The sequence below is a fragment of the Sycon ciliatum genome, chromosome 10, assembly GCF_964019385.1.
Source record: "Sycon ciliatum chromosome 10, ocSycCili1.1, whole genome shotgun sequence".
In the NCBI taxonomy this organism is placed as follows: domain Eukaryota; kingdom Metazoa; phylum Porifera; class Calcarea; order Leucosolenida; family Sycettidae; genus Sycon; species Sycon ciliatum.
The window spans coordinates 4,773,837-5,052,852 of record NC_088652.1 but is presented as its reverse complement, the minus strand read 5'-3'; the positions used below and the strand labels follow the sequence as shown (position 1 = coordinate 5,052,852).

The 279,016-nt window shown below is 46.3% G+C and overlaps 13 protein-coding genes, 1 long non-coding RNA gene and 15 other non-coding genes across 33 annotated transcripts in view; 10 read left to right on the top strand and 19 right to left on the bottom strand.

The window, feature by feature from the left end:
• The first annotated feature begins 35,850 nt into the window (after positions 1-35,850).
• LOC135826002 (uncharacterized) lies at positions 35,851-50,053 on the top strand. Its single transcript, XM_065338636.1, has 14 exons — positions 35,851-35,979; positions 36,655-37,311; positions 37,934-38,001; positions 38,594-38,695; positions 39,376-39,405; positions 40,323-40,487; positions 41,744-41,773; positions 42,227-42,388; positions 42,825-42,947; positions 46,927-46,965; positions 47,309-47,416; positions 48,090-48,323; positions 48,763-48,819; positions 49,208-50,053. The coding sequence occupies exons 2-14, from the start codon at positions 37,017-37,019 to the stop codon at positions 49,286-49,288; spliced, it is 1,494 nt and encodes a 497-aa protein (XP_065194708.1). The 5' UTR covers positions 35,851-35,979; positions 36,655-37,016; the 3' UTR covers positions 49,289-50,053.
• An 8,348-nt stretch (positions 50,054-58,401) lies between these two features.
• LOC135826000 (uncharacterized) lies at positions 58,402-87,147 on the top strand. Its single transcript, XM_065338635.1, has 14 exons — positions 58,402-58,566; positions 66,731-67,204; positions 68,635-68,931; positions 70,902-71,177; positions 71,864-72,316; positions 75,058-75,134; positions 75,424-75,519; positions 76,183-76,212; positions 78,022-78,138; positions 79,016-79,066; positions 83,524-83,631; positions 84,648-84,881; positions 85,706-85,734; positions 86,147-87,147. Exons 1-14 carry the CDS (start codon positions 58,488-58,490, stop codon positions 86,163-86,165), a joined length of 2,340 nt encoding a protein of 779 aa, XP_065194707.1. The 5' UTR covers positions 58,402-58,487; the 3' UTR covers positions 86,166-87,147.
• A 980-nt stretch (positions 87,148-88,127) lies between these two features.
• On the top strand, positions 88,128-115,359 carry LOC135825845 (uncharacterized). The gene is made up of 6 exons (XM_065338477.1): positions 88,128-88,381; positions 90,877-91,350; positions 101,940-102,242; positions 110,858-111,133; positions 113,079-113,609; positions 114,337-115,359. The coding sequence occupies exons 1-6, from the start codon at positions 88,303-88,305 to the stop codon at positions 114,579-114,581; spliced, it is 1,908 nt and encodes a 635-aa protein (XP_065194549.1). The 5' UTR covers positions 88,128-88,302; the 3' UTR covers positions 114,582-115,359.
• A 1,064-nt stretch (positions 115,360-116,423) lies between these two features.
• Positions 116,424-138,874, bottom strand: LOC135825851 (uncharacterized). The gene is made up of 9 exons (XM_065338483.1): positions 138,607-138,874; positions 136,697-136,773; positions 135,894-135,992; positions 135,193-135,272; positions 134,412-134,533; positions 120,373-120,470; positions 119,589-119,657; positions 118,177-118,235; positions 116,424-117,285 (listed from the first exon to the last, which is right to left on the bottom strand). Exons 1-9 carry the CDS (start codon positions 138,722-138,724, stop codon positions 117,180-117,182), a joined length of 828 nt encoding a protein of 275 aa, XP_065194555.1. The 5' UTR covers positions 138,725-138,874; the 3' UTR covers positions 116,424-117,179.
• Trnam-cau (transfer RNA methionine (anticodon CAU)) lies at positions 121,143-121,214 on the bottom strand. The gene has a single exon. It is a non-coding gene; the product is annotated as a tRNA-Met (tRNA).
• Trnam-cau (transfer RNA methionine (anticodon CAU)) lies at positions 122,465-122,536 on the bottom strand. Its single transcript has one exon. It is a non-coding gene; the product is annotated as a tRNA-Met (tRNA).
• Positions 122,816-122,887, bottom strand: Trnam-cau (transfer RNA methionine (anticodon CAU)). The gene has a single exon. It is a non-coding gene; the product is annotated as a tRNA-Met (tRNA).
• Trnam-cau (transfer RNA methionine (anticodon CAU)) lies at positions 123,962-124,033 on the bottom strand. Its single transcript has one exon. It is a non-coding gene; the product is annotated as a tRNA-Met (tRNA).
• Positions 124,138-124,209, bottom strand: Trnam-cau (transfer RNA methionine (anticodon CAU)). Its single transcript has one exon. It is a non-coding gene; the product is annotated as a tRNA-Met (tRNA).
• On the bottom strand, positions 125,143-125,214 carry Trnam-cau (transfer RNA methionine (anticodon CAU)). The gene has a single exon. It is a non-coding gene; the product is annotated as a tRNA-Met (tRNA).
• Positions 126,489-126,560, bottom strand: Trnam-cau (transfer RNA methionine (anticodon CAU)). The gene has a single exon. It is a non-coding gene; the product is annotated as a tRNA-Met (tRNA).
• On the bottom strand, positions 127,117-127,188 carry Trnam-cau (transfer RNA methionine (anticodon CAU)). Its single transcript has one exon. It is a non-coding gene; the product is annotated as a tRNA-Met (tRNA).
• Positions 127,293-127,364, bottom strand: Trnam-cau (transfer RNA methionine (anticodon CAU)). The gene has a single exon. It is a non-coding gene; the product is annotated as a tRNA-Met (tRNA).
• Trnam-cau (transfer RNA methionine (anticodon CAU)) lies at positions 128,298-128,369 on the bottom strand. Its single transcript has one exon. It is a non-coding gene; the product is annotated as a tRNA-Met (tRNA).
• Positions 129,643-129,714, bottom strand: Trnam-cau (transfer RNA methionine (anticodon CAU)). Its single transcript has one exon. It is a non-coding gene; the product is annotated as a tRNA-Met (tRNA).
• Trnam-cau (transfer RNA methionine (anticodon CAU)) lies at positions 133,092-133,163 on the bottom strand. The gene has a single exon. It is a non-coding gene; the product is annotated as a tRNA-Met (tRNA).
• Trnam-cau (transfer RNA methionine (anticodon CAU)) lies at positions 133,267-133,338 on the bottom strand. Its single transcript has one exon. It is a non-coding gene; the product is annotated as a tRNA-Met (tRNA).
• Positions 138,875-139,104: 230 nt separating the features above from the next.
• LOC135826501 (sorting nexin-2-like) lies at positions 139,105-165,453 on the top strand. Its single transcript, XM_065339108.1, has 13 exons — positions 139,105-139,547; positions 149,610-149,717; positions 150,178-150,319; positions 150,774-150,894; positions 151,230-151,308; positions 153,196-153,309; positions 155,971-156,064; positions 160,467-160,603; positions 161,571-161,639; positions 161,902-162,051; positions 162,578-162,658; positions 163,346-163,417; positions 164,407-165,453. The coding sequence occupies exons 1-13, from the start codon at positions 139,179-139,181 to the stop codon at positions 164,485-164,487; spliced, it is 1,617 nt and encodes a 538-aa protein (XP_065195180.1). The 5' UTR covers positions 139,105-139,178; the 3' UTR covers positions 164,488-165,453.
• Trnam-cau (transfer RNA methionine (anticodon CAU)) lies at positions 161,162-161,233 on the top strand. The gene has a single exon. It is a non-coding gene; the product is annotated as a tRNA-Met (tRNA).
• Positions 165,454-166,389: 936 nt separating the features above from the next.
• Positions 166,390-179,922, bottom strand: LOC135826282 (uncharacterized). 2 transcript variants are annotated; one of them, XM_065338912.1, is made up of 5 exons: positions 179,730-179,922; positions 171,401-171,790; positions 169,997-170,261; positions 168,490-168,619; positions 166,390-167,752 (listed from the first exon to the last, which is right to left on the bottom strand). In XM_065338912.1, the coding sequence occupies exons 2-5, from the start codon at positions 171,759-171,761 to the stop codon at positions 167,594-167,596; spliced, it is 915 nt and encodes a 304-aa protein (XP_065194984.1). In that variant the 5' UTR covers positions 171,762-171,790; positions 179,730-179,922; the 3' UTR covers positions 166,390-167,593. The 2 variants fall into 2 exon arrangements, with proteins under 2 accessions (XP_065194984.1, XP_065194983.1); XM_065338911.1 differs by lacking the exon at positions 179,730-179,922 and adding an exon at positions 172,847-173,185.
• On the top strand, positions 174,115-177,312 carry LOC135825560 (uncharacterized). The gene has a single exon (XM_065338173.1). It carries the CDS (start codon positions 174,286-174,288, stop codon positions 176,056-176,058), a length of 1,773 nt encoding a protein of 590 aa, XP_065194245.1. The 5' UTR covers positions 174,115-174,285; the 3' UTR covers positions 176,059-177,312.
• Positions 179,923-180,065: 143 nt separating the features above from the next.
• Positions 180,066-188,166, top strand: LOC135826283 (ras suppressor protein 1-like). The gene is made up of 9 exons (XM_065338913.1): positions 180,066-180,435; positions 181,705-181,755; positions 183,381-183,448; positions 183,720-183,772; positions 183,978-184,096; positions 184,358-184,440; positions 185,349-185,463; positions 186,083-186,218; positions 187,345-188,166. Exons 1-9 carry the CDS (start codon positions 180,306-180,308, stop codon positions 187,445-187,447), a joined length of 858 nt encoding a protein of 285 aa, XP_065194985.1. The 5' UTR covers positions 180,066-180,305; the 3' UTR covers positions 187,448-188,166.
• Positions 188,167-188,886: 720 nt separating this feature from the next.
• Positions 188,887-200,317, top strand: LOC135825607 (uncharacterized oxidoreductase YccK-like). The gene is made up of 8 exons (XM_065338214.1): positions 188,887-189,209; positions 191,824-191,886; positions 192,783-192,926; positions 193,370-193,423; positions 194,068-194,226; positions 194,746-194,924; positions 195,565-195,781; positions 199,903-200,317. The coding sequence occupies exons 1-8, from the start codon at positions 189,090-189,092 to the stop codon at positions 199,996-199,998; spliced, it is 1,032 nt and encodes a 343-aa protein (XP_065194286.1). The 5' UTR covers positions 188,887-189,089; the 3' UTR covers positions 199,999-200,317.
• On the bottom strand, positions 199,715-199,787 carry Trnaa-agc (transfer RNA alanine (anticodon AGC)). The gene has a single exon. It is a non-coding gene; the product is annotated as a tRNA-Ala (tRNA).
• A 903-nt stretch (positions 200,318-201,220) lies between the features above and the next one.
• On the top strand, positions 201,221-211,860 carry LOC135825775 (uncharacterized). The gene is made up of 3 exons (XM_065338398.1): positions 201,221-202,557; positions 204,510-204,614; positions 210,082-211,860. The coding sequence occupies exons 1-3, from the start codon at positions 201,382-201,384 to the stop codon at positions 210,592-210,594; spliced, it is 1,794 nt and encodes a 597-aa protein (XP_065194470.1). The 5' UTR covers positions 201,221-201,381; the 3' UTR covers positions 210,595-211,860.
• Positions 211,861-213,335: 1,475 nt separating this feature from the next.
• On the bottom strand, positions 213,336-222,199 carry LOC135825951 (uncharacterized). The gene is made up of 2 exons (XM_065338594.1): positions 221,731-222,199; positions 213,336-215,214 (listed from the first exon to the last, which is right to left on the bottom strand). Exons 1-2 carry the CDS (start codon positions 221,834-221,836, stop codon positions 214,274-214,276), a joined length of 1,047 nt encoding a protein of 348 aa, XP_065194666.1. The 5' UTR covers positions 221,837-222,199; the 3' UTR covers positions 213,336-214,273.
• A 1,594-nt stretch (positions 222,200-223,793) lies between these two features.
• LOC135825740 (uncharacterized) lies at positions 223,794-225,990 on the top strand. Its single transcript, XR_010555124.1, has 3 exons — positions 223,794-224,547; positions 225,193-225,234; positions 225,452-225,990. It is a non-coding gene; the product is annotated as an uncharacterized LOC135825740 (long non-coding RNA).
• A 17,402-nt stretch (positions 225,991-243,392) lies between these two features.
• LOC135825623 (neurogenic locus notch homolog protein 2-like) lies at positions 243,393-272,962 on the bottom strand. Of its 4 annotated transcripts, none has more exons than XM_065338233.1 (15): positions 272,632-272,962; positions 271,138-271,383; positions 263,781-263,894; positions 262,516-262,629; positions 261,708-261,821; positions 260,900-261,013; positions 258,902-259,015; positions 256,971-257,093; positions 255,867-256,070; positions 254,567-254,680; positions 253,393-253,506; positions 252,133-252,738; positions 250,459-250,647; positions 244,514-244,609; positions 243,393-244,271 (listed from the first exon to the last, which is right to left on the bottom strand). In XM_065338233.1, exons 1-14 carry the CDS (start codon positions 272,729-272,731, stop codon positions 244,527-244,529), a joined length of 2,349 nt encoding a protein of 782 aa, XP_065194305.1. In that variant the 5' UTR covers positions 272,732-272,962; the 3' UTR covers positions 243,393-244,271; positions 244,514-244,526. The 4 variants fall into 4 exon arrangements, with proteins under 4 accessions (XP_065194305.1, XP_065194303.1, XP_065194302.1 ...); XM_065338231.1 differs by having other exon boundaries at positions 243,395-244,271; positions 244,514-244,612; XM_065338230.1 differs by having other exon boundaries at positions 243,395-244,271; positions 244,531-244,609.
• A 3,099-nt stretch (positions 272,963-276,061) lies between these two features.
• Positions 276,062-279,016, bottom strand: part of LOC135825622 (fibrillin-2-like) — a 110,167-nt gene continuing 107,212 nt past the window's right edge. The window contains exons 98-101 of the mRNA XM_065338228.1: positions 278,579-278,623; positions 278,235-278,339; positions 277,717-277,776; positions 276,062-277,062 (exon numbers count right to left, since the gene is read on the bottom strand). Coding sequence (XP_065194300.1) covers positions 276,862-277,062; positions 277,717-277,776; positions 278,235-278,339; positions 278,579-278,623 — 411 coding nt within the window. The 3' untranslated portion in view covers positions 276,062-276,861. The remainder of the gene's footprint in view (positions 277,063-277,716; positions 277,777-278,234; positions 278,340-278,578; positions 278,624-279,016) is intronic.

The window sequence follows — 279,016 nt, the reverse complement described above, 5'->3', positions numbered from 1 at the left end:
GAGTGTTTCCAGTCAAAAATCCTGCCGCGTAGTCGACCCACTGTGCCGCATTTGGGAGTGCCAACGACCGTAGGGCCATGTCCATTGCAAACGTCCATTCTTGGAATGTAGCGGAACCTCCTCCAAACACAGGCGGCTCTTTCGTAAGGCGGGGTGTTGGCTCCCACGGTTCCGAGTTCGGATGTATCGTTCGGTTTCTTTGGCTAACGCGCTGAGGGGTCTTGATATCGTTTATCAGCCGATCGACGAATACGAGGAGCGTAAGAAGAGCGACCAGAACACCTGCCAAAAGCAGAGTAGTAACCATCCTCTTGCTACCAGTGACCCAGGTTTAATCAAACTTGAAAAGTAGGAGGCCTGGTTGAGCGTGCCTCAACCAGTTATATGTAAAAGGTGATAGTATACATGTGGCAATGGCGCCAATGAAGGTGCTAATGTAATGGGTAGCCGAGTGGTAGGCGCGGTGAAATCAACAAGAATTACTTTTATTCTACTTCTTTCAGGTACACACCTGAGATATAATTATTAGTGAAAGAAGAAACGGCAAAATGACTGACTTTCTCTCCGGTGCACACCTGGAGGTTGAATAGCTCGTTATTATCAAAATCTCATCTTCATCAAAACAGAAATGCGCAGCCGCTTTTATGCAGCAGCTGCCGTACGCTTACATACGGAGATACACTAAATATACATCAGGCAAAGCTCCGTATTAGTTCCGTACTGCTTCCGTATTGGTCGGGCAGGGATACTACACCCTCCCTTCCTACAGATAATCACGCCCACGTGATTTTCAAAAAATTAGTGAAGAGTTACGAACACAGCGTCAACCGGAAGATGGCAAATTATATCGGAAATGATAACGTTTAGAGTAGACAGAAGAAATGAACTGATAACAAATCATAAAGTAGAAGTAAAAGCACACCAGGTTCACACCATCTCACGGGGTCAAAAGGGGAAAGAACTGTCCTCCAAATAGGACCTGAAAAACTACAGCACTCTTGCTGCACAACGCTGGCACAACCCGCCAGGAACATCGCAGTTCAAAAAACCTAACTGAATACACTATAACTATAAGGGGCGTTGTCACACACATTGTCCCACGTTAGCTGGGTAAGCCGTGGCTCACCATGATCAGACGCCTACCAAACTAAACTGGATTCACACACTCGCATAAAGGAAGACTGAAAAGAACAGGGAGACTGAAGGAAGACAGGAAAGAAAATGCCATACCTGGAATCAGCGTTATTAACCACGGCGGCGGCTGGAGCTACGGCGGAGAGCAAGCCAGGTTTTATCTTCATCTTGGTTGAGCCGGTCACCCAGAGCGGCTAGCTCGGCGTCAGACAAATGACCTCCCTCCTGGTCTTGAATCGTGGTCTTCACATTGTCGATAGCATCACTTTGCGCGACGTAAAGAGTGATGGTCTAGCCAGGAAGAGTGTTGACGAAAATCTGCATCAAACCACGGAGGCGAAGTACCAAGTGAAGAGTGGACTCCTGCTTCCGACTGCGTGCTGGCGAAAATCAAACGATGCTGGTCTTGGGGAATACCCTCCTTGTCTTGGGCACCGTCCTCATCAGCTTCGCCATCACCACCGGTAGTATACATGTAGGTAGCGGGTTGCTTGGAATCGCCATTGGAGTCTCCAATGGATGCCGTGCGGAAAGAATGGTGATCCACGTTAGCACCCTGACTGTGCTGCAGGTTAATAAGCATGGCCAGGCCCAGGAAAGCATGAAACACGAGTCTCATCTTGATTCGTCCCACGGAGCTGCAGCGGGTTGAGCCATGGGGGTCTGGGGTCGAATCACGTTGTTTTATTTTACAAAAACACACCGCTGCCACCAATGTAATGGGTAGCCGAGTGGTAGGCGCGGTGAAATCAACAAGAATTACTTTTATTCTACTTCTTTCAGGTACACACCTGAGATATAATTATTATTGAAAGAAGAAACGGCAAAATGACTGACTTTCTCTCCGGTGCACACCTGGAGGTTGAATAGCTCGTTATTATCAAAATCTCATCTTCATCAAAACAGAAATGCGCAGCCGCTTTTATGCAGCAGCTGCCGTACGCTTACATACGGAGATACACTAAATATACATCAGGCAAAGCTCCGTATTAGTTCCGTACTGCTTCCGTATTGGTCGGGCAGGGATACTACACTAATAGACAGGCGTAAGATGCATGAGGTGCGAGGGAATGAAAAGTCATAGCGAACAGGGGAAAACTATTACAGTTTCCCTAGATAGTTTCCCTAGAGTTCGCTATCTTTTAATTCTGATCGTTTGTGTTTTTTATTTCTCGGAGAAAGCGTAGAGCCCGAACTTGCTGGAGAAAAAAAGTTACAACAAACCCTATCTTAATAATTATAGCTATGAATAGGATGCAGGCCGCAGACATCACGCAACTACTTGTACGTTATTCGTTTGACATGTTTTACTGTGTATTTTATAACAAAAAAATATTATTAAAACCCAGAATCGATTTTCTTGTTCCTATCATAAGTGGGAAAAAATACGGAACTAAGGATACAACCAAAGAAACTGAAGTTAAGTACTGTAAAGGTGTTAGAAAGGTGTTAGAAATAACATCAAGAAACAAGTGCAATAAAACCACTAGAGGAAACGCACAAAGTTAACAAGATTACGTAACCAAAGGTGAGGAGGCACTGAACGAAGTGACAACCTACGAATACAACTTCAGTCCAACAACGTGGTCTTTCTGCTTACACAAAACAGGCTTATGAATACGTATATAAACCGCCTCAAGGACTTTTAACTGTTGGACATAACGCGCACGACACAGTACAGAAAAATGAGAGTCCTCATACACACCAAGACAGTCAGGACGAGATAACAAGTGTAGATACACAGCTGACGTGTTATGATCGTCACATTCATCCGCCTCATCTCGCACCTTCCCACCCGACTCCTCCTCGTCCTTCTCATTGTCCTCTCCCTCGTTCGGCTCGTCATCCTCACAATTATCATCACTACCATCATCTGTCTCGTCTTCTGTCTCCTCACCAACCGTTTCGTCATCCAATTCCTCTTCCATCCTCTGATCATCCGTCTCATGCCCCGTTTCTGTAAACCTGATTTTGTTGTACATTACCTATCACGACAATCGTGTACTAGTTCTTTTACGGAGAGCGGAGTAGTTCGCTTGGATAGAGTTGGCCGTGGTTGGCTATAAGAGCCCTGCAATCGCCACTCAAAGTGGTCGTTAGCTACCCCAGCCATGCATTGCTTGGAATAAAAGAAAATAAATGAAGAGTGCTCAATGCAAAAGCAGAGCAGTAACTAACGAGTCACAGAATACGACGCGCCTGGTGGTAAGGAATAGCTTCATACCAGATGGCAATCTTCAGACAACTGCCAAATTGTCTAAAGACTGCAATCTGGTGTGAAGGTATAAGTTACAACCAGACGAGTGGTACTCTGTGTGTGGTTCGTGTACTAGTTTTTTTATGCATCGGAAACTGATCCGCCCTTTGCAGAATTATAAGAGAAGACCAGGAACAAACCTTTCTAATTGTCGGCAAATTCCAATTTCATTGAACTGATGCTGCGCCAGGCCCGACAATTTGGTGTCATGTAAATTTTATTTTTTGATTTGAATCATCACAGTGAAGAGACAATATTTGGAATTTGGACTTGGGGAGTAAAGTTTCCTAATGACCAGGTATATTTCATTTTCGTGGAGATTACTCAATCTGGGTGGGCAATGAATGTACTTCACTTGGTATCAATCTCCAAACCATAGCCCGGTGCAATCAGAACGTTCTGTCAAACTCCACTGACTCTTGCATAGTCGATGTTATCATTCGCAAATCTCAAGTTTTTCGTTACGCGTTACAACGCGCGTTTAACTCCTCCTCTCGTGTCTTCACCCTATTCTGTTTGTTATCGTATTACTGACTTCCGGATTGCAGGACGCCATTCCAAGTACATGTTATAGTTTTTACTCAAATCTGTGGACAGCAACTGTTTCGCTCTGTTAGAGTTAGGGGTTTATAATTCTTCCTACTGAAGTATCTGCATCATATAACAGTGTTAATTTTGTTCAACCCTACACAGTATCTCTGACTTGGCGTACTCGGTTCCTGGGCCGAGAGTCAATCAGGCGTCACAAAGCAGAATGGCAAAGTGTACTTCAAGTAATATGTCCGGTTTTCCTTCATGTGAGGTAATTCCACGAGGCAAAAATATATGGGCCGGGACAGTGATTCATGCAAAGGCACGACAACAGACACAAAGCACCTTGCGTCTGTAACTCTGAGGTTCGTGCTTGTAAACACTAACCAGACGGATACGAAGTTTGATTGTGAGGGTATTGTCAACGCCTGATGAGTGATCACCTTGTCTCTAAACCCGAAACTCAGAGGTTCAGAGAAAACGGTTTTGGCTGTTCTTTTTCAATTGTTGTGGTTCGTTCATTCCTATTTCGGGCCGTTGTAACACTTCCTGGAGGAATCTGATAACGTTGCTTATTTGGGAGCATTTTGCTATGCAAATCTACTTGAACATTTCACATGGGAGCTTGTTTCCGACTACAAAAGTCGGTGTCGTAATTGCTCTGTGCCGGACCTACAGAACAAAAGTCGCGTAAAAAGTCATCCACAAGCATACATGTACTAGTCTAATATCATTATTTGTAGGGTTGCAAGGAATATTCGAACATTCGATTGATATTCGTTTGGAACCAGATAGAAGGAATTTTTCCCCCTGAGAATATTCGTTAGTTTTGACACATGTGCACACTTCGCTCTTGTGTCGATCTATCGCAGTAATTCGTGAAAGGATGGAGTGATTATGTTGTGTGTTGAGAAAGGGGACTATGACTCACAAGAGTGGTGGACATGACTCGATTAAACATCTATTTGGTCTAGAACAACCATGGACTAGCCAAACTCTTTCTAAGATTCTTTTGGTTACCTGGCATGGCACCACTCTGCGCTATCACCTTTCCCTAGGCACTCTGTGCAATGCATCATGAAAAATGGGCTGGTCACACCCCGCAATATCATCACCCTCATCTAGCACCTAGGCACTCTGTACAATGCATCATGGAAAATGGTCTTGTCACATCCGGGACCCGGCATAATGATAATTTTCACACTCCATAGTGACGGAGTTCACACCTTCTGAGTATATAACCAGTGTATCATACTTTGTTTGATCATCCATCTGATGATCCGTTGCTTGAACGGTGAAACACTGTGTAATGGAATTTGATCTCTGACGGTTTTTCCGCTTGTGTGTGATGAAGCTCTGCCTCGCTTGCATTGATCACTCTCCGCAGTTTGAGACCATTCCCTTGTGTAAGATTCTTTTGGTATAGAATATTCGATTCGATTACAAAAAATCGATTTCGCTCCTATTTAAATATTTGTTTCACCTCTAGTCAGAACAACAGATGGCTTGATCAGTCAAAACTTAAAATTTCATGCCATCTCAGGCATGATGGCATGAAACTTTAAGTTGTGACTGATCAAGCCATCTGTTGTTCTGACTAGTGTGTCACGGCTCTACCTTCCCGGTATCGAGCTCTCTTGGATTTCTGCTGGAATTCACAACAGTGCGTTTCACCTCTAGAAATAATTCAGCATTTTGAGAGAATATTCGTTATTCGTTCGTTATGGGTGAGTATTCGTTCGTTTGTAAAATTGAACATTCGTTGCAGCCCTAGAACTTATTAGGCTGTCCGCCGTCGTGTGTATGCCACTGTGTCAATGTGTTTTCCCATAGACACAGAGGCGATTGGGCTATGTCTATTGTAATTGCCCTTGACAGTTCTAGCAACAATACTGCTGTTGTACCTTCACTTGCAGTCAAATATGTAGGCTGCTTCCGTCTTCTGCAAATAGTGCAATCACTATTTAAAAAAGCATATTATTTGAATAATCGAAGGATACTGCACGGTATTGCACTCGTACTGGTTGTGTGTGTCCCATATGGTGCAGTGGTATGTGCAGCGATTTCCAATCGATAGATTGCGGGTTCGATTCCCGACGATTATGGTCACACACGTCTTTCTTCTCTTTCTCAGACTCTGCCTGACTTTTCTTTCATTCTCCTGGGTGGTTACCAACAGCCAGTGCATGCCGGAGTATGTGGTGTGATGTGTGTGTGGGAAAAAAAAAGAAAAAAAAAAGAAAAAAATGAAAAAGACCAAAAAAGGGATTCACTGGCCAGAAAATGTCACTCCAAATAGCTGTATGGTGTAGACCAGGCTGAATAGTGACGGTCAATTCTTCAGCCTTGCAAGCTGTTGAATGGTGTAATCCCAGCACAAGTTGCTATGGCTTCTGCCGTAGCATTGCTATCATCGCCTCCGGCGATGGGCGTCAAAGGTCAAAGGTTGGGAGGCATGGTTGCATGCTGGTCGTGTGACGTTTGTGTCCAACACGTAGCGATGTCTAGTTTGCGTGGAAGTAGAGAAAAGCCTTCCCTGAACCTAACCCTAGCCTTTGGTGCAGCGGAAACTTATAACGTCCACTTGATTCTGAGATGCACATCACTTTGGTGCGTGGAGATGTGTCCGGTCAACGCACAATTCCGCTTGGAACAGGGTCCGGAAATTCCTGGCTTTCACGTTACTCGGGAATATTGGTAAACCAACAGCATGTTTTCCTGATATCACTGACTTGCGTACATTTACATGTGTATGTATCCTGAAACATTCACAGGATGCACTCTTAATATTCACAGTAGCGCTATAAGCATGTGTGCAGTTTTACTTCCTGTGTCAACTAGAACATGTCAAACGGCCATATCTTGCAACATAAGGCGACGGCCTGGTAGTCATACAATTCAGCACGTTTATATGTCTGTGTATTGAGCAGGGAGTGGTGCTCTCCAGGCACAAATATAACCAGGGATACAAATTTAAAGAGACGCTCAGTTTTCAGAGCGACCAACACCTCGGGAACACCAGATAACTGCGTGAGTCAATGTTGCTCGTGGAGGTGCTGAACAAACGCTGAGGCCCGTTTGCCAATCACAACGTGGTTCCTTCCAAGCCCTCAAATCTGCAAGCCCGCGCTGGTGCAAAATATGAAGAAGAGGTTGGTGCGCTAAACGGAGCATGTCTGTAAGTATGTATCCCTGACGATGTTTGTGCCTGGAGAGCACTATGTAAGAAATGGTCTTCAGGCACAATCTTCCTCAAGCCACTCAAGCTCAACTGATGCGGGATAAATTCCGCGAAACACTGTGTATTGAGCAGGGAGTGGTGCTTTCTCGCAGGTTTTCCGATCGGAGGATTCGATGGACTTCTCGTGTGCTCTGGATGGCAGTCGTGAGTCATTCAAGTGAGAATTCAAGTCGGCAGGAAAACTGCGAGCTCTCATGTAGGGAGCAACACAGATTTCCCCAAGTAACGCCGAAGTCGCGCACATCTCTTCCTCACATTGTTGTCCCCAGCACCGGTTTGCGTATTAGAGGGTCTGGAGGCGCCAACCTTTTGATTGCCCACCGTCCTCAGCGCTTGTTCAGCACCTTCACGAGCGACACTGACTCACGCAGATGTCTGGTGTTCACGAGGTGTTTGTCGCGCTGGAAACGGAGCGTCTCTGTGAATTGGTATCGCTGGTGATGTTTGTGCCTGAAAAGCACTATATAAGTGGTGGTCTTCAGGCACAATCTTCCTCAGCCTCCTCTCAAACTCAACTTAGGAGGGGTGAATACCCCAAAACACTGTGTATTGAGCAGGGAGTGGTACTTTCCTGCAGGTTTGCCGAGTCGAAGGCTCGATGGCCTTCTGGTGTGCTCTAGATGGCAGTCGCGAGTCAGTCAAGTGACAATTCATGCGGGCAGGAAAACCGCGAGCTCCCAGGTAGGGAGCAACACACAATTCCCAATAGTGCCGTAAAATCCCGCCAGAGCGCCCGGTCTCTCCCATCCGCCCCTCCCTCACTTTTCTTGTCAGGGACGTCATTGATTGTATCCTCGTATGACTCTGTCGCAGTCTGTGATGCCGTACTGTACTGCAGACGCGTGCTCAACCCCGTTGGAAATTTACGCAACCATGCCCACCCTCTTGACCAGGTCTGGCGCAGTCTGTGATGCCGTACTGTCACTCAACGTGCGGTGGAAAAGTGATCCTGGCGTGATCGCCATAATTTGATCCAACCGACAACAAGCTCACACAACTCAGTTTGGTATATTTACAGGATACAGGAACAATATGATACAGGTGAAACAAGAGAGAAAGAAACCTATCCGTCCATCACGAAAGGAACAACAACTAACCAGAAAAGGAAAAAATCGAAGAAACAAGTAGCGCAAGCGAAAGCCAAAACGCTCTCCTCAGCAGAACGTGCACACACACGTGCGCCTACAAAGCACCCACAGCAGCGCAAACGACGCCAACGTACTACACTAATCTACACTAATCTACATGCATCAAATAAGGAATCCAAAAGCAATGGAAAAAGTAGCCAGCTCTGCAGAAGGATCCGCGACTGAGTACAGTCCGCGTAGCCATGGGACCTCATGACGTCAACCAAACAAAAGACACAGAAAAGACGTGTCAGATAAACAATAAATACCGATTCAAACAGCAAACTAATAAGCTAACGATAAACTAGTAACACAGAGACAATTCAACTGTCACAAAGTACAACAAAATCACATGCAAGAAGTCCTTTCACTTTGTCCACTGCTCTTTGCGTGACATCACTCCCCACCAAAGGACTTCCTGGGGATCACAATCCTAAAGAAACGAATGCACGAACAACACAATCGACTCTGGTATTCCGCACGCCACAATGAATACGACTGCGTGCCAAACACCGCTGATCATCGTCGCTGTACTCTTCCTTGAGCACATTACCCAGGCGCTGCATCCTGCGACTGACATTCCATCTTTTCATCAACTTGATGGCATCCAGCACATCACTTTCTGGCGGTCGTTGGTCAGCCTTCCTCCGTGAAACAACAATGCACTGCGTTTCAAACGTTGTGGCTCCTCCATCTGCCACCGCCGTTCCATTTACGCCTCGATACAGGCCACCGACACAGTGCATCCGGCTTTTGTGTCCAATTCGCTGTTGCCATTTACGACCTTCATTTCCGTATCCACCTCAGCCTGTTTCATGGCTGACACTCCAAAGCACTGTCCACTGTGCTGGGTTGTCGGAGCGACGGGCCGATTCTCCACTGACCCTCGTCGTCCACGCGCCTCTTGGTCAAACACAACCGTTGTTTCCTTGTACCTTGGAAACGTAATCCTGGTACTTGTACTTGGGACTGTCATTACCCCCACAGCACTGCTGTCCACTGGTCCACAAGTAGACGCAGCCTCCGCTGCAGAGCGCTCCCCTCGCAACTTCGCTTCGGCCGCTCGGGACGCATGCCCCCGTTGAGCACGCACCTCCTCCCATTGGATAGCCTGCTCCCTTCGAGCGTTGACCTCCTTCACCTTTCTTTCAACGTACTGCGCGAGTCGGCTCCCCTCGAAACCCAGGGCCTTACCAACTCGCAGCAACCGTCCCTCCAACAGCAGCCCCCCCGCGGACTCTGCTGAGTCTCCTGCGCCCTCACTGGTTCTCTCCTCGAGCATCGTGGCCACTTCCTGTCAGCGCCACTGGATCCAAACAGCGTATCTATTCTGGCGTGATCGCCATAATTTGATCCAACCTACACCAAGCTCACACAACTCAGTTTGGGATATTTACAGGATACAGGAACAATATGATACAGGTGAAACAAGAGAGAAAGAAAGCTATCCGTCCATCTCGGAAGGTACAGCAACTAACCAGAAAAGGAAAATATCGAAGAAACAAGTAGCGCAAGCGAAAGCCAAAACGCTCTCCTCAGCAGAACGTGCACACACACGTGCGCCTACAAAGCACCCACAGTAGCGCAACCGACGCCAACGTACTACACTAATCTACGCTAATCTACATGCATCAAATAAGGAATCCAAAACCAACCGAAAAAGTAGCCAGCCATGCAGAAGGATCCGCGACTGAGTACAGTCCGCGTAGCCATGGGACCTCATGATGTCAACCAAACAAAAGACACAGAAAAGACGTGTGAGATAAACAATAAATAAACCAAACGCAGATTCAAACAGCAAACTAGTAGGCTAACGATAAACTAGTAACACTGAGACAATTCGACTGTCACAAAATACAACAAAATCACATGCAAGAAGTCCTTTCACTTTGTCCACCGCTCGTCGCGTGACACGTACTGTACTGCAGACGCGTGCTCAACCCCGTTGGAAATGTACGCAACAGTGCCCACCCTCTTGACCAGGGATCGCACAAACCCTGCGTTTTGTCGGGTCTGTACGACTCCTGGCTCTTGACCTTTGGTCGGTGTACGAGGTGCACGAACAGTTTTCGTAGGGTGAGTACTTTTTCATGTAGCACTGAATGCGGCAAGTAGGACTCGCCCATCCGCCCCTCCCCACCTGAAGCGTCGAGGAGGTAGGGGCGCTCTGGCGGGATGTTACGGTACTATTAGTGTCTAAAATGGCTGACTTCAGCAAATGCTTTCTTCAACTATGCCTGCACCGCAGTATAAATGGTCGCAACGGATGTCCAGTTTTGCTTCCTGTGTCACTGGTCACATGCCAGCCGTCACAATCTTGCAGAATAATATGGCCAGGCATGTACACCAGCATGTCTTAGATGACAGATGGTTTCCAGATGCTTTGCACTCCCTGGTGCTTAGCTAAGTGTGGTTGCCTTTACGTGGTAGCTCTTGCTAATCGTGCCACGTGATATTACAAGGCAAGTAGTCAACATGTTTTGCATGCCATATGGTTCCGGTGTGCTATGCATTGGTGGTTGGCTACCTGTAATTTCCTCTACGTGGTACACCTATCATACTGAGGCTTGTGCAGGTCCGTTTTCCCGCCAGTTGTTGGTGTACGTGATGATTCCGCCTCTGAGCTCCACTGCTGGCGAACACATGTTTTCTCGTGCATACGTTCCAAAGTTATGCCATGAAGCTGCGAAAACGGAGAACGTTGACCCTTGCGACTGTAATGCCAAGAAACACTCTGTTCGTTCTGTGGAAACCTTTGGTTTGGAGTGTATTTCATGAGTGAGGGTGATCACCGTCGAATCCAGCAATGTAGTTGGACGGACAAGTTGCTGAACAGTCACCATTACAAGTTCTTCACTCTGGTCTGTCGGATAAGATGGTGCCCCTCTCTCTTGGTTTGTACCTCGTCGCGCTGATCACAGTAGTGGTAACAAGCAGCGATACTAATTCAATAGGTATGAAATACTGTGCTTTCTAGCTGTCTAGCGTTAACAGAACAAAATCCACGTTCACTAAAAAGCTAGAGATAGGTGCTCTTCTCTTTCCAGAGTAAGCGAAGTACATATTGTGTATTTGTGCTGCCTGGTGATTGATTGAGTGCCATGAAACTAGCTTGAATTTTGAAGTGTGAGTGGGTGTTGTGTCCACACTGCACTCAAGCCAGTTGATCAGGAATTCAGATCATATATTAATTTTTCAGCTGAAATGTGACTATGCACGCGGGCTTCACGAGTGGCTTTGCTAGTTGTGTTAATTTTTTCCCTCTAGAACAAATTTTAGTTTTCGCATGTACCCATAGGCAGCACTACGAGGTGGTTTGGCTTTTTTAACATGGTTGTAAAATGACGTTTTTTCAGTCACTTCTAGACAAGCTACGTCCAAATGAATTGTTGCATGTGGAAGTGCTATCCTTCATGCCCGTTGTGTCCAAAAATGGGAATGATTCCACTTTGGAAAGTGTCTTGAATCATGTCCTTCTTTCATTGTATTCTCAGGATTCAAATAATTGGTGTGTCATTTTTTAACAAATTTGTAAAATGGCATCACAAACTGGGATATTCGGTCATCAATGTTCTGAAGTTGATAGATATCACTTCAAGGATTGCTAGTGGATGAAATTAATCTATCAGCAGAGGAGTGAACTGCATTGTATGCTGCGAAACCCGTGTTTTTGTATTTGTAACTAGTGGCTGTGTTATACGGTGGAATTGGATAGATAGCATAGCATCGCGGCGATGTTTTCGTTCTCACAGAGTGTATTCCGTGACGTACTGTTCTTCATTACTGTCTCTAGGGATGGCAAGACGGCCTGACGTCGTCCAAAGGCCCTGCGGAAGCAATTCACTGCCCTCCTCGTCCATTCAGGGGCTCATTTTACACATTTTACACAAAATGGCAAAGCACCCACCACTAGTTATACCAACGTGGCAGGGAGAATAAAATTATATGCACCAAATTTTCTGGTCAATGTTGATCTACGATAAACTGGCTCTCATTTGCCACCACCCATGTTTCGATACAGCCATCCGGAGCAGAGAAACATCCAGAAGAAAAGCAAATTTTACACATTTGTTAAAAAATGCCAAATGTTAAAAAAAGCCAAATCACCTCGTAGTATACAGCCTCTTTTACGGGCAGAATAAACAAAATGAATATTTTTTGCCAAGTTTTCCAAAAACCTTCAACTCAAAGTTCTAGAAATAAAAAAGGCAAAAACACTCAAAAAAACCAAAAACAAAACCATACGAGCATCATAGTGATTTTATATGAGCCGAGCCAAGCAAAAAGGTGGCTTAGGCATAATTTTTGGAAATTTCTTTTTTCATGCCAAAGCGATGTCTACCTATCCAACTTCCATCAAGGAAATTTTGGTGCCCATCTGAAATGTATATGTGCCATAAATAAGCATACATTGCCCACATGTCACAGAATGCCTGGTACCAATGAAACTAAGATAATAATTATGAAGACCTACTCAAGAAAACATGGGACACCAAGTGGAGACAGAGCTTAGCAGGTGTGGAAGCAATACAAGAGGAACGAGCACTTGTGTTCTGATTAGAAGATCCAAGAAAGAAGAAATAATTGATCTATTCATCTCATTTCATCACGCAACACGAATTTTCATATCCTTCAATGATTTTGTGAGTCTGTGACTATATTTTTCGCTGGGCTGGGAAACGTCGCATCTTACCAAGGCAGTCCGTCATCCTCTCTCCAATCACCTACGCCCACATGAATTTATCCTTCCCTGTAGCTCATAGTGTTGTGCCAGAGATCGAGCTCCATTGGTCCCTTGCACGTAGGTCCAACAGACTGCACATCGCTAAAAGGCGGCACTGATTCTTTGTCCGTCCTAGTCCATGGCATTCTCCTTCCCTGGTGTAGGTAGTGGTATAAGCACCACGGGACGATATGCTAGCAGGTAGAGTCAATGCATCGTTTCGTCGTGTCGCACTATTGTCCTTGAAATGAGGAAATTTTGGAGTACAGTACGCCACGTCATGAACATTTGAAGGTACCCGAAACAAAGTGAAACATCGCAGCAAGATCCAACTCACTAGGGAGCTTGTCAGAGTGATGGCCGGACGGCTTGTAGACGTCTCCACATTGGTATACCAGACGCTCTAGACTAGTCGTGGCCACGATGAGAACCATAGCCACTATAAATGAGCGAGTTTTCCTCGTCAACTAGGGTTGGGCGCACACGGAGACAGAGTGTCATCCAGCTCGCCTCCACATTCTCCAGAACGCTCCATTACGATCTCTGGCAGCGCCGAGAAATCCACTCAACGATGAAAGAGGGAACACTGAAGAAGTGTTGCTCAAAAATAAAAGGCCTCTTCCTTCTTCTCCACTTGCAAACTATTTACTTGAATTTGAAAGGATGCTCGAAAGTGAATATTTTCGCGACTGCGCTCGAGTAGAATTTTGCCGACTGTGACGTTTTGGTGATTTTCTCGATTTGTTGGCAAAACGCTAAGCCACTTTTTAGCTTGGCGCGGCTCATATATCTACTTAGGTAAAAAGCAGCAAATTCGACTTCAAGTCAAGAATCTAGTCACTGATATCGTTTGTGCACGCTAACCCAGTACCCGGGCCTCTACCACTGCCAGCCCAGCAGAGGCAGTGCACTTTTACCTGCTAGAGTGCTCAGCACCTCTGGCGGCTAGAGTGCAGTACACAACACAAACACACAGAAGTGGCCCTTGACAAGAGGCCGAGCGTAAGGCCAATTGGCGTGGGTGAGGTGTTGCAGCATTGTCACAAAGGCAATTTTGAAAGTTGTAAGCCACGAAGTTCAGGAAGCTTGTGCTTTCATTCAGAAATGTTTCGGGTCTTCCTGTGGGCATAGAGGCGCCCCTTGCCAAAATGTAACAAATTTGTACAGTTCTCCTGCGAGACCGTTTGTTTCTGGCGGTGATGAAATTTCTTCGGATGAGGGGACGACACAGGGCGACCCCTTGTCCATGTTGTTTTATGCGCCTGCGACTTTGCCTTTGGTAACGACTCTGCAGGTTGCCCACGCGTCAGTACGGCAGATATGGTATGCGAATGATTCTGGCGCGGCCGGTCAGTCGTTTATCTGCGCAGATGGTGGGCTGATATCCAAGTTTAGGGCGAGAAGTATGGTTACAACACCAATCCCGACAAGACCCTTCTTCTCGTCAGGCCCAAGATGGAGGCGGAGGCGTGTCGCGTTTTCTCTGGCACTGGCATCCGGATTGTAACAGGTGCGGCCAAGTACTTGGGATCCTTTATCGGGGAGTCAGGGGCGGTTGCCAATCGTGTGCTGCAACGAATTTCAGAGTGGACCAAGGAGGTGAATCAGCCTGCCGATGTGGCCGAGACTGAGCCACGTGCAGCTTATGTGGCATTGACACATGGTCTCCGGGGAAGATGGACGTATCTCCTTCGAGCCATTACCCCGTGAGTGCTTAACTGATTAAGATGACGTCATCAACACTCCGTTATCACCCTCCATGACAGGAAGAGAGATAATCTCCGAGACAGGGATCGCTGTCTTACAGCCCCAGACTCGCTCGGGTGGCCTCGCGATGCCGTCGCTCGTCCGGATGGCCGGTGGAGCACTCGAGGCCTCCTGGACAATAACGGTGGTCCAGATGTGGGAGATACCGCGGCAGAATGACTCCTCATTTCCATAAATTTATATTGCCTGTGATTCCCCCGAGCGCGCCAAAACTACTGCTGCAAATCGTAGCATGAAATTGGATAACCTGCGGTGTGCTGACGTGCATAGGACGTTAGATACATCAACTGTTTGCCAGTTGCAGCACCTTTCTGCCAAGGGTGTCTCTAGCTGGCAAACACCATGCCCTTAAAGGAGCATGGTTTCAGCGTGCCGAGATGTGACTTCCGCGATGCCATTGCATTGAGGCATGGATGGCCTCTGAAAGATGTACCATTAACGTGCGTATGTGGCAAGGACTTCACTCAAGCACATGCAATGTGTTGTCCGACGGGGAGCTTCCCTACCGTCTGACACAATGAAGTGCGTGACATCATTGCTGGTTTGCTAACTGAAGTTTGCCCATATATAGCAGTTGAACCTGTGTTAGCTCCCGTTCAGGATGAGCTATTCACTGCAGCCAGTACGATCAAAGCAAATGATGCAAGGTCGGACATTCGTGTGCGAAGGTTTTGGACTCGTGTGCAAAACACATTTCTCGATGTACGAGTGTTCCATCCAGACGCAGCTTCATAAGCTAGTAGAAATATGTCGGCCCTTTTCCTGCAACACGAAAGGCAGAATAAATTGCAGTATAACGAAAGAATTGTGCATGTTGACAGTGGGAACTTTACTCCACTTTACCACGGCTGGCAGCATATCCCCAGAATTTTCGCGGTTTCTGAAGCGCTTCTGTGGCATGTTGGAGCAGCATGACCACAAGCTCTATGGGCAAGTGATGGCATACCTGCGATGTTGGCTATCCTTTGCGCTGCTTCGCGCAGCGTTTATGTGGTGTAGAGGAGTGCGCTCTGCGTATCATCGCATGATCAATATCTTGAGGCCCTTGGCGATGGCGGAGGGTAGGTTGTGATCGTCTGCTATGGTGTGCCGGAGTTTGATATTGTAAGGTACATTATGTCATTTATCATATCGTGTTTCCTTTCTGTCATAAGACTGAGAGGGTATGGCATTCTCATTCCATGACAGTGCTCGTTTCATTGCATTTTGTGGTATTTGAATAGGATTCCAATTTACTTATCACATTCTTCCTTTCATGCAATTGTTTCAGCACTTGAATTGTGTTCTATTCTTCCATACATTGCAAGTTGTGTTTTGTTTGCCCGTAAAAAGGGGCTGTTGTAGCAGTACACAAGAAGTGTACTAAGCAATGTAAGGGCGGATGTGCTGTTATCATTAGTTTTGAGTACATGTACTTGCAAACAGGAAATATTTTTCTGTAATTCCGAGTTTCATGGTTCGACAAGCCATCCGTAGACAACCACTATGAAGGATGTTGCTAGATGTGCAGGCACAGAGGTAAGCAGAGGAGATGGGAGAGAACATTTAATGGCAACTTAAAGTATCGCTTGTATTACAGTGGAGTCGCGTGCCTAAGAACATGGAGCCCAAGAACGTCCAGCCTAGCTGGACATGCTAAAAATGGCACAACACGTAAGATTCACAGTACACCAAATCTTCGACCATATCGAGAAGGATTTTTTTTCATGGTGAGTGAGGGTAGCGTTTTTTTCAGCTCGTAGATTTTCGCCTTTTGGATAGCCCAGTCGGCATCAGGCCGGTCTGGAGGTACCGGTAGGGTCTTAGCAGCGGTTGTAGTAGTCCAGTGTAATAGGTAGCAGTAGTAGTGTGGTGCCCGTAGTCGTAGTCCTAATTTTTTTTGAAATGGGCGAGCCGACAAAACTGCTCTGCTCTCTGCCTGGTATTGAGCAAAATGTGGTTAGCTTGCTGCAGACTTTGACCACTTTTGTCAGCGAGTCTAGAGACCGGGAGAGGTGCCTCTTACGACGCTTAGATGAGCTCTCTGCACAAATCGTGGAGTTGAAGGCGGAGGTTCGTGTCTCCCTTGAAAAGAAGTCCACCATTACAGCCGTGGATTCCTCCTCGGAGCTGCCCGGCAGTACCCATACTCTCAACAGCCAGCGTACACGCCGTACCCGTACCAAAGGCAAAAGCAAGCAGCAGCAGGATCTGCAAGACCAGGAAACAACTGGAGCACACGTGGAGGCCGTATCCCGTAGCGGCACTTTCGAAAAAGTGATCGAGGACAGTGGGCCCTCACGCACGGAGTGCTCGGACGCAGAGGACTTTCAGCAGCATGGAGGATGTCGATCCGGATACATGCCAGCCAAGCCTGTGCCCAACGCAACCCCTGCATTGGACTTGGAGGCCATCCAGGATGATTCTTGGCAGTTGGTGGCTCAAGAGCCTCACCGCAAGAAGCGAGTAGTTGTCTTTATTGGCAATCTTAGTTCCCAGTGCAATGACCAACGGCTAAGCGAGTTCATCACAACACGCTCCACCGCAGTACACCAGACAGTTGCAGTTCATGATTGCAGTGTCCGTGAAAACAAGAAGGGAATGATGAAAGGAAGAGTAACTGTTGATGCTGATGCCCTCCCCACAGTCACCTCTGTAAACTTTTGGCCTAGACCACTGTATGCGAGGGAGTGGACATTCCATGAAAAACGTCATGGGCCAGTGCCAGGAAAGGGAAATGGACAGTCTGTGCTGTCGAAGAAGTCAGGCAAGGACTCAGGCAAGGACTCAGCCACTCACAGCTCCGACCTGACACCATTGCCTCCCGACCGCAAGCGGCGGCATGGGGATTCACCTGACTCCGGCAGCCCACTGCTCAAGAAACTGTACGAAGACCACCAGCAGCAAGAGTCTGCCGAGCAACAACAACTGAATGCAGACGGCCAGCAATCATGAAGCTCCTCCTGACCAATGCAGGCGGGCTGCTGTCCAAATTCGGAGAGTTTCAGCACACCCTGTTGCTCTCAGGTGCGGATGTTGCCATAGTGACTGAGACGAAACTAACAGTGGATAAATGCTCTCACAGTGCATCTATGATCCCGGGATACTGTGGCCCGATTCGCCGAGACCGAACAGAACACGGAGGCGGCATTGGAGTCTGGATCAAAGCCGGCATCGCGTACCAGCATCTGGATCAGTACCATTCTGCTGAATTCGAAACAGCCTGGCTCACAGTTGGCCAGTGCAACAGCAAAACTGTCATAAGTGCAGTCTATCGCCCTGGTTCCTGCGCTGACAATGATCTGGCTCTACTCGAGCACTTAGACCAAAACATAGATACCATGCGGCAGCATGGGAAGCACATGATTCTGGCTGGAGATTTTAATGTTCACAGCACGTCCTGGCTTGGCAGCTCTCGAACAACAATCGCAGGGGAGTTCTTGGAAGAAATCAGCGCAACACACTGTCTTGTCCAGCACGTGACCCAGCCAACCCGTGGGCCAAACACATTGGATCTGGTCTTGTCCGACTTTCCTGGCACTGTCCACACAGCAGTATCATCTCCCATCGGGCGCTCTGACCACTGTGTAGTACTGTCAAACTTTCAGGAAATCACTCCTGTACTGGAGCGGCCAACAAGCAGGAAAGTATGGCGTTGTGGCCAAGCAGACTGGGGCAGACTGAGGGCACATTTCCGCAGCTTTGAATGGGCTGCTGTCGTCTGCGATGTCCCCGAACTTGCATGTGAACAACTCACAACTGTAATTCTGGATGGAATGGACACGTTTATACCATCTAAGACCCTGACAGTACGGACGACAGACCCTTGTTGGTGGACACCTGAGTGCAGCACTGTAGTTCAAGCAAAGACTCGTGCATGGAAACGGTGGCGTCAGCACCCCGATGATGGAGATTTGCGAGCTTTATTCATCGACCTAGTGGCCCGAACAGCTGCTATTTTGCTGCGCGCCCAATCATCACCTGATGCTCGTGTCAAAGCTAAGCTCAGCTCAGGCTCACTTAACGACAAGCAATGGTGGTCCAACATGAAGAGAGCTGCTGGGATGGAACGTGCCTCTGAGATACCTCTGCTGAAGGACACCGACGGCACAGAGTATCCAACTCGCCAAGCCAAGGCCAATAGCCTCGCAAGGTACTACTCCCAGAAGTGTAGCCTTGCAGATGATGACATCTCTCCAGACGATCTGCCAGAAATGCAGCATTTGGACCGCCATGGTCTTGACCGCATCCATTTCCGGCTTGCTGATGTACGCCGCCGTCTAGCCAAGCTGAATACATCGAAGGCAACAGGACCTGACAATATTCCAGCAAGAGTCCTAGCTCAGTGTTCCAGTGAGCTTGCAGAACCAGTCACCAAACTGTTCTCACTCTGCTTTCGCCACGGTGTTCAACCTACCAAATGGAAGCTGGCTCATGTGGTTCCAGTCTTCAAGAAAAGCCCCCGCTCGGATCCCTAGAATTACCGGCCAGTCTCACTACTATCCATCCTGTCAAAAGTAATGGAGAGCATAGTAAACAAGCAGCTCGTGAATTATCTGGAGCGTTTCAATATTCTGCCCGACAGTCAATATGGCTTTCGGCAAGGAAGAGGCACGTGCGACATCCTCACTGCTTTGCACACTGAGTGGGTCAAGACTGTCAGCGATGGAGGGTACGCTCACATGGTGGCGGTGGACATAGCAGGAGCATTTGATCGGGTATCACACTCTGGACTGATTTTCAAAGCCAAGAATGTTGGCATTGGTGGCTGCCTACTGCACTGGCTGCAGGATTACCTCCTGAACCGCAAACTATCAGTCCTGGTCCACGGCGACTCATCCTCTCCGGCGCCCATAACAGCAGGTGTGCCCCAAGGCAGTATCCTTGGCCCGACACTTTTCCTCTTGTATGTGTCTGACCTGGATCAGTGCCTGTCTCCCGGGACGCGACTAAGTTCCTTTGCAGACGACACAACCCTCTACAGCCTCATCCGCACCCAGGACAATATGCATGACATGACTGCCGCCTTGCAATCCAGCCTCAAGCGTCTTGAAGAGTGGGGAGAACGCTGGCGCATCAGATTCGAGCCTGACATCAAGTTTGGAGGTATCGCTGTTCCGGAAGCCAACACCATCAAGCTTCTTGGAGTGACATTTGACGCCAAGCTGTCATTCCGGGATCACTTGCACTCAATTGCGACACGTGGCTGCCAGAGACTGGGTGTTCTCCGTCGGGCTTGCCGGGTGTTAGATTACCATGGCCGGCTTTGTGCATACAAGGGATTTGTGCGACCCATCCTCGAGTATGCTCCCCTTGTGTGGATGGGAGCTGCATCCAGCCACCTCGCCCGACTCGACCGTGTACAGAAACGTGCAATGGCCATTATTGGCCCTGGTGCCCTTCTCCAAAGCCTGTGCCACCGCCGGATTGTATCTGGGCTTGTATACCTGTACAAGCTCCAGTGCATCCCAGGACCACCCCAGCTCACCGCCATGATCCCCCCTCCAGCCAACCATGTAGAAGCTCGGCGCACCCGGAGTCAACCTCCTCCTGGCCAGCAGCACCATGTGCAGCTGCAGCAAGTCCTGGACAGGAGAGCACCTGCCTATGCTTCTCGCTCCTTCCCTTTTTCTGTAGTCTCAGTATGGAACAACTTGCCAAGCGAAATTGTAAGGGCTCCACTCAGCTTGAAGCGGCTCCACACGTTCAAAGAAGATGTCCATAAGTACCTCACGCACCAACACTGGCTGATGGCTACCGACTTCTACGGGTGAACTTCTGACTGTGGCACGGGTCATGTTCCTTGGTTCGGCTCTGCTGATGATATTGGGCTTCATTTACCTTTTATTATTTAAATTTTTATTATTAATTTTTTATTTAGTTTGTTTTGTTTGTTATGATTTCTTGGTTTTCCACCCGGTTTAGTTATAATTTAAAATTAGTTATTATTTGGTGCAGCTTTAGCGCTATGTGGTTTATTATTTCCTTTTTCTTAATTTCGTATTTAGCGCTTTTGGGCGTCATTATTTTCTTCTCATTATTTCGCACCAAGTTATTATTTGTGGTATTCTCTAGCTTCTGTTTGGTTTGCAGTTGTTCTTGTGCACCCCCCCCCCCCCCTCACACACACACACACACACTTTTTTCGATGCCTAGTTGCAACGCTGACGCCGAGACCTCTGGTTGGTTGAGTTGCTCCCAGCACATCAGCACGTCGTCCCTACATCCCCTATGTTTTGTCCTTTTCCTCGTTTCTTTTGTTCTCCACCTGTTTTCCAGTAGGGCTGTGTCAATAGTAAAAAAAAAAAAAAAAAAATCTCAGTACAAGGTGATACGCAACCACATTGTACTTTTCGGTCTGTATAGATGACGTTTTCACGCGACCAGTATGTGACGTTGTCATGCCAAAGCATGTGCCACCCACTGCAAATGACCGGGAGATTAAAAAATATATTAAGAAGATTTCACCTGGCCTTGTTGTCTTTGCTAACCGATTCCGTCTGGAGTAGTTAGTTCTGTTTTGTGTCGTGAACTAGCACTACCGCAGTCCCGATTTGTTGTCTGTACCTTTTCCTTCTCACGAAAAAAATGCACTGCAGCTCTATGGGCACTGCAAATGTTTTCAGTTGTACTTGCAACTCAGAACGATCCTGGAAAAATGATGATGCAGCAGATGCAGCAATTCGAGAAATTGTTTTCAAGAACACACATTCTCCTCGTCCTACTAGACAGCGTCAGACGTTTATTGTGGACTGCTCATCCTGAGAATTTTTATGTTCCCCTCTAGCTCTGCGTGTCCAACTCGCTTCCTCCGACCACACAAGGAATCCTGGGACAAACAACTGACTTCTTCCAGAAACTCAAACCAATCTATAACCTCACGGGCAGGGTTGCCCTTACCCGTGACAAAGCGGTTTCCATGACGTTACGTCAACATCCACATCAACTCCCTCTCCCAAACTGCAAGAGATGGAAAGAGCAGAGAAAACGATTGCAGTTTGAAGAAAAATGAAGGGACAAATCAAACGGAATAAAGATGAAAACAAAAACGATCAGTTCTACAGCACGTCTACAGATGTAAACGCTGTGGTGGCTGTTGTGAACCCTCTGGTTCTCTAAAGTATCAGGAACGAACGACCCCACACGGCACGAGGACAACTATTTATTCTCAACAGTATATTTCACTTCCATCGACTAATAACAATGAATGAATGAATAATGACCAACTAACACTAAAACCACCAGGTAGTTATAGCGTGAAAATGACAGCATTAAATTATGAGAAAAGCATACACATACAACATACATCTACAGCGCACACAGCAAACCGCCCATAGCGCATGTTGCGTATACTACGTCGTAAACATCAGCGGTACGGTGGCGTCGGGATACAACTGCATTGAAACGAACACAATGCCACAAGCGAGAAGGCCTTTCACTCTCGAGAACTTGTGGTTTCACAACATTCTCCCCGCCAAAGGGCTTCTCACCGCCGTACAACAACTCATGAGTCAAGGGGCTTACTACGCGTCATCTGCTGCTGCGTTGGTGGCCATGTTAGAATATCACTAATGCCCACCACTTCGGCCAACTCGATTTCGCGGGGCAGACGCTGGACCAGACAACACACAACTGATACTTTCACCAAGCTCGTCGATGTGGGCTGTCACACACGACACGGTCACCGGTACACTGCTTCGACGCGGGGCGGGCGCGAAACCCGAGAACACACATCCGATCTCTGTGTTCCACACAGTCTCGCCGTTGACCTCTTCCGTGATAACCAGTATCGTCCTTCTCAATTCCTTAGCTTCTACTCCTTGCACCTCTACGTCTTGCGCCTCTACGTCTTGCGCCTCTACGTCTTGCGCCTCTACGTCTTGCGCCTCTACGTCTTGCGCCTCTACGCCTTGCGCCTCTGCGTCTTGCGCCTCTTCGTCTTGCGCTTCTACGTGTTGCGCCTCTACGTCTTGCGCCTCTACGACTTGCGCCTCTCCGTCGTGCGCCTCTACGTCTTGCGCCTCTACGTCCTTCGGCCGAGACTCCAGCTGCTTCTGAGCGTCTCTGACCGATGCCGCCACGCATTGCACCGACGCAGTGGGCCTTGGATGTGATCCTCCCACTGGCTTTGAATACTTCTCTGACCGCTGCTTGTCTGTAAGCAAAGTCTTCCACGCCTTGTCCGTCGTCCTTTCGCGTGAGGCAAGCAAATCTCGCTTTGCTCCCTCATATTTACTGCTGGCGATGCGCTTGTTCATCTTCTTGAGCTTTTCGTCAAACTCAAAAAAAACAAAAACTAAAAAACCTTTGGCGACCACGCCAGGATACGAAGCGAGCATGGCACAGGAACTATGGATCATTGAAGCAAGCTTTATCGCTAGCGGAATTCGGTATGGATTTGAAGGCGATAGGTTGAGAGAATACGTGGAGAAGAGGCTCCGACAGAGCGAGGAGTTTGAAGAGCGCAGTGCTAGACGGCAAGAGGGTGCGCTCCGCACAGATTTTGACGAAAAGCTCAAGAAGATGAACGAGCGCATCGCCAGCAGTAAATATGAGGGAGCAAGAGCAAGCCCGTCAGTGATCTTCTGAAGCAACATGAGCGCTGCAAGAAGAGTGAGTATGCCGAGCGTATCAACAATGTCGACCGTGGTTCATTTACCCCTATAGTCTTTACCACGGCGGGTTGTTGTGCTCCGGAGTGTACTGCATTCATTAAGCGGTTGTGTGCATTGCTGGCAACTGCCGATCGACCGTATGCCCAGCTAATGGCCTATGTGCGGTGTCGCTTGTCCTTCGCTTTGCTCAGGGCAGCCATAATGTGCATTCGCGGTGCACGTTCGGCCTACCATCGTCCAGTTAATGCGATGAGGGAGTTGGCCATTGTGGAGAGCGGCTTCTAAGCATGTGACTGAGTGGTCTCTGCATGTTGATCGGGTAGCGGAGTTCCATCACTGACACAGTGTGCGGGTATTGCATTATGAATTGGTTGAGTAGATAGTTCCGGAATTAATTCCGTGTTCGATATTGTTTATTTTTTACATATTTTTATTTTATTTTATTCGTGTTCGATATTGAATTTTAATTTTAATTTATCTATTTTTTTACTTCCTCCGCGTCATCGAAATTGTCGCAGTTTGACTTTTGATATAAAACGGGGTATTTACTCACCACCACTCGTACCAGAGGCAAGGAATCGGACATAGGCGATAGTCATCAGTATAGGGTGACGGCAAAGTTCTATTTTCTGTTATTGAAAGCGGGAATTTTTGAACTAGATGCAATTTCTTCGCTGGTGTCGCTGCGATGGTAATTTCGACTCGCTGAGATCAGTCAGGCGTTGAAGCCTGCACATTTCTCGTGCTTATGGCCATTCACTCAAGCCTCATCACTGTTTTACCTTAGCTGGGGTGAGAATGACTGCGTGGAACAAGTGGCAGCGCTTGGAGAAACATCGAGGGGTCAGCAAACTAATTGCCTGCAACAGCGATAAAATTTGTCGCTCTGGCTGAGACACTCAGTACAAGATTGTACTTGCAAGAGCCGTGTAGACTCTACACGTATTGCTAGTGATGCACGCGCAGGTGCCGTACCATGGTATACCAGTGATGCTGAAAAAGAGGGCGCGCTGGACGTGATAGTACACTTACCTGCATGAGCTGTGACCACACAGCTACGGTAAAATAAATGGGCATGCCCCGGCTAAAAAATGTTCGTTTCAAGATCGAGGTGATTTCGCCGACGGTAATCAACCGACCTCGCAACGATCGTGTATTCTTACTAGGCTTCGTTGGTGGTGAAGTAGAAATCATCCAGAGCTAGCAGACGACAAGCATAGCAGCTCTTGTCCTGTGGAGAAAGTCAAAGCGTTTGAGATGAGGCGCGACCAACTTTCAACCTTCCTTGAAATATTTCGGAACGATATTTTTGCGTCCATTGACATCAGCGACGACGAGGACTTCATCTCTGCATGAAACCTCTCAGTCCAACTGTCCTGGAACGTTACTCTAGTCTTCAGACTATCATACTGTGTAATAAGTTTTGAATGGCTTAGCTTATGGAGTTGTCAGTACCAAGTGACAAGTCACTAGTCAAACTGCGACAATTTCGATGACGCGGAGGAAGTACAAATATTGTTTTTATTCCATTTCACATTTTTCATTCGTGTTGGGTTTAACTACTCACTGTACTGATCATCATCATCATCATCATCATCATCATCATCATCATCATCATCATCATCATCATCATCATGTGACCAAGCCGCTTTTACGGGCAACAATATTATGAATATAAAACGCAAGGTATTGTAAGAGCAATTTTCTGAAAATAATGTTAAAACACGAAATATAAAAATGCATTATCACACCGTAGCCACTTTTATGGGCAAATTCCAATACAAGGCAATAAGAAAACGAGGATGAAGTTAACCTTTTAACCCAAAGAAAAGACAAGAGATTTCAACAATCGAACTACAAATATAAAAAACAAACATCAGGTCATAAAAACTACTTTAAAACATAACCAAATGACAACAAAGCGTGGAGAATGAGATTGACTTACAAAACAAAAGTAGTCCTACTATGCTTACAAAACAGAATCTACCTACACCACTAAGGAAGAAACATTAAATGATTGCAGTCTCACAAACACCGGCCTCTATCTAACGACCCATCAAACAATAACTCCTGAAATTCTTGACTGACTTTTTCTGGTAGGAGCTACGGCAGCCACGAAAACAGGTCACTTTTAAATATCATCATCATCATCATCATGAGCATCATCATCATCATCATCATCATCATCATCATCATCATCATGTGACCAAGCCGCTTTTACGGGCAACAATATTATGAATATAAAACGCAAGGTATTGTAAGAGCAATTTTCTGAAAATAATGTTAAAACACGAAATATAAAAATGCATTATCACACCGTAGCCACTTTTATGGGCAAATTCCAATACAAGGCAATAAGAAAACGAGGATGAAGTTAACCTTTTAAATATCATCATCATCATCATCATCATCATCATCATGTGACCAAGCCGCTTTTACGGGCAACAATATTATGAATATAAAACGCAAGGTATTGTAAGAGCAATTTTCTGAAAATAATGTTAAAACACGAAATAATTTATAGAAATGCATTATCACACCGTAGCCACTTTTATGGGCAAATTCCAATACAGGGCAATAGGAAAACGAGGATGAATCATCATCATCATCATGTGACCAAGCCGCTTTTACGGGCAACAATATTATGAATATAAAACGCAAGGTATTGTAAGAGCAATTTTCTGAAAATAATGTTAAAACACGAAATATTAAAATGCATTATCACACCGTAGCCACTTTTATGGGCAAATTCCAATACAAGGCAATAAGAAAACGTATCATCATCATCATCATCATCATGAGAAAAGCCTCTTTTACGGGCAAAGCAAATGTATATCATTACAATATGTAAAGTGAACAGGGGAAATCAACACAAAACCAACCGGAAAATGATGAAACACAAAAGCAGTCAAGGAAGTAAATCAATACAAAAACAAGCAATGAACACAGAGTAATAAAAGGGGAAAAACCAAATAGCATTATATTAAGTTGAGGCCAAAGGCAGCACCCTACTCCGCCTGGCGGCACTGGGCCAGAAATGAGTTCGGCTGTCGCCTCTTGCCGTACGAACCGCGGCAACCGCGGAAGCAGGTGACTGCCCATCGCAGCAAGCAGAAAGACAAACGGGTGCGTAGTATGCCCATTACTAGTGGGTACATCATCATCATCATCATCATGTGACCAAGCCGCTTTTACGGGCAACAATATTATGAATATAAAACGCAAACAAAAAAAAAGTAAATATGAGGGAGCAAAGCGAGATTTGCTTGCCTCACGCGAAAGGACGCCGGACAAGGCGTGGAAGACTTAGCTTACAGACAAGCAGCGGTCAGAGGAGTATTCGAAGCCAGTGGGAGGGTCACATCCAAGGCCCACTGCGTCGGTGCAGCGCATGGCGGCATCGGTTGGAGACGCTCAGAAGCAGCTGGAGTCTCGGCCGAAGGACGTAGAGGCGCAAGACGTAGAGGCGCAAGACGCAGAAGCGCAAGACGCAGAGGCGCAATACGTAGAGGCGCAAGACGTAGAGGCGCAAGACGTAGAGGCGCAAGACGTAGAGGCGCAAGACGTAGAGGCGCAAGACATAGAGGTGCAAGGAGTAGAAGCTAAGGAATTGAGAAGGGCGATACTGGTTATCACGGAAGAGGTCAACGGCGAGACTGTGTGGAACACAGAGATCGGATGTGTGTTCTCGGGTTCCGCGCCCGCCCCGCGTCGAAGCAGTGTACCGGTGACCGTGTCGTGTGTGACAGCCCACATCGGCGAGCTTGGTGAAAGTATCAGTTGTGTGTTGTCTGGTCCAGCGTCCGCCCCATGTCGAAGTGGATCGCTGACAGTGTCGTGTGCAACAGCCACCAGCGGCAAGCTTCGGGAAATCGAGCCGGCCGAAGTGGTGGGCATTAGTGATATTCTACCATGGCCACCACCGCAGCAGCAGATGACGCGTAGTAAGCCCCAAATCGTTTTGACTCATGAGTTGTTGTACGGCGGTGAGAAGCCCTTTGGTGGGGGAGCTATGAGGCCGGACGGTAATCGAGGAATCCGAAGAGGTGTCCGCTCTGCAGCCTGGAGGAGTTCCGAAGAGTAGTTCGAGCTTGAACACTGACCGAGACCGGAGGCTGACGGCGGTGGCACCGAGCGGAGGTACCAGTATTTGCGCCAAAGCACGCGGCCGCTTGGAAGGCGGACATGGTAACTGCGGGTATGCCCAATACGGATGGTTGTGCCGACCTGGTCCCACTTCTTGGTGCGAGGATTCTGCACCAGCACCTTGCAACCATCAGGCAAGGGTTGGAGTGGGTGAGCTGATCGGTCGTGGTCGGATGCGGCTTTCTGAGCGGGAACTTCTCGATCCAGGGAGGTGGCAGCTTGGTTCCATGAAGCCTCGAATACACGTCGATGAGCCGGGACGAGTGAACGCAGCGTGTCCGAATAGCATCACGGCGTTATCGAAGGCCTCATTCTGAAGATTACCGTGGTGCGTGCATTTCGAGACCAAGTACTTCATAACGCGAAAGGCGGACTCTTCATGGCCGTTCGACTGTGGGAAATGGGGGCTGGACAAGACGTGCTGAACGCCCCATTTTTTATTTTTTTATTTATTTTTTTATTGAAAAACCACAAACCTTCAGACATGTGAATGTGCACATGATATACAGTGTACATACGTATGTATCGAGAAGGCAGCACGGAAACGGCAGTGGTGGTGAGGCCTGGGCAGCTCGTCCGACGGTGGGTCTCGGAGTCAACACTGGGCAGACGCACGGGGGGGGGGGGGGTAGCTTAGGAGATAAGGGATGAAGCCAGCATGATCATAGTATGTAATGCATATGCAGAAGTAATAATGATGTTAATCTTAAAAACAATAGTGCGGTGGACCTGCGCAGAGGAAAGCATCATGGACATGATCTACGTGTATGACATAATAATAATAATATTATAAGGGAGCTAGGGCACATCATACATACACATATGCGCATGTTCAAATAGGAGATCAACCTGATAGGGCGTTCGCCGGCGTTGGGTAATCTTGAAATAAAAATATTATTGAAGAGATTATTATCATACGCTCACATAAACACCACATACCAACCACGTGCACCCACCCACCCACCCACCCACACACACACATGCTCGCATGCACGCACGCACACACGCACGCACACACACACATACACCACACACACACACACACACACACACACACCATTTGGTCATGAAGTCGGCGAATTCCTTGGAGGCAAATTGGGGAACACCATTTAACCGAAACTTTGTCCGAACGCCCAATGCTACGAAATTCCCAGCATGCACAGGACGTAACAGTCAAAAGCGGCGACTGTCTCCTCCCTTCCGTGTCTTCTGCGCGCTACTTCGGCAGCTCTGCTGCTGCATCGACATCCACTCGCTGCTCAAGAAAGTGTTCACCATCGTCATCGTCATCGCCATCATCGTCGCCGGTGTCAGATTGAACCGAAACGTCACTGGCGTCCGACTCCTCTTCCTCACCAAAACCTTCAGCCTCATCCTCTTCCAGGAGAGATTTCAACGCTTCGTTCACGGTGAAACATTGACGATGGCTCATAGTGAACAGCTTCGCCGACCCAAGGACTTGGCAGAAAGCGAAGACGGCAAGACAACTGCGCTGAAACTGTGAAAGAAACTGTTGGTCTTTCCGCTCGCGCGAGCCATTTTATTCAGCGGAGGTGTCGACGTGTCACGGTCGATCAATTTTGATCGCCGATTGGTGGTACGTGGGTCGATTTAGCCAGGCCTTTCTTTTACAGCAGCTGTAGGATACTGGCTCTCCAATAGAAAGAATGACTGAGCTCCAAAGAAGTCGTGTATTGCCAAAAAAGAACAGTTTCAAGTTCGATCCGAACGTGACAGCTGAGAATCAGCTGATTCACTTCAAGTGCGGTTTTCTCAAAATCACGTGCAGCAGGATAAGGTCCCTTTTCGCTTTCGCCGGATCCGGGCTGAGTTTAGTTCCGTATTTCCACTGATGATCGGAGCTTGAAAATCGATTCTGGAAACACACAATCTCAAACCTTGAACAAATTGTCATGTTGCGTGGTAATGTCTGCGGCATTCATACTTTTCCTAGCTATTATTAAACTTTTATCTCCACGTAATTCATTTATATAACATAGGAATCATCATTGCTGGTGTATGGTTGTGTGTGCAGGTGATTGTGTGTAATTGTGTGTGTGTGTAATTATACGTGATTAAGTTTACAGATGTACATGTTTGTTTTGTGTGTGCACGTGTATGTTCAGTATCATGGACGGACTGCGGAGCACCACATGGCAAAATCATGATGACTGCATTTTTGGAGGAAACGAGGTATGCAAAAGCCCGAGAACAATGTCAGAATCTCAATGGAGATCTTGCTACTGTTCAATCCACGCTGGAGAGAAATTGTGCGAATGCAGCACTGAATAAAGTGAGAACGTGTACTTGCTGCAACTCACGGGTTTTTTATCAGTGCGCTCGTGTGTCTGGAACGGAATTATGTAGCTGTTCTGCGTGGGTGGGCCTCACTGGAACAAACTTTTCTAATGGAAAGTTTCAATCCTGGACTTGGTACACACCATCCTCCAACACAAGATCAGGTAGTATAGCCTGGATAAACGGCTTTCCACTAAAATTCAGTGACTGGTATCGCGGGTTTTACCGTCCTGAACTTGGAGGCTTTGGCAATGCCTTTGACTTTTCACATCCCTACCTGTGCCAGCAATACTATCCACCAGGTGAGCTGACAACTTTAGAAATGAAGTACAGATCATACATGCATCTTCCATTCTGCACAGGATGCGCCATGCAAGCCAATTGTCAATGCTGCAAAAAAATCATCAACTATCGTTCCTGATTTCCTGGTGTAATCATAAGTATATACTGGTTTAATGGCCACGTTTGCATGATGGTAATACGATACATCTCTGCCAAAATATGGACATAAGGAATATTCACTAATCATCAATGTCAGCAGTAAGATTGTACAATATCTAAGGCAGTTCCATGTCACAATACGATCAAGGAGCCAGGTGAGGGGTGTAACTATTACTTGGTTCGCCAAGTAAAATTTATCGCTTATCTTCGCACTCGATTTTTCGGTGATCTGCCGGTGTCATACGGCATGGAACGACCGATTTACCATCCGAACATAACCATTGACAATTGCATCCGACGACATGGCAGAACACGCCATCACAGGAGTTGCGATCGGTTCGTTTGAGTCTTTTTTGACGGAGTTGCCACCGAGGAACACTTCCGTCAGCGCAGGAAAACGCTGCAACCTTCGCTCCAGTCCGTGAAATAGGTCGGGATGTTCCCATATCAGAGCCGTGGAGAATACAGTTTTTATCTACTTCCAGCTGTCTCTCTCTCCCTCTTTGCCTCTCCCCTCTCCCTTTCTTTCTCTCTCTCTTTCTTTCTCTCCCTCTCCCCCCCCCCCCTCTCTCTCTCTCTCTCTATCTCTCTCTCTCTCTCTCTCTCTCTCTCTTTGCTATTGGCGGGCCTGGATTTGATGAAGCCGAGACCCAAGGTCGGCAGAGCGTCACAGACCAAGCCACCACTCCCCCCTTTGTCATGGCTCACACATGACGGGTTTACGTCGCTCTAGGAAAAAAAAGAAAAACAGCTGTCTGACGGCAAGTATTGTTTACCGCGGGGAGGTATAGAAAAGCTGGATAAGCGCTTCGCGAGGTTGAATTTCAGTGCTGGTGCAGTACAGCACCTAGTGAAGAGTTATTATACCAGCAAATTGCTGACGAAGAAACTGCAGCTCATGTCGACATCTCCAGAAAGTGAGACCAATCCGGCGGACACACTTTGAAGCTCACACAGTACCGGACGGAGGAGCTAATCAAAATAGTCCTTGATCAAGTCCTGAGGGAAAACTCTCGTACAAAGGACTTTCAGGAAACTAGCCGTAACGCCAGGCAAAAGGCGTTAGGACTTAGGTGCAGTACGCACAGGTGCTACATGCTAGCAGAAGCTATCACTGCGCTGAATGTACAAGCACCAGCGGCTCGCGAGGATGCTGATGAGCAAGTACGACAAGCGCAAGAGGCGATTTGAAAAAGGACACTGATTTGGTGTTGCCTTTTTGTCTCAAACAAAGCCGCATTATTGCGACGAACGGGGACAACAATTACAACCAACACACGGGCAGTTTCACTCAGCGTCTGAGCGGCAAGTTGACAGGCAGGCACTGCCTTTGAGCGTGATTCGAGAAGAGGAGAAGTGGAACAAGTATGAATGACCCGAAAAGTCAAAAAATAATAATTAATGATCGTCGTCAGCTCGGGAAAATTAAGAAAGTCGTTGCAGAAGAGGAAGGCTCTCGTTGGTCACAGCTCGTTCCTTTTCTCGGTAAAACTGCTCTTGGAGCAGAAATTTCATTAACCTGCTCAAGCTCAACTGATGAGGGGAGAAATCACCAAAACTCTGTGTAACGAGCAGGGAGCAGTGCTTTTTTGTAGGTGTGGCGAGTAGAAGGTTCAACGGCTTTCTCGTGTGGTCCAGACGCAGTCGTGAGTCATTCAAGTCAGCAGGCAAGAAGCACTATTTCCAACGTTCGGATCGGACGCTTTACTCACAGACTGTAAGCATAACTCTGTTCAAAGATTATAACACCCCATTCCCGAGTTACATTGAGCCATGGTGTTTTTGTCTTATGTTTGTGAATCCTTCCCGGAAGCAAATGCTGGTATTTATGCATTCGTGTAATTACTCAGCGTTATTTGCAATAATAGATATCCTTAGCTAAAAAAACGCTAACGTAAACGCAAACCTTTCCGTACTTGGGATCGTTCAAGCTGACTTTTCCCTTAGCACAAAGTACGTCATAGTTGAGACGAAGTAGTCGTGACAACCATGGCGATATGAATTTTCGTGGAAACAGGTGCGGGAAATTCAAAATTTTGAACCAGGGATTAGTTTGCTGTCGTTCCGAAAGAATACCTTGGCGAGTTCTTTTACTCTGGAATAGCAAAAGCACGGCGAAATGAGTTTTCGCTGTTCCCAGGTCCTTGGAAACCCTTTCCAAATTCCTAAACGCAGCACCGAAGACTGTAAGGGTTCTCCAGCTCCAGAACGTCTGGGAGAGGCCGATGAATTTCTTCCTCAGGAGTGCCGTGGAACTGGTCCTTTGTTTCCCAGATGGGATAGAGGGAGAAAGGCACGAAGCAGAGGACGCAGAAATTGTCAACTGAAAGGCAAAAGTCGCCAAAAAAGCTAAATGTCACAAGAGGAAGCAATCTCGACTCTCGATCTCATCTCGATCTGCACGACGTGCTATTTATCTCCCGCCAGTTACAAACCAATGCGAGTTTTTGCATTTTTTGCAGAATTTCCATTACGAACGTCGGCCCGTTATTTTGAGCTCTGTAACGTTTTTCCGTTATCCGATAACGTCTTTTGTCACGGCTGGGAGTGAGTACCGTAAAAGTTAGCGTTATCGTACTTTTGCTAAGGATGTCTAGTAATAGACACATAAGGGTGTCTAATAATAGACACCCTTAGCAAACAACGGTAACGCTATTTTTTTTACGGTACTCGTACCTTGATCACCCAAATAGCGTTGAAGCTGCAGCGTATAAACGTTATGGGGGCTGATTTATCGTTGTGACAAATGGTACTTGTTTTGGCCAAATATTGCATAGTCTTTACGTTTTCACCTTGTATTGCGTATATGGTGACAAAAATGGTTGTACCGCGCGAAATCAAAGTTATTCTCGTGGCAGCAGCGTACTAAAAATAGCGTGCATATTGCTAAAGATCGAACCCAAATCACGGTGTTTTCCCCCTTACGATAATACCGTTACAACATAACGCTTTTTGCTAAGGGTGTCTAATAATAATAATAATTCCCGATAATGACCCACGATTCTGCCTTGCGCCTCCGAGGTGTTGGTCGCGCTGGTAGCAGATCCCCAATCTTGCCGTGTAGCCCTGATGATATTTGGGCTGTGATCCTGTCTCTTTGTGAAATTTCAAACTATTCAATGTTGTCTTGCCTAGAGCCTTGGTACCCTCTTGCTCACATTTCCTGTTCCTATCTGCAATATTCATCCTTCAGCATCTACCAATAATTATTATAAGTTTGGGTTGGAATTTGTCCCTTTGTGAAATTTTCATACGATTCAATGTCGCCTTACCTAGAGCCTTGGTAACCTCTTGCTCACAACTGCAGTTGGTATTTGCAATTTTCATCCTGCAGCACCAATCAAAGTAGTCGCTTTCAACAGAGGAGTCAATGTACTGCTTGTTTCCACTGTCTTACACCCGGCAACCTACTTGTCTAACATCAGTGAATACTGCTTTACGTACGGACCAGCCCTCACTACAGACATCATTCATAAGGCAAACGGTGCGAATCGTGTGTGTGGCGCTGTGAACTTCGCTTCCCTCAATTGTTCAAGCAACACACTTTACAACATCTCAGCTTATGTGAAAACGGTGGCAGGACTTCACAGCTCAGCATCGGGATGGACTCCGTTTGCAAGTCGTCCGGAAAGTAAGCAAAAGCACCTATTCCCTGAGATAAATGTTTTCATTTCATCAACTTTAACTGATTCCACGTGATGGGACAGTGTCGAAGGCTTTTAAAGACAATGTGGAAAGGCCAATGCTGGGATGATGACTACGGCGTAGGTTAGTGGTAGAGGACTACTATATTGCCTGTGATGATCTGCTCTAAACGTAAAGTGCATATGGTTAACGTGGGACGAGAGAGTTTGGAAGCTCAGAGCCCTACGCTATGCTTTTTTGCCTTGATGACCTAGACAAAAAAAAGCATAGGGATGTTATAAATTCATATACATTTCTCCTTTTGTTTTAACACAAAACCTGGGATTCGAACCCGCACTATCGCCCTGCATGGATCCCCCGATACACTTCGCATACATACTAATACTTCCAGGTTGCTTCACGTTATGATCTTGCGTTTGAAAGCCCTATTTGAATATTGCGGCCAGCTGTATGTGGCCAGCTGTGTTTGACGGTACGGTACGGTACGGGACAGATACGGGATAGCGCCAGGCATGACACAAACACACAAACACCAAAATAAAGCTGTGTGGACCCTGGCTAGCGCCAGACGTTACTGAAGTAACGTCTTCTGCATAGCTATGGGAAGTAAACCTCTCTACTATTGCGCTGGACCATCGTGATTTGTGAATTCACCTCCCTCCGCCGGGCCCATACACATAACAATGCAACGTATCCAGGACATTGTTATAATTATTATATGCAGAGACTGACAGCTCTTCAGCCCTCCATATTCAGAGTTCTCTCGTCAAAGCATGACACTTGGCACTAATAAGGATTTTCAATCATCTTTATGTAAAATGGATAGCACCAAGAGAGATGTGGTTTACAGTGCCAACATGGAGATAACTCTAGCAATAATGATTAATCAAAGAACTTTATTGGACTAAGACCTTAAAAATATTGCAAAGTTTCCTGTAGTCAGAACAATATAATCCTGACGATTACTTCACTAGACGTGAAAATTGAGCGGACACTGAACGGGATAATAGTTAAAATAACTTATAATTTACTTATTCACTGTTTTGAGGGAAAGACACAAATGGGAAAAGTCTGAAGACAAAATTGACTGTCACCACCAGGACTAGAACCAGGAACCCTCGCTTGTAGCCAGCAATGCTCTAACCACTGACCTATGGTGTAGTCGTCATCCCAGCAGAGACCGTTCAACATTTTCATCAGATTTATATATTTTCTCTTGTTGATAATATTCAGTTATACACTATTCACTCTGGGCACTCTTGTTAATAGGAGTGAATATTGCATAGCCCTCCCTGTAGAGAAGTTCTGCTTTGGATAGCAATCAGAATATTTTTAACTACGCAGAGTATTATGTGAGTTCAACAAAGAAGCAACATGCATTTTCCCCGTTATCGAAAAAATCATACTTCGAGTACGTACAGTAATGATAATTTAGTTCCCATTGCCTCTCCTTTTTGTTTCAATTCACTTTGTGATACAGCACAGTAGGAAATCCACCCACTTCCCAGCAGGACTTGATTCAAGAATCTCGAATTTCTCATTTTTGAACACATTATCTCAGACGAATTCACTGTTCATGCTTCCCTTGTGGTCTGGATCAAGGGTAGAATGGATGTGGCAAATCCCATTTTGTTCTTTGGCCTCTAAATGGTCCATCTGGTCTGTTACCCCCACCATTTAGGAGATATTACACACGCCTGGTCCCGGGGCGATAGCATACTTAGGAGGCAGACTACTGGTTCTTTATCCGCCAGCGATGGGAAGTTGTGATATATTTTTACGTCTTGTTGGTGTTCCAGGTCCATCAGGTATGATAATATATAAAATCACGGACACATATGTCAAGCTAAAGGTCAACGTTACGATACACGGTAACATTCCTATTGTGCAGTACCGGTTCAAATTTGGAGACACAGTGAAATATTCAAAAATGTACACGTCTCCCTTCCAAGCTTCTACTTCGTGGCTTACGAACTTGGCTTCTGATACCAGTTATAACGTCTCCGCAGCAATCAGAAATTCTTACAAGTGGAGCTTGTTTTCCAAATCAAAATCTATCACGACACTTCCCTCAGGTAAGTACAACTCCAAAGATTTCTGCCTGGTTTAAAAACAATCTTTATTTGACGACTTCGCATGAATCTCTCTACAATAATATTGTCTCTGGGACTCTATAAAATGACAGCCCCCCCCCCCCCCCACACACACACACTATCATACACTATGTCTTGCTGCATCCAGTCATGTCGCATCTTGCAAAATGGATCTCATTTCACTATCACCAACAGTTCGAGTCGATTAGATAACCGAAAACACACTGTTTCCATAGTAACAAATATGCATGCTTGTTCACAGTAGCCATGTTTAGACTCTGCCTGTCCTGCAACGTCTAGGGAAAAAGCTGAACCAGCATACTTGTACCCATACACACAACAACGAGGGCATGGCGAGTTTGTCGCTACTCTGTGAACCTCATGCTTACGGAATAATTGGCAACATAAGGATGGTATTGACCACGTGGGCATTAATGCCGGGAGAGATATCGATGATGTCTGTGGTGCTACAGCACGGGGTGTTGATTCGGTACTTTTGTACATGCGTTTTTACATATTTGGAGCCCGTATGCATAGTGGTTCATGGTGATAACTACCAATTGCTTAAATGAAGCTCTTCATCCTTATTATTATTGTTGACGATCTGCAAGTCGTGATTGTTTTAAGAAAATGCCTGCTATTGCCTTTGTGTTACAGCACCATCAAATCTAACTGTTACTTCAACGGACACTGAAATCAGCGTATCTGTGAAGGACACCTACAAATCAGCAATTTCCAACTATTGCTTCATTCGGATTACAGCGAAACCCCAGCACACGAAAACGATCTGCAGTGGTGTGCACAATGTCACGCTCACGGGTTTGGCTAGCAATGTGCTTTACAACATAAGCGCCTTTGTTGTTACAAAGGATGGACGGAACAGCACTGCGTCTTACGTGGTTAACATCAGCACCAAACCGTCCGCAGTGAAAGCTATCACAACAAGTGTGTCTCAATGCACCACAAGCAGTGCCATTCCTGTCACCAATAATGGAGGGACCAGTACGGTGTCTAATTCGATGAGTATTGGCACCACACTTTTAAATACTAAAGACAAAACAACAAGTGGTTGTCAGGACAGCCCAACCAGCGCCACTGTTGTCCCCAGGGATCTACATGAGAGTCCTATACAAACGGCTGTTACCAATCACTCTGATATCAACACTTCCACAAATAGTGGCTCTCAGCAGAGCACAAGCAGCTCTGTATCTGCAGCCATAGGTGCTGTTGTTGCTGTTGCTGTGTTGCTCATGCTGGTCGCAGCCCTTATCCTTCTGTGGAAATTCAAGATGATACCTCTGAAACATTTTCAAGGTACGCGAACATGCAATACCATTGTTGAGGTATTTCACCGTTCAGGATATATGTGTGGCTTTTTCTGCTGTCAGTTCTGGCAAATTCCTACAACCTCATCCTTGAACCTGTGAATGAAACGAAGTGGACCAGACGCCTTTAGATAATCCCTGCTAGAAGAGCTGTCCAGATACAAAATGTAAAAGCAATACCACCGCTTTTTGTCTTGATACGTCACTTTACGTAATAATGTCTTGTCAGAATGTAGGCTTAGCCTCAGGGTTTTGGATTCGTTACTGGAACCATCCGTATCGAACAAGATAGTAAGTTTTGCGACAGTTTACAATAGATCTGATAGACTGGAATGATATCACAAATTGTTACATTCCACAAACGGTTTGAGTATATTCGCACTTGACGAGGTTTGCAAAATTATCCTCGGGCTTTTGGTTGAGGGCTTACTATTTGCATTTATCTTGCGACAGTATGACTCACTTTGTTTTCTCAGTACGCTCCCTATCTCCAAAACGACTCACCTTGAAGTGTCAGAACCCTCTCAAGTTGGCACAATATTGACCATCCGTAATTGTATGGTCTGAATTTCTGCTAGTAATTCCTCTTCATCTATTTTTGTTCTTGTCAGGTGGCGAACTGGACCTTGGAAATCAGTCTGTACGCAGCTATCGTCCTCAAGAACACGAGACTAACGTTGTAAGGAGAATTTCCAAAGCTTAGTCCACGAAGGATAAATTGCACTTCAGTAATAGATTAGCACCAAGAATACATGACCCCACGAGTGTGCAACTCCGCCATGGTGCAACGACAGAACTCCACTTGACGGTATTAATTTTGTTATGATGCAATTGCCATTGAACATGGCTGATCAGATATATACTGGACCTGTGCTAGACAAATCCACAGTTGAAGCTATGGGAACTAGATCAAAGAAACATGTAGCGTGTTGACACCCGTACACACGTACTGAATCACGTGTGCAGGAGCTGTGCAGAATACCAATAATTATTACTCAACTTGATATTCGGTCGAGACAGCAGAGCATGTAGGAGCTGCACACTCTTCGGGGTACTATGTACTCTTGATATCACTAATAGGACTTCGAAGTATATTATTTACTGTGAATGCCTTGGCCCCATTAATGAAATTTTGGATGAGCTTCTAATGTAAAACAGGTACCCTCCAAGAGCATCCATTGCTCAATGGAATTAAACTGACTTGACTTCAATAAAGGTGAGGTGCTGAGAATTTACAATAATTGTTTCCGTTCTGTGCTGTTTTGTTGTAGGATGCAAGCGAACGATACGCCATGGTAGGTACCACTGCTACGCGACGTCCATCTTGTTCCTCAGGTGATTGTGGTGGTGGTGGTGATCATATATACTCAGCGGTAAGCGAAATATCTCTTATGAAGTTATTTGAGGGCATCATATTGACCAATGACTAGCAGTGGATTGCTATTATCATAATATTTATCACAAAATTTAATAACATCAAGACTAACACAAAAGAAGATGGAAACCCGATAACATAATTATTGTTCGGAACCATTGAATCCAGTGCTGCCGTCTGTCACCAGTGCATTATGGCCAGTCCTGCAGATGTCAAGGTGATTGGTGTTGTGTCCAGTCGCTTGTTTAATACTTTGAATATCGTCTAATTGGCATTGGATGTATCATTAGGTTTTTGCTTGTTCGGTTTCTGGGCCTCACACTTGCACCTTTTGTCATTCCTTGTAGGTGGGCGAGGTCACCAATACACATCATACGATGTTTTACATATACAAGTGCCTCATTTTGATTGTTGTGTTTCGTTTTGTTGCATATCATGTGATGAGATAACATTGAATGTACTTCGTGAAAGTTTGGTAAATGTGGCTGGTGAGGAGTATGAAGTTTGTTCGTTTGCTTTGAAAATGTGATTGCAATTTGTCTCCGAGATAACCACAACATGTGTGTACATGTCTGTGTATATGCACGTGTGTTTTGTGTGTGTGTTTGTGTGTTTATGCGTGCATGACTGACTGTGTGTGCTGATGTGTGCATATTATGACATGGTTTGTTTGTGCAGGTGGGTATACCGACGAATTCGATCACCAACGTATGTTATTCATTTATACCATGGGAAATTGTTGGCACAAGTTTTGCGACTGGGTCCACCAACTAAACCAGACCTTTAACCCTCTTTGGAATTAGCACTGGTATCCATGAACCTTCCAAGTTGGAAGGCTGTTGGTTAGCGCTATCAAGCAGTGCTCAAGCTGACTTTCATGCCGTGGAATGTCTCAGTACTCTTTGTCAGTTTTGCGCTAGATTGTGCACGTCTGACTCTTCAAGTTCTGGTTTAGTTGGTGGACTCAGTCGCATAACTTGTGCCCACAATTTCCCATGTTACAATTTTTTCCTTGGCTCACCATCTGAGATTTCCATTAATTTAATTTTGTAAATAATTAAAATGATCTGGCATGCATTGCATGTGCATGGGCATATTGTAATTTCTGACGTTTTCAGCTGGCTGAGCTCCTTGCTCTGCGTTTGGTCCGGAGACACCGCTTGATTTAGGTACCATTGCCTTTGGGTCATCCGTCATAATAATAATAATGATAATCATGATAGTATAGAAAGGAAAAGGACATATGGATACGAGTTAATAGTAACTCTCCATCACTGTAACTTCATACTAATACATGTAGAAAGGAAAGCTGTATATTATACAGCTTTCCTTTCTACATTTATTTATGGCTCAACATCCCTTCAAATAATGATAGTAATTGAAATTATCTAATTGCCTTGTATTTCACTAAACCAGAGGTTCTACATCTGATTGGGGTTTTGATAATTGTTTTCAAATAGGCGAAATGGAGACAACAATAGCAACGATTAATATAAGTTCCGCGGTCATCCCACCCAACAATAAATTCTCGAAATATTCGTCTCTGCATTCCAATAAGCTATTTCGGGGAGAGGGGGGGGGGTGCTCTTCTATGAAGTCATTTCACGGCGTGCATGTCCATGTAGGGTGTACCTCACAGATCTGCTACGTCAGCTCAGGAGAGCTTTTACACTGCCATCGGAGCTGACATACCTCACACTTGTGATCAGGAGAGTTCTAACAACATTGATGAGACCTATGACAACACGGAGATCTTATCAAAACCTGCACACGCAGGAAACTATGACAAGGTATGGTTGGGATCAGGATGAAAAAGAAGCAGAGGGGTCTCTCCAAAGTGAGGCGTCTCTTAAATTTTGTAAGTGAATAGTTCAGCACAAACAGTGTTGGAACCTCATATTAAACGGAACTCTCATTCCATCATTTTGCTTCCATACGTCGTGGCCTGGCACACACGAAACTTCAAAAAGTCCTACTCAAGCTGGCTATGTTTCTCAACACAATACTGTATAGCTGGCTGTTGCCCAATATCAAGGCCAGAAGGTTTTCTAGCTCTTCACCATCTTTCTTCGTGAAACAGGGATTGTTGGCGGGGGACTAGCACGGCTATTGCGTACTCAATACTGACCTCTGTAAACGGAAATTCCTGCTGTGTATAATCCGTCAGGCTGACAGCGAGGGAAACACGTACGCCCACTTACACAAAGGTCTCGTGCAGGAGCCTGCAGTGGCTGGTGTCCAATATCAGAACACAAAGTTGCAGTTGTTCACTGAACAACCTGAGGTACAAGCAGACTAAAGATTAGTACTGCAAGTAGAACATGTTCAAATACTTGGACAAGGAGTGCTGTTTGATGCAAATAATGCTTAGCAAGGCATCTAGATTATTTATTTACTCTCTGCACTTCAAGGCACATAATGAATTTACTTCAATTAGCCATTACAAGGAAGTGAGGGTGAAACCAACCACGGGCGGAGGGCAAAAATGAAAACAAAATAGAAAAAAGGGAAAAATAGATAAAATAGAATGTAATGCTGGCCTTATTACACCCACTTCTATTATGCACCTGATGTGTGCTTGTATACCAGCTGGTCGGAAGGCAAAAGACTTCATAATGATGGTCTCGGATTGAAAGTCAGTAATATTATCTTTTTTAGAAAAGAAAAGAACCAAGGAACTACAAGTTACACATTTTACAATGTTGTTCCTGGATACTCGTCCTCGCCCTGTTTCTTTCACATCTCTGCTGCACATGTATCATTGTGATTGTTGAGTTTCATTGTTGTTGCATTCCACGTGATGAGGTAACACTGAAAGTACTTTAGGATATTTAGCAAATGTTGCTGGTGAGGGTCATGAACTCTGGTCCTTCCTTTTCAAAGTGTGATTTCATTTTGTTCCCAAGATGAAAACACCAGAATTTACACAAGTCATGTACATGTATGCGCGTGTGTGTGTGTGTCTGTTTGTGTGTGTCTGTGCATGCGTGCATGACTGACAGTGTGTGCTTATGTGTGCATATTATGACATGGTGTGTTTGTGCAGGTGGGTATGCCAGCGAATTCGATCAATAACGTACGTTTTTCATTTATTTAAACTATTTTGCGGTCGGATATGCGCATGGGCGTATGTCTGAATGATTTGCAATTGAACTTGTCTGATGGCATTCCATATCACTAAACCGCAGGTTCTTCATCTGATTGGTGTTTTATAGTGGAAACCGTTTTAGATATGGTGCATCCTCTGTGGATGATGTTTCCCGGCGCTTTTTCCCTAAAAGGATGCTGGTTTCTCGTATTTCAGTAAAAACGCTTGTTTTCTGACACCATAACTATCACGCATCAGTGTTTGGAACCGTAAACATTACACTTGCAATGTAGTGCTACAGAGGGAAACTCACTAGAGAATCTTTCCCACATAAGCAAAATAGAGACGACATAGCAAAGAAAGAGTGTTCCTGTATACATTTTTGGCGGAGGGGGGGACGTTCTTTTTTGAAGTCATTTCATTGCGTGCATGTCCATGCAGGGTGTGCCTCCCAGATCAGCTTCACGTCCGGAGAGCTTTTACACTGCCATTGGAGCTGACATGCCACCCACTCGTGGCCAGGATGGTTCTAACAACATTGATGAGACGTATGACAACACGGAGATCTTATCAAAGCCTACACACGCAGAAAGCTGTGGCAAGGTGTGGTTGGGATCCAGGGGAAAAGACATTTGCAGAAGAAGTGAAGAGTTTCTCCAAAGTGAGGGGTCTCTCCATAGTGAGGGGTCTCTCCATAGTGAGGGGTCTCTCCAAAGTGAGGGGTCTCTCCCAAATTTTAAGCGAAGATTTCAGGACAAACAGTGTATAGGACATGATAATGGAACTCTCAATCCATTGTTTTGCTTCCATACGTCGTGGCTTGGCACAAGCGACACTTCCTATTCAAGCTGGCCATGTTCCTCTAGACAATACTTTATAGCTGGAAGTTGCCCAATATCAAGACGAGGGAAATATTTCTGGCTCTTCCGCATCTTTGTTCGGGGAAAAAGGAACTGTTGATGGGAGACTAGCAGAGCTATTGCTTACTCTATACTGAGTTCTTTAAACTGACATTCCTGCTCTGCATTCTTCCCTTCAGGCTGACAGTGAGAAGAACACATACGCCCACTTGCACAAAGGTCACATGCAGGAGCCAGCAGTGACTGATATCCAATATCAGAACACAACATTGCAGTTGTCCACTGAGCAAGAGCAAGATGAGGTACAGTCATTTGAAGAGCTCAAAACACCTCGCTTACCACTATTGCATGAACACGTGTTTGGTCTTGTACCAGGCTCCACTGGTCATCCTCGCACAGCCATGTTCAAGTGTCACCGGCAGCAACGATTAGGAAATGTTCATATGGCAACCGAGAGGACGAACGGCGCAGTAACCATTCTGTATCATAAGTGTTTCCTCTTGGTTGCGATATTACGGTTTGCTGTCTCAAAACGCTTCTTTACATGTTCTTGTACTTGGACAAAAAGTGCTGTTTGATGCAAAAATGCATAGACAGGCATTTAGATGTTTGCCGTATCACAACCATTTCTAATATGCAAATCCACATAAGCTGTGAGGAAACGAACATGAAGGAAGCAAGCCTTTTTACGGGAAAAATTAACACAATGGATTCAAATGCAATAAAACATACACTGTAGAAGAAAGAAGACAAATACGGATGTAAAATAATGATGTTCTGTTCTGTATTGAATTAAAAATATAAAGTTGGTTGTTCCAACTAGGAACACACGCTTCTTGCTTAACCTGACACTTGACTGACTCACGACTGCCACCCGGAGCACACGAGGAGAACGTCGCACCTTCCACTCGGCAAACCTGCAAGAAGGCTGCTCCCTGCTCTATACACAGTGTTTCGTGGAATTCACCCCTCACCAGTTCAGCTTGAGTAGGCTGAGGAATATTGTGCCTGAAAAGCACCACTTAAATACTGCTCTCCAGGCCAAACCATCACCAGAGATACAAACTTACAGAGACGCTTTTTTTCCAGCGCGACAAACACCTCGTGCTGCCCCAGGTAGCAGCGGGAGTCAGAGTCGCTCATGGAGTTGTACCAAACAAACGTGGAGAGCCAGTAGCTATTCACAATGCTGTCACCTCCAACAACTAGTCGCACTTTCGCGTGGGGGACAACACTACGAGGAGAACGTCGCACCTGCCACTCGATATAAGTGGTGCTTTTCAGGCACAACTTTCCTCAGCCTACACAAGTTCAACTGATGAGGGGTGAATTCCTCGATACACTGTGTATTGAGCAGGGAGTGGTGCTTTCTTGCAGGTTTGCCGAGTGGAAGGTGCGACGTCCTCCTCGTGTGCTCCGGATTGCAGTCGCGAGTCAGTCTAGTGTCAATTTCGGCAAGAAGCGTGTGTTCCTAGTTGGAACTGTAACAGGTAGCCGAGTGGGAGGCGCGGTGAAATCAACAAGAGTTAGTTTTATTCTTCTTCTCTCAGGTACACACCTGAAATATAATTATTAGTGAAAGAAGAAGCGGCAAATAAATGACTTTCTCTCCGATGCACACCTAGAGGTTGACTACTTCTTCTTCGAGTTAGCTTTGTCGTTGCTATATCTAATCTTCCTCAAAACAGAAATGCGCAGCCGCTTTTATGCAGCAGACGCCGTACGCTTACATACGGAGATACACTAAATATACATCAGGCAAAGCTCCGTATTAGTTCCGTACTGCTTCCGTATTGGTCGGGCAGGGATACTACAGAACAACCAACTTCATGACTATTCCCCCCGAAGTCGCATCTTCTAAGTTCGTAAAAATATATAATAAATTATCCTGACAAGCATGCCCCGCTGCACAACTCTAAGCCTTCCCGGAGGGCGATACCTCCCTGGTCTGACAGAGAGCTGCACCAGCTCGAACAGCGTAAACGGCGGCTGCACAGTCGTTGGCGGAAGGATAGGACAAACGGCACACTGTATGCAGAGTTTAAACAAGCACGTAGCACTGCTCGGAACGCGTATCGGCGCAAGCGAAACGAGTACTTCTCCCGTCAGTGCGAAGAAAATGTGGCCAACCCTAGGAAGTCTTGGGCCATTCTAAATGCAGTCACTGGGCGTTCACGTCGCCGCCAAGATCCTAGTTGTAGCATCAGCGAGGTGGCCGACACGTTCCACTCCATTGTCACCGATCCCAACCGTCCTGAACAACTCTGTACCCCGCACGGTCCCGCTGGACCCGTCTCCTTAACCGAACTTGATCCTGTGACTCCTGCTGACGTCCGACGTCTCCTTGAGAAGTTGGATGCGCGGAAAGCCACAGGTAGTGACGGCATACCGGGCTCTCTGCTACAGCAGTGTGCTGACTTGCTTGCATATTCTCTTGCTGTGCTGTTCTGCACCTCGTTGAGGACTGGAACCATTCCATCCGCATTTAAATTGGCGTCTGTCGTGCCACTGTACAAGGCCGGTGACCCATCAGTCCCCACCAACTATAGACCTGTATCCCTTCTCCCAATAGTGTCCAAGTTGCTGGAGAGGGTAGTGCAACACCAGTTAGTTCGTCATTTGGACTTGACCCAGGCATTACCCGAAACACAATTTGCCTTCCGCAAGAAATGTTCCACGGAAGACGCCCTCTGTGTGCTGACTGATAATCTGCAGAAGGCGAGAGACAGTGGCAAGACCACAGGGCTGTGCCTATTAGACATGTCGAAGGCTTTTGATAAAGTGCACCACGACAAGTTAATTCAAGACCTCCTTGCGGTTGGAATTTCTGGAAAAGCCCTTAGTTGGTTCGTCGACTACTTGTCCGGCCGCAAGCAGCAGATCCTCATCGCGCCTTCAACCAGCCCTGCTCTGGCTTGCACCTGCGGAGTGCCCCAAGGCTCTGTTCTCGGCCCTGTCCTCTTCAGTATATACACGCGCGATGTCCCTTTGGTTTCCTGGCTTGTGCCAAGTGTACAATTTGCAGATGACATAGCCCTGTACGACTCCCAGGCCTCAGCGGCGGAAGCGTCCAGAACCCTCACCACAGCGGCAACTGCTCTGGCCGGTTGGCTGAAGTCCCGAGGCCTCATCTTGAACGCCACCAAGAGCCAGGTTCTGACTATCTCTCCCCAGCAGCATGTACAGGAAGTAACAGTCAAAAGCGGCGACTGTCTCCTCCCCTCAGCGTCTTCTGCGCGCTACCTCGGCGTTCACCTTGACAATCGCCTAGATTGGGACACCCATGTAAACTATGTGGTCACCAAGGTTGCCAAGAAAATTGGCGCCTTGTGGCGGGCACGCCGAAGCCTATCAAGACGCTCTCGTCAGGTGTATGTGAAGGCGGTCATAATGCCCGACCTGCTTTATGGCTCCTGCTGTTTCTCAGTCGCAATGCGAGAGGGTCAACTGAAACGACTGCAAACCACGCAAAACAGAGCCATCCGCTGTATAGATGGCAACCCGCCCCGGACAGCCATGCAGCCGCTGCTCACTGCTCACTCCCTGTACCGTGTCAGCGAGCTCTACAGGCAGAAAATATTGATCACCATCTGGCGGTGCATCCACGCCCGCACCAGCCCTGTGCTCGCCCAGCTTCTGACCCCAGCACAAGGCACCCCTACCCGCCATCAGCAGTCAAATGGCCTACTAAGCCAGGCAAACCGTAGCCGCCGCGGTCAGCGGAGATTTTCTGTTGCTGGTGCTCTGCTGTGGAACGCTCTCCCTGGTGAGGTCCGCACAATTACCCGGCTACCTGAGTTTAAGCATGCATGTGTACCATACGCCTGTAGGGAGTAGTTGGAGGTGCTGCTGATCGCTCTGCTCTCCCTCCCCGTGCAGTTCAGTAACCCGCACGTAGTATCACAGATACATCGTATTCTCTCTCTCCCCCCGTTTACCCGCAGTTATTAGTATCCTATTCTCTTACTATGTGCTTCCATAGCTTTTACTATGGTCTTCCATAGCCACTTCTAGGCTAAGCCTTCGCCGTCATTTTATTGGGTCGTCATCCCGTTTGAATGTGCGAAGTGAAATAAAAACCAACCAACCAACCAATCCTCAACGAACTCAATCAATAAACTCAATGTAAAAGGAGAAAACAATAAAAAAACAACGAAGGAAGCCATATCCAATGAAAGTATTTACCGGTATTCCACGTTTCCAACATCCATCCTCCGACAGTTTTGCATGCATGACCTTCATTTTTCCATACTTCTTTTTCCGTCTGAAATGTTTAAACAGGCAAACAGTGAGGAGTACAGTGTTCTTCAAAGGCCAAAGGTACGTCTTTGGTTAATGTCATGTCCTCCGCTGATACCTGCCTAGGTTAAGTAACACAGCAAAATGCTAGTCCAGGCGCGGCTTGCACAGTAGTCGCAAGTTGGGTATCCAAACACCTGCAAGTGCATAGGCAGTTTGGAAAGATGTGCAGTTTGGAATGATGAAATACTATATCTGAAGACTCCCTGATATGTATGTTGAAGCTAGCGGGGGAAGTAAAGAAGACTCCAACCAATGGGTCCTTCATGATAGGCTACAGTTGATCGAGGTCTTCGAATGCGGTATACAACACATACGTGTAATGGAATCATTTCACTGGTTGTGTTTGTGCTTTGTTCATTAGACCGAGAAAAAGGGCAACATTTATGACACAGTACAAAGCGACAATGGACAGGAGTTGGACACGGTGTCTAATAGCGCTGTACCACCGTTCACCATCAAGCAAGTTGGGGTAAGTAACTCATAGTGAGACAATATCAGATATTTCTATTGTTTGATTCTTTTACTTCACCCACACTGGGAAGATGGAGACTACATGTTAACAGTGAGCCATTGTTAAGAGGAACACTGATTAGAAAAAAATTCTCTTTCGTAGAACCAGTCTTCACAGCTAAATAGGATAAACTACTGGGTACAACAAATGCTTTCCAGCTGTTTAGGCGGAACATGTACATACATGTACTTGACGTACATGCCTCTACTATTGGTAGTGGTATTGGTATTGATTTATTTGAATTCGGTATCTCAACAGTAACAACGTACAACTTGGGAAGATCCGAATGACATAGATACGTAAACGTAACAGTGGACTAGGTGCTACAGTTGATCATTTTATCGCAGGTTGTGGGACTAAACTAATACCAGTATGCTAGTACAAAGTATTACCCTGCAGTGGTGTAATAATGATTAGCCACAACTTGAATTGGCAACTTGAACTGGCTCGTGGTATGTCAAGCATGTCACAAGCCAGGTGACATTTGCCTGTTCTTCTTGATGACCAGCCAAAGCACAGAGCTCCACGTGGAATGCCTTGGAACACAATCAAACCATCGTACAGTTCCTGGTAGGTTAAGTTCGTCGTTGTTGATGTGTTCACAACATTATTTTAATGATGCATCCTGCAGAAAATGGAGCAAGCCGGCACACGACACTGCGAACGAGCTGCATGTGCTGAACAGGGGGTGGCTTCGTCAGACACATACTGTGCTGTGGATATGAGCAGAGGTACCGAAGCTGTACATGCAACTGTAGCCAGCCCAACGGCCATAAAGCCAACACTGAACGTGGTCACCTCAGGTCCACCAACGTCACAAGCTGCAGTTTATGTGAACACCGGTGACTATGGAAACGGTTGTACGGTACGTGTATACACTCATACCAGTATCTCTCTTGCCCGTGCTGTCGAGAAACGGGGCCCGCCTATATCTATGAAATACCCGTAACTCTGAATCACTTACGTTTTGAAATACTTCATGTAGCTAATAGCGAGTTGCGTAGGCACAGGATTGGTGACAGAAAAGCCAGAACTACCAGTACATTAGCGGGCATTGTATTATCACTGATCCCGTATGGACCGGGTCATACCACACAGCACGGTGCATGAACTTCAGTCTCTAGTGAAGAAATCTTTGGCAATACACAAATCAGTCATCGTTAAAAAATGTATTTGAAATACCGGTAAGACAAATATTTAAATCAGTTTGACTTTCGCTTGAAATCTTGCGAAGAACAAATGGCGGTGTGGATGATTCGTCAAGTCAGCTATATTCCTCTCCATTGTCTTTGTGTTTTATGCAGCTTGAAGCGATTCCACAACAGAATCCACTGCACGACTCCTGCTTAGGAGCATTCAATGTATGTCCTGTTCCATCATGTACATTTTTGTTGTGTTTGAGCAGTTCATTATGATCCTCTTCATTACACCCTTTCACTGTAGCAAGGGAGTAAAGAAGTTCCTCTCCAACCGATTGTCCTTTACACAGAAGGTTACAAATAAGGGATATAAGTGCTATGAGTTTTAAACTGGAAGCAGCTGTATGAGGGAACTGAGTGCCAACGTATATGTCGCTTTCTGATGGTGTGTTGAGGCAGTGTATCGAGGTCGACTGGAGAGCGCAGCTGTGGTGTGGTGGTTGATTACAAATGTACAAAACGTTACATGTAGTATAAGATGAAATATTTTACATTAACAAAATTTAATAAAAAAATGTTGATGAAATGTTGATCTCCGCTCTCTCTCTAGTTTCTATCGGATGGCATGAGTGTGGATGAGAGTCTGTACGACAACACCCGAGCACCAGCAAAACAAGAGAAACAAGCATAGTAAGCAAATGGGGAAGCATGTACTGCCAGCAAACACAGATAAACACCGATACGAAGACTGAAGGAATGCAAAGCAAGTGAAATCCGGCTAATAGCACTGGACAATATGCCATGTCTGGCGCACATAAGAGAAGCACACAAATCTGTAAAGCAAATATTTTATCATCACTGGTCATGACTCAGATATACAGCCACAATAGCACTGCACAAGTGATATCACTGTGTGCCAATTTATTATGGATTTCATTCCACAAAATACTTCTTTTTATGAATGTCATTCTCGTTAAATGTCAGAGTAAGAATTTTTTCTTGTGATTCGGTTCTCTTTTAGCAGCTCTTGCTCAGCACCACAGGTAAATCTTTATTTTACCAGTTTGTATTGCAATCTTCGATACAGTTGTTTTGAGAAACACAATATTGAAGCATCCGTAATAACAGAACATAATAACATACCATACTCATCCGTTTGAGGGACCGGATGAACCATACCGTGATATTTCTAAACACACAGCTATCAGTGATGATTTTACCACGATCGATCATCTACTTCACAGAATACCTGTTTGAATGCTGTCCAGACTTGCGTAGCGGCTGGTGAAGTGATATACACAATCCGCACGTGTTATGGAATTTGTCTTCTGTCTCATCACTTGGAAGGCGATAGCAATTGCTTTCCATCTCCGACTTCACCTGTTATACATGAAACTATTGGCTCGGATAGTCACCCTGGATTGACCATGGACTGCATGGTCAATGCAGGTTCTAACATAATATTTTTGCATCCCACTCCCCCCCCCCCCCCCCACCTTGAATGATGATAACCCCCCCCCCCCCCCACACACACACACGCACACATACTTACTTACTTATTGCTCACTGCCAAAACTGGTCACGTGGGTCTCCGCGGGAGAGAAGAGAGAGACTCAAAAGGAATCTTGGAAAGATGACTCAATTGGCTATTGAACCGCCACATCGCCAAGTGCCGCTTTCAGAGCAGGCCAGTCGGAAAACACTTGGTTAGCTTCCAATGCCGCTATCAACCAAAGACGAGTGTTTCCAGTCAAAAATCCTGCCGCGTAGTCGACCCACTGTCCATTTGGGAGTGCCAATGACCGTAGGGCCATGTCCATTTCAAACGTCCATTCTTTGAATGTAGCGGAATGTCCTCCAAACACAGGTGGTTCTTTCGTAAGGCGGGGTGTTGGCTCCCACGGTTCCGAGTTCGGATGTATCGTTCGGTTTCTTTGGCTAACGCGCTGAGCGGTCTTGATATCGTTTATCAGCTGAACGACGAGTACGAGGAGCATAAGCAGAGCGACCAGAACACCTGCCAAAAGCAGAGTAGTAATCATCCTCTTGCTACCAGTGTAACCTGTTTAATCAAACTTGAAAAGAAAGAGGCCTGGTTGAGCGTGCCTCAACCAGTTATATGTAAAAGGTGATAGTATGCATGTGGCAATGGCGCCAATGAAGGTGATAATAGACAGGCGTAAGATGCATGAGGTGCGACGGAGTGTAAAGTTATAGCGAACAGGGGGAAATTTGTTACAGTCTCCCTAGATAGTTTCCCTATAGTTCGCTATCTTTTAATTCTGATCGTTTGTGTTTTTTATTTCTCGGAGAAAGCGTAGAGCCCGAACTTGCTGGAGAAAAAAGTTACAACAAACCTTATGAAACCCGGGTATTGAGCCAATAATAAATGTAGAAAGGAAAAGGACATATGGAAACGAGTTAAGAGTAACGCTCCACCACTGTAACTAGATATTATATACAGTCAGAAAGTGCAATAACTAGGCACAAAACTGACAGAGTACTGAGACATTCGACGTCCTGACACCTAGCTTCAACACATCTCCGTAGCGCTAACCGACAGCCTTCCAACTTGGAAGGTTCAAGGTTATGGAAAGACCAAAGAGGGGAAGGCAAGCGCAACGAAAACGAGCACAAGCTACAGTCCCAACGGAACAAAGAATGTCGATTGTCACAGGACGATGACGAGACCAGTAGGCGATTTGACAAAGCGGTCTAACTACAATTCGAAGCAGCAAAGCAGCACACAACCCAACTTGGGTGGGTCAAAAATATCAAAGATAAGTTAAGAAGGGGGAAGCTTTGCGAGAACGAATTGTACAAGCCGAAATCTAAACTCCTACAGTACTCCTCATGCATGACATTGTGATGGACTAGTTGACTACAAAACAAGTTGTTTCACACGACGTACGTTTCGCCGTATGGTTCGTGACGGCTCATCAGGTGTGCAATTTGAAACTCGGGTATTGAGCCAATAATAAAAGTAGAAAGGAAATGGATATATGGAAACGAGTTAAGAGTAACTCTCCACCACTGTAACTAGATACTATATACAGTCAGAAAGTGCAAAAACTAGGCACAAAACTGACGGAGTACTGAGACATTCGACGTCCTGACACCTAGCTTCAACACATCTCCGTAGCGCTAACCGACAGCCTTCCAACTTGGAAGGTTCAAGGTTATGGAAAGACCAAATTGAGTTGTAGTTAGACCGCTTTCTCAAACCGCGTACTGGTCTCGTCATCGTCCTGTGACAATCGACATTCTTTGTTCCGCTGGGACTGTACCTTGTGCTCGTTTTTGTTGCGCTTGCCTTCCCCTCTTTGGTCTTTCCATAACCTTGAACCTTCCAAGTTGGAAGACTGTCGGTTAGCGCTACGAAGATGTGTTGAAGCTAAGTGTCAGGACGTCGAATGTCTCAGCACTCTGTCAGTTTTGTGCCTAGTTGTTGCACTTTCTGACTGTATATAGTATCTAGTTACAGTGGTGGAGAGTTACTCTTAACTCGTTTCCATATGTCCTTTCCCTTTCAATAAACCCTATCTTAATATTTTAGCTATGAATAGGATGAAGGCCGCAGACATCACGCAACTACTTGTACGTTACTTGTTTGACATGTTTTACTGTGTATTTATAACAAAAATATTACTCAATCTGCGGACAGAACTGTTTCGTCCTTTGTGGACTCGTCAGCGCAGCACAGAGCAAATGAGGCCGAACCTGATAGCAATGGAAAAAAAATTTCCTATTAGGCCCGAACGTACCTTGCCAGAGTGCTCAGACTGACAAGTCAGTGAGCTGTGCATAACGCAAACAGCAAAGGCACTACCCCACGCAAGAGTGCTCAACTGCTACAAGAGCAGGAGCGAAATACTCAATCTGTGGACAGAACTGTTTCGTCCTTTGTGGACTCGTCAGCGCAGCACAGAGGAAATGAGGCCGAACCTGATAGCAATGGAAATAAAAATATCCGATCATGCCCGAATGTACCTTGCCAGAGTGCTCAAACTAGTACTTTTACGGAGAGCGGAGTCGTTCGCTTGGATAGAGTTGGCCGTGGTTGGCTATAAGAGCCCTGCAATCGCCACTCAAAGTGGCCATTGGCTACTTCAGCCATGCATTGCTTGGAATAAAAGAAAATAGATGAAGAGTGCTCAATGCAAAAGCAGAGCAGTAACTAACGAGTCACAGAGTACGCCGCGGCTGGTTGTAAGGAATAGCTTCATACCAGATGACAATGTTCAGACAACTGTCAAGTTGTCTAAAGACTGCAATCTGGTATGATGGTATTAGTTACAATCAGACGAGTGGTTCGTGTACTAGTTTTTTTATGCCTCGGAAACTGATCCGCCTTTTGCAGAATTATAAGAGAAGACCAGGAACAAAGTTGAAACTTTTCTAATTGTCGGTAAACTCCAATTTCATTAAACTGAGGATGCGCCAGGCCCGACAATTTGGTGTAATGGTAATTTTATTTTTGGATTTGAATCGCAGTGAAGAGACCATTTTTGGAGTTTGGACTTGAGGAGTAAAGTTTCCTAACGACCAGGTATACGTAATTTTCGTGGAGATTACTCAATCTGCGTTAGTAAATGAATGTACTTTACTTGGTATCAATCTCCAAACCATAGCCCCCGTGCAATCAGAACGTTCTGTCTACTCCACTGACTCTTGCATAGTCCATGTTATCATTCGCAAATCTCAAGTTTTTCGTTACAACGCGTAAAACGCGCGTTAAACTCCTCCTCTCGTGTCTTCACCCTGTTCTGTTTGTTATCGTATTACTGATTTCCGGATTGCAGGACGCCATTCCAAGTACACGTTATAGTTTTGACTCAAATCTGTGGACAGCAACTGTTTCGCTCTGTTAGAGTTAGAGTTTTTATAATTCTTCCCATCTGCATCTTATAACAGTGTTAATTTTGTTCAACCTACACAGTATCTCTGACGTGGCATACTCGGTTCCTGGGCCGAGAATCAATCAGGCGTCACAAAGCAGAATAGCAAAGTGTACTTCAAGTAATATGTCAGGTTTTCCTTCATGTGAAGCAATTCCACCAGGCAACAATATATGGGCCGGAACAGTGATTCATGCAAAGGCACGACAACAGACACAAAGCACCTTGCGTCTGTAACTCAGAGGTTCGTGTTTGTAAACACCAACCAGAGGGATACGAGGTTTGATTGTGAGGATATTGTCAACGTCTGATGAGTGATCACCTTGTCTCTAAACCCGAAACTCAGAGGTACAGAGAAAACGGTTTTGGCTGTTCTTTTTCAAGTGTTGTGGTACGTTTATTCCTAGTTCGGGCCGTTGTAACACTTACTGGAGGAGTCTGATAACGTTGCTTGGTTGGAAGCATTTCGCTATGCAAATCTACTTGAACATTTTACATGGGAGCTTGTTTCCGACTACACAAGTCGGTGTCGTAATTGCTCTGTGCCGGACCTACAGAACAAAAGCCGCTTAGAACATCATCCACAAGCATGCAGGTACTAGTCTAGTATCATTATTAGTAATGAAGAATATTCGAATATTCGATTGATATTCGTTTGGAACCAGATAGAAGGAATTTTTCCCCTTTAGAATATTCGTGCACACTTTGCTCTTGTGTCGATCTATCGCAGTAATTCGTGAACGGATGGAGTGATATGTACATATGTTTTGTGTTGAGAAAGGGGACTGTGACTCACAAGAGTGGTGGACATGACTCGATTAAACATCTACTTGGTCTAGAACAACCGTGGACTAGACAAACTCTTTCTAAGATTCTTTTGAACTAAATATTGCGACAGAGCTTTCGGCCATATTTTCAATTCATTGCATTCCCAACTCATTTACAACCACGCGCTCTTCAGCCGAACCATACAGACACCAGCAAGGACACTTCCGTTGAGAGATAATATTGCTCCACGCCTCTAGACAGCTGTTTCGCTCCCTGTCGGAGCTCATCAGTAGAGGATGATAATGATGATAATGGAGAAATGATCAGTCTTATACACCATAAATGGCGCAAGTGCGCGCTTTCCACATATTATATCAATGGCATATGCAAGCTGCTAAAATGGTTAAGTGTGAGAACAGCGATAAATAATCATAGTACGCGCTCATTGGTGGAGAAACACACCACACATGCGACGAAAATCTTGCGCGGAATACTGATGCCAATGGAAAGTACATGTATGTTGTTTATTATTATGATGTTGCAATGTCCATGTATGCAGGCGAGGCGAGACTCACCGCCGAGATCCCCCAACGCGACAGGCTCGGTTGCCGTTCAGGATTCACACCGACCTGTCCGCCCGTCAACAGGATCGACAGCGGGAGGCCCCACTGATGCCGATGTCGATGCACACCAGGAAACTTGTAGTCGTGACGGAAGTGTCCTTGCTGGTGTCTGTATGGTTCGGCTGAAGAGCGCGTGGTTGTGATGAGTTGGGAATGCAATGCAGATTCTTATGGTATAGAATATTCGATTCGATTACAAAAAATCGATTTCGTTCCTATTTAAATATTTGTTTCACCTCTAGAAATAATTCAGCATTTTGAGAGAATATTCGTTATTCGTTCGTTATGGGTGAGTATTCGTTCGTTTGTAAAATAGAACATTCGTTGCAGCCCTAGAACTTATTAGGCTGTCCGTCGTCGTGTGTATGCCACTGTGTCAATGTGTTTTCCCATAGACACAGACGCGATTGGGCTATGTCTATTGTAATTGCCCTTGACAGTTCTAGCAACAATACTGCTGTTGTATCTTCACTTGCAGTCAAATATGTAGGCTGTTTCCGTCTACTGCAAATAGTGCAATCACTATTTTAAAAAGCATATTTGAATAATCGAAGGATACTCTAAGTGGTGCTCTTCAGGCACAATCTTCCTCAGCCTACTCAAGCTCAACTGATGAGGGGTGAATTCCCCGAAACACTGTGTATTGAGCAGGGAGTGGTGCTTTCTTGCAGGTTTGCCGAGTCGAAGGTTCGATGGACTTCTCGTGTGCTCTGGATGGCAGTCGTGAGTCAGTCAAGTGTCAAGTAAAGTCGGCGGAATAGCGCGAGCTCCGGTGTGGGGAGCAAACCTTTCTTATATATATAATATTATATTTGAATAATCGAAGGATACTGGACGGTATTGCACTCGTACTGGTTGTGTTGGGAGGCATGCTTGCATGCTGGTCGTGTGACGTTTGTGTCCAACACGTAGCGATGTCTAGTTTGCGTGGAAGCAGAGAAAAGCCTTCCCTGAACCTAACCCTAGCCTTTGGTGCAGCGGAAACTTATAACGTCCACTTGATTCTGAGATGCACATCACTTTGGTGTGTGAAGATGTGTCCGGTCAACCCACCATTCCGCTTGGAACAGGGTCCGGCAATTACTGGCTTTCACGTTACTCGGGAATATTGGTAAACCCACAGCATGTTTTCCTGATATCACTGATTTGCGTACATTTACAGGTGTATGTATCCTGAAACATTCACAGCATGCACTCTTAATATTCACAGTAGCGCTCTAAGCATGTGTGCAGTTTTACTTCCTGTGTCAACTAGAACATGTCAAACGGCCATATCTTGAAACATAAGGCGACGGCCTTGTAGGCATACAATTCAGCACGTTTATGTCTGTGTATTGAGCGGGGAGTGGTGCTCTCCAGGCACAAATATCACCAGGGATACGAACTTAAAGAGACGCTCCGTTTTCAGAGCGACCAACACCTCGTGAGCACCAGATAACTGCGTGAGTCGTTGTCACTCGTGAAGGTGCTGAACAAACGCTGAGAACCGTTTGCCAATCACAACGTGGTTCTGTATATGATGTTTGTGCCTGGAGAGCACTATATAAGAGATGGTCTTCAGGCACAATCTTCCTCAAGCCACTCAAGCTCAACTGATGCGGGATAAATTCCGGGAAACACTGTGTATTGAGCAGGGAGTGGTGCTTTCTCGCAGGTTTTCCGATCAGAGGATTCGATGGACTTCTCGTGTGCTCTGGATGGCAGTCGTGAGTCATTCAAGTGAGAATTCAAGTCGGCAGGAAACCTGCGAGCTCTCATGTAGAGAGCAACACAGATCTCCCCAAGTAACGCCGAAGTCACGCACATCTCTTCCTCACATTGTTGTACCCAGCCCGGGCTTGTGTATTGGATGGTCTGGAGGCACCAACCTTGTGATTGGCCAACCGTCCTCAGCGCTTATTCAGCACCTTCACGAGCGACACTGACTCACGCAGATGTCTGGTGTTAGATGTCTGGTGTTCACGAGGTGTTTGTCGCGCTGGAAACGGAGCGTCTCTGTGAATTGGTATCGCTGGTGATGTTTGTGCCTGAAAAGCACTATAAGTGGTGGTCTTCAGGCATAATCTTCCTCAGCCTCCTCTCAAGCTCAACTGATGAGGGGTGAATTCCCCGAAACACTGTGTATTGAGCAGGGAGTGGTGCGTTCTTGCAGGTTTGCAGAGTCGAAGGCTCGATGGACTTCTGGTGTGCTCTGGATGGCAGTCGCGAGTCAGTCAAGTGAGAATTCCAGTCGGCAGGAAAACCGCGAGCTCCCGTGTAGGGAGCAACACACAATTCCCAATAGTACTATTAGTGCCTAAAGTGGCAGACTTGAGCAGATCCTTTCGTCAACACTGCGTGCACAGCAGTATAAGTGTTCGTAACGGATGTCCAGTTTTGCTTCCTGTGTCACTGGTGACACGCCAGCCCTCACAATCTTGCAGAATAATGTGGCAAGGCATCTCTCTCTCTCTCTCTCTCTCTCTCTCTCTCTCTCTCTCTCTCTCTCTCTTTCTCTTTCTCTCCCTCTCTCTCTCTCTCTCTCTCTCTCTCTCTCTCTCTCTCTCTCTCTCTCTCTCTCTCTCTCTCTCTCTCTCTCTCTCTCTCTCTCTCTCTCTCTCTCTCTCTCTGCTATTGGCGTGCCTGGGTGTGATGAAACCGAGACCCAAGGTCGGCAGGGCATTCCAGACCACGCCACCACTCCCCTTATTCATGGCTCACACATGACGGGTTTACGTGGCTCTAGTAAAAAAATAAAAACAATATGTTGCCGGGTGCAAACTCACGGGGTGAGTTTGCACCCCGTGTGCATGAGCTGTTTCTGCACTGTTCATGCCCGTTTGTCACACTTACTCTTTATCTTAGTTCTCACTTTTTGTAATACTTACCACATGTTACCCGTCATGTGTCACACTTCTTTGGATTTTTAACCTTTGTTTTTCTCTTGATCACTTTAGTTCCGTATTTCCACTGATGATCGGGGCTTGAAAATCGATTTTGGAAACACAGAAAACCAAACCTTGAACAAATTGTCATGTTGCGTGGTGATGTCTGCGGCATTCATACTTTTCATAGCTATTAATAATGTAATCCAGCATGTTTTAGATGTCAGGTGGTTTCCAGATGCTGTTCACTGGTAGTTGGCTAAGTATGGTTGCCTCTACTTGTACGTGGTAGCTCTTGCTAATCGTGCACAATAATCTTACAGGGCAAGTAATCAACATGTTTTGCATGCCAGATGGTTCCGGTGTGCTGTGCATTGGTGGTTCGCTACCTGTGTTTTCCTCTATGCGGTACACCAATCATCCTGAGGCTTGTGGGGGTCCGTTTCCGCGCCAGTCGTTGGTATACGTGATGATTCAGCCACTGAGCTTCACTGCTGGCGAACGCCTGTGTTCTCATGCATGCGTTCCAAAGTCATGCCGTGAAGGTACACAAACGAGGATCGGCGACCCTTACGACTGTAATGCCAATAAACACTCTGTTCGCTCTGGGGAGACCTTTGGTTTGGAGTGTATTCAGTGAGTGAGAGGGATCACCGTGGAACCTAGCGCAGTGGTTGGACTGACAAGTTGCTGAACAGACACCATTACAAGTTCTTCACTCTGCTCTGTCGGATAAGATGGTGCCCCACTCTCTTGGTTTGTGCCTCGTCGCGCTGATCACAGTAGTGGTTGCAAGCAGCGATACTAATTCAAAAGGTATGAAATACTGTGCTTTTTCACTGTCTAGCGTTAACAGGACACACTCCACGTACACTACAAGGCTAAAGATAGGTGCCCTTCCCTTCGCAGAGTAAGCGAAGTAGATCTTGTGTATTTTTGCTGCCTGGTGATTGATTGAGTGCCATGAAACTAGCTTGTTTTTTTTTCGAAGTGTGAGTTGGTGTTCTGTCCACACTGCACTCAAGCCAGTTGGTCAAGAATTAAGATGATGGTATATTTTTAGCTGAAATGTGACTATGCAGTACCACGCGGGCTTCACGAGTGGCTTCGCTAGTTGTGTTAATTTGTTGCCTCTAGATAAATTTCAATTTTCGCCTGTACTTTTAATTGCTAGAGTGCTAGAGTGCTAGAGTGCTAGACTGCTCAGTACCACCGTTAGTTAGATTTCAGTACACAACACACACAGAAGTGGCCCTTGGCAAGAGCGTACGGCCAATTCCGTATGTGAGGTGTTGCCGCATTGTCACAAAGGCAATTTTGAGAGTTGTAAGCCACGAAGTTCAGGAAGCGTGCGGTTTCATTCAGAAATGTTAGGGCCTTCCTGCGCGCATAGAGGTGGCTATACATGCTATGCAACATCTTTACCGTGATCAATGTACCGATGAGATACTTTTAGTTGATGCTCGCAATGCTTTCAATTGTTTGAATAGGCAGGCAGCGTTACATACTATCCAGTACTTGTGTCCGCCCCTTGCCAAAATTTAACAAATTCGTATAGTTCTCCTGCTACACTGTTTGTTTCTGGCGGTGGTGAATTTTTTTGGGATGAGGAGACGACACAGGGCGATCCCTTGTCCATGGTATTGTAAGCGCTTGCGACTCTGCATTTGGTACTGCAGGTTACCCACACGGCAGTACGTTAGATATGGTATGCGTATGATATTACGAAATCATAGCTTTTCCGTTCCCCGCGACGCAGGACACAAAGGACAAGACTTGTTTGTTACATTATTTATATTGACAACTTAAAATGACAAGACGGAAAAGCAAACTCCTCTGACAGAGACGAACAAGAAGACTGACAAGGATTCTCGACTACAAACTCGAACATGCTCCTATCACACATGCACGCGACTAGACGAGCCAGTTTGAGGAATACCATCACACAGGAAAACAACACATCATTAAATGTTCATGCCACCTGCCCCCTTGATGACATTCCACAAAATAATAAACCGACACCACGTTCCACATTCACAGTGGGTTGGTCAAAGACCATAATTGAGATACGAGAGGTACCTGGTTCAAGTCCTGCCTGGGAGCGGTTTTTCCAGCCGTGCTGCTTGCTACCCACAGTCATTTGGGAACTTGTGGCCAGGCACAAGGGGTACATGGATGCAGCTAATGGGGTCGCTTTCGGCACTTGTGCCAGTGGTTGTGAGACTTACCCACTCACCCCCACCGCTAGGCGCTGTATCTGCCGCTAGGGTTTATCGGGTGTTAGCGGCCGTCGTGAGTTCCCTTCGGGAACGGATACGATAATTTACTTTTTTTCTTTTTTTTTTACGTTCCACATTCACAACGGCAAAAGAAACCACAGCAACAGAGAAAAACCAAAACCAGCTAGCTTACATTGTAGCACAACAAGCTAACAACAAGCCAACAGAACCCAGAGACAACGCTCTAAAGAAAAACGGGCCACTACACAGGGCCGACCAAAACCACAAGAGCCAATGGTCTATTTATAGACACGCAAGGCCAACCGAAACGCGGGATCCGAAGCCCCAACAAAATAATAACATGCGCACAGCAGCGCAAAATAAGTCTACAACAGAAAACCAATGGAGAACAACAGAACGACGAGAAGAGCAACAGAACGACAACAACCAAACTCAACCAATAAAACAACAATTGAACAAGCAATGAGCTGAGCAGAGAGAGAACACCACAGCGAGCAAGACAAAAACAAGACGAACAACAAGGACGACACACAATCGGTGATGCCAGACTCGTCCACTGGCCTCTGGCGAGCCACGGCCAAACGCTCAATTGCGGTTCCTGCCGTCCCAGGCTCCAGTCCACAGTTTTAGTCTCAATCCATCACCTCCTCCGCCTCCTTTCAATCGTCATGCGCTCCCATCAGCTCTTCATCTTCTCCGCTCCCACACTTACTTTGACTTCAAAGTTACTTTTTTTTTTGATTCCCACCTTCCAACCCGGCAAATATTTAGATTTTGATAAAAACTATTCAAAGCCTCTCAATTATTTTGCAATACTTCTAAATATAACCCATACATCCTGTACACACACCTTGTACACACTCTCTCTAACGGTCTCTAGGCTACACTGCAATTGATATACATTAGATCAAATTTTCGGGCAAGGCCCATCATCAGGAATAAGTCTACTGTAGACAAAACAGGGATTTATATATATACAACGTGACAAGTACTAGTGGCCAAAGGTGTGATGGTATAGCGTAAAATGTTGCAATACCACAGGAAGCGAGATTATTATGTGTGAATATAGTGCAGTGATAGTGCAGGATTACTAATGTGAGTACAAAGCAGAAAAATACACACTTCTAGCAACACACACACACACATACATACACACACACACACACACCACACACACACACACACACACACACACACACACACACATTTAACGTAAAACCGCTGGACTGCTGAACAATCGCATCCTCCGTGAAACAGCTGAGGTCACGTCACAGTCTCTTTCCGCCCTTTTCAACCGCTGCTTGCTGTCCAGTACTCAGCCCAGGGAGTGGAAATCTGCCGTTGTTGTACCTGTGTTCAAGGGAAAAGGTAATCCTTCTCACCCAGTCAATTACCGTCCTATATCGCTGTTAAATGCAGTTGCCAAATTGTATGAGTCTATGATTAGCCGTCAGTTTTACTCGTTTGTTGAGAGCCATAAAATTATCAGTTCCAGCCAGTTTGGCTTTTGTCGAAAGAGGTCAACAGTTGACCAATTGGTACAGCTTACCTCAATTGTTTCGCGTGCATTTGACTCTAAGTCTTCTTGTGACCAGCTGTTCCTTGATTTTTCTAAGGCCTTTGACAGAGTTAGTCATCATTTAGTTATTCAATCTGTTTCAGGTTGGTGTTCTCTTTCTGCCTGTTCTTGGGTGAAGGACTTCATCAGTGATCGTAGTATTTGCGTTCGCATTGGTCAAACTCTTTCTGACCCTTTGCCCATCACCGCTGGCGTACCCCAAGGTTCCCATCTCGGCCCGCTTCTTTTTAACCTGTGCATCAACTCCTTTCCTGATGCCCCTGCTTCTAGTACCCTATCCCTTTTTGCTGATGACTCTAATTTAATTCTTGTTTCTCCAGCAAACACCTCACTTCCTATCCATCATGCATTGCTCCAGACTGACATTGATAAGTGTTGTCAATGGTCATCAGCTACTGCCATGACGTTTAACACCAGTAAATGCGTCCACCTACCCTTTCAAAAATATGCATTAGCCCCCGGCCCGTCATCCCCATTGACAATGAACGGTGTGCCTATTCAGAAAGGTGATAGCCACTGTCATCTCGGCGTGACTATCACTCCTTCACTAAATTTTTCTGACCATATAAAATCTATCACCCATAAGTTTCGCAGTCGTGTTTTTCTGTTGCGCCATATGGCCCATTTCCTTTCTGCTTCAACCGTGAATTTGCTCTACAAGTGTTACGTACGACCACTGTTAGAATACGCAGTCCCTGTCTGGTCATTCGCCGTATCCCATTCAGATTCGCTTACGTTAGACCGACTGCAAGCCGTTGCTGCTCGTTCATATCTGCTTTGTAAGACCCGGCACCCTCCTGAGTGGGAAACCCCGAAGCAGATTCTTAATCGTACTTGTGACTGGTCATCCCTGAAGTGGCGTCGTCAGATTCTGTCCTTGCTGTATTTTCATCATGTCTTTTACCAGTTTCCGTCTTTGCTAATTCGTTTCAAATTCAATGTATCCCTTAGTTGTCGTCACCCGTCCTCTATAGTTTTACCTCGTTCTGGCGCCCATTTCCTTAAATCCCCTCTCTTCAGTTTATCTGTGGAATGGAACAAACTTCCAGAACACATCCGCTGCGTTCAGTCCTCCGTCAATTTTCGCATTGCTCTAAAGGCTCATTACTCTCAGCATAGATATTCTCTGACTGGAATTCCGAACTTTTCCGTTTGAGAATTTTTTTTCCTTGAAATTAATCCTTGCTGGGTTTTTTCATCTAAATGTCCCGCTATTATCTGCAGAGGTGATTTCTTCCCTCGTCGATTTCTTTCCTGCTTTTATACCTCGATATTTAGGTACTTGTTTCCCTTCTTCCCATGCTTCATCTTCCACTCTCCTCTCCCCATTTCCCCATTTTTCTTGCGATATTTATGTGGGAGACTTCCGTGATAAGCATCCATTTGCTTTTGGAGAATCCTTTTAAATAAATACAATACAATACAATACACACACACACACACACACACACACACACACACACACATACACAGTGCACAAATTCTTGCACAAATTATGACAGATATATTTACACATCACCCAACAGTCGCCAACCACTGTCACTGTTCACTGCCGGCTTCCTCTTCCTCATGAATAGTGCCTCCATGATTCTGCAGTCAACGTAAGACCGTTGCTTGCTGGCGAGAACTTGTAGATGGGAAAATGGCGAGAACTGCGGTGACGATGGGAAGGTGTGCTGCTTTTGTCGATAATGGTCTCCCCATGGCTTTCCCAATGTCGCGTTCTTGGCTTGTCTGTAGTGCTCCTCAGTCCTCTTGCGTGTTGTCCTTTCTGTTTCCCCGACGTATTCTTCTTGACAGATGGTACATTTCATAGAGTACACCACATCTTGGGACATACAAACATTACGCTTCAGACCACCATCGCATGCACGACATTCAGCCGGCCGACCCCGCCCCCTCTTCTCCCTCTGCCGCTGTACCGTCCTGGGGCATTGTGGCTTGCTGAATGACGACGAGACCAACATATCCTTTAGTGAGCGACCGGACGTAAAGACCACACGCACATCTCTATCAAACGACCTGACCACTTGACGAACCCTCCTTGCAAGCTGGTCATTTACATACGGTACCTTGACAAGTGACGTGTACTGTCGTTTCCCCTTCCGATGTGGTGTCTGCTGGTGGGGCTGCTCTCGGATGCGTGCGGTTGTCCGTGCGGTGTCGGAGTGTTGTATGGCTGATTGTATAATGCGCCGTGGGTAGTAGTTCTCAAGGAGGAGTGTGGTGATCTGTGATTTGTCGTCCTGCCCCCGTTGTTGCGTTGTTGACTGCCCTGCTGATCTGGTTGTTGGCGACAGCGATTTTTGTTTCCATTGGCAAAGCAGACAAATATGACAAATGTACATCAATATGGGACGACTTGACAAATAACTCCCAGTCCAACTTGCCACCTGACACCGAGATTGACAGGTCCAAGTAACTGATGGTGTGAGAGTTGGTCGTGTGTGTATATTCTGCGGTGAATTGTATGCGTGGGTGGCGGGAATTGAGATAATCCACAAATGCCAGAAATGCCGCAATACCAAAGATCCAAACGAGTATGCAATCATCAATATACCGACGACGTTGGGAAAGCCATGGGAAGACCATTATCGACAAAAGCAGCACACCTTCCCATCGTCACCGCAGTTCTCGCCATTTTCCCATCTACAAGTTCTCGCCAGCAAGCAACGGTCTTACGTTGACCGCAAAATCATGGAGGCACTATTCATGAGGAAGAGGAAGCCGGCAGTGAATAGTGACAGTGGTTGGCGACTGTTGGGTGATGTGTAAATATATCTGTCATAATTTGTGCAAGAATTTGTGCACTGTGTATGTGTGTGTGTGTGGGTGTGTGTGTGGTGTGTGTGTGTGTGTGTGTGTGTGTGTGTATGTATGTGTGTGTGTGTGTTGCTAGAAGTGTGTATTTTTCTGCTTTGTACTCACATTAGTAATCCTGCACTATCCCTGCACTATATTTTCACTTCATACATATCACACATAATAATCTCGCTTCCTGTGGTATTGCAACATTTTACGCCATACCATCACACCTTTGGTCACTAGTACTTGTCACGTTGTATATATATAAATCCCTGTTTTGTCTACAGTAGACTTATTCCTGATGATGGGCCTTGCCCGAAAATTTCATCTTATGTATATCAATTGCAGTGTAGCCTAGAGACCGTTAGAGAGAGTGTGTACAAGGTGTGTGTACAGGATGTATGGATTCAAGTATTGGCTACAGTGGAGTCTCCAAACCTTGAGAAAAGTGTTTCTAAATATAAGAATAATAATAATACTTTCACACAAAACAAGCTCGGTGCAGCACTAATCACGGGAGGGAAACCCGACCCTCCACCATCGCCAACTCACGAAGCATGTGAACTGGACGGTGACGAGCCGACCGAGCACCACGGACACACAACACAGCGTAACGTAGCAGCGCGAAAGACACCGGACAGCGATAATATCCAATCAACGGCAAATAGCTACCTCCCGAAGATTGAGACGTGAGCAGGCAAAGATGCCTCAGGAAGGCCGTGGATGCCGGCCCAGCTGGCCCATTCACGGAAAACACCACAGGTGCAAAGGCACCACGCTCAACATTCACTACTCTCTCCTGATATTGAAGGCTCTTAACGCCCTCATGTTGCCGGAAGATCGCGTCCAAGCTTCTGGCGCATAGCGCATAGGAAGAAGCGTCAGGATTAAACACCCTTTCATCAAAAAGTGCATCTTGACCACGCGTCCAGAAACCTCGAGCGCTCACATCAAGGCTTAGATTCCAACGTCTAACTCGGGAGGGGGCTTGGCATTGGTTGCCCCTCCGACGCAACCAATTGCTCCATCGTGAGCCTTGAGACGCCGTGCTCTGGGTGAGGCGATCCAGAAAAACCTATGGGGGGGGGGTGGTGGGGGGCTGCTGGAAACACGCTCGTCCATGTCAACTCAAGAAGACGCCGGATCATGTCGTGGGTGGCCTGACAATTTGGCCAGCAATACCTCCTCCCTTCGACAGCTGTCGTCCTGCATTTGCTGGAGGATTATATTACGGTAAGCAGGGGGGATAGGCAGAAGCCAAACCGGTGGCGCATCTGCGTGAAGCATACAGTCCTCGCTGAAGGACGCCGCTCTGGCTGATACTCGCTTTTCTTCGCCAATCACCGACGAGGGGCCACACGTAGGTTCAAACTACTACAAATACATACATCAAACTATTCACTGCGACATGTTATGTTGTATCAGGCCTCTTTTATGGGCAAATTAACACAATGGTTTAAAATGCAATAAATCATACACTGGAGAAGAAATAAAATAAAACATGTGTAAAAATAGAATGTTATGTTCGCCTCAAGCTCTGCGTGTCCGACTCGCACTCTCAGACAACACAAAATCCCTGGACAGACAACTGACTTCTTCCAGAAACTCAAACGAATCTATGCGCTCACGGACAGGGTTACCCTGACCCGTGGCAAAGCGGTTTCCATGACGTCGCGTCAACATACACATCAAGAACGAGATTGCATGGTCTTCGCAAAATGCACAGCAGACACAGCTACGGCACAAAAGAACACTCCGACTCAAAGGAGATTCAGAAGTAACTAACGTCAGCCCTGTATTTGGTCATTGAGGAGCACAAAGGCCGCGAACGTCAAATAGAGTTCAAAAATAAACAGGAAACTGATGCTCTACGACGACGAGCTAGCTGCGAACAGTCGATGAAACGCGAAAATGACAAACGGGGTGGGCTGGTTGCTGAAAACCTACAAAGCGACGAATATCTACTTTAACACGGTTTGTATGTGATTTTGTACCTAGTATGTTTGCAGCTTAAAGTTCAGAAGTGTAGCGTTGGTTTTCTGGTATTTGAACGTTTGTAAATACATAAGACTCGGTACAATTTGATTCTAAGAACACAGCCAGATTGCTGAAACAATAACGTCCCAGGCTAACCCCTTGGTAAAAACGTTCTTCAGCACGAGACTCTACTGTATATGCATGGGTGAACACCTCTGTGGGTTGGGTCTACAAGAGAGCGAATAAGGTAGGAAGTATACTTCAAATATGTAACTTAGTGGTCATCATTGAGGGTGTATGGTTGTGTGTGCAGGTGATTGTGTGTAATTATCCATTAAAGATGTACATGTTTGTTTTGTGTGTGGACGTGTGTGTTCAGTATCATGGACGGACTGCGGAGCACCTCATGGCAAAATCAAAATGACTGCATTTTTGGAGTTCAAGAGGTCTGACGTAGCCCGACAAAAATGTCAGAATCTCAATGGAGATCTTGCTACTGTTCAATCAACGCTGGAGAGAAATTGTGCGAATGCAGCACTGAATAAAGTGAGAACGTGTACATGTTGCAACTCATGGGGTTCTTATACGTGCGCTCCTGTGTCTGGAACGGGATGGTGTTGGTGTTCTACATGGGTAGGTCTCGCTGGCACAAACTTTTCCAATGGACGGTTTCAATCTTGGACTTGGTACACACCATCCTCCGACACAACATCAAGTAGCATAGCCTGGAAAAGCCTATATCCACAACAATACTATGCCAGCTATCGTGTGTTGTACCATCCTGAAAATGGAGAGTTTCTCAATGTCCCTGACTATACCTATCCCTACCTGTGTCAACAATACTATCCACCAGGTAAGCTGAAAACTTTAGAAATGATGTACAGATCATGCCTGCTCCGTAGATTCTCCACAGGATGCACAACGCTCGCATGCAAGCCAATTGTCAATGCTGCAAAACAAATCTTTTTCTATCGTTCCTGATTTCCTGTTGTACTAATATTATGTACGGAAGTACTGATTTTACGGCCTCATTTGCATGATGGTAATACCATACATAATTGTCCAAATAAGGATATGAGGATTATTCACTCATTACCAGGGTCAGCAGGTAGATTCTACAATATCTTAGGCCGTTCCATGTCACAGTATTATCATGCAACCAGGTAAGGGGTAATAGAATGCAATGTTATGAACTGGAATAATAGAATCCTTGAAATTGTTAATACGACATGCTTTGCAACTAAGCGCCGGGTTTCCAGCCGATACATGAATTTCACCAGATAGCGCCTGAAATAGTACCACCGACTATGATATCATGTTACGATCATCGTTGCGCTCCCTTGTTGACTGTCAATACAACAGAAGATACGACCTATGTATGTGTACGTACATTCATAGCTCAGATGCAGCATGCTCTAACAAATTTCACGTGATCAAAGCTATATTAGACAGGTTCGGCAAGACGTTTTTGGCAAACCTCGACGTGTAGACCTATCAACTGGGTTCGAGGATGATACTTACGCAGTCTGGGGCTCACGACTTGACGTCAATTTGGCTATCTACACGGATCGCGCTCCGCGAAGAATTTTTCAAGAACCTTCGATCTGCGCAGCACTCGAGTGTGGGAATAAGGAACATCATGACATCACTGGAGAAAACCCCGCGAAGTACAATCATCTCTCATTCGAAAAGACAAGGCACATGCTGCTGTCGAAGGTTTCACTTCTGTTTTTTTCGGGGACATGTGAAAGATGGCGGAACCTAGTCTAGCTCCGGATTCTCCACTGGCCCTGGACGTCATTGAATCTCCACTGGCCCAGGGGAAGAAACCCCTACTCCGTTTCAGCCTGGCTGATGATGTGGCCTTGCTGACAGAGGTGGCAACTAGGGACCAGCCATTTCTGTCTTGGTCACCGTTTCCCAGCTCAGCGACTGCCACTTGGACAAGAGAGTCCCACAAATCCATGATTGAAGACAGCAAGCAACAAGCTGAAAAATACTGGAACAAAAACCACAGTCTGCGCTTGAATAACATCTATTATTTTAAACCAACGACCGATATCCATGATACCAAAAATCGAGCTGTCGATGTCGCCATTTTGGTTGTCCCGGAGATGGGGCTTGGCTTGCCACAACGCGAAGCCGAATCAAACTCTAATATAGCTCAGTGGTTTTTCACTGGGGTCCTGTCTCTTTGTGAACTTTCATAGCACTCAGTTGTGCCTTAGCTAGAGCATTGGTAACCCACAACTGCTGTTTTTATTTGCAATATTCATCCTGCAGCACCGCTCAATATAAGTTTGATTTACGGAAGGGTCAATGTACTGCTTGTTTCCACTGTCTTACACCCGGCAACCTACTTGTCTAACATCAGTGAATACTGTTTTACGTACGGACCAGCTCTCACTACAGACACCATTCATAAGGCATACGGTGCGAATCGTGTGTGTGACACTGTTAACTTCACATCGCTCAATTGTACAAGTAACACACTTTACAACATCTCAGTTTATGTGAAAACGGTGGCAGGCCTTTACAGCTCTGCATCGGGATGGTCCACGTTTGCAACTCGTCCTGAAAGTAAGCAGTGGTAAATATTATTTTGATGAATGTTTGGATAACAGTCAGAAGATAATCAACTCGGCGCAGGATACGTGAGGTTCAGTAAAGAAGAAACACACATGTTCCCCATCATCACAAATGTCATACGTAGAGTACTCCTTTTGTTCCCAATGCCTCACGGTTTTTTTGTTTCAATCCGCTGCGTCCTCCTGCAAAGTTGGAAAATCCATCCCCTGCACATCAGGACTTGATCCAGGAATCTCTCGTTCCTGAAAAATGATTTTAGACAAACTCACTGTGAATAACCATTTCCCAAAGGTGCTCTTTTAATTCGCACTTAGTGCTTTTCGCGTGCCTGAACGTATGCTGAAAAAGTGCTCTTTTTCCAGTGAAAACAGGCAAAAGTGCTCTTTTTTCAGTGAAGCATAGCTATGATACATGTTCAGATATGAACGCAAGCTGAGAAATGAATACGCACTCTTCCATTTGTGGGTCCACGAAAGGCAAAACAGAAAGTAAAGCTAAAAAATACCACTTTTTACAGCATTGTGTACACCGGGTACAAGCTTCACCAACTTGTTGCCCCCCCCCCCCCAAAAAACAAGCGGCGTGCCAGAGCCCATCGATCACTCGGAAAATGTGATCGCATGCATGAGCAAACCGATTTTAGCACTTTTTCAGCTAAAAAAGCTCAAAAAGGGCGATATTCACCAAAGAACGCAATAAAGGGCGAAAGGAAAGGCGTTTTCCCAAAAGGGAAAAGGGCGAAAAACAGGGCGAGCACCTTTGGAAAAGGGCTAACTGTGATTACCTGCCTTGTGGCCTGGAACACGGGGGAGAAGGGATGTGACAAATCGGATTTTGGTCTTTGGCCTCCAGTTGATCGACTTGGTCTACGCTCCCCCCCCCCCCCACCCTCCCTCCATCCTCTTACTCCCTGCCACACATGCCCGCGTGCACACACCTGAAACTTTGTACCGTGAACTTGCCAATTGCCGTAGGCAATGATAGCGAAAGAACGAAAGCTGTGACAACTGGCAGACAGGTTTGTAGCGCTTCAGATCGCCGGGACAGCGACACGTCTTCCCGTATGCACAATGATATTCTGGCTCGGTGGATACATCACGAGGTTGAGGACGACTGTGGATAACCTCCCTCCACTCCGAGCAGTTCTGGGCAATGTTGAGCCATTCCTTCTCCCGGACAGGTGAATGAATGCGGTTGAAATTGTCCACAACCACATCCCGTTAACGCTTAAGTTGGCCATGCTGAGGTCGAGTTGCGGAGAGCTCTCCAAACAAGGTACGGTTGGTCAGACGGTCATTGTCTATGCGGGCACAATGGCGGAGCCATCGTAGCCGACGATTGCGGATGATGCCGCCGCTCTCAGAGACGATTTTGAGGGTCTTCAGCAATGTTGTAGATGTGACTGGATCATCCAATTGTGGGTATCTTGAGTTGTCGACAATAGCCCGCGCGCATTGATGGTGGAATGCGTTAAGACGGTGCAGATACGTAGCCTTGGTCGTCCTGGCCTACGCTTTTATACAACAGTGTCGTAAGAAGGAGAGCCACGTAGATACGATGTCGGCATCGCAAGGACAAGGAGCGGTTCCCGAAGGCAGATGCCCGCAAGCAGCCAAAAACCCGAGATGCCTTAGAAATCCACGACTGCACATCATACGCACAAAGACCATCCCAGCGAATTATGGACTCAAAATACGCGCATTTTTCAACGGCCTCGACGGTCCCATTCCCAAGATGAACGGGCTCACTGGTGGGAGTATTGATTATGCTTTAGGTTTTTTACAGACACGCAAAAACACACACGCACAGCAATAAATTTACGAACTGCATGTGATGTTTTGTGTTAGGGTTTTGGCGTCCCACGGAAGCTGGCACAATGGTTCTTGACCCGGTCAAGACACGAATTCGTAGTAATCTTCACTGTATGATGTTTGTACCTGTACATTGTATGTGTGCTGCAGGTCCATCCGGGGTAATAATACATACAGTCACCGATACGTATGTCACACTAAAGGTCAACGTTACAGTACACGGAAACCTGCCCATTGTAACGTACCGGTTCCGATTTGAAGACACAGTGAACAAGCCACAAGTATACACGTTTTCATCCCAAAAATCTATCTATGTGCGTATAAAATTGACTGCCGACACACACTATGGCGTCTCTGCACGGATAAAAAACAAGTACGCCTGGAGCTGGCTTTCCAGTCGAACGTATATCAGGACCTTACCCTCAGGTAAGTGCTTTTCTACTGAACAAAATCTTTGTTTGAAGACTCTACACGTAGCTCCTGATAGTAAATACTATTTTGATATATTCTGACAAATAGTGGTAATCTCAAACCGAACATCACACACTCTCCCTAGCTGCAAACAATTTCGTCATCTTTCAAGTCCATCCTATTTCACCATTACTGACATAATTATCGTGTCGAGTTGATATCCGACATTACACTGTCTCCATAGTATTTAGATAGGCACGTTTGTTCACAGCAGTCATGTTTAGACTCTGCCTGTCCTGCAACGTCTAGGCAAAAAGGTGCACCTACATACTTCAGTAGCTGTTAAGTACTTGAACATACTTGGGCATATTACGTACTTGTGCATACACAGAACAACAAAGGAAAGACTGGTTTGTCGCTTCTCTGAGTTTCATACTTACGCAATGATAGGCAACATAAGAATGTTATTGGCCATGGCAGTATTTATGCAAGGAGAGGTAATGGTGGATACAGTGCGGGTATTGATTTGGTATACCTTTGCGTTTGTGCTTGTACATACTTGGAGACTGGCCTCATGGTGGTGCGTGGTCATGGTTACCAATTGGAAAAATTGCAATCTCCATCCCTGTTATGATTCTAGACAATCTGCGTATCGTAAATTTTTTTGAGGGAAAGTGTCTGCGATTGCCTTTGTGTTACAGCACCATCAAAACTCACTCTAACAACCACGGACACTGAAATCAGCGTAGCTCTGAAGGACACCTACAAATCAGAAATTTCCAAGTATTGCTTCATTCTGAATGCAGCAAAGCCCCTGCACAAGGCAATGATCTGTCATGGTGCGCACGAGGTCAGGTTCTTAGGGTTGACCAGCAATGTGCTTTACTCTGTGAGGGCCTTTGTTGCAACAGTTGATGGTCGGAACAGTACTCCGTCTAAAGCTGTGACTATCAGAACCAAACCGACGGATTCCAAAGCTAGGACGAATCATTCAGATACCACCATAGACAGAACCAGTGGCTCTCAGGAGAGCTCAAGCGGTTCTGGATCTGCAGCAATAGGTGCTGGTGCTGCTGGTGCTGTACTGCTGGTGCTGGTCGTGGCCGTTATCCTTCTCTGGAAATTCAGGTTGATACCTCTAAAATATTTCCAGGGTACGTACAATGCCGTGATAAAATTCTTCATTTGCTCATGATATATTCGTTTTTCACTGCTTTAAGATTCCGAAAATTGCCGAAAGCACTCAAGAAATTGTTAGAAAACATTCCTAGCATAATATCTTTAAAACAGGTGCTCCATTTACCCGGAATATCTTTAAATCATACCGATCAACAAATTGCAATGGTATTGTTGTTTGCCTTGATGACTCACTTGCACTTATAATACCATGCCAGACTGTTGACCTTATTGGGGGAGTAAGGTTCTGCTGGTTCACACTACGGCTACCCGCATCGAACAACGCAGCTGCTCAGTAAATATTCTCATGTGTTTGCGATGTACAATGTTAGTGGTTGAGAGCTTGAGAGTGTAACGGAATCTCAGTCATTCCGTTCCCCGGGACGCAGGACACAAAGGACAAGACTTGTTTGTTGCATTATTTATATTGACAAGACGGAAAAGCAAACTGCTCTGACAGAGACGAACAAGAAGACTGACAAAAGGACTGTCGACTACAAAATCGCGCATGCTCATATCACACATGCACGCGACTAGACGAGACCGTTTGGGGAATGCCATCACACAGGAAAACAACACATCATTAATTTTCATAACACCTGCCCCCTTGATGACATTCCACAAAATAATAAACCGACACCACGTTCCACATGCACAACAGCAAAAGGAACCACAGCAAAACAGAAAAACCAAGAGCCGATGCTCTAAAATAAAATCCGGGCCACGACACAGGGCCAAACGAAAACCTAGAGCCGACGCTCTACAAACCAGGCATACAAGGCCAACCGAAACACGAGAACCGAAGCTCTCAAACTAATACCGTGCGCACAGCAGCGCAAAATAAATCTAAAACACAAAACAATGGAGAACAACAGAACGAATAGAAGAGCAACAGACCGGCAGCAACCACTGAAATAACACAGCAACAAGCAACGAACTGAACAGAGAGAGAACAACACAGCGAGCAAGACAACAAGACAAACAAGGACGACACACAGTCGGTGATGCCAGACTCGTCCACTGTCCTCTGGCGAGCCACGGCCACACGCTCCGTCGCGGTTCCTGCCGTCTCAGGCTCCAGTCCACAGTTATATTCCACCACCTTCTCTGCCTCCTCTCCGCGTCATCTTCCGCTTCCACCAGCTCCTCACCTCCTCCGCTTCCACGCTCTGTTTACTTCAAAGTAACAGTTACTTCGTTTTTGACGACGACGACGACGAACAGACTCACTACAAACTAACTCATCCTCTGCGTCCCGGGTTTCGCCACCATTTTGTTATGGAATCTCAGTCATTCCGTTCCCCGGGACGCAGGACACAAAGGATAAGACTTGTTTGTTACATTATTTATATTGACATGACGGAAAAGCAAACTGCTCTGACAGAGACGAACAAGAAGACTGACAAAAGGACTGTCGACTACAAAATCGCTCATGCTCATATCACACATGCACGCGACTAGACGAGACAGTTTGGGGAATGCCATCACACAGAAAAACAACACCTCATTTCATAACAAGAGAAGAGAGTTTTAGCAACTCGTAAACTAGTACGAGTCCGTTATCGACTCCAATGACTAGCGACTGGGTTCGAGTCGCGTTTCGAGCCGCAATCTTGCCCTTCTGAGCTCGTTGACGGTTCTGTACGAATCACAGGCAGTTGGTTCGTTCTGGTCTACGAGTCCTAGCTGGCTAGAGATCCTTTGTTTTGATTTTAGTTCAACAATCTACAAGCGGCGTAGAGATTTTGTTCAAAAAGAGTTTGATTTGAGAAGAGGGAAGCTTCGACTACGTTACTTGAAGTTCAACCCCTCACTCTTTCTTTCTTTTGCTGGTGGATGATTTCAATCCTCCTGTCCATCTTCTGCCATACTGCAAGATCATTGATGAAGAGGAAGTACCGGTAGTCTTGCTTTTTTCCTTTAATTGTATGAGGAAATCCAGTGGTGTGTATGATTAGGAGTCGCTTCCTCAGCTTGGTTCAGACAAGCTCAGCCGGAACGCCAAACTATTTCGATTTCCCCTGCGAGTACGGAAACGAGTGGCTCCTACAACACGCTTTGGACAAGATCTCAACTCCTTCTAGTGTGCATTCTAGCGCACAGACCGTTGCCGTGCAAGTGCGAGCGCTAGCGCATATCGCGACTATCAACTAGTTGCTAAAACTAAACGCAATGGGTAGATCTACGAGTCGTAACGTGAAATTCATTTTCGCTGTCTTTCACGAGTTGCTAAAACTCCCTAGTTGTACGTTTTTTGGCACGAAATCATCAAAATTATGAGCATGATGTGTTCTCGTCAACAAGTAAAATGTTACATAATCGTGAAGTTTGCATTCGCCCCAAACGAGCTCACATTCTAAAGGTACTATAAAAGAACGCAATAATTGATCTTGAAGGTCCCCCCCCCCCACACACACACACTTCAACCACTGTGATCGGTACTGTACGTGTTCAGAAAGGGTATAATATTCAGATGAAGAAACATAGAAGAGAGTCACGAAATGTCACAGCCATGCGTGTCCGCTGGCTATGACATAACAAAGCAGCTTTACTATTTGATTGGAAACTTGAGAACGTTGACGCATATTCAGCGACTTGATATTCAACAGTGGGTCCAATGTCAATAGGCATTTTGCCTGTTTTGATTTCCACTATAAATATAGTATACAACAACAACAAGTGGTTCTTCGTCATGTTCATTTTATTTCCTTGCTTACAGGTGGTGAGTTGGATCTAGGAAATCAGTCTGTGTCCAACCATCATTCTCAGGAACACGAGACCATGGAGAATAACTTTGTAAGAAGAAATTAGAACTTGACTCAGAACAGATGCATTGACCACAAGAGCCATGACCGACTTGGTGCATTCAGCATTGTAACAGATTATTTGTAGGCTAGTAACTCGGTTACGGTAAAAGCCATAATTGGTAAATGGAATCAATGATTTTTCAATGGCAGTACATTAGACCAAAGATTAGTTTAGGGCCTGCAATATAACATGGTATTTTGAATGCCTGACTGGATTCATGAGGTAATCAACTTTAGAATCACACTGCTTGCCTCCATATTGTGCTGTTTTGTTGTAGGATGCGAATGAGCGGAACGTCAGGCCAGAAAGCAATGCCAGACGTCGTCCTGCTTGTGCATCAGATGATGATTATGGTGGTCCTATCTATTCTGCAGTGAGTGAATTACCTACCCTTTTGGATAATCTTCTAATTTTCAGGTGCAGGGTACCAGATTGAAAAAAGGATTCGAGTCAGGATGAAGAATATTTCCATCAGTTCTGGCAAGGGAACTTGATTGAAGGGAATGGGCTTTTCGGTCTGGGAGCTCTTTCAATTGGGCCTGATCTGCTCACGTCGTACCCCTTCCGGAGCTACATCTGCACCTTGAAATTGGGAATTTGTCTGCATTGACAATATCCAGTCTGAATCTCACACAAGCCTGATTTTCAAAGTCGAGTGTTCCTGAGTGTTCTGAATTTGGGACTATTTTGCTTGTATGATCCAGGCAGACATAGTGGAATGGTCTGAGACCATGATTGAGAGTCAGAAAGTACAAGGTTCAAGTCTTTCTTAGAACCCGTAAGGATTTTTCCAGCAGTGCTGTGACCCATAGGTAATTGGGAACTCGTGGCTTGGCATGAAGTAATCATAGATGCAGTTAAGGGAGTTTTTGATCCAAGACAACGGTTACATTCCTGCGGAAGCGGAAAACTCGCCATCCCCCCACATTTCACGCGAAACGAGATGTTTTTTTATGTTTTTTACGTGTGTGCACGTTGTGTACTATTATGTCGGTGTACGTGATTACACACACGCATTATGTGGACATCTGTGCAGGTGGATGAGCCAGCGGATTCCTCTACCAATGTAAGTATTGCCACTTTTTGAATACGCATAGTTTTGTTGTGGTTGTGTGTGTGCGTGTGTATGTGTGTGTCTGTCTGTCTGTCTGTCCCATTTGGAGAAGTGATTTCCAATCGAGAGGTCGCGCGTTTGATTATCCACGATTAAGGTCTCAAACATCTTTTTTCTCATTCTCAGACTCCTCCTAACTTTTCTTTCATTCTCTTGGATGGTTACCAAAAGCAAGTGGATGACGGAGTATGTGGTGTTATGTGTGAGCGAAAAAAAATAAAAAGACCAAAAAGTAGGGATTCACTGGCCAGAAAAAAAGCAACTTCATAACTGTATGGTGTAGAGAAGGCTGAGCAGTGGCGGTCGTTTGCAAGCTGTTGAGTTGGGCATTTCCAGCGCAAGTTCCTACGGCTTCTGCTTTAGCATTGCTAGCATGGCCTCTAGCGATGGGCTTCAAAAGGCTTCATGTGTATTGTGTGTGCGTGTATCGATAGGTTGTGTGATTTGCGTGTGTGTGTGTGTGTGTGTGAAAATAACTGATGCATCGAACTGAGATTTTAATTGGCAGTGCTAATGGAAGGCCATGGTAGCTCCATATTTTATTAGTGTCTTATGGAGCTGCAGGAGGCTGCACATAGTGCTATTCACTGGGAAATTTTCAAAACTCATTTCACGGTTATGCATGCAGGCTGCATCTTGCAGACCTGCTCCGTCAGCTCTGGAAAGTTCTTACACTGCTATCGGAGCTCACATACAACCCACTCGTGGCCGGGGAGTTCTAACAACACTGATGAGACCTATGACAACACGGACTTCGTATCCAAGCCTTCGCACGCAGCAGACTGTGACAGGGTAGAGTTGAGAATATGGGGAAATGAAGAAGAAACTGCAGGTGAAAGTGATCATGAGATGCTCTCTAATTCTTTAAGTAAATAGTTCCTAACAAATCAGTGTATGGGACATGGTGAAAGTATCGATCTATTGATTTGATTTTGTGTGCAGTGGCTTGGTACAAGCAAACCTTTCTAGGCTTGTTTTGTTTCTCAACACAATAATGCTTAGCTGGTTGAACATGTATCAAGAAAGCTCTTCGCCGTTATTTTGTCTTGTTGAGCGCTCTCTGTAGGCCACTTTAAGTTGCTGCTGCATTTAATACGCATCGCTTGCTACTTTTCGTAGTTTTACCTCTCTGGCGCTAAAGCAACGAGTTTTCTTAATGTCCGTTGTGCCACCTTTCCACCATGGCTCGCAACTCGGGTTATTTACAGCTCGTAGCTATACTGGTGATGCCCTAATGGCCGAAACAGCTTTCCCTCTATAGCATTGGGTATATTGCTCCTCGACATTTGTCTTGTTTAGAACTCTCTCTCTCCGTAGGCTGATTTAGTGTTGTTGCGTTATGCACTACTCGCTACCTTTCGCAGCTTGAGGGCTACGGCGCTGTTGCCACCTTTGCACCATGGCTGGCAACTTGACTTACCTACATAAAGCTCGCAGCTGTACTGATGGGGTCTTTTTAGCCGAAACAGCTTGCTGTGTACAGCATTGGGAAAGTAATATTGTTTTACGTCCTACCGCGTTCATTTTACACGATCATGCCTGTAGATGAATTGCACAATGCCTACGGCACATTTCGGCCTTTTCATTGCTGTAGCATTTTTCTTAATTTTTTCTATGCCAATATCAAGGTGTGAGCGATTTTGCTGTCTCTTCAGTAGTTTCCTACGGTAAACAGTGAGTAGTGATTGGAGACCAGCAGGACTATAGGTTACCCAATGCTGATTTTAGACTAACATTCTTGTCGTGTTTTCTTTTGGTCAGGCCGAGACTGAGGGCAATACATATGCCCATTTGCACAAAGGTCATAGGCAGGAGCATGCAGTGCTGGATGTCCACTACCAAAACACAACCTTACCGTTGTCCTCTGAGGAAGTTGAGGTAAAGTCATTGGAAAAGCTGAAACATATCACCCTTTATTATTCCGATACATCACAGCATCACTTTTGTTCACTCGATATTATTCCCGTAACAGGGTGCATCTGCCATTCGGCAAATGTTCGCCTTTGTTCAAGTGCCACAACAAAGCAGAAAATGTCCAGAGGCGTGGACAAAGACCGCCGTTTTTGTGCAAGAATTGAAAGAAGGGCGGCATATAGATTTTGGCAATATCCCAGCTAGTGTTAATTTATTAGACATTATCTTTCTTTACGGAGTTGTTGTTGCTGTTCATTTTGCTACTCTTTCCTTTCCCTCCCCTTACTTCTACTTATCGCCGTGGTTGGCAATCACCCACTCTCTTCACATTGGCCGGTGTTTCCACCGAGTCTTGAGATGTTGTAATAAGTATATAATATACAAGTAATAATATACACCAACCGTGTGCTTTGCACATCAGTCCAATTTTTTTTTAAGTGTACTTTGGTCATATATTTATTACAACATCTCAAGACTCGGTGGAAACACCGGACAATGTTTAGAGAGTGGGTGACTGCCGACCACGCGAAAAATAAGAGTAAGGGGAGGAAAACAAAATAATACCGTAATTGGAACACAAAGAGTTGACAATGACAGATAGAATTTTGGAATTTTCTTTTCATGGGTAATAAGTATAAATGTCTGTCCTAAAGATTAATACCGTCTCTGAGTGCGTTCGACATGGATTGTGAATTGTGACGGCACACATAACATGCTCCCTCATGTTTGCAATAAACTGTGTAAGGAAAATAAGCTGCCGAAAATGAATGCCAACAGAACCCAATTTCGTACAGTTTTGCTTGATTGATTTTCATTTTCCATGTTTATTGTTCTGCCTTAGACGTTTGAACGGGCACATAGCGAGGGGTACAGTGCTCTTCAAAGGCCAAAGGTACGTTTTGGGTTAACTTCAGTTAACTTTTTGGTATGTGCTTCCCTGATCTGCTCCCTGTCTGGGTTACGAAACACAGCAAACGGCGTATCATGGCGCGACTTGCACCGAAAAGAAAAGTTGCCTGTGCAAACACGTCCACGACTGCAAAGGCCTGTAGTTCGGGAAGATGTAGATGGTGAAGGATAGTGAAACGTGCGATTACTACAGGCTATAGGTCCTCTAGGGCAGTTTCCGGTCGATCAAGGTCTTTCGATGCCGTATACAATACGTATATGTTATCGCATGGTTGCAAGGGCCTTATGGCATATTATTGCCCCGAGAGGTTAGCCCGAGGGCCGTAGGCCCAAGGGCTAACCTCGAGGGGCAATAATATGCCATAAGGCCCGCAGCAACCATGCGATAACAAATTTATCACATGGCCCACAGAGCAGACCATTGGGGTGCTGTTGAAATTAGCCCAAATGCCAACACATTATGACCACAATGTATATTATAGCAATAAAAACTGCTTTATGGCAGTTTTCTAAAAAAAGTTATTGTGTTCTAGTCCATGGACCTCGTCTAAAAAGTAAGAAATTAACGAAATGTGATAGCTGAAAATTAAAATTTCACACAAAACCTCACAATAATCACAACACTTGAAATGCTGTTTTAAACTTTAACTTGTACTGCACCAACAATTGGCAACATGCATGCATAGGAAAGAGGATCACGAGGGGAAAAGGTCGTCTACATGTAGCTTTTAATTCTGTGTGTGATTATTGTGAGGTTTTGTGTGAAATTTTAATTTTCAGCTATCACATTTCGTTAATTTCTTACTTTTTAGACGAGGTCCATGGACTAGAACACAATAACTTTTTTTAGAAAACTGCCATAAAGCAGTTTTTATTGCTATAATTTCTTTTGTTTTTTTCTGTCACCAATCAATGGAATGCCCTATATCAATAATTATGTAAATGATGGCCTTCACATCATATCAATACCGTATTATACGCATTGATGTGCAAGCCTTTTCTTGCAGAAAATGGCACTAGCATAATGCATGTTCTTCTGCGGGGAAACATGTGAGTAGTGGTGGTGATGCTTTTTATACGGAGGTCATTCTGTGCATGTTGCTGTTGCAGAATTTCATGACTCTGTCATAAATTTGTCTTGCCTTTCAGATATTTCAGATTTCCCCACCCTCGATCAGATTTATTTGAGAAATGTAGCCATGCGCCAGGTGCGTGTCCCAGATGTTTTTGTTGATTCTGTGTTTATAATGGTTTATAATCATGGGTTATCGTGATAAGGTCATCCAGCATCATATTGCACTGAAATCGTAATCCTGTTGATGTCGATACAACTTTTGGAAGTAGTTCAATGACTTCAAACTGTTAGTCCACGATTTTCTAAAATAACACAGCAAAGGAGGAACAATAAACATGTATTATAATGTAAACGAATACATTGCTGAGTCCGACACCTCGTTCCAAGAACTAAACTGATCCTGAGTATAAAAGGGTCAAGGCTATTATTATTATTATGAAATGACCCAAAGGCAACGTGCCTATCGAGGGGTTCATTTGATTGAAAGAACAGTAGATGTAGATGTATGTACAAAGACAAGTATGGTTGGAGGTACTGATACTGAGAGATAAACAAGGCACTCCATGATAATAAAATCTTACACATCTTTTGGTGAGTATGAATGATATCCAGTCGAACCTCTTTAGGACGAACACCAAGGTACCGATGGTATTTTATTCTGTGAGTTTGTCTTAACCTATTTTATAACCAATGAATACAATTTTTTCTCCAATAGACATGCGAATAGATTTCTTCTACAGTGAAAGATTCTAAGCCACACCGACTCATCTCGTATGAAACAAATGAGTCACTAGAGAGGTTCTGCAGAACGAAAATGCGTACAAACTTTCGCTCTACATCATGAAGTGCAAAACTTCGCATGAACTTTCGCAACTTTGGACGCGAAACTTACATGGAACGCCAAATGAACTGTCGTAGGAAATTTCGTGAGATCGGGTCATCTTGGCGTACGTGCACTTGGCCCGCGCAAACTACGAAAATGTGCAGAACGCAAAGTTCGTGCAAAAATTCGTACACACTTTCGCAAGGCCTGTCGCAAAAATTCGTTCGAATTTTCGTTTTGCAGAACCTCTCTACTGAACCTTTCTTTAGCAACATGACGGCAACTGAAACAGCAACAGAGAAAGTACGATACATGTACTGCACATTCTTGCAGGTACTACAAACAGATTGCAGATCGTAATTCTTGCTTTGGCGGCACGAAACTTTATTTGGGGCAGTGCAATCTCGGCGGTACTCACAAATCAAACAGCCCAGACTCGAGTAAACAAATCCAAACATACAAGTAGGAGATTTTCACGAGACGAGACTGCACCCATTGCCTTGTTTTGTATGAAGCAAACAAGTTACTGAACCTCTCCACAATGGAGATTTTCCCTGATATGCGAATTTATTTGGCAAACTCGGTCAATGAGTCCTTGAACCTTTCCCTCTAGATTGCGAACTGCCAACGATAGTATGCCACTGACCAGTGCCTTACTTGTAACGTACTAATGTGCAATGAATATGAGTCTTTCGACAACACATCTAACATAAGCCTTACCGTCAAGAAGGTGAACTCGCGTTCTTGGCACACTGTAGACAAGGGCAAAGAGATAAAAATGGATCTAAATCCGAATAAAATCAGCACACGTTTCCGTAAATGAAAGGGTGAGCATAAGCAAATGAATCGAAGGAAACTGGTCAACTCAGAGATCACCTGTCATTGAGTATTCCGTAAAAGGAGGCCTCGGCTGCGGAAAAGCTAAATTGTGAGAAAGGAGATCCTGTCAGCTTTTCCATTATTTATTGCATTCCGCCCAAAATCAGCACACGTTTCGTAAATGAAAGAGTCAACACAAGCAAATGAATCAAAGGGAACTGGTCAACTCACCTGTCATTGAGTAATATTCCGCGAAAGGAGGTCTCAGCAGCGCCGAAACGAAATAAGCCAGGCCAGGAGACGAAATATCCGAAACAGGTCATGTAAGAAGCAGTTCCAAAGAAGGAAGTTCCTCGTGCATGCACATCCGAAAAGGCAACAACAAAAAGTCTGCAATGCACAGGCATGCGGCCAGCCGGCCGCGCGATGGTACTTGTAGGAGCCATGGACCAGGTACCGAGCATCTTACGTAGAAACTTACGTAGCTACGTAGACAACGTGTCTGAATAGCGGTGTCGTTAGGTAGCGCCATGTGAACACAATAATAGAAAAGCTGACAGGATCGCTTTTCTAAATTGATGTGCTATCATTATCAAAACAGGAAAAATGAAGATATTTCTCCTACACCCTAACAAAAAGTCTACTACAGGCCATCAGAGAGTATACAGTACTGAAAGACGGAGACAGAAAAAAAGTGCCGGCACCGCATCGTCATAGCAATAGACATGGCAACGACAATAAAATACAGCAGAATCATAATTTCAATTGAAAAATTAAGAGTGCTACCACAACGAGTTTCTTCATGTTTACATGTGTATCAGGAAGTTGTCAAATACAGTACTGCAACAAGTGCAAGTATTTGACGACTCCCTGGTGTGCAATTCTGAGGACAATTTTTCTTCTTTTTTTTCAGCTCCAGATAGCTGTATTTTTCATTGCAAAACATTCCTGAATTGTTGTGTTTGTTGTTCAAGCAAAGGTGAGATGAGCCTGGTAAGAGCTTTGCGTGGCACATGAAGATCACACACAGGCAGTGACTTTGCGAGGATTTGAAAACGCACAACGCTGAGTTGAATTTGTGTTATTTCAAATAATTGTTTGTGATCACAGTACCACTTCGAGCAGAACTGAATCTTATCCACAAGCTTACCGACGGTCAGGCTGCCAACATGACTGAACAAATGATCCCTGCAAGCACCACACGGCAGACGTCCGAGGCCATGTCCATTGCCGGGATGTCCATCTCCAAAAAGAATTCCATCTTCGTCTCAATGCTACACTGCGACTCGTCGTAGAGTCGTACAGTCTACAGAGTCGTCGTACGAGCGTAGTCACGCGATCACTGAATAAACTATTTTTTGCGGGCAAATAAACTATTTTTTTGCGGGCAATATCGCATATTATTGCCCGCGGCGCGAAAGGTGCTGATTCGCTGGAGTACGGGCAACAATCACGTGCCATGTGATAAATACTTGTAATCACCTCGTACTGTAAACTACATAATATTCGAGGCTGATGAATATGCTCTATTTTTGTAGAGCGTACTACCAATATCAACTAGTGCGAAATCACACTCTGACGGTGGGAATATGCAGGTGGCCCCAGCGCTTCACGAACTTTTGCCATCGCTAACTTGCTGCTTATAGAAATCGCAAAAATAAATATATTGACGCGAATATTGGGCAGTGTGCAGTATCATCAATCTGTGTGCTTTCTTCATTAGACCGAGAAAAAGGGCAACATGTATGACTCAGCACACAGCGAGAATGGGCAGGAGCTGGATATGGCGTCTAATATCGCTGCGCCACCGTTCACCATCAAGCAAGTTGGGGTAAGTCGACCATAGTAAGACATTGCTTATCTCCTTTCTCCTGTCTTACCGGCAGTGGCAAGATGGAGAGCAAGAAGACCACTGATACGACAAACTGTCACTTTTGAAGAACTGGTTATCACAGCTCCACCCGATAAAGTAATAGGCATTCACTGTGTATGATAAGTTCTTCCCAGCTATGTAAGTTCCAATAATACGTATAGAATAAACACCGATGTCGTAGTGTTTATGGGAATATAAACACTGCTATAAAAACCTCGGCGTAGCCGAGGTTTTTATAGACAGCGTTTATATTCCCATAAACACAAGACAGAGGTGTTTATTCTATTTATACCTAGCTTCGTTTTTGGCTTGAAATACTGGTCCGAAATAGCTATTTTAGTATCCCAGTATACTACAGTATACTATTATGTGTAGGTAGCATTGCGTGTTCCAGTGCTAAGACCTATCTTTCAACCAACATCTGCATCAACACCCTGGTGGCTGGGTGGTCAAGATAGGTGCTTGGGAATCTTATGGTTACAGGTTCGATTCCTGCTGAAACTTCTTTCTTCTCTTCAATTATTTCTTTTTCAATTGGAGAGAAAATTTCTAAGTCCCTTGAAAGTTGAAAAGTTACAACCTCTAAGTGGGTAATATAGCAAAGTATATACCCCAAGTTAAAGTGGTGAATATGGAGATATATTCACCAGTTATAGATCACAGGAATTAGTGGGGGTTAATATGAGCTGGGTATAAATGCTATCAAAACCCTAGAAGTGAAATGGTGTTTTTGCCACAACTTGAATGTGCTGAGTGACCTTGTTATCAGACATGCCAGTCACACAAGCCAGGTAGCCCATGCCTGTCCCTACTGGTGAGCTGTCAAAGAACAGGGTGATACTTTGACTATTTTGGAACACAAAATTATTACACCATCATCAAGTTCCTTTTCGATGACGTTGATCTGTAGCCCACTACATTTTAAGTTAATTATGTTGTGACGTGCTGCTTATCTATTATAATGGGCGCGGCAGAAAATGGAGCAAGCTGCCGCAATGCGCTGTGGAAGTGCCGCATGTGCTGAACAAGATGCGTCCTTGTCACACACATACTCCGCCGTGGATTTGTGCAGAGATACCAGGGTTGCGCAGGGAACTGTCGCCACCCCCGCGGCCATAAAGCCAACACAGAGCGTGAGCAACTCAGGTCCACCAATATCACAAGCTGCAGCTTATGTCAACACCTGTGACCATGGAAACGGACGGACGGTACGTGTATACACGCATACCGGTATCTCTATTAGCAATGCTTTCCAGGACCGGGCACTGCCCGATTCTAGGAAATATCCGTGATGTATCATGCTAGCTACTCATGTATTGCGCATGTACTTCAAGTTATTATCACCCGTATAACGCCTATTGTTACGTTATACGCCTTGCTTCACGTGATTACGTCATGTCTCTATTGGACGCATGCACGCATCCATATTCTGGATTCATGTGTTCTTCTCCTTGCTCTTCTTCCTCACTGGAGAATGTAAATAATTAGTTTATATTATCTTGTCACCAAACTAGTTCCTGTTGTCTAGTAGTAGTGGTGTGCATGAGAACAACACAATCCGTAACTTTGAATCACTTACGTTTTGATGGGGAAGTGCCCAGAGATTTGGCATAATTATAACTCGTTCTGGTGTTGTGGTATTAATGCGTTCACATTTTTTATATCAATAATACGGTTAAAGCTCTATTCATTCATTCTTCATAATCACAATCACTAGCCAATAACGAGTTGTGTAGACACAGGAGTGGTGACAGAAAAGCCATGAATTACAGTACATAAGCGTGCATTGTAATATCACTGATCCCGCATTGACCGGATCATACCACACAGTACGGTGCATGAACTTCAGTCTCCAGCGAACAAATCTTTGGCAATACACACATCAGGCATCTTTTAGAAAAAAGTAATTGAAATAAGTCAAATATGCATATTAGTTTGACCTTCGCTTAAAGACCTTGCCAAGAACAAACAGCAGGTGCAGGATTCGTTAAGTCAGCTATATTTCTCTTCATTATCCTTGTGTTGTCTGCAGCGTGAAGCCGCTCCATTTCAGAATCCACTGTACGACTCCTGTTTAGGATAGTTCAATGTACGTCCTGTTCCATAATGTGCATTCTGCTTTGCTTGAGCCGTTCAGTTTGATCCTTCCCGTAACACATTTGCCCGCTGTAATGGGAGTAAACAAGTTCCTATCCCTCCTTTGTGCGGTTTTTCGTTAAACAAAAGGTTACAAATAAGATCTAATACTGTTAAGAGTGTTATACTGAAAACAGTTGTATGAAGGAACTGAGTGTAAACGGATATGTCGCTTGCTGATGGTGTGCTGCGGCAGTGTATCGAGGTATGCTCGAGATCGCAGTTCTTGTGTGGTGGTTGAATAAGAATCTACAAAACGATACAGGTAGCATAAGGTGAAATATTTTACATTAAAAAAGATTTGTTTTCTTGCCATCTTCATCTCGGCTCTCTCTAGTTACCATCAGATGGCATGAGTGTAGATGAGAGTCTGTACGACAACGCACGAGCACCAGCAACACACGGGAAACCAGCATCGTAAGCAAATGGCGAAGCATGAACTGCCAGCAAACACCGATACGAAGACTGAACGAATACGACGCAAAGCATATCCGGCCGATAACACTGAACCATGTACCATATATGGTGGACGCAAGAGAAGCACACGCATCTGTTAACCATACTATTTAATCATCACGGTACACGATGCAGACATACACCCTCAATAACACTGTACATGTGGTATCATTGTGCGTCAATTTATTATGGTTATGATTCCACAAAATTCTTCTTCTGTATGAATGTTATGCTCATTAAATGTCAGAGGAAGAATTTGTCTTGTGACTCAGCTCTCTTTTAGCAGTTCGGGCTCAGCGTTAAAGTTAAATCCTTAGTTTAGACGTTAGCAGTGCAATCTGCTGCACAATTGTTTTGAGAAACACAATACTGAAGCATCAGTAATAAAAGAACATAATACCATACTGTAGTCGTGAGTTCAAGGGACCTGCTGACCCACACCGTAATATGTCTAAACACATAGCTATCATAATACAATGATTGATCATTTACTCCACAGCACATCCATTTGAATACCGTCCATACTTGCGTACCGGCTGGTAAAGTGATCAACACCATCCATACGTGTCTCAGTAGAATTGTATAATACGTTTGCCCGTATTATTTCTGCAGCGTTTCGCACTCTGTACGTCAATTACCTGCACATGTATCCTACTTTCATTATACAACTCAGCAAGATTCCGCGGTTTATTTGTTGAAGTCAATAATTGACAGTGCGTGTGTTTTAGGACTGTTTTGATATACATATATTTACTTCTGTGTTTCTTATTCTGCTGTTGCATGCGAATTAGCACCTCATTGACCCCGGTCGTTCCTCAGTCTTCTTTCCATTTGGCCTAAGCGAAGACTAGCCAAGGTTGCTTGTCGATGTCCACGTGAAAAGGCTGATTATAATAATACCACGTGTCTCGTCACTTGAAAAGCGATAGAAATTTCTTTCCATCTCTGCCTCTATACATGCAACTATTGGCTCGGATAGTCACTCTGGATGAAGCATGCAGGAGGAAACATAATATTCTTTTTTCTTTTTTTGTACATGCCCCCACGCCCGCACACATACATGCACACACACACACACACACACAGGTACACACACACACGCATACACGCACACACACACACGTACTTACATACAATTACAGCTGCTTTTTTGCTGAAGGGATGATAGCCAATAAGCTATGCTAGCCATAACAACTTGTGGTAGCATAAGCAAGTACACCATTCAACAGATTGCCAGGTTGAGGAATTGACCACCACTAATTAGGTTAGCCTGATGTACACCTCACAGTTGCTTGGAGTTGCTTTGTCATACACACAGACAAACACACACACACACATACAAACACGCGTACACCTGTACTGTGCTGTAGAGTCACTGCCGCAAAAGGGTCACATGATCCCATCACCGGGAAACTTACTTGAGAAGAGAGAGAGAGAGAGAGAGAGAGAGAGAGAGAGAGAGAGAGAGAGAGAGAGAGAGAGAGAGAGAGAGGGAGAGAGAGAGAGGGCACGACGCCCGGTGACGCTCCAGGTGCATGGGTAGTCGCATCCGCTTGCCGCAGAGGCGGATGGGACGCATACACACACACACATACATGAATGCACAAACACACGTGTCACAGTCTGTTAGGCATACAAGTCAGCATGCTTACACGTCAGGCGGTTTGTAGATGCTGTATTTTGGAGGTTGGTTACCTGTGGTTGCCTCTACATACTACCGGAATGAGGATGTTATGCGTCTATTCCGCTCAATAGTGTTTCGTATGCATTTTGATCTTGCATCCTCTACTTGCGAACGCATATTACCGCACCTACAACCCAAACGCATGCAGTGCAGACGCGTGAAAGGGGGAGAAGGCCTCGCTACTTAGGGCGGTAAACCCAAGAACCATTCTGTTCCTTCTGTGGAGACCTTCCGAGCGTGTTTCTTGTGTGAGAGATATCACCTTGGAATCAAGCACCGCGTGCGGACTCTCCAGTGGTTGAAGAGTCACCTTTACAAGTTGTTCAAGCCATCGTTCAGCTCTGTCGATTAAGATGGTGCGCGATTCTATTGCTTTGCTCGTCTTCACGCTGATTACAGCAGCGATTGCAACCAGTGAAACTAATCCAACAGGTATGAAATACTGTGCTTTCCCGTTGTCTAGCGTTATCATTACATATACACACTTCAAAAACATTACAAAGATAAAACGAAAGTGCTCTTCTCTGATGAGAAACCAGAATACGGGGTGTAGATCTGGTGTATTTGTGTTGGCTGGTGATTGATTAAATACCATGAAACAATGAGTAAGAACTGGGTTGTACACATAGGCTGTGCACATTTACCTACTAGAGTGCTCAGTACCTCTCATGGTCAGAGTGAAGTGCACAAGAATGTACTAAGCAATGTAAGGGACCATTTGTTGTATTCATTAGTTTGTGGTACTAAGTGTAATGGGTAGCCGAGCGATAGGCGCGGTGAAATCAACAAGAATTAGTTTTATTCTACTTCTTTCAGGTACACACCTGAGATATAATTATTAGTGAAAGAAGAAGCGGCAAAACAAATAACTTTCTCTCCGGTGCTCAACTAGAGGTTGACTACTTCTTCTTCGAGTTAGCTTTCGTTGCTATCTAATCTACTCTAATTAAAACAGATATGCGCAGCAGCTTTTATGCAGCAGACGCCGTACGCTTATATGCGGAGATACACTAAAATTAATATACATCAGGTCGTTCCGTATTGCTTCCGTATTACTTCCGTATTAGCCAGGCAGGGATACTACACTAAGTACTTGCAAACAGGAAATTATTGTTTCCAACACAGAGTTTCACGGTTCGACAACCAATCAGACTCGGTAGACAACTAGGGAGGATATTGGAATCAGTGCAGGCTTAGAGGTAAGCAGAGAAGACTGGGGGAGATACATTTGAAAATGCCAACTTAGTACATGTGGCTTGTGCTACGCGCGTCAACGAATGAGGTGCCAACGAACGTCCAGCCTGAAAAGCTTAGAACACCAGAACCTCAAGTTAATAATAGTAACGACTGTGTTGTGTTTCTGCTAAATTTTGGAATACTGACGACTCCGTAAGAATTGTTTCTAACACCGCAGCCAGATTGCTGAAAATAACAATGTACCAGGCTAACCCCTTGGAAACAACGTTCTTGAGCACAAGACTCTACTGTACAGGTCATGGAAGAACACCTCTGTGGGTTGTATCTATATCACTATACATGAAAATGAATAAGGTGTAGGTCCATGCTACATAGTTGGCCCAATTCAGGGTCTATGGTTGGGTGTGAGGGTGATTGCGTGTGACGGTGTGTGTGTGTATATAATTATCCGTGATATTAAAGGGGAAGTTAAGGCAAAAATTAAAATTTCACCAGTTGTAGTCTTCGGGGTGCTGAGTCGAATGGTCTTGGTCCGAGAAAGCTAAGGCGCTCCCTTCCTACTTGAATCCCAATCGAACTCGCGCACTTCCACCGAAACTGGGTGACTGCGCCCTACTAGGTGGGGATTTTGTATGCAAAATGTCACTAAAAGCGCCATTTCGTTCTTATAAAGGCACGGATGACCGAGATTGGCCCATATGTTGTAGTCTTTTGGACGCTGAGTCGACTGGCTTTGGTCCGAAAAGGCTGCGATGCAGCGTTCCTCATTTATTCCCAATCGAACATGGTTGGACAAGCGGTCACGTGCTCCTGGGTGCCCAAATCACCTGGTCACCACGCCAGCAGGCGACAACTTTCACACCAAGGTTCAACTCGAGTGACAGGACTGCACCCAAAAAAGGTCAAACAGGCTAGTAAGTTGTACCAAGAGTCCATAAACAAGAGTATGCAACTGTGATCTCTTTTCTATGGGCCAGGTACTAGCTAGGTGCGCAGCGCGCTGCCTTCATTACATCATTCAGCTGCAGTCCGCGTACTGTGGAAAATCAAACACCGCACTTTCCCTCTGGTTTGAAATGAACTTTCGTACGGAACTGGAGTTCACGCGCCAGAATTCGCGTAGGTACTGGGACGAATCGAGCAAAAACGGATGGGCTCGTACGAGAATTTGTGAGATTGAATGCATGCTTTCAGAGCGTGATGAGGTTAGTTACGTAATGAAGGCAGCGCGCCGCGCACTGGGCCATAACCACAGTTGCATACTCTTGTTTATGCACTCTTGGTTGTACCCTGCAGGCACGGTGACCAGGTGACTGGCGTACGCAGGAGCACGTGACCGCTCGTTGAACCATGTTCGATTGGGAATAAAGGAGGAACGCTGCATCGCAGGATTTTCGGACCAAAACCAGTCGACTCAGCGTCCAAAAGACTACAACATATGGGCCAATCGCGGTCATCCGTGCTTTTATAAGAACGAAATGGCGCTTTTAGTGACATTTTGTATACAAATCCCCATCTAGTAGGGCGCAGTCACCCAGTTTCGGTGGAAGCGCGCGAGTTCGATTGGGATTCAAGTAGGAAGGGAGCGTCTCAGCTTCCTCGGACCACGACCATTCGACTTAGCAGCCCGAAACCTACAACTGGTGAAATTTTAATTTTTCCCTTAACTTCCCCTTAACGTGTACACATGTAGATACATATTTGTTTTGTATGTGTACGTGTGTGTTCAGTATCATGGACGGACTGCGGAGCACCACAAGGCAAAATCCTGATGACTGCGGTTTTGCAGGAAACGAGGTATGCAAAAGCCCGAGAACAATGTCAGAATCTCAATGGAGATCTTGCTACCGTTCAATCCACGCTGGAAAGAAATTGTGCCAGCGCAACACTGTATAGCGTGAGAACGTGTTCTTGTTGCGATTCACGGGGTTTTTATGAGTGCACTCGTGTGTCTGGAAATGGATCATGTGGCTGTGATACATGGGTAGATCTCACTGGAACAAACTTTTCTAATGGACAATTTCAATCCTGGACCTGGTACACACCATTCTCCAACACAGCATCAAGTAGCATAGCCTGGTTAAGCGGCTATCCAAGACAAACCAGTGACTGGTATCTTGTGTTTTACTTCCCCGAACTTGGAGGCTTTGGCAATTATCCTGACTTTCCACGTCCCTACCTGTGTCAACAATACTATCCACCAGGTGAGCTGAAAACTTTAGAAATGATGTACAGATCATGCCTGCGCCCTCCATTCTGCACAGGATGAACAAAGCTTGCATGTAAGCCAATTGTCAATGCTGCAAAACAAATAATTAACTATCGTTCCTGATTTCCTGGTGTAATCATATTATGCACTGGTTGTTTTATGGCCTCATTTGCATGATGGTAATGCGATATATCACAGCCAGAATAAGGAAATGATGATTATTCACTCATTACCAGGGTCAGCAGGTAGATTCTACAATATCTTAGGCCGTTCCATGTCACAGTATTATCATGCAACCAGGTAAGGGGTGTAACTATTAATTGTTCTATGCAGTGTTTTGACTTGAATCAGCAGTAGGCATGGGCGGGTAATGCTAGCATTATGGCTGGCATTATAGTCCCTTTTTACAGGTGGCATAATGCTGGCATTGCAAGCATAATTGCCGGTCGACAACGGTGTCATGCATGAAGCTGGCTAGGTCCAGTTCCGAAAATCGTGTATCTGAACCCGTCCGGCTTCGTCTGGAGACTTAAAACGTTGCAAATCAACCATCTTAGTGGATTGTTTCAGACAACATGCTCACTGCTGTTTAAGTTTTTTTTCTTTTTCTACGCTTTGGCCTTGATCCAAGACCGCCTTCTTAATTCCAACTTTCAAATTGGCATTATGGAGTAGTGTGAGCATTAAAAGTGGCATTATATCCTCATTTATATAAGCATTGCCTTTGGCATTGTCGCAGCAAATAACTAGCATTACCCGCCCATGCCTAATCAGCAGAATAGACTCTGGTGCAGAGCTAATAATGCTCAGCTTGTGCTTGCCTTGGGTGCGCTCACCTTCCCCTCCTATGGTTTCATATACAACTATGTTATAATTATGTAACTTATAACCTTCCACGTTGGAAGGCCGTTGGAGTGCGCACCCAAGACGTGCTAGAGCAGATATCCAGAGAGTTGTAGACCGTCAGTACACTCGATCCGTTTTGGGCAATGTTCTCGCTTGCGCTGATCGTCAAGTATCTGTCGGTGTTAGTGGACATTATAGCGAAACTTGTAGTGCCTTTGTCTTGTTCTTTATTAAAATTATTCAACAGAATTAGACTTTGGTGGAGAGCCAAACATTAATTTACAAGAAGAGAAGGACCAAAGAGCTACAAGTTACGCTATATTATCCACTAACACCACCAGTTAGTTCCTTGAAAATCAGCTCATGCGATAACATCGTACGACACTGACCAACGGTACTGCCGTTCTACGCCTTACTGGCAATCAGCTCTAGCACATCTCGGATGCCCACTCCAACAGACTTCCTTCCTGGAAAGTTCAAAGTTATATACTGTCAACTTTGCGTATAACGACGCTCGGCCGGGCATCAGAAAAGTGTCCTTATTCGCGAAGTGTCGTTATACCCGAAGTCCCATTAGGCCATCATTTATATATCTATGTTTCGCGTCAGTTCAACTTCCAGGATTATATGCGAGAGGTGGAAAAAATAAAAAAGTTGCAAAATAATAAAAAGGCTCATCAGAGGTGTATGCACTGTACATGGCACTCGTGCATGGTGTACAGTGTACATTCGATAGAAAAATCGTACATCAAAGCACAACATCTGGGTTATCAGCATGAGTACTTCAAGTAAATATTCACTTTGGACAGAGGAGGCAACCGTTCGTGCCTATGCTTCGCTGGATTATTGCACTCAGACTTCAGGAGCGGTGCAAAGAGCTGCGGAACGACGCATCCTCTCAGCTTGAGGCGATCAGTGTCAAGCTGAGGTCTGGTGTAAGCTCATAGAATATTGCTCCCAGATGCCGAACAAACCAATTACCAAAGCTGGCCTAGAGGCCATTTCTGAATCCCAGCTTCGCCGTATCGCAACCAGTCCACACTGATGACTCGCACGATCGTACACTCCCTGTGCAGGTTCGATTATTTTCCGAAAAAATCAAAACGTATGCGTGCGGACGACGCAAAACATAGCTCTAAAAAATGATGGCTTTATATGTATACAGGTAGTATGGACTTTGCTCTGGGCATGGGAAATCGGTCGTTATTCGCGAATTGTCGTTATATCCGCAGTCGTTATTAGCGAAGTTGTATGTATGTATGTATAACTCATAATCACAAGGTGATCGTAGAGGCATTAATCAGCGAGAGAATTGTGAATGATGTCTCTGAATCCAACTCTATCGTGTGCTGCATGAGAGAGAGAGCATGCAAGGGAAGACCCGTCCAACTTTTAAAGTTAGAAATCCATGATGACGCGGGCCTTCCTCTTGGTCGAGATCCAGGAGTTGATCCTTGCAAAAAGGGCTTGGAGAAAACGTCATGTCTCGTAACATGGCCAAACCACATCAACTTAAATTTCTTGACTTCGTTCGCTAGCCGCATCCTTGCTCCGATGACGTCATTGATTTTTTCCAGGATAGATTGGTTGGTACGCCGGTCGTGGTATGTTACTCCTAAGAGTCGGCGGAAGCATTTCATCTCGAAGGATGAAATTCTTCTCATTGATGAGGCAGATAATGTCCAAGATTGGCATCCGTATAAAACAGTCGCTAGCACAATAGACGTAACAAAACGAAATTTAGTAGGCAAAGAAAGTGATGGCGATTCCCAAATGAATTGAAGCTCAATGATCTTTTGCTTCCCTAGTGCTAAGCGTCTTCTTATCTCCACATCGGGCTTGCCATCCGACGTGATTACGGCACCTAAGTATTTAAACTGGGATACCTCTTCTATTCGCTCATTGCCTAATTGAATGCATCCCATATCACCACCACCCTCCGGCGCTGCCATTGACTTGGTCTTGGAAGCATTGATCTGCATGCCTAGTCTTGTTGCACTCGTATCCACGCGCTCGGTCAGGTCCATCAGCTCTTCCACAGACGATGCAATTAGATCTATATCATCCGCAAAACGTAGGTTGGTCACGCACATGCCGCCGATACATACTGACCCATCAAACTCCTACAAAGCGTCAGACATGATGTACTCCAGGAATACGTTGAACAGACAAGGCGAGAGTAAACAGCCCTACCTGACACCCACTGACGTGGTGAACCAGTTGGTGAAAGTGGATCCAACAACGATAGCAGCTTCAGTAGTAGCGTAAAGCGCTTCAATCAGGTCCACAATTCTTGCTTCGATGCCATGCGCTCTCATAATCTTGAATAGCGCTTTGTGCCAAACCCTATCAAAGGCCTTACGGAAATCGATGAAGCAATGATACACAGCCTGCTGATGGTCACGGTACTTTTCAATTAACATTCTGAGGTTGAAGATTTGCTCCACTGTGCTTCTTCCCTTCCGGAACCCTGCTTGCTCGTCCGCCAGCAAACCCTCCACTTTCGGCTGCAGGCGCTTCAGCAAGATCCTCAGTAGCACTTTGCTCGGATGACTGATGAGGCTCACTGTCCTGTAGCGAAGTTGACTGTAATAATAATAATATTATTATTATTAGAAGAAGCTAAAGAAGCTAAATAATATTATTATTATTATTTTTTTTCACTAGTTTGAGGGAAAGAGACAAACGGGAAAAGTCTGAAGAAAAAATTGACTGTCACCACCAGGACTCGAACCAGGGACCCTCGCTTGTAGCTAGCGATGCTCTAACCACTGAGCTATGGTGTAGTCGTCATCCCAGCAGAGACTGTTCAACTTTTTCTTCAGACTTCGTAACTCACACTTCCTGTGAATCCACACAGGCGGGTGGGACGCAGCCCTCACTGTACCCACACACTTCACGTACACTCTAGCACGCGGGGAGCCCCAAGTCATAACATCTTCACTAGTTTGAGGGAAAGAGACAAACGGGAAAAGTCTGAAGAAAAAATTGACTGTCACCACCAGGACTCGAACCAGGGACCCTCGCTTGTAGCTAGCGATGCTCTAACCACTGAGCTATGGTGTAGTCGTCATCCCAGCAGAGACTGTTCAACATTTTCTTCAGACTTCGTAACTCACACTTCCTGTGAATCCACACAGGCGGGTGGGACGCAGCCCTCACTGTGCCCACACACTTCACGTACACTCTAGTTATTATTATTATTATTATTATTCCCTCAAACCAGTTAATAATATTATTATAATCACTAAAAATTCGACGAGGAGACAATAATTTTAATATGGCAATAAGTAGGACGAGCTGAAGCGACATGTGGACTACTTTATTAACAATGTAAGCGATGGAGACGATGCAAGAAACAACCTAAAGGGTAAGGAAAAATACATGTAAGAAGAAAAAGGGCAATGGAAAAAATAGATGATTCGAACAAGTTTTCGTACAACACTCTTCAGGAATCACCGTTGTACTAAAGAACAAAATGAGAACAAAGGAAATAATATAGCAATCAAGGTAGGGTGACACGATACAATGACAGCACTAGAATATCGAGGTGCGATTTCTCACAAAAGTGTGCAGAAAACAAGGGTATACAAGTAAGAACTAAGCGTGACAAGTGTGTATCAGCAACAAAAAACAAAAAAGTGAGAACGAATGATAATAATAACAATAATAAACAAGAAGGTGACAAAACACATTTAGGCACAAGTGGCAACAACGTTGCCACACTACACAACAGAACATTATTTGAACAATTTTAGGGTAATAACACTATCTTTCTGGACACACAAATTCGGCTTATGAATGCGCTGACAAACAGCTTCCAAACCTTGTAACTGCAAAAGATAACCATGACGAGCACGGCACAAAACAGAAAAACAGGAATCAGAATAAGTACGACAACAGTCAGTACTAGAAACCAATGATTGTATACTGAAGACTTGTTATTACGAGACGGACGCACACAATCTCGACTCACGCGCACACCCTCACACTCCCTCTCACCCTCACTCAGCTCACCTTCTCCCTCACTGTCCGAATCAGAACCTGCTCCGTCATCCACCGCGGTTTGACTCTCCTCCTCACTTGCATCGTCCTGCGTCTCACCTTCACCACCCACGCCAACCCTGAATGCCGTTGCCTTCACGTCAGTCGTCGTCCTTTCCGATTGTTTCCTTTGTATTTTTACCGTGAATTCATAGGTCCGGTTGTAATCTGCTGTAGATCTCCGTGGTCTGGTGTGTAGTGTGGCAACGTTGTTGCCACTTGTGCCTAAATGTGTTTTGTCACCTTCTTGTTTATTATTGTTATTATTATCATTCGTTCTCACTTTTTTGTTTTTTGTTGCTGATACACACTTGTCACGCTTAGTTCTTACTTGTATACCCTTGTTTTCTGCACACTTTTGTGAGAAATCGCACCTCGATATTCTAGTGCTGTCATTGTATCGTGTCACCCTACCTTGATTGCTATATTATTTCCTTTGTTCTCATTTTGTTCTTTAGTACAACGGTGATTCCTGAAGAGTGTTGTACGAAAACTTGTTCGAATCATCTATTTTTTCCATTGCCCTTTTTCTTCTTACATGTATTTTTCCTTACCCTTTAGGTTGTTTCTTGCATCGTCTCCATCGCTTACATTGTTAATAAAGTAGTCCACATGTCGCTTCAGCTCGTCCTACTTATTGCCATATTAAAATTATAATAACTATATTTTATTAGGATGACCCAAAGGCAAATTGCCTATCGAGGGGTTCACCACGTTGAATGGAATATGAAAGCAAAGAAGGGAAAGTGAGCGCGACCAATAAATATAAGGAGATCAGTGTCATGCAAAGGCGGAACGGTTTGGGCTGAATGGTTGAAATGTTTACAACGTGACCGTGGCCCAACTGTTAGCTGCTTTTCTGTAGAGCGCCTTTCAGCGTTATTCAGCCAAAAAAAGGCCAGTGGAATTCCTCCAGATGAATTTGGCCGCAGTATCTTTGTCATACTGTCTAATCATTAAGTTTGGTTGGTTGGTTGGTTGGTTTTTATTTCACTTCGCACATTCAAACGGGATGACGAACCAATAAAATGACGGCGAAGGCTTAGCCTAGAAGTGGCTTTGGAAGAACATAGTAAAAGCTATGGAAGCACATAGTAAGAGAATAGGATACTATTGACTGCGAGTAAACGGGAGGAGAAAGAGAATACGATGTATCTGTGTTACTACGTGAGGATCACTGAACTGCACGGGGAGGGAGAGCAGAGCGATCAGCACCAACTCGAACTACTCCCTACAGGCGTATGGTACACATGCAGGCTTAAACTCAGGTAGCCGGGTAATTGTTCGGACCTCACCAGGGAGAGCGTTCAACAGCAGAGCACCAGCAACAGAAAATCTCCGCAGACCGGGGCGGCTACGGTTTGCCTGGCTTAGTAGGCCATTTGACTGCTGATGGCGGGTAGGGGTGCCTTGTGCCGGGGTTAGAAGCTGGGCGAGCACAGGGCCGGTGCGGGCGTGGATGCACCGCCAGATGGTGATCGATATTTTCTGCCTGTAACACGGTACAGGGAGTGAGCAGTGAGCAGCGGCTGCATGACTGTCCGGGGCGGGTTGCCATCGATACAGCGGATGGCTCTGTTTTGCGCGGTTTGCAGTCGTTTCAGTTGACCCTCTCGCATTGCGCCTGAAAAGCAGCAGGAGCCATAAAGCAGGTCGGGCATTATGGCCGCCTTCACATACACCTGACGAGAGCGTCTTGATAGGCTTCGGCGTGCCCGCCACAAGGCGCCAATTTTCTTGGCAACCTTCGTGACCACATAGTTTACATGGGTGTCCCAATCTAGGCGATTGTCAAGGTGAACGTCGAGGTAGCGCGCAGAAGACGCTGAGGGAAGAAGACAGTCGCCGCTTTTGACTGTCACTTCCTGTACATGCTGCTGGGGAGAGATAGTCAGAACCTGGCTCTTGGTGGCGTTCAAGATGAGGCCTCTGGACTTCAGCCAACCGGCCAGAGCAGTTGCCGCTGTGGTGAGGGTTCTGGACGCTTCCGCCGCTGAGGCCTGGGAGTCGTACAGGGCTATGTCATCTGCAAATTGTACACTTGGCACAGGCAAGGAAACCAAAGGGACATCTCGTGTTTATATCCTGAAGAGGACAGGGCCGAGAACAGAGCCTTGGGGCACTCCGCAGGTGCAAGCCACAGCAGGGCTGGTTGAAGGCGAGATGAGGATCTGCTGCTTGCGGCCGGACAAGTAGTCGACGAACCAACTAAGGGCTTTTCCAGAAATTCCAACCGCAAGGAGGTCTTGCATTAACTTGTCGTGGTGCACTTTATCAAAAGCCTTCGACATGTCCAATGGGCACAGCCCTGTGGTCTTGCCACTGTCTCTCGCCTTCTGCAAATTATCAGTCAGCGCACAGAGGGCGTCTTCCGTGGAACATTTCTTGCGGAAGGCAAATTGTGTTTCGGGTAATGCCTTGGTCAAGTCCAAATGACGAACTAACTGGTGCTGCACTACCCTCTCCAGCAACTTGGACACTATTGGGAGAAGGGATACAGGTCTATAGTTGGTGGGGACTGATGGGTCACCGGCCTTGTACAGTGGCACGACAGACGCCAATTTAAATGCGGATGGGATGGTTCCAGTCCTCAGCGAGGTGCAGAACAGCACAGCAAGAGAATATGCAAGCAAGTCAGCACACTGCTGTAGCAGAGAGCCCGGTGTGCCGTCACTACCTTTTGCTTTCCGCGCATCCAACTTCTCAAGGAGACGTCGGACGTCAGCAGGTGTCACACGATCAAGTTCGGTCAAGGAGACGGGTCGAGCGGGACCGTGCGGGGTACAGAGTTGTTAAGGACGGTTGGGATCCGTGACAATGGAGTGGAACGTGTCGGCCACCTCACTGATGCTACAACTAGGATCTTGGCGGCGACGTGAACGCCCAGTGACTGCATTTAGAATGGCCCAAGACTTCCTAGGGTCAGCCACATTTTCTTCGCACTGATGGGAGAAGTACTCGTTTCGCTTGCGCCGATACGCGTTCCGAGCAGTGCTACGTTCTTGTTTGAACTCTGCATACAGTGTGCCGCTTGTCCTATCCTTCCGCCAACGGCTGTGCAGCCGCCGTTTACGCTGTTCGAGCTGGCGCAGCTCTCCGTCAGACCAGGGTGGTATCGCCCTCTGGGAAGGCTTAGAGTTGTGCAGCGGGGCATGCTTGTCCAAAACGTACAGGAACTTAGTGTGCCACTCTTTCGACATGCAATTTACATCATTGTGATCCGAGAAATCATGTAGAGAAGCCTCAAGGATATCTTGCCGAAAAGAGTCCATGTCAACGCCACGTATATTCCTGGTCAGCCGCGACGTCATGGATGACGCGGGTGGAATGTCAACGGCAAGCTGAATAAAGGCTTCCACAGCGCTGTGGTCACTAATATCAGTGGGCACAACCGTTGCTAGGGACACTAGCGCCGGGTTGGTCAATATGAGATCGATCATCGTGCCTTCAGGGCACTGTGGAGTTTCACGGGTCGGCTGCATGACGATGTTCTGGAGGCCAAACGCAGCACAGAGGTTGGTGAGGCGTTTGTGCTGGGGTGCCGGATGGGCTGGGACCATATTTACATTAAAGTCTCCAACTAGGGTCACGGAAGAAGACTGCACAGCTGCTCGTACAATATCTGCTTCCAAATCTGCCCAGTAAGACACTGGCTCCCCTGGTGGCCGGTACACGCAACCAACCAGGTGCCGACCTGGTTTTCCGTTTATTTCTACCCAGACTGTTTCTGTAGATTCAGAATGCAGATCTGGGCGGGATCGAACTGGGAGATCTTGACGGTAGTAGAAGCAGACTCCGCCATCCAAGCGTTGAGTGTGGTCTTTTTCGAATCAGATTGTACAACTTACAAGCTGTCCCTTCGCCCGCTCCGGAGCTTTCGCTGTGGCATACTTCTCCGAAGTCTTGTGACGAGTTGACGAATTGCTTTGCTCTCCTCACTCTCAATCACCTGGTCTCCCTGCTTTGAAGCCTGAGTAATAACACGCGCTGGGAACGTGTGTTTCCCACGAGCCAGCTTGAAGCCTTGGTCATCGGGTGATGGGTGACCAGCTTCTACTCATCAGGAACGCGGGTGTGGATGAACATGTGGGGGCAGTCGCCTCGGTTCGAGCACTCGTGCAGGGAGTGTGAACTCCCAACGCATTGGCGTACGTCCAATGTTTTGCATCAGGGACATGATCCTGTGCCACCTTGTTCACACTGCCTTCTTGTTGCTGTTTTGCTGGTGTTGGTAGCGCTGCCACTTCTTGGTTCTCCTGTCCCTGCCCAAGTGGTTCTTGGGGTGGTCCAAGCTCGCTTGTTGACGTTGCAGCTCCCGCACTGGGCTTGGTGCCCTGCTGCGAGATCGCCCTGCAATCCCTCGCCACGTGGCCGGGGGTGCTACACTTCCAGCACGTGGGGACTGCCCTTTGTGCCAAACTCGCAGTTTGTACCGGCCTACGGTGATGGAGCTGGGGACAGCGATTGTGGGTACCATGGTGTAGTATACGATACCTGTACTGAAGGTGCAGCCCTCAACCGTCTTTTTCTCGTTTTTCGTGGGCCCCAAGAGTGTCCCAAAACGACTCAGTGAAGACGCAATGGCCCACAGCGCCATGTCCTCCGGAACTCCAAACACATGCACCGTTTCAGCAGTGCCATCCCCTGGCAACAGTTCCAAGATCTTCCCTTGGGCCGACAGTCCACGGGAGAGCAACGTGTCACGGGCAGCTGTCGAGGCAAGAGTTACTTTACACGTACCTCTCCTGCCCTGAATATCAATAACTCGGATGTCCCTGCTCCGAACTCCTGCTCTGAGAAGCAGCTTGACGAAGAAGGCATGGTCCTCTGACGCAATATCCTTACTAAGGTTGATGCAGCAACTCCTGGAGGTACTGCTAGACATACTTGGGACATAAGCTAAGAAAACCGCAGAGCGAGAAAATCTGCATTCGCACTCAAATTTGAAAGATCCTGCATTGCAAATTTCGATCGAGGGTCCAATTTTAAGTTCGACTGATTTCTGCCGCGGTGTATTCCCATTTTTTTCAATGTGAGTGTCCTCTCTACATCCACTGATACATGGACTATGCCACTCGAGGCGAGACAATTTTTCTCTCGAGACCCGAAAAGTCAATTTTTTTAATGATTGTCGTCAGCTCAGGAAAACTATGAATGTCATTGCAGAAGAGGAAGGCTCTCCGAGAGCTGGTCACAGCTCGATCCTTTTCTCGAAAAAATTGCTCTTGCAACAGATATTTCATTAACCTTATCAAGCTCAACTGATTGGGGGAGAAATCACCAAAACTGTGTGTATCGAGCAGGGAGCAGTGCTTTCTTGTAGGTGTGCCGAGTAGAAGGTTCAAAGGCGTTCTCGTGTGGTCCAGACGCAATCGCGAGTCACTAAAGTCAGTAGGCAAGAATCAATAGCTCCAGCGTTTGGAGCAGACACATTCTTCACAGACTGTAGGCATAACCCTATTCAAAGAATATGAACACCCCATTCCCGATAATGACCCACAATTCTGCCTTGTGCCTCCGAGGTGTTGTTCACGGTGGTAGCAGATCCCCACTCTCAGTGTATAGCGCTGATGATGTTTGGACTGTGATCTTGTCCCTTTGTGAATTTTCACACTTTTCAATGGTGCCTTGCCTAGAGCATTGGTAACCTCTTGCTCACGACTGCTGTCCTTATTTGCAATATTCATCCTGCAGCACCGCTCAATATAAGTTTGTTTTACGGAGGGGTCTATGTACTGCGCGTTTCCGCTGTCTTACACCCGGCAACCTACGTGTCTAACATCAGTGAATACTGCTATACCTACCGACCAGCCTTCACTGCAGGCACCATTCATAAGGCATACGATGCGAATCGTGTGTGTGGCGCTGTTCACAGCGCTTTCATATCGCTCAATTGTACAAGTAACACACTTTACAACATCTCAGCTTATTTGAAAACGGTGGCAGGACTTCGTAGCTCAGCATCGGGATGGACTCTGTTTTCAACTCGTCCAGAAAGTAAGCAGCGGCAACTATTCCCTTAGATGAATATTTTGCTTTCATCAACTTTAATTGTACACGATGTGAGAGTCTCAAAGACTTTTAGAAAATGTGGAACGGCCACTGCCGGGATGATGACTAGACCGTAACTTAGTGATAGACCAATACTGCGTGTGATGCTCTACAACAAATTTAATGTAAAGTGCACACCGTTAACGTAGGATTATCCCTCATTCCATGTTTTGGGGTCCAAACGGACCCCTGGGGTATAGATGTGGTGTATCCTTATTTTCCTTCATAATCCCTAATAGAGAGAGAGGGAGACACAATGAGAGAGAGAGAGAGAGAGTGAGAGAGAGAGTGAGAGAGAGAGAGAGAGTGAGAGAGGGAGAGAGAGAGAGAGTAAGTTACATTTATAAAGACAGGTAAGTCTAACAAATGAGGACTGAGACCTCTACAACAGGGTTTTTACGCCTGAAAGCAGGTGCATGATTTAACAAGCAGGTTGTCAGTCTAGATTTTATGCGCGGATGGAGAAAAAGCGCAGAATTTTTGTAATGAGATGAAAAGCAGAAATAATAAGAAATAATAAGAAAAGATGAAATGAAAGCCTGCTCACAACCCCGCCCAGCCTTGCGAACTGGGTATGGTGGATTAAGAACCCGGTTCAACGCTCGAGAAAGCGCTCTCCACTCAAGGTGTTCACAGCAACTGATAGGAACTCATATGGGGAAATTATAGAAAAGAAATAATAAGATAAAGAGAATAAATTTCAACGCACCTCAATAAACGGAGCCCCACATACAGTACCTCAGAAAAGTGGATCTTCCGACCAGTGTTTTTGTTGACGTCGCAACCAGATGATGTAGCTGCTTCGCAGAGACGTCTTACTGCACAAATTACAAATAAATTTTATTCTTCGATTAGAAAACCCAAGCGCTTTCAGAGCCCTCCGAAGAGAGTCCGGGATGAAACCACGCACACCTACCTCAACCGAAAAAGAAACGACCTGCCACCCGTTTGCTCGGCATTGATCGGCCAGATCCGCATACCGCCTGTCCTTCCGCGAGTTACTGACACTGAATCTGTCCTCAGCACAAACTGTCAACTCCATCCAGAATACAATCCTACGACTCGTAGAGTACAGAACTATATCTGGTCTTAGGGTGGTAAGTGCAACACAGCTAGGGAAAGAAATCTTTGCACTAACTGAGTCGACAAGAAGTTTCCAGTCTGAGGCCGCCGACAGGAGATCAGTCGTAACCAACTTCCGTCTGGGCTGAACGCGAACTGGCTTCTCTCCCGCCTTGCAAACCGAGAGAGAGAGAGAGAGAGAAAGAGAGAGAGAGAGAGAGAGAGAGAGAGAGAGAGAGAGAGAGAAAGAGAGAGAGAAAGAAAGAGAGAGAGGAATCGGGAGGGAGGAAGAGAGATACAAAGTGGGAGAGAGAGAGAGAGAGAAAGAGAGAGAGAGGGAGAGACAAAGAGAGCCTGAAGAAAGAAAGCAACAAAAGAAAGAGAGAGAGCGAGAGAGAGAGAGAAAGCGGGAGAGGTAGGGAAGGAAGGAGGGAATCATGATTGCCATCCTAAGCAAAGGAGGAGCCTGTCGTACCTTCCACTTGACAAATTGCAAGAAGGATCTACTGCCTGTAGCCCTTTCCCAAAGGTGCTCTTTTAATTCGCACTTAGTGCTTTTCGCGTCCCTCAAAATATGCTGAAAAAGTGCTCTTTTTTCAGTGAAAACAGGCAAAAAGTGCTCTTTTTTCAGTGAAGGATAGCCATGATTAGCCCTTTCCCAAAGGTGCTCCTTTTAATTCGCACTTAGTGCTTTTCGCGTCCCTCAAAATATGTTGAAAAAGTGCTCTTTTTTCAGTGAAGCATAGCCATGGTACATGTTCAGATATGAACTCAAGCTGAGAAATGAATACGCACTCTTCCATTTATGGGTCCACGAAAGGCAAAACAGGAAGTAAAGTTTAAAAAAAAAACCTTTTTACAGCATTGTGTAGGGTACAAGTTTCATCAACTTGTTGCCCCCCCCCCCCCCAGAAAAGCGGCGTGCCAAGGCCCATCGAGCACTCGGAAACTGTGATCTCATGCATGAGCAAACAGATTTTAGCACTTCTTCAGCTAAAAAAGCTCAAAAAGGGCGATATTCACCAAAAAACTCAATAAAAGGGCGAAAGAAACGGGCTTTTCCAAAAAGGGCCAAAAAGGGCGAAAAATGGGCGAGCACCTTTGGGAAAGGGCTAACTGCCTGGCCACAACACAGTGTTTCTGGGAATTCACCCCTTGTCAGTTCTGCTTGAGCAGGCTGAGGAAGCGTGTACGAACAACTAACGGTTATTATTAATAGAGAAGTTCAGTGATTCGTTGTCAACTCGTAAACGAAACGAGATCGATTTTGTTTTGTATTCGGCTCGTGCAGTGTCCAAAATAGGTTCAGTGACTCGTGCACGAGAAGACAGCGAGTTGCATCATGATTGCCATGGTAAATATGGCGGAGAGAAAATTTGAAAGATCTTTCTGCAACATTTTTTCGCGCAAAGACTTTTTTAATACAAATGCGCGAACGTTCGAACGTCATGTCAGCCCATCATCAAGAACTAACTCACGTAACTTTTCAGACCGTGACAGGGCGTTGCCGATGTCCTGCCAAGCCTTATTCCCTTGCGGTAAGGCAAAGACGTTTTCATGTCCGGAGGACAAGATCAAGTTCTGCAACTTGATGTCATCTAAGACTGCAAATTTCCGAATTCGTCGAGTCTTCTGCATTCTACAGGAGTTGCTCAAGAGGGAGACTGTAACAGTTTTCCCCTGGTCTCTACAACTTTACACTCCCTCGCACCTCATGCGTCTTACGCCTGTCTATTAGCACCTTCATTGGCGCCATTGCCACATGTATACTATCACATTTTGCATATAACTGGTCGAGGCACGCTCAACCAGGCCTCTTACTTTTCAAGTTTGATTAAACCTGTTACACTGGTAGCAGAGGATGGTTACTACTCTGCTTTTGGCAGGTGTTCTGGTCGCTCTGCTTACGCTCCTCGTACTCGTCGTTCGGCTGATAAACGATATCAAGACCGCTCAGCGCGTTAGCCAAGGACACCGAACGATACATCCGAACTCGGAACCGTGGGAGCCAACACTCCGCCTTACGAAAGAGCCGCCTGTGTTTGGAGGAGATTCCGCTACATTCAAAGAATGGACGTTTGCAATGGACATGGCCCTACGGTCGTTGGCACTCCCAAATGCGGCACAGAGGGTCGACTACGCGGCAGGATTTTTGACTGGAAACGCTCGTCTTTGGTTGATAGCGGCATTGGAAGCTAACCAAGTGTTTTCCGACTGGCCTGCTCTGAAAGCGGCACTTGGCGATGTGTACGGACCACGGCACAACGAGGAAACATCGCGTATGGGACTAATTTCCGCAGCGCAGCGCGGGTCGCTGGACGCATACATTGCTGCTTTCACTCGCCTCAGCCTGCAAGTGCCGGAAATCGACCACCACACCAGAGCGCTGCTGTTCGTCAGGGGTCTAGTGCCGCACATCCAGCGACAGGTCATGCGTGAGCATCCACGTACCCTGGAGCAAGCTGTCATGGCAGCAAACACCGTGGAGCAGTCGTCAGGGCCACCGGCGTCGGGGCCACCAGCCAGTAGAGAGTCGCGTTCCGTGCCCAGCTTCCGTGGTCAGGGCCTCCGCAAGCTGACGGACCAAGAGCGTGTCCAACTGCGAGCAATGGGACACTGCTTTGCTTGCAGGAAGCCAGGCCACCTCGCTAAAGACTGTACTGAGGGTGGACAGCGCTACCCAAACGCTGGTCGCCAGTAAGAAAGGGGGTGCGCTTACTGGCGACGACCCAAGCGCCCACGCCGGTACCAGTCGCTAACCGGTTCGGAGCTCTGGAGGTTGAAGACGTTGCTCTCCAGGAACCTACGGAGCCGGAGACACCCATAGCTGTAGAAAATTGTCCCGTTGCAGAAAGGTGTCATGTCAGCAACGTCAGCGTCGGCAATGAACCTGAACACGACCTACTGCGCATACAGGGAAAGATCGGCGGTCGCCGTGCAGTGATGCTGATAGATTCCGGTTCGACGCATGACTTCATTGCAGACAGTTTTGTTCGAAAGCATCATCTTGACACGGATGCAAGCTCAGCAGTGCTGAGCGTAACATTGGCGGACGGCTCGACCAGCGAGGTCCCGCAGATTTCCACACGCACGCTAAGGGTGACAGTCGGGGGCTTCAGTGAGGAACAGCACTTTACTGTGTATCCCCTGACTCGCTACGACGCTATTCTTGGCAAGCCGTGGCTTACAAGGAACAACCCCAGCATCAACTTCCGTACGAACGAAGTTCAGTTGGACGGTGAGCCCTTTGTTGCCAAATTGCCTTCAGCTAACCCGCCGACAGCCGACCGGCCATCTGTGGAAAGCATGTTTATCAGTGGCCGACAAGCTCGTCATGCCCTGAGGAGTGGAGCCGAGGGGTTTCTTGCATGGGTCACTGCTGCAAACGAGGAGAATCGTTCCGGGCCACAACTCCAGGAATCAGAGCAACAAGACATCCAGAACCTGCTCAAGAGGTACCAGGATTTATTTCCAGACGAGCTGCCGAATGAGCTTCCACCGAAGAGACCAGTCGACCATGAAATCCAGATAGAAGATGGAGCCAGACCACCGTCTCGACCCGCCTACCGCCTGCCGAAACCAGAGATGGACGAGCTCCAGTCACAGCTATCAGAATTACTTGAGAAGGGATTCATTGAGCCAAGTAAGTCGCCATACGGTGCACCTGTGTTTTTTGTGAAAAAGTCGGATGGTACTCTGAGAATGGTGTGCGATTGGCGAGAATTGAATAGAATTACGATCAAAAACAAAGCTTGTCTTCCTAATATTGATGACTTATTCGACACGATCCAGGGCAGTGCATATTTCTCCAAGTTGGACTTGCGGTCAGGCTACAATCAAATCAGAATTCAAGACTCGGATGTTTCTAAGACGGCCATTAATACGCCGTTCGGCCACTTCCAATTTAGAGTCATGGGATTCGGGCTGACTAATGCCCCGGCCACCTTTCAGTCACTCATGAACTCTATTCTGCAACCGCATCTCCGAAAATTCGTTGTAGTATTCTTGGATGACATTCTAGTTTTCAGCAAGACCTGGGAAGATCATCAGCATCATCTTCAAACAGTTCTAGAAACACTTAGAAATAGTGAGCTGTATTGCAAACAGTCTAAATGCGAATTCGGCGTGAGAGAAGTTCTCTTCTTGGGGCATAAAATCAACGGCACATCAATTTCCCCTGATCCCAAGAAGATAAGTGCTGTGGAAACATGGCCAACTCCGTCGTCAGTAACTGATGTGAGGAAGTTTCTTGGCTTTGCAAACTATTTCCGAAGGTTCATAGATCGACACTCGACCATCTCTCGTCCATTAGAAGAAATCACCGGAAAAAAATTCACGCTTTGAATGGAGCGCTGCTAGACAGAAGGCATTCGAGTCTCTAAAATCAGCATTACTCGAGGCGCCAGTGTTGCAACTGGCCGATGTTGAGAAAAGCTTCACGGTAGAAACTGACGCAAGTGACTTTGCCGTGGCGGGTGTGCTCCTGCAGCAGGGAGAAGATATGGATTTGCATCCCGTAGCCTATTGTAGTCGGAAACTGTCAGCTGCAGAACGCAACTATACTGCGGCCGAGAGGGAAACGTTGGCTGTGGTATTTGCATTAAAGTGCTGGAGAATCTATCTATTCCGCCACTTTGACCTGATGACTGATAATATGGGTGTTGTTATTTACGAACCAAACCGACTCTCACCAAGCGTGAGGCAAGATGGGTAGAGTTTTTAGCTGACTATGACTTTACGGTCTTTCACAAACCAGGAAAGAAAAACATTGCCGACCCGCTTTCACGCCGTCCAGATCTGTTCAGTGATTCTGAAATAGGCGGGTCATCCTATCCTCCTAACATTCAGTTGAATGCCATAGAGCATACCCTAGAGATTAATCCAGACTTAGCGCAGTTAATTGTCAGCGGTTACAAGTGCGACAAGGACCTTGCTCCCATTATCAGGAGACTGAAAAATTCAAGCCATGACAATCTGCACGACCGTTACCTTCTAAATGAAACACCCGGTTATCTTTATCTCAGATCTTCACCACAGAACAGGTTATGCATTCCAAAGAGTAGCAAACTCCGACTCGCCCTGCTTCAAGAATACCATGACTGTGTGACTGCGGGGCATCCCGGTCGAGATCGCACCTATTTCAGACTCGCTAGATATTTCTATTGGCCCAGAATGGGACTGGATGTAAAGGCGTTTGTCAAGTCATGTGACGTCTGCCAACGAGTTAAAGGCGGCCAGCTAAAAACTGGTCTCTTGCAGAATTTACCAGTGCCCAGTCAGCCGTGGGCGGATATCTCGATGGATTTTATCATGGGTTTGCCTAGGACCGATACAGGTCATGATGCTATATATGTATTTGTAGACCGCTTGACAAAGTGTGTACATTTAGCACCTACTTCCTCTACTATTGACGCTAAAGGAAGTGCTGATCTGTATATTCAACATGTATTTCGACTTCATGGTTTGAGTTCTAGTATTGTATGTGATCGTGATCCAAGATTTACGGCAGCATTTTTTCAGGAATTGTTTGATCGCTTAGGAACGAAACTAGCATTTAGTACTGCCAATCACCCTCAGACAGATGGCCTAACTGAACGAGTAAACAGAATAGTAGAGGATGTGCTGAGGGCTTTTGTAAATCATAAACAAGATAACTGGGATATGCTCCTACCTCTCTGTGAGTTTTCTATCAACAGCGCTACTCAATCATCTACAGGAAACACACCGTTCTTCTTAAATTACGGTCTAAATCCCAGAGCGCCACCCGACTTCCTCAACCCTATTCAGGGAGGCAGAGATTCAGCTGATTGGTTGCAAGCAAGACAAGACGCGGTCAAGATCTCACAAGATGCGCTAGTGGCAGCTCAAGCTCGTCAGGCCTTCTATGCAGATCGGACAAGGGTCGAGGGAAAGCTGAAGGTGGGAGATTTGGTAATGGTCTACCGGGATTTCCTCCTGACTCCTGAAGCTCGGGACCGACCATCCCATAAATTTCGCCCCAAGTGGTTTGGCCCCTTTCCTATAACCCATGTGGTCGGCCCGAATGCCTACAAGCTCAAGTTGCCTCATACCAGCCGCTATCACCCGGTATTTAATGTGTCGGCACTCCGTGCCTACGAGAAGAACGCTATTCCTAATAGGAGACAGCCTACGCCTCCGCCTATCACGGACCTTGATGGTCATGCCCGCTATGTGGTGGAGAACATTCTCAGTCACCGCCGCCGGCAGAATCAGCTTCAGTACCTAGTCAAGTGGCAAGGCTACTCTGATGCCACTTGGGAGCCTGAACATTATTTGTTGGATGAATCTGGTAATGACATTGTTCCACTTCAGAAGTACAAAACCTTGGCTTCTGCCCACTGAGTTTTGCAGTTGAACTTCTAGTTTCACCTTACACATTTGTTGAGCTTATTACACTTTATTTGCATGGAGTTTCAGTCGTCTTATTGTGTTACTTCAGTGCGAAGCCTTTTTTCGTCTCGCACGTGTTTGCGCTTATTGTACTCTATTCCACTTGAGCATTTGGGTTATAAGCTCCTTCCTCTCCATAGGAGGGGGATGATGTAACAGTTTTCCCCTGGTCTCTACAACTTTACACTCCCTCGCACCTCATGCGTCTTACGCCTGTCTATTAGCACCTTCATTGGCGCCATTGCCACATGTATACTATCACATTTTGCATATAACTGGTCGAGGCACGCTCAACCAGGCCTCTTACTTTTCAAGTTTGATTAAACCTGTTACACGACACGGGGGTGGAGGGGGACGTTGGGGAGCCTGCACTTCACTTGACATTGAAATATTCTTACCAAACACAACGAAAGTGAAAACGAAAGAATCGATTATCAACAAAGATGAAAACAATTCAAAAAAGTCAAAAGGTTTTCACACTTTCTGGGGCAGATCGATCTAGGAGCTGCATACGAATCAGACAGGCCGGATTCGTAAAAACGAATCTTCTGAACGAGATGTCAACGAGACTCTAACCTGGACCGGGTGTCAGCACTCGTTTCGTTCATGAAAAACGAGTCACTGAACCTCTCTATTACCGCCAAAGTCGCTACTTCTATTTCAAATAAGGCCGTAGGCAGAGTAATGATATTGGCATTAGTACATTGTTTTTGCGCTTTAATTCACTGTGGGTTGCAGCTCGGTTGAATAATCTACTCAGTTCCTAGCAGGACTTGATCTTGGCATATCTCGTGTTTCTCAGACATGTTCCTAGACCAACTCACTGTTCCTGCTCGCATTGTGGCCAGGCACACGCGACATATGCTTGAATGCGGGAAAATGAATTTCGACCTTTGTCCTCGTGTTTGTGGATCTGGTCTATTTCCACTCCCTCCCCCCCCCCCCCCCCCCACACACACACGCACATATACTCCACTGCATCTGATAACTGGTCGTAGGGTTTTGGCATCCCCTAGAAATGGAAATGTGGTTCTTGACCTGCCTAGTACTTAGAGTCGTGATTTTTATCATGTTTTCATGTGTTTCAGGTCCATTGGGGGTAATAGTATACAAAATCGCTGACACATTTGTCCAGCTAAAGGCCAATGTAACGGTACTCGGCAACCTTCCTGTTCTGCGGTACTTTTTCAAATTTGGTAACAAGTGGAAGTATTCTGAGAGGTACACGTCCCCATTTCAACAATCTATCTACATGTTTACGGATTTGACTGCTGACACAAGCTATAGTGTCTCCACATCAATCCGAAACAAGTACGTTTGGAGCTGGCCTTCCCAATCAACATCTATCACGACACTTCCGCCAGGTAGTATACAACAATCATTGTTTGAAGACTTCGCAAGGATCTCTCGGATTCTCTCCATAATACCTTTGTCTATCTGAATTTGTCAAAATGGCAGTTAGCAGTTTACTTAGCACACACCGAACATCATACGCAATCAATTATGTTGCATATTGAAAACCTATCTCATCTCACCACCACCAACAGTTCGAGTACTTGATATGCACATAACACGTCCACAGTAGACATGCTCCGGCACCGCAAGTCCAGCAATGTCTAGGCAAAAGGTGCACCTAGCCTACATACTGGTACATAATATACAGAAGCCTTGCTTGGTAGTTTAACATGTTTTTATGGTTGTAGTCAGGAGCACTACGCGTCCTCGCCTTGTAACATGCTGTCAAAATCGAAAAACATGGTACATAATATGTACTCGTTCATACACAGAGCAACGAGGGCACGGCTAGTTTGTCAGTACGAGTCTGAGTTTCATGTCTACGCAATCGTAGACAACATGAAGATGCTATTGGTCAGGCCCGTATTTATGCCAGGAGAGATATTAGTGGATATTGTGATGCTACAGCATGGGATGTTGATTTGGTACTTTTCCATATGTGCGTGTACATGTACCTGAACCACAGAGCGCGTCGTCTTTTCTATCTATCTATTATTCAATCCACCCTTGAGTATGCTAGCTCTGCCTACATTAACTGTCTATCTCACCGTTCATACAACCAGCTGATCACAGCCAGCCGTACTAGTCTTAAAAGAATATTTGCCCTTGACCGCAGAACTCCCACTGAGACACTGTACGCTTACACCAAGATCTACACACTAGAGCAACGCTTAAATTTCAAGCAATACGTCTTTGTCTTTCGCTGTCTGCATGGTTTATCTAGCCCACTTCTCAGCCTCCTATTCACTCCCCGCTGCACTGGCCCACATTCTGCTGCCACAACCCGGGGCCAAGCTACCGCTGCTCTTGTCTTGCCTGCCTGCCACTCCCGGTATGGTTTCCATTCAATTGCGTATCTTGGTGCCGACAGGTGGAATGCGCTGCCTCCATCTTGTCGCCTGGCCGAGTCGCCTGCTTTGTTTCGCGCTCACACAAAGTCTCATTTAGGGTTCCCAGTAAAAAGGCAACATTGCCTGTTGGGAAATCCCTAACAAAATAAGAAAAAATAATAATAATAATAATAATAATAATAATAACCTACTTGGAAACTATGCTCATGATGGTGCATGGTCATGGCTACCAATAGTAGAAATGACGACATCCATCCTCGCTATCATTTAAAAAAAAAAGTAAAAAGTAAATTAACGTGTCCGTTCACGAAGGGAACTCACGACGGCCGCTAACACCCGGTAAACCCTAGCGGCAGATGCAGCGCCTAACGGTGGGGGTGAGTGGAGAAGTCTCACAACCACTGGCACAAGTGCCGAGAACGACCCCATTACAGTCCATTTCAAAACTATAGACGCGTACCTAGGCAAAAACCGTTATGCCAGCATCTATACCACATAAAATCTGTGATCACTTTGTGCATAAAATTGTCCAAATTGGGCGTCTGTTATCCAATCCTTTAGAAACTATATGAGAGTAATTGTGGAGCGATCCTGAGCAATATTCCGAAAACTATTCTCAAAAAGTTCCAACCAAATTTGAAATATTTCAAAAACCCTACGCGTCTATAGTTTTGAAATGCACTGTAGCTGTATCCATGTACCCCTTGTGCCTGGCCACAAGTTCCCAGGTAACTGTGGGTAGCAGCACGGCTGGAAAAACCGCTCCCAGGCAGGACTTGAACCAGGTACCTCTCGTATCTCAATCATGGTCTTTGACCAACCCACTGGTGCCTGCTATCATTTTAGATGATCTCCAAATCGTTATTAAATAACGATTTGGAATGTTCTTTAGAAACAAATTTTGTTTCTAAAGAACATGCCTGCAATTTCGTTTGTGTTACAGCACCATCAAATCTCAATGTTACTTCTACGGACACTGAAATCAACGTATCTGTGGAGGACACCTACAGATCAGCAATTGCCAAGTATTGCTTTCTTCTAATTGCACCATCGTCCCTGTACAAGAACACACTTTGTGATGCCATGCAGAATGTCAAGTTCATGGGCTTGGCCAGCAGCATGCTTTACAATGTAAGCGCATATGTTGTCACCACGGATGGACGGACCAGTAGTGGGTCTAAGACGATGAGTATTAGCACCAATACGAATGCGACAACAACAAGTGATTCCCAGGACAGCCATACCAGTGCCACTGCTGTCCCCAAGGATCCACATGAGAGTCCTATACACACGGCTGTTCAAGCTATTACCAATCAGTCTGATAGCAATATTGACACAGAGAGTGGCTCTCAGGAGAGCACAAGCAGCTTCGGTTTGGCAGCGATTGGTGCTAGTTGTGGTGCAGCTGGATTGCTCGTGTTGGTCATTGCCATTATTCTGATATGGAAATTCAAGATGGTGCCTCGGAAACAGGGTATGTACTTCGAAGTACAAAGTCAAATGAAAATTCCAATATCATACTTCAGCAGCAATATCGCTTGCACGTGAAAGGTTTTAAATTTGACTGTAGTGGTATATCCCTGGACATTTAAATTAATTGTTTTATTTTGAACAACCCAGCCCTGTGTTTATTGCTCATTATGTAGCATATACTGTAACACGTGTAATTTTCCTTACTGTTTATTTCTATTGCATGATTGGCATCAGGAGATCCCCTCGACAGGCCATCGCGTCTGGGAGATCCTTTAATGAAGATTATACTTGTTTGTCGTGATGCGACATTTTCGCTTTTATTAACCGAAATTGTTGACCTTCGTGTAGTGTGTCAGACTAGCAGACCATGCATTGAAACGTCAGTGCTTCAGTCAGTCGTCTCATGCATGTACCTGTCTAAAATTCACTAGTTTGTAGTATCCATCTCGGTCTGGAAGGTATTGCAGCCCTAGTAACCTTGACCTCTTTACTTGCCGTGTACAAATATGTACATGTACTCTGAAGATCCAAATTAGGTAATTATAGAACTGGACCAATAATCTACAAATTACCCACAGAATTTATAGCTACTACTTCGAAGAAGATGCAGTGGCATACTCGTATGCCATTATTCAGCATTAATTTCTTGCCACATTGTTCGTCGTCACATTAAACCAACTGATATCTAACCAATGTTATGTGTTCTTCATTTATTTTCTTGCCAACAGGTGGGGACCTGAACCTCAGAGACCAGTCCGTTTCCAATCATAATCCACTTGATCCGGTTCAGGACACTCCCATCAGTATGGATGCCAATGAAGCGTATGGTACCTGTGTCCTAGCCAAGAATGATGCATATGGCTGTGTGGAGTTGCGTGGCAACGAGGAGCATGGTAACGGGTCTGGAGCGGGCGGCGGACTGGAGTCAGAGAGCGAAGCAGAGGACAATTATACTTACATTGATCACCAGTAGCGCCTAAATCATCATCATGATTCTCGTCAGTGTTGTGTTATGAGCCGACACTATTCACTATTGTGGAGCTTAAGTAATAACACCCAGTCATTCTCCACTGGTGTCAGTCCATCTGCAGTTTCAATTGCTCTTTTTCTTCTCTTTTGAAAGTGACATTTCAATATATTTCCAAAGGCACCACACCTTTCATCTTCCTTTGAAACAGGTACTGCTTGCTTACGGCTGGACCTGATAGGACAACACCATACATGATGTACTTTGAGTTTCGCAACGCATGCCTCCTTACCTGCAACAATTTTCAGTGTACCTCTTAGCCATATTTGGGATGGGTGGGTGGGTGGCTGCCTGATTTCTTGTGTTATTGTTTGAACGCTTATGAACCGGACCACCGTTTTGTATACATGTATCAGAAGAGGCACATCAATTTTTTCGTTTTCTTTGAGTTTTACAAGTTAATCTCTGTTGGTATGCACGCTATCCGTTGTTTATCTCCATTGCATAGCACAGTGGGGAGCGATCAGCACGCTCTCTTAACTCCACCCTTCTTGCATATTGAAGATATTTAGTCAACTTCGATCGTATATCCCATGTTTTTGTAATTACAATGCATAACTAGCTCTTCTTTCCTTCAAGGTCTGTGTTGTTCACCCTATTCTGCTTGGTGTTCTACATATAGATCTGCATCGCTGGACCTCAGGATGCTAATTTTACACGCATTTGTAACAATTTTTACATTCTTTCCAACTGCATCATAATACAATATTGGGCAAACCTGTCCGCTTTGCGTTGCAATGTACTGTACTGCTTTATGAAAATAATCCAGAGCACGAACAAAGACCAATCCGCACAGCAGCAACAACGAAGCGGGGTCTCAGATGTCGCATCCTCCAACAAAAACAATGAACAGAGCTTGAGACCACATGCACACACAAACACACACACACACACACACACACACACACACATACACACACACACACATACACACACACACACACACCTTTGAACCTTTGGAAAGCCCATCACCGAAGGTGATGATAGCTATTAGGCGAGGCAGTAGTTCTTGCGTCGGGATAAGTAATTCGGATGGCGAAAGTCGCGGCCACAGGCACAGACAGACAGACACACACACACACACACACACACACAGCCATTCTGCATATGTAGGTGCATTTCCGGGAGAGCCACGCGGGAAGATAGTTCAAGATAAAAGTCATGTGGGCCTTGTTTCAACTGGAACAAATAATTATAATTTTCATACGCCGAGGGTTGGACAAAGCTTCCAGCAGTTACTAGCATACACAATAGAAACAAGACTACAGAGTGTACTATTATAGACTACGGAAAATTGACGGAAATCAAACACTCTGAAAATCTAGCCTGAAAGAATGCAAACATCGCACGTTTGTCTCACCTCGTCTCCACTTCATTATGGGACGGGTAATTTCAATCTATCATTACACATGTATGCGTGGCAACGCTAGTGCAAACTCCTAAAAAGTATTTTTTGTTTTTCATGCAAGTGTCTAATGCTAGCACCATGCATATGCATGACGAAGCAGCAATGGCAATGCGCGTTCCGTTATCACCTTTAGAACATGTGCCACCATCACTCTCTTTGGGCATGCCACTTAAGTAGGCACAAACAACAAAGTGAACAATTGCGCCGGTTTTAGCCTTTAATAAATAGTCATTTCTTTATCTGCTATTCATTCGTTATCTACAAGTACCTCCACTGAGGAGCTCTCAATGAGCGAAGCAGCTGTCTGGAGGATATGCAACATCTATCCAAAAACGAATTTACTCATTATGGCGGTGTGAATGTGGACCAAGAGCGCAGTGTGGAGTGGCGTCATGTTTCAAAATTCGGTACATGTACCAGCATATTATAGAAAATAGAACTGGAAAGTACAGTAGTTTATTACTATCAGGTTAGGCCTCATTTCCTCTGCTCTGCGTACATGCGTGCAGATGAGTCCAAAAAAGATGAAGATCCGCAGATAGGGTCACAGCAATAGCATTGTGTAGGTACCGGACAGCCTCACACTCGTTATGTAGCCAGTGTGCATGGTTTGAGCAGATCCAATCACGCATAGAGGCATGATTTGAGCAGATCAAGGCATGTATAGATGCATGGTTCGAGCAGTTCCAGGCATGTATAGATGTATGGTTTGAGCAGATCCAGGTTTCTCTATACTACAGTGAAACCTGTCCAAGACGACCGCTCAAGGGACCTTCAAAGCCTGGTCTCTGTTACCAGGTGGTCTCCTTATCCAAGGTCATTTGACTGGAAATAGCTTTCCTTGGGGCTAGTTTCAGTGGTCTTCAGGAACAGGTGGTCGCCGTATCCGAGTGGTCGCCTTGACAGATTTTACTGTATGCATGGTTTGAGCAGATCCAGGCATCTTTAAATGCATGGTTTGAGCAGATCCAGGCGTCTATAAATGCACGGGTTGAGCAGATCAAGGCATGTATAAATGCATGGTTTGAGCAGGGCCAGGCACGAAAGAGTAGACCTCGCATGCGAACTGTCCGTGCGTAGCCTAAATCTGTGACGGCTCACAGTGTGCAAGCGCACAACTGCTTCTCCCATCCGTATCACGTTGTTGAGTTGCGAGACGTGAAGTAGTCATCACAGGCACGGTACGTAGGCAGGTTGCCAACGTCGAAGCGTCCCGACACACGCGACACGATCACCTTCAGTCTAAAAAGAATTGTGCACAAAGATACAGAAATACACACGTGCGCATCCACGCACGCATGCACGCACACGCGCGCACACACACACACACACACACACACACACACACACACACACACACACACACACACACACACACACACGCACACACATACACACACACACACACACACACGGGTACACGCACGCATACACACGCACACACACACACACACGTACACACACACACGCACACACACATACACATGCGCGCGCACATACACACATAGAGAAGGCATATTATTAGATCGGTGAAAATATTCACTGTTCAACAGAAGAGTACCGTAATGGCCAGAGAAGTGGCAACAACTATAGTCATCACAACACCAACTTGCAGGCCAGGTTTTGAGCATTTCGGCCGGATTTAGCATTGAATGTGCATCCATGCTGGATCAAATCCCAGAACCGGCCGTATTCAAATGGGTTTTGAGCATAACACGGCCGAAATCGGATTCGAAAAGGGCCAGATATCAATTATTCGTAATGGGACTCAACTAATGAAGTGACTGTAGATGACAATACAAATGTCAGTCCCAGTGGATACAGACAGGACATTTTGACAATACAAATGTCAGTCCCAGTCGATACAGACAGGACATTTTGTTCGTCTTGGAAATTCAGAATACAGGCATACCCCGTGAACGTACGGCAAGAGACCTAGAAATCCGTACATTAGAAGACATTCACAGCAACGAACATCAGCGCCAAGTCAACTGTGAAGGCCTTCTGCTTGCTTAAATGCTCATGTTCCCTTGCAGCGCCGTGCCAGTTGCCAGTTATACCTACACCTAGTTTTCATCACATGTCACAGGACAAATAAAAATCATACAACGTTGTTGTTGCTCCCCTGCTTACCTTGCACTGAGGTAAGGTAAGAAATTACCAGGTGCATCTCTTTCAGCCAGCGGACGATCCTGTACACCATACACAGAGTAGAACGGACACACATGCACACACGCACACACAAACACACACACACACGCACACACATGCGCACACGCACAAACACACCCACCCACATAAGCCAACTTTCCGCTCAGTTGCAGCGTGCATTGCAATGTGCATATTGCCTGCGAGTACTTCCTCCGTCAACTCAAACCCGTTTCCTACAGATCATCTTTCACAATAAGCCAAGTTGCAGTAGGCTGGATGAAGAACACAGGTATTATTTATTTATTCCCGTAGCTATGCAGAAGACGTTACTTCAGTAACGTCTGGCGCTAGCCAGGGTCCACACAGCTTTAATTTGGTATTTGTTTGTTTGTGTTTTTGTGTCACGCCTGGCGCTATCCGTATCTGACGGCAAAAAAGCATAGGATGTTATAAATTTTTGAATTCTCCTATTTTTTTTCAGGCATATCCTGGGATACGAACCCGCACTATCGCCCTACATGCATTCCCCCATACACTTCGCATTCATACCCATTCTTCCAAGTTGCTTCACGTTATTATCTTGCGTTTGAAAGCCCTATTTGACTATTGCGGGCAGCTGTATGTGGCCAGCTGTGTTTGATGGTACGGTACGGTACGGGAGACGGTGTCGTATTACCCTCGATCGTACCTGTCCCGTACCTATCCCCTACCGTACCGTGCCATCAAAGACGGCTGGCCACAATGCATATTCAAATAGGGCTTTCAAATGCAAGATCACAATGTGAAACAACTTGGAAGAATGGGTATGAATGCGAAGTGTATGGGGGAATGCATGTAGGGCGATAGTGCGGGTTCGAATCCCAGGATATGCCTGAAAAAAATAGGAGAATTGAAAAATTTATAACATCCTATGCTTTTTTTGCCGGTAGATACGGATAGCGCCAGGCGTGACACAAACAAACAAATGTATGCGAAGTGTATCGGGGGATGCATGCAGGGCGCGCGATAGTGCGGGTTCGAATCCCAGGTTATGTCTTTAAAAAAAAAAGGATTTTTTAAAAGAATTTATAACATCCCTATGCTTTTTTTTGTCTAGGTCATCAAGGCAAAAAAAAGCATAGTGTAGGGCCCTGAGCTTCCAAGCTCTCTCGTTTATTAAATTTTAACTCGGATGGAGAGCCAAGGATTAAAATTAAAAAAAGAGAGGACCATAGCATCCTGCTTATAATCGTGAGTGCTGGACAAAACGGATAACTTGTAAACTTATGGTCCTCTCATTTTTAATTTAATTTATTTGTATTCTTATTTTACTAGGGAATTCCCAACAAGCGTCATCGCCTTTTTGCAGGGAACCCTGGTAACGAGATGGGTGTTTGCATAAAAAGGACCCTTACCTTCAACTCCAGGAGAAATGCCGAGATCAAGGGAAGAGCCTTGGACGAAAAGATGTAGAAACAGGGGCACTGGACAAACATATGCACATGCACACGCACGGACACACACACACAAACACACACACACACGTGCACACACACACATGCACATACATACATACATACATACACATACACACACACACACTCTCAGTTCAAAAGCACCAATTTGTATGTTCATTGGCAGTACATTACTTTAAATGCAGAATATTCGTCAGGAATTTTATTTCATCCTTTTCGCCAAAAGAGATTTCAGACTATAATTTATAGTCTGTTATTGCACGATTGAAAGCAGGACTGAAAGTTGATTTGTCTACGGTCCGGTCGGGCGCCGAAGAACGGAGCGCGGAAGAACGGCCAGGCTAGAATTTCATCAAGCCCAGCATACCAATGTATACACGGTGACTCAACTGTGCATACACTGTAATACATGAAAATAAGAACGGTCTAGGCTAGGAGGCTGACCCCCAGTTCTTCGGCGACTGGCAGTACTGCAGCCCTTCATTGAATTTCAACATTCATCGATGAATATCTTTCAACAAGACAAACTGCCTTTCTTGGAGCAGGATACACCGACTAACATATCTGCTTGTACCTATTTGTACCTGAGCGAAGTTGAACTGTCTACTAAATTGTTTATCCGTTCAATGTCGTTCAGTGTTTGAAATAATCTACGCATTGTCGTTGCAGCCTGAGTTATATTAGTGCTTGATGAAAAATCCGGTGTTATGACAAAGCCACTCACAGCCAAGCGCGATTGGGTCTCGGTCGGCCGCGGCTTCTCCAGAAACGACGTGACCACGTTGTCCGCGTCGACTTCGACGATGCCCCGGCGAGACACATCTACGCACAGTTGACAAGAGAGAACAGTGCACGCCCATCAGACTCAGTATGGTGTTGCAGGGGAGACAAAACGTGCTGCAAGGAAGACAAAACAGCTGTATTCACTGTACTTTTTCTTTCTTTTCTTTCTTCTTTTTTTTTGTGTGTGCGAGTTATCAATTTATCAGAGTGTATCTAATGCTAGAATGAATAAAAAAAAATTAAAAATCAAAAGAACTATTCACTGTACAGTAGGCTTTGTGAGCACTGGTTCAATCCCAGCCTCCGCTGCTTTGACTCACACAATCACATTTCAGTGAGGAGCACACAGTATACTAGCGGTTGAGAAAGAAACAAAATCAAACAATCATCCGGCAAAGCCAAAGAAGAGAGGAACCAGAGGGTGATTTTCGAGTCATCGACCAAATTATCAGAAACAAGAGTAGTGACTAAAGAGTAAAGAGTAAAAACAGAAAATTATAAAAAGAGAAAGGAATGTTGGTGTAGGCATACACAACCAACTGCTCACTGCTCACTTGTCAGCATAGGAACTGCACTAGAACAAGAAAAGAAAAGAAAAAAAGGAAAGGAGAGAAGAGAATCATTGAGAAGACATAGACAACAAAGCGCATGCGTGTGAACATCGATCGGCACAGGGCTAGAACGAGAAAAAAAGGAAAAAGAAAAAAACCTTAGCAGAGGATGGTTTCGATCCATCGACCTCTGGGTTATGGGCCCAGCACGCTTCCGCTGCGCCACTCTGCTCAACACATGAATGAGCAGGGCAAGTAGTGACCAAATAGGGCTGCAAAGTGTGCTGTCTCGACAACTGTCAGGTTTAGTCACTAGGGACCTTTCGCATTTGCTACGAATCGAATGCGAAACGAAAGTCGCAATGCAAATGTGCATGGCAACTACGAATCCGGCCGGTAGCTTGGCGTACGGGTGTTTTCACGAATGGAAGCCTCTTCATTCGTGGCACGCTCCGAATCCGTCAGGTACACATTTTTTGCGAGGTATACATGTTTTGCCTGGTGCACATTTTCCCTTGATTCCATGATCCATGCACGTGTGCGCGAACACACCTGTACGCCAAGCTACCGGCCGGATTCGTAGTTGCCATGCACATTTGCATTGCGACTTGCGAAACCTGAATCTGTTTTCAACGAAACAATTACGAGTCGAATCAAACTTTCGTTTCGCATTCGATTTACTCTCACGATGTGACGAAAACGGCATCGACACAGGCTCGTTCCCAAGGCCTTCATGTGGCAAAGCTATCCGTGTGACTTCGACGACATTTCGAGAAAAGCAGACGCCTGTGAAAGCTGATAGAAGACGGCGTCTACTCCTAAATTCAAATAAATTGGCGATCTTCAAATACTAAAATAATTCTCATACAGAAATCGATCGATCGATGTACCGGTGTATTCAACAACACGTAGCTACAGCGCAATGACTTCCGTGTTCACACACACGGCTTCAGTGTTGTGTGTGTTCACAACTTCACATGGCGTGAGCCAGTCAAGTGTCAGTCAGTTCGGCAGGAACGCGAGCTCCAACAACAAGTCGTTTGGCGCAGCCACCTTCTTTGTCTTGTACCAGCGTGATCACCAAAACAATGAAAAAATGAAGAAAACATGTTTAACTTGAAGATTTGTTGGGATTTGAACTCACGACTTCATGGTCAGAAGACAGCATTCATAACCACAAGGCCAAAAAGGAAGGGATAAATCGTGGGTTTTGATAACAAATCGATACTGGCTTCCAGGGCAAATTATAAACCATGGGAAAAGGCCGGAAACCTGGCCGAAATTCTAACTCCTTAACGGTTGGTCCAATTGTTCCGAAACCTTCACAGAACAATTTGCCATGCCCTAACAAGGCATTTTATGTACTTTGTTGTCCAAATTTCCCTTATCTTCATACTTTTTAAGACCCAAACTTGATTGCTAATCTTTTTGAAACAGACTGTAGTGTACTAGAACAAGAAAAAAGAGAAGAAAAAAAAGAGTTAGCAGAGGATGGTTTCGATCCATCGACCTCTGGGTTATGGGCCCAGCACGCTTCCGCTGCGCCACTCTGCTTGACACATGAATGACTACAGCCAGTTGGAACCATATTGGGGACATCTTATGTAATTTCAAAGGACAGAAGAAAAAGAAGAAAAACACTAAAAGACAAGAAAAATAGAAGAGGATTGTTTCGATCCATCGACCTCTGGGTTATGGGCCCAGCACGCTTCCGCTGCGCCACTCTGCTTGACACATGAAGGACCACGACAAGTAGGAACCATATTGGGGACATCTTATGTAATTTCAAAGGACCGAAGAAAAAGAAGAAAAGACTAAAAGACAAGAAAAAAATAGCAGAGGATGGTTTCGATCCATCGACCTCTGGGTTATGGGCCCAGCACGCTTCCGCTGCGCCACTCTGCTCGACACATGAATGACCACGGCAAGTTGGAACCATATTGGGGACATCTTATGTAATTTCAAAGGACAGAACGTCAGGCGAAATAGCACGTCATAGTACATTTGAGATCAGCGGGAAGAAGATGACGACGTCCACTAATTTAGTATCTGTGCACACGAATCTGCTGTGTGTGTGACTCTGTGTGTCAGCTATTATTATCATCTTCTGTGGTTTCATGCCTAGCATGTACGTCTGAACCATCCTGCAAAGTTTGAATGACGTAGGTTGAGCGATCGCTCCGCGAAACATACTTTTTGAAATTCTCTTCATAGTATATCTTCCACCATTGAAATTTCGAAATTCTTCAAAAAAAGTGCTGAGAGGGGTGGCTTGCAACCTCGATATGGCTTGTTCCAGGCATGCTTTGGAGCCATCTTCTGTTGAAGTAGTGGCGGGGATCTGCCCTGCAACTGCTACAACAAAAAATGATTTGATCTGAGAAAGGGTGAGACCGCGAATCTCGGTTGAATATTGAGTATTTCAAGCCTTTTCACGAAGAAGGTGGAGTTCTTTTTGGAGATGGACGTCGCGGCAAAGGACATGGTGTCCGACTTCTGGCGTCTGGTGAAGCCAGGGATCATTTGTCCAGTCAGGTCGGCAGCCTAACCGTCGGTAAGCTTGTGTTTGGATCCCGGTCTGCTCGATGTGGTAGATCACAAACAATTTGATATCGCACAAATTGATCTCAGCATCGTGCGTACGGTATTTTATATTCAGAAAATCCCAAAGTGTCTCTGTGTGGCCGTCCTATGCCACGAGAAACTCCAATCAGGCTCCTATGTCCTCTGCCTTCGTGATTGAATGTCCACTTCGTTTGAACAACGAACACAACAATCGAGGACGGCTTTGCAATGAAAAATACAGCTATACTGGAGCTGAAAAAAAGAAGAAAAAAACGTGCTCAGGATGAGACTCGAGTACACGCATACTCTCCCAGCAGGTGAAACGCAATTTTTTGTGAAAAATGCGTGTCGCCGACTGACCAGTAATTTCGCCTGACGAGAAAAAGAAGAAAAAGACTAAAAGACAAGAAAAAATAGCAGAGGATGGTTTCGATCCATCGACCTCTGGGTTATGGGCCCAGCACGCTTCCGCTGCGCCACTCTGCTTGACACATGAATGACCACGGCAGGTTGGAACCATATTGGGGACATCTTATGTAATTTCAAAGGACAGAAGAAAAAGAAGAAAAACACTAAAAGACAAGAAAAAATAGCAGAGGATGGTTTCGATCCATCGACCTCTGGGTTATGGGCCCAGCACGCTTCCGCTGCGCCACTCTGCTCGACACATGAATGACTACAGCAAGTAGTGACCAAATGGGGCTGTACAGTGTTATGTCTCGAGCTACTGCCAGGTTATGTCACCAATACGTTACTTCAGCTCCAGTGCTCGCAGGTCTAGGGCTGCATAGATTCACGAGATCAGATTTCACGGTCCGATACAGTAGTGGTTGAGAAATTAACAATCTTCCAAAAAAGGAAACTTAGGAAAGACAAAGAAGGAGGGTAGTTGCGACCTATCTACCTGGTGCACCTACACCAGATTTTTTTTATTTTGTATACGAAAGTCCATTATATTCCCGAATATGTGCGAGAAGTGGTGGCGGGGCCAGGCTGCTCTGCCGACCTCAAAGGTCTCGGCGTCTACGCATTGCGCAGGACCGCGACAGCTGGAAGGAGTTGTGCAGTACCCTGTAGTGCAAGGACTATACGCGCTTCAAGGTGGTTGTGCTCGCAACTACATTATCACACCATCTACAGTCAGAAGATTAACTATAATTATACTTGAGTATACAGGATTAAACAGAATTATTACCTGCACAGCACTGTTCAGTGTTACTGCCACGTGCATGCAGCATGAATATTTAGTCACTGCCTGGCGTGCAGTCACACCGAGTGTATCTTTTGGAAACTATTCTTTTATCATGGAGCTCAACATCATCTACCGGTAATCGTTATCGGATCTGTACGGCACGAGCGAACCGGTGGGTGGACCTAATGGATCCACCGACTTGAATGCGGAAGTGCTTAACTTAAGTTAATAATAATATATCTACCTGCAGTTAGGTGTAAATCAGCGGGAAGAAAAATAAACAGAAAAAGAGAGGAAAAAAGACAAGGGAATCCTTGAGACGACACAGGCAACACACCTGCTCACTTGGGAACACAAACAAAAGAATAGAAGAAGAAAAAAAAGAGAAAAGAGAAAAAAAAGTTAGCAGAGGATGGTTTCGATCCATCGACCTCTGGGTTATGGGCCCAGCACGCTTCCGCTGCGCCACTCTGCTTGACACATGAATGACCACGCCAGGTTGGACATCTTATGTAATATTTGTTTTGCTTGTTTGTTTGATGTCTCAGCAACCGCCAGGTTCAGGGTGCGTTCTTATTTTCTCTGGCTTCTCGGAGAAAATTATCCTGAAAGTCGAAGAAACTGGGATGATTTAGGAACGGGTCTCGAAGAATTCGGAGATCTTTTGCATATGTGAAGCGCCAAAGAGGCGACGATTTTGAGTGACACGAATGCAGTACGCACTGTGCATGTACGAAAAGGGAATGTCATACACTCATGATCAACACGTGGCTGTTAGCAGTAGTTCGCATCCGCTGACCCCCAAAACGCGGGAATCTCCAAGTTTCAATTACCTCTGAAGTTTGGAGAGCTCAGAAAGCTTTGGAGAGTCTCCTAAAATTCAGAGAGGATATAGTTTTCAAGAACGAGGCCTAATAAGAACACTCTGAGAACTTTCACGAGAGTCTCGAACTTTTCCGAGAGGATGTAAGAACGCGCCCTTAGTCACTGGTCCGTCACAATAGCCCCAGTGATCGCAGGTCTTGGGCTGCATACCTTCACAGGATCAGATTTCACGGACGGATACTGTAGTGCTCCCCGTGTGCTCCATGGCAGTCGTGAGCCAGTCAAGTGTCAAGTTCGGCAGAAAGTGTGTGTGTTCCACGTGACGTAGGAACAACCAACTTGGATACTGCAGTGGTCGAGAAAGAAACAATCTTCCATAAAAAAGGAAAGAAAAAACCAGAGAATGGTTGCAATAGAGAGGTTCCGCACTACGTAAAGTTGAGCTACTTTACGTTAGTGGGCGGGAAAAACCCGTGAGTTTGCACTCCACTTACGGAAAGTTGTCTACGGAGAGTACGTAGATAGGGCTCTGATAACGTAGCTGGTCCGTAAGTGGATTGGGGTACAAATTTATGACTCTCTCCCCAGGTCAATCTGGTCGTACACTGCCGCGTTCAGAGTTGCCGAGGGCAGCTACGTGATTTGAAAACTCCGTATGGCGGAACCCAGATGCGCATGCAGTTTACGTAGAGACTTTCCGTAGATCGACTACGTTTTTTACTAACGTAATTACGTTATGCGGAACCTCTCTATTGTATCTACTTGGTGTTAGACGTGATCAGCGAGAAGAAAAGAAAAAAAACAGAAAAAGAGAGGAAGAAAGAGAAAGGAATCTTTGAGATGACACAGGCAACAAATCTGCTCACTTGTGAACACAAACAAAAGACTAGAACAAGAAAAAAGAGAAAAGAGAAGAAAAAAACTTAGCAGAGGATGGTTTCGATCCATCGACCTCTGGGTTATGGGCCCAGCACGCTTCCGCTGCGCCACTCTGCTTGACACATGAATGACCACGGCAAGTTGGAGCCATATTGGGGACATCTTATGTAATTTCAAAGGATCAGTCGGGGAAGTGAACTGCCTTAAAAAATGCAAGACCCAGCAGGACTCGAACCTGGGACCTTGCTTGTCATGAGAAATGCTCATTTGTTTTCTCTTTTCTGGCAGTTCACTTCCCCGACTGATCCTTTGAAATTTGAAGTTCTCCCAATCGTATGTAATGTTTGTGTTGTTTATTTGATGTTTCGGCAACTGCAGCCGTCCTATGCCACGAGAAACTCCAATCAGGCTCCTATGTCCTCTGCCTTCGTGATTGAATGTCCACTTCGTTTGAACAACGAACACAACAATCGAGGACGGCTTTGCAATGAAAAATACAGCTATACTGGAGCTGAAAAAAAGAAGAAAAAAACGTGCTCAGGATGAGACTCGAGTACACGCATACTCTCCCAGCAGGTGAAACGCAATTTTTTGTGAAAAATGCGTGTCGCCGACTGACCAGTAATTTCGCCTGACGAGAAAAAGAAGAAAAAGACTAAAAGACAAGAAAAAATAGCAGAGGATGGTTTCGATCCATCGACCTCTGGGTTATGGGCCCAGCACGCTTCCGCTGCGCCACTCTGCTTGACACATGAATGACCACGGCAGGTTGGAACCATATTGGGGACATCTTATGTAATTTCAAAGGACAGAAGAAAAAGAAGAAAAACACTAAAAGACAAGAAAAAATAGCAGAGGATGGTTTCGATCCATCGACCTCTGGGTTATGGGCCCAGCACGCTTCCGCTGCGCCACTCTGCTCGACACATGAATGACTACAGCAAGTAGTGACCAAATGGGGCTGTACAGTGTTATGTCTCGAGCTACTGCCAGGTTATGTCACCAATACGTTACTTCAGCTCCAGTGCTCGCAGGTCTAGGGCTGCATAGATTCACGAGATCAGATTTCACGGTCCGATACAGTAGTGGTTGAGAAATTAACAATCTTCCAAAAAAGGAAACTTAGGAAAGACAAAGAAGGAGGGTAGTTGCGACCTATCTACCTGGTGCACCTACACCAGATTTTTTTTATTTTGTATACGAAAGTCCATTATATTCCCGAATATGTGCGAGAAGTGGTGGCGGGGCCAGGCTGCTCTGCCGACCTCAAAGGTCTCGGCGTCTACGCATTGCGCAGGACCGCGACAGCTGGAAGGAGTTGTGCAGTACCCTGTAGTGCAAGGACTATACGCGCTTCAAGGTGGTTGTGCTCGCAACTACATTATCACACCATCTACAGTCAGAAGATTAACTATAATTATACTTGAGTATACAGGATTAAACAGAATTATTACCTGCACAGCACTGTTCAGTGTTACTGCCACGTGCATGCAGCATGAATATTTAGTCACTGCCTGGCGTGCAGTCACACCGAGTGTATCTTTTGGAAACTATTCTTTTATCATGGAGCTCAACATCATCTACCGGTAATCGTTATCGGATCTGTACGGCACGAGCGAACCGGTGGGTGGACCTAATGGATCCACCGACTTGAATGCGGAAGTGCTTAACTTAAGTTAATAATAATATATCTACCTGCAGTTAGGTGTAAATCAGCGGGAAGAAAAATAAACAGAAAAAGAGAGGAAAAAAGACAAGGGAATCCTTGAGACGACACAGGCAACACACCTGCTCACTTGGGAACACAAACAAAAGAATAGAAGAAGAAAAAAAAGAGAAAAGAGAAAAAAAAGTTAGCAGAGGATGGTTTCGATCCATCGACCTCTGGGTTATGGGCCCAGCACGCTTCCGCTGCGCCACTCTGCTTGACACATGAATGACCACGCCAGGTTGGACATCTTATGTAATATTTGTTTTGCTTGTTTGTTTGATGTCTCAGCAACCGCCAGGTTCAGGGTGCGTTCTTATTTTCTCTGGCTTCTCGGAGAAAATTATCCTGAAAGTCGAAGAAACTGGGATGATTTAGGAACGGGTCTCGAAGAATTCGGAGATCTTTTGCATATGTGAAGCGCCAAAGAGGCGACGATTTTGAGTGACACGAATGCAGTACGCACTGTGCATGTACGAAAAGGGAATGTCATACACTCATGATCAACACGTGGCTGTTAGCAGTAGTTCGCATCCGCTGACCCCCAAAACGCGGGAATCTCCAAGTTTCAATTACCTCTGAAGTTTGGAGAGCTCAGAAAGCTTTGGAGAGTCTCCTAAAATTCAGAGAGGATATAGTTTTCAAGAACGAGGCCTAATAAGAACACTCTGAGAACTTTCACGAGAGTCTCGAACTTTTCCGAGAGGATGTAAGAACGCGCCCTTAGTCACTGGTCCGTCACAATAGCCCCAGTGATCGCAGGTCTTGGGCTGCATACCTTCACAGGATCAGATTTCACGGACGGATACTGTAGTGCTCCCCGTGTGCTCCATGGCAGTCGTGAGCCAGTCAAGTGTCAAGTTCGGCAGAAAGTGTGTGTGTTCCACGTGACGTAGGAACAACCAACTTGGATACTGCAGTGGTCGAGAAAGAAACAATCTTCCATAAAAAAGGAAAGAAAAAACCAGAGAATGGTTGCAATAGAGAGGTTCCGCACTACGTAAAGTTGAGCTACTTTACGTTAGTGGGCGGGAAAAACCCGTGAGTTTGCACTCCACTTACGGAAAGTTGTCTACGGAGAGTACGTAGATAGGGCTCTGATAACGTAGCTGGTCCGTAAGTGGATTGGGGTACAAATTTATGACTCTCTCCCCAGGTCAATCTGGTCGTACACTGCCGCGTTCAGAGTTGCCGAGGGCAGCTACGTGATTTGAAAACTCCGTATGGCGGAACCCAGATGCGCATGCAGTTTACGTAGAGACTTTCCGTAGATCGACTACGTTTTTTACTAACGTAATTACGTTATGCGGAACCTCTCTATTGTATCTACTTGGTGTTAGACGTGATCAGCGAGAAGAAAAGAAAAAAACAGAAAAAGAGAGGAAGAAAGAGAAAGGAATCTTTGAGATGACACAGGCAACAAATCTGCTCACTTGTGAACACAAACAAAAGACTAGAACAAGAAAAAAGAGAAAAGAGAAGAAAAAAACTTAGCAGAGGATGGTTTCGATCCATCGACCTCTGGGTTATGGGCCCAGCACGCTTCCGCTGCGCCACTCTGCTTGACACATGAATGACCACGGCAAGTTGGAGCCATATTGGGGACATCTTATGTAATTTCAAAGGATCAGTCGGGGAAGTGAACTGCCTTAAGGGGGCTCAACCCCGAAGAGGGAGCAAAAAAAATTATGGTAAATCGATCTGAACTGTGTGTTTTCAGATGGCCAGACACCTAGAGAACTGGTCTGGGCTATTTCAAGGATAGGTTTATTATGTGGTTCCCCAGCTATGGGGGTGTTATTGTACCTATGTTTTTCGGCAAAAATTCAATGATTTCTCACTAAAGGCGTAAAATTCCAGTTGGTAATACTTCAAAAATCCTGAAAGTGGGTATGGAGGGGCCTACAATACTGTCTTCTTTGGAAAATGTCCACAACATATGCCCAGACCACTGTGAGAGGCCAAGGTAGCCCAGAATGTGATTTGGCAAAACGCGTATTTCAGCAGACCGGACTTTAGACTTGTTTGAATAGTGGAGAATCGAGACAATAACATGGTCAATTTTATGGTCATTATCTGCTCTTCAAGGCCATAGGAAGGCTCTACAAAAATAGATTTTTATGTCTACCATCTCGTTTCTCCGTGAGAAACAAAATTTGTGACGGATTTTGCATATTCAGCTTGAAAGTCAGATTCAGCATTGTTGCCAAAATGAGTGTATCGACTTCATTCAAGCTTCACTTTGACTATGTAGGGCGAGAAGCATTTGCTATAGACCAATCCCAGACAATACCACATGCAACAGTCACAACTGAATTGTGTTATTCACATCTTTGTTGTATATTGTGATGTACATACATAATATAATGTACATACATACATACATGCATGGGTATATCAAATGTACAAAACAACGGATTATAAGTATAACGCTGTCAATGAGCAACTTGAGTTGCTTGGTTACTGCTGGATGCGATGGCTAGCAGCCACTGTTGGTATTGTGGGTTCGCGCCTCCAGTGTGCAGCACAACGTGAATGTTTGAGCAGATAACTGCAGCATCATCACGAGTGGTAGAAAGTGGGGACGATGCTGCACCTCCTGCAGCTGCTGGAGGACTTGTGCGGTCTGGAGCAGTGTGTAAAATAGGGGTGTTGGTGTTGGGTCTTCCAGATGCTAGATGATGTGTTATGCGTTTTGCAATAGCAGAACTCATTGTGACTAGCACACGCCCATCGCCACCCGGTTCGTGCAATAATCCAAGGATGCCAGTTCCCTGATTCCTCTCAAATGCCAACACCAGATGATTGTACCTGTAGGCATGATATATAACGTTGTTGTTGTTGAAGAATATATTTAGACTTCTACAAACACCCATGTTGCAGCGAAACGCCCACTCCAGCTTGTTTGCTGAGACTGTGACAGAAGCCTGACTAGTGCTGCAATGTGTACTGCTGTGATTCATGATTTCAGTTGACATTCCTTGCCTTGCCTTGCCTGGGTAATATTGCAGTTCTTCACAACATGCATAACACAATTTTATGCTGCATTTACAGTCTAGTTCAAGGCCGAGCTCATGAAAATGTGGCAACTTGACCATGCATAATATTACGTGTCTGTGACTGTCTCTGCTCAAGTTGTTCTACAAGGCATATTGCCAATATTTCAATATTCAGTTTTATAATATATACAGATTCCTGTCATAGTTCAATGATACAAGCACAGCCATACTACCTTTAACCCACAGCCTTCTCCTGAGAAACACAGGCACAGGTCAGAACTCACCCAGTGCAGCCTTAGAGTTCATAGGATCAATGCTTTCCACTCCATCCAGCATGAGACTCACATGTCTGACCAAATTCTCCTGCCCACACATAGAACACTTCACTGGCATGTCGCTGTGCTGTTCCTACTGGCTGTTCCAGACCACACTCATTACTCACAGAGATCAAGTCTCTACTTGCAGACACTACACTCTGACTCCACTATCTCCAGGTACTGCAGGTACAAGACCAGTTTTTCTCTCACAGTCGTCAGTAATATTTTTATCTGGCGACTGGAAAAGAAAAAATAGATATCGTTCCAAGTGCCACTCAAGTGGATGCACTTGAACTTGAGAGAAGCATGTCACTTACCTGCGTTCTGAGACTGATACATGTATCATTGGTAGCTGGGCTCTGGACAATCTTGCAGGTTTACTTGTCTTCACTGGCAGGCGAGACTGAGAAAAGGGCATATCTGAGCTGGAAGTTAGAACTACACGACCTGAAGAAGATTGAACACGCTTTGGTCCTGAGCGCCCACGAAAACGGCCGTGCCTATTGATAACTACAAGTACTTGACACGAAGCTCCATAGCTCCATCGATCGCCGACATCCAGCAAACCAAAATGGAAAACACAAAACGTTCAAACTGTTCAAGGACTGCAGTTTCTTTGAATTCTCGCAAAATAAACTTTTGAACACGACTATTTCTCGCAAAAAAACTTTCTCCAGCCGCGGACAAAATGTTTTCAAACGCGAAATTTTGCATAAAATCATGCCCAGATTTCGATGCGCGCGCAGAAGTACTGAGCCCCCTTAAAAAATGCAAGACCCAGCAGGACTCGAACCTGGGACCTTGCTTGTCATGAGAAATGCTCATTTGTTTTCTCTTTTCTGGCAGTTCACTTCCCCGACTGATCCTTTGAAATTTGAAGTTCTCCCAATCGTATGTAATGTTTGTGTTGTTTATTTGATGTTTCGGCAACTGCAGCCACGTTATGTCACCGATGCGTCACATCAGCCCCAGTGCCCGCAGGTCTTGGGCTGCATAGATTCACGAAATCAGATTTCACGGTCGGATACTGGAGTGGTTGAAACAGAAACAATCTTCTAAAAATGGAAAGAAAGAAAACAGAGAATGACTTACGATTCATCTTCCTGGTGTTAGATGTAATCAATGGGAACGGGGAAAACAAACAGAAAAAGAGAGGAAAACGTGAAAAGGATCCTGTTGACGACATAAGAGAGAGGTTCCGCAATATGTGAAGTTGAGCAACTTTAAAAGTAAGTGAGTGGAAAAAACCTGTGAATTCGCGAGTTTGCACCCCACTTACGAAAAGTTGTCTACGGAGAGTACGTAGATAGCGCTCTGATAGCGTAGGTGCTCCGTAAGTGGATTGAGGTACAAATTTATGACTCTCTGCCCAGGTCGACCAGGTGGTACACTGTCGCGTTCCGAGTTGCCAAGGGCAGCTACATGATTTGAAACTTCGTATGGCGGAACACAGATCCGCATGCAGTGTACGCAAGACGTTATGTAGATCGACTACCTTTTTTACTAACGTAATTACGTTATGCGGCACCTCTCTCTATTGACAGCAAATATGCTCACTTGGAACACAGGCATAGGGCTACATAGAAGAAAAAGAAGAAAAAAGACTAAAAGACAAAAAAAAAGTTAGCAGAGGATGGTTTCGATCCATCGACCTCTGGGTTATGGGCCCAGCACGCTTCCGCTGCGCCACTCTGCTTGACACATGAATGACCACGCGAAGTTGGAACCATATTGGGGACATCTTATGTAATTTCAAAGGGTAGAAGAAAAAGAAGAAAAGACTAAAAGACAAGAAAAAATAGCAGAGGATGGTTTCGATCCATCGACCTCTGGGTTATGGGCCCAGCACGCTTCCGCTGCGCCACTCTGCTTGACACATGAATAATGACGAAAAGTAGGGACCATATGGGGGACATCTCATAGCAGAACGGAGGTGCAAAAGCAAAGGCAGCCAGATTTGCAGCTGCATGACCGCACGTGTTGAGAAACACATAAAAAAAGAAGAAATTCGCATCAGCGAGCCACCACGTCGCCCAGTGTATCCTAGTGTCGAATGCAGACCTCACAAGTGAGTCAGAGGAGAGGAATCCGTCTCTCAAAGAAAGGGGCATGCGGCAAAATAATTAAAAAATGAAGAAGAAAAAGGGCTCAGCTCTCAAGAAGTGTTCTCGCAAGCAGCCGTGAAGAATACTGCCACACCGAGAACGTACACGTATGGTGTACATTGTACGGGTGAGAACGCAACGGAATAGTGCTGTGCATCGGGAGTTACCATGGAACTGAGCGTGTTGGGAAAACATACGTACATGTACATGTGTACACAGGTACTTTCTGCGTAGTGACCGTACCGTGTCCGACACCCCTGGATCAGCTCAGCCAGTCACTGTGAGCTCCACTGATGAGACCTAACAAGGCCAAAACAGCCAGCTGTCCGGATATCGAGTACTACAGGACTATTCACGAATGCCCATGCCCAAAAAACATTCGCCCATTCACATGTTTTTTTTTTAATGTTCTTACACAATAAACACGATACTATAGGTTGTGCTCCATGAAATCCGACCCCAAGTGCATACAGTCAACTTCGCTAATAGCGACTGCGGATATACGGACAATTCGCCAATAACGACAGAATTTCCATGCCCAGAGCAAAGTCCCATCTAACTGTAATACATATAATGAGACTTCGTGTATAAGGACACTTCGCGAATAAGGACACAGTTTTGATGTCCCCCCCCCCCCCCCCGAGTGTCGTTATACGCGAAGTTGACTGTAGTTGATGCCCTCACTTGCACGGTCCTGGACACCCTGGAAGTGGCGCAATACAATCATGTACAGTGATGTAATCGAATCTGGTCCAGAGCGCCAGTTGTGCACATTGGGCCAGGTCTCAGTGAGGCGCCAACTGTAGTTTGAGACGTTCAGTAACTATTACATCACTCACCTTCTTCAGGACACGTGTACACCTCTGCAAAGGCACCCAGCTCGTCACCCCACCGCGTCTGCAGATCAAGGTACTCGTCCAAAAAACGCGATAGCCGAAAGTCATCGTGAAAGAGAGTGTCACTGGAAACGAGCACAAAGCAAAAACAATTCCTAAGACACACTATGGTGGGTTTCAAAAACATAGACGAGTGATTTCAAAAACCGTTAGGCCAGCATCTATACCACATAAAATCTGTGATCACTTTGTGCATAAACATTTCGAAATTGGGCATTTGCTATCCGAGCACTTAAAAATCTATATGAGAGTAATCGCAGGAAGGACCTGAGCAATATTCCGAAAATAATTCTCAAAAGCTCCAGCCAAATTTGAAATAATTTCAAAAATGCCATGCGTCTATATTTTTGAAACGGACTGTAGAACCTGTTCATCACAACGAAGGCCTAACGTCAGAGCTCGCATGGCAAAACTACATGCAATGTAACAACTGGTCAGTGAGTACAATCATGCTGCAGACATGCGTCGTCCGGAGCACCCTTTGTTGTTTTTCAAGTGAGGCAGCGTGATTCATCGGTTGTCTGATTGATCAATGCCATATGCATAAAACTCTGCGTTGCTACAAATCCCGAGTGGTTTTTCACTTCGGCTTCCATACGTGCGACAGTTCTATGCCGAGCGCAATAAGCATCATTGCAGTAGCCGTTGTTGCTACGTTCTAGCATTGCAGTGAATGTATATCTCTATTGCTGGTGATAGCATTGGTGTAGATTAGGAACCGTACCCGCCGATAACGAGCAGGTCGCCAGTGAGACCGCGCTTCTGAATAACTAGTTCTATGTCAGCGATAGCACCGAGACGACCTGTGCATGTGGGCAGAGTGCGTGTGAGTGAGTGAGTGTGTGTGTGCGTGCGAAGAGAGAGAGAGAGAGAGAGAGAGAGAGAGAGAGAGAGAGAGAGAGAGAGAGAGAGAGAGAGAGAGAGAGAGAGAGAGAGAGAGAGAGAGAGAGAGAGAGAGAGAGAGAGAGAGAGAGAGAGAGAGATGATGATGATGACAATGACAACACACACACACACCACACAGCACAACCAAACAGCAAAGACTACTCGTGAGTAAGAAGTTGAAAGAGAAATGGAGTATGCTAGATGATGGCGGAACGACGTGCAGACGTCATCACATTTCCAACAGGGATAGTTCCCATTGCCGCACTTTGAAATACACAGCCGAGACTAAACACCAACAAACCTTAGTGTATCATATTTTCCGGAGTGTAGGCCACACCTCAAGCACCAGTAATTCACCCAAAAAGGTCGGTGAGGCATACCCTACGATGGTCAAATGAACGTGGATATACAAGGTAGATGTCTGTATTCCGTGACAAAAAATCTGCAGGCGGCTTATACTCCAGTGTTGGTTATATTCCGGAAAATACGACAACTGTTGTACACCGAAAGCAAATAAAAAAAGACAACCAATGTGCCTACCTCATTGGTCGTCGTACCATCATCAATAATGTCAACAGTGCTGGCATCAGCAGTCGAGGCCGCCCACGCACGATATCTGTCAGCATGAGCACTGTTTGTCTGGAAATTGGGAGAGATAAAAAGAGAGAGAGAGAGAGAGAGAGAGAGAGAGAGAGAGAGAGAGAGAGAGAGAGAGAGAGAGAGAGAGAGAGAGAGAGAGAGAGAGAGAGAGAGAGAGAGAGAGAGAGAGAGAGAGAGAGACTGATCACTTCAGATTCTAGTCTTTTTCCAGATCCCAAAAGCTTTCACCATTGTCATTCTAGAGCTCATCCACTCCTATCACTGATTTTCACGTCCAATAACACAGAGACTGCAGCACTCAAGATGAGCAGAGTGAAAACGGTCTAGAACTAGATACGATCTATTACCGTGATAATATGGTCCACAATGTGGAAACTGTGCAGCCACGATCACCGAGAGAACTTGGCACACGTTCTAGTTTAGTGCTACCACCACCATGCCCCCCCCCCCCCCCTCAGTCACCACCATGCCTTCCTCCCCCCCCCCCCCCCCCCCAGTCACTATAATGCTCCCCCCCCCCCAAGTCCTAAATAAACTAGCGCCCTGCATGTCGGCAACCCCGGACGGCCCCTTAGATGTAAACTGTGCATGTGAGGACGCACTAATCACTAATCACAGTATGAATATCACCGACCAGTTTTGTATGATGTACCATAACGCACGGCACCTCTCTCCACACTGACCACAGTCACAATACGGTAGTGTGTTGGGTCATCAGCATACACCCACTACAGACTACTCACCACGATTGACGTTCCCGTCACTTGATGCTGGCACTCCTTCAACTGATCCAGCCAGTATGATACCAGCGGACGTCCACCTAGGTATGCAGACACACCAACAAACAAACACACACACACACACAAATACGCACACCACACACACGTGCACACACACACACCACACAAATACGCACACACACACACACACACACACACACACACACACACACACACACACACACACACACACGCACGCACACACACACACCACACACACAAACACACACACACACACACACACACACACCACAGATTACACACAACAGCTGTAGCAAGTGTGTGCATGGATTTATAAGAGGCACGCATCCACAGAACAAGGGCGATCAAGACTAGTCAGTCACTACGGTACTGTTGGTTGCCGTAGAACGGGGGGGGGGGGGGGGGGGGGGAGGGGGGGGGGGCAGCCTCCTAGCCTAGACCGTTCTTATTTTCATATATTACAGTCTATGCGCAGTTGAGTCACAGGGTATGCATTGGTATGCTGTGCTTGATGAAATTCTAGCCTGGTCGCTTTTCGGCCCTCCGTTCTTCGGCGCCTGACAGTACTGCACTCTGAGTTTCATGCTTTCGCAATCATCAGGCAACAGCACACTGTTACCTGATGATTGCGAAAGCATGAAACTCAGAGTAGCGACAAACAAGCCTTGATTGCCCTTGTTGTTCTGTGTATCACGTTCTGCCTCCGCCATGGTGTTGAGCACTGTCAGCACACTGGGTACACCCTCCGGTAAGTTGCACCCAAACGCAACTCTCTTCACATGCTTACAAGAGAATCAACCTCCACCACCCCAGTTAGCTGAACACATGCATCATGGAACCCTAGCATCTACGACACGGGCGGGTGGGACGTTAAACAATTCGTATTTCGCTCCCACCCGCCCTCACCGACCCCCACCCGCCGGTCCGTGCAATTATCCCTTGGGGCAGGGGTGATTTCTCCAGGCTGGCGTATGCCGCTGTTAGTCCCACTTGCATCAGGACCAGTAGGTGGTGGAATCAGTCATGGTCATGTGTTGCGTAGACCAAGGTTTATCTGGGTCACATGGGAGATCTAAATGCGGGCTCGAAACTCCCATCATTTAGGGTACTATCGGCTTTTGTCGTCTCCTTAGGGCATGTTGGATTGGTAAGGATCGGGATCAGGATCCAGATCTCAGATCCATCGGATCCTTCAGATTCAACTGAACACTTTATTTTGGACCTTGACTGTTGCCATGTTGACAATGGCGCTCACAAATCACCCAAAAGGATGAACGTTGTACTCATTGCCTCCGTCGTCAAAAAGTCAACAGGCTCTATCTCCATCCACGTGTGCGTATCACAATGTGTACAAAAATGGTTTTTACCTGCCATATACGCACAAAGGTCACATTTGGATCCGATGGATCCGGGCAACCCTGCTCCCCGAGGTGGGTTGATCGGACCCAAATCCGAAGGATCCGGATCCAGATTCGACAAACGAAAGGGTGCGAATCCAGTGGATCCGGTAGATCGGGATCCCGATCCTACCAAACGAACATGTCCTAAGACTCCCTGGTCGGCACGACACAAAATAAATTATAGATAAGTTTTGCCGTTCCCGAGAGGAAGTCAGTCCGACTGATTTTCCCCGCATTCGTTTCGCAAGACCGTCGCAGACGCAGCTCCTACAATCGGATGGTAGATCAGGCTCACTACCAACTTGTCAAAGACCAAAAATCCTGTTGCTTCCAAGATACGTAACCCTAACATCAAATTATGTGACGTATTTCTACAATTTTCAACTGAAAATAATAATTTCACTTCCAGAGACAATCTAAGATTCCAGGTAGCCTATCATGTCCATGATGTACTCTTTACAAAATTAATGGATCGCAGAAGCGCTCCCTCACCTATGGGGAGCAGCGGTTTGGGGCATCCAATTAGACCAGAATATTTGCCACTTTCATCTTGCTCGATGTCCCTTTGCAGACGAGTCCCATAGCCAGCTCCCAGCACTAAAACTTCCATGATGTTGGCTCTATAATATATAGAATTCGAAGCCAACAAACTTATTGTGTGGTATGAACTTGCTAAAGTCAAAGAGGAGGTTGCAGCAAAGCTGGGGCGAAGGGAAGCCTTGGCATGAAGTACCTGATTTGTTTTCCTGGCAAAGATAGCCCGGATTTCATTCAAAAGTCTGCATGATCGGAGTCGTTTGATTATGACTCCTTCCTTTTGCAGACTGCATGCGCGCATGCCGTGGCCCGTGCTAGCATGCTATCTACGTGTGACATCACATTTCCGTTTGCAGCAAGACCAGATGACTCCGCTGTACTCCACTGGCACTGACTCAAAGGCAGACAAAGATCATGAAGATGTCAAACAGAAACGCGATCGAATGCTGATGAAGACGCTGTACGAGATTTGAGAAAGTTTTTTTTTATGATCTGTGCATTCATCGCGATGTCGATGTGGCGATACGATGGCATCTGAAACGACAGAGCAGCCTAGCTCGCCTCGACCGAGCTTGTCTCTCTCAAATCTATCGGAAGATTCAGAGGACGTAGTCTTGGTGCGCGTCGACGGAGGAGCTGTTCTGATGGCGACTCCGGTATCAGATGGAGAAAGCTTGCATGTGGGCACCAATTTGGACACATTTCCTGAGGAATCGTCTGGTTCCCACTCTCCTTCGGAGTCGCCCAAAACCGAGGGAGAGGCCACTGCTGCCGAAGCCACCATGCCAGCTGAATGGGATGGAGAAGCGACGGGGCGCATGACCGACGAACTCGAGGCCGAGTTCGAGGCTTTCCTGAAAGCTCAGTCAGATGGTGGTGCTACGGAGAGCGCGACTGTGAGTCCAAGTTCATTCATATTGTTTGACTACGCACCATACGGTTTACCATCCTTTCTTGGTAACTAACTAACTTGCACCGGCTTCACCCCCCTACGTTGGCTTGTGCTTGATGGTGAATCATGAAACACTTTGTGTATCGGATCCATTCCCAACACAAACACCGCACAGGAAATGGGTGAATTCAACGGAGCTCGGAAAATAATAATAATTCACTGATTGAGATATCAGTGCATAAACCTTTTCAAGTTTCAAGTTCGCAGTATGCAATGTATATGAAGCGAATAGCAGTAGCGCCGTTTTGTGTTTGATTATAATTTATTATCACTAATAATTGGTGGGATTAGAAGCGGTGAGGCCTCCTGCAGTTTCATACAGAATTACAGATGGAGCGGACTCGCCCCCTTCTATTTACACTGCAACGTTCGAACACATTTTCGTAGTTAAAACAACGTTTCGGCATATAGCCCTCATCAGGTTTGCAATGATGTGCACTCTACAAAGGAGCAGCAAATATACTGTGCTGTGCTGTGTTTGCGCCAAATGTGTCAGCTACAAAGGTGGCGAAAGGGATTGGTGATATATTAATATCCAGATACGATATATTCACAGTAGTGCCCAGCCAGCATTAGTGTTTACTTGCGGCCGCAAGTTGCGGATTTCAACAGCTTCTCGCAGTTTTCTGCTTGCTCTGTCGCCTGCCCTTGCCAGGACTGACACAGCCGAGAACACACTATCCGCAGCAGCTATACTCTCGCCAGAATGTTTGTCGCGCACGTGGTCACCCCATGGCTTATCGAGAGTGCGACGGCGTGCCTCGCCATTGTGCTCCCGAATTCTTGTTTCCAAGGAGCGTTCCGTCTCCCCTACATACGTTTCCCGGCACCATTTGCATTGCAATTCGTAGACTACATTCTTTTTCATACATACTCGTTCGCCTCCAGACTGACAGGTAATGCAAGGCCCTAGTGGACGTCCTCTCCGTCTTTTTTCAGTAATGTTGGGCTCGTTTACGCACTTGGGTGGTAACAGCGCCGAACGGCACAGTTGACGCCTGAGGCTGCCCGAGTGCTCGTATACGACACGTACCGGCAACTTGTATTTCCGTATTGCTTTGTTCACATGGTGGTGTACTTCATCGGACTTGAACGGTAGTTTAAGGAAGGCAGAGCGGGGATTACCGCGTCGTCTACGCCGAGGTTTCCTGGCAGCTTCCCTTGCTTCCGATATGATACTGTCTGGGTAGTTATTTATGCGCAGTTGTTTGTGTATTTTTTGTTCGCTCTCGGCTTGCATCATGGGGTTAGACGATAGTCGCTGTGCCCTTAGAAATTGAGATTGAGCAACGGCTAACTTGATGTGGTGAGGAACTGCCGATGAATAATCCACCAGTAGGCCACTACTGCATGCCTTCTGGAACAATTTGAATGACAGCTCTCCGGTTTGCCCAACCGCGATCGTTACGTCCATGTAGTCTATGCAGCCACTGTCACAACTTAATTCATGCGTGAATTTGATACGTTCGTGGCTGGCGTTGAATCTTTCTATGAGCTCCAGAAGGCGCTGCCTACCATGTGTCCACAGGATGATGATATCGTCGATGTATCGTCTGAACAGAATAGGTTGGAAGGGTGAGTCCTGAAGAAGTCGTGTCTCAATGGTGTGCATAAACAGGATGGCAAATGGAGGTGCCAGGTTGTTCCCCATAGCAACCCCATCTAGCTGGTGGTAGATCTGTCTGCCAAATCTGAAGAAGTTATGACCCAGAACAAACTTCAGTAGTGTCCTGACTTGGGTCACGCTCAGCCCGAGCATATCAACTCTGTTATAGTGTTGCTCTAGCACGTCACTAACGGCATTCACGCCCTCTTCGATCGGTATGCTGGGATACAAACCCACCACATCCATCGTAGCCAGAATCGTTCCAGCAGGTGCTTTAAGGCCAGGGTATATGGTGCGGATATTGTCTAGCGCGTCTTTGGTGTTGATGAGGTGCGATGGGACAAATGCAAGCAGTTGATGCAATATGCGTTCGAGAACCACCGAAATTCCTGTGACTGGACTGTCACAAGCAGAGACAACAGGTCGGAGGGGCAAATTTTGCTTGTGGTCCTTTGGAAGACCGTATAGTTCCGGGAATCGTGTGTCATGAGGGAGTATTGCAGTCAGAAGATCAGGATCCATATTCGTGCATTGCTCTTCCAGTATGGATTTAACCTCTTTCTCATACGCAGTGATAGTTAGATCCACTTTTCTGTACATAGTGCTGTCAGACAGAAGTGCCTCTGCCTTCTCCAGGTAGAGTTCCTGTTTCATAGCTACTAGCTTCTTGCTCTTGTCGGATTGCTTTATCACTACACTGGGGTCATGACGAAGTTCTCTCAGTCCGTCGCGTTCCTCTTGCGTCATATTATGCTTGGGAGGTCTTTGTTTGCCATATGCTGCCAAAACTTCGTCCTTGAAGTTGGCCATCTTTCTTTCCCCATCCTGGCTCATTCTGGGCGGTTGCTTGAAGCCATGCTTCTTTAGCTTCCACAGCCTGCGATCACACTCGGTACCGGTATCGTGGTCGTCCTCTGGCTGGTCCACACCCTGAGGCCGCGCCTGCTGCCATCTCAAAGTGTAGGCCATCCGTTCTACGGAGGTGACCACTTCTGATTTCTCACGACTGGTTAACTTGCCCGTGGACGGTACAAAACCGGGTCCCAGTTCCAATACCCGTCTGGCATTGTCTGTTACACACGAGTCCATGACAAGCGTTCGCCGAGAATGCTCCATTTCCGTCCGGCCGGGACTACCCAGGGCTGTCCCACTCTGGTAGGACGACGCGGGCAAACATGCCTCATGCGCTTCCCTGGCATCTTCTTGGGCTTGAAGCCTAGACAGCTTCCATCGAAGCCTTGCATTGGTACGGACCAGAGGACGACCACGATACCGGTACCGAGTGTGATCGCAGGCTGTGGAAGCTAAAGAAGCATGGCTTCAAGCAACCGCCCAGAATGAGCCAGGATGGGGAAAGAAAGATGGCCAACTTCAAGGACGAAGTTTTGGCAGCATATGGCAAACAAAGACCTCCCAAGCATAATATGACGCAAGAGGAACGCGACGGACTGAGAGAACTTCGTCATGACCCCAGTGTAGTGATAAAGCAATCCGACAAGAGCAAGAAGCTAGTAGCTATGAAACAGGAACTCTACCTGGAGAAGGCAGAGGCACTTCTGTCTGACAGCACTATGTACAGAAAAGTGGATCTAACTATCACTGCGTATGAGAAAGAGGTTAAATCCATACTGGAAGAGCAATGCACGAATATGGATCCTGATCTTCTGACTGCAATACTCCCTCATGACACACGATTCCCGGAACTATACGGTCTTCCAAAGGACCACAAGCAAAATTTGCCCCTCCGACCTGTTGTCTCTGCTTGTGACAGTCCAGTCACAGGAATTTCGGTGGTTCTCGAACGCATATTGCATCAACTGCTTGCATTTGTCCCATCGCACCTCATCAACACCAAAGACGCGCTAGACAATATCCGCACCATATACCCTGGCCTTAAAGCACCTGCTGGAACGATTCTGGCTACGATGGATGTGGTGGGTTTGTATCCCAGCATACCGATCGAAGAGGGCGTGAATGCCGTTAGTGACGTGCTAGAGCAACACTATAACAGAGTTGATATGCTCGGGCTGAGCGTGACCCAAGTCAGGACACTACTGAAGTTTGTTCTGGGTCATAACTTCTTCAGATTTGGCAGACAGATCTACCACCAGCTAGATGGGGTTGCTATGGGGAACAACCTGGCACCTCCATTTGCCATCCTGTTTATGCACACCATTGAGACACGACTTCTTCAGGACTCACCCTTCCAACCTATTCTGTTCAGACGATACATCGACGATATCATCATCCTGTGGACACATGGTAGGCAGCGCCTTCTGGAGCTCATAGAAAGATTCAACGCCAGCCACGAACGTATCAAATTCACGCATGAATTAAGTTGTGACAGTGGCTGCATAGACTACATGGACGTAACGATCGCGGTTGGGCAAACCGGAGAGCTGTCATTCAAATTGTTCCAGAAGGCATGCAGTAGTGGCCTACTGGTGGATTATTCATCGGCAGTTCCTCACCACATCAAGTTAGCCGTTGCTCAATCTCAATTTCTAAGGGCACAGCGACTATCGTCTAACCCCATGATGCAAGCCGAGAGCGAACAAAAAATACACAAACAACTGCGCATAAATAACTACCCAGACAGTATCATATCGGAAGCAAGGGAAGCTGCCAGGAAACCTCGGCGTAGACGACGCGGTAATCCCCGCTCTGCCTTCCTTAAACTACCGTTCAAGTCCGATGAAGTACACCACCATGTGAACAAAGCAATACGGAAATACAAGTTGCCGGTACGTGTCGTATACGAGCACTCGGGCAGCCTCAGGCGTCAACTGTGCCGTTCGGCGCTGTTACCACCCAAGTGCGTAAACGAGCCCAACATTACTGAAAAAAGACGGAGAGGACGTCCACTAGGGCCTTGCATTACCTGTCAGTCTGGAGGCGAACGAGTATGTATGAAAAAGAATGTAGTCTACGAATTGCAATGCAAATGGTGCCGGGAAACGTATGTAGGGGAGACGGAACGCTCCTTGGAAACAAGAATTCGGGAGCACAATGGCGAGGCACGCCGTCGCACTCTCGATAAGCCATGGGGTGACCACGTGCGCGACAAACATTCTGGCGAGAGTATAGCTGCTGCGGATAGTGTGTTCTCGGCTGTGTCAGTCCTGGCAAGGGCAGGCGACAGAGCAAGCAGAAAACTGCGAGAAGCTGTTGAAATCCGCAACTTGCGGCCGCAAGTAAACACTAATGCTGGCTGGGCACTACTGTGAATATATCGTATCTGGATATTAATATATCACCAATCCCTTTCGCCACCTTTGTAGCTGACACATTTGGCGCAAACACAGCACAGCACAGTATATTTGCTGCTCCTTTGTAGAGTGCACATCATTGCAAACCTGATGAGGGCTATATGCCGAAACGTTGTTTTAACTACGAAAATGTGTTCGAACGTTGCAGTGTAAATAGAAGGGGGCGAGTCCGCTCCATCTGTAATTCTGTATGAAACTGCAGGAGGCCTCACCGCTTCTAATCTCTTGGTTCTCCTCTTCTAGGAGCGAGGCGCCATGGCGATACTTGCAATGGGGGTGCAAACTCCAGAGGAGCCAGTGCCAGTTGTCGTTTCTTCTTCAATGCCGGCGGGAGCGTATCATCCCACGGTTCATCACGCAATCGGTTCGGCCACCTCCAGCCTCAAGGCACAAGAGTGTTCGACAGCAAAGACGCTTCCAGTACTGTCTCCGACTTCTGAGCGACGCAATACAGGACAAGTGCGCAGAAAGGGACTTCCGTACAAGACAGTGCCGGTACTTCTGCGAACAGCTTTGGTCGTTTTCCAGGGAGGACTACGTGCGTATTCGCGCCCTGCGGCGCTGTGTGGTTACGGAGGAGCGCATCCGTACCAATGCAAGGCTTCGATGGAAGCTGTCTAGGCTTCAAGCCCAAGAAGATGCCAGGGAAGCGCATGAGGCATGTTTGCCCGCGTCGTCCTACCAGAGTGGGACAGCCCTGGGTAGTCCCGGCCGGACGGAAATGGAGCATTCTCGGCGAACGCTTGTCATGGACTCGTGTGTAACAGACAATGCCAGACGGGTATTGGAACTGGGACCCGGTTTTGTACCGTCCACGGGCAAGTTAACCAGTCGTGAGAAATCAGAAGTGGTCACCTCCGTAGAACGGATGGCCTACACTTTGAGATGGCAGCAGGCGCGGCCTCAGGGTGTGGACCAGCCAGAGGACGACCACGATACCGGTACCGAGTGTGATCGCAGGCTGTGGAAGCTAAAGAAGCATGGCTTCAAGCAACCGCCCAGAATGAGCCAGGATGGGGAAAGAAAGATGGCCAACTTCAAGGACGAAGTTTTGGCAGCATATGGCAAACAAAGACCTCCCAAGCATAATATGACGCAAGAGGAACGCGACGGACTGAGAGAACTTCGTCATGACCCCAGTGTAGTGATAAAGCAATCCGACAAGAGCAAGAAGCTAGTAGCTATGAAACAGGAACTCTACCTGGAGAAGGCAGAGGCACTTCTGTCTGACAGCACTATGTACAGAAAAGTGGATCTAACTATCACTGCGTATGAGAAAGAGGTTAAATCCATACTGGAAGAGCAATGCACGAATATGGATCCTGATCTTCTGACTGCAATACTCCCTCATGACACACGATTCCCGGAACTATACGGTCTTCCAAAGGACCACAAGCAAAATTTGCCCCTCCGACCTGTTGTCTCTGCTTGTGACAGTCCAGTCACAGGAATTTCGGTGGTTCTCGAACGCATATTGCATCAACTGCTTGCATTTGTCCCATCGCACCTCATCAACACCAAAGACGCGCTAGACAATATCCGCACCATATACCCTGGCCTTAAAGCACCTGCTGGAACGATTCTGGCTACGATGGATGTGGTGGGTTTGTATCCCAGCATACCGATCGAAGAGGGCGTGAATGCCGTTAGTGACGTGCTAGAGCAACACTATAACAGAGTTGATATGCTCGGGCTGAGCGTGACCCAAGTCAGGACACTACTGAAGTTTGTTCTGGGTCATAACTTCTTCAGATTTGGCAGACAGATCTACCACCAGCTAGATGGGGTTGCTATGGGGAACAACCTGGCACCTCCATTTGCCATCCTGTTTATGCACACCATTGAGACACGACTTCTTCAGGACTCACCCTTCCAACCTATTCTGTTCAGACGATACATCGACGATATCATCATCCTGTGGACACATGGTAGGCAGCGCCTTCTGGAGCTCATAGAAAGATTCAACGCCAGCCACGAACGTATCAAATTCACGCATGAATTAAGTTGTGACAGTGGCTGCATAGACTACATGGACGTAACGATCGCGGTTGGGCAAACCGGAGAGCTGTCATTCAAATTGTTCCAGAAGGCATGCAGTAGTGGCCTACTGGTGGATTATTCATCGGCAGTTCCTCACCACATCAAGTTAGCCGTTGCTCAATCTCAATTTCTAAGGGCACAGCGACTATCGTCTAACCCCATGATGCAAGCCGAGAGCGAACAAAAAATACACAAACAACTGCGCATAAATAACTACCCAGACAGTATCATATCGGAAGCAAGGGAAGCTGCCAGGAAACCTCGGCGTAGACGACGCGGTAATCCCCGCTCTGCCTTCCTTAAACTACCGTTCAAGTCCGATGAAGTACACCACCATGTGAACAAAGCAATACGGAAATACAAGTTGCCGGTACGTGTCGTATACGAGCACTCGGGCAGCCTCAGGCGTCAACTGTGCCGTTCGGCGCTGTTACCACCCAAGTGCGTAAACGAGCCCAACATTACTGAAAAAAGACGGAGAGGACGTCCACTAGGGCCTTGCATTACCTGTCAGTCTGGAGGCGAACGAGTATGTATGAAAAAGAATGTAGTCTACGAATTGCAATGCAAATGGTGCCGGGAAACGTATGTAGGGGAGACGGAACGCTCCTTGGAAACAAGAATTCGGGAGCACAATGGCGAGGCACGCCGTCGCACTCTCGATAAGCCATGGGGTGACCACGTGCGCGACAAACATTCTGGCGAGAGTATAGCTGCTGCGGATAGTGTGTTCTCGGCTGTGTCAGTCCTGGCAAGGGCAGGCGACAGAGCAAGCAGAAAACTGCGAGAAGCTGTTGAAATCCGCAACTTGCGGCCGCAAGTAAACACTAATGCTGGCTGGGCACTACTGTGAATATATCGTATCTGGATATTAATATATCACCAATCCCTTTCGCCACCTTTGTAGCTGACACATTTGGCGCAAACACAGCACAGCACAGTATATTTGCTGCTCCTTTGTAGAGTGCACATCATTGCAAACCTGATGAGGGCTATATGCCGAAACGTTGTTTTAACTACGAAAATGTGTTCGAACGTTGCAGTGTAAATAGAAGGGGGCGAGTCCGCTCCATCTGTAATTCTAATAATTGGTGATTGCTGCAATTCAGGTTATGACTACTAGCGCTGAGCGCTATCCCTAGCACCACAGACACTATCCTGTGGACTTAGACATTTCGCTACAATTTTCATGAGGCTGAACGCTCACTGTCCGGTACAGTCAGACCTCGCTTAACCGCACACAAACGTTTTCCACGAAAATACCCGGACAGGCGAGGGAACCGGATAATCGAACACAGTCACATACTGTATGTATGCAGGACATATGCTGCAAATCGGTAACCAACGATTTTTTTCTGGATTGCGAGGGATCCGGATAAAAGAGGACCGGATAAGTTGCCGTGGTTGGCTATCACCCCTCTCTCGCACTTTGCGTGCCAATTGGTCATGAACCACGAGTGGAGTGAAATAAATAAATAAATAAAGCGAGGTCTGGCTGTACTCTAGATTGCTATGGGAAGGAGCAAAGTAGAGTGCTATTCAGGATGACCTGCACTGATTCGGTTGTTGTTGTTGACTTTTATTTTACTTCACCAAATGCACAGGCATGATTGCCTTCTCCTAGGTCCGGTTCTCACAGAAAGATGTTAGGTGCATCAACTCTGCACAACATCCCTGCACTACTGCAGTAACTGCCTGCGTAAATAAGGAGCAGGGGGAGATAAACTGCTTGTGCACACACGCATGATATACGGCCGCGTTTTGAAGAATCTGTTGACGCGCACGCATGCTTTTTTTTACTTCGATCATGCATGACAGTTTTGTCTCTCCTAGTGGTAGTGTCCCTCTGGGGCAGGTGGTTGCCACCAGTGTTGGCCGTGACAAGTTTTACTGTACGTACATCCATACACCTGCAGTTGCAGCTTGAAAAGGTGCCCGACGTCACCTGAAGCATGGTCTGAACACTGTAGCTATGTGCACAGACTTTATAATGCACTATGACTGTAGACTATGGTAATCAAATTTCAAAGCAATGGTTCAAACATGCAGCTCCCCAGCGCTCAGGGTGCAGTCTTTGCAAGAAGTAACAGCAGTCTCTTTGACCAGATACAATCTAAAGTCCTGGCCCGAGAACTTTGATCTCATGAATAAAATAGTGCCGAACGCTAGCAGCCCTAGCACCGCACACACACACGCGCGCACACACACACACACACACACACACACACACTATTCATTGCACTCGAGCAAGGCGCTACTTTATTCATGAGGTTGAATTTCTCTAGCCAGAACTGTAGAACGGCTAAATGGCCATGAAGGACTGGTCTTGACATTCTCTAGCCGTGATCAATTGTTCGACAGAGGAAGGAAGACGGCGGTGAGACAAACAATGCCAACCTACAGCTGTGCCTCAGTGCACTACTGTCGGGCGCTGAGAACGAACAGGCTAGGATTTCACCAAGCACAGCATACCGATATATACACAGTGACTCAACTGTGCATACACTGTAATACATTGGATTTTTTATAAGAATGACCTAGACTACGAGCAAGAGTCCATAAACAAGAGTATGCAACTGTGATCTCTTTTCTATGGGCCAGATGCACGGCGCACTCGCCGCACTGCCTTCATTACATCATTCAGCTGCAGTCCGCGCATTGCGGAAAATCAAACACCGCGCTTTCCCTCTGGTTTGAAATGAATTTTCGTACGGAACTCGAGTTCACGCGCCAAAATTTAGAGATCGCGTAGGTACTGGAATGAATCCAGCAAAAACGGATGGGCTCGTACGAGAAACTGTGGGTTTAAGTGCATGCTTTCAGAGCGTGATGGAGGCAAGTTACGTAATGAAGGCAGCGCGCCGCGCACTGGCCCATAACCACAGTTGCATACTTGTTTATGCACTCTTGCTACGAGGCTAATCCCACAGCTCTTCGACACAGAACAGTGCTGTATGCCAATTGTTACAAAGGTACCCGTGCTTACTGAAAGACCGATAGAATTTATAAAAGAAATGCAACACCCCAAATTGTGTCATAGTCACCCCTGTCTAAGGTTCTCATTTCTGCCATGCTCTTTTTTCTTCCGCAGCTGGAGATGGATGAAGCTGCGCTGTACCAGATGGAAGTCACGGTGACGGAACCGATCAAGCAAGGCGAAGGCATGTCTTCCTATCTAACCTACCATATCACAACTAAGGTAACCGTGTGCTTGCCCCCCCCCCCCTTGTCGGGCATTGGTTGTGAGACATACCCCCCTTGTCGGGCATTGGTTGTGGGACTTACTACCCCCACCCCCCACCCCCGATCTCTGACCCTGGTATAATCAGGCATGGTGGTGGCCTGGCACGAGCGAAACTTCTCTAAACTGGCTGTGTTTCTCAAAACAATTATTCTATAGCCGGTGGTAACGCGAGTGTGCCAACTTTACGTTTTTTTAGGTAGCCTTGCAGTGATGAAACTTGAGTTCTAATCCTGCTGTGTTCCGCTAAAGACATGTTTTGATCTAGATGTGTAGTGCCTGGTGATGACGATGGAGCAACTCTCAGAAATAGCGGTAGAGCCTGAGGAGAGGATACATTCAATTGTGTAACTCCTTTACGCTTGATTCTATGCCTGACGACTTTCTACGCTTGTGTTCGTTTTATATTCGTTCTCAGACCAATTTGCCTCAGTTTCGCAGCTCTGAAGTGTCAGTTCGTCGCAAGTACAGCGAGTTCCAATCGCTGCAGTCTCGTCTAGTCAATACCTACCTGAAGAAAGGCTGTCTGCTGCCACAGCTGCCCGAGTCTAACACCATAGGTATGATCATTCATGATTGTGTCAATCTCATTGTTGCTGTTACTGTTGTTACTGCTGCTCCTCCTGCTGTTGCTCTCTCTCACTCTCTCTCTCTCACTCTCTCTCTCCCTCCCTCTCTCTCTCTCTCGTCTCTCTCTCGTCTCTCTCTCTCTCTCTCTCGTCTCTCTCGTCTATCTCTCTCTCTCTCTCTGTCTCTCTCTCTCTCTCTCTCTCTCTCTCTCTCTCTCTCTCTCTCTGTCTCTCTGTCTCTCTCTCTCTCTCTCTCTCTGTATCTCTGCATCTCTCCATCTCTCTCTCCCGCTTCTTCTCCCTCTCTTCCCTCCCCATGTACCCAAATAGAGCATCTAAATTGCAATCTCATTGTACGATTTGCGTTTGAATTGTAACTCACAACGGTGCCTTTTCTTTTCTACCTATATGCTTTTCATTTCCTGTGCCCTGATCAAATACATAGTTTCAACCGTGGGCAGTGCTGTGGGCATGACGCGTAGTCGAGCCATCCAGCCGCAAGCCCAGTCAAGTACATCGTGTGCAGCGATGGACTTAGTCGAACGGAGGCGTGCTGCCTTGCAGAGGTACGGTACTGGAATTCCCTACCCATGGGTAGCGGAATTTTGCATGGTGGTGTTTTTTTCCATTCCCGTTTTCACTGACTGTGATTTCAGCAGAGCTGGTACTCTAGTATGACTGGATAGGTATATTAATGGTGTGTTGTGTGTCTGTCTGATAGTCTGTACGTCTGTCTGTCTGTACGTTTGTCTGTCTGTGTGTGTAAGTGTGCATGCATCTGTGTGTGTATCTCCCCCCCCCCCCCTCCCTCCCTCTCTCTCTCTCTCTCTCTCTCTCTCTCTCTCTCTCTCTTTCACTCATTCTCTCTCATTCTCTCTCACTTCTCTCCCCTTTATTGCAGGTATCTCAATCGTGTAGCTTCTCATCCGCTCTTGCGTCTCGACTCTGACTTCCATGAGTTTCTACAGGCCAATCATGAGGTATGTAGCCATTCTCATAGGCTCGCTCTGGCATACCTCAATGTTCGCTTATTTTAGACGCAAGGATGAGGATGCCTTACCAGGGTTTTTTTTATTATCAATGTCCCTGAGGTTGGAGTGTCTTTGTTGCACACTGCTCTCTCTCTCTCTCTCTCTCTCTCTCTCTCTCTCTCTCTCTCTCTCTCTCTCTCTCTCTCTCTCTCTCTCTCTCTCTCTCTCGCTGTACTGCAAAGTAGATGTTTTTTGGCCAACTGCAGTTGCGTACTGATTGCTTGCATATACACTTTTGAAGTCTTGCACTCCTGAGGCGTCTGGGCTTCATTTGCAGTGCACTATTGTTATTTTAGAGCAGTGTTTTGCACTCCAGGTCCCCTTATAGAACTGATTAGGGCGCGTTCAGACTGGCGTGAATAGCCGCCGGAAAGCTGCAGCGTAATCCCGGGAATCGCAATCACACTGCACGTGTATCCCGCTGGAATGGCCAGTACATGTGAAGCTTGGGCATTTGAAAAAATTTGAGTTGACTCAGTTTGAGTTGGATATCAAAATAAACTAATTCAGTCTGTTGAGATACTGGATCATTGTGCTTTTGCTTGTGCTTGTCGACGGAAAGAATACTATGTCCGGAGTGTTTGGGGCTTGGTTGGCATTCATACGCTCCGCGATCAGAGTATGCTTCTCGTTCGCAGTAAGCGTTTTGTCTGCAGAGCGGCCCGCAAAAATCACCACGTACAGCTCCGTGAACTCCCTCTCAATTGCTGAGTCGAACAAAGATTTCGGCATGATGGGAGAAGTTGGCAGTCTAGAAGTCAAAGCTCAAAACTCAAAAGCATGCAGTCGGACTGCAAGAGTAGAGGCTGAAATAAAACGAAAAGACGGAACATGTGCTGCAAGGATATCAAAAGCGCTCCGCGTGCCGCCGGAATCTGCATTCCACTGGCCTGCAGAGTGGTGGGAAACCTTTTCCGTGTTTACGCTGGCGGGAACGTCACGTGAGCGATTCACCTTGACAACTTTCACATTCCGCTTGTTTTTTACGCCAGTCTGAACGCGCCCTTACCGGGAAGTTATCAGTTGGCATTCTGGTTTCGAATTGGCTCGTGTAGGCTACTTCAACCAAGCACCTTCGCATCGAAGACCAAGTACAGTAAATCCTAGAGTACATAAACCAGAGTATGCAACTCAGGATGGTTCCTGTGGGAGCGTAATCCGTCCAGTACGTCATTTCTGACGGCATGGTAAGCCAGAGGTACGGTGAAAAGTTGCGTAACCAGTCACGGTGGTGCAGGTCACTGAGTTTGTCCTGATTTCGATCTTTCGATACGGATAGCCTGGTGAATTTACTTGCGAGCGGATGTACGCAGCGTACACAGTCACACAGAAACACCGAAATCCTAAAACAGTCTAAAATCATGCAAACTTGGCTGATTTCCGGACTGTGAAACACAAAAATTTGAGCTGTACACAAGTCGCAGCTTGGCTGACCTCATCAGGGTGACGTCGTGCACGAACTGCGGTGTTTCAGATCTGATATGCACATTTGCACACTCTGGTTTATGTGCTCTTGGTAAAACCTGTAACTACACTTGTAAAGACCACCGTAAACTAGCGACCAGCCTAGAACTGCAGACCACTTCGCCAGGCACAGACGGTCTCACATTCATTATTATGGTTGTGCGGTGCAAACCTCTAACTAAGGACCACCTGTCACTAAAGACCACTTTCTCTGGCCCCAAGGGGTGGTCGCTAGTCACAGGTTTACTGTGTGTGAGTGTAGTTCACATGCACTCTTAGGGTCACGGTAGTTCTTCTTACTAGTGCAACTGCTGGATACTGCAGTGCATAATCTTATGCAGTAATTTGGTCTGTGCTGCCTGTGTTATGCAGATTGAGAAACCTGTTGGCGTTTCCGTGATGAGCACCGAAGGTGTCACGAAACTGTTCAAGGGTGTCACCAACGCCATTGCCAAGATCACAGCGAGGATGTCCGAGTCGGACGACGTAAGGTTGCACGTTAGGTGTGCGTGTCTTGCTGTCCGCTTGCCTGCTTGCCCTGTGTGTGTGTGTGTGTGCGTGCGTGCGTGCGTGTGTGTGCAAGCGTGTGTGTGCAAGCGTGTGTGTGCAAGCGTGTGTGTGCAAGCGTGTGTGTGCAAGCGTGTGTGTGCAAGCGTGTGTGCAAGCGTGTGCGTGCACGTGTGTGTGTGTGTGTGTGTGCTTGAAGGTGTAATGTTGTACCTGCCACCTTTGTTGGTTCCAGGATTCATATACTTTCTATTTGAAGTATACATACCTGTTAACCATGGACTACTTCTGGCTAGATTAACTCTTGTGTAATCATGGTGCTAATGAAGCTTGTATCAGATCCACTCTGATTTAGCCACCCACACTAGTAGCAAGTACAGATAGACTCCCTCTAATTCGAATACGGTATAATTCGAACATTCCGTGTAATTCGAACTTTTTCGTCGTACCGATCTTCTGCAAGTCACTTCAAGTCAAAATTGAATGCATATTTCGAAGTACGAAAAGTGCGCCGGTTGGATAATTCGAACCCAGTCTTCGTACAGACGAGTTGTTTACAGTACATTGGCTATGTCCTTTGAACGCTTATTTCGAAGTGAGATTGAGTTGCTATCCTTGTAATTCGAAGTTCATTCTTTTCTCCTTCTCTAGCCAAGAGTAGCTCGAAAATCGATCAATGGTCCGCTGCAGGATCGACTATAGCGTTCAAGAAACCCACCTTCTCTCGAAATTTGATTCAAGCCCGTGCGAGGCAAATTGCAAAGGTTTGATTGAAGACGACTTCTTCCAGGTGGCTGACTCTCTTCGCAGATCTCGATGGCCTTTCTTGCCGCGCCAGCGCGTGCGCAGAGATGTTGGCGCACAACAACACTATTGTCGTAAATATTGTCTATGCCTATGCTCCACTTCCGTTCTTCAGAACGACGTGCTGCTGTCCGGTGCTGCTGTCCGACGGCCTTTCATGACGCGGATTAGGCAGCGCAGTTCTTTTCCGTTGAAATAATTGTTTCAGGAAAGCTGCAGTGACTGTTACCTCTTCACTAGAAGATGAAGATAATGTCAAAATGATTTTGTGTCGATCCAGTGTTTTGATGACCCGTTGTACATGACCGGTACGACCACCTATGTTTCGTTGATGCAAATAAAAATGTGCAAAAAATATTCGGCCTGCGATTTCAAGCATTTTGACATACATATCAGTGCATGGGGCTGCATTTGGATAATTAGAAGTTCTGGATAATTCGAAGTTAGGTCCTGGCAATTTGAGGTTCGAATTAAAGGGAGTCTACCTGTATTACCTTCACTGGGGGCCGGGGTAACTGTAGTTGGATCCCGGGACGGATACCCTGATGCCGTCAATCCTTTTTCTGCACCTTGTCCTCACCCACTTACTGAGGTGTGGTGAGCCCATAAGTGGGATCATTTTCAAGTCCACCCAGAGTTTTGGGGATTTCAGGGGGCGTCGGCCGTTGGGCGGTTCAATAGCCAATTGAGTCATCTTTCCAAGATTCCTTTTGAGTCTCTCTCCCCTCTCCCGGGGAGACCCACGTGACCAGTTTTGGCAGTGAGCAACAAGTACAAGAAAGTACAAGTGTGTGTGTGTGCATGCATGCATGCGTCACTGCAACTGCTTTTCCGTTTTATTTGTTTGTTTTGGCCTTCAACAAGACAAAGTGTCTTCAGTTTTTTTTCGGAATGCCGAAGACATTTTACAGAGTTGTACTTGTTCTCCATGCCGAAAGGCAAGTGTGTTTTCAACGATCGCTGGTTGTTTTTGGACCCGTACAAAGACTGGCTAGTTCGCTAAGAACTCAGCGATGGAGAAGCTCGATGGTGACGGTGGCTCTACTACTTGTAGTATTTTATTGATGATCAAATCTTCGATTATTGACATTCTGAATCAGTGAACCTCTGCTTGGCTACGGATATGTGGTGTCTAGCGACTGTATGACATCTGTGAATACCCTTGAAATGCCCCTGAATATCCCCTGAAATTTTGTGTATATGTTGTGCTACGAACCCTGTGCACAAATCTTCGGAAACCCAAGCCAAGTCCGTCACGGAGTTGTGAAACTCTTTCCTTTTCGGTGATAACCAACCATGTTGTCGTGAACGATGTCGTTACCATGACGACGGTGAAGCAATAGCCATGTAATTATGTAGCAAGAAGGACCCATGAGTGTGTGTGATCCCCGGTAGCCTAATCGGTAGGGCACTGTCCCGGAAAGACAGGGGTGCTGGGTTCGAATCCCGCTCGTGGATCCTTCTTTTGCAACAATTAGAAGTAAATGCAGCTGTTACAATGTAAGTTCATTTCAGTCAGCACATACGCTCACATCATATATTAAAGTTTCCGTCACGGTTGCCATTGTTGTTGCTATAGTAACGATGTTTTGTAACTATCACCCCTTACTCTAGCTATGCCATATAATGGTTTGTTTCTACACCATATTTGGCCTTCTCTTCTTCCATACGTGAACTGGAACGTTGTTATACGTAAGAACTTCTCAGTCCTCTCTGGTGTGGTGCTAAGCGAGTGCGTTATTGTTGGCTTGTGCTAAGTGCTATCGCGGTCTGCGCGACAACTTCGCAACACATGTTTCATTTCTTTTCTTTATACTTCATGTTCCTGTCTTGCAGTGGTTTGATGATAAGCACAAACAGTATGATGCTCTCAGCAAAAATCTTAAATCTCTTCACACGGCTCTCGAGGGTCTGGCTGCAGATCGCAAAGGTAAGAACGTACTCTCATCCCCAGCTGTCGAGCGTAATTGATGAGCGCGTTGAATTGATCACACAGGTCCATGATGTTCAGGAAATGGAGTCGGCGCGCCGTCTATAATGCGGAGCTGACGAGTGCTCATTGGCCGTAGGAGCCGGTATAAAAAGACTCTACTTGCTTTCGTCATGCATCATTATGCTCAATTCGTCAACAGGGTTGCATGCAATTTTCATGCTCTCGTCATCATGTCTGCCTCGTGCATGAACATCTCGTCCGGACTTTCGGAGCTCGTGCACAAATTTGGTGGTGCTAACTACGATAAAGCCGTGTACTTCCACCCGAACGTGAATAAAATCGGGCAAGATGCATGGAGAATCGATAACGCCGACATCAAAACCTATCTCAAACCCCTCGTAGGTGAAGAGACCATCATCTGGGCGGGCATTTACAAAACTCCCATGTGGTACCTTCAACCGACGGATTTGATTGCTTTCCACGCTTTCGTCGTCTTTCAAACGAGAAACTGGTGGTGGCCGGCGGAAAAAACCACCGACGGTGTCAGCATATGCAGAGGCAAGACTCGTTCAAGCGTGAGATCTTCCTATCGAAGCACCAATCGAAAAACTCCGATAGAGGAGATTATTGCTGACCAATCACATGTAAATCTGCAGGATATGATAGATTTCCTCTACGACTCCAATCTCGTCAAGGGTATTTACAACGTTGTAACAAACAGCTGCCATACGTTTGCCTCCGCTCTGTTCAACGAACTTGCAGCTACCCACTACGTCAATCACATCGAACTTCGACATGCCAAACCCATCGACTCGGAGCATGCAGTCAAATGAGTGCTCGACCCCCATCCAGACACACATTTAACAGATATGTTGATTTTAAATAAATTAGTTAGGTCCATCTGGGCTTTCATGAGCGTGATGATGCTCTTCGTTGGGATCTGGCCGTAGAAGGCACCCAACTTGGCCATATAGTTCTCCATATGTTGACTTGTTGTTGCGTGCTTCTTCAGGGACGTCATGTCCCTCCATTGATTGTCGCTGCATGGGGGAACAGATCAAAACATGTATAAGATCTCTGGTATTTCAAATAAAGAGAATTGCACGACAGATCACTTACCATGAACAAAGAAACTCGGGCTGTAGACCGGCCTCCAGCTTTTGGCGATGCCCCTTCGACATCAAGTGGTCCACGAACGGCTGGAGGCCGGTCGCAGTTTTGGCGCAGACGGAACAGCTAAATAGCATATTAGCTGGTTTTGTTGAATGGGACTGAACAAGGTGGATCCAATCACTTTTATCCCCACGCAAACGCGCTTGAGGCCGGTCATGGTTTTTCCACACAGAGAACAGCTAAACAGCATGATGTCGGTTTGTTGAATGGGACTGATCAAGGTGGATCCAATCACTTTTATCCCCACCCAGTTGTTTGATGTTCGTTGGTGGAAGGGTGCGGCGCGCGCGCAGTTCAACATTAACACTCTGCGCGATGATCATGGAGTCCGCCGCTCAGGATGTGAAGCGGGTAAATTGGACGGTAGAGTGAATACTACATGGTGAATATCTCTTTGAAACGTGTGGGATTCACATGGTAGATTGTTGAAACTCGCGCGATAAAGAGAATGATCATGGTGACCGCCACTCACTACCCAATCAAGATGTGAAGGCATAACGATAGGATCTGTGCACATAACAACAAGATTTGCTAATAGGGTACATGACCTGTACACATAAGATCAAGAGTACATAACCCAAGAGTGTGCAACTGCCTGCACAACCTCTATGCTGTGCTGCGACGGCAGAACTTCACATCACGTGACATGGTTCAAAAGGTTATGCTGGCAAACAGTGCAAAGTGACCACAAGAGAGTTGTACCCAAAGCTGGGCTGCGTACAACCCAGTATCTATCATGCACTAGAGTGCACGGGTTCATCACGTGATGTGAAGTTCTGCCGTCGCAGACCCCATAGCTGGAGTTGCACACTCTTGTTTATCTACTCTTGATAAGATTATTAGGGTTTGCTGAGTGTTGTTGTTGTTGTGGTGATCTGTAGAGGGGACGGTTTCAAATAGGACATAGGTTGCAAACCGGAACGGACTCAATATTCACTTTCTCTCTTGGTATTTTGATTAGAAAACATATGTCACAGTGAGACTACGATGTGTTATACTCCGAGCCAAAATTTCATGGCTCTGCGATGACCAGAAGCGCCATATCAAGCAGGTGAGTTTTTGACGTGTTGCTTCGTACTGCGACTTGAGTTTTACGACTTTCGAAAAATCAACTTCTTGTCGCAGGTAAACAGCGGCTCACCTCTCGCCAATAAAGCACCGCATACCAATCAAAACTAATGGAAGCACACACAAGGCTTATTGTTACTCTGTACTGGCCGTCGTGGAGCGATAGCAATTACCTAATTTCAGACCCAGAGTGAACTTGACGTGCACTCTAAAACGTGTCCGGTTTGGAGCCACCTCTGATTTGAACTTTTTTGAAGCGAAAAATTGGGCAACTTGGAGGCAATGGGTCAACACAAAGGAGTGGCTCAGTTCGATTGACTCTGGCCCCAGAGCAAACTTCAACATGCCAGTTTCCTTCCACAAACATATTTCGAGTGAAAAATCAACGCTGATGATCGGTTTGGGTCTATACAAATTTGGCTGTCAAAGCGTCCCAGTATCGAGCCGTCCCCTCTACACAAAAAAAGCACTCGTAGGAGGACTTCTTCAGCTGTAGGACCTGCACACATAAAAAGAGTAGAGTTGGCATGGTAATAGGATTGTCATGGTGATAGGGTTGCGAGGGCTACTAGGGGGTTAACTTGGGGTTATCGTCTCCAGAAATATTAGGATTATCGTCATGGCGTTAGGGTTAGGTTTATCTTCACCAGAAATATTAGGGTTATCGTCATGGTGATAGGGTTACTGTAGAACGGGTAATTTTAGCGACTATTAATTTTAGCGTTTTCCCACGCGCTTTTCCCATTGTCAACCGGTTAACTAGCGACGTTTTATTTTAGCGATTTTCAGCGATTATACTCACGGATCACCAGTGCACTATTAATGTCTCAACGGATTAGCGACTTGAAACTTTAGCGAAAATGAGTAGATTGCTAAATTCGCTAAAATCACCCGTTCTACAGTATCACCACCAGCAAAATTTAGGGTTATCGTCATGGTGATAGGGTTAGGGTTAGGGTAATCGTCACCAGGAATATTAGGGTTATCGTCATGGTGTTAGAGTTAGGTTTATCGTCACCAGGAATGTTAGGGTTATCGTCATGGTGATAGGGTTAGGGTTATCTTGGAGTTATCATCACCAGCAAGAGTACATGAAAACCAGAGTGTGCAGCTTGGGACTTTTTCTACTATGGGTGTCTGTCACGGCGGAATTCCGTGATTACATCATATTTCGCGCAGATCTGAAGCGGGAAATGGCGTAGTGCGTACAACTGAGCTGCAGTTGTGCAGAAAGAGACCTGCTTGAATCCTGCTTGTACGCACTACATCACAAAAATGATGTAATCACGGAATTCCGCCGTGACGGCAACCCATCCGAGCTGCATACTCTGGTTTTCATATACTCTTGTCACCAGAAATATTAGGGTTAGGGCAATCGCCATGGTGATAGGGTTAGGGTTAGGGCTATCGCTATGGTGATAGGGTTAGGATTACCGGGGTTATTAGGGTAAATATGCCCCGATTTTTAGGGTTAAATCGCATTACATCATTGATGATGTCATATGTAAAACGCTCCGATTTTAGGTTAAATCGCAAATTTTAAATCGGAAAAATTTGGGTTAAATCGCCCCGGGTTTTAGGGTTAAATCGGGATTACGTCATCGATGACGTCAGTGACTTGGTACACCCATAATACTTTCTACTGCCATGTGCCCCATGCCCACCGCTTGATTGACTACGTTTACACTGGACATGTGACTTGTGGCAACACATGTGTGCCAATAGCCTGCATTCCGCTATGCCCTGCGTGGTATTGGGAGTTATTCGACTGTTGTTTTTTTGCTAAACTGAAAGCCTGCTCTTTTTCAGGTTTTGACTTACAAGTAGCACCCATGCGAATGGTCTCTAGCCTCACTGCCAGTGTTGCATTGCGCTCCATCTCGTTCTCCATTTGCACTGGTTACTCAACTAACTTAAGAGCTTTGCTCTCCACTGCTATTGCTTATTGACAAACCGTATACTGTCGATGTGCGTTTGCAGTGTGTGCAACTTGTTGCAACCGTATACCTAAAATGGTTGTCTCTCCCCTGTTGTTGCTGCTGCTGCTGCTGCTGCTGCCGCCGCTGCTGCTGCTGCTGCTGCCGCTGCTGTTGTTTCTCTGCTGCTGGGATTGCTGCTGCTGTTCCTTTCTTATTTCTGTGTGTATTCCTGTACTCAGACTTAGCCAACACATCGTCAGCACTGAGCAGGGGTGTGGACATTCTCAGCGGCTGTGAGACCAATGTGGAATTCTCCGAAGCTCTGGCGCAGTTCGCCACAGTTCATGAGAACATCCAGCAAATACGCTTGAAGCAGGTAATACTTCTAGACAAACACTAGGATTTGAAACATTGAGAAACCGGGTCCTCACTGGATCTGGATCTTTCGAAATTTATCTCTTGTCATGTAGAACTTTGTGTGTGAAGTATACCAAGGTGACAGTCGGAAAACATTCCGAAATTTGAAATGCAGAATCACCTAGGGCATGTTCGATTGGTAGGATCGGGATCCGGATCCACTGGATTCGCACCCCTTCGATTGGTCGAATCCGGATCCTTCGGATTTGGATCCGCAGGGTTGGCCGCATCCAACGGATCCAAATGTGACCTTTGTGCGTACAGTCAACTTCGCTAATAACGCCTGCGGATATAACGACAATTCGCGAATAACGACAGAATTTCCATGCCCAGAGCAAAGTCCCATCCCAAAATAAAGTGTTCAGTTGACTCTGAAGGATCCGACGGATCTGAGATCGGGATCCCGATCCTTACCAATCAAACATGCTTCTAGTGATATGGATCGGGATACCGATCCTTACCAATCGAAAATGCCCCTAGTGATATGGATGGCTTTTTGAAAGGAATTCATGTATCGAGCAGAGTGGCGCAGCGGAAGCGTGCTGGGCCCATAACCCAGAGGTCGATGGATCGAAACCATCCTCTGCTACTTTTTTTTTCTTTTTTTCTTGTTCTAGTCCCTTGCCCATGTTCCCACATGAGCAGGTTTGTCGTCTACGTCATCACCAGGATTTCTTTCTCTCTTTCTTTTTTTTCTTCTTCTTTTTCTCTGATGTTTGTATGTACGAGTAATAAGCGCATTGCGCATTGCCAAATATGGAAGGTATGAGTAATGCATGTGAGTACGCTGGGATCAGCAATGCACTGTTCATCACCCCCAGACGACCATGCGCAGGTGGCTGTGAAGGGTGTTCATGGTACAAATTACGTCATTGCGTAATGGGCTTATTATTAGCCTGTCTCTGTATGTTGTTGTTGTTATGTAGGTGGATACTGATTTCTTCATCATGAGTGAAATGATCAAGGACCACCTGACCATGCAGACGTCCATCCGAGTGAGTACTCCAGTTATCATTCAATGTATCGCCCGGTGTGGCCCTGATGCCGTGTTTTGTAGATTGCCATTGAAACCATCGTGTGCAAAGCGCACGAATTCCAACACCGTCAGTCGTTGTTGCACAGTGTGAGATATGTACATGTATGTGTATGTGCATGGTCGTATGTATGTGTGTGTGTGCACGTGTGTGTGTGCATATGTCTATTCGTCTGTCCACTTTTCTCACTACATGTGTGTTTGTGTACGTGTGTAAACATCAGGCGTGCTTCCAACAGCGTATCCTAGCCTTCCAGTCCTGGCAGAGCAGTCAGACAAGCCTGCTGAAGAAACGCGACGAGGAGACGCGACTCCTAGTGGCCAAGACACTGAAGCGAGAGAAGGTGGACTATTGTCGCGAGGAAATCTCACGGGTGAGTAGTAGTGCCGCTTCGGCTTTGTGTGTGGGTGTGTACGGGCGTGGGGGTGCGTGTGTGGGGGGGGGGGGTGTGGGCAACGGGTACAATCAACCTTGTGATAACAACCTCGAGTATAGCAACAATACCCACCCAATCTTCAGACCTAGTTACCATTTGACAGCATATTTTCAGCCTTACGAATGGCGACCCTTTTTTTCTCGTGCAAGACCGGGGGTCGTTATTTGCACGCTTGACTGTATAGAGAGACTGCACCACCAATCCCTAACATGAAGCCCGACAGAAGGGTCTACACTCATGATTTCTTGCCGTTGTCCGCAAAGCTCGGTGCTGCCAAAGACACAGACTGCAGTGTGGCTTCTCAATCAACAGTTCTCATTGCTCTTACGTCATAGTAACTCTATCGATAAAAGCTGCTGGGCTCTGTTGAATCATTGTAGTAGCTTTTCTTCTTCTCCTGTTGCTGTGGCTGCTGCTGTTGCTACTGATGCTGCTCTTGTTGCTTTTCCGCTCTTGTATGCAGTGGGAGAAGCGTGTGGAGGAAGGGCAGAAGGAGTTTGAGTCAATATCCAAGACAATCCAGGAGGAGATCAAGCTGTATGAGGTATGATTGTATTGTGGACACTGAGACGGTAGATAATATTAGAAATAGGTAGCTGGTGTAGGGTCAATACTGAAGTGTGCAAGTTCAGCCACTAGTCTATTTCAGTGTGATGTGAATTATTTGTGAATATTGCAATATTCAACCTTCAACCTAAACTACTGAGAGGACTTTGGTCTGGGTGGTTGTGAGCGCGCATGTGTGTGTGTGGGGGAGGTGTCCGTGTGTGCGTGCGTACTGATGTATGTTCTCTCTCTCTCTCTCTCTCTCTCTCTCTCTCTCTCTCTCTCTCTCTCTCTCTCTCTCTCTCTCTCTCTCTCTCTCTCCCTCCCTTTCTCTCTATCTATCTATCTATCTCTATCTCCCCCCTCCCTTTCTCTCTCTCTCTCTCTCTCTCTCTCTCTCTCTCTCTCTCTCTCTCTCTCTCTCTCTCTCTCACACTCTCTCTCACACACTCTCTCTCTCCCTCCCTCCCTCTCTCTCTCTCTCTCTCTCTCTCTCTCTCTCTCTCTCTCTCTCTCTCTCTCAATCTATCTATCTATCTATCTCTATCTCCCTCCTCCCTTTCTCTCTCTCTCTCTCTCTCTCTCTCTCTCTCTCTCTCACTCACTCTCTATCTATCTCTCTCTCTCTCTCTCTCTCTCTCTCTCTCTCTCTCACTCACTCGTGCCACTAACTGTGTGTGTATAGACTGAACGTTTGAAGGAGTTCAGGGCTGGATTGATACAATATTTAGAAAAGCTTATGCGCCACCAGCAACAAGTAAGTGCATTGACATGCTACATTGGTGCTGGGTGGACTTCATTCTTTGGATCTCAGCTCTCGCATTTAACAGCTGTATAAGATTGGTTTTCGCATGTCCCTGGTGTACATGTATGTATACCGTAGTATCTTGTATTAAAGCCTGTCTCGTACAGAAGCCTGTTTTGAATACACGCCTGATTTTTCAAGATACACTGTCATCACATAAGCCTGGTCTTAGTGCTGACACACATAGAAATACCTGGTTTGAGTAGAAGCCTGATGTGAATACAAGCGTAGCCCTGACATCAGCTTCTACAGGAATAAGGCCGGCTTTAATACGCGACTTTGCGGGTAGTTGTATACAGTCGTGGAGAGTCTGAGTGGTGCCGGATGAAATCAATCCCCTTGATCTCAACTCTCATCTTTACCAGCTATACAATGTTGGATTTCACATAGCCCCGATGTATGTGTAGTCATGTACAGTGGTGCCGAATGAAGTCCATCCCCGGGGTCTCAACACTCAGCTTGACCAGCTACACGATGTTGGATTTCACATGGCCCCGGTGCATGTACAAGTTGCGCTCGCTGAAATCCGGCCCAACTTGCAAAGCTGGTGCCCTCAACTTCCACGTCCCTTGACGCCCTGGAAGTGGAATGAATGCGGCTGCACGTACACGTACAATGATGTAATCGGAACTGGTCCAGGGCGTCAGCTTTGCACTTTGGGTCGGATTTCAGTGAGCGCAACTGTACTTTGAAGTACATTCTCATTTTTCCTACATCTTGTAGTGCGATATTGGATCGGGGTGCCAGATTTTTTCGGCCACCTCAGTTCACTCATGTGCCTGTGTGTGTGTGTGTGTGTGTGTGTGTGTGTGTGTGTGTGTGTGTGTGTGTGTGTGTGTGTGTGTGTGTGTGTGTGTGTCCGTCTGTCTGTCTGTGTTCGTGTATGTCTTCGTGTGTCTCTGTCTTTGTGTGGCCGTTTCATGTGCTGCTCTTGCTGATAGATGAACAAGCACTGGGAGGAAATGCTGACCATTGCCAAGGCAACTTCGACTTCTTCAGTGGCGCCGTTGACTGAGACCTGAGTGCGCTCACTAGTCTCGATAGCGTATGTTCATGACAAACATCAACTCTGCGCGACAAACATCATGTGATGTGACCATGTGACCTGATCATGTGACCGTGTGATATGGACCTGGTGCATTATCGGTGGTGTCCTGCGATTTTGCTGTCGGTGTGCGTGCGCGTATGCGTGTGTAGCTACATTGCACATGTGACCGGGAAAATTCTAGAAAATTCCTCTGCGCAATCTGGATAGAACACGCCCGCAGTGCTACTACTGTCGTGTGTAGCATGGGCATCCCCCATACTCTTCTTTTCCGCTGTGTATCTGACTTGATACATGTCAAGCGGAGTGGTCGGCTGGCCGAAATGGCTGTCAGACATGATCCTAACCCGTTGTCATCATGCCCATTTCATTTGAAATTTGAATCTATTCTCTATCGTTCTATTTTCGTTGCGCCGTTGCTTGGCACCGAAGCTGCTCGATCGCTGCGCGTGGCGAGAGGTTTTTGGTCAATGGGTATATTACTAAGCACTTCGTCCCCTATTCATCCAATTTGCGTTGGAATAACCTACTCCATGTTGCCCGTTCACGCTGAGAGCAATTTGTTACGCGTTTTGCCCAACTCCCCCCCCCCCCCCCTAGTTCTGTTTTCTGATTTATTATATTTTCTGTATTTTCACTTCATTTTCAGTATTTTCATTTCCACTGAACTTGTATTCTTCTTCTACTCTTCTGATTCTGGATTTTTGACTTCTGCTGTCAATAGAACGCAACCGTCCTTGTTCCTATTTCCTAGCCCTTTATCTACGTTCACTGTTTCCGTATTTTCTTCGGACTATTCTGTGATGAGTTGGCACTTGCAGCCTACTCAGCTGCGCCTCATCCAGTTTTTGTAGGCCATGCCATTTCGATAGAGCAGTTTGTCTAGTCTTGATGTGAATAGCCACAACGAACCAATCTGCAATCTCAATCTATCTGGCTCTTGTCTGTTCAGCTCCCTATTGTGTGTGTGTCTGTGTATCCTTTTTCTGCACCTTGTCCCCACCCACGTACTGAGGTGTGGTGAGCCCATAAGTGGGATCATTTTCCAGTCCACCCAGAGTTTTGGGGATTTCAGAGGGCGTCGGCCGTTGGCCGGTTCAATAGCCATCTTTCCAAGATTCCTTTTGAATCTCTCTCCCAACTCCCGGGGAAACCCACATGACCAGTTTTGGCAGTGAGCAGCAAGTACAACTATTACAAGTGTTTGTGTGTGTGTGTGTGTGTGTGTGTGTGTGTGTGTGTGTGTGTGTGTGTGCGCGTGCACAGACACAAGCGGCATACATCTACCTGCATCTGCAGCCGGGTTGCCGTGTTAGATAACGTAAAGTCTTGTATAGAAGCAGCACTTGAATAGAAGCCGCCCTCGAATAGAAGCCGCAATTTTGGGCCCATTAAATCACACATAAGCCTGGTTTTAGTGTTGACATACATAGAAATACCTGTCTTGTAGAGAAGCCTGTCTCATAAGCCTGCAAAATGTCACCAAGAAAGTCATAGAAGCCGCGGCTTTTATACAAGACTTTACGGTATATCTGCAGTCCCCTCTCCCTGTTTTGCAGAATACAATTCGTGATCCAGCTCTCACTGCATGACTTCAACTTCAAGAATACATGACTCACCAAACTGGTGCATGTGTACAACTCCGCATTATGTACGTCACGGGCCGTGCATTCTCAGAACAGCAGACCGGCACTGGTGGCAGCCTTTCAAAGTTTCATTGCATGTCAAAACAGGACTTTGTGATGATCATTTGCATTGGGAGTTGCAAACTTGGGGCGGGTGTAATGCCCTAGTGGCTATGTTGAACACTAAGCAACAAAGGAAACATCATAGTGCACGAATGCATGTTCGCGTGCCCACACACACATGACACACATGCTGTGACACATAAATGCTCTCAGCACTAAATCATACAAATAATTATGGTGTGAAACCATGGAAACATTAAATGCACCAGCCGGCCTAAAATGGGTTCCCGTTATTCTGAGTTTCCTACACGACAGTCCAGTAGTAGAACATAAAAATTGATAATGGAGTGTTGGCCATCATTAGATAATAGCTAGTGTACATCTACCGCCTAGTACCGGTACAATGTACATGTACTATATAAGCAAAAAATTTCGTCGGTCAATAATTTCGTCCAACTCCAAAGAAAGGGAGTTCGTCCGGTTGTAAATTTCGTCCATGGATCATAAGAGTGTATTGAAAAGCTGGACAAATCAATTTTAGTCCGGCATTTAATTTAGTCCAAAAGCTCCTTGGACGAAAAAGACGAAATTAAATTCCAGACGAATATTTCTGCTTGTACAGTACTCGGCTATTTGACATCTGCTGGCATCAACAGCCGTGGCAGCGACAATGATAGGAGCGCGACTTGCTACCTCCAGAGTCCGGCTCTGTAGTCAGCTAGTACCGTGCCGCCCTTAGCGTCCTTTCGACTAACGATCTGTAGTAGCGTCATTCCGGAAACATTCAATGTAGGAATTTCGGCAGTTGTTGGCTATAACTATTAACTAGTGACTGGATATATACGTGGCATGGCAACCGGGCCAAATTCGGGCACTTGCTATGTTGTCCGTCAGCTGCAAAGAACAACCTGAGAAGGCACTCTAGTGCGTCATTGGCTCCGGGTTCCAGGCTCCGGGTTCGTGACTCCGAGATCGGGAAGTGAGGCTGCCAGTCTAGTTCTAAAATGAATATTTGAAGGAATATATTTGACATGCGACAGTTCAAAATCTGGATCTGTGGAGTGGCAAATCATTATAGATAAGACACTCATTCTGTGATAGAGTCTTGCAGCAATTTAAAAAAAAAGCCCAAGCAAGCAAGGAACTATGTGGTCAATGCCCGAACATGCCAACAAATCAACTGGCACTAGAGCTGCATTCAATGCGGAATGCGTGATAGACAAGCCTTGAACCCCATCACCCAGGCAGGTAAACCTCATGGATCTAACGATGCCGGGATTCGCTTGCATCGACTGTACAAGTTTGTTCTCGTCAGGAAGTAGTAATTTTACTACTCCCTGGTTCTCGTGAACGACGCAACCACCGAGACAGTCACAGTGGTAAACAGTGGTTCGTTTACAGGGAGCCGACTTTAGAGGTCGTCGTGAAGTACCACAGGATGAAGATGATGACGAGAGAAACAAACAAACCAATGCCTAACTGGGACAGGCCCTTGGCATCGTCGCCGGCAGTCCTTGCCTTGAAGAAGTTACGTTCGATCAGCATCTTTCGACTCTGCAAAAGTACAAGTAGACGCACACATTAACACAGAGCAGAGTAGTCAACTACAGCTGATCGTGTGCTGAGCAGAGGACTGCAACGGGACAGCCGGAAAACTGCCCCGGGCACAGCGCTGAACAATAAAAACAATAATAATGCCAATCACTGCCCAATACACAGTACCTCGGGGAATGTTCTTGCCGGTTTGCGAGTGGACGGCTCGGCATTCTTCTCGTATGCTTCAGATGGCATTCGTGAGTCAGTCAAGTGTCAGTCGGCAGGAAGTGCGAGCTCCAACGTTTTTTGCTTTTTTTTTTTACTTTGGAGCCGCCTCATGTACAGGCAAAACTCAAACAATTCATCGGTCTGTCCGCCTTCTAAGTAAAAAGAACTAATTTTTTTTTAAAACAGGAAATAAAAATACCATAACACATGGGTCCAACGTTTGGAGCGGCCATCTTCTTCTCGAGTGCTGTGTGCATGTATTAGTCAACTTCGTTTATAACGACACTCGGCGGGGCATCAAAAAGGTGTCCTTATTCGCGAAGTGTAGTTATATCCGAAGTCTCATTATATGTATTACAGTGGGATGGGACTTTGCTCTGGGCATGGAAATTCTGTCGTTATTAGCGAATTGTCGTTATATCCGCAGTCGTTATTAGCGAATTGTCGTTATATCCGCAGTCGTTATTAGCGAATTGTCGTTATATCCGCAGTCGTTATTAGCCAAGTTGCCTGTAGTAGTAACTCACCTCTTCTGCTTTCATCCATGATGCTACACCCATCGGAAAGCAGATCAGGCAGGCCAGGTACGACCAGGCATGGTGGGTTGACGGCCGTTTCTGAGTCAAGTTGGCGTCCGGACGAGTCGTCTCGGCTTCCCTACACACACACACACACACACGTGCGCACACACACACACACACACACGCACGCACACGCACGCACGCACGCACGCACGCACGCACACGCACACACACACATGCATTGTGGTACTTCCTACAAACCAATGCAATGAAGAAAGCACCCTTATCCTTTGCAGGCAAAACAATTCACGATGCGCGTAGAGACGCGGTTACACCGAGTTTTCTGCATCCCAAGGAACGCCATCTCCCTCAAGGATCAAGGCGCAGATGCGCTGCCCTCCTAAAGCGGCAGGAGGCAAACACTGCCACTAATTACCTGCATTAAAAATCAGGGCCGGAGGAAGGAGTTTGGGAGTGGTCCGGCCAACCTTTGAGGGGGGTCCGGGGGACCTCCCCCGTGAGAAATATTTAAAATTTACGTGAAATAGAGCGAATTTGGGCGTCTCTTAAGGTCCAGAAAATGCAGAAAATAATAGTAAAAGAACACAAACAACTTTTTTTTAACCATATGATTAAAGCCATACAGTGCCGGAGTCATATAGTAGAATGACCCCCGTAGTGGAAGCCCCCCCCCCCCCCCCCCCGGTCATTGTACTATATAGTAGATTGCCCCCGGGGTCACTCTACTATATAGTACAACGACCCCCCTCGGCCGCTATTTTAGTAGAGGTCCGTGAACTCCTGAACTCCTGAATAATCCAAAAGGAGCAAGGAGCACACAGAAAACGCAAAGGAACACTGAACTTGCAAACTTTCTTCCAACTCCAAAACAAAAACAATCCAACACAAGGTGGGATGTTCATGTCTCCTAAAGAGGAAAAGTGCGCGACCTATGTACAAATGTTGTGGACTTTTCACCACATATTCCCACAATCAAGAGTACATAACCCCGGACTCTTGCCACAATCCATAATGTCCACGTGGAATCTGTGGTGTAAACTCCATCCCTTTCTACCTGCACGTGCGAAAAGACAAGTCTGGTGGACTCTGTAGTAGAATGACAGGGGGCAATCTACTATATAGTAGAACGACCCCCCGGTCATTGTACTATATAGTAGATTGCATCCGGGGTCACTCTACTATATAGTACAATGCCCGGGGGTCCATCTGCTGGGGGGTCATTCTCCTATAGTACACCGGTCACGGAGTCCTGAGCTACTTCGAAGCACATCACACGTCGGCAGTACAGTCGAGTTGTGTACCTCTGGATTTTTTACACCGGTTTTGCACGAATCACATGTACCATCCACCTGGGAAAGTGGTCCGGCCATGGCCGGACCAGCCTGACCGGTTCCGCCGGCCCTGAAAATATATATATATATAAATTGCCTGGGTTCGCGTACAGGGCGGGTCAAGAACCACCTGCGTTAGCAAATCTACTAAGCTTACTTACTCTTCTTGCACTACCACGGCGGTGTGGAGTTCAGAGCTAGGCCGCCAGGCAGGTGGACGCACGGGGCGCGCTGGCCGCGTCGTTGATGACAACGATGGCGTGCTGATCAACACCTGAGGTGGCCCGCTTGGCCGGGGAGGCGCTGCACGACGGTGCTGTGACTGCGGCAGTGGCAAAGCTTCCGGGTTCTCGTACCCCACCGCCGGTTCCTCGTTGTCCGCGGCGTCGAGCAGCTCCATTGTCGATGGCGACTTTACAAGAGCACCTGTATGCCAAGCACAAGGTGATCAATCACATACAGCTACACTTCAGTACAAACGAGAGTCTCAATATTCATTAATTCAAATAGAGCTATCGTACACACGACACAGAGTACCACGCATCATTCCTTGTAACTAATACAAAGTCATGTAGTTTCATGCCCATAGGCAATCATCAGACAACTAAACCTCAGTATTAAGTACTTAAATGTCGGTAAATTCTGTACTTTGTAGCTGTGATAAGCGGGGGGGGGGGGGGAGGGGGGGGGGAGGGAGAAAATAGTCATCTCTCGGTATGTGGTGAGTATGTGGTGAGTAGGTAGGGTTCGTGGTTCAAGTCCTGGTGGTGGTGACAGCCAATTTTTTCTTCGTGTTTTCCCTTTTTCAACACCTCAAATTGATGACGTGAGACGGCATTATTAATTTTAGACACGACAGTGTACAATCATATTGTCATGGTCCTCGAATTTGCTAATTCGGCCGCATTGCTCGAGTTATTGTTCTCCATGAATGGCAACGATTCTACATGTTATCAGCTTGGTTTTAGTCTCATATGAAAGGTAGTTCTACCAGCTTTCCAGAACTATAAAGGTGTCAATACAAATTATTTACCGTTTAGTCTCTAGTGGACCCCGTTTTTTACATAATAGTATAAATCCTGCGGCTGGTAAAGGGTTAAAAAAGAGTCTTAACATAAGGATGTTCACAGTGCAGTTGCCTCACCATAGTGATTCGGAGCAACGGACTGCAGGGCCGTCGAAGCAAGCGGCTCAGACATAACAACACAACTTGGCCGGGAAACCCTAAAATCTGAGCAACGCCAGGGATTGATAGCTTCCTTTGCACCTGACTTACATTAGAGAAGTACTACAGTGGAACTCGGATAAGACGTAACCACATGGGCAGCAGGAAAGTGTACTAGTACTTAGTATCCGATGCATCAGTACTTCTTATTCACCAGCTGAAAGAAGCAGGCTGGGCAGTGGACCGAGCGGAATCTTCAAAGCCATCAATAAGGTAAATGTGGATTGTTCACATCCACTGCAGATTCCATGTAAATTTCCACGACTGCCCAATACCATACCTCCAGCAATGGTATGTCTGTTGGAATGCGGCAAAGTCACGCAAAGCGGTGTGTTCTCACCTTGGGTATGTGGCTGCAGCTGGTCGCTTGTAACGTCAGCATTGGCAACAGTAGCATCGGCTGCCTCGTCCGTATCTGTACGGCATTCGTTAACCATCTCCAAGTCCACCACCTGGTAAACATCCGCGTCGGCCACTGCAGGTCGTTCCGGACTGTGTGATGCCGGGGTGTTTTCCACATGCTCCGCTCCAGCTGTCGCGGCTGGCTTAGGGGAAGTCCCTTCCTGCTCCGCGCCTGCCCGGCCCGTTCGCTCGTAGGCATAGCGACGATCTTCATACACGGCAACCTGGCGCACTTGTCCGATGTCGTATATCACCGTCGAGTCGTCATTGTCTCTCTGATTCCGCCGAGCAGCTGCCATTTTCGACTGCACTCTCTAGTTTAGTGTGGCTGCAGTAGACATGGTACAGTGAAGACATGCATGTACAGTTGACTCCACTTATAATGAACTCGCATATAGCGAATTTCGTGATATAGCGAAACCATTGTCCATGTCCCTGTTTGAACCTATGCAAAATTCACACTTTATAGCGAACAGTTTTCGTTTATAACGAACCAAATATTGTAGGGCTGCATGTACACCAAGTGCACACGTACTGTCATGGGCCACATATCAGTCAATCCGACTCAGGACTTGCCGCTTGTATGGTGTGAGTGTATTTCTGATATAACGAACTTCGGCTATAAAGAACTAATTCTCCTGCACAACGGTGTTCGTTACATCAGGAGTCGACTGTAGCTACAATGAGCAGTGAGTCCACAATGAGAGAAATACATGGCAGCAACAGGTGCATGCAGACTGCCAGGATGTGGAATCGGGAGTATAAATAACTGCGGCGGCTATACTCCAGCGTGGCTTCTACTCCGGAAGCTCAGTGCTCAGCGGCTAGCTGCTCAAACATTTGCACAGCTAAAGGTTTTCGAAGGACATGTGGACGTTGTGGAAAGTCCAGATCTGAACTGCTGCCTTTAGAGAACATACCGTCATTGTACTGATAACACTAGAACGAGAAGATCTAGTGCCAGTAGTACAGTTTTATACTATTGTTCTTCTCACATTCTGCTGATTGCAATACAACTTTGTGTAGAGTGCAGTAGGAGCACACCCAGTCATGTACTACAATAGTCAATCGTGATTGTAACCGGATTTTCCACTTTATTTGATTTGATTTTTCCTATTAATTTACTGGACCAGATTTGCGACCATAGCTGTCTTTGCTTGCGATCTTCGAGCTTTTCATCCTGTGCATCACCCATTTTGTTATCAAACACAGGCAAACTTCTAACTACAATAGTCACTCAATACTCAATAGTCGTGACATTGCCAAGTAGGAGAGTAGTGGCACATGCAGTAGTATGGTTCGATTGATGTAGTAGCAGCGGCAGCATACTTGCACAATTTACTGACATAGCACATAGAACGGCCTGGGGACTTTCCGAACTCACCCGACGTCGGCTGAGTCGCATTGACGAGCGTCTTGCACAGCCGGACCTGCTGACCAGTGACCAAACCTTTCCGTGTCGAGTGGAGGCGTTGACAGGGGCAGCTACCACAGGCCTTGTCATGTCCCGCATGAAACTAGAAAGCGGACACGGCCACACGGGCACGACTACACACCAACAGTCACCAGTCGTAGACCATGTAGACTACTCTCGTGTCGGAAAGGGTTCGGCCGACTACCATGCCCATGGACTACAGACTAGTGTAGGCAAGTGCAACCAACTGAACGCGCCGCCCGAAGACGGACGGAAAAACTACGGGCCGCCCCGGACGGGTCGCATGCATACTCCAGCCGTGCTGGTGTGCGAACAGCAGGCTAGCTGTAGTGTAGACAGTGTACTGTGTATTAGTAGTGTAGTGTAGGCCTACACTTCTCAGCTTGCACGGTTTGTGTCCCATGCGCCTTCCCTCGGCTTCGTCTGGGAGATTTGTGAGAGCTGGCCATGTGTTTGGACAAGTCACGGTCTAAAGCCACATAAAAATGCGCAACCCAGTCCGACTCCTAGACCTAGGGCTAGGCTGTAGTAAAGAGTAAAGTCGGACTCAGACTCAGAGTCAATCGACAGACTAGACGACAGTTTACATTCAGACCGTGATCATGGTGATGGTGGGCCTACATGCTGTGATTGCTGACGCGGAAGCACCGGCCGGCGCGGCTGAAGTAGACTACTCGCAGCGCCGAGACGGGGTGAATCAGCAGAACAACATGTCAGTACAGCAGTGTATTGTACTCCTGAAGAATGAAGTAACTGTGTTTCTCCCAGCCCCAGCTTCTTCCTCAACTACTTGTCACAAGTAAACGTGCGGCTGATCAGTTTGTGCTGGACTCTGGCGGGGAGCAAAGCAGATACGCACTCATTTTGTCAAAAGAAGATGATCAGCTAGTGATGCGGAATGTTCGATAACACCAGAACACTGGCAAGACATGTTTAGTAGTCGGTAGTACATAATTCTCTGCAATTTTAAAAACGCAAAATAATCGCAATCGGTAATCTAAACTCGAGTAGATCTACTCGATTCCGAATATTCGGCGTTTCAGCCCTAAAAAATAGCCTGTTGTTGTTGCTACGAAACACAAAATGGCGGCAGGATATCGGGCGGCGCTGAAAAAAAAGGCCAAAAAAAGAGAGGAAAACCGTCAAGTCAGAATAATCGATCAAGCATGTGGAAAAAACGACACGATACGAGTGCATGCAGTAGCCAGTAACTGTAGTGTACTGTTGGGAAAGAGCTACAGCAGCAAGCTCCGAGATGTTCAGAACTAAAAATGGTTGGTTGCATTTGTGTTATTGGAGATAGTTTGTTAGATGGGGCGATCATCAAGAACTCGCGGGAACCTTTATGCAGAGGGAATCGACTCAGTGGCTGAGGCAGACGTCCTGAAATGCGGGCCGCTGCTCTATGTTCTCTGGCCGTATTGTGCGCTTTTGCCCCAACTACAGTGTACGCGAATGACTCCGCTACTGCCGAGTGCGCTAGCAGCACCTCAGCGGACGGGGCCGGGGATGGGTTCTGCGAGAAACCCATTCCTTCCTCTAAGAACAAAGATGTAGGTGCAGACGGAGACGAGGGTAACATTGGCCTTGAAGCAGACTCGAGTAACACAGTGAAGAAGAGCAGCAGAAGTCACGGACTAGAAGACGATGCAAGGATCGTCGACAGCGATCAGCAACCAGCTCATCAAGCCGATGGCGACGGGTTCCGTGAAGCCAGCAGCGGTCAACCTGAACTGCAGGTACCCACCGATGAGGACCTCCATGCTGGTGATGATGCAGAAGACCCTCCGGGTGTGTCCAGAGAAGAAGAAGCAAACGTGACTCACTCGAAGGATCTTGTGGATAGAGAGGGTCTTGGTGGCGAAGATGAGACGGATAAAGGTGTGGTCGCTGATCAAGAAGTGACCGAAGATGATGACGAAATGGCCGACATCGCAAGCTACGCGTTAGACAATATTCCCAGCTTTGAAAATGTCTCAAGGTGCTCCTTGTTATCCGCGGCGCTGGCGCATGCACGGACGGTGGACGGGAGACCGGTGGCGACAGTAACGCGACCAATTCAGCCGGGTGTGGACGATATCGTGGTGCTGGTATCCGTCGACAAGACGGCCAGTTCAGGGCGCGTGACGGCTCTGTCGAGTGAGACCGGTGAGTCGCGTTGGAGAACGTTGTTGCCCAGTGCAAGCGTCACTCAACCGGCTTACTCGGTCGATCGGCAATTGATCTACATTCTGACCAACGGCTGGATGGTCTACGCTCTCTCCACGGTAGACGGCAGTGTTGCATGGAGCTTTACCGAGAGCAGCGGTGCATTCATTGCCCCTCCAGCGGTCGGCGTTAACTCGCTTCTCTACGTGGGAAACGTCAAGGGTGTCGTGTATGCGCTCCACTCCAAAACCGGGCAGCTGGTCTGGACCCGGGACATGGCGCCCATGGCAATAGTCGCCCAGCCCGTCCCGACCGTGGTGCTAAACGCGGCTGTGGTGGTCGTGGGCCTCGTGAGAAATGTGCCGGGTGCGGGTAGCCACGGTGATGGCGACAATCTCTTCTGCCTGGACGCTCTGAACGGTACGTCAGTGTGGCGTGGGTCTTTTGCCGGAGACATCGTAAACACGCCGCTAGTCAGTCTGATGAAGCACCTCATCGTGTCTGCTCTGCAGGCCGACGGCCAGACGACGGTATTCATGATCACGCCGGGAGCAGAGCGCCCTGTCTGGACCCAGTCGCTATGCGGAAACGTTAGCCTGCCGGCACACGTCGCGCTCGACAATGGCCTAGCGAGCCTCTTAGTTCTCTGCAGCAACGGCGTCGGCGTCGGGATTTTCGTCGAGGAGGGCAAGTACGAGAGTCGCGTGAACCTGACGCGCAAGTTCGGACGCAGCTGCGAGGTGCTGACGACGCCAGTGCCGCGTCAGGACATGATCTTCTTCATGATCACCACCAGTGGCGTTCTGGTGCAGCTGGGCATCAACAGCGGACGCGTCGACCCGCTCATGGCCCTCTCCGAGCCGAGCATAGCGGCACCGCTCATGGGCCCGTACGGTTACATCTACATCGCCGGCTACAACGGCATGGTCATGGCGCAGGAAATGAGCGACGTCGAGGCGACGTGGACGGTTCATTTGCCCGGGCACATTCTCGTTAGTCCTATCTTGCTATGACCTAAACTATATACTGGTGTGGGCATTCACATAGGCAGTGCGCGTGGGCATTCAGGTGATATTCTGAAGGTGAATTTGTCCTCTCTCAAGCACATTAGCGATCACCAACAAGGCAAACTGAGAATTCATCAGTCGGCCCTAGGCAGGAAATGAGCGATGTCGAGCCGGCGTGGACGGTTCACTTGCCAGGACAGATTCTTGTTAGTCCTATCTTTCTGTGACCTGAACTGTATACTGGTGTGGGCACATACATGTAGGCAGTGTGCGTGGGCATTCAGGTGATATGCTGAAGGGGTCTTTGTCCCCTCTCAAGCCGACGTGGACGTTTCACTTGCCTGGGCATATACTAGCTAGTCCTATCTTGCTGCGGACCTAGACTTTATGCTGGTGTGGGCATTCACATGCTTTGAAGTGGGCAGTGCGCGCAGGAATTCATGTGATATGCTGAAGGTGTCTTAGTTCTCTCTCTCTCTCTCTCTCTCTCTCTCTCTCTCTCTCTCTCTCTGTCTCTCTCTCTCTCTCTCTCTCTCTCTCTCTCTCTCTCTCTCTCTCTCCCCCTCTCTCTCTCTCTCTCTCTCTCTCTCCCTCTCTCCCTCTCTCCCTCTCTCTCTTCTCTCTCTCTCTCTCTCTCTCTCTCTCTCTCTCTCTCTCTCTCTCTCTCTCTCTCTCTCTCTCTCTCTCTCTCTCTCTCTCTCTCTCTCTCTCTCTCTCTCTCTCTCTCTCTCTCTCTCTCTCTCTCTCTCTCTCTCTCTCTCTCTCTCTCTCTCTCTCTCTCTCTCTCTCTCTCTCTCTCTCTCTCTCTCTCTCTCTCCCTCTCAAGCGTATCAGCAAGCACTACCAAGGCAAACTGAGAATTCATCAGTGGGCTGGCTTTATTTATAATGTGTAGGCACAAACTCGCACTTTGGCCTACTTTCATGACATCGAAACAATTTCTTGTTTGCTTCGGATCCAGTGTGTCAATGACCAACACTTACTGCACTGGCATCCAGTGTGTCAATGACCAACACTTACTGCACTGGCATCAAACCTTCAATTCTGAAAGATGTTTTTAAATTGATATGCTGCGTTAGTCAGTTCAATGACTTTGACAAATCTAAAATTGTTTATTCTATTTTCTCTCCCCGGGTGGCAGAAGTATTCTATTTTACGGAAAGAAAAAATCGACTTATGATCAATGTACTTGAGGTTTGCTGACAGAGTAATTAATGTATTATGACGTGCTATAATTATAAAGTTATTTTTCCAATTTTATCTGTCTATCCACAGTTGAGTCACCGTGCATATGTATGGTATGATGTGCTTGGTGAAAAAATAATTCGAGCCTGGATGTTCTTTGGCACTCTATTCTTCGGCGCTACCCGACAGTACTGTACTGCGACCGTGTGTGTGTAGTGAGGGTTTCTCTGTACTGCGACCGTGTGTGTGTAGTGAGGGTTTCTCTGTACAAGTTGATGTTGGTCTGAGTACAATTGCGGCGATATTACGTGACAAGGACTCCTTTTTCTTGAGTTTTCTGTGCACATTCATGCACGCTCATACATACTCCTGCCCATCGCTGAAGCGATGATAGCGAACAAGCTCATGATGTTAGGCATAGCAACTAACTTGTGCTGGGATTACACTATTCAACACCTTGCAAGGCTGATGAATTATTCGCCACTAATGTTAGCCTCGTCTACACCACACGGCTGGTGGAAGCGGCTTTTCTGGACACACACACACACACGCATATGGGTGCATGTAAGTGTGCCCAGACATGCGCATACACACACACTTGTACTTGTTGCTCACTGCCAAAACCGGTCACGTGGGTCTCCCGGGAGAGGGGAGAGAGACTCAAAAGGAATCTTGGAAAGATGACTCAACTGGCTATTGAACCGCCCAACGGCCGACACCCCCTGAAATCCCCGAAACTCTGAGTGGACTTGAAAATGATCCCACTTATGGGCTCACCACACCTCAGTAAGTGGGTGAGGACAAGGTGCAGAAAAAGGATTGACGGCATCAGGGTATCCGTCCAGGGATCCAACTGCAGTTACCCCTGCCCCCAGTGAAGGTAATACTTGCTACTAGTGTGGGTGGCTGAATCAGAGTGGATCTGATATAAGCTTCACTAGCACCATTGATTACACAAGAGTTAATCTAGCCAGAAGCAGTCCGTGGTTAACAGGTATGTATACTTCAAATAGAAAGTATATGAACCCTGAAACCAACAAAGGTGGTAGGTACAACATTACACCTTCAAGCAGCCCAGCCCGTTGGCAACAGACCCAACACAATCAGGCATAAGTGTACCCACCAACCGAACTAGCTGGCACACACACACACACACACACACACATACACACACACACACACACACACACACACGCACACACCACACACATACCAGGGGCGTCGGAAGGTATAATTAGTGTGGTACGGTCAGCCATCTGAAGTACAATTTACTCGAGGGGGGAGGGGGGGGTTGATGAGCCGAAAAATTTGGAAATTTAGAGCCCAGATCAGTGTATTTTATTGATTCACGGGGCAACTGGGGCAAAAAGTGGTACTGTACGGTCAATACCGTAGTGACCGTACCGTGTCCGACACCCCTGCATACACACACACATACGTGCATACACACACACACATGCGTGCACGGAATATGGATCGTAGGAGCCATCTGTTTTTGTCACCGGTTATTGATCGAGTCAAAGTGAACCCGTGAGAAGTCTTGTGACCATCACGGTGTGTACGTGTTGTGACTACATGATTGTACTGAACAATACCATTGTGACACAATACCCACATGGGATCACCATATGGCATAGTATCTAAGGTCACATGGATCGTCACATGCCATGATGCCATAGGTGGAACTTTTTAAATTTCAGGTACCGGTAGCTGTGCGCTTCTATCTGTAGCTCGGAATAGTGGAATACATCTAACTCTGATACACTACTGCCCCCATGCCACAGTCACTAGTGTCATTCTACTTCAATGACGACCTTTGCTAGATGCTTTTCTGACGTGGCCTTTGATGTCATACTAGCTGTTTTTGATTGATCTGTCTGACTGAGGAGGCAGTGCATGCAGTGCAAAGACTAGAAATGTCAAAGTTAGTTGTCAACTAATTACTGACAAGCAAGGATTGACGTACTGGCATGGACGGCATAGATCATCGATGCCAGGGTAGTACTAGTACTACAGTAAGATCGGGCGCCGAAGAACACCTCGCCGAAGAACACCCAGGCTGGAAAACCGGCAAAATTTAAGAACAATCCAGGCTAGAATTATCAGATTTAAGAACACTTTTAAAATTTGGAACATTGTACATGTATGGGAGGTGAGTACATGTCATGTACACGTGTAAACAGCAACTGCTACATGTACAGTCATTCCCATTTACGACACCCACTAGTTTAGAAGTACTGTACTACATTGCACTACATGTACATGTACATGTACATGACAAACGTCATGACGTCACTCGACTCGCCGCGCGCGTGTGAATAAGAACGGTCTGGCTAGAATCAAAAATTTAAGAACTTTCCTAGGCTGCGCTCGAGCCCCTGCGTTCTTCGGCGCCCGATCTTACTGTAGTCCATCGACAAGCCAATTTTTTTTATCTTGCATCATCATCGACTTGAAGAGCGCTAGCGCTAGCGCTATGCATAATATCTTACCGAGTGCTGTCAGATTATGCTGTTTACCACGATCTGGGTGAGGCAAGGCATGTCTTCCATCGTTTGATGGCTGCTCAGTCTGCTTTTATCAACTGCTGTCGCCTGCATCAATGTTTTCGACTACGACCGACCTTCGAGTCTCCAGCGCAGCATCCAGGCCAGACTCAGCTTCACTACACATGGTCACCGTCAAATACGACAAGCTGAGTGATCACCCCCAGCCAGAGTGCATCTCCACGTCACGATCACGTCAACAACGGAAATCGCTGCACGGGCATACAGATTTACGTACATATGCCGTGTTCTGGGAAGCCGAAGGCTCGGCTTTGTCAACACGCATTCACTACACCCAACGGAAAAATTGTGGCATTTGAAAGGCTTCTACGTCTGGAAAGTTACTTTCGTGAAACGCTGTTTTTATGTTTCTTTCGAAACAACAGCAGCTAATCCCTTCTTCCAGTACTTGTCTCGACTGCTGTACTAGTTTGCAGCGATTTGCTATTGGCTTACCGCGCTCGCGGACTGTCTGGCCACGCGGCTGAAGTTGTAGAGTTGTCTTTCGTAAGGTAAAGAGAGATGTCTAAGTCGGTGAAGAAACTTGTAGAAGATGCCAAGTCGGGCAAGGCGAACCCGTTGGATAAGAACGATATCGTGTTGGACGTGGCTGATCGAGGCATCAGTGATCTCACGCAGGTGCCAGCATTCTGTGAGTACTATTTGCGCTCCGTGGCTGTGGTCTCTCAGAACGTGCGCGTGTGCCTCAAATTGTGCGTGTCTGTAAGCTCACATAGCCACACGGAGACGAAAATAATGTTGGAATCTGGCCGAAAGTGCGTGTGCGTATAAACATCCACTGATAGCGTGGGCTACCTGGGAAGGAGCCACATTAGGAACTGCAGGGAATGAAAAACTCTGCCTGTTCCACTTCTTATTACAATGTAGTGAGGAGACTAGTTTGTGACCAACATCCTAGAGTTCATCTGGAGTCATTTCAAGCCAGCAATCTGCCTTCGCCCCATCGATCCAAGCAGATTTATTCCAAGAAAGCACCCTTTTTCCCTGTGTAAAGTTTGATAATAACTATTAGCAACACAACTTTGCAAAAGGGCTCCGGTACTACACGAAGAACAGCATACAGATGTTGTCAATGCTGCCGCACCGTGCAATTGCAGATGCAAAATGCGGATAGATCGACGTATGACACGCGCATGCGCGGCCACACACACAAACACATACACACACACACGCGCGCGTGCCATCACAGCAAGACAGCAGTACAGTAAAACCTGTGCTAACCGGTCGCCTTTGGTGCAGCAGAAACTGCCCTGTTATGACAGGATTCCACTTGATCCAGGAATGCATGTTCGGTCCACACGTGTAAAAAAAATTCGACCTAGGTTCAGCATGCACATACCGTAAAGTCGCGGATAAAAGCCGGGTTTGCATACAAGCACATCGCGGATAGAAGCCTGAAAATCAAACGGGTCAAATGCATATAAGCCTGCCTCGCGTAGAAGCCTGGCTTCTATGCAAGCGCGGATCGGGTAGGTCAAGAGTGCATGCGCTATGTACCATGGTGCATAGTAAAACTGCGGGTAGTCAGTAGGTCTACGCGTGTCGCATAGATCTACTATATCATAAGCATGGTTTGCATGCAAGCCTGGTTTGCATTAAAGCCTGATGCAGAAAGCGGCTTATATGCTTATAAGCCCGGCTTTTATCCGCGACTTTACGGTAATGACACGCACCAGCCATCCTACACATACGTGCATGCGGCGTGCACCCCCCCCCCCCCCAAAACGGGGACCAGCTACGCCCCTGAAATTTTGGATACGGGTAAGATCTGGCAAGGTATTGTTGCCATATTTAACGGTATGAGACTATGTGTGTCTGTGTGCACGTGTATATGTATGTGTCTGGTAACGTGTGCTTGCATGTGTTTTGATACTACGTTTGTTTGCTGTAACGTGCTTAGTCTCCTTGAGCAATGTGACTCGCGTCATCCTCAGCCATAACAAACTTGGAGGTAAGTCTAATGCCGGTGTTACGGTAATACTCGCCTGTGTACAGTCAAGCGTCTTTAGGACGAACACTAAGGGACCAGCGGTTTTTATTCTTAATAACGGGAGTTCTTCTTATCCACATTTATACCCAGTGAATACACAGTAATCTATCCAATACAGTTATGGAGACTAGTTCTTATCAACCGAAAGTTTGTCTTATCAGTGTTTAAACCGAGGTTTCAATGTATTTGACATGAACAGTCAAACCTATGTTAGATAGGGCCAGTGCACAGAGAGAATGCCTCCTCAGCTGGCATCACATGCATACGGGTATGTAGTGACTAGACGCATGGCTTCGGTATCCAGTGCACAGAGAGAATGCCTCCTCAGCTGGCATCACATGCATACGGGTATGCAGTGACTAGACGCATGGCTTCGGTATCCAGTACACGTCTCATACAATCTACGCAGCCCTTTAAGATGTTCAAGTAATGACAGGTATATCAAATTGTCTGTATCCCATATAATTAGATCCTGTATCATCGTACTCACCTCGGGGGTGATTTGATTCATGCGAACGTGGCCAGAAACCCCAGGGTCCATGAGTCCAAGCTCTCTTGTACTTTATAGGTAGGATGCGGCGTAGCCTGGGATTCTTTGAAGTGGGTCCCGCCGGGCTATATGGAGCCTCGTGTGATTCTGAACAGTACGCAGTAGCATTCATGTATGGCATGCGTTCTAGTTTCTCTTCTGGCGGCAGGCAGATGGAACTCTCTTCCAGCTGACTGCGGTAGCCAGTTGGGACTCCACTAGTAAAATAATAAAAAACTACTCGACTACTAACTATTACAGTCAGACCTTGCATAACCGCACACATCCGTTTTCCACAAAAATATCCGGATAGACGAGGGAACCGGATAATCGAACACACAGTATGTATGCATGGCATGTGCTGTAAATCGTTAACCAACGATTTTCTTCCGGATGACCAGGGATCCGGATGAACGAGGACCGGATAAGCGAGGTGTGACTGTACTACGGGCTTCACACTGATCAGTATGAGTTATGCACAGTGGCACACTACTGGTTTCAGGGGGCGTCGGACACGCTACGGTCACTACGGTTTTGAGTCCGTACCACTCTTTGCCCCTGATACCCTGTGAATTAATAGAAGGCACAGATTTGGGTTCCAAATTTCGAAATTTTGTCAGAGGAGACACCCCAATCCCACAAGTAAATTGTAGTTCAGGTGGCTGACCGTACCACCTTAGAATACCTTCTGACGCCCCTGCGTTTCGTATTAGTCCACAGTAGCATCACACTGGTTTTGCTTCAAAACTGACGAAATAACTTTATTCCTAGGCATGCAATGAACCAGTGGACATGCACTCCTGGACTGTAGGGGTTATTGTTGAACCTTTCATCCACCCGGTGCAAAGTGGAGTGTCCCACCCTTGCGGAATATTGGATATGCTTGCTTTCCACTTCGTTTCCAGTCGAATCAAGCGTAGCAAACCATTATGGTTAATGTATCGATTGGGTCGGTGTTGTGTGTTTGTGTGTGTGTGTGTACGTGTGTGTATGCGTGCACGTGTGTGTGTGTGTGTGTGTGTATGCGTGTGTGCACTTGGACATGGCATCACCGCAGAAATTCCTCACGAGATCTGCGACCTGCGTGCACTGGAGAGTTTGAACCTATTCAACAATCACATTGAGGTAAGAATACTGCTCGGCAGCATCCTCATCATATGCTGTGTCGGCTCATTATCAGGGGACCGTTGGCACTAAACATGCAATGGTCCAAGCTTCTGTCCTGCTCATCTGTTGCCTGGTCAGCCCATGCCATGTTTTTTCTCCATGTGTGTGTGTGTGTGTGTGTGTGTGTGTATGTGTGTGTGTGTGTGTGTGTGTGTGTGTGTGTGTGTGTGTGTGTGTGTATGTGTATGTGGCGTATGTCCATGTGTATACGTATGTTATCAATGTTTAGGAATTACCTACAAGCATCAGCACATTGTCAAAGTTACGGCATCTCAATCTTGGGTAAGACGAGGTTCCTAATTTGAGAGCTGGCCGAGATAGCTCGGCATGGAATTCCCTAAGTCAGGAGCCGATATTTTCTTTTTTGTATTTCTATTTTTTTCTCTTGTTGTGCTCATCTGTATTCTGTACTGCTAGGAGCTATGTGAGGTTAATGATTGTTCTTGCTCATCCAGGGTGTTGTGTTTGTTTCCTTCTTGTCTTTCAGTCTGAATCGGCTGTGCACGTTGCCGAAAGGTTTCGGTGCGTTTGCCTGCCTTGAAGTGCTGGACCTCAGTTACAACAACCTCAGTTCGGAATCGTTGCCTGGCAACTTCTTCTACATGGGTAAGAATGCACCACTTGGTTGTTAGCCCTGGCCTGCTTTCCGAATTCGGAGTGCCTGCGGAAACTTGAAGCTAAAATGGCCGCAGGACATATGCTTAAAGTTAACAAGGCTTTCTGTTCGTGCCAGTCCATCGAAAGTTTTGTTCTGTTTTAGCAATGTGGCAGCTACCCATACTCGATTAGTCCCTGGTGAAAAGCTCTGTGCTGTCGTCTGAACATTGATAGGAAGTATGCGTTGTTGTATTTCTCTGACTTTTGTAGCAACCCTACGAGCGCTATACTTATCTGACAATGACTTCCACCAGATCCCAGACGACGTTTCCAAGCTGAAGAGTCTGCAAGTGGTAAGCGTTAAGTACAGTATTTGCTAGTGATGTAACGAACCATGGATTTTTGCGAACGAATAATCTACCGAATACTACTCAAGTGAACGAACGATTATTTTATTATTCCACAGTAAGTGTACATGTAGCAAACACACAACACAAGCGCTCAGACTCGAGTCCGGGTATAGTCTACCGCGGTCTACCGCACCTAGTCTCAGTCGTTGTCTGCAACAAAGCACAAAGTTTATGCATTAAAGTCCAGCGACCTAGAGTCGCGCGCGCGGTATGCAGCGAACGGACTTCGCCCACCTGTGATTATTGAAATTTTCGAACCTTTGACCCAGATGTTATCCGATCGATTATTCCTTGAGGTCCAACGGATCGAGGAAATTCGAATAATTGATTATTCGTTACATCACTAGTATTTGCTATTGGGATTTGGTCTAGATTATAAGGTGCCTGATAGTGATCTCAAGTGTTACATGTATTGCAGGGAGTCATTGCATCTACGGGAACGACTAGACTTCACTGTTCCTGATGATTGTCTCTAAAACCGAAACGTCGGAGAATAAATAATTTTTTGAAGTGAAGTACATAACAGCGCGAAGTAATAGTTGAGTTGTAGCTGTCTGCCCTACAGATAGTCGGCTATAATATGAAGCTGCAGGAAGCATCCAGGCTGATTCTTGGCCATGACCATAATAATGATCATAACACCATTACCCCTTGGCACTAGTTATTACGTAACAGTTATTCATCAGGTTGTGGGAAGCGGAGAATGGGAAAAGTCTGAAGAAAACATTGACTGTCACCACCAGGACTCGAGCCAGTTATTCTTAGCCGTTTCATAGGTTTTAATCACACACTTTCCCTCTGCCGTCTATCTATGTCTATGTTCCGTGTTACTGTTTTTGTGCTTGTTATAGTTATCATTGCGTGATAACGACCTCACAGATCTACCGCCTGGTGTTAGTCGACTGGGCAAGCTCAAGGAGCTGCACCTACAGAGCAACCATTTCAACTTACTACCGCCAGAACTGTGTACGTACACGCAGTCCCCTATCTTGTGTCTGCGTTTTCTTCTTCGTTGTCTTGAACGTTGAGATACTCCTCCCCACAGGTCTAGTAGAGCACCTCCGCTCAAAGAAGGCCTCCGTACAGGACACTCAATACATGCTCTGTGCTTCCGAGGTACTGAAAGAGACCATCTTCGCCACTGTTTATGCCGCTTGTCCCCGACCAACACACAGAGTATCGGCTTCTTGTTCAATGGTAGTGTGCAAGAGCATCTTCATTGGCAGATCCAGTTCTCAATGATGTGTGTGTGTGTGTGTGGGGGGGGGGGGGGGGGATGAGGCTCAGGATGAATTTCTAGTCATTTCCGGGAAAGACGTGTGTCTTGTTGTTCAAAATACTACAGTACTCCTCGTTGAAATCGGATCGCGCGAGTCAAGCCTGCCCCGTGCTCCATTTCGTAACCCAGTTTTTACATGTCTAGGGATGCACAGCGGCCGGCTTGCACATGACTCACGCGATCGGATTTCATTTAGCAGCACTGTAGTATATAACCCTCAATACGTTTACTCTGAGTGAAATTTGAAAGTATAGAGCAAATTTTGACCCGTCCGTTTCGTGTTTTTTTACTCTTCTCTCTTTCCAGCTCAACTCGATTTCTCTGATCCAACGCGTACAGTGTTCAAAGCCAATGGTAATCCACTGATACCGGAACTGCAAGAGAGACTGACCATGGGCGTCAAGCATCTCTTCGACTTCCTACGATCTCCGCTCTACGCAAGGTACGTAATTCCGGGTGCTATGTTATGCTGAATGCTGTGTTGGGGGGGGGGGGGGGATCTGCTTAGCAAGCAAACAAAACCCTGGTGTAGCAGTCCTCTTCTTGGCACTGATAGGGATGTGGCAATTTCTTTGGTCCTTACGATAGGGTGCAACACACAAGTAGGATTGTTTAAAGTAAGTAAATTATCGTTTCCGTTCCCGAAGGGAACTCACGACGGCCGCTAACACCCGATAAACCCTAGCGGCAGATGCAGCGCCTAACGGTGGGGGTGAGTGGATAAGTCTCACAACCACTGGCACAAGTGCCGACAACGACCCCATTAGCTGCATCCATGTAGGATTGTTTGTTATACAGTAAAACCTGTCAAGGTGACCACCTGTCCCAAAAGACCATTGCGACCAGGACCAATGGATGCAATTTCCAGTCAAATGACCCTGGATAGGGAGGCCACCTGTTAACAGAGGCCACATTTTGAAGGTCCCTCGAGCAGTCATCTTAGGCCTCATTTACACGACAACGATTGAAAAACGTTTTTCAATAGTTTTCGAAACGTTTTTGCTGTTTACACGAAAACGATAATCGTGTACACTGCAATACTTTTTTCGGCGCGCAATTGTCACGTGCAAGAAGTTGGCCTGGCGCAGGCTGGCGGCGGCATGTTTTGAGTACGGGGCCCGTACTAGTAAAACGTTTTTGCCGTTTACACGAGAACGAAACGGAACGAAAACGATTGAAAAACACTTTGAAGCCGTTTTTCGTTTGAAACGTTTTTCATCGTTGTCCTTGTAAACGCTCTTGTCAAAATCTGTGGAAGCGTATTCTTTTGAAAACGTTTTTGACAAAAACGTTTTTCAATCGTTGTCGTGTAAACGAGGCCTTAGACAGGTTTCACTGTACATTGCCAATATATCCCAAGCCTTGGTTGATACATATTCTTGGTCTCCACTGTGAATCTCACTAGATTGGTTCGGCCACATAAGCTTCCCGCTTTCACATACTGTCACCTGGCTATGTGGGACACATGAACATCTCCATTATCCTTTCTTGGGAATTACTTTTCTATTGAGTCTACCCTCTCCTGACTTGATTCGGCTTGTTCTTCGCTACGTCCACTTTCTCTCCAGAATATATCAAGAAAGAATGGGCACGGAGCTCGTCAAGTTTGTCGAGCGCGACCGATCGGCTCGCAAGTCCCGAAAGACATTGCAGAAGAAGCGAGTACAGTGAAGAGAGTGGGAGTGTATGTGTGATGAGTGTGCCCCACCCAGACTAGCTAGCAGCAGATGATAGGCCTTCGCATGGCTAAGAGCTACTGATGTTTCTGTGATTGGTTAGACAAGTGTCTGCAACTCCGTATGGCAGTTCTTTTCTCGCTAGGCTGCGGCAGAAGTGTTTGCATCAGCCTGTGCCTGCCGAACTCAATCAGATTTAGTTTTCACGCGTCATTTCCCAAGAATTTAGTCTGCCACATCGTGCTAGCCCGAGCCACTGAATGCTACCTTTCTTGTACATAGTTATTCTGAATTTCACAGACAAATATAAGATTTCCCTCACAAACTGGTCACCGTAGAATACTAGTTGTAACCCTGAGCTAACTAGCCTGCAATATTACTTCCTTCTTAGTGTTTGTCACATTTTGTATGCAGTAATTTCTTTTCAAATTGTTTTTAACAAGTAGGCTGTTAGCCTGGATATCTGCATGCATGGTATACTCACCTGGATATCTGCATGCATGGTATACTCACCTGAAGTGTATCTTGTCATATTCTGCAAGGAACTGGTTCTAAAAAATTAATGATCTTTAAAAGTGTTCATTCAGTATAGAGTACACGCATGAAACAACAAACTTACAACGGAAATGCGTGGTGCTCTGTAACTCGTGTAAGTCAGTTTGCATGAACATTGAGCATTCTCCCAAGCCCAGTGGAAGCGTGTTTGCAGCAAGAGACATTTTCTTGGTGTGTGTGCGTGCGTGTGTGTGTGTGTGTGTGGGGGGGGGGGGGGGTATGTGTGTGTATTATAATATTATAGGTGCGTCCGTTCGTGCACATGACTGAGTGCGCTTGTGTGTGGGAGTACGTTGTTTTCCTATAACTGGGTGCGATATTCTACTTGAAGAGCGTGTGTGTGTGTGGGGGGGGGGGGGGGGTCCAGCTTTGCCTTTCAAAACTGTGCATGTGCGTTAGTTGGTTGATGTTGACCGATTCCAGCTGATCGTTCTGTCCGTCACGGACTCACGGTTTCCTTCCCAACTAATATTAACTTTGCTGATTTTCTGTGCTGCTTGTGACCACGGTGACAGTAATACTATCACCATGCGAGCTACACAAATTCATTCTAACGTTACAGTATGTAGCAAGACTACAATAGTCATTATATTATTAGTAAAGACAAGTCTAGTCCAATGCAATGTTTATCACAGGTAGATCTACTGCCAGTACTCTGGTACTGGTCTGGGGCTGCACTGCATGCAAAGCTTAGGCTTGGCATTGACCCGTGTTGACTGCACTGACATACCGGATGGACTGCACGTGATCAACCATGCCATGGTCTTGACAGTAAAACTGTAGTACGAAAGTTAGACTGCTCGAAAAAGTGGCATTCACATTGATCTGGACTGTCGACATGTCCTTCTCGAAGGCTTCAGTCTTCTATCACAGAAGTCATCACTTGTGCTACTTGTAGTGGTTCACTCAGCTCTGCTCTGTTCACAAAGTACTGAGCTCTGGACGGATAGTCAGCAGGATTCGTTCCAATAAATACTGTGACTTTAGCGCTCACAAGTCAGTCGCAAACATTCTCTTGATTTCATCAGCGAGCATTTTCTCGAGTTTACAAGCAGAGATCTTGTGTCGCTAGCAGCAGAAAGATGGCAACTTCGACTCTTCCCGGCACCGAGGTGGAAATCTCAAAGGTTTGTCTCGGCTGCTGGCAATTCGGCGGTACGCAAGATGCCCCTGATGCCACATGGGGCTCTATGGACCAAAAAGTAAGATTCGATTTGATTTTTAGAGCCTTTTCGGCATTGATCACCATGATCACATTCAGAGCTCATCATGAAGCCATGTAGATCTACGATAAAGCACTTGACTTGCATGCAGCTGATTCTCGAGCATGAACCTGTGGAAATCGGTGCTAGCAAACGAGCGATTTCAACGCTATTTCACTCCGGAGTTTCACACTAATTTTATTTACAGTCAAACCTGTGACTAACGACCACCCCTTGGGGCCAGAGAATGCGGTCTTTAGTTGCAGGTGGTCCTTAGTTAGAAGTTTGGGTAAACCCCTACTTTAGCGCCCCCCATATAATTATGGCACTAAGCACAACACTGATATACATTGTACAGTGTAGTCATTTTAGTGCTGAAATCACCTGAATACTTTTTTTTTGGAATACTGCATTTTTTAGTACAAGACTTCCGATGTCTTGTACTAAAAACGACCTGGGGGCGCTAAAGTACAGGTTTACCGAAGTTTGCACCTCACAACCATAATGTGAATGTGAGACCGTCCGTGCCTGGCGCAGTGGTCGGTTGTACCAGGCTGCTCGCTAGTCACAGTGGTCTTTAATTACAGGTTTTCTGTACAGTGAACCTGTCTAAGGCGACCACTCAAGGGACGAGAAAAAGTGGTCGCCGTGGCCAGGTGGTCTTCTTATCCAGGTTCAGTGGGTCACGTGACCATATCCACATGTGATACCGTATTTTTCCGGTTATAAGTCGACCTTTCACGACTGAAAATAGCAGGAGAAAAGGTGGGGGTCGACTTACAACCGGGATTCGACTTATAACCGGGAATTATCGGTATCTTCCAAAAAAGACCTGCTCTGAATACACGAGTGCACCATGTGTATGCATTTTTGCCAAGTTTGTTTGCCTTTTTCAAGGATTGGGATGTTTCAGAATCCAATGAGGAGTGTTTATGTGATTTGTTCATGTGTTAGTAGCAGGGAGCGGTTAGCAGTGCTTCGTTGGGCAAACACTTTAAAAACATGCCGTATTTTACCGGTTATAAGTCGACCCCGGTTATAAGTCGACCCCGGTTATAAGTCGACCCCGGTTATAAGTCGACCCCGGTTATAAGTCGACCCCGGTTATAAGTCGACCCCGGTTATAAGTCGACCCCGGTTATAAGTCGACCCCCGTATCTGGAGGTCTCAATTCTGCGTTTTAAAGTTATCACCCAACGAAGCATTACTAACCAATCCCTGCTACTAACACATCAATAAATCATGCAAACATTCCTTATTGGAGGTTATAACATCCCAATCCTTGAGAAGGCCAATAAACTGGAAAAAATGTGTACACATAGTGCACTCGTGCATGCAGTGCAGGTCATTTTTTTGTAAGATTCTGATAGTTCCCGGTTATAAGTCGAATCCCGGTTGTAAGTCGACCCCCACCCTTTCTCCTTCTATTTTTAGTCGTAAAAGGTCGACTTACAACCGGGAAAATACTGTAATTAAGACTTCCGGATACGGGGGGTCGACCTATAACCGGGGTCGACTTATAACCGGTAAAATACGGTACATCATTTTGATCAGTGTATCACAGTGCACACACCTATGCTACTCTAGCACGATTCATATGCCTGGGGTCCTCAGTCAGACCTGTCAAGTGTCGTGCATGCACCATGCACATCTATACTTCCTGCACTGATGTGTAGATCTACCATGCCTGGTGCACCATGCAATGCGTACATTTACATATACCAGCACTGTGCAACGAGGTCGCGGGTGGGTGGTCGTCGGTTGCGTTGAGCGAGTGGTCGCCTTATCCGAGCTGTTTTGAATGTGAATGCGTCCGTGACAAGGAAAAGTGGTCACCATGGTCGAGTGGTGGCCATATCCGAGTGGTCGCCATTACAGGTTTTACTGTCTTGTAAACCGTGTTTTTGTGATTGTTTTCATGTTGGACTTATAGAGAAGCTGTGGACGTTCACGTCTGAAGGCGTTTGGAAAAAGAAACGGATTCCGCTCATTTTGTTCGGGAAATTTAGCCACCCATCACGGGCTTTACAACATAATTAGAATCGAGAAAGGACCAAGGAACTACAAGTTTTTAAATAACCGACGAGGAGACAACAGTCGTAAAATAGCAATGAAAAATATCAATTGTGCACTCATAACCCATAATTGTTTCATTTTAATTGTTTATACATGGTTATGAGTGCACAATTGATATTTTCCAGAACTACAAGTTACGCTACATTAAATGTCCACTAACACCACCACCATAATTATTAGAAAGGGCACGTATACGGTACAGCATGGGTTACGTCACTAGACTCCCGTCGGAGGGAGCGCGACGTCCATTCTGTCTAGTGCGGCTCGCAGCCATCCCATTATAAATCCGTATTAACTTTGGAAACTCCCACCGATTTACGAGCGGCAGCTGCGCCTTGATCCTTGAGGTTGGCGACGGCCCTGCGTATGGGAGTCACTCAGTCTGACGAGGTCTCGCGTGAACTGAAGATGATTTTGAAAACAGTTATACCGAAAAGAAGTGTTCTGGTTGTGGACGTGTTCATCATTTCGAAGAGGGATCTGTCAAACAAGGCTCATTATAAAAGGTTGTGTTGTCTCTTCTTTTTTTTCCTATCAGGCAGCTAACGATATTGTCGCCAGAGCCATAGATGACGGTGTGACAATATTCGACACCGCTGAGGTACGTGTGTGTGTGTGTGTGTGTGTGTGTGTGTGGGTGGGTGTGTGTCAATTCATCAGCCTTGCAAGCTGTTGAATGGTGTAATCCCAGCACAAGTTGCTATGTCTAAATATAGCTGTTCGCTATCATCGCTTCCGCGATGGGCATGTCTGAGGTGTGTGTGTGTGCGTGTGTGTGTGTGTGTGTGTGTGTGTGTGTGTGTAACCAGCATTGAAAATAGATTCTCCAGTTTAGTGATTTGTTGCCGCGTGACCGCCAACTGCCATCTTCTCAGATTTGTGTTGGGTTTCAGTTTCCGTTATGGCAACAAAGAATTGGATTGAGTTTTTTTCTTTCTTCAGATTCTTGGCGTTTTGTTCACTTTTTTGGTATTGAGATTTTACATTAGTTTGTTCAAGGGCATGTTCTCGCCGAAGAGTGACTAGAGACATTTGAAAAAAGATAGTGCCTATACTGTAAGTCAGCAAATATTCGGCGCTTATTAATTTTCGGCTATTTTCGGCCTGGTCATGTTTGGCCGAATATTTGTTGCGGCCGAAATTTTGTTTTGCAAGGTTCAGTGTGTCAGTATTATACAGGCGGCAGCAGTACAGGCCGAAAATGTGATGCGGCCGAAATGTGTTTTATCCCTTGGAGGCCGAAATTTGAATGTGCCGAAACTTTGTACACTTACAGTAGGCTCCAAATGTTGTTAGAGCTGAGGACTAAAAGTGTAGCGAGACATGCATAGTTCACTCTGCCGACCTGAGGTCTCCGGATCATAGTGTACTGGATGCACTGTAGACGTATCAACATAGAATGTTGAAGTGTGTGTGTGTGTGTGTGTGTGTGTGTGTGTTTGTGTGTGTGTGTGTGTGTGTGTGCGTGTGTGTGTGTGTGTGTGTGTGTGTACACAGGGATACGGCAACCACCAGTCTGAAGCAGTCCTGGCAGAGGCACTCGGCTCTCGACGCCGATCTCAGGGTCTGCAGATCGCCAGCAAGTTTGGCCGCTTCAGCGCACAGGGCCCGCACAAATTCACCGATGTCGACATTGAGCAGGTTAGCACGCTTTCCTTTTCATCTACGAACACTGAATTCTGAGATGTGATGATTGGGAGGGAACAGGCTTTGGCTAAGAGTGCGATCCCACTGTATTATTGACCGGTGAATGTCTATGAGAGGGGTTAGGGTGGGGTGTTAAAGATGAGGTGAGAGTGTATTCGCACGCGCGTGTGTGTGTGTGTGTGTGTGGGTTGGGGGGGGGGGGGGGGGGTGTAAGAGTGCAATGCCATGGGAGTATCGACTCGTGAATGTCTTGGAAAGAGGTCGGGGTGGGGTGTTGGACACGAGTAGAGAGTGTCTGGTCTGTGTGTGTGTGGGGGGGGGGGGGGGGGGGGGAGTAAGAGCAAATCATTGTTCACCACTTACCCATGCATGCGTGTACATATATGTCCCCGGCATGAACTTTCTTTTCCATGTCCCTTTTGTCTTTTTTTTTGCAGTCACTCGAAGCCAGTCTCCGTGCTCTAAAGACCGACTACATAGACCTTTACCAGGTGAGAATATGAGAAGTACAGATACGGTGGTCCCTCTATAATCCGGCACTATTTGTGCTATGGAAGCTCTGCTGGATTAGGGAGGGTGCTGGATTAGAAAATCTGATTTACTGCTGCAATGTGCATGAAACTTGGATGTTGAGCCAATAATGACGGCTCATCAGGTGTGCAATTTGAAACTCGGATGTTGAGCCAATAATGACGGCTCATCAGGTGTGCAATTTGAAACTCGGATGTTGAGCCAATAAATGTGCATGAATGGAACATTTTGGTTGCTCAAAATAATGCTGATTTATAGAGGATGCTGATGTATAAAGTGCTGGATTAAAGAGGGGACGACTGTACTATATTGATGGATGGTGGGACTACTCCGATTTCAGAAATATTGGGTTGAGGGCACAATACCAGGTTACGTGAACCGTGGTCTTAGGCACAGAGGATCATTTCCCTAATGGGTGATGTGTGTCGGTGTCAGTGCGGCTATTGAAATTTTAGGTTTGAAGAGATGCCACGAAAATTGTGAAATTGTAGAAGTCGTTTGCCTCATTTACAAACTGCCTAATTTCGAACCTGCTCCAGAGAGCTGCCTGTAAAATGTATCGCATGAAACGGTCTTTCAATTTTTATGTCTTTCTGATAATTAGGTCCACTGGCCAGTTAACATGCTCTCCGCAGAGATCACAGTCAAGGCACTGGAGCGTGCTAAGGCGCAGGGGAAGATCCGCAACTACGGCGTGTCCAACTTCGGTCCTCAGAACCTCAAGGACTTTGTGGCGGCTGGCGGACGTCCCGTGACGAACCAGGTAAGAGAGAACTGCTGCTGCTTGCATACTGCATGATTTGGCTGTGTTGCATATATCAAGGTTCATGTTCACGTGCATTGGGAGATCATGAACTCACCCTCATACATCGGTCATCCGGAGCCCGAAGCTACGGGCACTTCGGTCTGCCGGCGGGCACCTTTGGGCGAGTTTCAGTGGAAATACTACTGCTGTTTTGTCAGTTATTGTTGAAATAGTGACGTCATATGCCATATCTATGGCCTTTCCCCATCAAAATGTGTTTGCAACTCGGATGGTGAGCCAATTAAATTATTGTGAAAAGAAGAAGATGTCAGGTCGCCGAATGTCTCAGTACTCCTTGTCAGGTTTGTGCCATTTTGTCGCACTCGCTGACTGTATAACGTCTGGTTACGTTGGTGGACAGTTAGTCATAACACGTAACATTTTGTCCTTCGTCTTTTCAAAATGTGTTTGATTCGGAGTTACGGACAATGCAAAGTAACAATACCACACTGCTCTAACGTCTTGCTTCTTGCTCAGGTGCCCTACAACTTGCTGATGCGCGCCGTGGAGTGCGACATCATACCGGCATGCCGCGAGAACAACGTCGCAATCCTGGCCTACTCGCCGCTGCAGCAGGGTCTGCTGACCGGCAAGTTTCACAAGCCAGAGGATGTACCGGAGGGACGCCGCAGAACCAGGCACTTTGCCGGAACCAGGTCAGTGTTTAGTCTTCATGTCATGTGTGTATGCACATAATTATACGAGCCTCTAGATCCGAAAAGGGGGCTTATGTCATTTTTGAGCATTTTGAGTTGTCTATACCATGGCATTCCTGTACCCAAGCAGATCACTCTATAAAAAACCTAGGTGCACAATCTTTATCTTTCACCGAGTTATGGGTGTTTCAATGGGCATTTATACATTTATACGGAAAACTCAACCTTCAAATGTATTTTTCTCAATACTGCGCCAAACGACATAAGCCCCCTTTTCGGATCTAGAGATAACGGTATTCTTGCGAAATGACCCTAACCGCTTTAGGAGCTGCATCTCCGCCTTGATCCTTGGGGCTGGTGGCTTTCCTACGGATGCAGATGAGAGAAATGAACATGATTTTGCAATAACCATTTGCACTTACTATGAGACCTCCCTTTAGCCATGATAACATTTTGTACAGCAATGTTTAGTCCGTACCTAAACGTAACTTTTCCCCCGCTAATTTATATGGGTTGAGCATCGCTAACCTTTCATGAAGGCTCTGACTCTAGTTCTGGTGTAAAGAAATAACAAAATACGAAAAGTATTCCATTGCTTTTCTCTCAACTTACCTCCCATTTCATCATCTGTTCTGTCCAGCACTTCACTATCACGCCATGGCCAGGCGGGCTTTGAGAAGCTGACGTTTGACTCCATCGCCGCTGTACGTGAGTACACGGCAGCAAACCTCAGCTGCTCCATGGCGACCGCGTCCCTCTCCTGGATTGCCGGCCAGAGCCAGGTTGCGGCGTGCATTGTCGGAGCACGCACGCCGGAGCAAGTGTCGCAGAATGCCAAGCTGGCCACCCTAACTGAGGTAAGACCCCTAGTAGTCTCCTACATACAGTGAAATCTGTCAAGGCGACCACTCTGATAAGGCGACCACCTGCCCCAGGAGACCACTGCTACCAGGACCAAGGGATGCTATTTCCAGTCAAAAGACCCTAGATAAGGAGACCACCTGGCAACAGAGACCACATTTCGAAGGTCCCTTGAGCGGGGGTTAGGGTTAGGGTTAGGGTTAGGGTTAGGGTTGAGCGGTTAGACAGGTTTCACTGCAGTTGATACGATCGCTATAGCAACGGTGTTCTGCCAATGGATAAGGTGTTGCGGACATCTTGACGATTTTTCGGATAGGAACTTATAAGTTTTCAATTTCAAGAAACATCAACGTTCACATTGAAATGCGGGCTTTGATGTTTCGTGCTAGTGCAATCTTCGCTGGGCTGATTCACCGCTGTCCAGACCATACCAGAAGTCTAACAACCTTTCAGAGGGTCTGTCGTAAATTTGCAAGCTCAACCAGGTCTATTTTCAAATGATTGGCGAATTTACGCAAAACCACCATAGAGCTGTTACACATCTTGGCCATTTGACTGCGTTTGTGTAGATAGTGTACATGACATGCGGACAGTAGAACCAACATTGCTGACCAGATCATATGACCCATAGACGCAGGGATTCACTAGTGTTGGAACCAACATGGCTGTCATGTATAGTCATGTGATAGATCTGCAACAGATCTCGTAGAGTAATAGAGCGGTTTCACGCCTATCACACCACCATACGAGGCAGCCATGCCGATCTAACTCTAGTAAACTCTAGCATATACTGGTCACATAATGTCAGCCAAGTTGCTTCCACTGTCCACAAGCCATGACCACATTCTACACATTATTATTATTATAGACAACAACACCTCATGGCATGAGAAGAAAATCAGCCAGTACGGGAGATGTGGGTGTTAACCAACCATGGTGAATAAAAGAAGAAAAGTAATGGTCAAGACGGAGAAGCATGGGAGGGACAGGTGATGGTGAATCTAGTGAGCAGATTTAAATGCGTCCAGGGTACTGGCATTGCGCGTAGTAGCGGGCAGCGCAAGCCAAGCAGAGTAAGCAACAAAGAGTGGAGAGCGTACAAGGGAGGACGTTTTAGCCAAGGGGAGGGCAACAGAGCATCTTGTCTGGGAGCCATCTGTGATTCGGAACCAGTTATACACGTTAAGATGAGGAGGATGTAGAGCTAGTTTAAATTTGTGAGCAAAAGTGCAAATTAATTTTTGACGGTGGGTCGACAGTGGGCAAGCATTTGCAAGGACATACAGGGAAGCAGAAGAGTAGAGAGGGGGTAGACTAAACAGGATACGAAGAAGTTTTCTATGGTGGATTTCGAGACGCTCAGCGAGAACCGAGGACAAGCCACACCAGCTAACAGCAGCGTACATGAAAAGAGGCAGGATGTACAGTTTGTAAAACAAAATTTTACATTTGAAAGGAAGATGGAAACAATGGGGACGTATAACACCTAGAGCAGAGCTTGAACGGCTGCAAAGAGCATCAATATGGAAAGACCAAGAGAGACGATCATCAAGCATTATTCCCAGGTGTTTATGGTTGGAAACAACCTTTATAGGTTCTGGGAAATCAGGATGGTGTAAAAGTGACATGGATGAGATTGGGGGAAGGAACATTATTTCGGTTTTAGTCAGGTTGGGTCTAAGTCGCCATGTTTGCATCCAGCGTAGGACACTGCATATCTGAGCCGACACTCGAGGTACAAGAGCCGCTGAGGACGAGGATGCTGACAGTAGGGTTGTATCATCAGCAAATAACGAGACACCTGGGTCTAAGTAGTGGTTGCGACTTCGGCGATAATTTGTAAGAAAGGGTTTGCTCCCCACTGCTTCCCCGAAACACTGTGTATTGAGCAGGGAGTGGTGCTTTCTTGCAGGTTTGCCGAGTCGAAGGTTCGATGGACATCTCGTGTGCTCTGGATGGCAGTCGTGAGTCAGTCAAGTGTCAAGTAAAGTCGGCGGAATAGCGCGAGCTCCGGTGTGGGGAGCAAACCCTTTCTTACCTGGGTCTATAGAGGGTAAATCATTTACGTATGCTACGAACAAAAGAGGTCCAAGTATGGAGCCTTGGGGAACTCCAGAAGACACTGGTAGAGGATCAGAGTTGATGGAGAGGGCAGAAACAAACTGTGATCGGCTACTCAGATAGGACTCCAGCCAGGACAGAGCAGGGCCAGACACACCAAAGACAATATGTAGCTTGGCAAGGAGGCCACGATGCCAGACAGTATCAAAGGCCTTTGCCAAGTCAAAGAAACAGAGAGCAATATGGTGTCGAGCATCACGAAGGGTGGCAATGTCTTGTACTAGACGAGCTAGTTGGTCAGAGGTTGAGTCGTTGCGCCGAAAGCCAGATTGGGAAGGGCTAAGGCATGGTGAAATGTGGCAATACAACTGGTCGTAAAATACCTTTTCACATACTTTTGAAAGGGAGCAGAGAAGAGATATTGGACGATAGTTTGAGGCTTGTGATCGGGAGCCTTTACACTTGTAGATGGGCGTGACCTTAGCGATCTTCCAACGATCAGGAAATACGCCGGAGGAGTAGGAAAGGTTGAATATAAGGCACAGTGGGTACGCCAGAGATGGAGCCAGAAATTTGAGAACTTCATTTGGTAGGGCATCAGGACCAGGGCTTTTGTTGCTTTTTAGTCTTTTTAGGTAGCTGCGAACAGATGATGTGGTGGTATGTATAGAGCGCAGATCAGAAGACACAGTCACAGAACGTTGCAGAGGTGGTATTGGAGAGGAATGGTCGTCTGGAATACCAGCTGATGTGAATTGCGTATTGAGAGTATTAGCTATAGACTTGGGGTCAGTCACCATCGAACCATTGGAAGCTAATAACGGTGGTATGTCTTGACGTGTACTAGTTGTCCTTTGAGTGCGAACAAAGGTATACAGGTTAGGCCTGGAAGAGGGGTGAGATAGGGTGGTAGTGAGCGAACGTAAATATGCTCAATACTTAGAACGTGACAATGACTTCACCAGATTGCGCTGTTTTTTGTATAAAGAAATATTAGCATAGGTGGAGTACTTCTTACTTAAGCTGTAGTAGTCATATTTGAGTTTAATTGCACCTTGGAGATCTTTGTCGAGCCAAGGGATCTTGGGGTTACGGCTGGACTGACGAGGGTGGTGGCTGCCATGTTTGGGTGTAGCGGGTCTTGCTCCGTATTGTGGCACATAGAAGGAGAGCACGTCATCAAGAACTGTGGTGAACTTCTCCACAGCTTCATCAACAGTAGTGGCGGTGAATAAAAGATGCCAGTCACAGGCAAAAAGTGCAGAGTTGATCATTGACCAAGTGGAGGGTGTAACCTTGCGGAAGGCATGTCGCGGAGGGGTAGGAGTCTGAGAGCAGTTGTAAGAGGTGTTAGCAGTGGCAATGTTGTAGGCTAGCGTTGTAATGACATATTATATTATTTCATCACATGACAAACATGTGAAACAACTCTATTCTTTAGAACCTGGTCGCTGCACTGTAAACTTGTCAATGTTCAGAACACTTTAGTACGACAGGGGCGTCCGTATAATATTTTTGGGGGTATGATCAACCATGTGAAGTGCTGGTGGTGGTGGGGGGGGGGGGGGGTCTTTTGAAAAATTGGGAAATTTTAAGTCCAAATTCATGCAGTTTTATTGATTCACGATGTGGCTGGGGTGAAAAAAAGTGATACATTCAGTACCGTAGTGACCGTAGCGTGTCCGGTGCACCTGCTATAATGATCCTTGAAAAAAAAAGATTGGCTGGAGAACCCGGGTATCGATCCCGGTACCTCTCGCACCTGCTAAAATGATCCTTGAAAAAAAAAGATTGGCTGGAGAACCCGGGTATCGATCCCGGTACCTCTCGCACCTGCTATAATGATCCTTTAAAAAAAAAAGATTGGCTGGAGAACCCGGGTATCGATCCCGGTACCTCTCGCATGCTAAGCGAGCGCTCTACCATGTGAGCTAGTCCCCCTCCACTTGTTTCTGTCTTCAGTTGCTACTCATTGGTCCTGACTTTGTTGAAGCACAAGTGTATCCATTGAAGCTTGACCTGTGTCTGTGCTGTTGGGCTTGCTGCTTGTTTCTAGGAGCAACTTGCAAAGATGTCCGCCATGACAGACGAGCTGAAGACGGCGATGGGAAACAACGCTGACATGTGGGCGGCCGAGTCCCGAATGGCGTAAACTGCTCTGTGTGCGTGTGCCTTGTCCCCATGAGTTAATGCAGCCTGCGTAATGTCCACGTTGCAGCTGGGGACAACATACTGTTGCGTGATGAAGAACTATGTGATCAAGTGTAACAATGATCGTGGCAGCCATTTTCATTCACTGAGTACATCTTCACCGTTTCTTGGAGTTTTTGTTTGTTTTCTCATTGACATCATTTCCCCCTAACCTGGATGTGCAAACTTTACTTTACTATACTGTTAGGTAGCAAGCCTCCCTTTGAGACAGAGCAGGTCTCTGAATGATAATATTCCGAATTGGCTAATGGCCTCCTTAATTTTGCACAGCTGTGACAGCAATGAGGGGTCGGGGGACAACTTGCAATGTCAATGATCTCCTGTGCCAAAGAACGCGGGGGGGGGGGGGGGGGGGGGGAGTGAATTATGTAGCCTGGCATATTCCTGTGCATTACACTGTTCATCTTCCTGGCCATCCTTTGCAAGTCAATAACTGGCAAGTGGTCCATGACAGTATGAATGCACTTGGTTTGCATGCGGCCCTACACGATTTGGTTCGTTATAAACGAAAATTGTTCGCTATTATAAAAGGGTCAATTTTGCATGGGCTCAAACAGGGACATGGACAAGGGTTCGCTATATCACGAAATTCGCTACATGTATATGCGAGTTCGTTATAAGTGGAGTCGACTGTACTGGGACGGGGAGTGGGAGAGTGGAGACTTTGCCCATACATGTTCCTCACGTGTAGCCATTTTGTTGGAATACAATAATCATGTGACTAAGTGTAGATGAATTTTACTCTTGATATCTCAGCTCATAGATTTTGTGTTGGTAGGGGTAGACCCTTCATCATGATCCTACGGGTATGGTGAAATCCATCCACTGGCTGAAGTACTGAAGTGGGCTGCCAAAATACTAGTGGATTATGGTCACATGATTCGTACAGGATCTAGGAGCAGATCTACTCCACACGAAAACAATGCACAAAACAGTCGAGTACTCAATGCTGCTAGAGCCGGTATGCGGAGTGACCACTTGAGCCCACGTAGTGCTAGCCCCCGGCTCTGACAGATGCTGAGTACTTCAGTTCTGGGTTGTCACAACACACGTAGATCTACACTGCGAAATTTAATGATTTGAAAAACAACACCTGAAAGACTCGAAAAGACATCCAAGCATGCAATGATATGATGCATGCATCGCATGCCATCTCTGTAAACACAAGAATGGAGGGCGATTGCGGGAATTAATTTGTTTCCTAAAGAAGTCTTTAGTTTCGGACAACGGACAACTACATGATCCTAGTGCATGTAGTCTTGTAGGTCGTTAGCGAGCTGCTTTTCCAGAACACCGGCGGAGACTACTACTCGTAACGGGCAGGATGCTCCTCTGTCCGAACCAACACAAGAATCAGATTCGATATCTTCTCTGCGTGATTTTGCTTACGGCTGCAGTAAATCTAGTGTTGGACGCGCGATTGAAATTTATTCCGACATGGGAGAATCGCACGGAGCCTGGCGTGGACAGGGAACCGAGAGCAGATGCAGGTCACCTGTCAACAGCGTTTCACCAACTGGAGGAGCAGCTGAAAGAGTCACTCGACATGAACACGAAAATCTGCTATGATTTCCGCAGTCCGGAGTACAAAACAATAAAATACGTTGCGTCCATGGACAAGGGTGGAGCGCTGGCCAAAACAGAAATAAAATTCAAGTTCAAGACCAGCAAGGAATCGCTGGTGCTGGCTGCGGAGGTGAATCGCCGTCCGAGCGTCAACACGCGTAAAGACCATCTGATAGTGTTGTTGCTAGGGCGGCGCGTCTACCTGCTTGCTGATGCCGGGCAAACCCCGGTGTCAGTGTTCGTGGAGCGGTCAGCGGGGTTCAGTGACAACCAATGGCACACGGTGAGCATCACTAAAGATGATTACTTTCTGCGAGCGGCGGTGGATTTGGACGTCGGCGATACCGCACATGCGTGTCAGAAGCCGCTGAAAAGTGCCGACGATGTACCGACCAGCTATGAGCTGTGCAACACCACTCACCTGCGCAAGGGAAGCATCGAAATCAACACGAACAGCGGACTGCACCTGCTGAGCGTCGAGGCGCCAATACTGGACGATGTCAAGGCCATTGCCAGGAGGACTCTGGGTCTGGGTGCGGGCGTGCAGCAGGTCGAGAAAGGTGGCGGGTGCGTGAAGGACGTCATCATACGAGGACGGCGCTACTTTTCCAGCGAGCTCGTGCACATGATACGCAGGGCGCCGGGCGCCGAACCTGCTCGCATCGCGCAGGAGTCCAACGCGACGTTAGACGTGTCGGTGGAGAACTCCTCGCGCCCAATCATGGTCTCGGGTCAGACGTTCGCCGAGTTCCGCGCCGAGGGCAATGCATCGCTCGTGCCGTATTTGTCGTTGCACCGCGCACCGATCGTGACGGGCATCTCGGAGAACCATTACAGGGAAGCGATAGACATGATCGCGTCCAGTCATCACCACATGGCCAAGAAGATTATACTTGTGTACAATCTTGGCCTGAGTCTTCACTCCGTTTTGCAGGTATGTGCTCGGATAGGACATGTAGAGTGCTGCTCAATGAAAACCAGTCGAGTTTCTCAAGTACTCGCCGGACGCTGCGCAGCCCTAGACCTACGAACACTGGGCTTCAAAAGGGTGCAAGGCGCACACTCGAGTGACACGACTGGATTTCATTGAGCAGCACTTTTCACGCATATTCTCTACAACCTCTCTACATGCTCTCACATGCTTTAGCTGTAGTCTTCGCCATCTAGGTTGCTATTGTTTCCTTTGACACGGCTACAAGGGGAAAGCCCGTGGGTTCACTTGACGTGGCTCCCGGCCATGTAGATTCTGCAGGCTAGCCATCGGCGCATGGTAGCAAAACACTGTTTTGAGGTCGAAAACTGTAGGAATTACAGTAAAACCTGTGTTTGCTGGACCCGGTACCAATCATAGTCCTGTATGGACCGGACAAATGTTCAGGCACCAAAGTGCTGTGGAGCGAGCATGCATCCCTGGATCAAGCGGAATCCTGTCATATCAGGACAGTTTCCACTGCACCAAGGGGGTCGGTCCGTTTCGGGCAGGTTTTAATGTACCTGTTTTCCTTTGGCCGAGTCTCACACGATCCGTGAAAAAAAATTCTTTTTTTCTCCGGCATGTCATGAACAAGTCGGTCTACGTCCCTGGCCTGTCACCGTTGATAGCCTGTGCAATATTGTAATGCGGCAGTGTGCTTGTCCTTGTCGTGTTTCTTGCCTACTGTTTCTGTGATGTTCCGAAGTGGTGTTGTGCTCGTGGCGCTGCTCAGTTACTGCCGCTGATACCGTTTTGTTGCCCGTAGACCTCTGCACCCACTGTGTACTGCGTACCGGTATTTTGTGTCTCAACGATGCGGTGGCTCTTGCGTGCTCGTAAAAGTAGGGGCGTCGGACACGGTACGGTCACTACTAGTGGTGTGCACGGGTAGTCGGGTACCCGTGCTACCCGTGAGGACCTCGGGTAGACGGGTACCGAATAGTACCCGAAAACCCGCAGTCGCATATGACATCATGTACAGTGCACATGTACAAATAATTCACGCATGTCTACCCAGTGCGCAAGGGAAGGGGCCGGTGTGCATTGTGGTCTTACCATGGAAACATTACCCGATCGGGTACCCGTGCTACCCGTGGAAAACTACCCGGACCCGATACCCGAAGAAAATGCTACCCGACTCAGCCCTAGTCACTACGGTATTGACTGTACCTCACTTGTCCCCAGGTACCCCGTGCACTTGACGTGCAGTCCCTGCTCGCTGCTGCACGCGATCGATTTTTATGGCGCTCGCTTGTTCATACTGGCTCTATGATGCCCCGACGGCCTTAAGGCTATGGGCTTGTGATGATGATGATGATGACCCCGTGAATCAATATGATGCACTGATCTGGGCTCTAAATTTCCCAAATATTCGACTCAGCCACCACTCCCACACGAGTAAATTGTACTTCAGATGGCTTACCGTACCTTACTAAAATACCTTCCGATGCCCCTGCTAAGGATACTTTGATTTGACCGGACGAGACCACACGACGCTTGCAGTTCACCAGCCACACTCCACGATAGCAAGATAGCTCTGACGACTTTCCGTCATCTCGTGGAATGGAACAAGATTTTTCAGGAGTAACACTACTTGCTATCATGGAGAACCGGCTGGTGAACTGTTGGTGCTGTCCTCTGCAGACGTCGTGTAGTCTCGTCGAGTGAAATGAAAACCTATAATAATACAGTGAAACCTGTCTAAGACGACCGCTCAAGGGACCTTCAAAATCTGGTCTCTGTTACCAGGTGGTCTCCTTATCCAGGGTCATTCGACTGGAAATCGCATCCCTAGTTCCAGTGGTCTTCTGGGACAGGTGGTCGCCTTGACAGGTTTTCCTGTACTATGAATTGACGCACCGAATGAAGATGGCAATAACGAATTACGGCTCTTTATGTGTCCAACTGCACAGTTGAAAACGCTGTGCTGGGTGAAGCTGCGCAACATCGACCTGAGCTTGTACCCACCGCATGTACGGTGGCTGAAGGCATGTGCTTGGAAACCGCTGATCATTCAGGTAAGGCTGATTATCACGTGTTACGTGTCACATGACACTCATGTAACCTTGGCGACTGACTATACACTAGAGAGACAGCCAGCCAACAAGAGTCTGTTGGCCAGTACTGTAATTTCACAAATTTTGGGTATACTTTTATTTCCGGCACTTTCGGTGCATCTGTTTCGTACCTAAGATTTCAATACACCAAACAAACACTAACACACATAATCCAATAGGGAAATGCTTCTCTGTACCTAACATTTCCATTCACATAACCTGGTCTTTTGCCCTCGTACCGAAAATATTGAAATATTGACCACCGAAATTTTGTGAAACTAGAGTATTTCCTAAACCCGGAATGCTGCATGAAACCAAGAGTGTGCAGCTGGGATGGGTTTTTTTCACGATGGGATTTCGGGATTACCGCATTCTAGTGATGTGCATAAAAGCAGGATTCAAGCAGGTCTCCTGCTGAACAACTGCAGCTCAATTGTGCGCACTACTCCACTGCTTTGTTTGGAGAGCGAGTGACGCCGCTCGGTCATGGCCGTCAGCTTCCGCTGGCCCATGGGTAATGTCTTCTTCGCCAGGAAACAGGCAAGCTTGTGGAAGTATTTTGAGTAGTGGAGCGAAAGGCGAGGGCTTGTTTCGCATTGGTACGTTCAACGTCCGTGGACTTACTTCAAATTTCCAAAAAAATCAACTTATTTCAGACCTCAATAAATACAGAGTTGGACTCTGCTGTCTTCAGGAGACTAAAATCTCCGAAGGCTACGATGTAAATATTGACAACTACCGTCTACTGTGTCTCTCGTCGTCGTGTCGACATTATGGACTCGGATTCGTGGTGGAAAAGCAGTTACTGCACCGAATATATAGATATTGGCAGGTGTCGGACCGTATCGCCGTGCTACAGTTATGGCTCCCCGGGAGAACGCTGTGCTCATTTGTGAATGTCTACGCCCCGACGTCAACATGCGTTGCAGCAGACCATTCATGCCTAGACGAGTTCTACAACAGCTTGCTGGAAACAATTCAAAAACTAAGGTCTTCATCGCTGCTGTTCCTGATGGGAGACTTCAACGCAAAACTTGGGAAACGACCACCCAGTGACTGCCACTCCATATCCTATGCTGGTTCACACTCAAGGGGCCATCGCAACTACAGCGGCCAGACTTTGGCTGATTTCGCGTCCAGCAATTACCTATTTGCCTGTAACACGGCGTTTCAGCACCGTGCAGAACATATCACCACATGGACAGGCTGGCGCCACAACCCTAGTGGAGGTCCACCTTTACCCATTTACAACCAAATAGATTATATCCTTTGCCGTCACAGTGAAAGGATTGTGGTGACGGATGCCAGATCATACGCCGGGACAAGCTTAGAAAGCGATCACCGTCTTGTGCTGGCAAACCTCAACCTGACAAAGTTGTACAAGAAGCTCAAGAGGCCCCCAGTAGCCATATCCAGCAATTCAAAATTCAATATATCGGAATTTAGTGACCCGACCAAGAAAGCAAAGTACAGAGAGGCTATCAAAGAACATCTACAGGACCTCGGCAGAGAGCAGGAAGGTGTCAGTGCGGAGCAACATCTGCAGTATATTGTGAACGCTATGAGTGAGGCAGCAAACACATCGGTGGGCCGCGTCCCTAAAACAAACAAGACGCATAGAAATGGCTTCAGCGGGGAAATTGAAAAGCTAGCAGCAGAGAAACGCAAACTGCGTCTCGACATTACGGTGTGCAGAGATGGAACGAAGGTAAAAGAAATGAAAACACGACGCAACAGGCTGGCACACCAAATTCGCCGGGAATGCCTCAAGTTAGCATCGACTCGACTGGACGAACGTGTAGCTGAAATAGACCAAATGAAAGACGACGCAAAAATGTTCAAAGCAACACGACTACTGCGCCGACAGCAGCAGTCACCAGTTGTGGTTGAAGACTCTGATGGCAAACTCATTGCACAACCTAGTGAATCAGTCGAAGCATTAAGGCAACACTTCCGTGCTATATTCTGTGATCCTGCTCTGGAGTCATCTAGGCTCTTACGGACAGAGGAAGACCTTAAAAACCCTATAAAGCAGACAGAGGTACATGCCGCAGCTAAGCGCTTGAATAATGGCCGAGCTTCGGGACCAGATGGGATACCTGCTGAACTTATCAAATATGGAACACCAGCACTGTTCTCGAACATTGCCACAACATTCAACAATTATGCCAAAGACAAATCACTCAAGCTAGGCGATGGGCTACTGATCCCGATACCAAAGCCGGGAAAGAAAAGAGGTCCTCCTGGAAATGTAAGGCCGGTTACCCTGTTGAACACCCTACGGAAACTTCTTTCATTGGTCATCCTGACGCGGATCAAGCCAGCTATCAACGGGTACTTGTCACTGAACCAGAGCGGGTTCCGGTCAGGGAGAAGTACTGGAGACGTGGTATATAGCTATCGGTGGTTATCAGCAAGATGCCAACGGGTTGCGTCGGAGATCTCAATCTTAGGCATTGATATGTCAAAGGCATTTGACACTATATCGAGGGTCAGGCTGATCGATATACTGTCATCAGTCATTGATCATGATGAGCTGCACATAATCCGGTGCCTTCTGACAGACACCACAATAAAAGTAAAGCTGAATAACATTCTCAGCCAACCATTAGTCACACATAATGGAACCCCACAAGGTGATTCTCTATCGCCAGTCCTGTTTACTGTCTACCTCGAGGCTGCATTGAGGTTGATTGGAGAGCGACTCTCACCGCGACCAGCATTGGATATTCAGCTTCAATTGCCCAATGAAACAGCGTATGCGGATGACGTAGACTTCATCAGCACCAGCCTACAATATTTGCACGACAATCAACCCATACTATCATCCTCGTTAGCGGAATACAATTTAAAAATGAATGAAGCCAAAACCGAATATACTACAATTAAAAGAGAAAAGGACAGAGTAGATGAGCGATGGCGGAACACGGTCAAACTGGGATCGATGCTTGGAGTGGAGGAAGATATCAGTCGGAGAAAACGTCTAGCAACATGTGCCTTACATCAGCTGTGGGTGATATGGCTAAGAGGTAACCATGCCCGTGAACCCCTTCGGATTAGGTTATACAGCAGCTTTATTCTCCCAATACTTCTTTATAACTGCGGAACATGGAGCCTGACAGAGACTCAAGAAAAGAAACTTGACTCGTTCCACCGCCAGCAGTTACGGGCAGTCATAGGGGTCAAATATCCCCGTATAATACGCAATGAAGCACTGTACAAGCGCACTGGCTCCAAGCCACTCAGCAGAATCATCCAGTCTGCTAGGTGGAGAATGCTTGGCCACATGCTTCGACTAGACACCTCATCCCCGGTCCAGCAGGCTATGTCAGCATACTTTCAACCAGGAAGCTCAGGGTTCCGAGGCCGCCCGAGAACAACCCTCCCGCGATCTATCAACAACGACCTGAAAAATTCCAGATCCACAAACTCCCTCACATCACACGAGGATCTAGTTGCACTGAGGCAGCTTGCCCAGGATCGTCGAAAGTGGAAGGAACTAATGTGTGCTGTGTGTAGTGGCTGAAGTTATACAATTACACTAGATACTCTAACAATAATATCGGATACAATTACACTAGATACTCTAGATACTCTAACAATTTTATCACTAATTATGATAATAATTACCACATCAAATGCTGCAGAGACCTATCCAGAATCGGCAATATGCTGGCCCTGGCCTGGAGATCTGCAACTGCAATCGGTTTCTACTTTGCAATATTAACGGATTAGTCTCTTTGTCGATTGATGGATCAATCGGAACCAACGCATTCGTCACTCCGATTAGTAACTTCGGCTCTGCTCTGTTTTGTTTTGAACTGTATACGTATGTTTAACTCATTGTATTTCTTTGTATTCTGTATCTCGTTATCGTTATCTTTTCCTCTAGCCCTCTCGCTTAGGATGAGCTTTCTTTTTTATGGCAGCTTAAGCGAAGGCTATATACCTGCTTTATGCAGGTTGATGCCAACGCGAACAAGCAAAATAATAAATAATAATAATAATAATAAAAACTCCACTGCTTGCCGCATATCTGCACCAACTAGGATGTGATCATGGAATTTCGCCGTGACAGACATCCATGCAGAAATGTCAGAAGCTCCGGTGTGTGCGCAATCATCGAATATTGGTAGCCCAGAATTGAGTCAAATGTCAGAAGACAATACAGTAGAACTCTCTGATATGATGTACCGATGCAATGTACAGCAGAAACTTGTGTACAGTCAACTTCGCTTATAACGACACTCGGCGGGGCATCAACAAAGTGTCCTTATTCGCGAAGTGTCGTTATACCGGAAGTCTCATTATATGTATTACAGTTGGATGGAACTTTGCCCTGGGCATGGAAATTCTGTCGTTATTCGCGAATCGTCGTTATATCCGCAGTCGTTATTAGCCAAGTTCACTGTACCTAGTATCCTTAAATGTCGTGACTAGAGAAATCGGACCCGCGAGTCAAAAGGAGCGCGGCGATTCCATTTCGGATACATCATGCACGGTTCAAATGCCTGTCCGAGGGCTTCATGATCCGCCCAAGCCTTGATGCTGTTCTCTGCTGTTGTGCTTTGGTCACGACTGTACTTCCTATCCCAGCATACTTCAGTATGTATCAACACACCCGTGCTCCGGATAATGTTCCCACAAAGCGATAGTACGCTTTATCAGATTACGTAAACAGAATAGCCAACAGGAGGGTCGAAGACTGGTGTTAGGTACCTCCTCCCGGACATTCTACAATCTTTCCCAAGCTGGCCTGCCAGCACCCCGTACTCACGTTTCGTTCCGTTGGCCTGGGTAGCTTCTTGCGCACCCATATTTGCCATAGCTAACCATGGCCTTTATCTTGCATTCTCTCGCACTCTAACTCTCTCTTTTCCATAATGTAGTCGGCCTTTCTCTTCGTCTCCCATAATAAAGTTCGTTCCACCTACCCGTTGTCCGTTGTGTTTGGGAGGATAAGACCTTTCGTATCTCAACACTAGCATTAGCAGATATTTACATATTGAACTTGCTTGCTAGTGGAACTGTGCTGGATAGTTATATGCCCGTGTTGAGCTCCCTCTCATTCGTTATTCCATACTGACTTTCCTTCTGTACCTTCTGACCTTGGTGCCACCCCCTCCCCCCCCCCCCCCCCCCCCTCCTGCAACCCATGCACATTGGTATTCAATCTGAATTCCGAACGGAACGCATGCATGCTATGAGACAGTCGGAAACTATTTTCAGATGTCGAGCTGTTCTGCGTTCGTCTTCGGTCATTGACCAACTTGTTTGATCTGCCTCAGTTAATAGCTCTCTTATACGTGATGTGCTTCTGACTTGTGCCGTGCTAATAAGGTTACTGTATTTTTGTGTGTGCGTGCGTGTGCGTGCACTCGTGTGTGCCGTTGCGTGTGTGTGTGCTTGAATGTGCCTGAACGCGCAGGCTGCTCTGCAGGAGTTCAAGGCCGTCATCTACTGCGACGCGTCGACTCGCTTCAACGCTCACATGTCCTCGCTCATACCGCTGTGGCAGAGCGTCGGCATACTCTCCAGGAAAACCCTGGGACCCGCTAGCGCCTACACGCACCCGCTGACGTACCGGTCGTTCGACGTCGCTCCTAGCGACTTCCACAAAGTGTCGATGGCCGCCGCGGGGGTGTTGTTGATCACCGGTACAGCGTTCGTCAAGCAGCGTATCCTGGCACCGTGGGTGCAGTGCGCACTCCGCCAACAGTGCATAGCCCCCGGGGGTCTCGTGTACACAGATTGCGCTCGCGGCAAGAATGCGTACGACTACCGCGGCTGCCAGCGCTTCGACCAGAGCGCGCTGACTGTGCTGCTGTTTAAAGCGTTTGGCAACGAGAAGCTTGCACCGGCCATGACGCCTCTGGTTAGTAACATGACATTGACCGTCAGACATCCAACCAACCAATATCAAGTCAAAGTTTGCAAATAGACAGTATGGCCTCGCAGGCTTTTTTTGCAATCGTTAACCGCTAGTAACCCCAAGCTGTCTTGGATGATACATTAAGAATGATGATGATAGGCAGTGTTGCCCTGTGGTAGGATCGCCATGGAAACTGAAACAAAAGAAACTCCAAGCAGCTCTGGACCATAAAGGATGCTGATAGGCACAGTGTTGACCTGCGGGTTTACTGCCATGGCGACAGAAACACTTCGAACGCCAAGTTACCCTGGACAGTACATGATGGTGATAGGCGGTGCTGCGCCGTGGTATGGTCGCCGTGGCAACAGAAACACTGACGGCACCAAGCTGTCGTGGTTCGTTCAGGATACTCATATCACCCTGTGGGATGATTGTCATTGTAGAAACTTCAAACGGTAAAACACAAGTAGCGCCAGGCTGTGCTGAATTATACGGGGAAATGGCGTCCATTTTATTCGGGTGTTTTAGTCGTTACTAATACTAGTCTTGTCATGGCATGTACGTGTGCCATGCCGTCTCCACTGAGTGTGGAAGTTGCGCAAGAAATGTGATTGGTGACACGCGCTGTGACTTGCACTTAGTACCTGACCAAGCGTATTTGGAAATCAGTTCATCCCCCTCGTCCCTACTCACATTTAAAATATCTCAGCTGGGGTATGCTCTCTTTCTTTAACTGGAGAATGCAGCTAGTTTGCCAGGCAGACTTGGCATAGTCCATTAGCAATACACGAGTACCATTGTGATGGCATCAGGCTCGTCCTCAAAGCAATGGATTTCCGTTTAGAGATGCCGGCAATTTATAGGACTCGATCAGCTGAAAATATTAGTTTTGCTGTGTTATGTGGTGAGATTTTCACTAGGTTTTGAGAGACATTGAATGTAATCAAAATAGAATTTTTCTTTACTGAGAGAGAGAGAGAGAGAGAGAGAGAGAGAGAGAGAGACCAGCACTATATTATAAGGTCTGAATTAGACTTCTAACACTGTTGAAATGTTCCAACTTGAAATCCTTTTAATATGAAGAATGATTTGAGGACAGTCCTACGGTGCTCATTGCTGAAGATCAGCTTTCTAGAAATGTTTGATGTTCCATACTGAATCTTCTCTTTTCCCTTCTGCAAATACAGATTAGAACTAAAGATATCTTGTTTTAGTGTGCTTTTTTGATTCTCTGCAACGGAATCAAAGGTGATTCTACACAATAACGGCGCTTTCGTTTCGTTCTTGCCGTTGCCCGAGGATGGAATCACGTGAAACTCTGCGTTGCAACCTGAATCACTGTTCCACTTTCTCCTGTGTGTGTGGGGGGGGGAGTGTGTGTGTGGGGGGGGGGGGGAGTGGGGGGGGGGGGGTGTGTGTGGGGGGGGGGGGGGTGGGGGGGGGGGGAGTCACAGCTGAATCTACAGTTTATGAATGCTCGACTGACGATACATGCATGTTTGGATTCAGCGGCCTTACTTCCCTGTATAAGGGATTAAAAAATATTATGCCTAAAAAAACACAGATGTGTACAGCATAAATGTAGCAATAGGTTGCTAACAAGACCTGACCTAATCCCTATACAGCGAAACCTGTCTAAGACGACCGCTCAATGGACCTTCAAAACGTGGTCTCTGTTACCAGGTGGTCGCCTTATCCAGGGTCATTTGGCTGGAAATAGCATCCCTTTGTCCTGGTTTCAGTGATCTAGGACAGGTGGTCGCCTTGACAGGTTTTACTATAATTGTATTCAATCATGCAAAGACAGTATACTAGTACAGTATGTATTGGCGGTGCATGGCTGTTGATCGAAAACCTCAGAGTACAAAAGCGATTTTGGTTGATTTGTTTACCCGTGTGTAACACAAAGTGTTTTCTACCGTTAGTAAGAGAGTCTTTCCTCAAGGCTTTTATGAAGCTTGTGACTACAGGCCTTTATTAATGATATCTACCTGACTAGAGCTATTAGCCAATAAAAGCAATAATAATTATTGTCGGCTTCTTCTAATTACATGACATGTCATGTAGAAGAAGCGGACAATTATTATTATTGAATGGATTGATGTTTCAGCTATCAATAATTTTTCAAAACGAAACTCTCCTCAACCCACCCACTCATAAAGGAAACGTTTTCTCTTCGTGAAAAAGATCGAAATAAATTACGGACGGCCTCTCTTTCGAGTCTTTCTACCCCCCCCCCCCCCCCCCTGCAGGGATTCCACCGGCAGTTTGTCCTGAACGTACAAGTACAAAAACAGAAGGAATGCGTATGTCACCACCATCATACATGTATCCATGGCGCCAGTTTGCAGCACTTTGCTGTAATTAGGTGCGAATAAGACTGACAAGTGGTGGACCCCAATCACCACCATCTATCCTAACATGAGAGGCATCATCAAGTGTTAATAACAATAGTTGATTTCAGCATTCCGAAAGCCACACAAAGACACACACACACACCATTGGACCATTGGACGCCCATCGCCGGAGGCGATGATAGCAATGCTACAGCAGAAGCCATAGCAGCTTGTGCTGGGATTGCACTATTCCACAGCTTGCAAGGTTGAAGAATCGACCGCCACTATTCAGCCTGGTCTACACCACACAGCTATGAAGTGGCTTTTTCTGGCCAGTGAATCCCTACTTTTTGGTCTTTTTAATATTTCACACACACACACGCACGCACGCACGCACATACCCACACACACACTCTGCACATTTGGGACGTTCAGACTCACACGCGCATGCACAGCAACCAACCGCGTCACAGCTTTCGTATGTACAGCATCACAATATCTGGCGAAGGCTTAGCGCCATACAGAAAATCACAGAGCCCCAAAAATCCAGAGGGGTTGAAAGAATGCAAATATACGGAACGCAACCATGAAACAAATACGCATAGACGGCAGGAACAGCGGTTGATCACAAGGTTGCTTGCGCAAAGAAAGCAAAACATAGAGAGAAACAACGGCTGTCACCCAACTTCGCGTCACATCGGTGAGTACATGTCTTAGGAAAAGCAGCAGTAGTCAACATGCGCATGAAGTGATCGAACACAGGGAAGATTCAAGCTCACGGCCTTGGCAGGGGATGAGTCGTTAGTGCTTATAGGTTGTAGGGTTGTACGTTCAATAGTTGCGAGTAAAGAAAAAAGGATCTACATTGAGGGGCTCTGACGCTAACGGAAATCATAACGGATACAATCATGTCTGGCGGTACGGCATGGTGCAGGGTGGGACGTGGATAATTCTGAAATTCTGGACATGTTCCATCAGTGGACGAGGAAATCTGGCCGATGCACATAGGAGAGCGCAGAAGAAGGGCAACTCTACAAGAAAATGTTGATGAATGGTATTGGTGGTAGAAAGTAGCACAGATACTAAGGCTCCTTGTCATCTCCCGCCACACTTCACTGAATTTTCAGATCTCGGCTCGGCTGACCGGACGCAGTGCAACACGCAAGTGCGTTTATTGCACGCACATTAGTTAAAACACACACACACACACACACACACACAAACACACACACACACACACGCGCGCGCGGGCACGGCTTGGAGTATTATGTTCAATTAAGGTGCTAGAATTCAGTTGCTGTGTGTTGCTCTCCCTCTCGAGTAGTTCCTTGCAGTAGATATCGGCAGGAGCACATACTCACGAGGTCAAACTTAGCCTATGTCAGGTGCAAGGAACAGACGGTAAATAGAGCTCATACGAATACTTGTGTCTTGGGCGACTTCTTCTGAAGTGGCGTCGTGCTGGTGGCGCTGCTGTTGCTGCCGCTGCTGCCGCTCCGCTGGCTGTTGATCTCCGCGTCCACCATGTAGTGCGTTTCCTGATTCTGCTTGAAACGCAGCACCAGGATGGTTGCTATGACAGCCAAGATGACGCAGCCGACGAAGGCGCCGACGCCGATACCGACGATCGTGACCATCTGCTCGTTTCCGTCCGCCTCCGCGTCATGTTCCTCGATGTTCACGTCGGTCTCTCTCATCACCGTGACCTTGGGCGTCTCCAGATCTCTCTCGGACGTAGCAGCAGCTTGGTCGGTGGTGACGTCATCGGTATGAACGTTGTCGGCTGTGGTGACAAACTTATCATTATCATTCTCGGTCGTTTCCGAGACCTCTGTGCCTTCCGTCACAGCCGTTTTGGTCATGACTGATTCCTTGGTGTCCGGAATCACACCTGTCGTTGGTTTAGCATTTGGCAGTGTTGGCCGTGTGGTAGAGGTGGGCGTACCAGTGGTTGGTACCTTTGCACTGGTGACCTTTGCACCAGGGCCGGTACTCTCGAGACGTCGACAAACAACCGATCGTGGGTTGCGGAACTCGTCCAGACACTGGATCTGCGGCGATTCGGTCGGTACTTCCCAGCCGGAGCCGGCACTCCCCCAATCGCCGCTTCCGCTACCGCTCTCGCCACTACCACTACCGCTTCCACTGCCACTTCCGCTAGCACTCGCGTCGTCATCATCATCGCCGCCGCGGGGACGGTGGTGTTTCCGGCGACGGAATTCCTGTATGCAGTCCTCGTCGTCGCGGGGACACAGGGCAGGCACCTCCATGTGACAGCTTTCTCCGGTCACCAACATGGCTTGCATGAACTCGGCGCATGGTGGTAGGGCTGTGATGCCGATCGGATCGACTCCTGTGCACGCACGACAAGCAGGAGAAACAAATCAGAGAAATTAGAGAAGACGCCCATCACCATGTAGAAGTCTGTTTTGCGTGGAATAGATTCGTATTTCATTGCAAATGGCTGAAATACCACAGACACCAAGCACTGGAGCATGCTCTACAAGAAGGGCAAATTCAATGCTAAACTCTCATTTGCGTCAGTACCAATCAGTCCAAGTTCAAATACAAGTGCACCAGGGTCTTTTATGGGTGTGCAATTTTCATGGCAGGCATTAGCTATCATTTCCCACTCTGTGCTTCAATATGATGACGTGATGTCACAAACAGATCATCAAGGACAAACGTGCATTGTCATCTATGCAACGGCAAACCACCAGCATTCAACACAGCAAGGGCGTTCCGTGCACTTATGATCAAATGCAATTGAACAGGATTAGCATTGCGGCCCTTTGCTTCTCGGCCAAAAACAATGCTGCGCCGGCCCAAAGTCAAAGAGAGAAAACTGAAATGACTGCCCACAGTGCCCCAGCCAAGAGCATTTGCATGTGTGATAAATGCCCTGTGATCTCCGTAGTGAGCATAGCTTTGTCCAGATTCCTTCCAGCAAGGCTAACATAGTTATGGCTGCAGACTTGGCCCTTCTAAGTGGGTCTACATTACAAATGCTTGCCGTCCTGATTTCAATATGCCCAAGAGGGCTTTCGCCACGTTCTGTCTCTCTTAGGAGCACAGCAGGGTCAAAGATGTAACGACACTGATAAACCAGCCAGCCTCTCAGCTGACCACTCAAGGCCAAGCACACGTCCCAGCACAGGCAAGGACAGGCTCACCACAGGACCAGCACGGAAGCTATTTTATCCAGCACAGCGTGAAAGGCAGTGGGACACTAATTGGGCAAATGGCCAGATACGGCCCTTCCACTGTACCTGCGCACCTGGCTGGCGTGCCGTCTCTTTACAAGATCCCACCGCACACTGTAAAGGCCTGGCATGCCACCCCAGCTCTCTTGTAGCAGCCCGCAATCAACCTGTCCACACGTGTCTGCAGGCAAAGTCAGTCACCCCGGGCAATTTGTGCTCCTGACTAGCCTAGCCCTGGTCCATGAACTCCAAGCAGCATTCTTACACAAGGCAGGCAGAGACAAGTCCTACTCTAACCCAGCCCAGTACTGGCTACAAGAAGAAACACTTCCGGAGCAACAAAACAGAGTGAGGCCTAAAGCGGCTGTGTGGGAGCCCCACACTATGGTCGGTGCTTCATACTAGTATGGTACAAACCTCCTCAGTGTTGCACCAGCTTACAATAGACAGAATTTCTCATCAAGTACAGCAGATCACATTCACGGGCCTCTGGGCTCTCAAGTGTGATCTTTGCACTCAGCAGGGACACAAACTATTACAGACATGAACCCTAGAAGCTGTGCAGTGTCGGACTGCAGCTTGCTGCATGGAACACCTGGTCCACGACATTAGCAACAATGCAGTACTAGTATAATAATTGCTCAAAGGCACCTCTAGCAAACATCTACAACTACATGTACATGTAGTGCAAATCATCATCAACAAGAAATAGGGGAGGTACGCAATGTAAAAAAAACCAAAACGTTCTTCTGGTTTTAGTATGTTCAAAGCCACTTAGTCCTGCTAAATTATCATACCACCCCTTGTCCAAAAAACAATGGTCTCCCAGCCACAGAAAATAGACCAGTAAAGTCAAATAAAGTCCTAGCCAAGCTTCAACGTACTTAGCTGTTTCTTAGCATCCTGGTCCTGAGAAGGTGGAAAGTCAGGGGGGGGGGGGGGGGGGGGGTGAGGGGGAGGGGAGATCTGCTTTGCCACGGGTAACAAGTGCATGGTTGAGTCCAGTGTGATCCACATTCCATTTTACAATCCACAGGCCTATCAAAAGCATAGCCATTATCAAATCCATTAATTACGCCTGCCTCCTCCTGGCTGTGGAATTATTTAATTGCCAAACAAGGCAGCCAGTTACAGATTGTCGCCATTGCCCGGAGGTGAAACAATACCATGCCTCACAGCTTGCATGCTCTGGCCTGCACCACAATGCCACAGAGTGCCCACATACAGAGTTCACCACACAAACAGTGTGCAGACAAAGACACATCATCATCATCACTGCCAGGGTTGGCTGCCCAGTTCACACCACAGCCTGCACTGGCCGGCACAGCACACTGGCTTCCGGACTACAATTCACATTGAACACACAGCTAACCCTTGCCTGAGTGATCTGTCCACTGCTGAAACCAAAATCAAAGAGTCTTCAGGGAGAACGAAACTTGGGCCAGCCTACAATAATAGTTTTCACGTCTTCAAAGTTTAGCCCTCATACAGTGTTCTGAACCAGTGTCTATCATTCTGGTAACTCCAGACACAATTATTATCAGACAAGACAGTAGCTACAAGATCATTACCATAGAGTGTCTCTAATTGGCTGCTGCTGTTTTCCCAGATTTACCACAGCAGATCAGCTGAGGCAGACTTGCATGGACTGAGGCGGGATGGGAGTGGAAGTTTGTCTGCGAACACAGCTGCTAGTGCAAGGGGTATGGTTCCTTGAGAAAGGGCTTGGGCTATCCTGCTTCAGACAGCGTTTGAATACCAGATGTGACGGAAAGCATCTAGCATGTGCTGAGCCAGCTGTGACCCCATCAGATTTCATTCTTGCCCAAATCCCCACCCCCGTCCTCCAGCAGCTTGCCAGGAATGCCCAAGTTTGTGTCGTGACAATTATTAGCATGTTTGAGCAAGAAAAATACACTGTTGTTTTCTTTGGCTAGATGCAGCACAAAGCTAGCTGCAGCACAAAGCTAGCTGCAGCACAAAGCTAGCTGCAGCACAAAGCTAGCTGCAGCACAAAGCTAGCTGCAGCATAGTGATACTGTGTGGTTATTATGATTTTTTTGAGCAGCTGGACTGCGAAGAATGCTTTCCAGGCGCATTTGGGGCGCTCCTGGACTCCTGCTAAGTTATGTACAGGCAACAGCATGGCGAGCTACATGTACATGGCTGTGTAATGCCAATTGGCCAGCAGAGGTGAAACTTGACACCCTGCTGTTCAAGCGCAAACCTATCTAATGTCACCAGTGGTCAGCTGCCCGCACGACACCAGCGACAGGAATGGCCAAACAGCACTTCAGTTCAGAACACCCAGGCATGCAGCAATGCACCTGGGCTTTTTAGAAAGTGCTGCGAACTCAGGAGTCCGGACACCATCTCTCTCTCTCTCTCTCCCCATTGATCCTTGAATATTTCATATCAGCTTTACTGGCAATATCTGTTCCAGTGTAGGTATCCCTAATGGGTTGCTACATAAACAAAGTCAGATTTACTGACCACAAGCTTATCCGTGAAATCGGACACCAGCTATCTGCAGATGGGATCTTCCCCCCCCCCCCCAAACCGAAATCACGGATCTCCTCAAACAATAAAATTCTTATCTCTATCAGTCTCAATGTCACTTGGTATCTACTCTAACCAAGCACCACCACCACCACCACACAGAAATACAATACATTCTCACTAAACAACAGGAACTCTCAATAATTTGCACAGAATCACTGTTTGCAATCACCCCCACAAACCGCAGGCATGCTGCAGCGCGGTTTGCAGCAAGTTCTCTCTCCCCCCCCCCCCCCCCTTGTAGTTTCTTGCGCTTTTCTCTAGATCGCCTGAGGCACACAGCCTGAACTGCACTTCTGGTCCTCGCACGTCTAACAGCTCCCAATCAAACATAGCCATTCAAATACTTTGGATCATCATCAGCACACATCCCAAAAACAGACCCAGCGGCAATTGATGAGCATAGAGTTTTTTCCACAGACAGAGAGCATGAAAGACAAGGCAAGGTGGCCTGCAGCGCCTCGGGGTCACCGCCACCGTATACAAAACTTAATGTCAGTTTTACCCTTCTCACAGCTGTTGCCCGATACGCACTGTCACAACATCAGTTGATGCTCGCGGTTAGACTGGAGGTTTTTTCATGAGCCTTATCATCTTTATTCGCAATTGGACGCCTATTGAGACGACATAGGTCGTGCGCATGCAACATTGCAAGTTTATGGGCTACAATTTCAAGTGGTTCTCATTGTGCATTCCTCTGGTCATGGAATTCACTTGCAATCTGAGATTTGTCACCACTAAACCTATAAACCTATGAAATTTTACAAAACAGCTACTTGGAAGTACGTGACACCATGCCATATGCTGGGTGACAGTGGGTCGTTGTCTGCCCAGCACACGCATAATGATTGGGGCATTTGATCACATTCAATGCACACAGGCCAGGCAAAGAGGAAGTCAAGGCCTTGAGTTGCCTGGCCGCCACCCGGAGTGTGCAGGGAAAAGGGCCAGATGCCATCCTGTCAACAATGGCCAGCACTCGAGCTGCCTGCTTTCTTCTTCGCACCAGAGAAACCATGTTTGGGATCCGTGCCAGTTGTGAGCAACGCTTGTGGTCGACGAATCAGCTTCACAACTCGCGGCACGTTCGCCTGCGTTGTCGCTGCAGCGAGTGCATCGCCTTTTCAAGCGTGCTGTGGTGATAAAATGGCGCTCTTTGGCATGTGGAAGCAGCAACACAATTCATCGGAGCGTCCACGCAGTGTTTAGCAGCTCTACGTATCATAGAGCATTCTCGACAAGCATGAACCCATCATCACACTGTTTTACACTCACTAATACTTTTTCGTTTTTACTTTTTTTTTTGTAGGACAATCCGGATTACAAAATACAAGCCTCATTACCTTTACACAAGACGAAATAGAACAACCTGCTTTTCGGAACTCCGATTACCAGCGTCTCCTGGCATGACAGAAGTAATGTTTGAGAGTCTAGGCTTATCATATGCACAATCACATCTGCCAGTAGACTAACTGTCAGAAGCTCCAGGGTCAGCTGAGTCTTCTCACTCACAAAAAAAAACCTATTGCCCCACAAACCTACCTCTACTTCCTGCGTGGGCCTGCAAAAGAGCTCTCCATTCTCAACAACGCTAAGACTGTGTGGTCAGAGCTACCTCAATAACATGGGAGACCATCGCTACTGTAGCTTCAAGAATGATTGTTCGAAGATGTCTAACCCATAGTTATGTTGCTGTATCGAGCGTGAAAAAAATGCTACAAATAATTCTCGTGATGGCCAAATGACAACAGGACAGGAACTGTAACAAATAATTTCTTACGCCATCACTGCATCAGCATTCAGTTTACGTGTGGACTCCCACGATGCATGATTTACACAAACTCGAACAAGCTATACGAAAACAATATGCTGTCGGTGCTCAGCTCAATACCGAGCTTGAAATAGATATTCGGACCGGTGACGCTGTCCACAACAACAGGGAGCTCATAACTCTCGGGTTTTTGTTTTCGCAGCTACATGTCATGTACTAGTAAACTAAACGTTTTCAGTCACGATGCGCCCGTGGATCCCACGGCCGCACTGGTCAGCACAGCGCTGCAGCAAGACAAGCAGTGGCAGGAACTACTTTCAATGCATGGTGCTGGCTGGTGTCGTTCGTCTACCAGGCGTTAGAGGAGCAGGTGGAGGAACTGAGCAGGCAATCATGGGTGACTGCGAACCACTGTGAAGCGAGAGTCCATGAAAAGCAGACTCATCTCCTCGCACCATTCACGCATGCACAACACGCGCCTCCATTCATTACAAGTCGACGCGTTGTTGGCAGAAACATATTTACGCCTTTCTTACTATGTACTGACGTTCTTTCTTGCCTGCCTGCCTTTCGCAAGAACCAGCGTAGGACCCAAACACCCATGGACGCCTAGTGTCAAGCTGCGGCAACGCATTGGACATTATGTCAAATCTTACTATTCCCACCAGCAACGATGACATAATCAATGTGAAGGGACTTGGTTACTAACGCGCATTCGACATTCCAGTCCAGGACAAACGGACGCATCCCAACGGACATTGGGCTCCTCGCACAAGCTCCGGGGACAGGCGTTCGGTCACACGTAGTCGTAGTCGTTCGCGATCCACTCTGCGCCTCCGATCTGATCGCATCTCCGTCGTCGGTCGTGCGATCGGCAAGGCCATTTTACATTCAGAGATTCTACGATCAATCATTTTCACCTCGCACAATCTAGCAAGCTCCCGATCAACAGTACAACTGCACCAAGGATCTACCCACCAAAATCAATATTGAGCATCCTCAAATGACGAGTACGGTGCCACTAGCCGATGTTACCACGGGTCCCGTAACAAACTTATTTTGATACTACCACCGACGTTCACATAGCGCACGTTTTACACCACAAGAGACAAACGAGTAAACGCCAACAAGGATTGAATGGCCAATCAAACAGTGGAAAACCACGCACAGTAGTCACTAGACCTAACACAGCTACAGAACACTGACAAAGCAATCCTCGCCAGTGCGCGTACGCACCGATTCGCCACAACTCTTTCCACCTCTAGCTCTCTGTCACACAGGAATTTATTTATCTATAGTTTAGGAATACGGAAGACGATCGATCGCCAAGGCTTACCTGGTGGACTCAAGATGTCGTGTAGGTCTTCAAAGGGCGATACAATTGCACGAGCATCCAGCGCCATCAACGCCACTAGCAATACTACAGAGCGCAACTGAAACATCTTGTCGTTTCTTCCTTGCCGACGACAACAAGACGCAAAATATTCGCTGCGCAGCTCAAAATCCACCCGGCTCCGCTCCACTCTGCGCGTGTTTCCAGGCAAAGCTAGTAATACTACAGATCTCACTTCGTAGTCCTCATATATCTCGGAGAAGACAGCAAGGAATCCACTTCGGCTGCTGGCAAGCCGCACCAAACCAGAGCTCGACAAAGAGTTCTTGCCGTTGGAGCAAGGTTGGGAAATGCCTGACGTGGAAGACCTCTTCAGTTCTCCAGACTTGTTCAAGAGGCCAGTGAAGTCAACGAACCTACGCCAGTCAACGCGTCTAGTTGAATGACGCGTGGCTCTGCACTACACAGCACTAGTACATGTACCACGGCTAGTCTACGGACTCCGACTACATGTACTGATGTAGCACTCTGACTCTGACTGCGCTGCCCGTAGTCTCGGCGTAGATCTACTGTACTACTCTGTAGTACTGACTGTACTGACTGTCAGGGCGCACCCGGATCCGTGCTGCAAAGGGGTCTGATGAGTCGATGTGACTTGTGAAGTGATGGTGACTGTGACCTGGTGACTAGACTAGCGAGCAGCCGGGCAGGCTCACTCATGACTCGTTTGAGTTTGACTCACTGCATGCCACGATTTCATGTAGGAGTGCTGGGCCTACACGATGCGGGCGAGCTGCACTCGTACCGATCCCGGCCGAGCTGACCAAGCGCGTCTCGTCCGTCAACCCTGGTCCCCCGGCCCGGTACCAGTACCCGCGCCGAGACTGAAAGTCAAAAATTAAATACATGACTGTACATGTACCATGTGTACAGTGCTGGCAACTGAAATCCGACCCCTTAGCGATGCGTTCACATTCTACATGTAGCGGTCTCTATGAAATTTTCGTAGTTTTACTACACTACTGTATCCCGTTTTGGGTGTTTGCGATGTCACCGCACCAGGGGTCGGATTTCAGTTGCCAGCACTGTACACTCATGAGTCATGTACTTTGAAGTACAATTATACTTTACTGCAACTCTGCATCTGTTGCAGCCATTTTTATTTTTTACAAACGTCATCACGCTTCCTAACTACTACTCACCCCCTCCCCCCCCCCCCCCCAAATACGCAAACACGGTCTCTGCTCCAGTAGATATCATGGATATGTATTACTAATACTAGATCTACCCGTAGACCAGGTAGACTACTGCCTGAGTACTGGTAGACAGCAAGCTAGATCTACACAGACTCAGTGACTTCACAGTCAGTCATACTCATGAACTCATACTCATAAGTCATAGTCTTAGACTATTAATTTTTATTTTTAGTGCTCAGCGGATAGGACTTGTATGCTATGCATATGAGTCCGGGGAGTCGGAAAAACTAAAACTCCGGTTTCGCGACATCCTGACCTGAATCCTAGTACATGACATTGTACAATACACGGCGGTCGACACGACTCGACAGTGTACAATACGGAGGATTAGCAAGACGAAATTTGCGTTCGCGTTCGCAAACACTTTTCAGTTCGCGAACTGGATTGCGAACTTTCGCATTTTTCGTTCGGAAAAGTAGTCGGAACACGAGTCGCGGATTCGTGTCAGGGCAGTCATAAATTTACCACGCTGTACTGTCGGTACACAATGTACGTCGTGTCAACGTCATGCAAGTGCGAATTCTGTTTGCTAATCCTTCCCATAACGCGAATTCCGTCCCTGACTCAGTTTGACTTTCCTTGGAGAGCGAACGCGAACGCGAATTTCGTCTTGCTAATCCTCCGTAGTGATGTACTGGGATCGATGCACAACAAGTCAATGGATGGGCACATGCATGCAGCTCCCACTAAGTCCCACTCCCAGTGCAGTGGCAGTGTCCTCGCCCAACGACTGTAGGGTAGTGTATGTAGCATAGGCTTGCCAAGTTAGTAAGTAGTTAGTTATAGCCTAGGCTATTGCTATGATACTAGGGTAAATTGGGACCAAGCCTACGCTACGCTACAGACTACAGTAGACATCAGGTACATACTGTCTGTACAGGTTGTTTGCTGAGTCTGACTGTGCGTGGGGACAAGCCCACGAATCCCTTCTAAAGTTCTATTCCAGTTCCAGTGCCCAGTCAATGCATCATTGCATGGCATGCATGCAGTGGAACAGCAAACGCCACAAACATGTCACACCTCGAGCTCGCGCAGCAGCCAACGGCAACGAACGAGAAAGCCTGCTGCTAGCTGGGCAGTGCTGCATGACACATGTGACTCAGTGACCTGGTGACAGACTCGTCACTCAGTGAATGTCACTGCACTGACTTGGTCTCCAGTCTGTCTCGAAAAATTACTGATTGTTGAATACAATGTCATACTGCATTGTATAATATTATTGTAATTATTATTATTCACTGGTTTTGAGGGAAAGACACAAACGGGAAAAGTCTGAAGACAAAATTGACTGTCACCACCAGGACTCGAACCAGAGCCCCTCGCTTGTAGCCGTAATTATTACTGAAGTATTATTAGCGTATGCCCAAGCCAGGCAAAGGGCAGGTGAGATGTGAACCTGGGATAAAATGAATAATATTATTAGGAGGATAGAGCCTTAGAGGTAAGATTCGAACACGTAAGTATACAAATCATGCATTAACGTTGTATCTATTCTAATCGCTTTTACGCAGTATTCGTTTGGAGTGGAAAACATCAGTGCCACTGTTCCTTGGTTGAGTCAAAGGTAAGTTATAATGGACGGTGCTTTGCCACCTCATGCAAAGACGTGGTTAAAAGCACATACACTTACATGTTTGAAACTCGGATGTTGAGCCATAAATAAATGTAGAAGAGAAAAGGACATATGGATACGAGTTAAGATGGCCTAGTTATTGCACTTTCTGACTGTATATAGTATCATGTTACAGTGATGGAGAGTTACTCTTAACTCGTATCCATAATGTCCTTTTCTCTTCTACACTTACATGTACATTTACAATGTAGAACATGATATGTTCATTATTAATATATGACGTACAATGACATGTGAAAGCATGGCTACTGATATCGTCTCTAATAGTAGCCCATGCCAGTATGGCGTTCTTCCAGTAACGCCTCAATCCGTGACACCTGGCTTTACTCCTAGACGGCTAGAGGTTATGATGTGGGAAGGTGGTTGTTAGTGTACATGTGCATGTAGGTCCAATATCAAACCAATTCCAGTATTCATCAGGTTGAGGGAATGAAAGGCCAGCATAAAACATTAGTGAGTACATTTAAGGTTGATGTGCCTCCTTTAATTCATATGCAAGTTTCATTTGCATGTAGAACTAACCTTTTATCAAGAATTCACCACCATGTTTACGTGACTCTTGCCTGTATGAATTAGACCAGTGGCGAGTGAGAGATACAGAACGTCAGAAGTAAAAAGGTGAGTGGTTTCAACTTTGGTTGGGTTGGTTTGGTTCCTTCGAGCCTTGCTCAGGGTTACCGCGCGGCTGGAGAGTAGGGATATCCTGCTTTCCCCGTCCTAGATCCTGCCTCCCGCGTTTTGTGAAGTTTGTTATCAGTGAAAAGCAGCGCCGCGGCGGAACTTGAGTCGTGGTGGTTCATACTAACACATTATTTTGATTTCGCTTTCTTTCCAGAGAAAATGAAAATGACGTTCACTGGAGTATTCCAAGCCGGATTTTGAGACACCCTGCTTCTCATTCGTTGTCGCGTCCCCACACAGCACACTGCCACAGTGAAGCTAGCAGTACCGTGGCGCAATAATTGGTATTTGCTGACAGTGGGGTGAAACCCACCAGCCAACCGGGGGCCGGATTGTACAACTGGAACCTCTCTGTCTCGCTCACGTCCACGCACGTGCATCCCTGGATATGGCCCTGGGTACGCCTATAATTAATTTAAAAGCACAGTATGTGTATGGCTGTTATCACTGCTGTAGCGCAGTATCTACTTTCCTCGCCGTTTGTGCTTGTGTTGTCATGTATATGTAGTAATGCACACCCGCCATGACGTGCTTTGCACTTCTCTACGCGCGCTGTCACTATGTACCGCGCTTTGCTTGCTTGCCTCCTTCTTTTATACTGCTGTTCTTTCCATGTCCACTTCATTCCTGATGATGGTCATAAAGACCGAAACGTTGTAACGATACCAATGGATTTGTGTGAAATGCAGTGCTCTCTTGAGTGTAGGCAGGTTGCCTGCAAACAATTCAAGTATAATGAAGCTGCGTGAAGCGTCCTTCAAAATTTTGAAACAGTATGTGTTGAAACTTAAAATAATTACTTGAAAGAGGGCAGTATAATTATGGTTGTAGGACGTACAAAATGTACATGACATACATGTACATGTACATGTATCACTTGCATTATACTGAAGCAGATCTCATGCACCCGCCCCTCAATTCCGGTTTTCGTCCTCATATACATGTACATGTAGATGTACATGACATTGCACAAGGCAGAACAACAGAGACGAAAAATCTTTCTCGTTACTCCGAGTTTCGTGTTTTTGAACACGAAACTCGGAAACACTCTTCAGATGAACGTTCGTCTGATGTGTGTTTCCGAGTTTCACGAAACTCGGAGTAACGAGAAAGATTTTCGGTCTCTGTTGAGTGTTGCTCTGCCTTGTGTAGTACGCTCTGCCCTTTTTGAGGTATTGAGCACTATTTGCAGCAAGGACCTCAGGCACTTTGTGTACATGACATTGTATCGATTACTATCTAACGCTTGCCATTCTATGCAGTCGTAACAACAGTATTCAAACTCGTACGAGTCCTGCAGCCTGGTGATGAACCATGTGAACTGATTACAATCTTTCTCAGGAAATCAAACGGGGATTTCGGGTTTGAAATCAGCTGTCACCTGTGTCGCTCTCAAAGTCGTGTCGAACGATGCGATGATACGGACATTTGCATGCACTTTGTGTTTGGTGGATATACATGTACTAGTGTGCTGACGGTGAATAACGTGTTGTACTGGGACAGTGTACCGCACGAAGCTAATGCTTGAGATATGCTCCTACTGATTGTCGGAGTTGACTGAGGAACAAACGGGATGACTATTAAACCTGACAAAATCACAGCTTTTTTTCAAGTGCCGATGCATGGCTGTGCATATTCCATAAGTGACTCAGTGGCAGGGAAGGTACCAGCGATCTCACTTCCTGTGCTTGAACTGCCGACACAAGGCTTGGTCACTACCAATGATTGATTCAATGGGAGGATATTTAAAAACTTTGCTTGCTTGGGATCCGACTACTTCCATCTGGCAGTACCATGCGTGGATCGATGCTGATACTTAGTGCAACGAGTTCTCCTATTCGCTGAGGCTGGCAATACTTCATGACACCTTGCATGGTTCTATTTCAGTACTAGGACAGTTTATTGAAAATAAGTTTCCAGATAACAGTTATGATCAAGATAAGATAGCGATTATGTCAATTTATGATGGAAGTTGAGCAAATTCATTGATGCATTTTGCTCAGTGTTGGCAAGTGCATCACTGAGCGCTCCAGTAAGATCTGGATTGCGATCAGAACATCACCGTAGAACTATTACTTACTTGGAGGGACGTAGTGGCGCGGAGAGACTGATACATGTGAGATTGCAGACCCTGGCCAACCGGTATGGCTACATTGTGTGTCGTGCATGTGGTACAAGTATGGTCGATGCACGCTGCTTCGGCCTCGGGCTCTGTGCACCAGGCACGCACGATCAGGAAGGAAAGGTGGAAGAGAGCCGACGGAACTAGGATGTTCTGGGGCATAGATCTGACCCACACGCGAACCATGGGAAGTATCATTGCAAGTACGCTTCGTTTAAAATGTACGTGCACGTTATACCTTTCTCCTTCCATCGGATATGTACATGTACATTGTAAAGTATTTCCTGAGGATCTTGCATATCCTCTGCCAGTCATTTGACCTCGGATATACATGTCCATGTACAGTAAAACCTGTCAAGGCGACCACTCGGATAAGGCGACCGTCTGTCCCAGAAGACCACTGTAACCAGGACCAAGGGATGCTACATGTATTTCCAGTCAAACGACCCTGGATAAGGAGACCACCTGGTAACAGAGACCGCATTTTGAAGGTCCCTTGAGCGGTCGTCTTAGACGGGTTTCACTGCACCTGTACCTGTACATGTACAGTGCCTCGGCTTTGAACGAGCACAGGTACTAGCCTCTTTTACCGGCAAAGTACACACAATGAATACGTTCCCCAAGTGTTCCACAAACTTTCAACTCAAAGTTTAAAAAATAAAACATGTACATGTACATAACCCATGCATGATGTACAAGATGCAACGGCGGCGTTGCCAAGCTACAGTAAGCTTTCACCGGCACGTAAATCCTAGGTAAGAACTAATACTTTGAAGAAGGCAATGCAGTACATGTACAATGTAGATGGACATGTACATGTACATAATAATTGTATGTAGTTGCCGTGTTTCCTCAGAATCGCCATGATGGAAACCATACTGGACACCAGCCACCCACTGGCGTGTGCCTGGTATCCAGGTGCCTTTTGGGGTGGAGTCAGCAGCGGTTCCTGTCCTCAGAGCACAAGCCAGTGTGCAGCCAATAAACATATTCATACAATGTATTTTTTTGCGGAGTAACGGCCTCTTTGGCAAGATAAAGTCATGTAGACGTGAAAAAATAGAGATACCATGTAAAGTAAAATATAATTTTATTCAAGTGCAATACATTGGAAAACTCCAAAAAGTTCACGTAAAACGGACGAAATTCAGTTCTCAATGGCCGATGCCTACCCCAGCACCATCCCGCGTCGAGAGGCCTGTCAGGCGCCTTCTGGACCCGCGTAGCCGGAGGTCGACTGCATGGAAAACTGCAAATTGGTTGCGAATTCGCACCCACGCCATGATGGTTGAAAGTGGCTTGTCCCACTTGAGGGCGAGGCGAGGCGAGGCGACCATACAATGTATGAGTTGTACATGTACATATACATGTACATATACATGTACATGTACATGTATATGTACATATACACTCAATCTGCGGACAGAACTGTTTCGTCCTTTGTGGACTCGTCAGCATTATTATGTACATATACATGTACATAATATACATGTACATGTACATGTACATGAACTGTAGCTGTCACGGAGGGGGCAGGGGAATAGGAGAGGCTGAAGTCATGTCTGATGTCTAGACTCTAGTGGGTGACGGGGACGGACTCCAACCCGGATATTCGTCATACAAGCAGTTCTGGTAAACTAGATGGCAAACAGATGTATTATTGTTTGAAGTTTGGGGAGCGATCAAAGATTCAGTGGTTGGAACAAACTGGGGAAGCGTCAGGGTGGTTCACCATCGTCTCGCCACCGGTCGCATTCGTGCGACACCCATCTGCTAGCAACTGCTGATTGCACGTGATTGGACACCGATTAGACCAAGTTTCTCGACCACCAAAAACGAAGACGTAGCATTGCATCGTGGTCACAATGGCAGTAGCACACAGGCTGTGACACAGTGCCACACCAAACGTTTTACTGATAGTGATACCACTTGTTGTTGCCTGGGGGGGGGAATACTGAGTGGAAATCTAAGACAAAATATGACCATAATCATGATAGTTCTATAATACGCCGCGTGGAATTGTTTGCAGTCTGCTCCCTGTGCCCAGCAGATTTGAGTCCTTACTCTTTACATGTGTTTGTATTCAAGTTCGTTGCCATGTACATGTACAAGTATTTACGTCTAATCCACCTACACCTGCATACCGAACCATCACGCGAAGTGAAGTGAAGTCTCCTTTTGAAGTACATGTACATGTATAATACATGTGCAGTATTAGTAGTGTATATCGACTACCCCATGGAGAAGAGATCAAACTGCACATGAAATAATTTAATTGTACAAGTGCGCATGCACACTGTACATTGTATGTGGAGAAAGTGAGCGAAACTGTGAAAACGTGTACGCCGCGTCCGAAGATCGTATCTACATGTACATTATTTATTGTATCGTAATGAAGACCTGCCCCAGCCGCGCACATCCCATCTCTCCGCTAGACCAAGCCAGCTCCAACAAACGTCCCAGGGCAAGGATGGCATTTCTGTTTTACAACTGACACATCCCTGGGTAGGATTGGTAGTAAAGACAAGTGGTTCCGTATTATGCTTTGTCAATGAGTGTTTGCCCTTGTGCAGTGCACCTAGCGTTCTGTCATGCGGCAGCTTGCCATACATGTACATGATTGTACAGTATTGACCTGTAGATGTACAATCATGCACACTGTGCGTTGCTACATGTGTCAAAGTTACTATTTTTGGAAATGCGTTTACTAACACGGGCTTGCATTAGGGCCCTTACACACTACGTACATGTAAAACGCAACTAACTTGAGCATACGTTGCGTATGCGCCAGCCTGATCAAGTGCAGTTGCACACTGCCAGGTGATCTGCTTTTTACGTACATGACTGTACTGATGTAGTGCAGTTCGGATGAAATGTTCTGCTCTCAGAACGAGTGCTGTGTGTGCTTCTTCGATTTCGTTCTGCATCTTGTGTTGGAGCCATGCCCATGGAGCTCAGGTTGACTCCGGCAAGGAGAAAGCGGCGACGTAAAATTGTTGCCGCCATGATATTGCAGGACCTGCAGAAGCTAGTGAAGTCGTCTGATGGCGGTCCTGCTCTTGATATTTTCTAGATGACTGATCGCAGTTGCTCAAATTTCATGGTCACGACGATGCTCAACATGCTGTTGCGGAATGGTACCGTCAAATACAGAATTGGTCGCAACTTGTGGACAGCTCACCCTGAGAACGAGTTTGGAACGCCTTGTTTTTTGATATATCGCCCACAGCTCCATGAGCTTCGCCTCCATTTCTTCTGTGCACTGGATTTTCGGCATCGTGTCGCGCTCAGCAATCAAACAAGATCGAGTCTACTACTATACGGCTTGAACAACACGAGTTCAGGTACGAGAATTTCAGAAGCAGGCGAAAAGTCCAATGGACAGCTGAAATTGAAACACGGAAATCCACACAGCACCAAACAGCAAAAACACCAACAAGAAGTTGAAGTCCGAAAGCGCGGGAAGGCATAAAAGCTAAAAAGCTAAAAAGCAGCCTTCTACACCCGTCCGAGATCTGAGTAAAACGTTTACGCAACTTTTTAGATTTCGTGCCATATGACGTCAGTCGACATGGCAACTTTTACAGGAACGCAACAAAAAAGCGGTTTTCTACGTAGTGTGTAAGGGCCCTAAGCACGAGCATGCTAGCACTAGTAGCAGGTGATTTTAGGGCGAATACATGTTACTGGGAGGGGTACGCTGTAGTTAATTTGTGACAGGAGCCTTTATCTGCGGGCAAGCAATACACAGCGTTGCAAACTTCACTACATACAGCACAAGCTAGGCACAGATTATAAAGGCGTATTATGTGACGCACTTGCATTCGTTTAGACAGGTCTTGTCAAACATTGACATGTTCTGAACCACAAACAGAGATTCCTTCAAGGCTGTTTGGTGGCCAGCTGGTAGCAGGTAAGGAGTACATGTCATGTACAATGTTCATGTATATGTGCAGGGTTTGAGTTGAAGTTTGAGGAAATGGGCTATCCAGGACTATTTCTGCCGGCATTATCCATGTTATCCGCATACATGTATGCCTAACACTGTACGTGCAGTGGATCTCTAATAAGCTGTACTCCTTTTGGGCCAACGCCGGCAAAGGTGGGGAGCAGGGAACTAGTAGTGTGCTTTTTATGCAGGTTTTGCACCAGAACCCTCCTCGTCCTTACTGCTTTTTAAAAGAGGTGACAAGGATGGAGCCGATAGACAGCTAGTTGTAGAACGTCAGTACCTTTGGTCGTTTAGTAACTGGTGGTGTTAGTGGACAATAGCGTACCTTGCAGTTCATTGGGTTTTTTTTAAATTTCGGCCAGTCGGCTACTATCATTTCGTCTTGGGGGTAAGACAAGGGGAAGTAGCCATGTAGGGGCATTAGCCCGCCTTTCGGCACATTGGTTCCTTTTCTTCCTTCATATCCGAACAAACGTCAATATGGAGCATTGCAACTGGTGCCCAATACACTTTCCGTACTAATAAACAAGTGTACGTATGATCAGTGTACTTTCTGCATGTACGATGTAAGTGCTCCACTGTGTCTGTGATGTATTGTCTTCTCTTGCCCCCACTTTATTACGTCCATTGGCCTCAGGCACCAGTCCCAGCATTTTCACGAACAGCAATCAACTGAGGAATTTGGCAGTCCCTGCGCGTCTGCTGTCAACAGCTCCCCGTCAAATCCCGCCTTGGGATGCTAATTTAGGACAACACATGCGCACATACATGTACATGATGATGCTGAACGCTGTCTCATGCCACACACACACTCTCTGAGCCGAATGTCAATGTTCCCGCGCAGGCGTCAAGTCCGAACCCCCACGCTCCCATGTTGATACCTTACCTGACGGCCACGTGCTAGCAGCTGGCTACGTACAACGAGTGCCGAATGGCTCTGCCTGCACCACCTGCCAGGGGGATTCTGCTAGGGGTGATCTTATACCGACCTCATCAGGGCCCGATTCTAGGACTCTTGCGCATATCAATTACCCAGGGGGCGGAGACTATCAGAGCGAGAGAGAGAGAACCCAGAGGACTCACGCACGAGACGCGATGCTGTTTTGATAAAGCTGGAGAGATTCGGCTAGGGGTGATCTTATGCCGACCTCATCAGAGCCTGATTCTATGACTCTTGCGCATATCCAGAACCCACGGGGCGGAGACTATCAGAGGGAGAGAGAGGGAGGGAGAGAGGGAGGGAGAGGGAGAGAGGGAGGGAGAGAGAGAGAAAGAGAGAGAGAGGGAGAGAGATAGAGAGAGAGAGAGAAAGCTCAGCGGACTCACGCACGAGCAAACGAAAGTCATGAAACGTAACCCGAATGGAAAAAATTTGGGATTAGAGCATCGCTGGTCTAATGCGAAGAAATATGTACATGTACATGTACATTATATGAATTTATAGAAAAGCAAAATGACTACAAGTTACGCTAAAATGTCCACTAACACCATCAGTTACTAAGCAATCAGCTCATGCGATAACATTGCACTACACTGACCGACTGGTGGTGTTAGTCGACATTATAGCGTGGCGTGTAGTCCTTTTCCTTTCTATATATTTATCCTTGGCTCTCCATCGGAGTACATGTACGCGTATGAGTTCTGGTGATGACAGTCGATGTGTTCTTCCGACTTTTCCTTTTCAATCTCTCAGACTTAGGATTAACGTTAACAATAGAAAACCGCCAAAAAGCAAAGAGTATGAATGAACTCAGATGGACACCCATTCAAAAAAAAACAATAGCAATTCAAATCAGCTTCGTTCTCACATATACATGTACATGTTTACATGTACATGTATATGTACATGTACATGTACATACAAAGTAAAGATGTCTCATCGCATGGAATGAAACTACATGTACGATCAGGATATGTACATGTACACGTACAACAAAAGCAAAGAATAACCCTTTGTGGCATGCTTGATGTGTTCACTTCGAGGCTGTAATAGTATCATTCAAGGCGCAAGTTGGCGGGAATACATGTTGGCAATCCTTACAGGAGAGGCAGCTTTTCTCATTGTTACAATGTATGCAACCCGTATAGCCAATGACAATTTGAAGTATACATGTACATGTATGTACATCTGAATGAATATGTGCTTGTAGAGGCATTTTGCCGCATGGCATGGATGGCGGTATTGGGTGCTAAGGCATTCTCCTTCCACGCCTTTCAGATGCAGCGCCATGTAATAAGAAGCCTATTGCAAGGGCTACATGTACCTGTAAATGTACATGTACATGTGTATGTACCAAGTGGATTTTAACGGATGAGAGCTCCTGTCAATTGTCAATTGATTAAAGTTCAGATTGGCTTCCAGAACAGAAGCCTGAACGACTTATCCCGGAGGTATCCACTAACAGCACCATGCACTGTGTAATGTAGATAAGGCAAGTGGAGGATTGTTCGGATGCGATGCACACTGCTTCATGTCAGTCAGTTCATGCATTAGCATAGTAATGACCGACCAGCTGCCTTGATACGCACTTGATCTTGGCCCAGCTGTGTTCGTTTACTGAAGCCACAACTGACCATCGCTATCGCATGCACTTGGAATGGTTAAATTAAAGATTATCATGCTTTGTCAAATCCCGTCGCTATTCATTACAGGCACACGAAACACTTCTCAAGTCCTTTCTATTCAGCGGTTTTGTAATAATATACTATGACAGTATTGCTAACAGTATGTGCATGTGGGTATAGAATCTCAAGCAGCCAGTATGAATGAAACTCACTTTAGTTGTGGAAACGTGTTGCTACCAGTAATACTACCGATGGTTTCATGTGAAGCAATTCAGATTCTGCCTATGGCATCGTGGAACATTCATTTACTTGTAAAGCATCTTTCCCCATACATCCTGGTCCTAGGGTATTCATTTCAAACAACGTAATTGAGTATTATGCAGCATGAAACTGTGAGGCTGCCCTCGTGTACAGAGCAACGTGTTTCTAACGGTTAGGAGTGCTCTGACTTTGATGCTTTGAGCCAGTTTAGAATACTTTGTGCTTCATAAGACTTCATTACGGTGGATTCGTTTGGGCAGTCACTAGGACTTGCAGCTCCGCTGATGAGACTCAACAAAGTCGAAAAGCTACTTGTCCAGGTTGGAAATAATTGAGTACACGAACACACAAATGTACATGATCGTATGCATGACATTAGTTGTCTTATGATCACCTCGCGAGTGAGACTCTGAGTTAGAACAAAATTATTCACCCTCTTTGACTCTTTTACACAATAGTAAATTATAATTGTACATGGAGATTGTAGCTCCAAAAGATCTGCAGGGATGTACAGAATAATGTTTCTGATGCTCTTTGTTACAGGTTGCATAGAATACCAGTGCTACTAATGCCTGTACATGTCTATTTTTATTCGTTGTTGCGTTGAAGTAGTTAGACATTCATATTGTTAGATATTCATATTGTTACATGCATGTACACGTACACGTACATTGTACATGTACATGACGATGTATGGTCGGGAGAGAATAATTATACTGTATAAGCAGAAATATTCGTCTGGAATTTAATTTCGTCTTTTTCATCCAAGGAGCTTTTAGACTAAATTAAATGTAGGACTAATGTCGATTTGCCCTGCTTTTCTATACACTGTTATGATCCATGGACGAAATTTTCAACCGGACGAACTCCTTTTCTTTGGAGCTGGACGAAATTATTGACCGACGAAATTTTCTGCCTCTACAGTAGGCTACCTCCAAAATCCACTAGTGGATTGACTAGGCTGGAGGGTAATGGCATAGTCATAGGTTGTCCGCTGTGGTAATATTTTGATGGCAACCAGCCAGAATGATAATTAATTAATAGAAGAACTTACATGTACTTCCAACATCAATGAATTCAGGAAGAGTTCAATCCGTTTAATTAATTCCCAAGTCAATGCTACTCTAAAATTCTATATCGAGCATTGTATGTACATGTGCATGTATGTGTACATGTACATACATGTATAGCAGTTGAGCACTCTTGCGTGGGGTAGTGCCTTTGCTGTTTGCGTTATGCAGAGCTCACTGACTTGTCAGTTTGAGCACTCTGGCAAGGCGCGTTCGGGCCTGGTTTAAATCTGGCTTTGGAAAATTTATTTTTCATTGCTACCAGGTTCGGCCTCATTTCCTCTGTGCTGCGCTGACGAGTCCACAAAGGACGAAACAGTTCTGTCCGCAGATTGAGAACATACATCTACATGTACATGTATACATAGTATCTCGTCACTCTCCATAGTCACTAAACGGCTGTTTGCACGTTCTGGCTTATCGAGTTTTGCATCTCAGCTCTTCAGACTGAGTGATGATTGGTATCAATGCATTTGTATACCATGGTATACAGGTATTAGATGATCAATGCCAACTGGCAATGGATCAAGATGAGAAGCTGAACTGGAGCAAATCCTGGCCTGTGATACGCGCTACTTTGCCTATGAATGCGACCTGTTGAGTGTTGGAGCAAAGATGTTGAGAAGCGATAACTGCTGTATATGGACATGTACTGTATGTCCGGATGTATCGAGCTGATCATGATAGACATGAAAGGATTCTGCGCACCAGAAGCAACTAACGTTACTTTGTCCAAGTCAACAATACTGTCAATAGCCATTGTTTGGTCTGAACCATTTCCCCAAGACAAGTCAGAATTCAGGAACAGCATGTTGCCATGCAGGAGCAACAGCAGGTTGGGAATGGCCGTGTCAGGTGTCAGACAAACACTTGGCAAATAGCCTACAGAAGTATATTGTACATGCACTAGCTTCAGGTCTATATTTAGTTTAGTTAGTGTTAGAACGACGAGGTCAATCCCGTTGCCTAGGAGCTGACCAATCAGCGACTTTCAGGGCCTTATCAGAGTTTAAAGCCCAACGGGATTGACCTCGTTCTATTAATGTATGGCAGGGAGGGCCAAACGGCTTGTCAGTTCCCTCCAGGGTAGTCTAAGGCCAAAAAGCCGTACATGTAGGCCCGAGGGCTACCCTGGCGGGCACTAACAAGCCATTGGGCCCTCCCTACCATGCACTAACCTATAATTAGTTTTATTCCAAGCAATACATGGCTGGAGTAGCCAATGGCCACTTTGCGTGGCGATTGCAGGGGTTTTATAGCCCACCACGGCTATATTATTATTGTATTGGGATTGTTGATGTGTTTTGTTTTGTGTTTGTTGTGGTTGTTCATTTTCACATGGCCTTATTGATCTTACGGTGATTTATTGCTTTTCAATGGATGTATGGATATGGTTGCTCTGGGGCTCTTTGATAGTTGTTGTCCTCCCTATCCTGCTGTAGCACCATGTACAAATACAAGGTTCCCGAGTAGGGCCAAAATGGTGCAGTGCAGACTACGCTCTACATTAGTGTCGATTGTAGACAAGCAGTAATGAGCAGTTAGACTTGGATGGATCATTCAACCCCCAAGAAAACCGAAATAATGCGGCGGATGAATTAACCAAATATTTGGGTATATAATTGTAGGGAAACCATAATCCATCGTACTATGCCATCAAGGGAATATGGGATTCACGCCTGCCAATCAAGCGTAGTACTGTACAGGTACATGTACATGTACATGGGATCACCCAGGTATTCTAGTTATGCCAACGCATCATGTGACGTTATTTACTGCTTCAGCGGATGTTGAATATCTAGTGGAGGTACCGTTACATGTACATGTATGTACTGTAGCATTGCTGAGCATAGTGCAAATGAGGTTATCCCTTATGTTATGAAGCAAACCGGCGCTTGATGTCAATACAGCAATTGTCTAGGGCCAATAATTGGAAATCCTTCACAGCTCAAATTTTACAGTTCATTAGTCTGGGTACTGGTAGGTGCGAGCTGTATCCTTTGAGAAACGTTATCGGCTTCTCCACTATCCAATGCAATAATGGCGGCGGTGAGAGTGCCAGGGCCATCTTCATCAAGCCTTGCATCCTTGCATACCCGCCAGTGTCCTCCTGATCTGGTGTCCTATGCCGATAGGGCGGCTGACGTTTTCAAAACTACGCCTGGCATATTCGATGTCAGCATCGCCCGAGTTCGGTGGTTTTCACGGTCGTGCGCACCATCTCCTCCGCAGAACCCAGTTCATGTTAACAGCCTGTGGAGCTTGAAACGCCGGGACGGCGATAGCTCTTTGCCGGTAACATTACTTAACACTACTCAGGGTACATGTATGTACGGCTGGTGTGCAGAGTGTCTTTGCACACTATAGGCTCCGTCAACGAGATAGACGTATCGCCTGAGGGATCACTTTAACCAGCCAACACCTAGATCGTACTAACCACCGTCGCAGCACTCTGCGCATCTGGTTACCACGCACTGTATGGAGGAGATGGATGAAGCTAGTACAGTCATGTACTACTACTACTAGCCGACGCTGCGCATCTCCGGTCTCCTGCTGCACAATGCCATCAACAACGACCACACTGGGCAGCACAAATAGGGCAACAAGGATTTCGCTTCCTGACATTCCACAGCCCGATATAGGGTCAGCCAGCGTCGACAGTTTGGAAAAGGGGAGATTTAAAGTCAAGGAGCCTTCACATGTACATGTACCATGACCTAATATTCACGATACTAAACAGCGGGAGGAAAACTCTACTCACCTCGTTGCGAACTTGAAAGTCACTCTCTGGAACACGTTTTCCCTTCCGCTGACCACGGCATGTTTGCCTGTCCAAGTTGTCAGCGCCCCTCGGTGAAACAACGTCCGTTGATAGATACAATTTCAGGTTCTCATCCGATAAGGGCGGATACTGTACAGTGTCTTTGTAGTACTGTCCGTAACATGAAAGCTGTGAAGAGGAAACGCGGGTGAAAGTCCTGGTGCCTGTGTATAGCGTCGTACATTGCACAAAGACCTCCCCATTTCCCTAGCCCATATTTTGTAAAATCCATCCCATCTTCCTGACTAAAGCCTCTCACTCCCAGCAAAGCCAACCCACTGTGGATATCTGTAACACTTCTGCTGACTTGCCGAAAGGCGATCGTCGTTTCGCGTGGAACATAGATGATAGAGAGCTGAATAGAACAGAAAAATGATTTTGTTTCATTTGTCAATAGTTTGGGAACAGCTTATTCGGAGTTCCACTGTGGAGGGAATGGTGGATATGTACGTATACATCTCGGCTGTTGAGCCAATTCCCGAAAGGTTAAAGGTAAAGATTTGGCTCTACCAATGGATAATGCAATGAGGAGCAATCCATCAATTGAACCAGATCTACATGTGTATTGTAGTGCTATAAATAACCCCAACTATTTGCACACACACACTCTCTCTCTCTCTCTCTCTTCCTCCCTCCCCGTCATTCCTCTCCCCTCCCCCCCCCCCACCAATGGTGCTTGCTGCGTACGCCGATCCCAAGACCCTTGGTCGGGGGAATCCACCGCATCTCACAGCTCATGTAGCGCCTACACAGTGCACACCCATTGTTGTTGTTTGTTTTGTCTTCGTTTTGTTTCCCCTTCTCCCGTAGGTACAATGTACAATGTATGTGCAATGTGATAAAAAAACACATTAGAGTTTTACAGTAGCACCATCATGGCTAGATGGGCGTAAACACAGTCTGTAAAAAAATTAATGATTATATAGTAGATTGCACCCGTTGTCGTGGCTAACAAAGTACAGATAAGGTACTCGTAAGTTGTGTTGTCTATCCACCAGGTGTATTACCTCAGCAACAATACCTACTGTGCCTTTTTGTCAAACACGTTTTAAATACATGGGTATGTACAGTGGAGCATGTACTCGCGCAGTGCTGGAGTTGGGATTGCTACTATGCATGCATATACATATAGCTTTTTAAAAGAAAGTTGTACATGTAGCTGAAGGCAACGTGTCTCGTCTACTGAGTATTTTATCAGAGTACTGGAAATACTTTGGGTCTCTATTGTTTTGCCTTGGTGTGGTGAAGTCAGCCTGTCTGGTAAAAGTAAATGTACACTATACTGTACGTGCGTAGTTGTAATGATAGCAAAGATCCCGCCAACAGTCTTAAACAGATGACACAGTCACACAGATAATGTCAAACCGTAACTCCATGTTCGTCCAGGCCCCGCCAAGGCGTCATCGGCCAGGTGCCCATTCGCTGTCGACCTTACATTATCTACGTGCCATGTAGACTCACATGACCATGCTCACAGAACACCACGGCCACGGTCATGCTTATCTGCTCATCTGGGCACGAGGGAGGCGTTTGGTCGGTCATGCGGGACCACCAAAATTCCCCATAAATGGGCAGCAAGCCCGAAAGGGAGTTTCTGACGCGAAACATACCTGCAGGTACGCAGCGTCTTGAGGCCCGTGTAGCAATATTAACTGGTAGTTTTCCGAGCTATTATCGTTGACCACCAGAAACCACTATTTTGTGTGCGGTGAGATCATGAACTCAGCCTGCCCACAAGACTCTAGATCCAGCGTAGACTTTCCAATGCGACCCGGAAGTTTTAGATCTTTTTCTGGTGCTGTGGCCAGCATTCCTGGCCAGTTTGGGCAGCTACATGTGCATGTCGAAGTGATGCACGACACGCACTGCACAACAGTCACTCTGGGTAGCTGCACTCTAAGGACTACTTCCTGGATTGGAGCTTTTCATCAGCCGCTTTCAAGTCATCCGTGCTGGGCTAATGCCGTGATTCAATAGTGATATTTTGACCTTGAGTATCTAACTCTATCACTTGGAATGAATGTCTAACAAAGCTAGTACTAGTATTGCTAGCACATGTTACGACGACTTTTTAGTGCAAGTGTCTATCATGGTGGACGTCTAAGCCTTACTATCGCCTGGGGGCTGGTGAAACACTCGTGTAGGCCATAACCGACGTGCTCAGACTTGCCTCGTAGCTGCTCGGGCGCCGGCGACATCTTCCAGTCTGTGTTGCGTGGGCGTGGGATCAAGGAAACAGTAAAGGACGTACTACATGCGGGACTGCACAATACCCACCATGTGAGACTGCACAATACCCACCATGTGGGACGTATACTTTGGTCAGGTGGATTGAGATGTTTCGCTTACCAAGTACATGTACATGTACGTACTAAAGCTCAAGTTCGTTAGCCACCATCATTCATCTCTGTATTTGGGTACATGACTACAGATGTACTTGCACATTAGGACGGTTTTGCTCTCACGACATGCACTGTAGTTCCTGGTGCCTTCAGCTTGACCGTTGTTGCTTTCAAGCTGGCTTGTGACGTCTAGAAAGCCTGGACGATAGGGGAGCAGGCGTTCGTGTACAGCATGAAGCATAATCCCAGCGACAAAATTGCCACATCGTGTACAGTGTTCATGTTCGTGTACATTCCCCACGGCTATGGACCTTGGTGACCACAGCTATCATGGTTCCAATACGTTGGGCATGGTACACTACACTGTGTCCAGAGGGCTGCGAAGGTGCTGCTACCACACACGTCATCATGAAGTATAAATATTATCATCATCCTACAGTATCTCAGGACATGTTCGGTTCTCCTGTGCATAAGTGAGGGAGGCTGCAGCTCAGGCCTGTTGGGGCGCAGCAGACAGGAAGTGCATGCCTGGGATGGTTGTCGTCTTGACAGCTGCCAGGTCGTCTGCCCCAGCTCTGTTCTACAGACTGGGCTCTGCTAACAATGCGCAACACTAACGAGGTACACACGGACCTATCGGCAGGCCACTGCATGCCCAAAACATTTCTGTTACCAGTTCTGACAACATTTTTTCAACATTCCCTATAACAGTGAATTCATGTCGATGTTCGTGGCGTCCAGCGCCGAACAAAACACATACCGTTTAACGGTTCTTACTAGAGCAAGGGACTCCCAAGTGGTTTTGTCACAAACACCTACAGCGTACGCCCAATATCTGCCATGTACTCCTTCTTCAGCCTCCAGGGTGCCTACAGCTTTGCATCGTACACTATCCCAAGACGTTTGCGGACACACAGGTGACAGCAGGCTTGCATTGTACATGACGTAACGTTGGGACTTTAGGCTAGGCAGATAGATGTACAGTCATACACATCATGTGCACTGTACATGTATAGTAGTGTCCCTCGAAGCAACTGTCTTTCATAATACGTACGCGATATGGCTGGGAAGTCAGGTAAACATGGCGTCCATGAGTCATGACCCAACGACAAAGACAAGTTTAAGTGGTCCCGTCTACCGCGCACCGTTATGACTTCTGTAGCAACTAGTTCTGGTGCTGACTCACCCGGATGTAAGCCACAAGGGCAACTACATGATTGATTATTACTAAGCTACTGTGCAGCATCTGTATACATTTGGCACTGGCTAATACTAGTATTGGGCATCATAGCCACACATAGGTTACTATTGCTAACAAGCATACACTCAACGTAGCTACTCGATCTGTACATGATTTCGTGTTGTATCCTGTAGGCCTTGTTTAGTGGTGTGCAACGCTCCGCTTGGATCCAGGTAGTCGTAAAATACCTCCGCGACTCTCCTCGTGGAAGCATCTCTGCAGCACCCCGCGTTGCATGTGTCGGTAAGCAAGGCCACTCTGCAGATTTCACCGACGGCGCACTGACCCGCACTTCACCAGGCGGCGGTGCCGTTAGAGTCACGTAGACGTGAAAACACCAGGGATGCGATTGGAGCAAAGATACTACTGTCCGGGTACTATAGAGAATGCTTGCAAGGCAGGGTTGGTGGTGGTGGTGGGGGAGGGGGGGGGGGGAGAGGGAAGAGATTCTTCTACGAAACCAACAATCTCCTACAGGACACACTCTAAAGGTCTAAGGGACCACGTATGGAGGGTAGTGAATCTCCGATGAAAGTGACACCCCAAATACTGTGAATGGGGGGAGGGGGGAGGGGGCTATCAGGAGACCACAATGGGGGGGGGGGGGAGTTGTATGTTCAATCACGAGAGGTACATGCACTTCAGAAGTATATTCTTTTAGGAGACCACAAAACGCATATACTCACAAAGGGCAATGACCACATACGACTACGAGTTGTGAGGGGGGGGGGGGAAGAAATTCATCACACCCAATAAATACTCACCCGCATCTCATCTTCACTCAGTCTCAGAACAGTGATCATAACACAAGCACTCGAAGTACATGGCATGTACAATGTAAGTATGTTGGCCACACCGCGCACTCGTTGGTCACAGGCGGTTTGCAGTGCAAAGGCCCATCGGCAGTTATAGGGCATTGGCGATCGTCAGTGAACTAGAACGCAACAATGGCGGTGGCTATATACCCATACCGATGGCCGATAGGGTGTCTTCGTGCTTTTAGAAGTAATGAATGTGAACATGTTTCTCAATGGTTCGCTCTGCGAATGAACCTCCAAGTGACAACAATGATATCTGACATACTTTGAACTAGCACTTTGTCCATTGCGATTTGTGCATGCTTGCCGAATCATTAGACCATTCGACAAGTCAATTTTTATATCAATCCCCAGACCTGCACCATTGATGCAGTACTAGTGGCTAGTGAATCACTTGGAGAGATTCGGCGAAAATATCATTCTACTGAAGGGAAATCGGCCATGATACTGTTTTATTTATTTATTTATTTATTTATTCAACATCTCCTGGCCCGTCCGAAGACTGCCAATAAACATGAGAGGTCAGGTGATAGCCAACCACGGCAAGCTAAAAAGGGGAAAAAAAAAGAAAGATGCTGTCAGAGAGGGAAAGGAGGTAGGGAGAGAAAAAGAAAGGGAGGCACATTAATAATACATGGGTTTTGAACTCCGTGGGCAACGTTGAGCGGTGTCAGCTGAAGTTCCATTGCTAACTGATTACTAGCGTATTTTGGCTGTGTACTGTACTCGCGCTTGGCAGCTCATGTGCAAAACATTAGGAATCTTGCTAGTCAGTTTTCAGGGTAGGTAATCTAAATCTCTCAATACTACAAGTATGACATTTTGATGCGGTCTCTTGCGAAACTTTCTCGTCGCACTACCATTGGAATTGTTGAATATGCCCCAACTTCAGAGTGAACCAAGGAACGGCTGCCATTATTAAATTTAGTATTGGAGATACACAGGGGCAGTGTGCCCTTCTAGTATGCAGAATGCTCAATGCCTGTACTGCTGTAGTGGAGATATATAAGTACACAAGACGTGAACCGAGGAAGTAAGGGCTAATCGGAGTTTTATGGCCTGACAACCATTCAACGGACAATTGCTATTGGAGATACTTCAAAGAAGTACAAATATGTGGGCCAAGAAAACCTTATCTAATAGACCATCATGTCTTCAAGATTCACTTATTCTAATTGAGGGTCACTATCATCCCTCAAACCTACCCAACCAGAACCATCAGGATACGTACATGTAGATTGTCTAAATCGAACACACCCGTATGGACCACACAACCCGGCCCTATTACATTCATTACCGCACCAACAAAGCAAGTATGCGGTTCATGCTCCCATGCGAAGGTCATTGCGCACAATCCAAATCAATACTAACTTCTTGGTCTCCGTCTATCCACAAAGCATATACCAGCATAAGGAGAAAGACTGCAATCAGATTCTACAAAATTAATAATGGTAATTGCATTGGGACACATAGGGAGGGGGAGTTGTTGACAGCTTGCTCCGCGCTAGTGGTGGTTGAAACTAGACACTGGTGAATAACAGTTCTTGCAGGCTTCGAAATAATTGGATTCATAGTGCGTGGGCTGCAATACGTTTGCGTGGGTATGACAGTATAGTCCCTCCTGCATTTTTCATTCGGTTAGTTTGAATTCAATTGGCATGGTGTTTTTAGTGCAGATAGTGCTTGCTGGTGGTGAAGTTTGGGTTAGTAGATGTGCCACACAACCGATGCCCGAGATCAGTTTGGTTCAGTAGGCAGGGGGCGATTCTCGCTCGTGTTCAATCTGCATATGGTAAGAGTGTAAAAAAAAAAAAGGAATAATAAATACATGAAGCACACGCATTCGCATCAGCGGGCGACCACTTTGGTGCACTCAGTGAGCACCAGCGGGGCTAAACTTAGCCTAAAGTACAATCAACGCATTTCCAAAAGAATTTCACTAAAAAACTAAAGAGTCGCCACAAAACATGACCCAGGGATATCAAAATAATGTTGCATCCCCGAACATACACGAATTTGCCCTACCTTGGAAGTTTGCTTACATAATTGCTGATTCACTATAATCGTTGGGATCCTCATATTCGACGAAATCTACACGTTTTCCCGTGATGTCCTCGACACCTACTGCACACACCAAGGCGTAGCGGGTATAGAGAAAAAGAACACATGAAGAGATTCGAGAGAATGATGACAAAAGGAGACAGGGTACTGTAGTAGGACCTGTGATCATGTACAGCAAAACCTGTGACTAACGTCCACCCCTTGGAGCCAGAGAAAGAGGTCTTTAGTGGCAGGTGGTCCTTAGTTAGAGGTTTGCACCACAGAACCAAATTAATATGAATGTGAGACGGTCTATGGCTGGCGGAGTGGTCTGTAGTACCAGGCTGGTCGCTAGTCATGGTGGTCTTTAGTTACAGGTTGTGCTGTAGATAATGCGGCGCATAGGAGATTGTGTAGAGGGAGAACAAATAAACGTTCACTTTGCATGATGAACAAGGAGAAAGAAAAAATGTTACGAGTTATGACCAACTGTCCACCAATGTAAACAGATCAACATCAACATAAGCATCCGAGTTCAACGTTGCATGGTGTTACTGTTAGGGCCCGGTCCCTCATGCAGTGGCGGATCCGCTGGTGCGACAAGGTTTTGTGGGAGTGGTGTCGCACCTCTCCTGCGACAAAATGCTCGCGTGGTCTCACATGCTCACGCGTGCACGGCGCGCGAACGAAGCAAGCACGCCTCTCTAGCTCTGACTTCCAAAAAATTCAGTGCAGCAGCTCTCCTGCAACTCAAGCATGCTTTCACTTCGAAGTACGCGTGCACGTACTGTACTGATGGTGTACAGTATGCTGTACTGTGTCTGTGGACAGAACTGTTTCGTCCTTTGTGGACACATCAACGCAGCACTGATGTACTGTTGATGTAGATACTAGGTGTTGGACAGATCGTTGTTTTTGTTGAGTATCAAGCATTAGCTACATGTCGTGGGTTCGGTATTGTTGACTTTGAGTCTTTGTTCTGTATAATCTGAAAGAATGGATTTTCCGTAGGGTAGAGGTCGATTGGCGAGACGTTGTCGACAGGCAATGGAGACCGCAGCAACATTTTGTTACTGAATACTAGTACGAACTTGTTGAGCAGCACGTCGACGATAACCAATGATACCTGCTACAGATACTGGTAATAGTAGTACATGTATCGCTCCTGCCACACCTACATCACATTGTTTGTTTGTTTGTTTGTTTGTATTTATTTTGATTCGCAAGTTCAAACGGGCATAGAACCCAATAACATGAAAGCGAATATGAAAATCATAATGAGAATGAGAATTCAAATACTTTGATCTTCAACGTGGAGTCAGCGGTACATCAGAGGGAGATCGGGTACAACAGAAAGAGAACAGAAAAAATCAGATTTCGCTTGTCGACATCTACAGGGCGCAGGTGTAGGGGATTACCTGCGTGCGAAACTGCCGAGCGTGATGGATGGCACGGATGTCGCTAGGGAGGGCATTCCATAATACAGCACCCTTGCAAGCAAAGCGCCCCCGCCCCGCAACCGAACGGGAAACTGGCACGCACAGGCCCATGGCAGATTGGAGCCGAGTAGGGCCGGGTGCAGTGGGGGTTAGCAGCGCTTGCAACTCTGGACTTGCCAGTGCATAACGACAGGGCCACACCAGGTATGCTAGCTTCTGATTGAAGACTTCTGCCACACGGAACACTGCAATGCGCTCCAGCAGGTCGCGGGCAGACGACCACGGAGGGCGGCCAAAGACAGCACGAGCCCCGCTGTTCTGCAGGACCTGTAGACGGTCGAGGTACCTTCTTTGCAGTGAGCTAGAGTACGCGTTTGAGGCATACAGCAGGTCAGACATGATCAGCGATCTAAAGTAGGTCATGCGTGACTGGTGATTCAGGCAGCGGCGCATTCGCCAGAGTGCTCCGATCTTCTGCGACACGCGTGCAGAACATTTGGCAATGTGGGCGTGCCAGGACATGCCGGAATCGATTGTGGCGCCAAGATAACGAGCACTTGGCACACTAGGCAGTGAAGTGTCATGGCAGACGACCTGTAGATCCGCTGTGTGCTGACGGCCGGCAGGAATTGGCACGACTTGGCTCTTGCCAGCATTGAGGATCAGGCCTCGATCCTTCAGCCAGTCTGCAAGGATTGAAACAGAAGCAGATAAGACATCGGATACCTCCTGTGCTGTTCGCCGGCTGCACGCGAGCGCAATGTCGTCCGCGAATTGAACTGACTCGGACCGGCCAACTACAGCGGGGACCTCGCGGGTGTAAAGGCTGAACAGAATGGGGCCCAGCACCGAACCTTGGGGGACACCACTCGTGCAAGCTGATATAGAGCTAGTCCGCGACCCCAGACAGACACGTTGAGTGCGACCGGATAGGTAGCTGGCGAACCAGTCCAAGGCAGTACCGGACACCCCAACACTGTGGAGATCCTGCAATAGCTTGTCATGTTGGACTTTATCGAAGGCTTTGGACATGTCTAACAGGCATACACCTGTGAATAGGCCCTGATCCTTGGCTGTCAGGATGCGGTTTGACATAAGGACTAATGCGTCTTCGGTAGAGTGGCCACGCCTGAACGCAAACTGGGTTGTTGGTAACGATGCTGTTATGTCCAGGAAGGTGATGAGCTCCTTCTGAACCAACTTCTCTAGCAGCTTGGAGAGTATGGGTAGAAGGGATACAGGGCGGAAGTTAGTTGGCAGCGATGGATCACCAGATTTATGCAGTGGGATGACATTAGCTAGCTTGAACGCCGAGGGCACATGTCCGCACGACAGCGAGGCATTGAACAGGCTAGTGACAGACGGCGCCAAGACGTCAGAGCAGAGTTTGAGGACTGCCCCTGGTACGCCATCGCTGCCTGTTGCCTTCGCGGGATTAACTTGCTGGAGTAGCCGTTCAACAGCACCGATACTGACGTGTGAGAACTTGGGGAGGGAAGTGCGGGGTGGAGGCCCGAGGGGAGCAGACAACGTTTGCGGTCGACAGTCATCAGTAACCACCTTGTGGAAGGCTGAGGCGACATCTTCGATCGTACAAGAGGGTTCAACATGGGGACGGTCTCTACAGGTGACTTTGTTAATGGTACGCCAAAGCTTCTTGGTGTTTCCTGCGTTTGCTGTACATTGTCCCTGGAAGTAAGTGTTTCGCTTCTGTCGGTATGCATTTCTAGCTTCCGCACGGGCGCGCTTGAATGCAGTGTGGAGCGCAGCGTTTGCTTTGTCTCCCCGCCACCGCCTATGCAGCCGATTCTTGTGCTGGGTGAGCTGGAAGAGGTGCCGATCCGACCAGGGTGGTAGCTGCTTCCGCTTGGCAGAAGAACACTGGAGAGGAGCATGCTTGTCGAGGATCGCCAAGAGTTTGTAGTGCCAAATTGACCACATGTCATCAACTGTAGTGTCCGGGGGCCAGGTATCAAGGTGTGCTGCATCAAGGTCGTCTCGGAAATCAGGTATGTGGATTCTACGTACGTTGCGGAATGGCTTCCTCGAGTTACATGCTTGTCTGGGCACTTGAACGTGCAGGCCCAAGAGGACCTGAACGGCATCATGGTCGCTGAGGGTAGACGGCACTACGGCGCAACTTCGGGCATCATCGCAACTTGTGAGGATCAAATCGATGATCTTGCCATTGGGGCACTGGGGTGTGGTCCTAGTGGCAGTTGTGACCAGGTTTCTGAGGCCATAAGATGCTACCAAATCTGAGAAGCGCTGATAGTGCGGGGATGTTGTGCCGGCTCCGACATCGACATTGAAGTCTCCAAGCACAGTCATAGATGGTGTCAACAATGCTGCTTTATGAAGCGCTCCATCAAGTCTTTCCCAATAGGTGACTGTTGAGTCGGGCGGGCGGTACATGCAGCCTATGAGATGCTGGCGACCACGTCTGTTTACCGAAATCCAGGTGCCTTCAAGGCCGTCTACGTGGATATTAGGACGGTGAGACACAGGGAGCGTTGATTTGTAGAAAATGCATACTCCTCCTCCCTGGCGGCCATAGCGGTCGCAGCGGACAACACAGTAACCAGGAATGTGGATCTCCTTATCAGATATGGTGCTGTTCAACCACGTCTCGCAAAGGGCAATTACATCCCACATATGCAGGTTAATAAGGTCTTCTAGCTCTGCAACCTTGTGTCGAAGACTGCAGATGTTTAAGAAACCGACTCGAATCTCACCCAGTAGACGCAGCTGTGGTGCGGGGGGTTGCACAATAGCGCGAGGGAAAAATGAATTGGCATTGGGATTAAGAGTAAATGTGGTAATATTAGAGAAGGAAAGGGGGCATCCTGACATAAGACTGCACCAAACACAAAACAGAAAGTTTACTTATCTACTTAGCGGCTGCTTCTGCGGCTGTTCACTCGATCAGCCACTTGCTGCATCTCACGCGCTGAGGCTTGGTGTGCCCAGGCGACTTGAGGGTCCGGGGATGGGGGACGCGTGCCGGTCAGAACTTTGGGAGTGAACGTATGTTTTCCTGTTGCCAGGACAAAACCAGCCTCATCTGGAGACGAGTGGCCAGCTTTGCCACGTGCTTTGGGAAATGCAGGCATGACGGGTGTCGTGACCGGGGCCTGCAGGCGCGCTGGATGGGGCACAGGTATTTTGGACGGCAATGTTGTGCCTACAGGACGGGGTTGCTGGGATGAGACACCGTTCTCCTGTGGAGGCGACTGCTGACGCTGCAGCTCCTGCTGTGGAGGCGGCGAAGGCTGCTGCTGGCGCTCCTGGTCCTGCTGGGTGTCTACTTGTACGCATTCTGCATCGTGTTGCTGTTGCTGTTGGCTCATACTGACAGAGTGAACTGCATGTGCGTACGATCGGGCCCCAGTGCTGCTGGCTGCAGTCGCCTTTTTCGGGCAGTCTCTGGCCATGTGATTAGAAGCATGACAGCGAAAGCAGGTCTGCTGTTGCCCGCGGTGGTACGTGCGGTGTAATGTACGGGATATGCGTAGTTTGCACGGTACGGGTTTCTGGAGCACCACAAGTGCACGTCGAGTCCCCGTGAGGATTTTTACGCCCTCATGGGTGAGGCTTTCTCTCTCAATTATCCCGACAAGTTGCCCAAACTCAGCCAATGCTGAGGCAATGTGACCGTCATGCAGATTGGGTGCACAGCCATACACAAGGACATGACACGAAGACAGTGAGCCATCACCCGGCAGGACACTCACCCGCTCTCCTTTTAGTTCCAGTCCACTCTCCACGAGACGATTTCTAATGTCGAAATTGGACAGGGTGAGAACACACACCCCCGGCCGGCTCTAAAGATCGATCTGGATGACCAGAGTTAGCTCGTATCCGGAGGAAGCTATGGCCTTGGCAATGTCCAAGTGTTCGATGCTCCGTCGACAAGGAAAGTGGCAGTTTACAGTCTCCATCACAGGAGCTCCGAAATACTCAACTGCTCTCAAGCTCAATTTTTTTTTTGTTTTTTGTTTTTTTTGCATTGGTCCCCCTACGTAGTTTTACATGATGGCCATGCTTGGCGGCTCATGGGTCCGGGATTTGGTCTTTGGTCGATGCCGCAGCCATCGGTTTCAGTTTCTCGGCATCCACCTATCGCTCCGTATCTCTCTTCATCCCGTGGCCAAATGAGTCTAGACTTCAACATACATGTACAACTGCAGCCGTAGCTGCTCTGACTAAAGTCAAACTGTCCACTTCATGATCGAAAATAAAATCGAACAACACAAATCGCTCACTATGTCGGAGTGTCGCAGGAGCGGAACTTCCGCAGGAGAGTACGCTCCAAAAATTTTGGAGTAGCGGATTTGAACTTTCCGCCACGACGGAAGTTCCGCTACTCGCAGTTTCCATGGTGATACACGCTGTTGCGACACCGCTGCATGCAGCGGATCCGCAATTCTCAAGTGCATGTGGGACCGGGCCCTTAGGGGAATCGCCCTCCCCCATGGCCATGCTACTTACCTACGCCAGACTCGAGTGATGTCATGTCACGCTCCGGAGATGATTCAGACGATGATGAAGAGTTGACTGACAAACTGCGTGTGGTCCCGCCAGCAAGAAATATGCGATCATCTCGGGTCATTCTCAAGTCAAACTCACTTTGCATGACGGCGTCTTGTGTCTCGGGAACAATTTCCAGCACATCTCGTGCTACAGTGAAAGCATAGTATAAATGAGGATTGATTATTGACTCTATTGAGTATACTTGTATATTATATAATATTATAGTTCTTTTTCCGTCCTTCATATTGTTTTCTGCTTTGACATCAGCCTATTTGATTTCTGTTTACCACCACTCAGCATAAGCGAAATCATCAATCATTTGATTGACGATGACGCAAAAATGCAAATAATAATAATAATATATAGAGAGAGATCTGTGTCATGAGTGTTTCGCACGAAACTCTGAGTAACGACGGACAAAAAAATTGTTTGCTTCATTGCTGTGTGATCTTTGTATTACTGGCTCTGTCCACTGGACATAGAGCACTGTAAACAGCCTGAGGACCTTAGACAACTGGCTATATATGTAGAGAGAGAGGGAGAGGAATAAAAAGCTGACAGAGCAGCTACGTTCCATGCACGGCACACATAAGACTTGTACACGGCTTAGGCATACCAGTACTAGAGCACAGCCAGATTGACCGCAGTCATGACACAACACTGACTTTTGACTTTTATCCAGTCTTTGTCAGGATTGATGCACATTATTTTGGTTTATTTCCTTGGTACAGACTGTACCAATTCCTTGATGCAGTCAAATTTCAGAATAATGACCTATAGATAGTGCACGGGAAAAGCTCCGTCATTTACCAGTGGAACTTGAAGGGTGAGCCAATGTAATCATGGATAAAACAAGGAGAAGGACAAAATGGTGCGAGTTATGACTCGTGAGTTCGATTTGCGAGTGAGACTCGTGAGTGCGATTTGCGAGTGAGACTCGTGAGTGTGATTTGCGAGTGAGACTCATGAGTTCGATTTGCGAGTGAGACTCGTGAGTGCGATTTGCGAGTGAGACTCGTGAGTGCGATTTGCGAGTGAGACTCGTGAGTGCGATTTGCGAGTGAGACTCGTGAGTGCGATTTCCGAGTGAGGCTCGTGAGTGCGATTTGCGAGTGCGACTTGCTGAATGTTTTATGATCTGGTCACTTTGGTGGACAGGTAGTCATAACTCGTACCATTATGTCCGTCCCCTTTCTTTCTCTACAGTCCATTCATTGGAAACTGGCACCCTAACTTTTTGGTGTCTCTCTCACATAGTTGTAGATATCTTGAAAACAACAGTACATCCTGCATTGTGTGACCCGTGCGTTTACTCCTTGCCACATTTGAGGCCAGAAAAAGTCCAAGAACAGATTCAGCCATGTTTTACAAAATTAGGACAGGTATGCCATGGCAAAATTTATGGAGGAGTAGATCCAAAACCCAGATTTTTGAGATTTAAAGTGGGTTTTTTATCCTTAATTCGGCCCAAATCCGACTTTCAAAAGCCAGCTGGCCAGTTTGCGATGAATGGACTGTGGTTATTGTTATTTTTGAAGTTGAAAGGCACTAGGCACTACGATTTTACCATTACTTGAGACTTGCTATACTGAAGGTTGGAATTCACAGGGTTGACCGCATGCCCATACTCACGTTCTTCAACCGCGATCGTAGCTTTCTGGCGTTGTAGAAACAAGTAGATAATGAGAACGATGATGAGATCGACCAAGAACAGCAAGACCAAGGCCAGAAGCAAGGTGGCTTGATTATCCGTGCCGATCACAGCCATTCCCCAGTGTATCCAGCCCGTGCCCCGCTCAACTTCCACCACCGTTATGACGGGAGGTGACGTCGCACCCGGCGGAGGATACATGACAGGTGGCGGATTTGGATGTGAATGTGGATGGCCGTGTGGATGTGGATGGCCGTGTGGATGTGGATGGCCGTGTGGCATATCTGGTGGATTTGGATGTGGATAATCTGGCGGGTTTGGTGGCATTTCTGGTAGGACTGGGGGTGGGAATTCATATACAATTGGGGGCGGAGGTGGCGGCAATTCCGGTGAAACTGGGGGTGGTGGTTCGGGTAAAATGAGGGGTGGTAGCTCGGGAAGCATTGGAGGAGGTAGTACGGGGGTTGTGTGAATGTGTGGTGGTGGAAGTGGACCAAATGGTGGAAGTGGAGGATTTGGTAGAGGTGGTGGTAGTTCTGGGGCCATGGGATCCTCAAATGGTATGTTTGGATCCATAAGTGGTGGTCCTAGAAAGAGAAAAGTTAGACACAATCCAATAACATGTTGTCCAACAAATATTTCTTGTCCAATTTCACCACATACAGACACGAGAACGCCCACATACACACATGCACGCACATGCCCGGTCACACACGTGGGCGCCCGCACACACACACACAAATACGACGTGCTGTGTATAATTATTTTGCACGAGGACGGGCAGCCAGGAGGAGTGAAGACAACACTCAAAGTCTTCAAAATGATTGCATCTTGCCAAAGCAGTCGTGACGGTATCGCATAATGGCTGATGAAGCAAAAAGGAATACCACAAACAGGTCAAAGTTTTGTAAACTGTGTAGATCTGAACTTAGAAGTTGCGATTTCGGCGGTAATAGTCATGAAGTTGATTGTTCCAACTAGGAACACACGCTTCTTGCCGAACTTGACACTTGACTGACTCACGACTGCCATCCAGAGCACACGAGGAGCACGTCGCACCTTCCACTCGGCAGACCTGCAAGAAAGCACCACTCCCTGCTCAATACACCGTGTATTGAGCAGGGAGTGGTGCTTTCTTGCAGGGGTTTGCCGAGTGTGTCGATCTGTACATAAGAAATAGGTCACGCTGATGGTGAGCACTGTTGCCAACTTCTAAGACTATAGCATCAAAATCATCTTACCGAAATTACAGATTCCTTCACCAAACCCTGTGTTGCTCTCACACAGGTAGCCGTCCAAGTTGTCCGCGCACGATCCGCCGTAGCGATACGGCTGACTGGCACACTCCTCGATTTCTGCAAAGCAGAGAATGAATAGCAGAAGTCCAATGGGTGAGTTCAGGACAGTGGAACTCTGACAGGATGTATATCGTCAGCGGCGAAAGTATACTTTGTTCTGTAAAACATGTTGTTTTGGGTTTATTAAAATTTCGGTGCCAGGCACCTGATAGGATTCAGGTGTAATGTAGAATGAGGTGACCAGCTTTTCCTTCACATACAGTGCATACTCTAGTGCCTGTCAGGCGTGACTAAAATTTAGGTGGCTGGTTTCTCTACCGAAATCACCGAAATTAAAGTTCCACCGAAGATAACATGTTTTACTGTGTCTGGGGTACTTCTTATCAATAAAATACTTCAGTATGGATAAACTCCGGACAATGTCTCTACTAAGTAGGAGTATGTGTTGATCAATGACGTATTAGCGTTGCAATCCAGTTTTTCTGTGAGTGTGTATGTGACTTCGATTACTATGACTTTTGATCCAGTTCTTCGCATAGAAAATTATAGTGGTGAAGTGGAACTCTGATACTACATACACCCATGGGAAAAGGAAAGTGTACTTAATATCCAAGGAAGGCGTGCTTAGTATCCAAGGAAAGTGTACTGTAAGTTGACAAATTTTCGGCCCATTCAAATTTCGGCCTCCCAGGGTTAAAACACATTTCGGCTGCAATACATTTTCGGCATGTACTGCTGCCACCTTGTAAAACAAAATTTCGGCTGCAACAAATTTTCGACCAAAATAATATGATCAGGCCAAAAATAGCCGAAAATAAATTAATGTGCGCCGAATATTTGTTGACTTCCAGCAATTAGTATCCAAGGTACAGAACAAGAAGGGCAATCAAGGCTTGTTTGCTGCTACCTAACGTTTCATGCTTTCGCAGTCATCAGGCAACAAAAAAACCTAGGTACCCAAGGTCCTTAGTATCCAAGGTAACATACAGGTAGATCTACATCTTATCCAACCATACTTCCATATGGAGGAATACAACAGCGACCCAGGCTATGTCCGTACTACTAGTAATAAAGTATTCTGCCTAGCAGACTGCCTACTATGTGAGCTCCACTTTACCTCGTTCGCAGTATGTTCCCGTGAAGGCCGGCAGACATTCGCAGAAGAATGCGTTCACTTGATCAACGCATGTCCCACCATTCTTACAGTTGATGTACAGGCAATCATCAATGTCTGCAGCAATCATGATTGAAGAACAATGCATTGCAGAGAGTAGTTTTCCACTTGATACAATCTTTATTCCCGTAGCTATGCAGAAGACGTTACTTCAGTAACGTCTGGCGCTAGCCAGGGTCCACACAGCTTTAATTTGGTATTTGTTTGTTTGTGTGTTTGTGTCACGCCTGGCGCTATCCGTATCTGACGGCAAAAAAGCATAGGATGTTATAAATTTTTGAATTCTCCTATTTTTTTTCAGGCATATCCTGGGATTCGAACCCGCACTATCGCCCTACATGCATTCCCCCATACACTTCGCATTTATACCCATTCTTCCAAGTTGCTTCACGTTATTATCTTGCGTTTGAAAGCCCTATTTGAATATTGCGGGCAGCTAGACGGTGTCGTATTACCCTCGATCGTACCTGTCCCGTACCTATCCCCTACCGTACCGTGCCATCAATGACGGCTGGCCACAATGCATATTCAAATAGGGCTTTCAAATGCAAGATCACAATGTGAAACAACTTGGAAGAATTAGTATGTATGCGAAGTGTATCGGGGGATGCATGCAGGGCGCGCGATAGTGCGGGTTCGAATCCCAGGTTTAAAAAAAAGGAGTTTTTAAAGAATTTATAACATCCCTATGCTTTTTTTGTCTAGGTCATCAAGGCAAAAAAGCATAGCGTAGGGCCCTGAGCTTCCAAGCTCTCTCGTTAATTTCGGACACCATTTCCCGATATTCTCAGACTTTTTGAAGAATTCAGCACCAGCCTTTGAATTGCATGAAAAGGTACATGTACATGTTATCGAATTAGAAACTTCTGAGCCCAAGCATCTGTGTAAGCTGCTGGCATCAAATACTATCATCATGGCACAAATGAATCAGTACAGCAGGAAGTCAAAAATGCTATTGGCCTGTTCACACGCCTTGATTCAACTCTTAAGCGCATCAAGTTAAAGTGGTTTGGACCTGTAGCAAGGCATCATCATGCTACTCCAACTATTTTTTGGATGGAATAGTGCCTGGATCAAGACCTTGGTTGCCCCCGTCACAATCGGTTCACCAACATAAAAGACTGGACCAATGAATCTTACAATTCTCTCTCAGTCTCTCGGTCTCTCTCTCTGTCTCTCTCTCTCTGTCTCTCTGTCTCTCTTTCTCTCTCTCTCTCTGCACACATTTACGAAATGAACTTACTTATGCATCGAGCATCGCCTTGCCAAAATCCCACACCGTTGACCTCGGTACAGGTGTACGTAAATGTGCTGCTGGAGCCCTTGACCAGTTCATAGCCGTCCGCGCACGTGACGTGAACGACAGCGTCCAGCGTTCCCAAAGGCCATGCTGGCGTGGTACTTCCAATGTAATCAAGATGGAAGACAGGGCAGAAATAGTGGCTGACTGAGATGGCATAAAACAGGAAAAGACACGAGAAACGATATGTGTTACGTTATCTTTCTTTTTACTTCACCATAGGTACAGGGATCCAAGCCTTTCTGCAGTGGACCATGAATCATAGGTACAGGGATCCAAGCCTTTCTGCAGTCCACCATAGCTACAGGGATCCAAGCCTTTCTGCAGTGGACCATGAATGATTCACCGGCTCCTAAGCTATTTGTAAGTAAGAATGCTTTAAAAGATAAAAATAGAATACGAGCACATGGACACGAGTTATGAAGCAAACTATCCACGAATGTAACAGGATAGCAAGTGTTTTCTTCTTCTATTTTACATTTCAAACTGGCTCATTATCTGAGGTCAACTTTAAAATATGATAACAGTATGGGAAACAATATGATGCGGTATTTGTGGGTATTTGTGGCTGAGTAAGTACATGCAATAGACAAAAGTCTTGGAGAAAGTATGAGTACCAGACATCGAGACAGAGGGACTTGAAGAGACAGGTACATGTAGATTGATAGTAGGCCTGAAACGGTTAGAGTTTCAGCTGATAGGTTGGAATCTTAGCAGCTAACCAAACCAGCCAAACGGTTATATCCGTTAGGTGATCTGCTCAAATTTTACGTGTGTACATGTATGCCTTAACATAAAGTTTTTTTCATGGAAATTGCACACTAGAATCATGACATCATAACTTACGTGTGCATACTAAATCATGACATCATAACTTACGTGTGCACACTAGAATCATGACATCATAACTTATGTGTGCATACTAAATCATGACATCATAACTTACGTGTGCATACTCGTCATTACATCATAACTTACGTGTGCATGACATCATAACTTACGTGTGCATGACATCATAACTTACGTGTGCATGACATCATAACTTACGTGTGCATGCTCGTCCGCACCCAGTATAGCCTGGTTTGCAATGACACGTGTAAGATCCCCACGTATCCATGCACACGGCGTCGCCATGGCAATCATGAGTCCGGCTCGTGCATTCATCGATATCTGGGGACAGCGGAAGGAAGAGGAGAATACATGTGCATGACTTAGTGTAGCACAACTCACTGCGCATGAACTGTATTTTCCAGAGCAAAAGCCGCATTGCGCCATAAGCCGCAACCATATTATTTGTCATGAAATACTGACATACACCCTACAATATCACCATTCATTTGACCGTTTTAGCTCATGCCGCACTGACTTTAATGGGGCGAATTGAGAATGTTAAAAGTGCGGCGTGTAACTGGGAAAATGCGGTGCTCTATGAAGGCACACTCTTCCTTAATACTGGCAGTGAAGCATGGGTGCGTGAATCTATGCTGAAGTACATGCTTCGCTGAAAAATCGAATTTGTAAATTCATATTGAGTGCTACGTCAGTTGAAAGAACATGAATAGCTGCAAATTCTCTGAAAATTGTGTCCCGATCTGACCAGCCGTTCAAGAGTTATGGCCGAAAATGTGCCCTTGCAAGGAAAGATTTTTTTGTTGCACGCTGTCATTTGTTGGCAGCACTGTATTTGAATGTGAGCAGACCGTGCGCAACTTGTCGTATCATGGAAACACGTGAAAGTGTGCAGAATTTTGCTCCAAGTCCAAAAAATCAGGTTTTTGAGCCACGTATTGGGCTGCACGGCGGCGGGCGAAGCCCGCCGCCGTGCAGCAGGACTTTTGCCAGCACCCTCGTGACGTTGCAGATATGTGGCTTGATTATTGTAGTTGACGTTGATTTAGTGACTTTGGCAAGTTTGAGTCGTGTCAAGAAGTCAGGTAGGATTCAGTACTAGGCAGTAGTGAAACGTGAGTGGTAGTCTTTGCCGGTTTCTGAGGGTATCCTGGATTTGGTGTGCAGCGCTGTGGAAATGGCTTGCTGTGGAGGTCCCAGCACTGGATGTTGTATCAAAGGTACGACCTCGTAGCATGTGCTAAACCTAAAAAAAATCAAAAATTGACTTGGGTCTGTGGGAGTGTGTGAGAGAACGCCCACTCGTTCCAATGTGACAGATTCCAGGGCCTCGTGGAGGGGCCCTACCCCATCACCCATGGCTGCTTCTGGACTTGTTCTAGGTTTGAGTCCCGCGCACGAACAGAATGAGCACGAAAATGTGAAAAAATTGTAAATGCATTTGTTTGGCTCCTGGGTGGCTCGCACACCGTGGCACTATGCCGGAAATTTGAGTTTTTCCGGCCTGGAAAGCCTGTCAGCGAGGCGCAAGAACTTGTAAATCATGTCCTGAGGGCCAGCATAGTGGCAGGAGTGTGTGGTCAAAATTTCACTCAAATCCATTGAGAAACACCAAAGTTACGGTCAATTGAATGCCATATGAAATTTATGGGTAGGCTGCCCCCTTAATACTGGCAGTGGAGCATGGGTGCGTGCATCCATGCTGAAGTACATGTATATGTAACTTGATGTTGAATGATACATTGTACGTACATCGGATGCTATGTAAACTATCCTGCTGCCCACGGGTTATGCCTTTAGGATTTCGATAGTATAACCCGTCCACAACAAGTTTTTAACAAGCACTTTAAAGATATCTCCTGGATTCATGCAAGTCTGTCATAGTCGACAGATGAAAATATATACACAAGCCACTGATCCGATGAACATCATGTTCATGAAAAACATCTTTCCTTTGTCGACATAAAATATGGACAATTTTTAAAGATGACTGCTGCCACAACAGTGAAAGCAATCAAAACTAACTCTATCATTTCAGTCATCAAAGAAACATTATTCCCTGGACCATGTTTAGCCTTTTCAAGGCACGACTTCACTGCCAGTGCACCATGACAGTGTACGGTGCTTACTTCGTTCACAATGAGGCCCCGTGTACCCTGGTGGACATTGGCAGCGGAAGTGATTGACCAGATCGATGCACGTTCCTCCGTTCTCACACGACACACCCTTACAGTCGTCGATATCTGAGACGAAGCAAAGAAAGCCAAGGCATTGAGAGAATCATCAGGTCGAAGAGAGGTAGATATATGCAGGCAAGTGACACCGAATATAACGTGAAGGAAATTTTGAGACAATAATAATTTTCATAATCGACGAGGAGACAATAGTAGTAAAATGGCAAAAAATAAGATATAAGTGTGTGTTGTAGTTATTATATTTTTATGTGACGGCGTTCCACTGATAAAAGTCACAAAAAACGTTTTGGAACTTAACTTCCTTCATTTTTTTGCTGTTGTTGTGAGTGCACAATTTATCTTATTTATTGCCAAGTTTCATAATCACTGGGTTTCCGGAGTATAAGCCCCACTGGAGTATAAGCCACAGGCAGATGTTATTGTCACGAAATACACACGTCTACCCATCTATGCACACATCTACCCTGTATGACCCAGTTCATTTGACCATGGTAGTGTAAGCTGAACCGACTTCTTGTGAGTGGATTATGAGTGGTTAAAGGGCGGCTTATACAGTGAAACCTGTCCAAGGCGACCGCTCAAGGGACCTTCAACATGTGGTCTCTGTTACCAGGTGGTCTCCTTATCCAGGGTCATTTGACAGGAAACAGCATGCCTTGGTCCTGGTTGCGGTGGTCTTCTAGGACAGGTGGTCGCCTTATCCGAGTGGTCGCCTTGACAGGTTTTACTGTACTCAGGAAACACGGTATGCGCTCAAGTGAAATGAGTTGGTGTATTATGCCATGGCAGCAAATTTTGGAACCGACTCTCACACATGTTTCAGACACTGTACCAATGTGCTTGGCCTTAACACTGCCTTTCGTTTAAATACGGTGAAGGGCAAGAGGCACATGCAATGGCATTAGAAGTCATCTTTATACACGGGAATCGACTCTCATATCTCTAAGAATTTTATCTGGCCGTGCTGGGCAACGTGAATTACTGATTAACCAATCTCATGGCAATAAACTACTTGAAGTGCTGTAGCTACAGATGTGAACTCGAAAGGCAGGTGCAAAACAATGCGTTTCATTATTCAGTAAGGATTGGGTTTGTAGACTCTAAGGGTTACGCTAACAGCTAGTGTGGAGTGCATGTATCTTCGTGCAGAACATCAGGAATATAGCAATGTAAAAATAAATAATAAGAAAGGACACATGGGTTAGGAGTTATGAGTAACTGTCCACGTCTATAAGCTTCACATCTCAACTCCAAAAACGGTCTCTTCACAGCGATTCGTTTCCTAAATGTGTCAATGGCTGCGTTGGAGTTTGCGGATAATTTGAAAAGATTAAAAGCAGTCAGAAAATACCTAAGCTCAAAACTGTGCTGTTAATTGGCACACTAGATATATGTTAGAGCTAGGTGTCAGGTCAGGCAGGTGTCAGGCACTTTCTGACTGCTTATTATCTAGTCACAGTGGTGCACAGTTACTCATAACTCGTACCTCCTATGTCCTTTCTTTTTTGCCTTTCCGCTTATTTGTTTTTGAAAATACATTTTACTATTAGTTCAGTACCCAAGTTCAAAATAGGAATGATTCAGTTCAGCCAAAATGGCAACAATAATAAGCAGTCTGAAAGGGCGATAACTAAGCACAATACTGTGCTGTTGGTTTGTGCACTGGAGATGGGTTAGAGCTAGGTACATGTATCAGGTCATTGAATGTCTCAGTAGCCTGTCAGTTGTGTGCTTAGTTATCGCTCTTTCTGACTGTCTATTATCTTGGTACAGTAGTGGACATTTACTTATAAATTGTAGCCCATATGTCCTTTCTTTCTTTCCTTCTTTCTTCTCTATCGGCTCAGTACCCGAATTCAAAATAGGAATGGTTCAGTTCAACCTAATCATGCATAATTGACTGAACTTCGTTCGGTGTTGTGAACTGCTCACCTCGTTGGCACACTATTCCAGCGTAGCCTTCAGGACAGTAGCACATAAAACGATCACCGAAGTCTTCGCACGTGCCTCCGTTTTGACACAGGCCATATTCGCAGTAGTCGATGTCTGCAGTATAATATTGTCCGGAGAAGAAATTTACAAAAAAAAACCTTTGCTCACATAGTGTCAGGAAACATTTCAGGTGTCCGCAAAAACAAATTTTGTAAGTGATCAATTTTGAAACAAAAAGTGTAGTGAGTGGGCGGATGTGTTCTGGCTACATGTCATGTGGCTGCATGCGACTAAACTGGTCGCAGAACGGTGACCGGTGTGGAACGGCAATGCAAGCAACACTGGGATGTGAATTGGGGCTGGGTTATAACTACTTCAGAAGTAATTATTACTTGACTAGCGGAATCGGATGTTATTGAGCAGCATTATCAGAGTTGTTAGCAGGCTGTTGTGAACCTACCGTCGTAGTAAATTCCAAAGAAGTAAATAAATAACAACTCCCATAGAATATCGCAACAGGGGCGTAGTGCACGGTCGTAGTTCGCTAGCTAGCTATGCTATTGTATACGCGTACAGTACGTGTAGGATTACTGGTGCATGTAATTATTATTACGAAATGACCCAAAGGCAATGTGCCTATCGAGGGGTTCATTTGATTGAAAGAACAGTACTACATCAAGGAGCATGAGTTGTTAGCAGACTGTTGTAAACCTACCGTCGGCGATTCGCAGAAAAGTTCAAAGAAGTAAGTAGATTTTCAATCCCACAGAATAGAACAAAAAAATGAAAGAAAGACACAGTGACATACGTTCGGTACAGTAGCGCCCCGTAAATCCAGCCGGGCAAATACATGTGAAGTTGTTGATGCCGTCCACGCAGCGCGAATTCAAACCACACGGCGATGGGAAGCAATCGTCAATATCTGCATTTCACATGGGATGAGAAGAAGGACACCCTGCAGGCTAGCTCTTGAGGAACATCTATAAGAAAGGCTCTCACTAGTACACTTGTGTACATTCAACCCTTAATCCTTATCGTCATATGAAATACAGGCAAAATCAAATGAACAAGGACAGTGGATTACCAGGGTAAGTACTATAACAACCTCTTTTTACAGGCAAACAAAACACAATTTGCAATTTATGGAGGAGTAGAACACAATTCAAGTGCTGAAAACAATTGCATGAAAGGAAGAATGTGATAAGTAAATTGGAACCCTTTTCAAACGCAGCAAAATTCAAAGAAGCGAGCACTGTCATAGAATAAGAATGCCATACACTCTCTGTAGTGATAGTTTCAATAGTTTGTGTATATGTCAGTTATAGTAGTCCGCAATGCTGCTTTTCTAATTCTCATTATGATTAGCATGCAATGTACTACCCGAAACACTGAATTTACATGTACTTCTTTTGTGCTCTATATTCTAATGTATCTTCTACCTCTTCTCCCTTACGAACATACTTTCTCATTTTCCGTACTCACTTAGGAGACTCCCTTAGATAGGCATCTATTTGCCTCTGGAGGATCCGTGAAATAAAAAACAATCAATCAAATAGTATGAGAGAAATGACCAGGGTAAGTGCAGTATGGAGTAGAGAGGTGAGTTGTAACTGTACCTGATTCGCAGAATTGACCGCTATATCCACGCTGACACTGGCATCTATAGCTGTAGACTTCGTCAAGGCACATCCCACCGTTCCAACACACCACGTCTGTGCACAAGTTAACGCCTACCAGAGCGAATCATGTACATGTACATGTATGTACACACAGGCATAATAGAAACAATGTCATGCACTCACATACGGACACCTACATAGGCATCAACGAACACGCAACGCTCGCATGTACAATTTTTTTCGGGGGTAACGGCCTCTTTTACGGGCAAAATAAAGTCATGTTGACGTGAAAAAATTGAGATACCATGAAAGGTAAAATAGAATTTTATTCAAGTACAATACATTTGGAAACTCCAAGAAATTCCACGTAAAACAGACGAAATTTAGTTCTCAATGGCAATACACGCACATACACACACATGCGCACGCGTACACAAAATTACTAGAAAAAGCAAACAATTGTTGCATAACGACAAAAGAACAACATTCATGGAAAGCGGCACCAACTGAAAAGAATACTAAGTCTTATAGCTGAGATGAAAATACATGTACAGGCATACATGTATGCACACAATACCAAAACAGCAGGGAGAGTAGGGGCTGTAAAGCAAGCTTGTTGCCTCACCAGCACAGGCTTGCCTTCCAGCCTCTGCTCTCCCTGCTGTTTTGTTATTGTGCATTCTGTTGTCTTTGACCCTTCTGACGAGTAGGTTGTGTACTTAGTAAAAAAAGGCACACACTTTGCCTTCGTCACTTACATGTACATGTACATGACCGGGCTGTTCCAGGAAATGGCGCACTATCAGTGCCTGCTATCTCGGGCTTCGTCGCAACCGCACTGTTTAGCTCCTGTGATGATCAAGTGGGAACTTGGGTACGTTGTGTGAGTAAAGGTTAAGGCCAAATAACTCTGGCTAGGTGAGAAAGTCTGCTCCTTTAAAAATGAAGCAAACCGCATGGCACAATGTCAGTAGGACAGCGGAGGGAACCTGGTATGCTAGCTGAGGGAGTAGGCATTACTCCCAAGGACAGAATAACCTTTAATTACTAACTAAAGACCACCGTGACTAGTGACGTGTCTGGTACCACAGACCACTTCGCCAGGCACGGACGGTCTCACATTATGGTTGTGCGGTGCAAACCTCTAACTAAGGACCACCTGCCACTAAAGACCGCTTTCTCTGGCCCCAAAGAGGTGGCCGTTAGTTACAGGTTTGATTGTAGATGTACATAAATTGTAGTAGATTTCGCAACCCACTTACGACTTTCGCAGAAATTCCCCGTGTAGCCTTGCATGCACCGGCAGATGAAGCCTCTGTCCGTGTCCTCACACGTTCCAGCATTCTGACAAATCTCTGGTCGACATTCGTTGATATCTGTAGAGAGTAATGGGAGAGTACGTAGAGCGACGATGCCAAAACAGGAGACCTTGGGGTGCAATAGAGAGCTTTTGATTCAAAACTTTGAAAGATTAAAGGAAAGCGATCCGACATTAAACGTTGTCACGCGAGTGTAAACTTACGATACTCACTCAGTCGCGAGTAGGCACCGGCGGATTATGCCCGGGAAATCAGGGAATTATGCTTTCATGGATTCTCGCATTATGCTCGCAAAATCCTCATAATATTATGCTTTGGCACTCGGGGATACATATTCACTTTGTTGTGCTTGTGGAGCCTCAAAGTTCGGAAAATTGTGCCTTTTTCGTACTTGCAAGTGGCCATAAGTACAACAAAATACATGAGTACCGTAGAATCCCGTGCATAAGCCCACCCGCGCATAAACCCATGCTCGCGCATAAGCCCAGGGAAAGTTCGAACATCACAAAGCTTCATCGTACAAGCCCATGGGCCTAAATTGTAGCAAGAGTCCATGAATTATGGACTCTCGATTAGGCTCCGGCAGAGTATGCTCGCAAAATCATGGAATTATGCTTTCATGGATTCTCGTAGTGTGCTCGCGAAATCCTCATATTATGCTTTGGCACGCGGGGATACATATTCACTTTGTTGTACCTATGGAGCCTCAAAGTTCGGAAAAGTGTGCCTTTTTTGTACTTGCAAGTGGCCATTAGTACAACAAAATACATGAATATTCCCATACCAAGATGACCATGCATGCTAGAGATCAACATGGAAAGGAGAAAACATGACTCCTTCTATTCATTACTTGATTTCTTTTGTAAAAAGATTTTTTCATTGCCAAAATATTTTGAGTTACCTTTCAAAATTATCATGTTCAACTGTCTTGGTAATCGTCATACTCGTCCACCCGATGTCACCCTCACCCTGCGAATAATCAGCTCATCTCTCCCGTAGCTCCACCTCTCCTTCCACTATGACCAAACATCAACTATACCTAATTTTTTTTTATTAGAGCAATTTTTTAAAAATGTTTATTTGAATTCGGATAGCTCAACAGTACAGAAGTACAACTACAAAGAGTACCGAATAGAAGGCCCCGAGAACGGGAAACCAAAAACCAAAAAACAAAAACAGCAACAATAACCATAGCTTGCACAGTCGATGGTCTCGATCCAGCGCGCTTCTCTGCACACCTTTTCGGAAAAGTTGCAAAGTAGTTTGTGAAAATGAAGAAAGTTGCGATTTCTTGCAAAAACAACGAAAAGTTGCGAAAAAAGTGGCGAGCATCTTTGGAAAAAGGCTACTCCGAAGCCTTTACCATGCGGACCACCGGCACTGATCAGATGCATTGTACAAAATTGTGTAGCTTACATACTAGAATTGTGGTACAACCATGTAGTTATGCTCCTACCTCCGAAAGGATGCCAAATTATGCTCCAAATTTTCAAACACCAAATTATGCCAATAATTATGCCGTCATAATCCGCCGGTGCCTTGTCGCGAGTGAGTCAGGCAGGTGTTGTTACTATGGTGACAGTACGTACAGGTACATTGCTATGCCAACGAACAAGAACGTTATGTGTTAAAAGTATTATTATTACTATTATTACACCTTCCAGCGGCTAAAGATGAATCAGTGCCAATATAGATGAGGAGGGGGTGTTTTCCAGCCATGGCGTAGAAAGAAAGTATAAGAAGTGTGGTGGTGCACCAATACCATGGTAAATAACAGAGGAAAGGGAGCAGTACAGCCGACATGAGACAACCGAGACTAAACAGGTATACTGACTATTGAGTTGGAATGTTGAAATGCTGCTTTGCAAGATTGCGAAACGAGGGAACCGACTTTGCCTGACGGACATGAAGGGGCAACGCCAGCCATTTAGTATAAGAGCTGAAAAAGGGGGAAGATACAGAGATGTGGTAGCTCGGGGGAGACGGACTTTACTACGTGTGGGGGAGTTAAACCCTTTGCGTGCGGATGACGTGCATACACGCACCTAAACCCCATGCCGCGGTTCTCTGATGACGTACATGTATATGTACATGTACACGCTCTTCGATTTGTGTTGTGCATCATGGTGAATAGACCAGTGTACAAACTTTCGACTATTCTCCAGTTTCACGCGTGTGTTCACCTCATTGGCCTCGCTCGTTCCTCATTAATTATTTTGTTCATTTGGCTTACTGTAAAACCGGAAAGTCTAACGAGTCACAAAGTCTAACGTTTTAACGACCATTTTTTATTCGCTATTTGAAGAAACGTTATCCCGAACCCGGTGTGTGAAAATGCGCATACATCGATCCATATTCTTGTTGGCCAGGTAGCCATCGTTAAATATTTTGCACGTTATCATGCCAAAATTACAAAAACGTTTAACATTTTGATCGTTAGACTCTCCGGTTTTTACAGTATGCGAAGACTAGCCAAGCTTGCTTGGTGATGTCAACGCGAACGAGCGTATAATTAGAAACTTTCTTTACCTACAACTGAAGGTGTTTTTTTTGGTTTTATTTGTTTTATTTTTTATCGTTTCCTATAATGGATTTTGGCGCAATTTGTGGTTTTCCCGAATAAAGCTTTGAGAACTGAAGATGATACTGGTGAATAACTTAGTGTTGTTGTTGGTGATCAGTGGGCATGTGCAAAACGTTTCCTGACACTTTCCATTCTAACATTGCTGCGAACGTTGTCACAAAACCTTTCCGCTGACAGAGCTAGTGCTTGCAAAGCCGATAATGCTACATGTACCTTGCAGTATAGTACTAGAAGCTATAATTATTATTGAACTGTATTGACTGATGGAAAAAAAGCAAATTGTTCTCCTCCTCTCACTGTTTTCATGGTTCGGTTTATTCAGGCCCTTTTTATCATCTCACCAGGGTGGCAACAATACCTTTTCACATTTCAGGGGAAGTTAGTGTATCGCTCGATCTCAGGACTGGAAACAGCATCCATTGGTCCTGGTTGTGGTAGTCTTCTAGGACAGGTCGTCGCCTTATCCGAGTGGTCGCCTTGACAGGTTTTACTGTATTCATTTTAGCTTCTGTTTCATTCCTAGTCACAGTAGTGTAGTGACGAAATCAACAGCATCACAATAATAATGACGTCACGGCCTTGTGAGAGAGGAAAGAGGATGTAGCCCCAGGCCTGAGGAATTAGCAAGGTCTGCCCTGATTGAAACACTGTGAACAGCTTTCAGCATAACTACTTGCTTCATTGTCTCGTGTACCAAGATCAGTTGTTTTCAGTCAGACACTGTGACTGTACTGCTCATGTTAAGTCAATGTTCCAGTCCAAGTCTAGTGATGAACTCAGCAAGTGTTACACACGCATTCTTGTTATAGTTTGGTGTCCAGTATGGATTGGATCGAGCATGCCTCGGCGTACCTGAGTCGAGCCAGTTCATAATTATGTTCACTCCGCGGAATACCCATCGACGGAGGCATTCTACCCTTCACCGTCCGACAGCTGGATATGTTCGGAAGGTTATCCTGCTGGCGAATGCGGATGTGCCTTTCGACTCGGGCACGTCCGCGTTACACCGCCGCGAAAGGAAAGAACGTTGGCAAGCAATATCACTGTAGTCACCAGGACAGCCTCGCCAACTAGTGAACAGCCACAGAAGCAGGGTTAGCGGCCGCACAGCGTGACTTATCCGCCCAGGTATATCCTAATGGATCCCGGTTTCATTTCCGCAGACAACAAACCCGACCCACACCTGACAGCAAACGCTGAACGGACATTGAGGAGAGCCAGGTGGGAACACTATCCGCTCGCTACTACGTCCGAAGGCGAGATTGTGATGAGCAAAGCAGGCCTGTTGGGTTCCACAGCAGAGAGCTGTCCTGCAAACTGAGCGTGAAGCATAAGCTGAGCTCACAGTTCCTTGGACTCCAGTCAAAAGAAGATGCCAGACTCCGCGCATACGTTGTTGGACAATATGAGTGCAGAACAGAACGAAAGTTATCACCTCATGAATCATATCCACTGGCACCGGATGCAGAGAGGCATCAAACGAGGGAAGGCGAGCCCAGCACAATCGAGGAACACTGGCAGCCTCAGTACTTCACCTTCCTAAATCCGGTTACCGCGAAATTTTGTAGCATGCTGGAACAATCTAAGAATACATCTTCTGGAAGATTTCGAGCAGCGCATACAGGTTTAGAAGAAAGTAGTGATGATACCAAAAGAAAGGTCCTACTTCTCCGACCAACTAACTACCAAGATGTGTTTGCTGATTTCTGCGTAAAGTTATCCGGAAGGATACGGGGAAAGAAGCATATTCTGCGAACAGCTGCCGTTTCCAGAAGTCCACTGTGCCCCTTTCTTGGGAACCCTTGCTCCGTGTTACGTGTGGCATCCTACTCGTTATTCCGAAACGTGAGAAAAATCAGGCTTTCTTGGTAAGGGGCGCAAACAACACTTTAACAGGGCATTCACGACTTCTGCAGATAACATGCTCTGCTAACGTGCGGAAGCCTGCGTCAGGCATGCCTCATCCAGTAGGCGATTCATCAACACACACCTCCCCGCAGTCATGCTCTAAAAGTGATGCAAAGGCTTTTCTCCTTCTCACAAAGCAAAGGTTGGCCGGTGATCCGGTTCTTTTCGAGTGGATTCTCACCACGCTATTGGAAATTGCAGATCTGGATAGCAAGGATGGCTATTTTCAACGCCTTCTCCGTGTCGTCGGCTTTCTCGGTCCATACAAAGACCTTGTAGAAGAATTCCATCGATTTTTGCCACCAGACTGTACAGTCACGGCGTACTAGTTGTTGGTACTTACCCAGTCATATCACAAGTTAGTCCACAGTGTTGTTGTGTCCTGGTCACAATTTTTGTCTACATGCATGCAGATTGTTAGGTAGTGTCTTGTTTCACGTTTAGATCGTGGATAACATGCTCCGGAGTTGCCACACTTGGAAATATGGATAGGTATGGAGACACCCAGAGACAGGGAAAAGTACAAAAGTATTTTTCGAGTACCACTCCCTGCGAACCTTCTCTAGTCTGGTTGTGTGTTCTCTGCACAATTGTAAGCCGGTGGCAACGCAGATGTGCGGTCTTTACTTTATGTCTTGTTTGTACTACTCCCTACCCAGGGACTTCAGCTAATGTCCCACCTAACACGCAAACACGTAATTTAACACTGACCTGGCACACTGTTCCGTACTGACGTTAAGGTTCGTCACCCAATGATCATAAGTTTGTCCTGCAGGCGGTTAGTGCTACACCTGGTTGTCTATAATTATATAGTAAAACCTGTCAAGGCGACCACTCGGATAAGACGACCCCCTGTCCTAAAGGACCACTGAAACCAGGACCAAGGGATGCTATTTCCAGTCAAATGACCCTGGATAAGGAGACCACCTGGTACCAAGGACCGAATTTTGAGGGTCCCTTGAGCGGTCGTCTTACACAGGTTTCACTGTATTCATGTGTGTGTGTGTGTGTGTGTGTGTGCGTGTGTATGTGTACATGTATTTGTGTGTATGTGTGTATATGTGTATGTGTGTGTGTGTGTGTGTGTGTGTGTGTGTGTGTGTGTGTGTGTGTGTGTGTTGATCTTGTGTGCAGCGTATCACATGGCTCGGGCACGACTGTATTCACCATGTACATGGCAGTCTCTAGCAGCGCCTTGTCGCGATGCCATATTCTTGAGGTTGCAAGTATGCAAATTCACAGTGCCAGTAGCCTGTTGCATGTACTTAAAAAAAGTACATGTATCCTACATCATTGCAGTGCACGGAAAAGAGAATGCCCATTATCGTAACTACTGTTTCTCTGAAATGAGTCCGAAGGCAGGCGAGAAATGAGCATATGCATTTGTCCGACGTCTAGTCGGTGACTTGAACTATTGTTCCCATGCCGTGGGGCCAAGGTCGCGGAAAGTTCGCGAAAATAGGAAGTTGCGAAAGTTTCGAATTCTTCCTAAACAACGAACAGTTTCGAAAAAGTGGCGAGCCTCTTTGGGAACAGGCTAGCCTAGTGACGAAGTCAGCAAGTGTTGCCATATTGTTTTTGTCTTAGTTTGGTGTTCAATAATTGATTGGATCGAGTATGCAGCGGTGTACCTGACTGGAGCTAGTTCATACGTTCATTCCGCGGATTACCCTTCCACCGAGGCGTTCTACCCTGGGCCTTGTCCTTTGGACAGTGGAATATGTACATGTACATGTACTGGGGGCTATCTAATTTCTGCATGCACGTGTCTAGCTAGGTATTCAATTTTGAGAGTTGCACGGCGAAAAGAAGGAATAGATTTTGCCAAAGAGTATAAGAGCAGTATCTTTTTTTTGCCCCGCCCCCACTTCCATCCAATATGCCACCGCCCCCGCTGTGCAGCATCTGATGGTTCTGTGGTATTCAGTAAAAATCAAAGACAGCAGACCCACCAACAAGCGCACGGCCGCAGATGCTGAGTTCGCAGCGTAGTAGCGCTACTCGTTCGCGTCGCCAGCTATTCGGGGGTGACACGGATTCCACGAGGCCATAACCCCAAGCAAGTACTGAATCCGAACCCGGAAGGCCCTGTATGTTGACCCAATCAGAGGAGACGGCCTCGCAGACCTCCCAGATCCCTGACTCTGTGAGACTACGCGCAGGTCCTCAAACAACGAGCAGGCAACACCACACACATGCACACAGCACACAACTCCCAAGCAATCAAGTAACAAGCAATGGACGGTTCAGCAAGACTAGCGAAGAAGAAAATCGAGACTAGGGAAGTCGGCTTGGACAGCGAGCATCATTACTTCACCTACTTATATCCTGTCTCTGTGATAATACGTACAAGCAAGCAACAAAAATGTTAGGTAACATTAGGGGGCACAACAGGTTTTATCACAATTTTGAATGCATACTTAGTCATTGCTTTTTGCTTGGCTTGCCTTCGCTTCAGTCACCATATTCCACTGATGATAGTGACCTGAAAATCGATTCTGGAAAACATTTCACTTCGGTGATGCATAGTGATGACGGCAGAGTTAGTTCTATTTATTGCTTTATTAGATTATAAATGTATTCACAGTAACTAGACCACCATAGGAGCTGGATGAGCGAACGTTTATACAAATGCATTTACAGTATAATACCGCAGCCGGCTGGGGTATTTTATAGACAGATCTCCAAATCTCCCCCCCCCCCCTCTCCCCACTTTAGGCCCACATTGTCTTGACTATGGCATTCCTGGTACATGTACACTATTTTTAGCTGTGGTGGAAGATATCCTCACTCCAGTCGTTCACTTACCGACCAGACGGCACAAGTCGTACTTTCCGCACTTGCCGGCTCGGTAGCTTCTGGGCGGCTCACTGTTTGGCCACGCCACCTGCACCCAGCCGTATTGGCAGAAGACGCCCAGGCCCTGCGTGATGATGCCGACAGAGTTCCCGTCCTGGTCTTCCCACATCCAGTCCCTTCCGCGCACGACTTTCGTGCCGGTCTGGAACAGCTCCTGCAGACCATCGATGTTGAAACGTCGATAGTCGACACAGGCTGAACCAAGAATTGTGCACGAAGTACAGAAACCCCATCAGTGACACAGGAAACCATCGATTTAATTTTCTCGAATATCAATGCCGTACCCATGTAATGTTATGTATGATGAGAAAAAAAACATTTTAAGTATCGCACATTGTTGCCTAAAAGAGGCAACTGGAGTTTAGATAAGGGAAGACGAATACCTCTAATGTGAACAGTACCTAGAAAGGTACTGCTCATATTGTAGCGCTTTGCAGCGCGATGCGAATGAAAGTCGTGAGTCCGCCGACTACCAGTCACTGGGCAAGTAGAGCTAGCTCTAGCGTTGGGAGCAGCTGATTTCTTCTATTATCACCGACGAAGTCGCAACATACTCTCATCCTCGTGTTACCTTGCTGCATATTGTTTCTATTGGTTGACACTGCATACTAACATGACATCAGCTCACCCTCCTGATCGCGACAGTACACAACTGAAAAGAAGTAGGATAGTTTCGTCCAACAGGCTCTGCGAAAGCGAAAAGTGCTAAGGTGGCGTTTCTAGCAGTTTCAGGAAATACGAGAGTACAGAGGTAAATTTGATATCAACCGATGGTTTGCCTTCTTAGAAGGGACATCCATTCGGAGTACTATTCCGAGTGGAATTATGTTCGAAATGTTCTTGGCTTGGTACTGAATAGACTAGATTAGTATTATGACTTAATTGAGAGCCGCCCCATACTTGAATGTGTAGAATTCTACACACTCGACTGTGAGACTTCAACAGGCCGTAACTCGGTCAAAACTAGCTCAGAAGAAAGCACAAGTAAGAAATAGCATTTTGACTCCTGTTGAATATTGTTATATCCTTATCGTCACCAATGATTTTGCTACTGCTTGATAGCGGTAATGATGGTACTTTTTTATATATTTTTTATATATACTATGTGCACATCCCTACAAAGTAATAGGGGTAATAAAAGAGACAAAGACAACAAAGGAGTAGTAGGTGCTACAAGAGCTGTGCTGGTCAGGCGCAGTGCACTCCTCCGACCCTTTCGGTCTCGGAATCGACATGGACTGTGCGGGCCAAGGGGGCATACTATGAATGATAGACTTATGGGAGCATCTGAGAATGCAACAGAAATGAGAAAGAGAAGATCAGAACTGGAGGGCAGTTACGAGGGATACTCGTTTTATTGCTTGCGTTCTTGGTTGCATGCAAGTAAAAATAGAGATGCTCAAAAGTCAATATGACTCAACATACATGATGGTAACACAATACCTTGGGAATGCGTAACTCCATGCACCATCTGAAAATTCAACATCACATTCGCGATTACTAAAAGAACCAGAACGAATGTCTTCGGCATTTTTGGTCTCATTCTACCGCGCACAACAATGCAGCCCAGCTCTCAGGGCAACTTCTAGCCCTTGAATGGTGGCTACTGCAAGTTCTTTGCACTAGTGAAAGTTGATTCGATATTGTGATTCGAATTACACGCCATGAATATCTTGGTTCAATACAGTTCCTTTCTCTATTGCTTTCGTGAAGAACCCGCAGACGAACATCTTTCTCGTTCCAAGTTATTGCTTTGTGCTCTACGTTCCACGACTATTGGCCTTGGGAAAGGACCAAAGCTGGACGCCATGGCAAGCAGCTATTTGTGGGGTTCAAATTCCAATGTGTTTAGTAGGAGACTTCCGACCCTGGGTTAGCTGTCTGCAGCATGCCCGGTTTCCGGGGTGCTTATTTAGAGTATCCCCCGGACGTGTTACCTGAGCACTGCGCACATAACGTACGTGGCTGTTTGCATGTTTTCCGGATGCTATGATCCCAACTCCAGAATTAAAATTTTGATCTCGGCAAAGCAGCACGAATGTGGGTCTCAAATTCGCATTCACCGCCTTCTGTAGCTTCCATATCCTAGAAAATATTATAGAACTTCTAAAGGTGAGCCAAATTAGTGATGTTGTCTTCCAGAAGGTGTTGCTGGTTTCATGTTTCTGGATGCTATGATCCCAGGTCCATGAAAAGGAATTACATGTCGCGAAGGCTGCACGAGGGTCTCGAATAAGCATTCGTCGTGTCCCTTGACTTCCATATCTTGGAAACATAGTAGAGCAACCAAAACGTGTATGTAAGTTTTACATTTTGTATTTCTTGATTTGAATTCGCAACACGGGCGATGAGCCCAATATTATTACATGGAAGCGATTGTGAGAATGGAATGAAAGAAGAGGGGTTATGGGGGGGGGGAGAGGAGGAGGAGAAAGGTCAATGCTGTATACATCACAAATTGTGCATCAAAGAGTAACATCGAGGACAATTTATGACTCAAACCAAACAAACCTAATGCGTTCTTCTTCAAGAATGTGGCGATATTCCCCTAAAACAATGAGATCATTTTTTTCGATGAGATATTATCTCATCCACTACTGCAAGTGTGTTTCAAAGCTAAGATATTCCCGTGGCATTCCAAGCCAGCAGTCGGCATGACAATTTTCAGCAATCGCTCTTACTATCTTCACTATGTCCGTTCATAGCGTCCACCATAGCTAGTAAACTTGTCTTCCTCAATATTCGCCTATCTTCTTCGGTAGCATACATACCACCCCGCAGTAAAAAGCAACCCTCGGCTTACAGTTTAATTTAATTTATTTATTTGTTGACTATGTTCACATTCCCAGCTCGAAAATAATTATTCCTTCTAGTTTTGACAAAATTTCTTTCTATCATGAAGCAGCGAACAGACGTTCTACGAAGAGCAAAGTGCTTGATTTCCTTGCGGCGGCGCCGGCAGAACTTTCCTATTCTGGCCAACTGGCCTCCCAGCCTGGAGCGTCCAGTTTGCTGACTTGCCGGCCGATGAAGCGCCACGGATTCGCTCTGACCAAGTGTGAGGTGTCATTATGTGCAGATTGTCAAGTTTCATTTTCTTTTTACTTAAAACATTGGTGGTTTTATTGCACTTGTATCTTGATGTTATTTCTAACACCTTTCTATTTACTTCGAAGTACAGTACTTAACTTCAGTTTCTTTGGTTGTATCCTTAGTTCCGTTTTTTCCCACTGATGATAGGAACAAGAAAATCGATTCTGGGTTTTCAATAATATTTTTGTTATAAAATACACAGTAATACATGTCAAACAAGTAACGTAGTTGCGTGATGTCTGCGGCCTTCATCCTATTCATAGCTATAATGTTTATAAGAAAGAAAAAGGACCAAAGAGCTAATAGTTACGCTACAATGTCCACTAACACCACCAGTTACTAAACAATCTCATGCGATAAAATTGCACGACACTGACCGGCGATACTGACGTTCTACAACTAACTGGCTAACAGCTCTAGCATATCTTGGATGCGCACTCCTACAGACTTTCAGCTCGTTCTTATCTTGGTTGAGCTCACTTTCCCTTCCTTAAGGTATTTCTATAACTAAGAACCTTCCAAGTTGGAAGGCTGTAGGAGTGCGTATCCAAAATGTGCTAGAGCTGTTAGCCAGTTAGTTGTAGAACGTCAGTATCGCCGGTCAGTGTCGTGCAATGTTATTGCATGAGCTAATTGTTTAGTAACTGGTGGTGTTAATGGACAGTGTAGCGTAACTTTGAGCTCTTTCGTCCTTTTTCGTTCTTATAAATTAATCCTTGGCTCTCCATCCGAGTCCATTCTTAAACTATTAAATTTGTTTGTTTTTGTTTTTGTTTTTCTTTAGTTGTTGCGTCAGGCCAGTGATATCATGTTCTGTGATTGCTCGTATAAGAGGCTTAGAAAGAAACATTAAGAAGCTGAAGGAAGCCTCAATACTTCTTTTGATTCAGATAATTATCAATCCAATAGGGTTTGAAAGTGATGACGTCAAAAACGGTCTAGGAGTAGTAAGTTGACATCAGATTTCTATTTTGGATCCACTAAGGTGTGACTTTGCTATTGCCTCAGTATGTGGTTGCACTCAAGTCGTATGCAGGTGTGACTTTTACTTCGCCACCAGGTGTCACCCCGCCCCTATTGGCCAAATCAGTCAGTTTCACTGGCTACATCACCTTGCTGTGAGTAAGACCGCTTGAAATGTTCTTGGATCCATACAAAAACTGGATCCAGGTGGATCCAGTTTTTGAATTTTTCAAATTGTTGCTATGCCATTGCTATGCTGTGACATAGCACTTTCAAGTCCTATTAGAAATTCAACGGCCCGCTTCCTCTCCTACCCTGTGTTAGTACTGCCTTTTAAACATTAGTGTCAAGTTTTCCATCTCCTGTCATCCTCTCGTTTTCTGTTGTGCCTGCCGTGGTCAAATGTGTTATCGATATTTTGACTTCCGCAAAGTACTGAATAGTTCTGTCTTACTGGCATACGCCCTTTCAGGATTGGCCTCTAAAGCAAGAAGTGTTCTCTTATTGCTTTGGTGACTCACTATCATGAACTGCTTCTGTCGCAACAAATATTTTGCCAAACAACACTTCAACAGCGTGAGCTAGTATAGACCATGGAGGGTAGTGGGATCTTCGCGTGATCTTGCGCCTGTGGGAGAGAAATATGCTAGTGCCTCTTCAGTGCAAATAATTATAGTCAGTGCCCCCTGATAAGGAACGAAATATCCAATATAATTATAGTACTTGCTTTTTCAAAGTGTCACGTGAAGTCTTGAGGAAAAACGCCACCTCCCACATCAGGAGCGACACACAAAAGTCAAGCCATTTGTGTGATATTGGCCACATGGTATGGAGGCACTCCTTATTCATACAGTGTGTTTGCAAAATCGTGGAAGAGAGTACTAGTATCTCGAATAACAAGGTCTCAGGAATTAGAATTTCTAGTATTACATGCCCTCAATCTCCACATATCTAGCAGACTCGACGTTCGGAAGTCACAATAGCCCAGAAGTTAAAATTTTTAATAATAATGTATGAAAATATAATGGCGAAGCAGAATTCACTGATTCAGTGCTGCTAGAAAAAAACAAGGACAATCAAGGCTTGTTTGCTGCCACTTCAAGTTTCATACTCTCGCAATCATCAGGCAACATCTAAAGTGCTGCTATAAATTAAAGAATAACTTAGACAATGGGTGAGCGACGTTAGTACCTGTACATGAGAATGTGCGGTGTGTGCATCAATTTTACTTCTGTTCCGAAACCCTGTATGAGGCACAGGTACAGGTTTCATGCTTCCTGCTGAAGAATGAGTGCGCTTTGAGCAGATTGCGTGCGAGAACCAACTTCTAATAATTATTAACTCTCCGACTGTTTTAAGGGAAACTGGGAATTGCGAAATGATCAAGGTAAGAAATCTATACTGGATAGCCTATGGATCCTTACAAAAGCAAAATAGTTTTTAAATTAACTTGCATAATCAGTTGATGAAATTCCTCGCAATGACGCCATAGTACTAAGCATCAACAGGCCCTCTATGCTGTGGGGAATGCACTTTTTTGTGTGATAGGGAATGACCACGTGATTAAGAGAGATACCTAATGACAGCTACATTATTAAGACCTTAATGTGGTTCAAATTAACTGGACTGCTCTTTGCTTGATGCCTTCAGGTCGCCGTCCAGATCTGGTTGTGCTCTGGAAATTGAGAGTAGCCCGGTTCCCTGGCCATTCTGCCTTACTCTGGAAAGATCTACTGCCCTGGAATGTTGGTCATGGAGTATCGAGGCATAGAATGCTTCTTCATCCGCCTCCGAGTATATGTTGCCATTCGCCGTATCCTGAAAAGATTGATCAGTAAGAAAGCGATGGACATCACGCAACTGCATTGTAAAGAAAAGGGGGTTTGTCAACTGACAACCGCTCTATTCAGTTGCTATTCACACATCCAGCGCATGCGCTGAATGTGAATAGCAATTGCAAAGATTGATTATAAGAAAATGATCCATTTGTCATTGAGTGATATCTGCAAAAGGGCAGGTTGAACAATGAGATTTTACTTATACACTATTATGATGTAGCTGTAAAATTCTTGTCATGAATCCGTGTACACGAGTCTAATCAAATTGCACGCAAATGTACCCCAATAGGGAATGGAAAGAACCTACAGTTAGGCATTGGCGGATAATGCTCGAAAAGGTGGCAGATTCTGCTAGAAAAGCAGTGAAATTGGCAGAACCATACAAACCTTATGGCGGGCAATTCCTTGAATTCTGCTCCATTTCTTTATCCACATACCAAACATGTATGAAACTTACCAGAAAATGTACCGAATTCTGCCAATTTTTCCGCCGGCATTATCCGCAAAGGCCTACCTACAGTACCCAACTTTTTGAACAATACGCTATCAAAATGCGAACAATGCATAGCGTTGAAGGCATCTTGCTAACTCGAGATTCTAAGAATATTAGACAAATCCTATAGATTCCACTCACGTTATCCTCCAAATCCAAGTATGTTATGTTTGTCAACCCGCCCACACTGGTGCGTGATTGCTGCCAGAAATAACAACACATATATGGCAAAGAACATTTATACCATAGATTCACGGACACAATGGCTTGGTCATGTCAGAAGAGCCTGAAGTGTGCAGAATCATACTTGAAACTTGGGCCAATATTGGATGCAAACTGGAAAAGTAACACATCAATAATTATGAGGTATGAGGAACCGTTCACCAATGTGCCTAGATAATGTATGATTAGCAAATACGACAAAAAGGCACCAGACTGAGAGATCACTGAGACATTTAACGACCTGAAACCTAGCCACAATACACATCTCCGATGTATGAACTAATACCCTTTCAACTTGGAAGATACAAAGTTAAGGAAAAACAGTAATATTGTAGTTTAGAGCATTTGCTTCCTCAATCCATTGGCTGTAGATACTTAGAGCAAAATCAATCATTGTAGCAGAGAAGTGGAAAACACAATTCAAGTTTCTTTCTTACATTATAGCATCTACTCTCCGTGTCGTCAGAGTACAGCGGGTTGAGAACTCCCCGGATGTCAAAACCTTCGTCCAAATCAACTTGCTTGGCCTGCAACCATTCCTCCTTTTAAGTACAAGAAGACAAAACGTAAGTCTCTTTTAAAAAATCGCAACATATAATGTCCATAATTATGTAATTGATGACATGCTAAAAATGTGACATAATTTACAGTGCAGGCATAGTGGAACAGGTTTGGTCGGTCATCTGATCAGGCCATAAGCCATACCCAATACCCCCCCCCCCCCCCAGCGTGTATCCAGTGTTGAGTAGTTGATATCACGCATGCGACCCTGCCAACCTACCTTGTCAAACCTCAAGCTTTCAGGTATCGAGTCCTCATCGGACAACTGCAATAACAAGATATAGAATACCAAACAAAGATGATGTGGTGGCGGTGGTGGTGAAAATTGTAAAAATCAACAGAAGTGCAGGAACAAATTTCTTGATTGCTGGGCAAAAGTATTTCCCATGTAGCTGGTAACCCTTTATCGGACAGCAAAGTGTTATGCTTACCATGCCTTTCACGTAAGCAACATTTGGGCATCTCACTACACATGCTCAAGCCATTGAGGTGGCCCATCAGAGACAAAAGTAGTAGCAGATAGCCCAACACACAATGCTCAGGTTGACACTCAGTTTCTTAATTATTTCTTCGACCCTCTTTGAAGTTGTACATCGTGCTTGTCAGGCAACGGACCAAATAAAAAAAATTATTTAAAAAAAACCTTCAAAATGTACTC

Coding starts and splice junctions, on each gene's coding strand:
- LOC135826002 (XM_065338636.1), top strand. CDS start 37,017: ATGAGTATTGGCACCACACTTTTAAATACTAAAGACAAAACAACAAGT. Junction 48,324..48,762: donor ACTATGGAAACGGTTGTACG/GTACGTGTATAC, acceptor TGTTTTATGCAG/CTTGAAGCGATTCCACAACA. Junction 48,820..49,207: donor CCTGCTTAGGAGCATTCAAT/GTATGTCCTGTT, acceptor CTCTCTCTCTAG/TTTCTATCGGATGGCATGAG.
- LOC135826000 (XM_065338635.1), top strand. CDS start 58,488: ATGGTGCCCCACTCTCTTGGTTTGTGCCTCGTCGCGCTGATCACAGTA. Junction 58,567..66,730: donor CAGCGATACTAATTCAAAAG/GTATGAAATACT, acceptor GTGTGTGTTCAG/TATCATGGACGGACTGCGGA. Junction 78,139..79,015: donor TGTCCTCTGAGGAAGTTGAG/GTAAAGTCATTG, acceptor GTTCTGCCTTAG/ACGTTTGAACGGGCACATAG.
- LOC135825845 (XM_065338477.1), top strand. CDS start 88,303: ATGGTGCGCGATTCTATTGCTTTGCTCGTCTTCACGCTGATTACAGCA. Junction 88,382..90,876: donor CAGTGAAACTAATCCAACAG/GTATGAAATACT, acceptor GTGTGTGTTCAG/TATCATGGACGGACTGCGGA. Junction 102,243..110,857: donor GTTTTCAACTCGTCCAGAAA/GTAAGCAGCGGC, acceptor CATGTGTTTCAG/GTCCATTGGGGGTAATAGTA.
- LOC135825851 (XM_065338483.1), bottom strand. CDS start 138,724: ATGGAAGTTTTAGTGCTGGGAGCTGGCTATGGGACTCGTCTGCAAAGG. Junction 120,471..134,411: donor GTACACGTGTCCTGAAGAAG/GTGAGTGATGTA, acceptor AACTGTGCGTAG/ATGTGTCTCGCCGGGGCATC. Junction 118,236..119,588: donor CATTTCTCCTGGAGTTGAAG/GTAAGGGTCCTT, acceptor TATGGTGTACAG/GATCGTCCGCTGGCTGAAAG.
- LOC135826501 (XM_065339108.1), top strand. CDS start 139,179: ATGGCATCTGAAACGACAGAGCAGCCTAGCTCGCCTCGACCGAGCTTG. Junction 150,320..150,773: donor GCCCGAGTCTAACACCATAG/GTATGATCATTC, acceptor TCAAATACATAG/TTTCAACCGTGGGCAGTGCT. Junction 163,418..164,406: donor TTATGCGCCACCAGCAACAA/GTAAGTGCATTG, acceptor TCTTGCTGATAG/ATGAACAAGCACTGGGAGGA.
- LOC135826282 (XM_065338912.1), bottom strand. CDS start 171,761: ATGGCAGCTGCTCGGCGGAATCAGAGAGACAATGACGACTCGACGGTG. Junction 170,262..171,400: donor GCTGCAGCCACATACCCAAG/GTGAGAACACAC, acceptor CTTGGCATACAG/GTGCTCTTGTAAAGTCGCCA. Junction 168,620..169,996: donor GCCGTGGTAGTGCAAGAAGA/GTAAGTAAGCTT, acceptor GTGTGTGTGTAG/GGAAGCCGAGACGACTCGTC.
- LOC135825560 (XM_065338173.1), top strand. CDS start 174,286: ATGCGGGCCGCTGCTCTATGTTCTCTGGCCGTATTGTGCGCTTTTGCC.
- LOC135826283 (XM_065338913.1), top strand. CDS start 180,306: ATGTCTAAGTCGGTGAAGAAACTTGTAGAAGATGCCAAGTCGGGCAAG. Junction 181,756..183,380: donor CAGCCATAACAAACTTGGAG/GTAAGTCTAATG, acceptor GCATCACCGCAG/AAATTCCTCACGAGATCTGC. Junction 184,097..184,357: donor TGGCAACTTCTTCTACATGG/GTAAGAATGCAC, acceptor TGACTTTTGTAG/CAACCCTACGAGCGCTATAC.
- LOC135825607 (XM_065338214.1), top strand. CDS start 189,090: ATGGCAACTTCGACTCTTCCCGGCACCGAGGTGGAAATCTCAAAGGTT. Junction 192,927..193,369: donor CCGATGTCGACATTGAGCAG/GTTAGCACGCTT, acceptor TTTTTTTTGCAG/TCACTCGAAGCCAGTCTCCG. Junction 195,782..199,902: donor AGCTGGCCACCCTAACTGAG/GTAAGACCCCTA, acceptor GCTTGTTTCTAG/GAGCAACTTGCAAAGATGTC.
- LOC135825775 (XM_065338398.1), top strand. CDS start 201,382: ATGCTCCTCTGTCCGAACCAACACAAGAATCAGATTCGATATCTTCTC. Junction 202,558..204,509: donor GTCTTCACTCCGTTTTGCAG/GTATGTGCTCGG, acceptor CCAACTGCACAG/TTGAAAACGCTGTGCTGGGT. Junction 204,615..210,081: donor GGAAACCGCTGATCATTCAG/GTAAGGCTGATT, acceptor CTGAACGCGCAG/GCTGCTCTGCAGGAGTTCAA.
- LOC135825951 (XM_065338594.1), bottom strand. CDS start 221,836: ATGTTTCAGTTGCGCTCTGTAGTATTGCTAGTGGCGTTGATGGCGCTG. Junction 215,215..221,730: donor CGACATCTTGAGTCCACCAG/GTAAGCCTTGGC, acceptor GTGCGTGCACAG/GAGTCGATCCGATCGGCATC.
- LOC135825623 (XM_065338229.1), bottom strand. CDS start 272,731: ATGAGACCAAAAATGCCGAAGACATTCGTTCTGGTTCTTTTAGTAATC. Junction 254,681..255,866: donor AGGCGATGCTCGATGCATAA/GTAAGTTCATTT, acceptor TGATTGCTGCAG/ACATTGATGATTGCCTGTAC. Junction 250,648..252,132: donor TACGATCGCGGTTGAAGAAC/GTGAGTATGGGC, acceptor CTTTCACTGTAG/CACGAGATGTGCTGGAAATT.